This window comes from Homalodisca vitripennis, chromosome 3, assembly GCF_021130785.1.
Source record: "Homalodisca vitripennis isolate AUS2020 chromosome 3, UT_GWSS_2.1, whole genome shotgun sequence".
NCBI classification, from domain to species: domain Eukaryota; kingdom Metazoa; phylum Arthropoda; class Insecta; order Hemiptera; family Cicadellidae; genus Homalodisca; species Homalodisca vitripennis.
Window position 1 is genome coordinate 68,558,417 of NC_060209.1, and position 232,759 is coordinate 68,791,175.

A 232,759-nucleotide genomic window follows, 5' to 3' on the forward strand; every position below is an offset into this window, starting at 1 on the left:
ATTTTAATTGACTTGGAACTTGAAGCTAATGGTCTATAACACAGGCTCTTTATTGTTTAGTTTTATTTTAATTGTTGTTTAAATAAGAGGAGCCATACACATAGGATGTTCTCCAAAAGACGCAGAAACAAACAAAAGATACAGTGGCGCTGCGTTCGGAAGAAACTTGAGATTTTGTTTTTCATCTTACGATTAAATGAACAATACACTCTTTGGGTCAATGACACAAGAGAGCTAATAGAGATACAGTTTTCCTCCATGATCATGACATAACAATGATTCTAGGAGGAATGCCATTGTTTTCTAACTGGCTGAGCTTTAGCGAAGCCTATTACTCCATAGCATGGCAAAGTGTTATTTCTGTATGTCTGTCTGTCCACACGATATCTCTAAAGGAAGTTACCTATAGACTTAAAATTTTGCACAAATTTCATTTCTCTATAAGTAACACTGTGATCGAGAAACCATGATGGAAACGAGAAATTAAAAGAATAAATAAATCTGTAAAGAAACTATCATATAAGATTTCAACATGTGAAATGTGAAGAATAATAAAGGGAAAATAAATGATAAAAGTCGGTGGCAATATTTGATATCATTGATATGATCAGTTTAAAGAAACCCTTATTGTTTAAACACTGCTATGAAACCTAACATAATGGGCGAAAATTTCAATGTATCATGTGGCATGATATCCCGATAAAAATGACATCCATAGACTTTAAATTTTGGATGAAATTTCATTTTGACAGACAAGAATTTCTTCTACGATGGTGCATGTCAAACCTTGGAATTTGGCTGAGCGTTATTTTTATATCTTTATCTGTATGACTGTGTCTGTCTATCTGCGATATTTCGAGGATAAAATTAAATTGTAAGTGCGATCTCAGTGAAGCCTGTTACGTGACACGTGGTGTGGCGTATTTCTAAACTATTATAGTTAGGGATCATGATATACCTCTTTTTGGAGTCATTTGAAACCTGCCCTTGAGTAGCAGAGATTAAGATATCTCCATTGAGCAATTATGACTCATAGATAACAAGGAAAATTGCAACCTAACTTTTAACAACAGAACTCTAAAACAAAGATTTTTTAAAATCCCAATCACGAGGTTGCTATTTTGACTCTCTTATTAATTTTACTGTTTATGTTAAACCTGTATGTTTGTCATCCGTAATGTAGCCAATGCAAAATCTGTCATGTAGCAGCGAAACAGTATAAAATGCGGACATTTTGATTCCCAAAAATACTACGGTTGTCTTCAATGGTACCTGAGGACATTTCAAAGTTCTTGTTACATCCCCAGATAATTTTTAAGTCCGTAAAATCTGTTTTTAAGTAGCAAAATGAAGCATTTGCTGGGTATCATCGAATGACCATGAGCCACCTGTCTGATTTCAAATAAAATGACGACGAAAAGGCTCGACGTAGAGTGAACTTGGTCGGTAATTTGTAGTAACAGCACATGATACCTGGAACAATGGCACATAATTATATCGATTTCTTAGGAATACCGTAGTGACGCCAGAAGACATTTTGCTGTTCATAACATGATTTAAAGTGCTCTGGAACCGCTCATGCCCTACGTTGGAGGCCACATGAAACCTTTCATGGAGCAAGACAGAGTAAGATATAGTGTCTTCCTATTAGGAGTATAATCCTACCTCAATGTTCATAGAGATGTAGCCTCCGTCTCACGCCCATTATGACGCTAACTATAAAACCTGACTTGGAGAAACTAGGGAGGAAGAGACATTAGAGATCCTATGAATGTATTGAATTTATGTATTGGAGAGAACATTATTTTAATCGAGCTGGAATTGTTAGCTTTGTACTTTTTGAGGTCGGCCAAAACCAGTCTTTTGTGAAGTACTAGGGTACGGATTTGAGGATTTCTATGAAATTCCCTACACCATTCTCTATACAGCATTTCCAATAAACCTCAATGATTTGTTTTTCTAAATATATTTAAGGATACATTTAATTAAACAAATGTTTAGAAAATTTTAAAATTAAAAGAGAAATATTTATGACCAAGTATGAAACAGGAATACAGTTAAAATACATTTTGTTGAACATAGTTTAGTGAAATTGTAAAATAACACTATCTGCTTTGTAATAATATAAAACAATAAAACGTGTTTCTAATTAACTAGTAAAAGTTTCATGTTGAAATATGATTATCAAACTTGTAAAAGTTGAGTGTATTAAAAGTAGTTTCAACAATTTTGTAGTAGGCAAGTTGCCCAAAGTGAAACAATGGTTAAAGCAGAACAACTTCTTTATTTTATGTGTGCAAATCCATTTCATACTTCTAATTGGCAACATGAAAATAATAACCGAAGTTTCACAAAATGTTTCAAACTTGTTCTTAATGAATCTACAAAGTACATTTGTTAAACAAATTATGCGCTTATCAGATATGATTAAATGTCAAAAATATTTTGGAAGCCTGATACCCTAATCTTAATCGGTAATGACCGCGCAGTTTAAGTACCGAGATTCATAACCTCAAATGGCAGAACATTTTCAAGGCCACTAACTCAGATGGAAGACAATTTGCACCAGTTCTACAAGGATTGTGCGACAGAGGTACGAGAGGGAATACTCCAGACGTAACCTCTAAGTGATGTAGAAGGCGACCTTGAAAATGGGCGCAAAGTCTTTCTTTTTCCTATAACATCTGTCTAAATATAGTCTAGAAAAATGCCCTATGTTAGGCAACGTGTTATTCTAATAGCCGAGAGCTAATTTGACTTTTATTGAAATCGATAAAGGAATTTTTCCTAAGAACGAAATCGATTGTCAACCGCGCTAATTTTGGTGGGGGAGATCAAAATATTAAGGTTTTGAAAGAGTTTTAAATATGAAACGATAATTGTGTTGCCAGATTATATTTTTTATTTAGTTGGCTGACATTGATTTGACTTTTATTTACGGGTCTTATGGTTAGTTTAGAGTGTTACGTTAAACAAAAAATTATATCAGAAAAAATATTATTTCATATTGTTAACTTTTTGATACCCTCACATTTCGACTCCTCAACCAAAATTACCTCGGCTGACGATCGGTTTCTTTCTATCAATTTCAAGAAAACTCGGGTTTTATGCTTATACAACGCATGTTGGCTTTTGGCTACTGGACCATGTACTATAGTATCTGTCATCAGTATTACAGTAGTCTAAATGTTCACCTTCTCGAAAATGTTAATTTTATTCACAATGCATCGCTATTATGTTTAGATTCAAATAAGAAGCACCGTAGACCATCTAACTGTGATACTAGACTAAGAATGCTAAGAATCATTGGCAGCCTTCTTTACTGGCAGCACACGTGTAGGCTGAATTTGAATACTTTAGCCTAAACAGTCCTGACGGTACCATGCGGACAGACGTGTATTTGGCTGAAGCTCTTGTCCCTTCCTGAAGCCCCAGCGCAATACGCTAGGCTGCTTCCTTTTCACTCCATTTTCTTCTAGCTTTCCTTCTTCTTCTACTTTAATGGTCTCTTCAAATCCCCGAACGGCCTAAAACTGGTTTGGAAATAAGAAAAGAAATACTATTTAAAATGGGAATTAATATAATACGTGACAAATAGGACAGAGAAGAGAAGAAAAATATAAAAAAATGCTTTTATTATATCTTAATAATATTTAAATATATTACTGTACATTTTAAGGATCTCACTAACGTTCGAATTTGTTTTATCCAATCTTATTAATGAGTCTTATCATTATGGTAATACAATTAAAAATTTACTTTTTGTTAAAATTGGGCAACCAAAACAGTTGAATACATTTTTTACTTGTATTACCAATAATGGTATAGGGCATAATTGGTATTCGAAATAGAAATAAATATAATGAAAATAAATAGTTAAGAAGGAACTAATTTGTAAGAAAGAGTGATAAGAATTCAGACCAAAACAGCCTTCAAAGTGTTGACCTTGAACTTTAAAGATTAGCATTCTTATTCTAAAGCATATTTTTGTCAAGCAAAATAATGTTCATTGTATTAACAATAAATAAGCAGTAGAAAAATGTTGTCTTAGAGTAAACGACAAATATAGAGAACTGTACGAACATTAAAAAAATGTTTTACCTGATTGGGATTTGGTCTCATTAGTTTTGTAAGTAAAATTCAATTTTTAATTATTTAGTAAATCATTAGATATATACAATATACAGTACATATTTTAGTATTTCTTTTAATTAAGTAACTTTCAATTTGTATAAATACATGCTTTAGAGGGGAGGGGGTATTAAATTGGAATTGAGTGGACAGTTATCGCCCTAACGCTAGCGTGCCGGTTAGAGGCCTAAATAGATTCTGACTAATCCGTCCTCTGATTCGAGAAATCTCATACTAATTGCACATAAGCCTTGGAGGAATATCTCTCTACTCCAGGGGATGGGTAGGAGGCTAAAGGGGGGTTGGGCGAACATCCCTATGAAGTGAATATCAATTACAAAGTTGTGCTTTTATTGAAAGCTTAACAATTATATAAAGTTATTTTTTTATTTAAGGGAGTTTATAACTAAATAAAGGTAAATTATTAGATATATTTACATTATCGTCTACAAGGCCATACGGTATATGGCCATAATTGAATTTAGTTACTATGTACTTATTATAGTATTAAATAAATACAAGAGCTTTTTATTATGACAATTACAAAATTTCTCTTGATAAAACAAAGCTATTAGGTTACCATTGTAAATAAAAGCTTACTGATCTAGCTCTAAACCGCATTTTTAGAGCTACCGCATGTCAAAGAATTGGTCTCCTCTGGGAGGGTCATTGCTTCTGAACTGCAAGAACAGATATTTTAAAATAAAAATCTTTGGACTTATATTTGTTTTTATACAATCATATTTTGTTAAGAAAAATGTGTAGGTATTTGAAATACAAATGTGGTTTTTATTAACCACGGAAATCTTTTTGGGCTCTATTTAGAATTTCAATACTAATAAACATGCACGCACGCACGCATACACGTACCTGTAAAAGTAACTACCAAAAAAGTTTACTCACATACTGAAAAACATTTTATATTCGCATTATTACAACATCCTAATAATTTTTTTGGGATAGTCTCTTACATGCTAACAAATAAAATTAAAACTAAAATTAATATCTTTTAAAATGTTACAAATTGATTAATTAGGTTATTATTAAATTTTAAACCTTATAGACTAACAACCTCCAAAAATAACTAACAATATGTTAGCCTATACACAGACAATAACGCACTTACTTACAAAGTTTAAACCTAGTAGAGGTTCACAATGCTGGTAGTCAGCTGGCTTGTATGAACGTAAACCAGTTTTCTTAAAGGAGTAAAAAAAACAAACAAATATTTCTTTCGCTGATATACACGCTGGAATTACAAGGACTAAAAATCACGTTTTTGTAATCTGTTCATGATAATTCAGTACAATAGTTTTGTCCTTTTATTTAGACTACAAGGAGAGTCAATAATGAAAAAACATGCGTGTTTGAATAACTATTTACATTGTACATACTACTTTCCTAAACATATATAAATTCTGAAATTAATAGATTTTAATTTTTAATGTGGCAAAATCTTGAAGCGTACGTTTTCAATTGATCCTAATTCATAAATGAAAAGGAAACCCGGTATTATTTCATTGAATTCAACAAAGCTATGTATATACGATTTTGCATATACTTTTACCAAACACGATTATTATTGTTTATTAAGAAATCATGTAATTAACAAGGCATTGGAATTCCTTGGCTCTGGAAGGGGTATATATATATACTCGCTTTCGCTCGCCGGGGGGCTCCGCCCCCCAGGCCCCCTTAGGGGTGTTACTTTAAGTTCGAGTTCGAGATCAATTTAGGTATTAGCTAATTTTCTATTAGTACAGTTTTGAAATCAGGCAATTTTTTGAGAGTGGGTAATTTTATCAGACTCAATTGTATTTGGGGTAGATAGTAGTTGTTCAATATTCAGGTAGGGAGAAAAAGATAGGATTTCAGTGAAAAAAAGGTGAAGAGGCTGATTTATGAGCTTGATATCAAGGATATTATAAACTATTGCATTTGATCATTTGAAGGTAATAGAGATGGTGGTTTTAAATGAAGAAAATGCTTTTGATGGAATAAATGGGTGGTTGGAATTTCAGTACAAAAATATGTATGAATTTTGAAATGAGTAAAAGTAAGTTGGCTGTTTGTCGGTTAACCTACGCTCAGGCATTGAGGTTAGCGTATTCAGTCTCGCCACAGGGATGCACAAAACGTAGAGACCATGTATATGTACACATTTATAACAACAAGTAGCTTATTAAATCAGCTTTGGTTTTAAGTGCAATAGTTAGTTATGTTTATGGCATAACTTATGGTTGAATGCAATGGTAGAACAGGTTGTTAAATTGTTAAAGTATTGATTAAATATGTCAGATGGTTGATGGCATGAAAACACGATGACTTAGACAATGTTAATGAATGGTGAATTGACTTTGAGGTAAAAGAATTGGGTTTATTTTTTAGGATGAAAAGAATATTGCTGTTTAATTAATTTGTCATTATTCGTTTTAAGCAAAAGAGATGGTTGATTTTGTGTGTGTTGAATATGAATAGTGGCTTAAAAATATAGAATAAAATGTGTTTGGAATTTTGAAAAGAACAGAAAATCAGTTGTTTGCCCGTCGGTTTACCAACGCTCAGATATTGAGGTTGGCGTATCCAGTCTCGCCACGGGGAGGCCGGCAAACTTAGAGACCATATCTATTTACATATTTACACAAAACGGGGAGTTTTATTCTGGCAGATCCCCGTGCCTACTGCTAATAAAGTCATCAGGGAGTTTTGGTAAAGCAGTTCCCTTTGCCTACTGCTAATGAAATCATCAGGGAGTTTTGGTAAAGCAGTTCCCTTTGCCTACTGCTAATGAAATCATCAGGGAGTTTTGGTGAAGCAGTCCCCTTTGCCTACTGCTAATGAAATCATCAGGGAGTTTTGGTAAAGCAGTTCCCTTTGCCTACTGCTAGGTCAAATCACGACGGGGAGTTTTTTTTAAGTGGCAGATCCCCTAGCCTACTGCCGAAGACTTAATCAGTGTTTAGAAGGAGCTCGTCATATACAATATTCTTTGCATAGGCGACTCCTTCTACTATTCTGTCGTCTGGTACAAGAACGACGATGTCGTCTGGACGTCTCACTCTGCTCAACAGGACGTAGAGCTGGCCATGAGTGAAGCAGTCCGTTCTCAGGTCGACTCCGACGTACTCAATTGTCTGGCCTTGGCTCTTGTGACCAGTCATGCAGTACGCCAACATGAGGGGGAACTGACGGCGACAAACCCGGAGCGGCGATCCTTCGGCAAACGCGAACCTGAACGTAATCCGGGGAATTCCGATAGGTTGCGTGTTGCCGATAAGTCTGACGGTGATCAGTCGGCTGCTGATCGCCGTCACAATGACTTTGGTGCCGTTCACGAGTCCATCACCGATATTTAAGTTTCTCATGATTAAGCATACGGAGCCGACCTTGAGACGCAGGACGTGATCTGGCACTCCTTTGCCAGTGGCCTGGTTGAGGAGATTTACGTCCACATCCAGCCCGTCGTCGTCTTCTCTGTCCACGGTGTCCGCGCTTGTCAACTCATGAATGCGCCCGTCCATGAGGTCTAGGATGCGACCGTTGATCTCCTTGACGTTCACATTCAGAGTTGAGAGTATTGCCCGTCTCGCACAAAGATCAGGATCTCGCAGAACACCAGGAGGAAACACATCCGTTATTAAGTCCGCGAGAGAAGTGAGGCATCTCACCCCAGTGAGGGGAATGAGAGACTCTCTCTCGCGGCCTTCTCCAAAAAGTAAAGGATTTATTGTTCCATTGCCTACTCCAAGGAGGAAGTTGGAGTAGTCAATGGAACCACTAGTTCTCTGGGGTGTCGTCAGGGAAAATAGTGTGAACAGTCGCCACAGATGTGACGCCCGAAGTGACACGCACGCGACATCAGCTGGTGTGCGAGCCTTCTCAACGACGGGCGCAATCTGACGGAAGTCCCCGGAGCAGATGAAGATCTTATTCCCGAATGGCACACTACTATTCATGAGATCCCGGAGGGATCTGTCGATCATCTCGAAGATGTAGCGGTGTGCCATCGGGGCCTCATCAAACACAATGAGCTGTGCTGCTCTGATGAGTTCTGCTCGCTGGGACCCGTTGGTGATGTTCCACACACCTGTGCCGTGACCTAGGTCTAGAGGGAGTCGGAACATGCTATGTGCTGTTGTTCCTCCAGCCATGTTCCTTGCAGCAATCCCTGAGCTAGCCACGGCGAGTGCAACCTGTCGACAACCACGGACATACGCAAGGATGACACGAATCAGAGAGGTCTTCCCATAACCCCCGGGACCGTCCAGAAATATGATTCTAGAAGTGCGTCGGTCACGGGGGTTGAGAAGCAGAGAGCGAACGTACTCAAACACACGGCGCTGGTCTGGGGAGAGTTTGGGCACCCAGTCCTCAACGATGGTTCGCTGGAGGTTCTCGCCGTAGTTGAGTAGCTCTCTACCTAACTCAGTCGTGTCATCCTCGACGTAGGGGAGTCCATGATCTTTCAAGCACGATCCCTGCTGGCGGAGGCTCCGATCGATGTCTATCAAGGTAAGTTTCACCGCCAGTTCAGGGTCGAGAGGGTTCCTTTCTAAGTGATCCTCGCTAAGGTGGTTCTTGAAAGACTCCCACAGAAGAGCAGCGGGAGCTCCCATGTTGCAGAGGATCACGAAGAAGGAACGGAGCCTAGGTCCAGTCATAAACGTAGATGCCTCGCGCAGCGCGTGATTGTATTCTTCTTCGTCTTCCACCAGGCCGAGATTGCGGGCTACGTCCTGAAACGTCCGGCAACCAGGACCGCCACGAGCCAGAAGATCAACGTAACCACGGCAAGGTGTAGACATAAGTAGAATACGAAGGTAGTATTGTTCTCCTCGGTTGGGAGAGACCCACATCAACCTACATACCTTCTCACCACGCTGGCGAGTCGTTACAAAGTGATGGCCATCGGGGTGTTCGTACAATTCCGCAGTACGTGGGCGCTTAGTGTGCACCATGAACTTCTCGTAAAATGTCTGGTACGTGACATTGTCAAAAGTTTCATGGTGCGGGCGATTGAAGTAGACCATAAGCTTGGAGCTTGCTTGAGTGACTGCATCAGAGAGCTGTCTCGGCCGAAAGACAACACTTTGTTTGCCCTCTAAATGCACGGGAAGACACTCAACGGTGGGCTCGAGCTTTGACACAGGAAAGTCGAGAAGACGCCAGCATGCGTCGCTGGCACCCACCATTCTCTTCGTCACGTAATGCTCGACCTCATCCTCTTGTTTCCCCAGGGGAGTGACGGTTACGTTCTGGAGAGAACCGCCTGTCATGAGGTACTTAAAGAGGTACTTGATTACGCGACGAGTAGAAGCAAGCTCCAAGTTTATGTGCGCCTCGTATTTGAGCAGTAATGCGGAATTGTACGGAACGACCCAGCCATCATGCACTTTGATCTGTCTCCTCCGTGATGTGATAAAGCCTTCGTTTGTGTAGTCTCGTTTGTATTGGACGAACCCCCTCTCGTCCACGTGGGTGGTTTGGCAGGCAGGCTTGGGGTAGAACTTGTTGCAGTGCCCCTTTGCAGAGTCCCAGCACAGGAAGTCGGTGCGGTGGTCAGTACCACATGGACCATGAATCATGTGTTTCAGCACCAACTTCCTGAGTCTTCCAGCGGCTTCCTCCTCCGAAGGGATGTCTGCGCGTATTACGGAGTCAATGTCACGTGCCTGTACCGGTCCATCGCCGTCAATTTTAAACACAATGTGGGCATGAGGAAGGCCCCTCATTTGCATTTCAATGACATAGACGATGTAAACCGGACGGCTAAACATTGCTCCGCTGCGCAGATCTCGGAGGAGTTCGCCAAGTTTAATCTGGAAGATTCTGCAGGCTGTTGAGGGGTCACTGCGCCCGCTGTTGTGAGGGCAGGCCTTCTTGTTTTCCTCCCAAGTAGCACTGAAGGTGAACGTCAGGAAAAACGTAGGTGAACCCAGACGAGACACAAGGCCCATTGCGTTCTCGTAATGTACCTTCATGTATCTGGGTCCACCGGTAAACGAACTTGGGAGGTAAACTTTTCCAGCCTGCATCCCACCCTCACCCAAGACTGTTTCATCGCGGGTGATGTCGCCTAAAACCTGCCCACCAGCTTGCCTACCCCGTTGAGCTTCAAGGAGCTCGTCCAGTGGTCCTATCCTCAAGGAATTTTGAGCAGCAGAACGCGTTTGGGAGAAACGAATAAATCTTAGACGCTCCTCCTCGTACCTCGCGAACATCTCGACCTGCCATGCTTGAGACAGCCTGCCGAAATGCGAGAAACGGGGATCGGAGAGGAGGAGACATCTAGAGTAATTGTATTGTGAAAGTTTCCCCCCGTGGTTGTCTAAGCGCCCAATATGCCACCCTAAATTACCTTGAGGATAGAGCAACGGATATTGGAAAGGCTCCATTAAGGGGCTAAAGAGGTCAACGGAAGACGGACGCCTATCACTCTTCTTCCAGATGGTCAATTTTCTTGGATCAGTTATGGTGTCTTCATTGCTCAATACAGCGTGCACTTCAATGCCTGTTTGCCTATCTCCAAGAACAGGGCCATGGGTAGATCTGCTGGTCACTTCAAATTCCAAATGAGCGTTGACTGAAGGCTCATCACTCAATCTACGGAAATCATTGATGAAAGGATTACAGGAAAGAAGATATGTATTAATTTCATCAATGACTTCTGAGTTCAATGATCTACCCATGGCAATGTTTTTGCGCTCCTCGCCATCATCTATGTACAGGCGGCACCGGTTCACAAACTGGACATCACCTCCCTTGGTCCTAAACTTTTGACCTGGAGCGTCCAGACTGTGAACCTGGTGGTACATCTTACCTTCGATCTTAAAGAAGGCGAGGCCTGAAGGATGACGGTACCCCCCAGTCACCTCGAGAGCGCAGAAGGCAAACAAGTCATTGTAGGCACGGGCTCGTTCGATGAACAGACGGTTAGAATAGAAACTGGCGTCCAGAGGAGGTAAATTATGGACTTTATAAGATCCCTCACCGCAACACCATTTCTTCCTATCCTTCTCTTCATCGAACAGCCTTGCATGACAATGAGGACACTTTGAAATGTTTTCGTCCCATAAACTTATTTTTTTTAGTTTGTAAGAATTAATATAGACTAAATTATCTATTTTCCAATACGCCATTGGGCCATGTTCAACTACACGTCGTGCTAGTATGTTGGAAATGTGCCTTAATTCTGTCAATTTAGGATTTTTTATTCGAAATATTTGTACTTTTTGTAAATTTGTGTCAGGATGTTTTTCTGTATAACGCTGAACAGCACCCCTGTGAACTTCAGGATGCTGCTCAGTGTAGCGCTGAACAGCATCTCGATGGACCTGAGGATGTTGCTCAGTGTAACGCTGAACAGCATCTCGGTGGACCTGAGGGTGCTGCTCAGTGTAACGCTGGACAGCATCTCGGTGGACCTGAGGGTGCTGCTCAGTGTAACGTTGAACAGCATCTCGGTTGACTTGAGGGTGCTGCTCAGTGTAACGATGAACAGCATCCCTGTTGACTTGAGGATGCTGTTCAGTATATCTTTTCACTGCGTCCCTGTTGACTTGAGGATTGTTTGAGGAGTACTTTTTCTTTGAATTTTTTATCTGCTCCTCCTTAGTGGTTGAAAGAGTTTTAGGGCGGCCACGTTTCACTTTTTTAGGTCTACCCGGCCCCTTTTTAACTGGAGCACAGACGGACATGGTACTTATTTCTAATGGCGGTAAAGATTCGACAATGCTTAAACAAGTAGAATTAGGATCTTTGATTATTGGCTCAGGAGGAGAGGACACTGATAGCGTAGGGAACATATCCAGTCTACCCGTGCGCAGCATTTCAGCCAAATGGGGGCGCATTGATGGTATATCATAGCGCAGTTTGGCTGGGTCCCGGCCAAGGGCAAGTGAAGTAGCATTAGCAATGGCGAATACGCCGCAGTCAAAACCGTTTTCTTGCCTTTGGACGGGAATAAATGCTGGAACGATGGATAGGTCCGGGAACAGAAGGGAGAGCAGCTTAGTTTGGTCTGCAGTGAGGTGGGCACTGTTCAGACTGTCGTACACATACAAATTACTGCCATCGTGGAAGACCACAATCCAATGACCGATAGAACTGGCGTCGATCTTCCCCGAGAACAGAATTTGTATGTGAGGTGTAGCGACAGCCGAAACACCTTCCATTGCATCAATGGCCAAACAGCTTACAGGATGATACTCAGTGTTTTCATCCAGTATGCTTCCGAACCTATCCATATGGTCAGTACTAAGATAGTCCCCACTCTCAACCTCTCTTACCATTCCCTCGAGGAATGCATTCATTTTAAACGTCAAATAAAAAGGAATAAAAAAATTAAACAATAATTAAAAAGGAATATAAGCTTCAATTAAGAACACAAAAAACACAACGAGAACACAAGGAACAGTCAGAAAAAAGGGCAAAATGTTGCCTAATAGTACAGCGAAGAAGCAGAAATAGTCACTTGGACGTCAACAACAGTGCCCGCCTCTATCTACAATTTAGCTGATTTCAATAAATATTAAAAAGTTAAAAAGGAAGTTATAAGCTTTAACTAAGTAAAAAAATAATAAAAAGATATAAGATAAAAAAACAACGAGAACACAAAAGAAAAGTAAGAAAATTGGTCACAATATGGCGTAATAAGAAAGAAAAGAAAGCAAAGAAGTAGAATAGAAGTAGTCACTTGGATGTTAAGAACGATGAACGTGAACTTTTATTTAAACGTAAAATACATATATTTTTTACTGAAACAGTCAATCCATTAAGGAAACAACAAAAAAATAAAGCCTAGTATAAAACCGAAAATATTCAGCCAAGTTAAGAGTACGGCTATTCAAGTAGTCAATGTAGACTGAGTAGGAACGTAAAGTTAAGTTTGGATTTCATAGACATCTAGGGATATCAACTCCTACGTACCGTACAGAAGTCGCTAAGGCCATCAATTCTCTTCACTAGGATCCCTAATGTTGTCCCGACACAAAACTATCACTTCGGAAAGCAGCAACTGAATTTTGCTGTTGACTTAGGAAACGCGAATGAAGATGGGTGGAAAAATAGCAAAAAATGACAGTTTTTTGCAAATATCTCGTAAACGGTAAGAGATATCGAAAAAATGACGAAATTTTTTCCACCCCTGGACCGTCCCCAACTCCTCTGAATTATTTTTCCCTATCTATCGACACCAAAAAAGTTAACCTAGGACTATCTTTACGTTAACCCCCCCCCTCCCCCACCAATCCTCGCAATGTCCCTATCTACTATATCACAAAATTATTTATTTCTCGGGATTGGGTAAACATATTGAGACACTTCAAACTGTTTATTGGTGTAGAATTTCACGATGCATCTTATGGTGTTATTATTTATTTTCTAAAAATTTGTTTTTTTTTATTAGAAATTTTTGAAAATTTTCAAAAAATACGTTTTTCAACTTCTCGCGCCTCCTGTATATACACTTTAAGAGATAGAGCAAAAGTTTAAATTGCAAACTTGTAGAGAGTTTCAAGGAGAATACTGTAAGTGGGCTTCGTTTTTCGATAGGATGCTTCGTTAAGTCACAATCGAGCGCCTACGAAAGGTCTACACGGGGAGAAAATGCGTCCGCCATTTTGATTTTTTTAAGGGGTTGAAAATGAAAAATTCTCACTTTTCGGGATTTTCCTGGTGGTTACACGTGGAAAGCTATCTGTGTACCAAATTTCAAGTCTCTAACTCATCTGGAAGTAGGTTAGAATTAGTATACGTGAGTGAGTGAGTCAGTCAGTTAGTCAGTTACACATGCGGTTGTATATATATTAGATATATATATATATATATATATATATATATATATATTGGTATTTTGAAAAGATTCAAATATTGAATAAGTTGATGCAGATGATGATGCTGAATCAAAAACCAATTGCTAATAAAGTAAATAGAGTTATTTACGTCAATGACTAATAGACAATATTTAAATTAATTATACAGAGTTTTTCACATAAAAATACAATACCAATTTTGAATAAAGTAACTGGGAAGAATATGAAAGGATGTTTTCTTCATTCCAAGTTCATTCTTACATTTCTAAAGAAGAAGAGAAAGGGAGGGAGGAAGGAAGGCTAATTAATTGCAAAGGTCTGTAATATTCTCTTCAAAGCAGGAGCTTTATTACATTTTACGGTTGTTGCTTATTGACGTAACCTAAATTAGTTGATAATACTTTACTCCGAAATCGAACAGCTTTACAAATTTTGAAATTTAATCACTTCCTATTGAGAATGGAATAAAGAAGCAGTGATAACGTTAACACGATTTAAAACACTAATTTTCCTCACAAGTGTTAAATTGTAGCGTAACTTTCCAAAATGCTTTCAGTTCCGTTTGATTATTTATTTTAATATGACCTCATGTTTAATTAACTATTCATGAGTATTGTCACATATATTCAAACACACACCACACAGAGTTCCATTTGCAAATAGAATAAATAACTGGACTATCATTTTAGATCCCAACTCTATACATCCAGGTTAGACAACGTAATATATTTCAACGTCACGTTACACACTTGCAGACTAATACTATAAAAAAACTAAAACTAAAAATAGTCGGATATTGACATTTTTTACTTCCCTTAGTGGCTTTAACAGTGGGCGGAGTCTTCAGCTCCTACTCCCCCCCTCAAACCCCAGCCACTTCCACCCTACACGTTCTGCATATGTTGCAATTTGCATTAACCCGTTTACTGGGATCGGGATTGTGCTCTACATACAAATATACACACAATCATGCACTCTCTCTCTCTCTTTCTATATATATTTCTATATATATATATACTCGTATTTCGTATATATATATATATATATATATATATATATATATATATATATATATATATATATATATGCTATACAATACACGAACCTAATGGTGCCAAATGTGTGTGGCTATTTCAGATAATAAGCTATGAAATATCCACATCACATTTTTATGGAACTACTTTACCCACACAAATAAAAGTAATACAATTTTGGGAGAGCCAAATTCGAGTGGTCTAGGGGATTGGTTATTGAGTCTGAGTTAGTGACAGCGAGCGTTCGAATCCTGCCTGAGACCATTGCACTTTGGAATTATCTTATCAGCACTGTCGTTCTTGTACTGTACTGACTCTTCCACGTATCCTGCTTGATAAGATCCTCGACCAGGCCAGTGGCCTAAGACGATGGTGAAACAAGGGAGAAAAAGGATTGACCTTTCCTATTTTTCTGTTATTTTTTAATAAGAAAGAGACAAATAACAATAATTAGGAATGGAAAACTCCAAATATAACAGTTAAAATATAACAGTTCCTTTACTACATTATAAGTATACAGTAACACAATTTAAGTATTAATTCAAGGGAAGGTTTTATTTGTTTAGTTAATTTTTAAATTGACAACCTACTAATTTTGGCGCGTCGGTAAACTCATACTTCCAACTACCAATAGGAAATATCAGTAAGAAACTGTGTTATTAAATATTACCATATAACGCACATGGTATCACGTTTTATTAAATAATTTTATTGAAGGAAATAAAGATTGTTTTTCGTAATATAATTAGAGGACGATCCTCACTACTATTTATAATCACGTGTGTCGTAACATGCTTCTCTGGGGTTACATTCATAGTTATAGCTCATATCGTTCTCAATACGTCCTGCGGATAAATAAACACACACAGAACTTCATACATACCCCTGGTAGGCAAAAGAGAAATTGTATCAGTCTACTAAGTGATAGATAAGCTTTAAACAATAAAAGTTCCAGCGAAGTAGGAAAGGTACTAAAATGCAATAATGTGCTGAAATCGTCCTACTTTTAACATAGATTGTTCACTCCTTAATGTTTTTTCTTTTTAATGTATGAATGATATGATTGTACTCAACTAGTTCAGAAATTTATTTAGTCTGCTATTTTCCATAACGGTTATCCTCAACAACAACATTTACGATAACTTACATCCAAATGCTATGAAGTGACGTGCACCAAATTCGATATCCCTACATAACACCTATATAGAAATGAAGATCTATACAAAATATTAAGTTCAATTCATTTTTTATGTATCGTGCGGACAGACAGTCATGTAAATATTAATTTAAGTTCATTAACTGCATCATATATTCCAAATTTTGTAGCGTGCCTAAACGAGTTTCGATCTTAGAACATAATTTTTAGGCTTTCATCCAAGAACAGGTCAATTGTTAGTTGGATTCGTCGTTAAAAGCACACACGAACACAAAACAGTAAGATAACATAAACAAAAATACATTTAAAATAGATAGGCCTTTCACTGGCTGAGCTTTCGAGAGGCTGGAAAACTTGCATTTCTGTCTGTCTGTCCGCACATATCTCGATAAAGAATTGACCTGCAGACTTGAAATTGTGCATGAAGCTTCCACTTCTATATATCAACACTGAGTTCTGTGATGGTGTATGTCACTGCATGGAATTTTACTGAGCCTTAGTGAATATTATTTATTGCTCTTATGGATAATCACGATGGCAAGAAAATATCATAATAAACAATATGTAGACAAACATATAATATTTTTAAATGAAAGACACTTACACCCATTGTCCAACTACCTCAACACATATAACATAATCTTTTGAAGACTTGGTGTGTAGCTTATAGTAAAGTGTAGACTAGCATAATTCAAATACTGGTACGAAACCTGTCTCAATGAACAAAAATATGAATTTCTTATTTTAAAAGATATCTCGAGAAATATTTAAAATGTAGACGTTCAGTTTTGCACGAAACTAGTTCTACATAGACAAACATGAGTGCATGTCCACCCATTGAATTTGCCTAAACTTCAATGAAACGTAATAGGCTGAAACAATTTCCTTTTGCCTGCCAAGGATGTCAAAACTTATTTTTTGTGTAATTGTCTGCCTGTATATTTAACATATATATGTCATAGGACATCTCAAGAATTAAATGAGTTTAGACTTGAAATTGTGCATGCAACAACAGTGAAGCCTATTACCCGAAACGTGGTATGGCAGGTTCCTCTTTTGTGTTTTATATATAGCGTGGCTACTGTGAATGTTAACCCTGAGCAGCTTTTGTTATTACAATATGAAAGGCCTATCCGCTCGAATTTTGTTGTACGTTTACTTTATGTTATTGTTTTGTGTTCGTGTGTGAGATTTCAAACGAATAAACCGACAAATAAACATATAATAATAAAATTAATAACTTCCATTTTAAAAATAATAATGTGGTATTTTAAATTAAAATATATGCGCCTTCAATTAACTTGGGAAGCAATACATGCATCACTCTCTTGTAGCTATATTGAGACTTGCGCCTCACTCTGTGCTTTATACCACACTAGACTATATCCAGTTGCTGGGTCAAACACAAAAATACAATTAGCTCTGAGATGTCTGCTGTAGTAGAAATCTGTATCCTGAAGTTACTACTGAGTTATACTGGCTGTAGATTTATTGGTCAAACAACCGTCAGTTACTCGGACCTGGACTCGTTTCAATATGTTGATTTAAAATTATAAATTAAGTATTGTGCATTTTGAATTTTAGTATAACATCAGTCTATAAGGTCAGCTATGACCAGCTGCTAATATGTTTGAAGGAGAAAGAAAAGATTTATGTAAATTATATCAACTTCCTCAGGAAAGAAAAATATATATGTAATAATTAATAATAATAAACACAAAACAAGATAAAAATAACTGACGACAAAAAATTATTGTTTCAGCTGTTCATTTCAGCTTCAAAAGAAGGGTGAGTAGCATTTTGGAAAAGAATGGCATTTATTCATATTAAATAAATAGCTCATTGAGTATTTCGATTGATGACTTACTTTAAGGACCTAAATTTTATTCTGTTAGAAAACTATAGAAGACTATATTAACTCCTATAAGTTCATAGTTCTCTTCAATTTTGTTTTGTTTTGTCTTGAAGGGCGTGTTTGGCATATGGATTCTACTTCTTGAAATATGTGAAATGTATGTTCTGTCATTCTGACCCTGATTACATGTTTGATCGATGTGTTTTTTGTTTCAAAATTTACAACTAATTTCAAAAATAACATTCTAGATGTTACAGCTTACACTACAAATGGTGTTGTATGAAATGATTTTCTTGAGTCTATCGTGTCTCATCATTTGTAGTGTAAACTAACACCAAGAATGTTATTTTTGAAATTAGTTAAAATATTTTGTATTCTCATGAATATTTCAAGATCTTGCAGGAACCAAAACGTAGTTTATTGGAGGGTTCCAATCCATCCGCAACGAGTAGTTTTACTTTGGGTAATACTATCAGTCTTGTTTGTTTACGATTCCAGTTTTTAATATTCCAGGTGTTAATATTCTATACGGATATTATATTATTACAAATTATATTAAATTCTTTTCTTGGACACATTAACTGCCAAAGTAAAGTGTAATAAGGCCATATTCAATGGATTTTAGGAAGTAAGTACTCATTCACTCACCAAACTACAAAATGGACTTCTGATATATTACTTCAAAGCTTGTAACAAGAAACAATGCCTAGCCTCTACAAAAATAGTTTACATGACAGCTCCTATTTTTGTGCTCACTCCTCTTTTAAATCCTCTTTTTTAGAGTGAAGGTTGATCCATAGAGTCCCATGGCATTATTTACAGTTTAATTTACTTCTATATTGTTAACAACTTTCCAATGTCGTTACTGTGATTCTAAAGAAATATAGATAGATCCACATTATAAATACTCCGATAAATCGCACTACGAAAGTGCCCGACAGAACATAGTGCAAGTTAAATTAGGATGCTTCATACCTACATGAAACCAACCAATAGAACAAGTCAAATTCATGACATCTATTAGTAACTTACTGAAAAATGACTGATTGACTTTACAATATGATCGGTTTGTTTAATCATTTAGTGTTTATTTTGTGTTATCTCGTTGCGATCATAAACCCAATGTAAACATATTTAAATTTAAATTATTACTTAGATGTCGTTTGACTTCCGACCCCAAATTCAAAGCGTTTTACTTTGGACGTAGAAAAACCTATGGAAGTTTCAAATATTTAGAATCATTGTAAAAAGAGGTACAGACAACTACAAGATCTTAAGGAGGATCTATTGAGTTCTTAATAAATAAGGTTATACACACCTTATCATTACAGATTTGGGGAACTACTAAAATACATATTATAAATTCGATTTGCATATTATTCTTGTTCTAATTGATTAATGATTCTACTGTTTCAACCCAAAATCTCTACCATCTAATGTTTTGGTGACTTACCAGAAGATCAGAAAATTACAAAGTTAGTGTCTTGGAATGGCAATACCATTTTATTTTTAACAACTTACGTTTACTATACTTAAAACTTTTATAGCACAAATTGATACCGTGGACTTTTGGAATAAGTTTTAAACATGTTAAACTAAATCTAAAGGCTACGGCCTTTTGGTGCCAATTCTGACAAAATATTAATAAAATCTTTTTCAAAATTTCATGAGTTGTGGAACAGTTTGGGGGCATTTTATAATAATGTACAATACAAACTGTTTAAGATAACGGTATGACATGTTACCGTATGTAGGCTACAATATAAAAGACGACTGAAGAGAACGAAGAGCTTTTTATTCAAACAAAATTCTTATAAACATTTTTTACGAAAACGTGTTATTTTCTCAAGTTATGTTTAATGAAATAATATAATTTGTTTGAGTCATAAGCCATTAAAAAATATGTCTCCCCCAGAAAAACCATACGCCATGTAGATACTAAATGTTACATTTTCATCTTCAACAGTTTTATTTGAAACTCATTACTAAATTTTCCAGATTCCCCAATTTGAACAGCTGTAAACAGAGAAGGGACTTGTTTTATTCCTCGTGGAGGGATAAAATATTGCTTCTCTTTTTTATGCATTAAGGTATAGTATCTGAAAGGGTGACTTTAAAATTTAAAAAATTATTCCAAACAGAAACCTATTGCAAAATAGCGTAAAATCCAACTGCTATTTTTGTGTTTGGATGTTTATTTGTACATTTTACCTGGTGTTTAATGGAATAATTTTAAAAATATTGTGTTAATCTTCAAAATGACCATTTCAACCGCTTAACAACATTAAAATCGTCAAATAAATGCTCTATGAAGCTAATTTTTGTAAAGAGGCCAATCTGCTTTTTAGATTTATTCTGTCCGTCATCATAGGCCATTGGCCTGTGCAAATATCTTAGTAAACTGAATAAGGGGGAGAGTCGGTACAGTAGGAGGTCGATGGTATTGATAAAGAGTGCTACGATGACATGTAGGATACGACCTTGCGATATCTCTAACTCAGACTTTTAGACCTTGGGGCTACTGGTTCTTCCAATGCTCAATGAGTTAGAGCTCAGAATCCCTGCGTACCACTAGGTCTGTGAACTAAAGGTAACTTTCACAATTATCACAATTACTACCAACAGCCGAGCAGGTAGGCTGCTCGCTAGGACAGGACAGCCCTCTCACTCGTACATGCGTGACTTATATCTTGCGATAACATCTGCACATAATTACATCAAATAATTTCTTCTTTTAACTTGTAAAACATAATTCAAAACAATTGGTAAGGGCTTATCATCCTTAATCCTTAGGATAAACACGTTTGATATATCCAGTGACACTATTCAAATAAGAACACTCATTATTAATATTACTAATGTATTTATGAGTATTATTTTAATCCTGTTTCCAGGCTATAAATCCATTAACTCCATATTTTAACACTGAGGAGTGAAAACTCTAGTGGAGTCTTCTTGAACACAATGGCAATATTGCACTCGACATTTTCAGGCTCCAAGAGTTTGATAATGGTAGAGACTTAAAAATTGTTGTTTGCTCAACGCAAACTGAGGTAATGTACATAGAGATATATCAAATAAAGTTTGGCTGTCTGCGCAGATTAACTGAGAGGCAGGCAGGTCTGTAGTATGAAGAACAGCGTAGCTCCAGCCGGGAGCTGTTTGCAGAGTCGGATACCCCCCCCTTCCCCGGCTCATACCACCCCTTCACTACTGCGAGAGAGGGTGTTTGACTTCCGGTGGGAGGGGGAATGGTGATGAGTTTAATTGTAAGTTTAAAAATCGCTGACTTATGCTTTACATTTAAACGATTCGAGAAGCGCTGCCTCAAAGACAGATATAGTGCTGTCCTTGCTTCAGCCGCCATTTTGTATCTGAAGCTCCTAAGATGTATTCACCTTGGGTTAGTAAGACTTTGCATGATGGAAACATTACATCTCTTTCACTACTCCTAAATGGTTACTTAATGAAAACACATAATATAATGCTCTAGGTTTTCAAAATTACAAAATAATCCAGCATTAACATAATTTAATTTTTGAAATATCTGTTATTAATAGGATAATAAATTCAACCAATATAATCAACATTGTTTCAGGTTTATTTTACCCAAATAATGACTAGATTTTTTAATATTAAAATATATGGTGCCTTAATAGCTTAATAGTTGACTGATGTATAAATAAAGTTTCTGATATAATAGAAATTTGCATTATTTTTTCTTGTATTCACGCGGTATTGGATAAATGGTAATGAGCTATATCATTTTTTTAAACAACATTGAGGAGGTTTCCAATCAACATTGACGTTCTTACGTATGATTATTTTTAGGAGAAAACAGTCCCATTAAGTGATGTGCTATTGAAAATGCCAAATTTGTTGATAATGTAAAACGGTTTTGTTTAAATTATGCCTTTCATGATTTCTTTACAATGAAAGAATTGAGAATAGGCCGTTTTTCTCTTAAAAGATTGATTCCCTCTAAAATTGATATATTTCAAGTTTCGACAGTTGTAACTTACAGAATTTATCATTTCATAGGAAATATTATGTTCTAAAAGTTTAATTAGATTTATTTAAGTGCTTGCAGAAAATTTTGGTAAGATAAAACATAATTTGTATAATTTATTAAAAATGTAAACTAAATTGATAACCATTATCAAGGTATATGGCTATAAATAAACCACAAAAACTGATTAAATTACCTAGTGCTATAAGCTAATCTCTGTTTTCTTTTCCTCTTTTTTCTTTTTAGAAGGTTTTGTCGGTATTCAGACAGATTCACGTCATACGTTATACAATGCATATTAAATTTAATAACATCCATAAAAACAGTAATAACCAGAATTGGTCAGTCTACAAGTTTAATGTTTTTACATACATAAGACCTTAAAAGATACATTCACAATTATTTTACAATAATCTTTAGTAGGGCTACTAAATTTAAAAAATTAAATAATTTAGAATGAAAGTTGTCGATTTCCAATGATATACGTACTTAAGAAGTAAATAATAGTTCTAAAAGTAACAAAGTTAGCCAAAACAGTTCCTTCAAATTTCATTGTAATTAAGTAATGCTATCAGAATACGAAGAAATAAATTGTTACTGTAAGAAATTTAGTTTTAGTTTTAGAGTTAAAGTAATTGATCACTTCTTTACTGAACAAATATAAGTTCCTCTGTAACAAACTGAAGTCTTTAGAGGACTTCGTAGTACCGAGAAATGGTGACGTAAGCGGGCTACTTGCAGGGGCAGGATCGCTTATCAGTCATCTATCCCAGGAGAAGTCAAGCTCGATGCTTTGAATCCCGCTTCATCCATTATAAAAGATGCAGGGAGTTACATTGAAGTTATAGAAGTTGTAGAAGTTACAATCAATTTTGAATTAGTTTAAACAGTGTAAAGTTAATTTTTACATCGTATTCTAACTACGTACATAGGAGTTCCTTATACTGTTTGAGAATACTGTAAAGATACATATCAACCGGGTGATATCTGGCACTAGTCTTAATCTAACAAGCAATAGTATAAATCTTGAAATTTTTCAAACAATATTCCATTTCTGGGAAGAGAACAGTGAGTTTAATTTTGTCAATTGACGATATTGCTAAACATTTCCGAAACAACGAGGAAAACGATAATTTGGATGGTGACAGTTTGAAATTATTGCATGCCATTTTCAACACTGTTTACGCCTCTCCATATTCTTTCTTTAGTATTTTGCCTCATATTTTAGAACTTTGAAAGGTAAATAAAAATAAAATTTTAATTAGCGGTAACGTCACAAGGAAAAGTACCAACGGCGAGGCAATCATCGGTGAGTGCCATGAATCAGATACCCAGAGTGACTAAAGAGATGATGATCAAAATTCTGGCTTAGTTTGTGGACAAATAACAACATACTTAAGGAGCAGGAAATTGTAGGGGCAAAAGAGATGAGTGGGAGTTATTCCGACGAATAAAGAGTTAGTTCTATCTAATGTGTAGGACGAAAGGAAGGCCCCCACGCTGCTTTTGAGCAATATTTTCTTCTTTACTCTATATAACTTTATTGGAAGCTATACACAATGATTTTATCTCTACATCTTCATTTAAATTTAAAATGACCTGATTTTATGTAGTGAAACGACAAAACTCTAACTTTATGAAGAATAGAAAAAAAACAAGTAATTTAATTATTGATTCGTTCAACCTATGAATAACATTTATTATACACAGCATCCATAGAATGACTGCTTAGAAACTCTATATACTTATTTATTACTGGAAATTTCAAATTAATTTTTTAACCGTGCTGATCGAGAACTGAACATAAGATCAGAAAACTGTCCAAGAATCATTGCAGCTTAAGGAGTAGGCTAAAACGTCAACAAATAACAAGCATTGATATGTAGGAAACATTGCTTATTTTCATGCTTCGTTACTATAAACCTGCAAAGTTGGTTCTGTAACATAATCAATCTCATTTATTTTTTTAAACCCTTTTAAATATGCCTTTAACCATTGTGCGTTAACCTGGAGCATTTTGATCCCCTGAAGTCACACTAATACAGTTATCTAAAGCTATAAATGTTTGCTCCTTAAGACTTCAGAAGAACCGGCCGTCCCTCAACATGCAGATAATGGGGGAAATAGTCAAAAGATGTTAACAGGGATTACTTAAAGGTTAAATCAAGAAAGAAATTAAAGAGAAGTGTTACAATAGCACACTGTGATGATATCTCATAATCTTAGCCTTCGTTACTGGAAATCAGATTATTGCAAGACCTTTTTAGTGACAAATTAACCAGCTAATGCATTGGAAATACTATTTTAACTCTGTTATACAAAATCCTTAACGATCAAAGCTGTGAATGTTTGCACGTACAGGTAGTCGAAACTGGTGGACTCCCTTGACATTTTGCGTATGGTATTTTTACTGTCGCTTAAGAAGTATCGAAGAGACGGCGCACTCTTCCAAACCTTAAACCGGAAGCATAACACAAGCAACGGAGTTAAATGGTTTTTACTAAAGTAGTCTTTTAATTCTAAGTTGGATTCCAAATGTGCATTTATTTCCCTGATCAGTACAACTTAACCTTAGATTATTTCTATACGTACCTGATATGTGTATTCCAGTCTGAAAAATATCATACGGCTCCATCATATTACATCATAAATGCTTTCACTAAGAAATTTATGTTTCACAATACACTTTTAGCTGGCATTAAAAAGCTGTGACTCTTTTAAACCTTCTTTGGTGTTTCAGCTGAAGTCCGTTGAAGAGACTGAAACATTTGAAAACATTTTATGTATTTTTTAATATTAAGTACATTAGTAGTGGAAAGCAGATAACTGAGGTAAAGTTATCTTATAACATTTATTCCAGAATGTGTTAATTTAAAACCAAAAACCTTTAATGCATTGGAAATACCTTATTTAATTGTTTTTAATATTATCAAAATAACGTTATAAAACCTTAATCTTAATAGCCAAAGCTGCGTTTGGAGTATTTCAGAGGGCTCCATTATATTATTACACGAGTATTTACTACGTAGCTAAGGACAGATTTTAAAATTTAAAATCCTTGCGTGTGAAGCTGTAGGTAACTGCTAGTCTTATAAATAAAAACGAATCATAGAATGTGTTAATAAACGTTAATCCTTAGAACAGCTGGAATAATGCAGCCATTGCTTTTTGTAAAATATTCATTGAAATCCGAGACAGGTTAATATAAAGACTGGAAAAGTTACCTGGAATATTTTGGAATTCTGAAAAAATTTTATTAATTTATGTTCCACTATCCAAATTTAACTGACATTAAACAGTTAGCACTTTCAACTGAAGTTCGAGAAAGTGGCTTATTACGTTAAAATGTTATAAAATATTAACTATACAATGCTTGATATCAAAGACAAGGTAATATATAAATTTAATCCAGATTATGGCAGTGACGAACTAAATACCTAATCCATTGTAAATACTATTTAAATATTGTTATAAAACCAACATAAAATCTTAATGAAAAAATCTGTGAACATTTTTACATAAGGTACTCGAAACTGGTGGGCTTTCTTAAACTTTTGGTATGGAACACCAACAGTGACAAGAGAAACGGTGTAATGAACAATAAATGCTTCAACGATCCATTCTTCTCAGTACAGTACAGTACAGTCCGAAAACCAACGAGACTTCTAAAACAGAAAACCGTATATACTATTATTTTGAAATATTGCAATAATTTAACAAGGATTTTCCCTTTATACCGGAAATAGATACAAGTTAGGTAGGATTTCCTTTTAGACCGTAATAGCCTTCACAGTCCGTCATATGTATGTACATTTTCTTCATCGGGATAACAAGGCAAACTCAACGATGACACTGGAAATATCTGATATCGAGCCGGAAGTAGATTTCCGAGAGCTACATACGTATTTAGTTTTTTGATAGAGACAATAAGACAGACTCAGCTTTGGCGTCCGGAATATAATTATTTTGAACCAGAAATGCTTATACACTAGCGAAACATGATATAAAGAGTCAGGTTAAACTCTCATGAAATGTCACATCATAAGAGCTTAAGTTATGTAGTGTGAGGAAAATTACTTGCAAAGGCGCCGAAACCATCTAGTGTATATAAAAATGGCTGATTATTTGAAATCTTGATAAATCTGTCGTATGTAAGGGTCATTTAGACTAAATGTTTAGTTCGCGCTAAAACTTGAATTAATTGAATTAAAATTGAAGACCAATGGCCAATTGCGCAGTGTAGTGGGTACGGCGGTTATCGCAAGATAACCAGATCAAGCAACGTCGAGCGTGGCCGCTGCTTGGATAGGTGACCGCTGAGCGATCCTGTCCTTGCAAGCGGCCGCCTGCCCGGCCATTGGTGGTGGTTCGGAAGTCACTTTTAAGCCGTTGGTCCCCAGGTTGTTTTAGAGAGGGCTTCTTAGCTCTAACTTCGCCTGGTAAAATAAGACATTCTTTACTTATTTTTACTTTTAATATCAGTTGCTCTCTGCTATTTCCACCTTGTATCTCAATTGCACAATACTTGTAATTTTTACATGAAGTTACTCTAGGAAAACATTTTGTTAGTCAATTTATTCTCTACATATAAAATAAAAGCGTATCCCAGAAACAAAAATTTTCTGCAATACGATTGAAATTAACGAAAATAATAAACATCGCATGGAACAAAATTGCTACAAATACGTATTAAACTGTATAAACTGTCGCTTTTTTATTTAAGAATATATCTGATAAGATAGTGGAAAATTAAGATCAATAGTTTCCTCTACGTAATTGAAAATATATGAAGACAATTGTGTTGCAATGATTTTGATCACTAGGAGTAAAAGTGGTTGTTTTCGGTGCACAATTGTGTTCTACGAACGAGGCGAAGACGAGGTCAAAATTAAGATTAAGCGCCTAAGATACTTTTCCTCCGTTTAGTGAACAGTTAAAAGTGTATTTTTTTTACTAAAACTCCGATTTGTATTGACTGGATGTGACCTCATCAGACAAGTTTGAAATAAGAACTGTTATATTACAGCCTACGCTTTTAAAGACTATAAATTTGAAGACACTTAAAATGGTACTTACATAAATTAAACATATGAATGTTTTCATATTATAACGTTTACATAGTACAGTTGATTATATTTTAATAAGATCTTTAAAATAGCACGTGTTTGTTGCAATACATTTCTTATGGGAGTTCTCACAACCTCTAAGGCACAAGATAATATGTACCAAATTTCATGTCTCAATATTTCGTAGTTTTTGTGGGCGTTAATGAGTCAGTCAGTCAGCAAATGTCATTTTATACGAGATCGTGTGTATGTCGATAACTCAACATAGTAATACTTCTTTCTACTTAAACAGCACTAAAGTTTGAGGTTAGTGCACATAAAAAACTTAACTGTACGCCAATTCATATTTCAGATCTCGGTTATAAGCTAATTAAAAATAATCGCTTAATGGACCAACTTAAGTATAAATATCGCCTGTCATGAAAAATTTATTTTGCATGCCTTCTTACTAAAAAAGACAAACAAATAATAAGTTAAGAAGTATTCAACGACACCCTCCGTTGTTGGACAGTAGCGCAGAACATACGCGTACATGTGCAGTCTACCTACGAACGGTGCCTATGAACGGTCAGGCTCGTACTTCCATTGACTAAAACTTTACAACTTTTCTTTACCCCAAATGGCATTTATTCTATCATTATAAACGTCTTTTAACGAGAAAACTTATTTATGGAATTACTTTTGTTAGTTTATAACATTGTTAGAGATAAGAGATTACTTTTAATACATTTATTTTCTAACCAAGTTTATATTTTGGTTTTCAAGCAGGATGTAGATTTGAGTTATGGAATTCAACGCAGTATGTATAATAAATAGATATAATTTTTAATGAGATAATATTTTTTCAGTGATCAAAACCAAATTTTTCAAACAATTTTAGTTTTTGTTCCAAAATTTGATTTTTGTTCCCTTTGTAACATAAGTATTTTTATAAGCGTTTTACATACAGTGTTAAACGTAATCACTGCAGCCATTCATTTCTGTGTCGATGGACGACGATATGAAACTAACCTAATCATTCGAATACACGATTAATCTATTTATGAGTATTATAATTTTGGACCAATATAAATAGAACAATATATCATTATTATAACCTAACACTGACAACTTATTTCAGCACAAAGTGGCCATCATAAGCGATAAGCTTAGCCAGCAGTCTGCTGACGAGATCGATGTCCTGAGAGTGGGGGAGGGGTGGTCATAGAGGGCGGGGAGCTCTGTCATGGTTAATGTACTGGACATATCGCTGTAAAATACAACCTCACGTCATCGATATGTTCATGCATTTCAACTGGTTAATCTGAGCATGAACACTGATTTTATAAATCGATTCCGTATCCCTGAATTTGGTGCTACATTATTAAATTACTCTACTCAGGGCTTTTACAATTTTTGGTTTGTTTATTTTTTAGCGTCTAGAACGATAGTAATGCCCCTAATATACCGTTCAATTCAACTCATAATACTAAACCGTTGCAGAATTTGGATAACAGAAAATTAAAATTCCTTTTTATGTTACGTGCTAGCAATGGGATGACGCAATATTTTACAACAAAAAGCCGATTACTTTAATTAAATTACGATGCAGAAATCTTATCTTTAGCTCTACTATCGTGAATTTTACGATAAAATTACTAAGGGCTATCTAAAAATAATATACTTGGCTTATAGCTAATAACAACATTAAGCTTACTTTTTGGGTCCGTTCGCAACTTTATATGGATATTTACATATCGATTCTTGGTCGAGAAACTTGTCGATTCGACTATCTTTATCTCATAAGATACGGTTTATATTAATCTGTATGTACGATTTGTCGAATTGATAATGGAATGATTATCATAGTAATTTGTGTAGAGCACCCAATCCGATGATTGTTTTATTTACAGCGATGCTTCATATCTTTTTCGGACCCGATTTAATGACTAGTATCAAAGACAAACAGCTGTTCCAAGTACTTTAAGCATGTGTGCGAGCGATTCTCGCAGTCTAATTTAAGATAATGCCGGTTCCAATCCTATCTGTAACTGTAAGAAATTTGATCAGTAATATTGACTTTTTATTGTACCGAATGTACTCCTTACTTTGTGTGATACTGCACATACCTTTGGCCAACGAGAACACCAAAATAAGCCTAAGAAAAAAATAATCTCTACTAGTTTGGATTATTGCTGTTGAGAACTGTTTTATTTGAATATACGCTAATTTATCTCTTGATGTAATAAAAATAATGATGCATATCTTAGTAAAATTACGTAATGTATTTGATATAGGGGTAAATGATTTGATACATACAGTAGTTACAATTACTATGAAATAAGGCTTATTATTATAAATTATAGATTGCTCAATGTTACTTTTAATGCCACATCTAGAGTTACTTGTTTTTATGCGAATGTTCAGTTTACCTTCATTTAATCTTCTGCTTAGTACAGCGTCTTGAGATCTGAAACTGTCACGGACCTGACGCCTGGAATCTGAAGTTCACGTTCGCCTGAAGGGGCCCAGCACGTATATGGTGACATTATAAAATACGCAATATTTTAAAAGTGATAGTGCGTGTTAGATTGCCATGTGACAACATCACCTAAATGGGCGATAGCACCACTAGATACGACTAGACAATTATGCCAATATTAAGTTATTAATAAATCAGGGCGTTGATTGTCTCATGTAGGTATCATAAAAATAGCACGGCACCAATATCGTTTTGTATTTTCCAGGGAAATGTATAAACATTTTCCTCCTTGATACTATATTAACAGAATAATAAAATCTGTTTGAAGTAAAATCAAAATGAGCAATTAATTGAAAACTAGTAATAATTACTCTATTAAAACATTTTGCTGCCTTTTAACTTTGGATACTCACTAAATTCCTTGTTCGTTCAAACGAGAGAAACCATTTTCCGTTTTAAACCACACCATTTATTCTGACATCAATTTCAGTGTGCGACATTCACTTTGTACCAATTTCCTGCTTTACTAATCCTCTGCTATCATGTTCACTTCAGCTCCTTCCTTATGCTCTGATAGCAAAAGTAGTGACTACTTCTTGATTTCCTGCGATGAAAACATTTCAACGACATGGGTAAGTAAGTAGCTAGAGCTTAACATTTACAATTTCCGATAATCTCCGCTACCTCTACCGATTTCTTTAGAGACAAGCTGCAAGTTTTGAAAATAGACTCCAAAGAAAAAGAGAATTTAAACAAAAATGAACTAGTGGTTAAAATACAAACGGTCATTTCAATTTCTGTCTCTTCAGTACTAGCTTCCACATCATTTTCCACCATTTTACGGGTACATTATTTCAATAAGTTTTCCTCCTATATTAAAACTTACTTAGAGATGTTTGATACCTTATTGTTTTTCTCTGACTTATTTCTGACTACACTCACTACTCATTTTGTGAGAAATTCATGATTTAAATTCTCAGAATGAACAGTTATACACAGAAAGACAACTATACTCATTTTACAAGTTTCGGAGGAGTTTTTGAGTGATATTATGTGTTGTGCTTGAGAAATGAGAATTTTTTAAATCTCTGCTACTAAAAATAAGAATGCTCTGTTTGAGTTGTAGCTACGTAGTAAACATTGTAACGCAAAACTTAAAATCGTTTAATTTAATGTGATACAGGCAGTAGAAATGTATGTATATGTAGTGTGTATGACAAACATGCAACGTAAATTATACAGTATATATTCAAGTAACTTAAAAGAAAAGCAGCGCAAAAATAACGTGCTGTAAGTTATTACTCGGTTCTTGTAAAATTTTACATTTAACAATAGAATAACTAGCAAATCTAATAATAAAATCCGTTCCAGTTGCAATTTAACAATGACACTACCAGATTAAACAGGCGTCGTCACTAACCAGCGGTAGCTACGTCAGAGTGCTGGTCGACTATTATTTTGGACGTAAAATCGATCCCAATCGCATTTCGCTGTGCGCGTTAAGCTCGTTACGGGGCAAGGTTTTGAGATCCTCCCCCCTCAAACTCTTCCCCCCCTCCCAAACAAAGTTCTCCGGCAAAGCATTGTCTCTAAACCGACCTCGTTATTTAGTTAAAAATACTTCCTCGAGGCTAGCCATTGGGGACTTTGATTTATGACTTTCAAGTGAAATGGAAATTGGATACTGAAATATTGTATAAAGTATCTCACATTCTCCACAATGGCTGGCTCTCTTGGGATAGTATTTTAATCAATGTGCTTGCTGGAGGATATGTATTTGGCATAAGTGCCCTTCTCTGCTTCTGTATAGTGTAGATGCACATCTGGAGAATTCTAGGTCACGTAGTGTCATTCAGCTCTCCATGTGTGAGTGTAGTCGATATGACCAATTATTTAATTAAACGTTACTAATACCTAGTTGTTAATTTAGTTTGAAGCTCACTGAACAATTGGTTACTTTTACTTAAAAGGTAGGATAACGCCAAATCACAGTCTTTACTGAAGCTACACACAAAATTTCAAGTTTTAGCTTATTCCCGAGATGTCCTGCGAGAGTCGATCATACAGAATATAAATGTTATAATCCCACAATATAGAAGAAAAATTGAGGCAGATTACTTCAATAGTAGGCTTCAGCGATTAGAAATGGAGCTACATGAAAAATTTCAAGCATACGTCAGTTCTTTCTTGAGACATTGTGTGCACAAACGGGCAGACAGAAATGAATTTTTTCGATCTCCGAGAGCGTTAAGCTTTGCTAAAGCTCAACCAATGAAACAGTACATTCCCTGTACCTTAATGAAAGCAAGGGCCAGTAAACCGTTGATGATAACACAAACCTTCAAAGGGCATATTTCAACTCATAAACCAGTAAGGATCGATCATTAAAAACATATTACAAGTCCGATTCAAAATGGAACAGAAAAAGTAAAGGAAGTGAAATAAAATGACCTATTAAGAATATATTTACAAGTATTAAAATTGAAGCCTTCTTTTCTGATCATTTCTATTCTTGATACTATTGAAAATTTTAGTTAAGTTTAAAATTTCTTAGACTCCTGACGAGTAATGACCTAGTTTCTAAGACATTGATAACGTGTTTGAAGTAGTAATCTACACCCAGAGGGACTTTTGTCGGGCAGATTTCAATAACGTAGCTACATCAAACGACATGCAAATGGCCCTTTAATGAAGTCTGGTACAGTTGCAGCCAAAATTTCCTCCCCCACAACACTGGCTGGCACCACCCCACGAGCAATGGCCCGGAAACCTCTTTAGCTCAGTGTCAATGACGTCAGGATCGCGGTGTCATGTTAAGTTTACACAACACTTTGCCTATTTGATTTTACCTATTTAAAATCCTAAATTGGAATATTTTGCCTAAGATTTAACTGCTGATAAACAAATAATTAACAAATAACTACATATCAAAAATTCTGATGCACAGAAATTTATGAATTCTGATTTTTAATCTTGGTATGCAATATTTTATCTTGGTACGGAAGGATAATCAATTTAACAACGGTTAAACCTTTTAAAGGTTTCTCAAAGGCCTTACAAACTAAACGAACTGAGCATTTTCAAAGTTTAGTTATATGTCTGTAAAACCAATAAAGATGTAATTAGAGTCCAAGTACGCCAAATATACACAGACATTTTTGTAAATAAAACACTCATAAATCATATTAAATGGGTCTTGATATTATTGCATCTAAATGAAATTCGGCTCTGATTTCTTAGGTTAATCAATATTATTTTCAATCAAATAATACAATCAAATTACCCATCCATATTTCTAATGGCTATACATTTTATAAGAAAAACTTTAATTTCTAAATGAACAAAAATATTTTGTAACTAAGTAGAGCTTTTTGAACAAAATATCCTAGTTGTAACATAAAAATAGAAAACGCATACATATTATAACGTTTAAATATAATTTTACATCATAGCTTGAACTGAGACCAAATTCAGTTGAAATATATTAAAAGAAGATAATTAAATATTCATACTTTTATGGATACTTAAATTTGTGTTCTATTGTGAATGTCAAACAAATGTACTATCATTATCTGCGAATAATAATTTTAAAGGTGATATACTACATGAAAATAATGTTTGCAGTTGATATTTTCAAATATTTTTTCGGTGGAGGATGTTCATGCCCTTTTAGTTTAGCAACAGTCGATACGTAGATCACTTGCCATCCTGGATATGATGAATGTAGCCAGGGAAGGAAATTGAATGGGATTATGAATGGCACAACTTTGATTATAAAAATTTCCGATTGCAATGATGTGTAATTTTTAAATAAATTTAACAAATTCAAAATTAGACAAATTTTAATATATAGGTTCAAAGTATTACTTGAGTATAAGGAGGTTTCTCAGTTTTTAAGATAAAATCTTTATTTTATTAGAGGTTTTCGTAACATTAACATTAATTAGAAGACCTAAAAAATCATTTACCCAGTTTGTATTTACATTTCGAAAAGCATAAATATAATGAAACATTTACTGCGTATCTTAACTTAGATCTAAGTGTCAAATTCAAATTAAGGGTTTTAAAATAAAAAGATATAAAATATAATGCATTTAAAGTATAGAGTAGAGCCATTGAAATAATATTAAGATTACAATTAAAAGAACTATTAAAAAAATTATAGTCTTGGCAATCCTTTCTGTAAGGTTTTTAAAAATTAACAATGATTTCTTGAGGCTTTTACAATAAAAATCAGTCTTCTTTAGCAATTACAAAGCAAGTGATAGAAGAATAGAAAAAACCAATGCTGCATAAGAGAAAATGCAATTATATTATTGTATAATTAATTCCTTGATATGTACTTTGTAAAGAAATCTATCTAAACAATGCTTCATGGTAAATCTTATCCAATTTTTATTCGAAATACTATTCATGATAGCTATTTTTCATATCCAATAGTGCCAAAGGTTTTCTACACCTCACGGTGGATGGAGAAGAAGGAGCAGCTATCTCAATTCGCCAGTTAGTGAGATTCTTGTGTAGACTACGCTTGCAAATCGCTAATGTAAGCTAGCTTGTACAGATTTAGCTGATCAAGAGCATCAAGTTGAACACATCTACGCTCCATGCTACTACTAAAATGGTCTTCAAGTTAAAAAAATTATACGTTCTCTAAACCGTCGAAAATTCGCTCACAAGTAGTTTTTTAAAATTTCTGTATTACATGGCCTCCAATAACATTAGTGTCTACCGAAACATATTCATCAATGTCAAACCTTTATCAATAAATCGTTAGTCACTTTATTCGTATTTAAATCCCACTTTTCACCTGCAAGTAACTACAGGATTTCATAGTACCAGCACATTAGAATTGAAGTAAAAATTAATATGTACAAAGTAGAAGTACGCCAGGACACACGCCTTGCCTATAGCTTCTTATGTCCTGCGAATATATAGGCAAACAGAATGGATAGTTTTACAACTCCATGCTGACAAAAGATACATTTTGCCAGCCTACTGATTGATATGATTCAATGGCATTCAGAATCATATGGATAGACATGGTCATCATCGAATTCATATTGGTTGATAAAAGTCTAAGCCTTTACTAAGATTTAGAGTCTACAGATAAAACCTTCCTCGAGATATGCTGCGGGTATTTAGAATACACAAACGGTCAAATCTCATACAGGCTCATGCCCATAACACATGACGTTGTCTTTGTATAAATGGTATTTTGAAAATTTAAACTACTTAGCTCAATGTATTCTTTAGAACGAAACAGAAAAGGATTTCAGTCATATTCTTTAGTGATAGCTAAGAAAAATACACACATTCAGAGTGTACAGCTAAATTTATTCCCGAAATATGACCCTGAGTTATAGGCTTTGCTAACATCTGGATAAATCCCGTAAAGGGACATGCACCATCTCAAATTCTATCTTGCCTATATACAGTACAAACAAAGTGATATAACGGAATATTAAACGACCCTATAACATGTAAAGAAAATCTTACGTATCAATCGAACAAAGTAGAAAAGTAATACATGTGTATGTCACATCATAAAATGTAAAATTATTTTATTGAGTGTCTTTATAAATTTGTTGACTCTACAATTTTTTCGTTGCCACCTTGGATTCCTACAGAACCAATGTATAATTAAATGTTCGCTAACGCCCTGTTAAAAAAATGAGGGGCGAAAAATGAGTGATGATGTCACTCAGTGACATCATCCTCGAACTCGATATTGTATAAGAACATTCTTTGCTTCAAGCAAAATTTGAAGTCTGTAGGTCAGTTCTTTATCGAGATGTCGGACAGAACAGACAGAGAGACAGGCGAATAAAATTCTTAAGCATTTCGAGTTATATGCTTTGCTGACGCTCATCCAACAATTGTTGAAGGAAGACGTTGGTTTGCACTGTATTATGTGTACTACATTAAAACTTTAAAATTAAAAACCACTTATTTTTCATTATAAAATTACTATTTTAAAAGTATATGGTAAACGTTCTCAAATTATACTACAAGGTCAGTCGATTACATTGTGATGAAGAAAATCTTCGGCCTATAATTATCAATACCATCTACTTAATACATCAGAAAAGACTATGTTCAGTACCAATATTTCAGAGTACTAAATCCGAAATGGTTAGGTTGTGGTGAATTTTAACGAAGTGCATCTATTATTACATGACATCACTTAAAGTTTTAAAACGATCCATTATTAACTTCACTAGAAGTTCCAAAGTTTTGTTTCACCGTCTCAACATCGTTTCTGCAATAACTAAATCTAGCACGCATCGATGTAGCTTCCGTCGCTAGATTTGCTTTCGAACCGGAACTGAGGATGTGGTAGTAACTGCTATAGTGCAGTAAAGTTGTAGAACCGTTTGAGCTCCAAATAATATCATATAAGTTTATAACACCATATATATGACAATCATCACAGTGAAGATACATCATTAAGTTGAATATTTTATTTACTAAGAATTTGACAGGTTCTTCTTCAAATAATTTCGTTGCCCGTCTGTCTGTGTGATAACTCTTGATAGAAAGGTCCTAGAGACTTGAAACTTGATATACAGTTCTTTGTTTGAAGTTTGTTTTTGGCGATGGGAGGATTTTGAAAGAAACAGAATGTGATTTTTCCCGGACATTTACCATCGTTCATCGATACAATACAATCAGTAACACTATGTTTAGAGATCTACAATCTGATCTCTTCTCCAGGTAAGTGACTAAACTAATGCATGACTACAACCTAGGTTAAAGTAAACAAAACATACCAGAGCGTTGTGTCGTACATACTGACGTGTGAGAGTTATGCGTGTACCTCTACTAGGATAGTTTATGTATGTAAACATTAGAATACTCTATAGGTTAATTTCTTAAAAATGCGATTGAACTAAACAAATAAAGACACACACTTACATTTTGAAATTTCTTCAACCACAGAATGCTCGATTTTGGCTAGTTTTCTTAAAAATAAAAATGAATTACTAAATATTTTTTTAAGCTCTAATCTCAGGAACGACTGGACCAATCCAGCTAATTCATTTTTTGTAATACTCATTGAAGTTCAAGGAAGGTTTTTTATGTAGAGATAACCAGAAAAGTTTTTTTCTAAAATATTTCAGAAATCTGAAAAACAATGTTAATATTTACGAAAAATTTTTAAAATTTAACTGAATATTAACTGCTTATGCTTAGATTTTAGAAAAATATTAAATATACAGTGCTTGATCAATTTTGTAAGCATGCAAAGACATAAAATTAATATGTAATTGATATTGCACACATGACGAATGTAAACCATCTAACGCATCAGAAATACTATTTCAACTCTGTTATAAAACCGAACCTAATGAACAAGCTGTGAATGTAGAACATAAGGGTATCTGAAAGTTATTGACTCCCATGAGATTGTATATGCCATTTTTAGTGTTCTTTAATGAAAGACGGAGGGATGGACAAAAAAAGTGCCTCGGTGATCCATTTTTTTCCCAGACCACAGTCCAAAATAAAAAAGACTTCTATCACGCAATACTTATTATAAACGATTATTTTGAAATTTTGAACAACTCAGTTTCAAGGATTTTCCACTAGTAACTTACACGGAAGCTGAGCACAAGCGATGGAAGCAGATGCTTTTCTATCAAAGTAATCTTTTACATATACATATATCCTAGTTTACGTATACATATTTTTTCTGGATCATGGTAAACAATCATCATGGTTTATTTTAACACCAGAAACATTCTAGACCAAAAATATAAGCTTTTTTAATCTAAGTTGGTTTCTGAGACCTATATATATATATATATACATACAAAACCTATATATATATATATATATATACATACAAAACCTATATATATATATATATACATACAAAACCTATATATATATATATATATATTCATGGTCGCGACAAAAACCTAAACTTAAATCGGAAATGTAAATAAATTAGACAGGAAGTGAATCTAAACAGTCGAATAGACAGGCCGACAGGCCTTTATGACAGCAGTAACTTTTCATACCTGAGTGTATGTATATTTTCATCATCGTCATGAAAAGGCAAAATCATCTATGGCTCTTGAAATATCAGACCGGAAGTAGCTTTTAGATTGAAGTAGGTCTTAACAACATACACCTATATTTTAATTTCATGAACAGGATAAAAAAGCTATCTCAACTGTGGGACCATACATGAATTACGTATACTGGAAGTGAATTTTAACGATGGGATTAGACATTTTTAGACTGTTCGTTGATAAAACTACTGTATACATAGAGTTTTTAGCCCTATGGATGTATAAGTATTTTATTTGTCGGGGCAATAAGGCAAACTCACGGAAAATATCTTAGAGCGTACGTAGATTGCAAGGGCCGGAGGTAGACGTTTTTAGATAAAAGTAGATTTTTCTGACTTTTATTTGTAAACTCAATAGTGATGTCAGAAATTTACCTGATTCTAACCAGATATATATGGTTTTAGACTCGCAAAATAACAATAATAAGTACACTACCAGTTATATAGGCTACCTACTTCTGTTTGAATCATATTATATCCTTTCACTAAGACGGCTCCCTTTTATTTTAAAAATTGCGAAGTCGTGGGTAACAGCGAATACTGATTAAAAATCGAACCACTGTACAATGCTAAAGTATATATTTAAATGTTCTAAATGACGAATTTAATCTAGCATGATTCGCCATGTAACCAAAGAAATTACAATCAGTACTGTCAAGGTCAAACATTACTTTTAATTAGTAGTTGAATAATGGAACAGTTCCCAGTGTTAATTTTCTTCTTGAATAATTGATTATTGATTCAGGATGGTTTTCATATTATTATGCAAATTCAGAATTGGACGTTTGACTCAAATAGAGCATACTCTAATAAATGTATGTAGGTTTGATTGATTAATTATTGGACAGCATTGTTTCTACGCACACACGTTTCAATTGCTTTCATTCTTAAATTGTTAACCTGTTATCTTAACATACATTTCTAATAATTTATTTTACTAATATTTATTATAAGAGTAATAAATAATAATTACATAATTATAAAAAACTATGTTTGAGGCTATAACCCCACTTGCAGTATTAGAAGACCTGTTAATTCTAAACGCCTTGGTCCCAGGCACAGGTGAAGGGCATGCGAGCATATTAATATTTTTATGTAAAATATGATTGCTTCAGCGTTAGCAAACATATCACTCCGGGAGCTGGGAAAATATATATACTGCCTGTCTGTACACAGAATATATGGAGAACGAATTGAACTTATATGTTTGGAACCTCAATGTGACATAATCAATATCGAGTTCGGTTATGGAGCATCCCTAGGATTAGGTTGAGCAGTAGCAAACTAATATTCTCCTCAGGATAATACCCCAAGAATTAATTAAGCTATATTTTTTAAACTTCCTGCATTGACATGACAGAGTTCCATGATAGTGCGTGACCCTCCGTGGGGAGTTTCTCATCTGCCTAGAATGCCGTGAAGGATACGCTCATCATTTCGGAGCAGCGGGGCTCCAGAGAGGTAGCAGCCACCCTGAAATGAGCACAGGATAACATTTAGTACTTTTTGGTAGACGTTAGTTCAAGGCAGCTTTTCGGTTAATGAGATAAACCATATTTCACTAAAATTCTAATACGAAATAAACCATCACCTCGAAACTTAGTAAAACTTGAGACGCAAAACCTGTCTTTCCAATGTTTACCTTTTACTCTTTATGATGATGAATTTGTTTCTTTAGTTGAAAAGTATGAATGTTTCGGATTAAATATTGAGGGTTGTTGTAGGTGGATTTTAGTTTTCAATTGTTTATTTTAGCAATTTACGCCGGATCTCCGTTTCAAGTTTCATCAGTAATTATAAACATCTTCCAGATTTCTCTCCAAACTTGAGAAGGTTGAGGAAATTAGAAACCTCCTTATCTTGCAAACTAAGGAGAGTAATATAGCCAGTTATCGTTAAGGTAAAGTATCAACAAATACGTAACAGTGCACTGCAAAATAAAACTGTTTGTGTAAAATATTGTATGGCTATATTTTATATAATGGTCGTACAGCCCTTTATAAATTGTCAAAAAAGACTTATTTAGTATTTTACAGGATCAGTTGAACAAGAACACCTACATAAAACACATTCATTTCTCTTGTGTAACAAAATTTATCCACAGTAATATTATACCGGAGTAGTAAGAATAACAGTAATCTACAAACATCGCCTTATTATAATCTAGTAAATAACACCGTAATCTTGGATAGTACAAATACTTTTCCTATAATTTTTCATTGAATTCTCACATATGCTGTACTTGTTATTTTCATTCTCTACTTTTAAAAAATGTTTTAGATGTTTTCATAAAGTTTGATACAGTACTTATTATATTATTTTTAACGGTCTTAGATCAATCAATATGAAATAAAGATAAAATCCATGACTATAAGTTATTAAAATCTATGGTGCTATAATATAATAACCTCTCCTAAACTAATACTTGATTCAGCTAATTAATATTAATATCCGTTTTTAAATAATGATAGTCTCTAAAACGAATCGAAGTTCTGTTAATTATAAAGAAAATTAGGTTTAAAATTCAATACTGTAATGCGCTGTATCATCATCTTGACGTAGACCTTAAAAAAAGTAGACTAACGTTGTTTGTGCCATCTTGGTGTACTTTACCAGACACTGAATAAATTATCCCTTCTTTGGACTTCGTAGACCACTTATTTAGTTACACTGTGTTACTTTGAAGCTTCAATTCTCTAAGGCATCTGGAATATCTTATTACCAAGTAAATGGACTATGAGAAACTGTACATAAAATCAATATAACAACATAGACGGTTTTTTTTTAGTAAAAACGGCGCTTCTTCAAACATCTGTATTATTTCATTACATATTTTTTGTCCTTTACATGTACACCATGTGTGACTTTGATGATTCTTTTGAAGCGTTTTATAATAGTTTAGATGTTTTCTTAATCAGGGTATTTTCAAACGAGTTATTAAAGAGAGAAAATGATTTTTAAATTGTAAATGAAAGGTACGATAACAACGCGTGAATCTATGATAATGTTGAAATAAGTATTAAGTTATTTCATATCTTGTGTGCGTTATGAGCCGTCTGTATGCGGCCATCTGGATTGTATGTATAATCAGGTTTAACATAAGACCAATGTTAAACCTCATGCACTTCTTAACCTTATTTGTAGTCTTACAACTGTAAGTGATTAAAACCTTTTTAGTTTATCAATATTTTTAAAAGTTATTCAGGAGAAAAACTCGAACTTTTGTACTCCATTGCTTAAATAATAAGTACACTTTTTTACAATAAAAACTAAAAAAACCCTTTGGAAGCTTTTTTACACAGCATGAGACATTTCCCATAACGTTACGATAAAAAATAAGGGCCTAAAATTGGATGAGATTTAACATTGTTTTTTGGGGGGTTAACTCAGGATCATTTCAGTACGTACGTTGTCGCGTCTTGTGCATTTTGGTTTTTTACAACCACAACGCTTCATCATATTACATTGCACGGTTTTATCTATGGAATTGTCTAAATTTAAATTGAGATCTCCTGATGGACAACAGATAGATTATTTGTAAAGACCCAACAGCCAAAGTAGTTCCCCAGCAGCGGACCAGTTCAGCAATTCCGCGTCTCGGAGGAACGGGAGCGGACCGATCGCCCAATATCGGGGAACACGGCCCTCCACATCTCCATAATACACCGATGGCAACCGGGAAAACCTGAAAACAAAAAAGCTTCACATTTTATAGCCGGTCGAGTGGTCCGGTGGGCGGCCCCGGGCCCGTGAGTCGAGGTCCGTGGTTGGCGGCGAGGGCGCCTGTCCGCTCCCGGGCGACCCCGGGCGTCCAATCACCAGCGACCACCGGCGCCGGCGTCTCGACGCTCTCCTGCAGGCCCCTCCACAGACGTCGTCGTTCGCGAGGCCGCTGTCTGTGCGCTCTTGGGTAAATATTCGTTTATTTTTGCAATTTTCTATTGTGTGATTGCTGGACAGTGTTTTTCGTTGGATTGATTTTGGTAGGAACTGCCACTTTTATATCTGTATGTCCAAGTTTTACTATAAATTATTTGTATTAGTTTTAAATTTCCTTTTATGGTATTCTTAATAAGATTTTTTAATTCTTAGATAAGCGTAAAAATCTAAACATATTGAAAAATGTTTAAGACTTTGTTTTTTGTTCAAAGTGTGCTATTGACGTTGGTTGATTTGGAATGTTATAGGATTTTGGATCTTTTATGTTTTTTTGCTATATCTTGTTTTGTAACATATAACGATGGCATAATGTCCGAAATCCTGTTATCCTTTCAAACCTTTCATGTTGAAGTTTAATCTTAAAAGAAGAGACTACACCAACAATGATCCAAAGATAATAAAGTAACAATTCTACTAAAGTACATATAAATTACTAATACTTCTGATCTAATAACAATTTTGTAGTAAAAAAGGGTTATGATTAGGTTTTTAGGGTTAATTCAAATAGCAATAATATTACTTTATTGAAATTCAAAGTATGCTGTCCCACAACTGTTAACTAAACACAGATCAACAAGTTATAATTGACAATTAAGTAATAATCAACAAAAATATTTTGTGTCAATATTTTAATTATGTAGACATACTTCAACTGAGACATCTTCAGGTATATACATATATGTGCATGTATGTATCTGTCATGTTATTATATAACAGAACGATAGGTAAATCAGACTGCAATGTTATCGCATATTAAAAATTTATTAGAAGTAAAATTTAGTGGCCATTCTACAAATTGAGTTCCAAGAGGCCAAAATTAGTAATAAAGTAATATTAGGTCCTATAAATTGAGTTTAAAGAGAGATAGGGCAAAATTAGTACTAAAGTAAAGAAGTAGACATATTTCCTAGGTTCAAAGGTTCTTTTGGCCAACACAAAAATTTAGTATATAAAGTAGATACTTTTTTTTAAACATACAAACTTCACGAAGTTTTGAAGAATATACAATTATAAAGTAAGTAGTAAAAGAATACCTTTATAAAAGTTAATTTTAAGGATTTAAGCGACACTAGTTTTTTCAGACTACAACTAATGCTATACTTCGCAGATCTATCTCATCATGGAAGTCGAAATGGACGCGTGAATGGCACATTCTTCGAGTGTAATTCTTGGTTACGCAGTTGTGAACATTTGTATATATTTGTAAATAAAACGCAGACAATCAAAAAAATGAGCCAAGTAATGTTTTGGAACACAATTCACAATTATTATTGTTGAAATCAATTTGACAACACTTCCACGGTAAGGTTTATATAATTAGTCCTCCAGGACTACAGTGATGAGGATAAAATTGAAGTGGATACTTTTGGTATTTTATTGGAAGTATCTACTTAAATTTCGTCATAAAACTGATTCAGGATAAAAAAGAAAGTCATATTAGTAAAAAGGTACCGTAACATAAGCTTCTTCAATGCACTGTAATAGCTCATGTTATAGTACTGGAGGACTAATTATAAAAACCTCACCGTGGAAGTTAAGTTAAGCTTTACATCATACAAATAAATTCAGTACATATGAATATAACTTGACATGTAACGCATTAATAGTAAAAACTTCACAAATATTGTTTAAAAATTAATTATTACAGTAAAAATAGTAGTTCAGAAGCTATTATAAGGATAAAAAAGTTAAGGTTAAAATATACTAAATTTAAAAAATGGTATGAGTTTTTTATTCAGATAAATACGATGGTATTACAAATAAATATACTTAAATAATAATTGAACTTAATGAGCATAAATTAGCTCTTTACACTATCAACATATAGGTAGTAGCATAATATAAATACAACAAATATACACGAAAAACAAACAATAGTTACAAATACATTATAAATAAATAAATATATATATATATAATGTATGTATGTATATAAATACATAATTTTTTGGATTTACAGAATTTAAAGAGCCCATGCTTAAAAATGTTAAACACCAAAGTTTTCCAATTGTTTGTTGAATATAATTTTAAAACTTTTAGATTGTAAACAAATTTGGATATTTCATTCGAACGTAATATTTGAACCTCTTTTATAATTAGTTAGGAGAACATTTAAGACGCTGTTGATGAGTACGTCAAGGGAGAAAGACGCGGCCAGTGATGAACTCATACAAAAGAATTCCTACGTGGATCTCTGGATAGTCAGGGAGCCAAGAGCCAATTTGGATTGTAAAACACACAATCTGATTTTTTTAAATATTGATGAGTAATTTCCCATAAAAAAGATAACCGATCATCAGACGCGACATTTTTCGGCAAGAGTCGCAATATGAGTGTATCAAAAGGGTAACAAATATCAAGCAATAACTTTTTTCTCACATCGTATTTTAATTAGCTTGATACACTTAATATAAAATGTCACACACTACAGTAATACTTTCAACAGCTTGAGACTACAAAATGAAGAAACTAAAATCAATTGCTTTCAGTAAAAAAAGGGTAAATCTGATTTAACTAATCAGAGTTTAACTTACGAGTCTGGTATTTGGTTTTAAGTAAAAACTTTCTCTTAGATAATGTGTATTGTTTTATATTTCTAACAGATTCGAATCCTACCAAAAATACCGCGGCTGACGATCAATTTCTTTTTTAAGGGAAATACCTCTATCGATTTTATGGAAAATTAGTCTGTGTGCCTATTCAATCCAAACGGCCTCTCGGATTTTGGACTATGTGCCCCGTAGAAAATTAAGTCAATATTCCCGCCATCTGGTGAGTCGAACGAAAAATGTACTTAATAATACAGTAAAAGATTCGAAAACTAATGAATCCGTAATCATCGAGTAAAGTCTATAATGAGTTTACTTCCAAAAAATGCTAATTTAGATTGCAGGAATGAAAATTAGTTAAAAATACATTTTTTACATTTAGTATAGTGTTAAAAAATCAATTTTGTCATTAATATCACATTTTTACATTTAATATGATGAAATTTGACTTTAATAATTTTTGAAAAAGTACATGATAAAAATGTGTAATGATTTTTTATACCATTTGGTATAATGTATCAAATAAACTACTTATATTACAATGCGCATAGTGTAAATTAGCCTAGCTCACAATTTTATTTTACGTACGATAAAATAAAAATGCATCTAGTAAATTGTTGCTACAGTATTCTATAGTAGTACTAAGTTTATGACGTGAGGTATTCAAACATTTATTTAGATATAAACCTCGACACATCAGGCTTACAGCTCGTGAGGTTTAGGTGAAATTGGTGAACAGTGGCATTGGAAATTCGATTTTTATCTCTCCTTAGATCAAATATGCTATTGTTATTTTTGGGGAGGATAAGCGAATACTCCCCACTGGCAGTCTGAAAGTCTGGTGTCTGTCATTTTGTGGCGCCGGTTGTTTACTTCCTTGTCTACAAGATAACGGCCTAAGGGATCTAGTTACACGCTGAAAGTTCTGCACATATGCCTCTCTTCATATAAGAAGAACATCACTCGATATTTTTCCTTAAACTTAGCTTTTGGACAAAATTTACTCATCAAAATGAAATAGGAATACTGAAAATGTATAGCAAAATTTTTAATCGAATTATTTGTATTTAGTATATTATTAGTCAAATTTCATGGCTACTAATATATATATATATATATATATATATATATATATATATATATACATATTCTACCTATTTATTAATGTTGTGGGCAAAAAATAAAATCTAAGACTAAAAAAGTGTATAAAGTTGACATACTAATACATACATTTTCGAAAGTGAATGTATTATAAGAAACACAATGTTACATACGTTTCAACTATTACAAAGGATGGTGCCAAGATTGTAGGAAAAGAAAAACATATACAAACTTGATAGTGATCCAAAATCCTAAATTGATAAGTGTGAATGATATTTAAATAACCTATTTACTACCGTTGCTTAGTTTTAATTCGGGACGCCCATAAATTGTATTTAGAGTTGCTGTTAAGGGTAAAGAGATTACATTTTCATGGGTTTGTCTTTATTTTCCAAAATTGTTTTAATACTGTAAGAAAAATAAAACAATAATGGTCATAGCAGTTATTTGATTTTGGAACGTCGTGCAATATTTATTCTACACGTTGTAAAGCTTTGGCTAGGTTTTTCAACATTTAAAAAATGTTAAACTGAAATTGCACTTGTAATGCAAATATGATAAACATTATATATTTAGATTGGGTAAGCCAAATCTCGGATGAGCGTCGAAGATCTGTAACCGTACAACAAGGGAGGACGCTTCCTTCGAAAAAAATACAATATAATTCAGGAAAAGCCTCGTTACTGAAATAAACAATCATCCGGAAGTTAATTTCCATGCTTCTGCAGAGCCGCTGCAAACAAGGAGATCGACGGAGAAAATCGTGCAATTAGAGCCAACCTGGCTTATTTTAAGGAAGAATCAGCTCCATGATAAGCCAATTATGCATACGGATGTTATACAATGAATAAGATACATCTTTTATGATGCATAATGAGATATGATAACAGTAAGATATATTCTCCTTCCTTATGTATACAGCTAGGATGACAGTAACACAAATCCTCTCGCATGACTCAAAGAATAACTCAGATGCACTCCCACATCATGATTTGTTATTTTAAATCTCTTCTGGCGAGGGAGAATGTTTGTCCTTAAGTTGGAACTTGCTAAAGCCTAAATTTCAAATCAATACTTTTAAAAACTTCAAAACCTAGTTCAATAAACTGTTACCAAATGCTGTCATTTCATAATTTATTCCAGATTGGAACAAGGATGAATAAGAGAACCAGTATGCAAAACTGGTACAAATTTTATCCACCAAAAAGGTTTACTATCCAAATGTTATGAATTTTATAGTTATACAAAGTAACAGAAACTTATCCATATTTTAAAAAGAAGATATTGCGTATGTCTTTTTTATTACGACTTTCATTGCGATTTTGGAAGCAGAACTTTGTCCCGTCAGATATCGATGGTAATCATCTTTTAATCGCAAGATATAGACACACACTGTACAGAAGATACCAGCATGGGGAGTACCACAGTATGCTTTTCAGGCAGCGATACTCTTTTGAGAGAGAAAGAGTTTACGGGAGTTCAGAGCTCACACATCCAAGCCTGATGTTGCAACATGTAGAACGGGCAAGAAAACTGGAAACAAGTGATTACAGGTCGTTGTAAAGCCACATTGTTTGGTGACATTCGTTAGGGGTTGAACGAGGGTACGCTACGATAACATTTTCTCTTGCATGAGGGGGGATTAGATTACTAAAGGCCAATGAATTTTTATCAGTCTACCTTACACAATAATGCATGGAATCCCTTACATAATTTGTCCTACGAATGCCAAATGACGATCAGTAGTCAGCATTTTAGGATTTATGAAACCTCTTTCTAGCACTGTTAAAATTAAAGACTTATTACAATTCTTACAATTCAAAATATTAATCTCATTTCGTCTAAAGTCTTACTCCATTCGTCTTAGTATTAAAGTGAGTATTTTATAATGGTGCTTGAAAGTTGCGCTGTACCTAAACATTTTGGAAACATTTATTTTATACGATATATTTGAATTAATGACCTTTTATTGCTTTCGCCTGTTTCCGATTCCTTATTCAGAAAACAGTCCTGTCTTAAAGTAATAACCTGTGACTTTATAACGTTTCATTGACATTTTCCAGTAGGCTGCCATTAACTGTACTGTACAAAGTGTACACATACACATGTTAACACATTTTGAACTCTTTTACTGTACTCTACTACGTGGAGTAGGCCACGTGTCACGAAACAGGCTCCGCTGAGGTTGCAAGCAAAATTTCAAATCTATAGCTCATTTTATTCTTGAGATGTCCTGTAGACAAACAGACAAACAGTCAGACAGTCGTACAAAAGAAGAAATCTTTACTGCACACAAAAGAGAAATTGTATCAGCCTATTAAGTTATAGGCTTCAATGACGCTCAACCAAATTATATAGATGAATATACACCGTCATAGAACTCACACTTTTCTATGTATAAATGAGATACTATGCAAAATTTATATTTCTCTAGATTTCTTGCCACATGGAAAATTCACATTTTCGTTAATTAAGTTACGTTTTATAATACAGTGTAAAATTAAATGTTTCTGTGAGCTAGGAATAGTACTAAAACATGGCTGTACGCTAAAGTAAAATCTTCTCATCAACTTGTAATATTACTTTCCACTTTCCACCCGAGATATCGCGTCTCCAGGCAGACAGAAAAAGCATTTTTCCAGCCCTTCAAGTAATAGGCTTCGCTAACACTCAGCCAAAACGCAAATATTTAAATTCCCTATATACTGTTTTAAGTTTTAATCTTATATTCAAAACAAACTCCTAAAATAATCTTTTTAATTTTTAAATGATTTTTCTGAGTTTAAATTAAAATTTAACGAAATACATTCCAACCCTCGACGTATAGACGTCTAACAAACAGATATATCATATACTTCTTGAAGCCGACCAAGTAATAGTAAATTATGGAGAGCTGTTCAATAATGTAATGACTTAATATTTAAATTCGTCATAAAACGCTTATGTAGATCAACTTCATTTAAAACATACAAGAGTCATGGTATATGTAGCTTCTACTAATAATATTATTAATGCTCCTCGTATACTTGTTTAATAGTCGTTTCATAACATAGCGGTAGGCATTATTTATTCTAAGGCCGCAGGTTTCCTTCAAATTAACTGTTCTATAATGAGCAAATATAATGTTCTATTAAGGTATTTTTAAATTTTAAAGTCCATTTATACTTATTTATCACAAGGTGATATTTGCACAAAAATCAAATTTTTGTTAATAGGTTCATTCATTTTCAAACATCAGACATTCTCAAATTTCAATTTTTTCTTATATGGATGTGTATGTATTGACAAATTTGCAAGAGGTCTTTAATATATTGTTAATTAATACATGTTAAACCGAATGATAATATAAATTATGACAACATATGTTATTTTTGACTCGAAAATTGAGTAATGACTATTTGTATCATAGTACACAAAAAGGAGAATTTAGGGTAATCAATGTCCTGTCTTTCGATTTACCCTAACTAAGACTCTTCTTCTACAGTTTGTAGATTTTCTCTCTGTATGATTCCGTAGGCATTTTAACTTTATGGAATTTATTTTATTATTTATTACAAAGTTCTGTTTCACTAAATGGAAAGCATTTTCTGGTACTGGGCCTGACTTTTTATAATTGATATTTTTAATCTGTATAAAACATTGACTGTTATGCATTTTGACTTTTAGGTATTTTTCATTTTTAGAGGATAATCTTTGACCATTCATCTTATCGTAGAGCGTGATTTCTTTTTAATTTAAAGAGACGATTTTCATTTGGTTTGGAGTTGCATGTTATAAATATGGTTTTTAAATACAAAATATGGAACGTACAGTTAGCACGAGAGAAGTCGTGTATAAATAAATTTTGCTAACTCGTCATATTAGTGTAATAACGCGTTTATGCTAATGCATTTGTAAACTAATTACAACCATTTCAAATTTAGTAAATAGAACCACGCTGGTGTGCAATGCTGACGACACTCTGTTATTAGTACCGGCTAGTGTTTTATGTCTTATGCATGTTAAAAATATTAGAAATTAATTACTTTACATAAAGACTCTGAATTTTTTAATACCATTCAGTGATTTTTAATTATTAAACTCGTTTATCACTTAGAGATGCTGCTGCAATGTTGCTGATTCGGTATCTATATTGATTGCCCCTAAATTGGTGTACGAACAGTTTGACATTCTAGAAAATATATAACAGATATATTAATAATATAAATATTCAAACTTTATTTGATTCAGTACTAAAATAAACTTGCTCATCTAAATACTATTCGTATTTGTATAGGGCAGTTTAAAATCATCTTACTTTAGTCAGAGTGTATTATTATATCAAATAACAATTTTTTTTATTATTATTATTATTATTATTATTATATTAGTATTTTGGTACTACAATAAAAATATAAATGGATGGAATATTGCAACTGAAAATCGTGCTGACGAGAAGAGACTTACACACTAAATTTTTGTCAAAAGTGGAGGGGGCAGAGTTTCCAAGGCACACCCACCACCCATTGAGTTTCGGACAATGAATTCAACAAATCAATACTCTAAAACAAAACGTCAGAAAAACTTTACTAGGTGCTTTTATTTTATTTCGTTTTTTAGTGCCTTTTGTCTGAATTCGAAATCAATTGTGAAATGTTACGATGAGCATCAAATGTATTTTAGTGAAATAATAGTTTTAAATTCCAATCATACAGCACTACACCACATGGTGTGTCTTACAATTATAAATGTTCAATATGTAAAGTAATGTTGTCTCAGTTTAGGAAATAAGATATTTAATCGCTATTTAAAACTGTTTTTTTTTTTTTGCGTATAAAATCCTGCTCAATTAAATACAGATATATTGCTAATTGAATCCACTTTATTTAAAATGCAACGTACGTTCTAATTTGGTATATTTATGAAACTTTTATGAATTGCTTAATAATTATTATCACACAGTATCAAAAACATATTTTAGATGACTCTTAAATATGTTCTTAAAGTAAAAACCTGAAAAAGCACAAGACATACAGTTTCAAGAGTAATACATTTCGCCTCATTGACTATACATAATATGTTTATTAAAATTCTTTCTATTTTCAAAAGTTTATAAAAAGTTTTATGGTCATATGTGATGTATGTGAGGTCTTATATGAAAATATTCAACCAATCCACGTTGATTTAATTTGATTAACGTTGTTCCTAATAGATATAAACTTCAAAGACACAAAATATGTTCAAAAAATAAATAAGTGAAAATTTGTAGATCGCAATAACAACAATTTTACACGTTATCTGTCATTCTGTGACAAAATGTAACCAGTACTTTTGGAAATGTACTTGAACCACATGTAAGTTCTAGATAAGCGTTGTTTTAAAAAATAAAAGTAGTAGACACATACTAGTAACACCCAGAATAATCTAGAAATGTTTGATGTAATCACAAAACTTTAAACTGATTGTGGAGCTATAGTATCAAATGAAAGTGATGGAAGAATTTTGTTTTATATTATTTCAACCATTTTAGGTCAAAAATAAAAAAGGATTTGTTTTATTTCTAGAGAGACGCTACACAATTTCTTAAAGTATGGTTACTGTGATTAATTTTCCCAAATATCTAGAAAAGACTAATTTTTCCTTTACATTCCTGAGTATGTTCACAATAATCCCTACCACATAACGTAATAAACGTTCTTAAAGTTTGAGATAAAATGTAATTACGACTGGCGATAATGTAAATAGTGTGAGTAACAGCAAACAATCTCTCATTAAGTTAAGATATTCTTTACGTTTCTGAAAGTTTTATTTTACTCAATACAATTATAAATTCAAGAATTTCCACTGTAATAATCTAACAATTTTAAAAACTTAATTTCGGCTATTGGTTAGAAACCATGACAGGCCCACAAAAAAGTAAACAGCATTTACAAAATGTACATGTACATACATAAATCAAAACAGGACATATATAAAATCATGACATAAATGTTATTTTATATGAAAGCCAACTAAATTTAAAATAACAATAAATAATTAAAAAGGTTCTGAACCATAAAGTTATAATGTAGGTAAATGTATACATAATTTGATTGTAATAACGGCAAAATTACACTGGAAATTCAATTTTTAAAGTAACCTATGCGCTATGTAGGGATTTTCTACACTTTTCGTCTGTTAATTTACAAAAAGTAAATGCTTAATACTTGACCTTCTTCACCACACTCACAATGTGGATTTTGCAAAATCTTAATCTTATGTCGTTGAATATAACAATATGTGTTACAAACACTGAATGCATAAGCTATATTTTAAAAATAAATATATTGTCTCTCTTCAAATATAGATTAAAAATTGTTTCTGCTACAGTTCTCTACCATTTCAAAAAACATGTCAAAACAATATGGTTTGTAACACACATTTAAGGTACTATCGTGTTGATATGCACCATCTGCCTTATCATTCTCTATAATTCCAATATGACCTGGTATCCAAACATAATTAGTAGAATATCTAACTTTGCTAAACGTGTATCTTCTGTATCTCTGGAATAACGGGTGGTTTGTTTAAATCAATATCAGCGTTTTTCAAAGCATTCAAACATTTTGTATCCAATGATGTAATTTTTTTCTTTGTAAATTTATATTTAATATAATGATTTATATTACATTATAACCTTTGCTGAAAAATATTGAAAAAAGAATCAACTTTGAAAGCTTTATAGAATTTCGTATCAAAGTGAAAAATAGCGATTGAGGTAACGAATATCTCACTATTTTTAAAGTATATATATTAATTTGGACATATTAAGACAGAATTGGTACGCTTTATTGAATATGTTGTGTTGGTTTGCGTTAAATTAATCTATGACCTGCAGGGTTCATAAGCATATATATAGCATTTCAGTGTAAATTTTACACAACGCGTCGGCAGGTTGCAGATGATCAAATTATAAAACTTTTTTGCAATTTTAAAAAATAAATTTTTTGAATGATTTTGATGAAATTTGTTCAACAGCCGCTCTCTTTACGAATTGACTCCTTAATAACACATAAGAACAAATAAGTACATTGCTATCAATTATTCTATATAAACACTCATCTAACGTGGATTATTAAATATTTTCATGTCAACTCTTACCTTAAATAATCTCTCTGTTAAGTTTTAGCCTGAATCAAGTTGAATTCTGAATGAAATCGTATGTTCTCTGTATGTTCCAGGTTAAGGATGAGGTGCCGGGGTTCAGGATGCTGAGGGGCTGAGAGGGTCGCACGATGCCAGGACTCGACGCCTTAGGGGCGCTCTCCGTCCTTAAGGATAAGGCGTCCGGCATCTTCCGCAGGTACATACAACGTGTTTTTGGTTTATTTTTTATCTATATCCTAAGGTTTCAAAGATCACTCTGGTCAATTTTAATGTGTTCCAGCAAGGATGGTGGCCTAACTCGGAAACAGAAGACAAAGTGACAATAACAATTGGTGAGGTTCTTCGATAAATCACAACACCGTTGATGTGACTGAGTATCATCATTTTTGTCATAAACATCCGGTCAGTTACATAGTGTCGAGATGGAAGACGTTAGGGAATTTCCTATGCGATTTCTGATTAAACTAGATAACAATTAAACTGGAATTATACCAGCAGCTTTAAATCCTTTGCTGTACATACAATAATCGTGAAAGGCCACCGTTACGTAAAAGTTTAGTCATATAGATTTAGTATATTATTTTAAGGACGAAAACCGAAATTTTTTCACCCTTGAATTTACTTTCTCAGGATTAATGCGCTTGAGTAATCTATAGAAAATGAGAAATGTGTGAATAGGTTAGTGGTCTATTGTTTTCAAAGACTTTATAATTGAACTATGATGTCTATAGAGTCAGGCCGTATAAACGTTCAAAAACTGGGATACGAAATAGAATTAAACATTTTTGTATGAGGTTTATTAAAAACGTAACTCAAAAATAAATTTAGTACGAAGAACTGAAAGAGATGTTTTGTAACCAAAACGTGTGTTTATTGAAAATTAAAGAGGCCTTCGAAAAAACACGATTTGTGACAAAAGGACCTATTTGTACCAGATTTTACATATTCCCATAAAGCCCGTCTCCGAATTTTTCAATATCTTTATTTGTATATTGCATACATTTACTTCCACAAAATTGTTTGGTGGTTTATCCGTAATTGCTTAAATTTTTAAGTATATTATTGTAATACTTTTAAATTTCCAAAGAATAAGAGTTTAAATGCTCCTAATAATTTTTTAACTTTAAGTAATCATGGTCACTAATCTCACACACGACTGATTTCCATTATACAATATTAAAGTATCGCCCTTTTTTAATTTCCATTACAATTTATGACATTTTTGTAATATGCTACAGTGTTTACATATTTCATTCAAGATTGGTTTTCTCATTTTTTATAGATATTATTATAAGACTAACTTTTAAGGAGAAAATATCAAATAAATAAAAATTTCATCAATTTATTTTAAACTAAGCTAATCCAGTATAGTTAGAATTCAAGGTATAACACCAGGAATTTAAATTATTGAATGCTATACTTTTAAATGACTTTTGATGCTTTTTAGACTTATGTAGACTTTTCGCCAACTCAATACTAATCGATTGTTTAAAATGCATTTTACAGTGTAAACTTCCATATTGGTAGAGTTCCGAATTAGGTAACTGTTTCAATTGACGAAATATATGGGAATTGTTAGATACCCGCATTATTACCCACAATGTTGTCAAAGGCTGTTTGTTAGAAAAACTACACAGTCTCGCCCGGTCTGTAGAGGGCGCCTATGAAGACATAAATCTGGCCAATCCCAGTCCTGTTATCAGTTGCGTGCAGTCGCCTGTAAATACTCTTATTGCCGAGTTTCCCCTCTTCCCTCCATCACACATAGTGCGTAGTTGGTCGTCTCGGGAAAGTCATAGTACTTTTTGGGCTTTGGGTAGGAATGGTTACAAATTGTTAGTAAGTCCTTTTATATATATATTCATGAATGTTCATGCTGTTCTAACATGTTATGGAATAAATATTATAATTGAATAAAAGAAATATTGTCAAACCACATAAACTGAATTTCCATCCAAATGCAACATAAATCATTCAAATAATGTTGGCAACTATTAATTGTATATTTTAATTGGTCAGATACATTTACACAGGTGAACGAAAAACTGGTAGATGCACAGTAAAAAGATAACCGTTGAAACAACCAAGATTTCTGTCACATTGTGTTCTATATAAATAAAAAAATTAAAAAGTAAAATTGTAAAAAGCCATCGACTAAAAAAGAGACTGCAAGAGTTTTATATGGAAAAGAGTTGAAATCATGATAAAAAAGTGGACATTGCCTCATCATATTTTATAATTATGAGTCTTCCATTTTTAAGTTAAACTTGTACTTTACAATACTAGAGTAAAATGATATTGACATTGTTAGTGCATTTGTTCTATTCCTGTAATTGATAAATAATCAATTATATTAACAGTCCTAAAAATATTTGGTTTTAAAATAATTTATCAATAAAAATAATAAACTAAGAATGCTAAAGAAACTAAGTAAAGAATGCTAAAGAAACTAAGTACGAACCGTGAATGCTCAGCAAAATCTACAATAAAATTATATTGTTTACTACATCGTTCTCCGTAAATCGATATCCCATATTATCAGTTTTCATAAAGATAAATGTCTGAAATATTGTTCTGAGTCTATAATGATTTATTAATCTCACTGTTGACGAAGCTGGTGGAATTAGAAAATGTAGCCTACAAGCTATTAAGCACTAATTTATTTCAGAATTCACTGGGCTGTAAGCGGAGCAAGTCATTGATCCATAATGCGCAATATAATCGTTTCACTACAGCTGTTTTTGCTTCATATTAGGACTCTTCCTTATAGATTATATAACATTAAGCCCTCCTCCGTAGACTAATGGTTATAGTCTCGGCTCTCTAACTAAGAGATCACGCGTTCAAATCCCGGGGAGGGCCAATCATATAAAGACACGAAACAGTGTGTGTACTTTGAAAATAAATCAGTGTACATCGAAGCTGTCATAGCTGAAGCTAAGGCTTAAAAGAGAAAAAGATTGACGCCGCTGTATTTCTATAAGCTTAAAATATAAACTTAATGTTCTCGAGAAATATTGATGTAAGAATACGTCAGAGGCCTATTGTTTTAAATGACTTAGTACTTGAATTACGATAAAAAAAATGTTAATAGACAAGAAACTGAAATTTGTTATAAATATAAAAATAATTAAATTTAAAACTCAAAAAAATAGCATTTAGTATCTTAATAAGATCATCTGGTTTTAAAACACATCAACTAGTATTCTACATGCTTTAAACGAAATATATTTCATCCTGTTGGATTTTGGTGTTACCACGAGACTATTGTTATAGAACAATAAAAGTCGATTCACCGAGTGTTGAGAGTGATGTGCCGCGCCCTTCTGCTTTGACATGATGACAGGCCGGTTCACACGCGGTCAACAGCAGCACTACCTAAACTGTTTCAGATTGTATATTATTATTAATCGTTTTATCAGTGATACGACTGGTGGATCTACCATGACAATATCTTTATCAGGAAAATGCAATGCGGTCGTAACCGTCTCTGAGCTGGATGCATCACACTTTTCGGGATTCGCACAGTTTACGTGGACTTTTCCAGGTTTCAATTCCCACTTTATCACAAACCCCAGAGGCTTGCCGCGCTGTGGGTGGGGCATACTCTCATCACTCGATGAACAGACTATAGCTCAATTTCCTTGTCATTTATAAAAATGCAGTAAATGTGACAGTACGTACTGATACAACATCAAACGTTATGTTGACAACGATAAGAGGAAATTCTTATCGTTTATAGAAATACATATAAATTATAAAGATGATTATCAGGTGTTATTTACTTTTTCCCTTCAATTATTGGAAACTGTATTTATTTCAAAGCAACGATTGTTAAAGCGCCAGGTGTTGTAGGAGATGATGGTTGGTGAAGGCGGAGGTAGAAGGGTAATTGGTTGACCTCCGAGAGGGTTAATCAAGCTGTCAGTGAGAGGTTGCCTGACGTTGGAAACTGACCAGAGTATGAATATAGATCAGATTTATTCATAGAAACGTGATGTGCAGATATACTAAAGGTGGTAAGCGATACTATTACAAGTGAAATTCCTTGAACTTAAGTGATATAACCCAAGTCGAATTCTATACGAGAATTATCATGTGTGTTTTAATGACGCTGGGAGTTTTTTGGTTAGCATGTTAATATGGATAAGGTATTATGCTAAAGATTAAATTTGTAAAATTATACAGATAGTTCATTAAGTGGTACAAGAGAAAGTTTTGTTTAAATGTTTTACTCAATAAAAAAATACGTATGCATTAGGAAATGTTTTCTTTTAGAAAGGGTCTGAATAGGTCTCACTAAAATTCTAGAAGTACAAGTGTAAAATTAAGAAATTCTTCAAGGTTAAGATATATTTAAGGAAACCTAATGTACACTGTAGTAGTGATTGAGGAAGAAATTGCAATATTAGACCATTATATCGATATAATTCTTAGCTAACATGTAGGATTGTACTATTGCTATATTATAATGGGCTTTCAATGCGAAATAATCTCAATACAGGAATCGCCAAATTAAACATTTCGGTCTACATTCATAACCTTATATTAGAGTAGTTATGAAAATAATTTATTCAAACCTACTTATTATTATTCTACGAAACGCTTAGCAATGAAATTCGATTTGTTATTATTGTTTAAATAAAGAAATAAAAAAGGAGAGTTCTGGTGAGTTGGTGAACAGGCCTACGCATAGTGAACTCGTACGATCCAGAAAAAATACACAGTGAATCATCGTTCGGTAAAAGTTTTTATGGCTGGAAGAATAAGTTAAAAGTTATGTGGGCATTGAAACTATTCACTTTCCCGTTACTGACACCACTTGGTGTCATAATTTCATTGGAATTAATAATTTTTTATTATTAGTTTTCAAGACAATATGGCTTTTGATGATCACAGCCAAAATGCAGTGGATACTCATATAATACGACGTCATTAAGGATGTGTAATTATAAATGTATAGTTATAAAACTACTCTTTTAACTCAATGATGACTTTGGCTGTCACTCGTATCCGTCACGCTTAGAGGGATACAATCGATAAGGTACGTTGTTTACCGTTTTTATAAACATTATTGGTCAGACCATGCTGTTCTATCACCAAGCTATAAAACAGGGCTACTAATGCAGTCTAATGGAGATGACATGCCTCGCACCGCGTTGGGTGAGCGGGGTGGGGGCTTTTAAAACATAGCGTGCCCCAAATTGAGTTCTGATAACTCTGTTTTGATTATTGATTCCATTAATAGTGTTCGCGGCAGCGTGATTCGCCATGTCACCCTTGTGTAAACAACAAACCTATCTGCAGAACTAATTTTGTTTACTACACCCAGTAATAATGGATGTGTATAAAGCTATATTACTTTGACCTTGAGTTGAGCAATGATTTATCTAAGTTGGTCACCAGTGTTAAGAGTTCACCCTTCTCAAAGATCCCAAATTTTCATACTTTTTGTTCCTTTTCTAAGATTCACCAGCACTAACAATGAAAAATATTGATATAAATTAATTTTATCATTTTGAAATTATTTAGCTTGTGTGGTGGGTGTAACAGTTTCTTTATTTATTTTAGACAGAGTTGTTAAATACTTGATTTAAAATTATTTTTCAGAATTTAAAACCAAAATAAGAATTAAACTGTTTTTTTTGTAGAAAGTTAGACCCTTATTTAATGGCAATAATGAGACCAGATCATCATTTCATTGCGAGGCTAAAAATTTAAATGGAGTGCAGAATTACGAGTTCACCTTTTAGAGAAGTGATAACAATGTACTTGACGATCATTTCCGCTTAACATTTATGTCCTACCACAATTGAGAGTAACCGGTACAGCACAGAGAGATATAGAGTGTGAGAGAGAGAGAGAGGGAGGGAGAGAGAGGGAGGGAGAGAGGGAGGGAGAGAGAGAGTGAGAGAGAGAGAGAAAAGAGAGAGATGATCGACGAGGCTATCTCGGCTGACACATTAAAGACCGCATCTCCATCGACCGATCACTGAAGTGGAGAGATATAAGAGTGAGAAGCTACCCCTACAGCACCCTCCCCTCGCCTTCCCACACTATCAAGTTACCCGCTAACAAACCTTCATGGCCATTTACCACATTACCACCAACTCCACTACCACAGTCAAGCTACTAATTATCTTCATCAGTCCCTTCTACTCAAATGATTAATGAGATGGTGGTATTGCTTATTTTGCAGAAGTGGCTACTTCTTTGTAAGAACGAATTATTTGATGAATTATCACTAGGTTTATCAAATGAAAATTTACATGAACTGTTAAATTTAGTTTCTCAAGTTACGAAACTATTTTTTACGATCCATCACTACTCCACATCAAATTAACTTTAAGACTTAGCTTATAGCATTGACAGTGAAAAGACTCAATTCAGTAATTACTAAGAAGATGCACTATAATTATTACTTATGTTTGTAACAAGACAAGAAGATAATTTTAAATCTTTCAAGTTAACCTGATCGTTTAGGAAGAAACTATATAAATAACGAGACATTAGTAAGAATGCAACCACCACCGTAGTAGCAGCCTATCTGGTCGAAGTAAGAGCATCTACCAAGAACGCCTTTTCGTGCCGTGAATAGTTTCTGATGTAACAACATCCAATTTTGTATCTCTAAGATGTATCTCGACCTACCTTAATGGTTTTCCTCCAAAAGTTAAATAGTTTATTTTCCCAATCAACAGCAGTTAACGATAAATTAAATCAATGTTTGTGAATAATCAAACTTAACTGTACTTTTTGCATTTTGGACGATGAAACGGATTTTTTGTTGTAGTTTTTGTAATTCTTTACCTTTGCAACTGCATTGTAACTAATGGATCTAAAGTAGGACCTCAAGATTGTGTCAACAATGCATTTTTATTTGTTTTAAATTCAATTTTATTTTTCTCAAAAATTGTCAAATGTTTATTTGATTACTGAAATTAGGGTAAAGAAACAGAAAAATAATCCAATTTTGAATTTCAAATTTGTAAAATTTATTTTTTTACCTCTATCACTATTATATTGAAATAAAAAAAAGACAGAAAACTCAAAAACCAAAAGTAATCTAGAATGCATTTTTCTAAACACGTCTACTCTATCACAATTTATTTACTCGTTTATGAAACTTAAAGGATTATTTAGGAGGATGTTTTGTACTATACGTGTGCCTGTTGTAGAATCTATAACCGTAATTCATTTCTTCCTCTGTATTTGAGTATTATTTTATTCATTTTCTCTCTGTAAAAATTACTTCACGTAATATTACAGTAGACGAACAACCTGTTGTCGACATTAAATTTTAATTAAGAAATAATAGTACATCGATTTACTGGACAATACAAAGCAAATAAATTAGAGACCAATTTAAAATACAGGTTCCGTAAGAGGAGATGGAACCAAGCCGTAAGCGCGTTATTAGGGCGCCGTATCTCACAGCTACGCCGACAATTGTTGAGCTCTCACGTGCCGGGACAAGAGTGATTGTGACTCGAATCACGTGGTAGGGGGAGAGTCACGTGGCTGGTCTTAGGGTAATGGACTCCAACTTTAAGAGAAAGGCTATTTTTCATGTCCCGTGTGTCAAGTGCGGTCGTGCTGGAATAGAGAAGGACATTATCACGTTCTTAAATAACACCGCCGATGTCATTTTGTGCTTAAAATCTGGAACGTGAAATAGGTTAGTGGCATTCCACTAAGGTTACTGAATAACAGATGCAATAACAGTTATCTCTTATTATGTGTTAATTACCGTAATGCATCAATGTTTTCTTTTATGTGTCTGTTCAATTTATGCTATACAAATGGAAATTGTAGACAATACCAGTTGGAAAGGCTGCATATCGAATTTGGGGGCTCATCATAAATTAATATCGAATTTTATCAAATTGTAATGTTATCCATACTATTTATAAAGTCCGTTGTTATTCACTATTCCAGTCACTTCTATCAGTTATCAATGATCTTTAGTGGTATAATTGAATTATCATAGTTTTAAGCACAAACCATTCTGTCTCTATAAATTTGGTTACGAAAAGTTTTAATTTGGGTCTTCTAGCGGTTCTATTAACTCAAATTCGAAATAAGGCTTTATACGGTCTGAGATTGCAATATTTTTAATTTTAAGTTTCAATGTCGGTAATTTAGATAGTAATATTCCATGACGTAAGTCTTAGATACTTTATAAAACGTAAAATAGTTCAATTATATGTGGGTCACATTTAGGTTATATATTGTACGAACTGCTACCTGTCTTTATTACTGCTAAAATATTCTTTACAAACCCCTTTAAATCAATGCCTTCTTACTAACAACTTAGACGTCATTCTTAATGTTTCTTAGTGGTTTGAATAAAGCTACAGTATATTTAATAAACTTTGTTCAAAATTCTTGGATGTGAACTGTATCAAGGAAATATAAAACGAATATTTTGGCGTGAGTAACACTAACCTTAGTTGAGATTGGAAGTGGCGGAGAGTGCACCTATTCCCTGTAGCGAGGCTGACGTGTGTACTGATGACTAAAAACACTCGCGTTGTAATTAATTGTTTAATAAGTTTAATATAACAATGCAAACATAAAAATAAAATATTAATGTACTTTGATAAGTATGTGAGCTGAAAGTAAGCATGCTATGTACGAAGATATTTTATTGGTAAGCCATTAGAGGCGCTTCTAGTGGGTTTGTCGGAAACTACTGTTGTTTAATTTTGGTGATAGATAGAGTGGTAATAATTGGAAGGCATTAGTTAGGCCCGGTCATTAGAAACACGTGTTGTATTACTGCAGTTGGTCAATTACACAACGGTCCAAACGATCCTAAGAACTTTTTTCTGGAAGATTAAGACCCATTAGGAAGAAACTGTAGACTATTGTATCAGTCTTGATCTGAACATTTCATAATAAAGACAAATTTATATGTTTAAATTAAATATAGATATGTATCTTTCACATAAGTTTATATATTTTACAGCAAGAATTTGGAATTTGAAGTTACATTTTAATGAAGATAAAATGTATGAAGAAGTACAAATATTAGTACGATCTACGAATATACCTCAAGTATTTTGATGACAAACTAAATGTGACAACTAAGAACTAGTCGAAAAGAAATATTTTCAATGCAAGTGGATATTTATGTCACTGTTATTTAAGAATAATACGTCATTGACAAATAAAATAAATCATGTGTCTATTAAAGGATACTTAGACCTCTATATATATTATGTAACATATACGAACAGCCTGCGGCTGAATCCTGAACACCCATCACAGAAAATTCAGAAAGATATTTTGTCTGGTATGCTAGATTTGAACAAATGGAGCTAAATCAGTAAAAAACATATTAACATATTTAAGAAGAAAAACCTCGAATACCATACTTAAATTTATTTTTAAGAACAATGTGAACGGGTACATCATTTGCTCTGCTGATATTTTTAATTCAAGAGAATATTCTTCAGAATTACGGAAAGGTAACACTTGATTTAATTAGTTTGTATTAGTGATATAAGTGAATAAGGAGTGGCAGTCAGACTAACAGTGTCGGTAGTGTATAAGTGGAGGATATTAATTTATAGCTATACACTGGAGGGGTTTTTAATTTGGCCAAACGCTTTTGAACCAACCCTTGTCGCTTTACTCCGAAACCATAACAACCCGTCAGGTTATTTGTCGAAAGAAATAGAAAGGTACCAAAATCTTACCTTCTTATATGTAGTAAAATTCAAAACACAATATATTAACTGTTTCAGTTCAATCGACTCTCAAACACTTGTAATATTGAATGAAATGTTTAACCTTGTCTATCTCTGAACCTCTGATAGTCACTTATTTCCTCACCTCTTAGTTATTCTAATTGTCTGTACGATTAGAATCACGACCCCTTAAACTGTGGACATCTAAGGCGTATTCTCTCCAAGAATCCCGTGGTCTATAACGAGTAGATACCTCACTCGGCCAATGTGGATGATGTGATACTTATCTTGTTGACCTTACGTTGTTGTTTGATCTCTAGGAGTACAATATCATCATGGCTGCACCCTCTAGAATATATACCTTTTATGTTTAACCACTGATTACATACACATTGAAGAGTTGTCTGATTACTATCTTTGGGTAATTGGTCAGCCATCAAGTCAGACATGATTATCAGATCCCCTGATGGAGTGGTGGTGGAGGGAGGAACTGAAGAGAGACCTTGTTTGCTTTTGAAATGAGACAATCGTATGGAATAACATTCAAGGATTATTCAAAGTGCTCCGTATCCATTTGGTTAAATAAACAGATTGGCACTGCATCGTCGATGTGCGCGCACACAAACGCAAAGTTCAATCACAGCTACTACACAATTTTTTATTATAAATATTCACTTTTCAGTTTCTCGTTTTCTTGTTCATTGAATTTTAAAACATATTTATGTGAACATTGTTTTAACTGAGTTCCTTCCTAGTTATACTTATCAAAAACCCTTCAAAACGATTTCAACATCCGAGATCGCACTAAAACTCTTACTTTATATTTTACTAAAATGTAAGATGTAAAGATTGGTCATGTTAGTGGTTTTAATTTATTCTCAAAATCCAATGCAAAATTCTAATATGTTCACTTATTAGCCAATTTTAATCTTTTTTGGTACAAATACTCTAACAAAATATATCACATGCAAACATCATTACAAATATATACTCTTCACTATCATGAAGTCATCTTAGCCATCCATCATATGCTATTACGAAGCAATTTAGGTCTTTTACAACACCATACTTGTGAATTAATCTCTAGAGATTTAATATATACATTTTTTTCACAAAATGCAATACAGTTCCAAAAAATAGGATTATTCATTAGCCAATTATAATCTTGCTTGGCACTAAAGCTATAGCAGAAAATATCACATGCAATGGGTGAATAATTTTTTTACCTATAATATTAAAGATTACAAAAATCACTATATCATGCAAATTCATCTTTTGCTTAGTCAAAAATACGATTATTACATTGTAGACCATTACCAAGTAGTTTAGGTCTAACATCGTCATACTTGTAAAACTAATCTTGTTTACTTATTTTACCGAATACGACCATTTGCATTCTAAGTACGCAATTACGTCTTTAAACTTGACACTTGTAAAGTCATTATCAAGGCTACAAGTAATTTAAGTCGTGCAACGTGTTACTAGTAAAATTTAAATTCAGGCGAAATATTCTAGAGAATATAACTGTATTTTAAATCATTTAAAAATATTTACTTAAGACGACTGATATTTAGTCAAATTATTCTTTAAGAGTATTGCTAACGTAAAAATTTACGTAAAGACGTGTTGAATAAGTCAAGAACATTAAATCAATTACACGCCATCAAGGGCGAACGTTTAACGTTTAATGTCTAAAGAATGGAGAAGTGTGGATGTAATCTCGTACAGGGCGATGGTAAGTAATGGACTATTAGGGTGATCTCTTAATCAAACCGAGACCTCCATTAGAGACGAGAGCTGAGGAATAGTAAACACGAGCTGAGAGACTTGATCCTTCCTTCCTTCTACTCCTGCGCTGTGCAGGATCAGAGGCTCTTCAGTCGATTATTGTCGAACGTGGTTACTATATTTAAGGATAACCTCGGAATGGATACTTTTAAAGTACATTTATTATTGGTGCATCTGTGGATTACTTAAATTCTGTTTAAAACTTTTCATCTTCTTAGATGTCCATACCTACTAGTACATTAGCGAGAAAGGTGTCATTTAAATGTGCCCCAGTTTTACCGCTATGTCAGCTACTTTTAGACTGACATGACAAGCTCAAGAGTCAATTAGAATTAGAGTCAAGAGTCAAGACAAATTATAAAACACAAAATGTAAAGGATCGCAGAATTGTCCGATATCCTTTATGCTGTGGAACACGTAACAGATTAATTATGTTTGCTAGATAAGTTTAAGTAAACTTTTCACTGACACCTCCTGACATAGTGGACCTTAGTAGAGATTACCCACTGGTTGTAAAAGAGTGAAATCCGAAATCCCTTGCACAAAATAGTAATAACTTGATAATCGTTTCCAAATATCCTAAAGTTTAACCTAAAATATATCACTGAATAAAATAATAAGGAACCTTAACTTAATGAATGTATTTCAATATATACTTAAGGTATTTCAATTAAAAACTTTTCGATTAAGTACTAATCAGAAATGAATAATGAGTGGGTATGGGCGGCTAAGATTCATCAAAATTTTCAAAGAATCACGGCACGTATTCTTTACTGAAGAAGCTTAGCAATTGGTGTGTGCATGAGATGCAGATTAACCTACACTTCTTTAACTTCAAAGATGGATGGATTAATAAAAGCTTACCTAAGACGATATTAAATTCTAATCACGCTTTATACCGTATTGCAAACAAAGTTCTATTCAGCTGCGTATACAACTTTATATAAGATACACAATGTTTTACTGTTTAAAGTTTGTTGTTAGCAGAATGTTTGAAAGACTAACAGGATTTCGTACATTTGCCACTGTTATATGTTACAAAAGGTATAACACAAAGTTTCGAGTATTGGAATCTATCCTCTTCTTCAAGTACTGGAATATCTCCCCCACATGACAAAGAGGATACATTCCAATCCTCGAAACGTTGTGTTATACCTTTTGTAACATATAACAATGAGATTGTCAATGTATTGAAGATAAAATGTGAGTATTTGTATCACTTTTCGCTCGTTTAGTGCTGACTAATTGAAAACGGATGGACTTTCGTTAGTCACTTAAGTACAGAGATTGCGACATTAATTATTAATTAATTAAAATCAATCTTTAAACTGGTGGTTACAGTAAGTTTTTATTCGTACCTGATGGAATTTTTCATACACTAAAAGTGAAAAAAGTAAGTTTCCACGTTTACAATACATTATCATAACATAAACCCATTTCAGTTTCGTGAAGAAATGAAAATCATATGTACTCGTATACCGCCCACAATAGTAGCGCAGCGACAGGCAGGCGTCGCACCCGCTCCCCTAAGTCTGCACTATCCCACTTCTTATCTCCCTTATATCGATTTGCTGGCCCAGTTTCCCGCGATGCCGCTACCGTCCGTCATCCCCGGCGCCGCCAAAACACAGCCTGGCGCCCCTCGACGTCGCGACGCTGGCTGGCTCTGCCCGCGATTTATAGTGCCACGGAGAAGCGCCCTCTACCCCTCCCCACCCCCTTCCGGCCCGTTTTATTGGCGACGTGAGCGGTTTTATAATTGCCGACTTAAGTGCGAATACGAAATGAAATGGGTTTAAAAGAGTCCTCGGCCGTGAATTGATGTGTTTGTTAAAGTCATGACACGAGAAAGTGAAACGCATAGAATTCTTTGAATGTAGAGTAAAATATTTACATTAAACATTAAAAACTTGTTATTTTCTGTTGCGTAAGCGATGATAAGTTTGACTTTATTTTAGATGTGTATGATCACATGTGTAACATAATTATGTTAGTTTAACAGTTTGCGTCTCTTACTGATGTCTGAACTGTTAACACTTCTGATTAATTAGGTCGGGCAAATAGGAAATTGTATAAAACATTTTATACTGCGTATGTATTCTATTATAATTATAGTACTGTCAATAAGAGAACACCGCGGTGGGATGTTTTATAGTGATAAAGTAATGAACTGGACGCTATTGTTTAATGTTTTGTAAGTACTAAACAATTCCTGCTCACTAGCCACGGTACTGACAGTTATATTCAGAACGAGATAAAAGTTATATCAGTGTGTAATCATTTATGAATAAATTCACTATTTCAATTACAAATAATTGCTATCTCGCCTCAATGATCATCATTCATAATTAATGTAATTAGCCTAAATCAAAGTGATCATCGAATTTATGAACCGGATAAGTGAAACGACGGTTACATTTTGCAGCTTTCTATTATTATGTATAATTTGACTGATCATGGTTATAATCGTAATATTGAAATAGACAATTGTCCATTGACAAATTTTGGAACAAATTCACAAACGCGAAGATGAAGGAACAATAAGTCAAACAGTGATTTGTAGCTTGTGGAACAGCATCTGGCTGTGATGAATACGCAATTATTTACTTTAACCTTTGCACTAGATTTTGTCTGTTATTCCAGTTTTGACAAGAATTATGTAAAATAAAAAGACGATTTCAGCCAGTTCAGATTCAGTTCCCTTAAGTTCTTATCAGCAATTTGTTTCGTGGACTGAATCATTCATAACGAGTTTATTCCAAATAGAATTATTTAATGCGTACGATTACACGAGAAACGAAATATTTGGTAACATAATGGTAGAATGACAACGTAATTCTATTGATAAATTAATTATAAGACAGTTTTATGTTCAAAAGTCCAGTTGCTTGTAATTATATACTAAAAATAAATAATTGTTTTAGTATATGTGGTTATTTATTTTTTATATAAAATGCTCAATAGCATAGTTGAAATTTTTATGAATAAAGCATAAAAACAAATATACAAGGCTTTTTATTTATTAAAAATACAAAGTAAAAAAAATAGTGTTAATTCAGTAAACATGAAAGCAAATTTTCTTCTTAAATAAGAAGAAAAGTCACTATATAAACAATATGAAACACAACTATGTAATCTTAACATTTAAACTAATTGTACTACATTAAAAAAGTACATGCATTTAAATTTGAGGGTGCGTCTACCGATTCCGTAAGGGAAGAATGATGTTATACACCACACCGCGCTGAGCCTGAGGGCATTGTTAGTAACAATCGAATCACGGCCTGCTCGATATCACAGATGATCCACTAATCAACTCTCCACAGCCTCCTGGATTGCGTCGCCGCTCACCAGTAATGAATGCGTGCTAGCAACATGTATAGTATTATTAAATTCTCTATTGTGTCATTCAAGCCCCTCTGTGTGCGGGGCTTTAAGTCTACTAATGATGGGGGACGTCAAAAATGATAGTCTCCTGTCGAAGCGCGGGGAGGCAGTAATCCTCCTCCCCCTCCCCAACCACCGCTGCTCACGGCCTCCGGGCATCCCTTGACAGGTGGATAGCTCTACTTGGGTTTGTGATTTTGTCAATCAGATTATTTAGTTGGGGTGTAATCCTCTCGCGTTACTACTTACTCTGTTTATGAGTCATGCAAAATTCCTAAAATATTTCGGCGTTAAGGTTTTTACAGCCCTTTTGTGTACGTAAACTGCCTTCTAATCGTATTTATACCTCATAATACCTATAAACGGTGAATGGGTATTAAATAATAAATTTAACTGTAGTGATATTTTATATCCATATAAATTAAAATATGGTAAACGGTTAATGCGAACAGGAGTATTTCATTTTATTAACGAGCTCCTAAATTGATCTTACTGGGCGAGTGGTTTTGTCAAAATCAAGAAAAATAATTAGGACTACAGTACAGAGATGTTTACGTATTTTACGAAAGTGAATTAATTAAACGGTAATTCTCTCTGAGAACAATTTAAAAATAGTGTTTTTCAATTTAAAATGTTAGAAATGTTAATAAACTTTGAAATTTTTATAGAAACTTTAATATAAAACTAAATGAAGTATACTCTTAACCGTTCAAAATTCTTAACGCACCGAGTTTACTTTTACCAGTTAATCTAGTATTTGGAATTAATAGCTAGTATTTTTGTAATGAACTAAAAGTAAACTGTAGTGAAACTGATCAGGTGTAGTTGCCTTCTCGATGAGCTAAGTCGACTTTTGATTCTTCGTGTTTATAATTTCTTTCTTATTTGAGGTTAGAAGAATTTTGAAATAACATTTATTGTTTTCCGTACAAGATACAAACTGAGCAACCTTTGAATTGTATAAATATAACATTGCGATATCAGTACACTGCTTTTCAATGTTAGCAGTGCGCTAGAATGTATGAGTGGCTTTCATGTGAATTTAAAGTGTATCTTAATAGTTTAATAAAAAACCATATAGCACGATTTAACGTCTTGGCAGTGTTGTAGAGAGACCATAGCATAGTAAGCACGAACCGTTTAGTGCGCTGTATGAGAGAGAGGCATGATTGGTTCATACTTTGTTGAAGGCAATAATGGAAATCCTTTTACTGTAAATATGAAATGAAATAGGGTCATTCTTGGTATTTTTATAGGAAACCTAATTTTGTACCTGAAGAGACAATGAGACTACTGATTTACCTATTTATATGTGTCTCTGATGTCGAAACGATATAAATGTTTCGTTTTGAGCTTCTTCTTCCGTCGACTTTCTTTGGATCTCTTCAGACGAACATGATCAGATTCCAGGAATCAAGTACGAGACAATGTCAGATACCAGACGCTGCAATAAAAGGAAGGTGGTCTGGAACTAAACAAAAAAATCAAACCTATGGTTGTAAGATTCTCACTTAAGTACAATAATTGAACATTTTAATAAACAAACTTTTAAACTGCGAGTGAATTATCACTGGATCAATAATGAGCTCAGTATAAGGTTGCTTTAAGTTGGTTAAAGGTCTTACTCCTTTTATCATAACGGAATATGACAAAATAACTCACACAATTATATTCTCATTAAGAAATTGAATTTTTATTTTATTTTAGTGAAATACTATTTTTGTTATTAACTTATGAAAAATAAAATATAAGAGAACCTTTAAAAAAAGGAAAAACACAATTAACTCTAAAAATGTATCACCTTATGAATTCGTTCATAAATGTTACACACTGATTTTTTTTAGAATTACTGAGTTATGCTACAACGTAATAAAATAATACTTTATATTTACAACTTATATAATTATTTAACATAAATGGGATTTACTAAAAGTTTAAACCTAGAATTAATAAATAATTATAATCAATGCATAAATTTGTGAAATAATATACAATACTGTTACTCTAATTATATGTAATTATTTTTTATTTGTAATTAGAAACTATGATTACGATTTATTATCGTTTTCTCACCTTTGCACGAGCATGAAATTAAATGTGAGAATCATCTTCAGCATGAGTTGGATTTTTAATAGAAGTGAACGAGTCAGTCCACTTCACTTCTCTTTCCACTTCCTTTATTCCATCCATCAAATCTGACAGTCGCTGTAATTGATCACAGTCAATATAGAGTTGACTTTTCCACGTCAATGTATTGCCAATAGTATTTATTTCAATCAATCGACATGCCAACATTGGTGACGTCTAAAGTTAACTTGGTTACAATGATAATTTATTTGTTATCCAGCATTTAATTCTAGTTGCATGTTAGTTATTTCATAATTTCTAATGACTATATGTAGTGTACGTTCAAAGCAAGTTACTGCATCGAACATCGCCATTTGATTTGTCAGGTCAAAATAAATAAGGAATGTTTCATAACGTATACACAGTATCTTCTTTAGTTTACAGTCTATCTGTTTGTAACTTGTAGGAAATAAATTGTATATTTAAAGTGAATAAAGATAAAAAGTTCAAACTTTTTAAAGTGTTTAGTTTAATTAGTACTAGAAAAATTTCATTTCAGGTTTTAAAAAGGCGGCCAAACAAATTTCTAAAACTAATATCTCAAAAACGTTCTTTTTAAGAAATATTTACAAGGATAGTGCCATATGGGTAACTTTCATACAAACATATTGATAGCAAATTTATTTTGCTACGACAAATACAAACGGAATAGTAAGTGGTTTTACTAAGCGCTATCCTGCAGTTAAAAATACATTGGAGTTGTTAATGCCGCTTAACTGCTGGTTAGTTAATGTAACTAACAGCTGAAATGGCCTGCTCATTGTTGTTAATTTGTACACTTGTAACAATCTTTAAATATTGTTTTATTTGTTTATGTGATTTAACCAAATACCAGTTATGACATGAAATTAGTTATTTTACACAATTTCATTATAGTTTTTTTATTACTGTTCATAAGACTGTAAAATTCAAGAAATAAAAATAATGTAGTAATACCTAAACTATTTAATGTCATGATAAACTGAAAATTTAAATAATTAACGGTTAATTGACTTTCTTAATAATGGACTCATTTATAATTTACATAATTTAAATTAAAACTGTATAAACTATGTACTGTACGCTTCAAACTGTATTTGGTTACAAAATGTGTATATGTTTATTTGTATTAACAAAATACCATTTGCTTAACATATAATTAATTAACACACTATTGTATTTTATTCTAATCTACTTTAAATTATTTTGTTTACCTAATAAAATCAACTACGCTTTTACCATAAATGTAATTAAAATTTTTTTATTATTCCCAAGAGTTGATTTTGTGGGGGAAAAGCCAGGATTAAAAGTGTAACCTAGTAATTTCAGTTATTAAATGTAAATAACCTTCTGGATATATATCGATAAACGCGTGAATAAATGTATTCTATTTATTTAATTTAGTAAGACATGTAACACCAATATTATAATATAATTTTGAAAATCAGTTAGTTGAATGTTTAATAAGGTGTTACAAAGTTATACTGATTATTTATTGAATTTAGAAACAGTGGAAAAGTTTTCATTATATTATTGTGACAAATACCTATGAAATTAATAAATTCTGCCACAATTTTCACAAGTCTCTCCAAAGATATTTGGCCGTTTACTGTTATAGATCATATACCCGATCCGATTGAAATATTAATTGATATTAATTTTTTTATAAAATATTTGTTTGTTTAAAAATGTACAGAGGATAACCAAGATTCTCTCCGTAACAGTTTTTAAATATTGGTAAGTTATTTACATATTGAGCACTTCCGTTAGCATAACTCATAGGAGGGAAGTTTCACTCCAAACAGGCGGACACCCGTACATCACATCGGTTTGATTCACTAAGCGAGCGCTGAAACGGAGACAAGTTTGCAGCGATTACAGGCGAATGGGAGGGGGGAGGGAGGAAAGTCTTTTGGGGATTCACGGGGTAATAAAGGAGATTTCGTCTTGTCGGGCTTCGCGGGGCTTTGTCTCGACACACTGTTGATTGTCGGGATTGGAGAGTGCCTGAGTATCTTAGCCCGCTTCCGCTCGTGGAAAACGTTCACTATACGTACGTGTTATCATATTCTTGCGATTTTATAATTACAGTAAGTACTGTGGAATGCATTTAAACAAGGAAACTAGTAGAAGTAGGTGTAAAATTTTGATAATGAGGAATCTCTTTCCAGATCTGTAATTTTATATTAAGTGGATACCTAACCAAAAATATGGCGCAGCCATAGTGAGAAGGGTTGATTTAATGTGAATGTTGAGTTTAGCTCCAGTTCACCTTCCTCTTGATGGTCTGACACTGTCACAGACTTGATTCCTAGAATCTGGAGCCATGTTCGTCTGAAGAGATAAAAAAGCTCAAAACGAACAATTTACACCGTTTCTACATCAGAGACACCTAGATTAGAAATATAAAAATTTGTGTAATCCAGGTGAACTGGAATTATCATTGTATCATCAGGTGCACAGTTAAGTCCACTACGATGTTTCTGACACGATCTTTAAGCACGGTGAAGCAACTGAGCTTTCTACACACAAAGTAACCATGGTATGTAAGGTTGATTTAATGTGAATTTTGAGTTTAGCTCTAGTTCACATTCCTCTTAATTCAGCGTCTGGAATCCCATCATTCAGTCACAGTTGGCCCCTGGAATCTGGAGCCACCTTCGTCTGAATAGATTGACGAAGAAGGAGCTTAAACCAAACAATTTACACCGTTTCAACATCAGAGACAGCATCAGATTCCAGACGCTGCAGTATAGGGAAGATTAACTGGGGCTAAACTCAACACATATAGCATATGGACTGCAAATAAAGTTAAAATGAACAAATCATAGAGATAATGTGCTTTAAATCACACACACACACACACGCGCGCGCGCGCGCGCGCGCTTAGTTTCTTTGACTTTTAACTTTGCGTGCCTCTCAACACATGATTTGTCCGTGTTAATCCAGTTTATACTCTATATGATATGTTAGTTATCCACCTGAGAAGGAGGATGATTGTTAGTCAAACTAAAATCACTAAGGCATGGTATCCTAAATCAATGGACCTAAATCAATGGTATACTAAATCAATGGATAGCTCCTAAAGGAAATGCTTATTTAGTTTGTCATTCATAAACAATTCGTTCGACAACGTTTTAAATGTTCAATACCATTGGATTTGTAGAACTTTCTTTTTTGGTCCATTAAAATTTGCAAGCTTTGACAACATAATATACTAAAATATACGTATGAAACAACTTTGTTAGCTTGTCAATATAAAAACCGATTGCCAAGATATAAAAATTAAACTTTGCCATATATTTTGCTTTTCTTACTTTAACTCTTTTGCCAGTGTTTCAATTCAACAAGATGAATTTGAAAACTGATGGATAGTCATGATACTGGTCGCTTGTGCCTAAAAACGCAAAGAGTTTTCATGGTTAATCCATTTTTTAAACTGTTATATCTCTAGATTATTTTACGTAAAGTTGTAAGGAACATTAAAATTCTTTAAAGTTCATTTCAAATATAAGTCACTTTCTGGTTTAGACCAGTAATTCTGCAAGTGAGCGATAAAGTGGCAACAACTTGTGTCGTTACTCCCCCGTCGAGGGTGGCGTGATGGTCGGGGGGGGAGGTAAGAGGATTTACACCCGGCTGTCAACACTATAAATGTAAGTCTCATTTGTTTCTAGTCCGAGAACCTCGCATTTATCTAAACTTGTTTGTGACCAGTGAGGAATGTCCCCTCCGATAACGGGCAGGGAGATAATCCAGTGCCAGTATTACTGTCGCCCTGGGCTTTATCTTAGATTAATGATCTTAGTATCTATTTCGGGAGTTGTTTCCAGGAAAAATATCTGTTTAGTTTGCTCATAAATGTCCATTAACCTTTTTAAACTAGTAAAAAGGATATTAGAAACTCTTGTCATTAAATGCTGAGAACTAACGTTTCATAATTTTTGAAAAATATGTAACTTGACTATCAAAATTTTAAATGTATACTAACAGTATAAATACAATAGGTTAAAATAAGAGATAATCGTTTACAGTAAAAAAAACTAGGTTTTATTTAGAATACAACAGTTTTGAAGTTATAAGACCGTATTCAGTGAAATTGTTTTGCTTTATTCGAATAAATTCTTTGGTTCTTGTTTCTGAGGAAAAAGTTCTTAACTCGCCACGAAAGACAGCTCTGAAAAGTTCTGAAAAGTCTATGTAAATTATTCTAGAATGTTCTTTAAATGTGGTTTTATGGTAAGATTGTAAATGATAACTAGCAATGCATGCTGTTCAAGTGAGTCTTTTGTATTTGTCATCTAAAAATACTTAAGAAAATATGTTTATAATAACAATTAACCATTTATGTTTATTACGATAACTCTTACCTACACAGCCAGACATGCCTGATAGTCTTATAGGACCAAGGTGATTTAATGTTTATGTTTATTCTACTCTATTTTATTCTCGATTACTAGCCAAAATGGATCATGAAGTCGTGATTTTAGAGATTCAATATTCTAGTTATAACAAAGAAATCCTAATCCTAACCTCTAATCTCTTTCCATATTATTGCACCATATTCTTTATTATTTAATTATTTTGAATGGAATTTTCTCAAAATGGAAGTATCTTCTTGTAATCTTTTTCGGATAATAGCATACATTCATCATGAATATTTAGTTACTAAACAGGCTATGGTTTTATAATTTTTTCTTTTTCCTTTGTTTTTCTTTGACAAAACACTGATTTTTTTAATACGAAAATTAAATTCAACCTTTAAATGTGTGCTCTTTTTTAGATTGCTAGCTAAAAAATAAATGGAATATGGACATTTGAAAAATTTGTACGTTATCGACTGCATCTTAAGTACTGGTCTACAATAGTTATAATTTACAAATTAAATTAAATACGAAACTCCAAACGCTATCATTTTAGCTATAAAACTATTAATTGTAAGCTATAAAATTTATCTCGATGTAAATTATTTCAAATATATACACGTAGAACCAGATTTGTTTGCAATATACTTGCATTAAATAACCAATAATGTTATGTAATTTGAAAAATTGTTATTTTATGTATATACAATTTTAACCTCTGGCCACAATTAATTAATATATTTTGTAATAGCACAATTTATCATGAATTCTAAATAATCAAAAATACTTATATACATGTAGCACCACATTAGTCTCCAATATCCCTGCATTAAAAAGCCAATAACTTTATATTATTTGTAAAATTACCATGTATTATACAGAGGAAACAAAGAAGAAACAAAAAATTATCCAAAAGTTTAATGTATATTATTTGTGTTTGACTTGTATTAATAATAGTGAACTAATTCATTATGATATTCAAATAATGTATTACCACCTTATTTGAACGTTTTTATTATACGAGTTATCAAGGTTACTTACATTTCTTATGCTTTTTAAGAAGGGGTCTCCATTATTAGTAGATAAACCAAATATTAAAAGATGATAAATATAAAAATTAATAAATATTTACAAACATAATGGTTTCTAACCAAAAGCTTACAAACATGAACTTTGATGTTTGGGGGGGGCGCATTGGTGGTACTTTCAGCCGGACACTTCTCTACATGGTAATAGTCAATTGGAGAGAAATTACCTTTATAGTAGGTTATTCCTTATCAGCTGTTTCACGGAACACATTGAATGGATCACAAGTGACAGACCCCAGCTCAAGATACAATGGGTTTTAGTGAGACTAGCTAGTGTAACTTTTACTTGTACACTTTTAAACTTTAGTCTTTTCCATCCTCGGGGGTGCTTGAGTGCGTTTACTCGAGGGTTTTCCCACAAAATCAACTCTTGTGAATAATGTTTTAAATTCTAATTCATTTTTGTAATATAAGCTTCAAAATTCCGAGGACTACGTTTCAAACTCGACTTTTTGGAATCTGCACATTGTAATTGTATTAAGAGGGTTAAAATAATGTATACAATTGTTAGCTCTTAGTATACCATAGCCATCACTGGTCTCCCAGTACGACTCTGGAGGCCATCAACACATTTTCTGCAAACGGTAGAGCGTTTAAACAAGAGATCAATCTAAATTCTAATCGCCCCTCACCATTCAATAACCCGTCGTCGAGGGTGTAATGCAAATGAAATAAGCAAAAAGGTTAAATACAAATAAATGTAGAACAATGGTGAGTCCAATTCGGTTGAGTCGTCTGGATGCAGATGAGCGAAGCGAATGCCCCCTCCCCTCTCATCCCCCCGGAGCACCCGCACTTATCGTGATCACTGTGCATTGTTTCTGCAGACTAATGCGTTTCCACCCCCGATCGAGCAAAGTCAAAACGGCAAAACAATCAGCGCCGCGCAGCGCCGGCTCCATCAGCTAATGACTCAGCGCGCTGACTTCTCTGGGAAATGAGGTGGAAAATTCTACTGTGTAAAAAGGATTATTTTTATAATTATGTAATGAAAATTTCATTAACATTTTCTATTAACAGTCTGTTAATTTACTGTCATACTTAGCTTTACTTTTTAATTACGAAATTACGGAATTTCGAACGAATTTTCGCTTGAGAATTCTAGATTGCAGGCTTTGGCTCGTCGAACGTGATAACGAATTAATCTATTTAATGTGACAAATTTAAGAAGTGCCAAAAACACAGTTGACCAGTAGCTTTATTCCTGAAAGTCACTTTCCTATTAAAGTGAACCTGTATAAATATTATTTGCTAATTTGGCCAAAATAAAAATAAAGTAAGAATTATGCACATTTCATGTTTCTAAGAAAATACCAAAAGATTAAAAAAAAACTGCTTAAAAAGGTTTTACAAATTAAATTTATATAAATTGGCCTATTTTATTCCCAAGTTTTATATTAGTACTAGCAGTTGTGGCTTCGCACACAATTTCCTGATTTTCAACTGGAGCATAAAGGATATCCTTTTTAAATAACATACCAAACCACCTGTGATAAAAGGTGGTCAATGTAAGGTATTAGAATCTCCTATTCCATTGTCTAATAATTGAACTTTAAGTTTAAAAAACTGGTTTTTTTGCATAATACTGTCCAAGTCCAATGTTTCTATTCTACCTGTGTTGGTTGAGCAGAGATTATTTTTAGTTTAAAGAATGAGTGTTTTCATTTAAAATAACCACTTTTTGTTTATTTTTTCTTTGTTTCATAGGCCTTTATAATAGTAAATGTAAATGGAATATTACTATCATTATAAGATCATTCCTACACAAGAGGACTTTAATTGAATAGGCGTAAATGACGTCGCATACTAAGAACTTGTCATCGCTTGAGATCTGTGGGTTATTAGCAAATTCTCTTCGTTCCTTACAACACTCATACTTGACGTCACAAACTAAGAACTTGTCATCTCTTCAGATCGTGGGTTATTAGCAAATTCTCTTCGTTCCTTACGAAATCCATACATGACATTACAGACTAAGAACTTGTTGTCGCTTCAGATCGTGGGTTATTATTAACACATCTCTTCGTTCCTTGAAGAACTCGTATATGACGTCACTGACTAAGAACTTGTCATCGCTTCAGATCGTGGATTGTTATCAAATTTTCCTCGTTCCTTGCAACACTTATACATGACGTTACGGTTTTCCTTTAGATGAATCCGCAAACTCACTGCTAGAATACAACCTATAATTGATTTTACTACTTTTAGTATTGTTTCTTACTGTATATTTAAATAAGCCTACAGTATTTTCTAGTATGAAGGTTATTTGTATAATTATGTCTTCTTTTTACTAAGGCACGATAAATACTTTCTTCTATAATTTGTATATTTAAATAAGCCCACAGTATTTTCTAGTATGAAGGTTATTTGTATAAGTATGTCTTCTTTTTACTAAGGCACGATAAATACTTTCTTCTATAATTGTATTGTATGATCTCTACAAATAGTATTTTTAATCAATTCTTTATAGGTACGTACTTTACGCAGGAATTAACAAAACTGTGCAAGTATAAATTCTTTAAATTTTCAATAACACTTTTTTATAATATGGGTTTGATTGGCCATGTATATCACCAGAACATTATTTCTAAATTGACAAAGTTACATAAATACTGCTTTACAATATTTTTTTTGTTTTGTTACAGTTTGTATTTTGTAATAGCTTTGATTTCAATTTTTGTACTCTCATCCGTCAATGACATTTTATATTGGACATTAGTTTAACGACACGTTAAGACTACAAGTCATTAAATGTGGTATTTTCATACTATCTGAAAAAAGGAGTGCAAAATATTTTCATTTATTTAGTAGAGTTCCATCAAGTAGAGTAAATGTGATATTTATAACAATAAAACTCCCTTAAACACAAGCGAAGTTCACCCTTCAAACTGAGTCATAAAAATTCCAACGTCAACGGAAAAGTTTGTTTTTCAGATGGGGACTTCTCTCATCGAATTTAGAAAGAAACCTAATAAATGTTCAAAGCAATGTAATTGAATATCGCAATAAGCGGAGTATCAATTCAGGGCGTGATTGGATTTCCGCGCGGAGGCTTCTGAGGGCGTAGCGGCGGCATTGTTCTTTGTGGGACCGAGTACATTGACGATCTGAGGGTATACGTCATTATAGGAGACTGCTGCGAGCTTCTAGTGACAGACTGAATGTCTAATGTACTGCTGTCTGGGTATGCCACACGTATGTCACACATGTATCATGTTTCAACCAAATGTAGACGAGCTTTAATATTTTTAGATGTTATATAAGACTAGTTTTTACCCACGGTTTTGTATGCAATACTTCCTACTATGAGTGGTGTCATATTTCATATATTTATTTATAAGGCAATAATCATAAACAATAAGATAAGGGATGGTCATTTCGATTCAATTTTCAAGCAGTCGGAAACTTAAGTTAAGTGCTAGGACAGTTTATAGGGAGGTCATGCTTCGACAGATTATACGACCAAGAAAGAAATATCTCAAATCTCTAAACAAACTTCCACTGTATTCTTATTTATTTGAAATTGGTACCCCAATATAGGTTATCTATAAACTATTAATATTTTCTTAGGTGACAATTTCTTATAGCAAACCATATAGTCGTTAATACTCGTACATTGAATTGCTTTCAAAGTAAAACGTTCTTTAAAGCGTTCGTCCAGCTTGTTAACGTTGTAACCAACTTAATATGACAGTTTTATGCTAAAAATTAATTTTAGACGACCCCAATCAAAATCGTACCTCCTTATGTACTGAAGCACCTTATGTATGGTTTCTTTTCAAGATATTTGGATATTCAACAAAGAGGAGTTTGGATGCTTGAGTTGACTTAGCCCTAGTAATTCCTAATTTATTAAAGTAATCTACTATTTTTTCTCTATAAAAATACTCAAATAATCAAGTAATTATACTAATTTCAATGTGTGATCATTCTTGTGCCTAATGGATGAATATTTCTTCATTCCCAGAGTTAAAGAGCCGAAGGTGAGAGCCACATTCCAATATGGGGGTCCTCGACGATCAGGGGAGGGGCTGCGATATTGCTTCCTACAGCTATTGACTGAGTCTCCAAATATTGAGTGATCACCCCCCCCCCCCCCACTTCACCCAGACCACCTCCACAGCTAATGGAGGGCCTAATGTATGCTGTCTTAGCGGCTCTTGGTCACGACGGAGTCGGCTTTTAAGGGTTGAGTCAGGGGAGGGAAATAAAGCAATTCAGCAGGACGTTTAGTGCACGGAGTGGAGTCCTTCATTATGACATGGTATAAAAGTTTTACTTTCCATGTTTTTTAAATTCAGTCACAAAAAATACCACTGAAAACTTGTTTCTTTTAAGTTTTGAGCGTAAATCAATACTATAAGCACTTAAGAAACCAAGTTTATATAAGCAAGGTTATAGGATACTTTTTATCCCTTTCCCGATTCAGGATTCGCTGGCGCTCTGGTTCACTATTAACTTTATAAAATTATAAGTACATGCAGCCTTCGCAGAATCATGTAGGACTTAAGTGCACGAGATCTCGCTGTTACCTTTCTAAAGAGTCCTTTACATCTATAATATAAAAATGCTGTTCTTTGTAACACATATATAATGCGACAAAAAATTTGTTCGTTTATCTGTAGAAGGTTATAGGATACTTTTTATCCCTTTATTCAGGATTTACAGAAATAGTAAGAAAGCATTGCAGCAAACATATGTTATTAAGTGAAAGAGTCTTTTCAAATTTTTAATCAGCTGTTTCTTTGTAAACATATATAATGACAAAAAATGATATTTATATATAAATTTCTTTACACTTATAGTTTTGCATAGAGTAAGCTTAAGAGAAACGACAAATTTTGACTGCGCAATCATAATGAAAATTTGTGTGTTTGTCCTTTATAGATACTATTGGACCGATCACTATGAAATTTGTATTTTTCTATGTAGAAGGTTTATACGCAATGCCCATTGATGTAACTAACCACCAGGCTGTACTGCAAGATATAAAAGTTATCAAAGCGCCTGCACATTATAAACTGCAATTACAACACAGTAGTTACGTATATTAAAATATCTAAACACTATTTGTGAAGGCAAAGAAATATACGGGCAAAGCTTAAGAGACGCGTGCGAAGCCGCGGGAAACAGCTAGTTTTTCTTATAAATAATTGTGTCAGATGTACTTTCCACGCTACAATTTATAGCATCGGCCTACACATCAATAAATCTGTGCAGAAAATTCCAATCTACTATCTTCATGAACAGAAAACTTATAGTGTTGCTCCAAGTCAATCAGAAGAAAAGTTTCAATATATTTTGAAATACCGCACATATTATTCTACGCATCATTTCTAGATGAAAACTACTGATTTATATCTTATATATATAAATATCTTGAGTCACGATGTATGTTGCCAATAAACTCCAAAACGACTGAACCAATTTCAATCAAATTTCACATGTATCCGTAATTTAGTCTAACTTAGAAGATAGGATAGTTATTATCTGAATTATTCGCTTATGTCGTGAATATAAACGAATAAAATGAAGAAAAGTTTTCAAAGCGCCTGCACATTATAACCTGCAATTACGAGATAGATACGTATATTAAACAGTGAAACACTATTTGAAGGCGCTAAGTTATGATGTATAATTGTCTAAACTAAATGTTTGGTTGAACTTAAAGGTTGAGTGGTAGACCACTTTGTAATAAAATACATTATGCATGTACAATACATTTTTGACATATTTTCTTGATCGTGACATCAAGGTAAAATCTACATCGGGGTTGGAAATATAATTTACTTCAACCAGAAATGCTCATACGCGGGCAAAACTTACGAAAAGCGTGCGAAGCCGCGGGAAACAGCTAGTTATTTAATAGTTTTTTCTACTACTTAATTTGAAAAAACACAGACCAATAAAAATATTGCTATAGTGTTGTGTTTTTTTTTTATTTTTGTAAATTTCTATCTAACACACAATAAGAACGTAATATGGAATAACGACTAACTGAATACTACACAGTCCAAGATTCCTTCTAAAACGATCACTCTTCATGGTTCCGCATCACACTGTAATATAGAGAGTTCCCCTTCCAGTGATATTAGTTCCCAGGGCTGTTGACTGGCTGACCAAATATTTGCCGATATGACGTTGCATTTCGCTCTTGAACTCGGCAGTCAGGCGCTTTCACACTCTAGCTTGATTGTAGCACATAAATTTAATTTTGGCCACAACTCTAAATATGTTCATTGTGGAAACATACGTGGCATTAGCTAAAGATTGTCTTGAACTATAGCCAATAATAATGATTTAAGGCTTTGTAACAAATTGACACAAATAAGGAATATAAGAAAACCAATGTTAGGAAATCGATAAATAAATAAACTCTCTAACTGGAGGATTCTTTGTGTTAATTATTCGGACCCACTTATGCTTGTATAAATTTTTAAATAACATTTGTATTTATATTTTCGTGACCTAATTTGTATCAAATCTTTCCATAAGCTTTTCAATATATATATATATATATATATATATATATATATATATATATATATATATATATATATATATTTATTTATATACAGGCTGATTCAAAACTAAACGGCAATCTCTCGGGAGCTTATTCTATAGCTAAAAACAAGTAAAAAAGTTCATATAACCATATGCCCGGAAACGCTTCGTTAGCGAGTTACGCCTAGCGAAAAGATGTCCGCCCGGATTTCAGAACCCTTGGTGAAGTCAGGCCGTATAAAAAATGGTAAAGGTAGTTACAAAGATACAAATACGATTGTTTTTTATGTTTTTATATCTGAAAAAATTTATTACAATTCGTCCCAGAGCTGTAAATGCAATACTTTCAGAGATATCTTACGTAAAACACAAGAATTGGTGCAAAGAAATAACACATTTTTATGTTTAACGTAAGATTACTTCCATAAATGTTAAATAAAGGTCATTTTTTTTCTTAAACAGATTTGTAGAACATTTTAATTCTGAAAAGATTCATGTGAATTACTTAGGAAAAAAATTAATAATAGGTATTGAAATTTAGCTTTATTTAAAAATAAAACAGACGCACAAAAATGCATATTCTTATCTGCATAAAATATTAACTAATGTTTAGGTTGTGAGTAACAGCTGATCATTTATTCTAGACTGAACATTAACATAAAATGTATTTACCTTTATAAAACTGTAATAATCACCTATAATAGTTGCTCAAAGTGTCCTCCGTGCACGGTTTTCGCACGACGAATCCACTCTTTTTCTAGCGCGTTTCATAACGTTTGGAGCATTCTTGATAGTTTCTGCCGCCTCTGTAATGCGATTACGTAACTCCTCTATGGTGTTAATCCGTTTTGAATAAACAATTGACTTCATCCAACCCCATAAGAAAAAGTCTGCTGGCGTGAGGTCAGGAGAACGTGGTGGGCCATTTTACTGGTCCATTTCGACCAATCCATTGTCTACCGTATGTATCATTTAAATAGTTTTTCACATCATTAGAAAAATGTGGAGGTGCTCCGTCGTGCATAAACCATGCATTTATTCTGTTTTGAACAGGAATATCTTCCAAGAGGGTAGGCAGGTTTGTTCTTAAAAAAATTTAAGTACGCTACTCCATTAAGTCGATTTAGGAGGAAAAATGGGACCAATCAAATTATCACCCAGAACACCAAGCCATACATTGACTGAAAATGTATGTTGAAAATGCCTCGTCGCAGTTTCATGTGGGTTGTCGTACGCCCAAGTAATGGGTATTACGAAAATTTAAAATTCTATTTCTAGTAAAACAGGATTCATCAGTAACGAGAATACGCCGAAGAAAATACTGATGTAAACAATTTCTTCTTAACCAGCGGCAGAAACATCTTCCTTTTATTAAGATCTTGCGGTAATAAGTCTTGAACACGTGTTATATGGATGGGTACAACTGTGCTTCATGAAGTGTCCGCCATACGCTTGACTGGCAAATATTTAACTGACGTGATAATCGTCCTGGTGCTTGTGGTTGGTGATAATTCTACAGCATTTATTATTGCTTGTTCATTATTATAGTTCCTTGCGCTACGTTGACGACCAGTATCTATTCGCTTCGGTTTAAAGCTACCAGTTTCTCTAAGTCGTCTCTCCACAGCTTCAAATGTTTTGCGATCAGGTGTTCTTCGAAGTGGAAAAAGTATCACGATATTCCTGAACTGCAGCTAAACCATTCTTGTTAACTTTGCCGTAAATCAGTATCATGTCCGTATACTCTTCAAACGAATACATACCATTTACATTATCTGCCATTGTTTACTAAGATAATTACATATACGTTTATAAAAATATTTAATAAAATATTTTAAAAATAAATATTTCATAAAATATTTTATACACTTGTATAAAATATTTCCAAATAATCACAGGATCTCAAAAAATAAAATCTTCACACGCCCACAATACAAAAACCTCCATAAAGGTTATTCAAAATATTACTTCATGAACTTAATTGTTGATCAGCTGATATTGCCAACCTTTGCAAAGAAAATATGACGATAAAAAAGTGTTGAATAAATGATCAGCTGTTACTCACAACCTAAACATTAGTTAATATTTTATGCAGATAAGAATATGCATTTTTGTGCGTACTGTTTTATTTTTAAATAAAGCTAAATTTCAATACCTATTATTAATTTTTTTCCTAAGTAATTCACATGAATCTTTTCAGAATTAAATGTTCTACAAATGTGTTTAAGAAAAAAATGACCTTTATTTAACATTTATGGAAGTAATCTTACGTTAAAACACAAAAATGTGTTATTTCTTTGCACCAATTCTTGTGTTTTACGTAATATATCTCTGAAAGTATTGCATTTACAGCTCTGGGACGAATTTTAATAATTTTTGTCAGATATAAAAACATAAAAAACAATCGTATTTGTATCTTTGTAACTACCTTTACCATTTTTATACGGCCTGACTTCACCAAGGGTTCTGAAATCCGGGCGAAATCTTTCGCTAGGCGTAACTCGCTAACGAAGCGTTTTCCGGGCATATGGTTATATGAACTTTTTTACTTGTTTTTAGCTATAGAATAAGCTCTCGAGAGATTGCCGTTTAGTTTTGAATCACCCTGTATATTTGTTTGTGTGTATGTGTGTGTTTGTTTAAATTGTAAAAATACACTAGTATTCTTCATTTGCTTCTAAAAATTCATTTTATTTTAGGATTTTATCCATTTTACGATTTTTAATAAAATTACTCTTATAAAATGAATATTGTATGATTTACTACATTACAAGTAGATATAGAACTCTTATGAAGAATTAATTTTGGAGGATCGTTCTCTGAGAAGTCAAGGAATCTCCGAAAGATATTTTCGTTGAAATCTTACTGTTAAGCTACACTTTTGTAAACTATTATTTAAATGTTTCTCTGATTTTTTTGCTAATATGGACTATTCCCACATCTACATGACAAAAATCATCTTTAGTATAACACCTTATATCTTATGATTGATTGTATACAATATTTAACAATTTTACGTAACAATTAATTACGTAACAATTAAGTGCCTATCTGAAAATTGTTGAAACTCTGAACTCTGATTTATGAACCAGAGACTGACATCGTGAACTGCGAGCGTGTGTGTTTTTCTTTAGTTTGATGTTTTTTTTACTTGAGGGTAGGCTACTCCGACAGAAAATCATGCAAGTTTATGTCATTTATAGGTAATATGTTAATTCTGTACATAATTTTTAATGTATGTATGTATGTATATTTCTAGAACCTTTTAACTGACTAGCCTATTAAAAAGTAACATAATAAATATCAGGTCTGGCAAAAATAAAATTATTTTTTTATTTTAAAACGCTATTATTCAACTTTTAAAATGTCATTAAGTCCCTACTATAGTATAATGGCAAGTTTCGTCTTGTACACTAGAAGTTCATAAGTTCTTGTAATTGTGAATTAGAACCACAGTGTACGCCGAATTCTTGTTAGTTTGTTGGAAATTTTGTGCTTGAAGAAAAGTACAATAGCTTACTCTATTTTGTAAAGAAAGGTTCATGTTAGTGATTTTGAGTATATATTATACCTGTATGACGTTGGAGCTACGGTAATGGTACATTAGATTGGTTCAGTAGAAAATGATGATTGCTCTGTTCTACTCTGGAACTTGCAAGCGATGATGTTGCCTTATGGCTTCAGTACGGCAATCAATTATTATAGTTACCCCTCTGTTAATAACAAGAAGCCATTTCTCTTGCCACTCTCTTGATTGTAGATATGAATATGACCAATATTCTTCTACCTCACGGTAGTGTGATGGCAAAGCTGCGCCTCTCTAACCGAGGCGCACACGTGGTCGCAGGGGGGGTTGAGATGTCACGGGTTCGACCCTCAGGGAGTTCCGTACAAATTTGCAAAAAGATTTGGAACGATATCTCTTAAACTTTTTTGGAGTAACCTTAAAAAGTCATTAGCGTACAAAGAAGACACTTCAATTGTATATGGAGTGTGATTCGTGTTAATTAATATTAGAACATATTGTAACATGTCATTTTTTACAGGGGGTTTAAATAAGGCATTTTTTATTTTTTTGAGAGGAGAATTTTTTTATTTTTAGTTTAATGACATGTTAAGATCTTTACTTCTTCCACCTACAATTAATTATACTCCAGTAGCTCAACACCAATGCCGGTGACGTCAGCTGGCGGGGTCCGGCTCGACCGGGTAAAACGCGGAGTTTCAGGATACATCCGCCGGAGTTCGCTTCAAGGGCTGAAGCGCCTTACAGGCGGACGACTCCAGTACTACAGTACGTAAGTACGGTGTGCCTGGCTGCCTCGCTCTCTCTCGGTCGCCCGTCTCTCGGTCGCTGTCTTTCGGTCGGTTGTCTAGCAGTCGAAGTCGTCGAGTCGGAGTCGCCGCCCCCACACACACGCCACGATAAGGTGCAAGTAAGTAGGTACTTATTTACCTGCCAAAACACGCCTTTACCTGAACTTGCCTAGTCACTAACGATAGGAATAAGTACATAGCATTAACGTACTTAAGCTGCTAACAGAATATAATTATAGATATAAAGTGTAGCAAGAAAACAGATCAGTACGAATAGGATTAGATTCTATTACTAGTAAAGAAGAGTTTGAATTTAGTTTTACTTAATTTATCGTTTTCTTTTCGAGGCCGCTGGGTCGCTTGACGTACGTTGGCACCAGCGCTCCTGAGCTTCAGGCTAAGCATAATTTAATTTAGTTTTTACTTAATTATCGTTTTCTTTTCTTTTCGAGGTCGCTGGGTCGCTTGACGTACGTACGTTGGCACCAGCGTTCCTGAGCTTCGGGCTAGGTTAAATTTAATTTAGTTTTACTTAGTTTATCGTTTCTTTTCGAGGCCACTGGGTTGCTTTGACGTACGTTGGCACCAGTGTTCCTGAGCTTCGGGCTAGGTTTAATTTAATTTAATTTTACTTAGTTTATCGTTTCTTTTCGAGGCCGCTGGGTCGCTTGACGTACGTTGGCACCAGCGTTCCTGAGCTTCGGGCTAGGCGTAATTTAATTTAGTTTTACTTAGGTTATCGTTTCTTTTCGAGGCCGCTGGGTCGCTTGACGTACGTTGGCACCAGCGTTCCTGAGCTTCGGGCTCTAGGTGAGCTAGGCGCGATTCCGAGAGAGCTCGTGTTTTTATTTAATTTATCGTATCTTTTCGAGGCCGCTGGGTCGCTTGACGTACGTTGGCACCAGCGTTCCTTAGTTTCGAGCTCTAGGCGAGCTAGGCGCGATTTCGAGCGAGCTAAGTGTTTACATTTAGTTTTTATTTAGTTTATCGTTTCTTTTCGAGGCCGCTGGGTCGCTTGACGTACGTTGGCACCAGCGTTCCTTAGTTTCGAGCTCTAGGCGAGCTAGGTGCGATTTCGAGCGAGCGAGCTAGTGTTTACATTTAGCTTTTATTTAGTTTATCGTTTCTGTTCGAGGCCGCTGGATCGCTTGACGTACGTTGGCACCAGCGTTCCCTAGTTTTGAGCTCTAGGCGAGCTAGGCGCGATTTCGAGCGAGCTAGTGTTTACATTTAGTTTTTATTTAGTTTATCGTTTCTTTTCGAGGCCGCTGGGTCGCTTGACGTACGTTGGCACCAGCGTTCCTTAGTTTCGAGCTCGAGTCGAGCTAGGCGCGAATTTGAGTGAACTAGTGTTCGCATTTAGATTTATTTAGTTATCATTTCTCTTTTTTTGGCCGCTGGGGTCGCTTGTCGTAAGTTGGCTCCAGCGTTCCTCGTTTTCGAGCTTCAATTCGAGTTGAACTAACAACTGTCGTATTAGGGGACGTTTAGGTAGTGGAACAGTCATCCTAAAGCAAATGCTGACGCCTTCCCTTTATTCCCTTTCGTTTCCGAGTCTGCGATGATGAAAGCATGTTGATCCGTTGATCATCGGTGCTGTATTTGCTTCGGCTTTTGGTTTCACATTGATTCGGTTCTGAGCTGAACTTGGAAACTACCTCTCCCTTTCAAACCCTGGATTTTACCCCTCTCGACTGTTCTATCCGGTGTCTTAGGGTTATATATTTTTATAAACTATCCCTGACCCGATTAAACGTTATAATATGATCACAGATTATAAGAAATCTTTAAGTTTAGTGTAACTACCTATTTATTTTATTTTATTATATTTTTTATGACGGCCGTTATATAACGCCGATGCAACATTTCACCAAAACCTATGTAAGAACGAAGTAAAGAACTTAGATTTTATCAAGTCAAAATGTTTAATATTTGTTATGATTTGTTAAATAGTTATGTTAACCTAATTTGATATTATCAAATGATAAATAACGAACAACAAGAATTTATGTTTCTCATAAGGAAACAAATGCAGGAAATTTACAACAATACTTCTTGGAAATTAAAAAATCTGTTAAACAAGACATTATAAACAAACAAAGAAGACTTTTGTTTTTATATATCGTATATATTGTATAATATTATATAACATTTCAGAAAATTAATTACATAACACCAATTTTTAACAAGCTTTTCATAAACAATATTTTATAATTTTTTATTAATTCAAATGAATAAAGAATGTAAGAGGATCAATAAGTCTTAATATAATGTTTTTATTCCTTTTACCTGTTAACTGTATAGCTAAAATCATCTCTTTCAAAACTAACAAGTACAGTTGTTTAAATCGATAAAAATACATTTTATTGCCTGTTAGCTTTATTAGTAAAACTGTCTCTTTCAAAGTTAAGAGGTATTGTACTTTTAATTGATAAAAGTACTTTTTATTAGCTGAATACTGAAGCAAAGGGGACTGTGACAAAAGTTTCTTGCTATATCATTTTACTTCTGTCTGTCTCTTCTCACGATGTTTCAAGACCAAATTGAATTATATAGTGCAAGTTTGAGGTATGAACTTGAAATTTTGCATGAACGTCTACATTAGCAAGTTTGATTATGGTGCAAGGTACTCTGTGGATTTCGATTAGCGTAGCCCTACTGTCCGAAGAATATCTTGAGAACAATTCGACGTATAGACTCTACATTTCTACTCCATTTTTACATAGACAAAATCGGATTCGTTGATGGTACATTGCACTCAATTGTATTTGGTTTAACGGCTTTCTGTATTGGTATATAAATGTTTTTATTAAAAAAATTACAAGCCGAATTTTTAGGTGGTCTGTCTATGCACAGGATACCTCGAGAATGACATGGGTTATATTTATAGAAATTCTGTATGCAACTTCAACGAACCCTACCAAGTGGGATACATTTACCTAGTGTAATTTTTTTCAGATTGAATTTTTGACTTGGTTACAGCCAGGTTTGATTCGGCACACCATCTCTAACGGACATAACAATGAATGATCTCATAGCAATTTCATTATGGCCCCACAATCCATTACCCCTTCCCTAAAACCAGTCTAACTCAATTTGCCACCAAGTTTTCACATTAGCATCCTCCCTCCCTTACCCTCATCCTTATAACCACTTCAAACGCTCTTTCAGATTTTCATTGTTGCCAAATAGATCGATATCGGCGGAGCGGTAATCCGATGATATCAGGAGCAGCCCCACACTCGCACGCCCTCTCTCGGGCACGCGCGCGCTACACAACACGTACTATTCAAGAGAATATCCCAAAGCCACTGTGGCCAAGACATTTGTGCCACATAAAACAATGGGAAGAAGCAGAATAACTAGGTCACCAGGTCTCTGAGGAGAGTAATCCATTAGTTCGGGATGAAAGCAGTCTCACCCTGTAGGCTTGTGAGGGGAGCCTGCTGATATTCTTGGTCCTGAGCCAAAAGGTTTTGAAAAATCACTCCTCAAACACGAGAACTTTGGTATTGAACATAACAATGCTTTTGTTAAAATCAAAAATACTAATGTAAATAACATCAGGTCTTATTTTACTGTTTGTTTCTCTAAACATAATTTTCTTCAGTGTATTAGACTTAATTTAATTCACACTACTGTTCATATTCGGATTACGAGTATGCCTAAGTTGAATATGGTAATAAAAATATACTGTGATATATTTCCCGACACCATGTGTACAAAATTGGGTGAGTATTTTAATACGTATTTAATTGCTTATTATACAATTTTTGACTTTTTATCTGCAATATTTATCCTACATTTTCATGAATCTTAGAACTGTCAAATTTTAAGTCGGCGATTTAAATTTAATATAAAACAGGAGTTATTCCTACATCAAATGAGTATTAAAAACTGATTGATGGACTATGGTAATACAGTGAGAGACACTAAAAGTAGGCATAGAAAACTTTGTGTGATTGTGGCATTAGACGTCAAAAATTCTGTCAACTCTGCTCCATGGGATGTCCTAATCAAAATAATAGAAGTCCTAAGCAAAAGAGGAACACCTGCATATCTTTTTCGTATGATCCAGAGTTACCCTACTGACAGTTGGATTTATGCTGGCAACACCAGTGTAGAAGTCACCTGTGGAGTCCCCCAAAATGCCATATTGGGCCCATACCTATGGATCGTGTACAATGGCCAAATACTATGTACTTGGATGCCAGCTAATTGAGTATGCTGACGATCTGGCTGTGCTGGCATCATCAAAATCAACGGAAGGTCATGAGGCACAAGTAGAATGGGCCCTGGAAAAAGTGAGTAAAGGCCATGGAAAGAAAGCTGAAGTTGACACCAGAAACAACGGAGGCTGTGTTTCTCTCTAGTAAAAAAGGTGTGCCAGAGATTACTGTTAGGGTGGAAGGTGGTGGAGTAAGAACCAAAAATGAAGTTAAGTATCTTGGAGTATGGATAGCGAAGGGCATGAAGAGAGGAACTCTCATCAAGAAAGTGTAAGATAAATCGTACCTTATGCAGCACCTGCACGGATACTTTTCACCTGCAGTAAGAAAGGTAGTGAAAAATTCTTGGTAGACACACAGAGACGGCCTGTCATACGAGTCTGCACTGCCTTCCGAACAGTATCAGCTGAGACAGCACAAGTCATTGCAGGAATTGCACCCATCAAGAAACTAAAGAACGAAATAGGAATTATAAGAACCAGAATAGGCAAGGAAACGGAGACGATCTTTTCACAGCGCATGGCAGGAATGATGGCAAAGGAGTGCTGCAGGAACGGCTCACTGGACACGAACTCTCATCAAGGACATAAGAAGTTGAAAAAGGGAGAAAGCATGGAGAAGTCGACTTCTACATGGCTCAGTTTTTAACAGGCCATGGTAGCTTTTGCAGCTATCTGTAGAGATTTCACCTGACAGATGACGATGGTTGCTGGTACTGTGGAGATGTAGACTCAGCATACACCTTCTTTCTATGACAACGATGGAAGGAAGAAAGAGAGCTCTTGAAGAACTTGACTTAAATTAATCAACTAACCCCAGACAGTATTATGTTCCATTTGTTGAAAAATGATGACACATGGAATGCAACCAGGATTCCATTTGTAAATGACATTCTTCACAAAAATATAAAGGGTGAGAGGCTGAGGGGAGGCCTATGAAAGCTGTGACAAGATTCCCGTCTAAGTAAGCTTACAGAGGCTAGACACTTCTAGGCTGAAGTAATACTTAAAGTGGGTCCAGCTTAGAAGAAGAAAGAAAAGGGTGATGTTTTAGTCAGTGAGAGTCCAGCACATCTAGAAGTACGTGCGTCTGGTTGTCCATGAGGATTTTCCAACCCCCTGTGAACAGGAAAGAAGGGCTACAAATAAAATTTAAAATACTAATAAATGTCGAAATATCACGTCAGCTTCAAGTGGTTTACAATCTAATACTTACAGATAAGCCTCATGCAACTCAGTTTTTATAATCTAATATTTTAACTTATTACATAATTTGTTGCTAATGTTCCAGAACATATTATTTTGCTTAGCTAAATCTTTGACTTAATTTTGTTTCAAACCATTTCCACACATCCTAAAGTGTAATATCTTATCATGTTGTGTTGTAACGTCATCAATTTAAACCGTACCCTAACTTTGAAGACTGCGGGAAGGCATCTTTACTAGTAATGGGAACAAATGGCACGGAGCGGGGAAGAGAGCACGTCGAGAGGGTGTCAAACTTGAGCCGTGCCCTGTCAGTCGCACAATTATCCCTCACTAATAGAGACTGATGGTAAGGGGAAGAATGGGAAGCTTATCAACAAATTACTCACTGAGAAGTTCAATTATGTAGATGGCAAAGTAGTTTTAAGGAGCTCGACAAGTACTTTTAAAGATTGTTTTCCTAAGATTTCCCAGATTGTAAAAGTTTTGAAATGAAACCTGACAATACAACCCATAATACACAACAATTACCAACAGTAAACTATTCAGTACGGTTTATAGTTCGATACATAACCAGTTAACCAACATGGTATGATGGACAGACTACATATTGGATACATATAATACCACAATAAGTATAAACATTATACTCAAAAAATTAAATTTTTTTAATACCCTAAAATTATAATAAAATATATGTATATATATATATATATATATATATATATATATATATATATAATAAATATAAAAGGCAGTAACAGGTTTATGATCTACTAAGATCTGAGAGTTTTGTATTGTAGTATTGTAGAGTTTAATATCAAAATAAAGTAGACGTTAAAGTAACCGTTTTTAATGTTAAAAAAAAGCAAAATAATCTTTATGATATTATGTAAAACGAGATATTTCAGAAATTCAGGTAAGATCTTCATTGTTTATAATGGATTTAAATCTGATAAATGAAATACAACAGGCCCTAGAACTGTAAGTTAAGTAGTTTTGGAAAAAACCAGTGTCTAATGCAAACACATTTTTTACGTTTAAGCAACAGTTAACTTAGTTATTTCACCAAGAAACAGATACACATTTTTAATACAAGTTTATACTGTAAAAAATTTTATTCTGAACAAAATTATGTAAATAAAGTACACAGAAAGTGAACAGATGTTTGACTAAATAAATTTTTATTCATAATAGTGCGAACTAAAATTAACCTGAAAACCCTAATCTTAGTAGATTTAACAAAATTATAGTACATTTTCAAAAGTATCTCCGCCGACTTCAATGTATTTTTCTGCTCCCTTAAGGATGGCTCCTGTTGCTTTCCGTAGTTCATTAGGGCTGGCTTTAACTGCGTAAAAGCTTCAGGAGCGCCTCATGAGAACTTTGACCTCGTGAACTTTCTCCTTCATCAATCCCCATATTAAAAATCCCACGGCATATGATCTGGTGACCTGGGTGACCAGTGTATAGGACCTCCACGACCGATCCATTTATTTGTAAACTCAAAAACTACTTATCTTACCGTTATGGGACCTATTTTATTCAATTTATCAGGTTAATAACCATAAAAAAACTACGGGATTCTTTAGTAAACCTTACCAGAATTTCAGGGTAACCTCGTTTTATATGGTGGGATGAAATCCGTGCAACATTTTTCGCTAACCTTAACTCACTAACACAGCATTTCCGGAACCCATGTTTATATACATTTTGTCAATATTTTAAAATGTAGAATGAGCTTTCATGGTTCTGTATATCTTCGTGAATCACCCTGTACAAAGTAATGAAATGTTTACTTGTATCCTCTTAATTGGTCGAAAACGTGTAAATATCTTTTTGCCTCTTGTTTTAAACAGTTTTGATAAATTTACGTCCACCGCAGCGTCACTAATATAATATGTAAATGAAGTTTCAAGTAAAATTTCAAGTCTGCTGGCAAGTTTATTTTCGAGATATTGTGCAAATAGATATATAGACTAACACACAAAAAGACAGAATTGTCCAGCCTCAATGGCACTTATTCATTGTTCCAGTATATTTTAGTAATTTCGTATTTACAACATTCATTCGTCATTCTGACATTTTGCGGTTCCAGGACTCGGCCAGTGGAGACGAATCTGTTACACAACAAACTGATGATATACAGGCAAGGAGTAGGAGGAACTCAATATTTCAATCGGCGAAACAAACATCTCACGTCCCACTCCAAACTCAATTCGAGGCGGAGGAAAGAAAGCCCGTTTTGTTTTCTCTGCATGCGTTTGTGTTGTGGATAGCGCAAAGTGGTCGTCATCCGTGGAGCTTGGAGCTCGGCACGTCTCAATCGTGGGGTAGTAACTCCCTCCCCCCACCCTCCAACACTACCCCACCCACACTCGGTGTTCCACTTTGGTTCTTGTAGGCGGCTCGGAGTGGGTTGTGGGCTCTAAATACACTCGAGATGGCGATATAATGTACTAACCAACTTGAACTTCCTCACCAAAAACAGAAATTAGTTGGCGGGATCCCTAAGTAGCGACAAAACACGTCTTGAAGTTAATTTAACCAACCGCAAAGTTACTTCTGGTCGATTAAGGTTCTCATATACTTGTTTTGGCACTGTATTTATCTTAATTTAGTTTGTTGTAAGTTTTAAGTAGTGTATTTACCTTGCTGTATATTATAACCTTTTTTATAGCTATTCTACTTTTTTAATATATCGCGTAGGAATGTAAGTAACTCACAAATATAATTCTAAATTAATTTAATTAATTAATAACTTCCAAACATTTTTAAAGTGTATTATTTATTTCATTTATACAGTGAGTCCACTATTTACATTATTAAATGTTAAATTATCGTTCTTTGGCTCGTAATATAAAATCCCCTTAAACTAGATACGATAGTATTTCTTCATTACCACATATAGGCCTGTTTTTGTTTTTTTTATTTACAAAATGGTAACTAGAGCTTTATTCAGCCAAAAAATCTTTTCGTGATCTTTCAAGATACGTATTTATGGAAATTCTAAGGACCTAATTTAAAATTCTAGAGTTCTAATCAAAGTAATTCATTTTAATTTTCATTGTCTCATTTGCTTACGCCTTTTTTTAATTTTTAGCAATTAATCTGCTTTAAGTATGTCAAGCTCAGTAGCTTAGCCTGTGCAAATATTTTTTGGGGGAATTTTTATACATTTTGCTATCCTCCCATTTCAACATCCACCAAAATTTAGCGTGACAATAATTTTTTGTCTTTATTAGAGGATTATTTCTGTATTGACTTTTCAAAAAAGAAGGTTGTGTTTTTATATTAAGCAAATTGGCCCTAATTGCGGTTTTAAAGGAAGCATAAGAAAAAGTACTACATTTATTTAATGATTTCGTGAATACTCTGTACATTTTCCTATCCAGTATATATAAATACATACGGTATACACTTTTTGAAAATAAAAGTTATTATAGTACATATTATAACTTTTGTGACCAAAAGATTTGTTCATACCACCCAAAATCAAACGAACTATCAGGCGCTGAAGGCTGTACTCGATGAGTACTACTCCCCAGAGTATAGAGGCCACAGACCGCCGCGTGTCCAATGTGTGGTTACAGCTGTATCGCTCGCTTTATGAGCGGAAAGCAATTTTAAAGTGGGCAAACCGTTTGCAACAAATCCCAAGAGGACCGTCCCCTCGGTGCGAAATGAAGAAGCGTTAAATTAAAATGTTCGCTGATGTGGGGGTAGGATGGGGGGAGAGAGGGGGATATGGTAATTAATCATGTGTTTGTAGTCGGTTGCGACACGCTCTCTTGCGGATTAAGAGTTACACCGAATAATGTTCCGGCAGTATCTGTCTATTAGTAAATTTTTTGTGCATAATTTTAATCAATGTTACAACGTATAAAATGCATGAACAACATGCAAAATGAATACATCTGCAATTCAGTGCAGAAGTCCCCCAGTTTCAATTTGATGCAATACTGTTTCATCTGTTTCACTTCTATACGTGAAAACAGTTAATTCATCAAATTAAATAGCACGGATGTAGTAATTTTCTAATATCAAACTTTCACAAATGAATTCACTTGAAGTTTGCGAAGGTGTAGTATGAAATAAATGTAATGTAAAATGTCTATCTTAATGGAATAGGCTCCAATGAAGTGATGTTTCACATACGTTTACTGATTCATTTAAATACTGGACTTTTACTATATGGAAATTTAGAAAACTATTTTAACATTAGCGTGTAGTTCTTTACGTAATCGCAAGAAACTCTTCTTAATTTATCATGGCCATCAGCCGTGAAGAATGCCAAACTAGTGATCCAAGCTTAAGGTCCCCCCTGTGGGAAATCTCCCGGCATTAAAGGCGGATAAATCAAGATAGCCGCGTCATCGCCCCTCGTCAGACAAAAAGCTCGGACATCATATTGAAACCGAGGTCGCGGTCATCCGGCAACCGAGACGCTCTGATACACCCTCAGCTTATCGTCTCCTGGCAACGCAACAATCAGATCATCTTTCAAAGCCTCTCTTTGTAAACAGCCGTAGCGGAGGGTATCAAAAACCGACCGAACAATTCCCTTAATATGCGTATATATTGCTGAGTCGACAAACAACTCAAGGCAGGGGTTTTGGGTTCATTTCGCCTCTTCAGTGCCTCCCACTTCCCCTCCTAACAACCCTCCCGTCAACCCTCTCGCCACTGATCTGCACTAAGACGGGCTATGAAGCCGACACTTGGAATTTAATATTGAGATTAGACGAGTGTAAGGTTGATCTCTTTAATCCTGTACAGCCTTTAATGAACTAGCTTTAACTGTACATTTGCTCAATTGCTTTACATTGTTTCCTGTAGATGTACTAATCTAAGATTAAAATTAAAATTTGTAAAATGGAATAATTGTTTAGTGCGTATTTTAAGAAAGTCCTGGTGCCTGTCCAAAAACCTTAGCTTTTCCTGGAACAGGGGTTTGAATCTCGATTCAGGCACTGTATTTTTAGAAGCTAAGAAACAATGTTAAAAACAGCCTGAAGTAATGTGGTAAACATTTTCAGACTAATGCTTCAAATTACTTGCTACAAAAAGTGTTTTAATTTTGTTTTTCTACTCACTACTTAAAAATGTGGTTACTTCTACTACCGAAAACTGACACAATAAAGTAAACATTGATTTTGAAATACGTATTAAGTGCTATGATTTCTTAATATACCAAGACTTTAGTACCTTTCAATCCATACTGTTATAAATAATTTAGTTTACTATATGGTTTTTATTTAAACCATATAGAAAATAGTCTCCTAGTTGAATTATATTTATTTGTTATCACCTGCCTCAAAATGTTGAACATTGGAAAATTTTGTTTAGACTAGTTAAATACAACATCCTTGTTCGTGATAGTTGGCGAGAGGTTATATCTGTATCTCTGTCTATTTATTCTGTCACATAACCATTTAAATTTATATTTTGCATCAAAATATCGAGTTTGTAATAAACCCGCTCCCATTTGTGGGCTAGTTGGTCAGACTATTTGACCTCTTAGAGCTCCCGAAGGATTGGCTGTATCTTACCTCCTACTGCCTCTAGGAAATATAGTGATGATTCCTCTTAGCAATTGAGGTATTAGACCTAATGAGACGATTAAAAGCTCTGCGCAACGAGATAACCCAGATTCTGAGCTATGAGACAACCATATTCTGCGCTATGAGACAACTTCTGCGCCAAATGATCCTGCACGTCTAGAAAACTATGGTATTAGCGTCAGTAAATTTTAATATAGCCTTATATTTGTGTATCAGGTATCCCAGCACTTGACCAAATTGTAGAGTCAAACCTCTCAACACAGTTAGATAAACAATTAGGTACTCAGTACAGCACCATTTCACTTTTTGTGGCTTATAACGAGTATATTATAGTTCGCTTTAAGAAATGTAATACTCTTGGCTTCATACATTGAACGAGCTACAAAACAAGTGATGAAGTTAAATACATAGCTACAAATAAGAAAACGAATTAGGCTTTAATGTGTTTTGACTTAACCTAATTTTTGTAATAAAATAATTTAATAACAAAACGTCTTCACTGAATCTTTTTATCTGTTGCAGGTGAGACGAATTTGGTTGCTTGAATCAGTGTCACTACATTCAAGGTAACCACTGCAATAAATCGTACATAGCGTTTGTCATTTTGTTTGAAATATCACATTTGGTATTACTACTATTCAAGAGTGAATATCCAAATCTGGTTTTCGAATATTCATAGTTTCTTACTATCTCTCCATTATCTCTCCACATTTTAATGGAACTCATCGTAAATAAATATCGGTAGTTGTTCTAAAGTATTTTTTTAGACTCTAGGAGGGGATAACTCTATCAAAATAATACGTCTTTGTTTCTCAATAGAATGCATTGAAAAAAGAAGCGCAAGTTCGTTCTATTCACTTCTGTTTGATGTTTGACAATCAGATTCAGGTAAATAGCGGTTGGTCGAAGTTCTCAAAGCTATCCAGGGAGTCCCCGGAGACACTTACAGGCAGGGAGGGGCTTTCCACAGCTCATTGACTTTGACCATTTCCACCCCTACGTTAGGGAAATGCCTTTTGTCCAGATTGAATTTCATTTATAGTAAGTGATTACAAGAAATATTGTTGTTACATACTTTAATTTTATGTTTTGAAATTAAAATTTATAATACTTGTTATACGTTTCCTTCGACTTATAAATCACTTTGGGATGACTGAAAATGAAATATGTTTCATAGTTTGTGTGATTAATATAATACTCTATATATAATACCGTGGAAGCACTGGAATTATACATGTTATAATTTATAATCATGTATAAAATAGCAACGTTTAATTCTTTGCACAATATGGGTATTTGTTTTACAAGGTGGATAGACATCGAAGTGTTGTTTCCTCTCATTATAATCTGAGAATATAACCACAGTTATTTCTGTAATAAAAGTCTATAATAGTACTGTAAAAAAAACAAAATTTTTGAATAGTTAAATAAGAGTATTCAGAACCATTTAGATATTCTGCAGTTATCGTAGTTTCAGGATAAAGTAAGTATAGCATTGCCTGAGAAAGATAATCAAATCCGACTTTCATTATGTTCTAAAATTAACAGCATTAAGAATTAATTTTGGAAAACGAAGTAAAATTAAGCCTGGAAAAGGTTTTGTTTATCCATCAGCAGCAAAATGATAGATAAACAAAATAATCAATGATAATCTTGTTTAACCTGCTAGAATTCGTATGGATATTTCGAATAAACAAAATTGTGACTACACAAGAAACTAGAAGATTGTTGTTAACATTAAGGCAAAAACTTAACTAGTGCTCTCGCTCTCAAACAACTGAGTCGTTTCTTTCACATACCATACAAAGTTTGGTGAACGACTGTTCTTCCATCAAATTCTAACTTGCACCTGATAAAAACACTTAAGAATTATTCGAATTGTGACAACCCTAAACGTAGTGGTATGAGCCATCTTCACCAGTCACTGGGAAACCTTAGGTCCACAATGCTTACTTCAGCAGACTCCTTACGTTTCACAACTGTATTCTTTTTTCAAAAGGGTTTTATCCATTTTATAAACACCTATATACGCTATACTTTGTATACACTATCAATTACTCCACGGTTCCAGATTTGTTCCATTTTTACGATGCGAGAAGAAAAATTTTCAAGAAATGTTCGTTAGCTTTAAGCAATAAGAGTTTTGTATCAAATTAATTCTTTTTTTGGATGGTACAAAATAATACTTTTATAGATTATACTATCCATTAAAAAATATTCGTATTTGCTTTAACTAAATGAACGCTGTTATAAATTTATTAAGATTTACCATTTTATTACAGGCACTTGTGTTTTGTAACTGCCAAGTCGTATATATGCAGAATTATCAAGCTGTTTGAACAATTATAGTCGTACTTGATTCGTGGAATTCCTCATTAAACACTACCACAAAAACGTCATCCTACTATTTATTTGTCTACAGACGCAACGTGTAGATAATGAAACCACGGCACCCACAACGGGTACAACATCGCGCTTGACTGACTCGGACTCTAATAAAGTGGACGACACGCGAAGTCCATGATCAAAGCAGTTCCTTTGTACCCACCCCATTCTCCGTCTATGCTGTTCCACCCCGACCAGTGCTGCAGCCCCACCGATACAGAGCCGGCTGTGAAAAATCAAAATTAAAACTGGAACGTAATATAAATTACCTAAGTCCCCCAATACAGATGAGATTATTAATGTCTGACAGTTTCTATTAGAGTCGTGTTGGTTAGAAGCCGGCTAGCAAATGCACTACTGATACTATGAACTTATTGTTTGCTTTGAAAAACATCTCGTTTATTTTTGTTAGGTCAAACTTAAAGATCCGTATCTTGTTTTCTAAGGCCAATCCCCAATCCTCCATCCAAAAATCATAATATAGGCCTATATTATAGCCTATAGCCTACGTTATGTTGATAGTTTTAAATTTGCACAATCCTGATTTTTAAATTAAAAAATTAAAATTACTTCAAATAAAAGGACAGCTCAACATTTTTTATTTCTTATAAATATGTAGCATCAAAATATATCTATGTAGGTAAACAGAACATTGTCATAAGGTAGCAGCAATCAAATTCTTCCTAGCCTTTACAATATAGCCTTCTGGTTGATTAGTTCAAAAGTTACAGTGATAAATTTGTTAGAGATTTTGAATGTTTTCTGATTTTGTTGGTGCGCCACATTTTCTTTGACAAATCCACACTAGGGAAAATCTCAGGGAAGAGAATGATGACGCCACTTTAAGAACGGTCCGTTGCGTGGCAGTGACCAACATTAACAAATCACGAATCACATACTTCAGTCCGAAATCCAAGTGGTTATGTTGAGGTATGTTGTCCAGTAGGAATTTGAAAGTTTGGTTATCCATTGCCAGGAACCGAGACGTAAAGAGTGTTCAATAGTGTTCAATTTTTGTTGCGCTGAATAACAATCGTTCACGATTTTTAATAGAAACTCAGACGTACACTTTGTTAAGATGGGTAATCTAAAACAAACTAAGTTCTGAAGAATAGCGTGATTGATATTGCCGTGAAGCATGTTATGTGAATGAGAAAACTAGATTGTTGTAAAGTTTATTCAATGTTATTATCATACAAGAGATTTGTTGTAGAATACATTTTTAAAGAATACTAAACATCCTGTGTGATAATTACCCTGACTTTGTAATAAAGTAAACGCTGTTAATTCAATTTCCACCGTGATCTCACACCTCCATTACAGTCTGCCAACAATGAGACTTTTCTCCAAGACAATGGACTCCCCTCTGACCCCAGATCTCGATAGTCTTCCCTCTGTCAGGCTGAGATTGTTTCCCGCGCCTCCACTATCATTGCTACAATCTTCCTTTAAATTACTCCTGAACGTTAATCTTCTAAAGGGAAAAGTCGCAGCAGTAAGGTTTATTTTTGGTATTTAAATTTCTGCAATCTGGTATATAAACCGGATATAAAAAAGTACCTCAGATATTTCATAATGAGAAATATATGAGTATGTTTCTTTACAATAAAATCCCATGAAATATGCAGTATTGATGATTTTATCACTAATCAATTCAATAAATTATCGCATCGAGATCAAACGAATAATCTAAAGAAAGGTTCTGGTTGGACGTTGAAAAGCTGCAAATAACTAATTTCGAGCTTCAATAAACACGGAGTTTTAAATGCAGGGTCATACATCCATTTATCAACGGAAATCAAAGATAAAATGGCTTGTGTGTATATGAAAAATGAAGATGATTTTTGCTTTATTTACTCAATCCGATGCCCAATTGAAAATCCAAAAAGAGTCTGAACGAATAAATCAGTACAAATAGTTCGTAACTGACGATATTTTCTGGATTTGACTATCCATTATCGTCCAAAGATGTCAAATCTTTTGAAAAACTAATTTTTGATCCTAAATACAGATATCTGAAAATGCCCGTAAGTATCTACAGGTACGATGAAATATTTAATATTGTTCCGTTACAAATTACAGAATATTATGATGCCGAGTTAAATATTGTATGTGAAACAAGATGATAAAACTCACTATGTTTTGATAAAAGACTTAAGTAGGTTTGTTTCATCTCAACTATGTAAACATAAAGGAAAAAACCGCTATGTAGGAAATTTTAAGCCCTTTCTACAAAAAGGAGATTTAGAAGATCATTTAAAAATTTTTAAGCAATATGTATGTAAGCCAACCAATTATGCCACATCGAGACCAGACAACAATAATTGTCAATTACAAAAAGAAATGTCCATATCCATAAGTAATATATATGGATTTTGAAAGCATTTTAGAGAAAACAGTCCTTTTTTCAACAACAACAAAAATATAAAACTGTGGAATATAGATTTATTTTTATCTGATGTACGAGTTCAAAATTCCTTAAATTTATTACATTAAATTTATTTATTATTAAATATTTATTTATTACATTTAGTTAGGTTATAAATTAAGAATTACTATCATGTTGAAGCGATTGTGAAATTACTTTGACAAAATTCCTTTTTAAAGCAATTTCTAAATTTATTGTTTATGATTAATTTAATGTTTAGATAATGGTTTCTCACAATTTCGGTGAACAAATACAAACCAACGATTTGTAATTCCTACTCTTAAAAAGTTTTATTTTTTAAATCAAATACAATCTTTGTGCCATACTATAGGTCAATATAGTACACAATTTAGATAACTAAGTTAAAAAGTGTACGCGTCCGCGCTTGCACTCCACTTCCAAGGAACCGTTTTATCTATACTATAATAAAAAACCTAATGGCGCTTGTTCGTGTGTTTTAGGAACTGTTAAAATTCAGTCAACTGATCTGTATAAACAAGATTTTATGACAGCACAACCACGTGTTTACTTAATTTAACCACTAATTTCAATATTTAAATTTATAGTTTCGAAAGCATAGAATAAGCATGATAGTAACAATGTTTTTAGTTCAACATTACCAATCGCTGTTGAGGAGAGTAAGAAAATGTCTGGATAAAAAAATTAAATTTTTTAGTAAATATATAGTACTAAATGTAAAATTTGGTAAATATATGTGTACACAATAATATATGCAGTATTATTCTGTATGTACATATAAATATAGTATTTCACTTATTTAAATGAAAAACAAAGATATAAAGCTTCTATATATTTCGTGGGATTTTATACCCACATCTTCAGGAAGCACAATATAAATATCAAGAGAGCAAGAAACAAAACAAATAAAAAGAAAATAACCAAAAATTTTAATACGCAACTAAAACATTCAAAAACCCAGCTGTTATATCATTAATGGCACAGAGGGAAATTTTGAAAAGTTAATGTTATCTTAAATTTAAACCATTTGGGTATTTCGTTTTTAAAAGTAACTGATGGGCTTGTTCGAGATTTTTAAATATTAATCTACTCGTATTTAAATTTTCTATAGGACAAGGGAAGACCAAGGACACTCTTCAATGTTGTCTTTTTTTGTGCTCAGCAGCATGTTTGGCCAATGGCTTCTCCTTGTCTTTATGGAAAATATCAAATCTTTGCCCTGTTATTAACTGATATATATGAGTATATACGAGTATATCAGTTAAATACGACCACATTATGCTATAAAATTGTCTAAAATGCCATTTAGCAAATAGTAATTCTGTAAACTTTTGTTAGAAGTTTGGTAAAATAAATGCTTTAATTAAAGCCTTAAAAATGTCACCAACTGACATAAATTAATACCCAAGAAACATTCGTTCCTGTCTGTGTAGAAACTTCTTGAACCTCTGTTACTAATCAAATCGAACATTGACCAGGCCAAGGCCATTTGATTGATCTCCCCACCTCCTACGGCCCCCTTCCTCGAACAATTTATATCCCTTACTTTACTCCAGAGAGCGACACAGAAACCACATCGCAACTGTTAGGGCCTGACCGACTCTTAATCTTATTCTACAGTTCCCTAGGGTAAACAATAAATACCTTTTCTTTAAAACTGTTTCATATCGTAATGCTGACTGCATAAAAGAATAAAGTTTTGGAAACAGAACGACAAACATATATATATTTAAGAATGTGTTTCGTCTAATACCATAAAGTTTAGTTAGATGTATTTATTGACGTTTTCCTACTATCACAAAACAACTTCTTAACCGATTGAATTTAAATTTTGAACAAGCTAAGATTACACGCTACAATTAAAACTTTAAACTTATTTATTTAAGTTTTTAAATTATTATACAGCCTGTTCCATTTAGATTTCCTATTTAATTTTATTAACTTAATAGTATGCAGTGAGTGTGTGAGATTGATGTGAGTGTAGACAGTCAGGATGGTGTATCTAAACGAAATGAGCAATATTGTACAATGTTAACAATATGTCGTCTAAGTGGCACAGTGTGTAATATTGTAACTGGTTCCATATCATGTTACTACAAACTGTAGGGATGAACGTGTTATATGACAACATTGCGTTTAGCAATATTGTACAATGTTAACAATATGTCGTCTAAGTGGCACAGTGTGTAATATTGTAACTGGTTCCATATCATGTTACTACAAACTGTAGGGATGAACGTGTTATATGACAACATTGCGTTTAGCAATATTGTACAATGTTAACAATATGTCGTCTAAGTGGCACAGTGTGTAATATTGTAACTGGATCCATATCATGTTACTGCAAACTGTAGGGACGAACGTGTTATATGACAACATTGCGTTTAGCAATATTGTACAATGTTAACAATATGTCGTCTAAGTGGCACAGTGTGTAATATTGTAACTGGTTCCATATCATGTTACTACAAACTGTAGGGACGAACGTGTTATATGACAACATTGCGTTTAGCAATATTGTACAATGTTAACAATATGTCGTCTAAGTGGCACAGTGTGTAATATTGTAACTGGTTCCATATCATGTTACTACAAACTGTAGGGATGAACGTGTTATATGACAACATTGCGTTTAGCAATGACAATGCCAATACATTAATAAACATACGTATATTCAGTGATAAGGAACAAATAATCTAACTTACACTTGTTTCAGCACAATGAAGTTAAGTGTATTGGTTTAATAGTATAATAATATAAACTAAAAAGAAGATGTACGCTACCACGTGTCGTAACAGGCTTCACTGAGGTTCCATGCAGAACTTCAAAACTATAGCTCATTTCATTCTCCAGCCTACGAACACATAGACAGACAGAAGTTGATACAAAAATAATGCATCATAGAGTTCATTCTTGTAGATATTAAGTTTCATGCAAAATTTATAGTGGATATATGAAATCATTCTACATGATATATTTACGTTATTGTCCATTAAGTGTTTTTTATATTTTATGTTATTGTTTCAATAATAAAATTCTATTCACCAAGTCAATATAAAATAATTCTGTGTGTGTTGAGTTAGTTACTCTACATGTATTAATATGTCTTATAAATGAATTGAGTGTTTAGAAATATATTAATTCTCGTATATTCAAGGTGCCATCATGGTTACCCGTAGACTAATTTAAAAGTATTTGCTAACGCTCAGCCTAATCCCATGGAGTAACATGCACCACCATTGAATTCAGTGTTCCTCTTATATAAATGAAGGTTCATACAAAATATCAAGTCTATAGGTCGTTTAGTTTTCGAGACATCGTGCGGACAGACATACAGAAATTTTATTTTTCTAGCTCCGCGAGTAATAGAATCCGCTAAAGCTCAGCTAATAAGTATAATAGTAACATGTTTAGACATAAATTTACTGTAAAGGCATACATCCTGTACACAACTGGAGTTGCGTTGCCAGGCATCTGTAATAAAGTTACAGTGTTCACTTTGTAGCTGTCATATGACTTTGTTACCACGTTACCATGGTGACCGACACGGCGATATGTCGTGATTGTTGCTCAATTTGGCCAACATTACAGAGCTCATTGAGTCGCGTTTGTCGCCCATCTGACGTCCTATCAAACGTCCTCCGTCGCCGTTACAACAGAAAGTATCATTGGGCTAGAGAATATTTGCTACACAGAGGAGTATCTCATGTAAATGTATTACACTGTAATCACTAGTAGTCCCAACAGGGGAAATGAACTACTAATGTTGCATTTGTATTACTATAAACGAACCAGGCTAAAACCTGTATTGATCCTGGAACAAAAATATAGAAAATTAGTTATGTGTAGACATCGCATCATCGCATTTGCCTACGAAAATGTTCAACAAATGTTTATAAGCTTTAACAAGTAAAGTAAAAAGACTTATGGAATTTATATTTAAATATAACATTAAAAAACAACAATTAGAAATAAACATGTAATTCAAACTAAATTATTCACGAACCTGGACCTCTTTGATCAAAAAAGCAACTAAGTCATCTTTGTATTATCACTCTCCGGTTTATTGTGATTATATTTGGTCATACTGATGGAATAGCGTCTAGGGGCATTTTCTTTCCTTAATAATATTCTTTAAATCTTTTTTACCTAGATCTGTTTTCCCAGTCCAATTAGTCTGGGTGTGTTATAGAAGGATATTTCAGTGTTCCTTGTGCTTCATTTTTACCTGACACCATGGTCGTCTCTTAAATATTTAATTACCTATATTATCTTAAAAAGGATACCCTGTTTAATACATTACAGCAACTATATTCTCTGCATGCACACATTCAACTTTAAGCCAACACAAATTAACTATTACTAATAGGCATTATATTTTAACTAAATCGATGTCAAGTTTCTTGTATTTTAAGTTCTAAACAAAAATATAATTATGTTCTAGAGGTTCGTAATTACAGTAAAATTCAAACGACTGACCTTATCCAACAAGCCATATGAGCCATATATAGTCTAGTATATATTTTAATTCGTTCAAGTATCGTGAATGCTTGTGATTCGCAAGACAAAAATAACTATTCTTAACTATCTTTGATAGTTACCTTAGTTTTGCATTAAAATTGGTTAATGCAGTCCAAAGAGGACAAAAATTGTCTACCAAACCTCGGTTATTCTTTAGAGTAAAGACAACATAATCAGTTGTAACGTTATTTGCTACATACAAATTTTTAGCCGTAAATATACATGACAAGTAATAGATCATCTGAAACTCAGAATTTAGAAATAGTATTGTCGTATGATCCTCATAAAAGACTGACAAGGTCGGTATATTAAAGTTATAATCGTCTAAAAAGGCTAGAAACAAAAAAGTAGTCAAGACAGAGCCCTATGGGACTCCAGCAAGGATATTTTATCAATCAGAAAATGCAATATTTACAACCATTACTATATACCTAATAAAATTAATATTTATTTTCGATCCTCATTCTTTATTTTATTTACGTGTTATTTCATAATATTCGGTTTAATGACGTTTGAAAGAAGAATGCTGATACACTAGTCTGTAGAGAATGTATAACAAATCTATAAAATCCATACCAAGATTTAAATATTTTTAATGGAGTAATTAATTCAGTTATGCAGATTTTGATACAGTTTTAACTAATTTCACATTGCCGTATCAGTTCCATATATTTAGTTCTGTAAATGTATGTATATTTGATATGATAGATATGAAAGAAAGACACCTAAACCGTATGAGTATTGACTGGGAATAATCCCGATGTGGTTCCTTTGACAAGGTTAATCCGTGCGGATAGATTTCCCTGAGGACTAGTGAAAAGCTGCGTGAAGCAAAGCTTACAGACTCATCCTCGTGGTTTGGGGAGGAGGTTTGGGGATGGAGAGTGGGGATACTGCGTGAGTCCATCCAGACTAGTTCAATTTAAATGTCGATGCAAAGAGACTTTATTTTATAAACGCGGTTATTCATATAATCAAACAAGATATGCTCGTTTGAACAAAAACAGCATAATGGTATTAACTGTTAATAAATACTTTTGGATAATAAATGAATTTTCAAGTAGTTAAAATTTTAATTATTCTCTCCAGTTATCAATGTTGCTTAATCACTCCAAGTACCCTCTTATAACATCGGGTGTGTAATCCATTAACTTAGTAAAACATTTTTTCTCATAAGCAATCGCATTGATGCTAGTAGATCCTACTCCCACTACAATTGCTGATACCATAGAACATTCACTATCCGTAGTGTGACCCTCATCTGAATTACTAAGATCTTGCGCTTGGCAATGCCTTAGTAAAAGAAAAAAAATCATCGTTGTTTTAACTTGATTTTATGGGTTGTTTTGGTTACTTTAATTTAAGGTAATAGAGATATAATGCAAGTGTGCGGCTAAATTGGGTTGAAGAGCCCGAATTGCTTGGTTAAAGGAACAAACTTATTTCTATCTTCCCTATTTTCAGTAAATCTTCCTTTTAGACCATTTTAAATTCTTGCAAGTCTTCGAACGTTTACTCAAGTTAGTTATTTCAACGTTAATTAGTTTGCTGTGGTGATGCTGCTTTATCGTAGTATGATCACCGTTATAGATTCTTTAATCTTCATGCGAGTTCTGTTCAGTACATAAATGCCGATTGAATCTTACAGATGGAAAAGAAGATACAACGCTGAGGATAAGGAGATAAGGAAGGAGATCGTTAGAGCGTGAAACTTGGTAGAAACGTTGCGGAATAATCTCGCCTTCTTTTGACAAGGCTATAAGATTTCCAAAAGGATTTGTATTTTTATAAGAAAATCGGTACGGTACCTATGATGAACACTACAACAGGAAAATCTGATTTAAATAATCACGATGTAAATGTTCTCATTCGCTATTACAACTGGGCTTAGCTATTATATAGAACAGTAAAACTAATCCATTCACAAAGTTTCTCCATATATAATGTAGGAAGGTTTCTTTAATATTTTTCTAAATTATTCAAACTGGCAAGGCCTAAAAGATGTGACAGATTTCAATTTTCTGGTGCCTTCACCTTTGATTTATGGGTTAACTGAGATTTAGCTCAGATACTTGTAAAAATGAATCACTTTCACAAATGTCAATCTTCAACTGTTTGTACTATACAAAAGTAATGAATGAATATTACAGTCCTCATTAGAAACTTTTCAGCGTCACCGCATACATTTCTGAAAATTTTGACCGTTATCATTTAATTGTGAGTACATTAGAGTACGTAATATATAACCTATAGTTTATTCATCTATGTCTCTGTAATGGGAACGAGACGAGATATAATTATTTTATTTCGTCCACCTTTTAAGGATTCATTTAATCTATACACTAGAATACTATAAGTTTTACCTTCTGACAATCCAAATTCTCGTAGAAAATCGCGACATGTTTCACGGTATATGGCGACAGTAGGACACTAGGAGCACCTGATCCAGGGAACAGTCCACGGAAACAATTACACTGATTCAGCACTAGCTGATCACCACGCGCGCCTAACGCCTGAGTGTTTTGACTACGAGGACACTAGATTTTTAACTGTAAATATGTTGCTATGTGGTGCAATTTTATCTATTATGACAAATCCGAGATTAAAGAAGACCTCAGGATCCAATATGTCGGCTAAACATGTCGTTGCCTACGAGAATGTGCATGATCAGAAGATAAAAACTCAGAGCACCTTCAGCTACACTCTTGAGAGTACTTAAGACAATTTCCAGATTGTTTTAATATCTCAAATTGGAGTTATAAGGACACTGCTAGCCGAAAACAAACTAAATGTATTACAAAAAAATGATGTTTAAAAATAATTTAACTAAAATGAAATGAAATTATAACTTATAATGTTGTATAATTGGAAAAACCTGTTATCCTTTCAAGAAAATTAGGATTTTATAAGAGATTGGGATTTTGGAAATGAGTTGTGTGGCACCTTATGCGAATTTATAACATACCATTCAGTCATGTTGATAAATACAGTTAGGAACATTAACATTTGAGATTTGTCTTTCTATTGGTGGGCACTTCGATTTTATTCTAATTCTAATTGTTTATTTTCTTTTTTGTCAAATTCTAATACTTAGATTTTGTAATCATTTTCTCTTAGAAACTTTGCAGTGGATGTATTTTAGAGTTACAGTGAAGTACGGGACGGAGGGAGGACCTAAACGTCACAGTAGGGGTCGGACATTGTCATCCCCAAAACTGGGGCCACAGTGACCCATTACCGGGATTAAACTGAGGTCTTTGTGGCCGGCAATGTGATATCTCTGCCTTAAAGAACCACAAGCAACCGGATATGAGATATTGTCATCTTACAATAAATCGTATAGTAAATTATTTATTTTATTAGATTTACTTTTAAAGTAACACAAAAGGATACAAATGAATGATTCACCAAATTTCATCACGTAAAATCGCTACCTCTACTACCAGACACCTAATTTTGCGTCAACTAAATTTCATATTTTCAGAGAGAGAATTGTGATTTTCAAGCAGAAAAACCTGAGCAAAAATATAACAAAATCTTTGCTCTCTGAGGTAACATAATTTTAAAGCGGTTGTTTATTACAAAGAGACTGATGTAAAATTTGAGAATCATCTATTGCACTACTATTTTTGTATGCCTAAATAGTCTAAGCACAATTTACACTGTACTTTTATAAGCACATAGCCTGTTTTTTTTTCTTCTTGGGATCTCGTCAGCTGTGCTAGTTTTGGAAAAGGTCGAAATGGGAGGATATCGAAAGGGTTAAATTTATGAAACAATAATTGTTCTCGTATCAATTTTTTATTTATATTTTTCTAGCTTGATACTTATAAGACACATAAATAATACTTATGTAACTTTCAGATAACTATATAAGAGACTGAAAGGCGCCACTCTTAGCGTTTATATATGATTATCTAACACTGACTTGACATTTTAAAAACTATCAGACAAATAGTTTTTAGTGTGTTAACCGAATACAAATATGATCGGTGAAAAAATTATCATTACATATTGTTAATACCTTTTATACCTTACTATTTCGACCTCAACCACAACTACCGCGGTTGATTATCGATATTTTCATAAATAAATTTCTCTATTTTAAGAAAACTCAGGTTGTGTGGTCATATAATGCAAACCGTCTCTCAGCTTCTAGAGTATAGTTTAAGTAAACCTTTTAAGGTTCATGACTAATTGGTAAGAATAATCAACATATAACGGCTGTATTGGTCTCGGCAGAATTGTCACCCCAAGTATGAGTCATATCCGAAGCCTCCAAGAGATAAATAACCGCGCTGTGGGGAACGCTAATAACCTTCTTGTTACAGTGTTTTATTGCCCAATATTTTGATACTGCCTTCATTAATTTTCATTCCATTATAAGAAGACATCATTAAGATTTTGTCATCTCTAATGTTTCTTGAAATTAATATTAAACCATTGTTATTATATGTAAGCAGATGTAAAAAAATTACATTATTTTTTTTTAATCTTCACATACTTTTTATATTAAAACATTGAAATTTTTACTCCGGAAAATTATGAAGTAAATATCAATAATTCGTAAACGTATTTTTAATATTTTAATATTAGCAAAAAAAACGTTAATATGACTATTTCAATATGATTTTAATAGTCTTATATAGCTTTAGAAATTCTTTTCGACGGAGAAAATGTTGCTCGTTTCAATTCAAAATCCTTGCTGGTTTGTATTAAGTCAGTCTTTAATACTAAATATCGATTTTATTGCCTTGTCTTGTAACTGTATGGTTAACGTGGTGTAACAACTGGATTTAAATGCAAGATCCAGGTGTGGTTAATTATTCATTATATTGTTTTTCTTATTTTATCTGCCCACTTTGTAATCTATTAAATATAGTTAATTGTTGTGAAACAGCTGTCTAATGCTCAACGCTTAAGAGCTTTATCAATCATGCAGACGTACTATGTACATGTAATTAACTCCTAATTGCCCGAATGCCAATATAGGATGGCTCTAGACATTTCAAAACTCTCTGTTTATGTAAAAAAAATTGTAAAGTGTATTAGAGATTTCATGCTGTATTTGTTGTTAAATAAAAGTTTAATAATTTTTTCAAACCAAAATACAATTCTTTATTACAATAGACCATAAAAATAACATATTTCGGATAATTTGTCATACAAGGATAAGATTAGTATTAATACTTTTAAGTTATAATGAACATGAACATAACGAGAAAAAAACTCTACAAGTAAGGTGAGTAAGGTGTGGGCTGGGATTTCACCCTTGTCCCGTGGGATGTAAGGGATATCACCATTACAATCTGATTGTGACGCTGTGGTAAGGAGGGGGAAGAGTTGCTTAGAAATCTTGATTTGTATAATTTTATATGCTAAATGTAATAACAATTAAATATTTTTCTTTTAACTATTGTGTTTTCTGTAGATTTACAGAAACCAAGGGAAATCTCGTTAATGTTATTTATTAACAATAAACACATTCCATATTAAGAAATATTAATTTATTGTGCAAAGTCTTACGATTTAAGCCTTTCCTGATTATATTATAATCTTTTCACGTACATGTTTTAAAATACATGATACAGCAAACATCTTCCCAAGAGCATGCTGCACGGCGGACCAATAACAAAAATATACAATACTAGCAGCAGCCGCAAGGACTCGGTTTAATCCCCCTAATGTTCCGACTGAGGCGAGTCGCTTTGTCCCCGTCTCTCACATGACATTGTCGTCTCCCCTTCCGCCAAACCTCGGTCTTTGCAACTCTCACAGGAAACTTGTGTGATAGCGCTTTCTGATATAGAAAAGCACTAGTTTTATATCTGTTTTCTTTGTGGAATTTTAAAATAATATTACTGAGAATTTACCCTACCGCCGCGTCATCTTACCTTTCCATCTGGGCTAACAGTTTCTGGTCGAGGAAGAAACATTCATCTTAAAAATAGATTTTTTCAAAATTAGTACATTGTAAAAACTGTTTAATGAACAAAATGTCTTGTAATTTTATATAAAGTTTGATATTACAGCTGAATATCAATGTTCAACGTAATTACAGAAGACACCGTATAGTTTTGAATTTTAAAATCCTCTGAAGACACCCTTTAAACTTCTTGAGTATTTATATGCTGCCAAAAATGAATTCGCCTCCAATCAATAACAAACAGGCTTACCTGTTGATGCTATTTACTAGAATTGTATCGCGGCTTTTTAAAAATATTCTTTATATGTTATATATTTAGAAGCTCAGTTCTGAATGTTGCGTTTTTAAACAAATACTTTATAATATAAAACGTTGATTTTTGACATCCATAACATGCTTATAAAATTGTTGCAGTCGTTTAAGACACACCACCTATGACTATAAAATATTATCCAATTATCGACACCTATCCACCACTTTAACTGAAGATGTAAGACCAAACTATAGGCTACTATAAGACGTAACCTTACCTCTAGTCGCTCCTACAGTTGTTCAGTAGAACTAGGCCTAATAATTATGTAAATACGATTAAGTCAAGAACACAAAATTCTAAAATTACAGAACCTCATGAAAATTATCATGGTTTATTGTAACAAATTTAAATTTTTCAAGAACGCATTTATTATTAATAAATACGAAACAAGTTTTAGGGAAATGAACTTCTCTTAGGTTGGAACTATAAAATAAATTAAAATTGATTTTTCTTGATAGGGTTTAATAAATAATATACACTAATATTGTGAGCTACTGTATCTCCTGAGAAATATCTAAGGGGGTTAAAGGTTGAGGAACGCGAGTAACGGTCGAGATGCGATTCCTCTGTTCCTTTCCACGTGAGAGATATAAATTGACTGTTAGGGAAGTCATTAGTCAAGATTACTGATGTTTGAGTATATTGATTCATTTTAGTTTAGGATTCCTTGGAGTCCTGAAATATAATATATAAATTCATTATTATCCTAATCCTAATAATATTATGAATTCGAAAGTGCCTTTGTTTGTTTGTTTGTATTGCTTTCACGTGTGAACTAATCAACCGATTGTACTTTTCACACCGTTTTTGTTCTCAGCGATTAGGTAAGTACCCATCTATCTTAGAAAATGTCCTAAAACATAAGATGGTCAGAATTTGACTCCAAAGACTCTCTATTAAGCAGTCGCCAAGAACGCTAGATGAAAGTTTGCTGGACTGTGTTTTTGAATTAATGTACCAACTCCACCTCTAAGTGTTCAAAAATATTTAAAATACATTTTAGTTCATAAACATACAAACACGTTAATTGAGCCATTGTTAAATAACTTTTACTGTACATTTTTAGCAAAAATTACGTATTAGATATTACAGACAAAGTTACTATCCAACTATTACTATAAATTTAAAGACTTTTATAAAACCTATCTTAGTTGCTTTTTGACAAAGGTAGGTTTCTCTGATTGTGCTATATATTTTCTTGATCGGGAACAGGCAAAATCAAATACTGGAACAAAAAATATTAAAACTGGATTAAATAACAATGGCCATAAATATACACTTTTAACATGTATTCTTGATAGTGGCAAGAAGGCATTGGGCGTCGGACATATTTAAGTACACATACTAAATTGCGTCGAAAGCAGCGGGTAATTGTTAGTATATAATGCATAGTTATGATCCATACAATAGAATTCACTATGCTAAATTTTTAAGTACTCCGTCAAATATACATAATATACTGCTTTTTGTTGTTGATGAATATTTTACTCAAAATGGACAGCATTTTTGCAATGATCCTGCATCTAAGATTACTCCATATTTTGTACTTGTGACAGGCTGTGTCTTCTGTGCTATTTAACATACATGCAGTCTCGAATGTAATTTTGTGTCAAATTTAGTATTGATTTCATTTAGCCTAAATGTGCGTAATCTGTTTTGATTCTAGTATGCCTGTAGTCTTCAAATGTTTTAATCTTTATTATCAGGTCTCATTTGAAATACTACGTCAAAGCAACAAATATGCAAAAATGTATATACTTCAAACTCCTATACATTCTTATTACTTATAAAACTACTATTTAACTGTGATTTAATCAAATATATCACGTTTTATAATATTTTTTAAATAAAAATCGTTTGATAAAATAAAACTAGTGTTTGGATTTTATAACATATATCACTCGTGAGTGTAGTATATTACTTCATGTAAAAATTTAATGACTAGAAATTCCTATCAGATTTTTTAGCAATAATATTAAAATATGTGTATCTTCTTCTGCCGCTCCTTGCAGTGCAAATCTTTGCTTGAATTCTTCATACAGAACGAGTGAACAAACCAATACAGAATGAAGTATCCTAGATACCTGTAGGTTCTCCTAGTGCAATACCCTGAGGCAGTCAATAATATTACGATCAGTAAGATTAAATGTCAGTTGTTGGCCCTATTACAGTAAGCATAAAATTCCATAAAGGTTGATTCAATTTTATTTCCAATCGAATTGTGTGTGTGTTTTTTTTTACATTTCATTGAACTACTTACCCTTACTAATATCCGAACACCTTAATTTCTACTTATTCTGTAAGTTTGGGTTAAAATTATTTTTTATTAGCTACTTTTTGTATTTTTTTTTCTTTTCTTTGTTTTTGTGGTATTATGAGTCTCTTGATTTATATTTTAAATAAATAATTTATTGGGTGTGTCCAAAATACAAACTCCAGACTTTTTACGAGTATACAGTAATTGTTTAGGAAATTGAAGGCTACAAATCTGGTCGGTCTAGAAAGTTCTTGTCTGTGTGGATGTTTTTCCGCAACAACAAAGTTGGTATATTGAACAGCAAACCACACCCGAAAGTTGGGATTTTTGACTATGTCCCTTCAAGCGGAAATAGGTATAGGTAACAAACACTAACAGACGATTGCAATATGTGCGTGTGTGTGTGTGTGTGTGTGTGTGTGTATATATATATTATATATATATATATATATATATATATATATATATATTTTATATATATATTTATATATCAAATTATTTTTGAAATTGGTATCGCCAGTTTTACACGAATCGTTTTTTTTACCGATGCAGACTTCTAAAATCTTCGTATATTATTCAGATAGGGGACAACAAAACTGGGTCCATGGCACCAGAAATATAATCCGAATCAAAAGTGCTTCTACACTTACATCGCGAATCCTGTACTTGAAAAAAAGTGTGAATCCCAAGTTGAAGCAGGAATAATATTGTTTTGTGAAAGACAGCTCGTAATCTAATGAAGTAAAGGTTTTGTTCACGTCAATCGAACTGCTAAAGAACCACAGTAACCGAAAGGCAATGAATTAACTTACAATAGTATCCGAGCCAGGGGGCTGGCAGTATGTCGCCCTGCTGCCTGCGTGTATTACCAGTATCCTGGCACCACGTCCTTACTCCCAGAGGAAATCTTCAGCCTAAACCCCGTCAAAAGAACCACCCCGGATTATTTGCGACGTTTTGTGCCGAGTTTTGCTCTCTAATGATTTCCTCTTCATTCCCCCTGCTCTTCCCTTGCAGTGCACATGAAATCCATCTGCATTTTCTTCATCACTCGTCATTAAACAGTGGATTTCAACCAGTACTCATAAAATGTAATTAGTGCGTAATAAACATGACGCAGGTTCAGGCAGGTTCTTTATTAACATGGGCGCTATAGGAAAACTCTGCAGATAAAGCAGTCTTTTACATTTTATATCAGGTCTAAAAGTATAATAGTTAAGGTGAGACCTTAACTACTGTAAGACCTTTTTTAGATAGGCAGTGTTCAATTCTTATTGAAGAATTCATGAGGGGCTGTGCAGAGTTACATCTAAATTACTATTTCTGGAGTAATATTCAGAAGGAGCGGTAAGTCTCGCGCGCGTACACACACACACACACACACACACACATCAGTTCAGCTGTAGTGTCATCTGTCCTTAAGTTCCACGAGATTTAACACGCCCAATTAATTTATTCGTAAAGAAACGTCTAATTTTACCACCACTTAAGGTGACTTTATGAAGGCTTTTAAATCCTAACTTCGCCTCTATATTCTTTATTATAATAAAGACGTTTAGTTATCATAATATATAATATTTAATATATAATATATATATATATTATATATATATATATATATATAATTTCAATAAACATTGAATCGCAAAAAGTACTTGCTCCGCCGGGAGCAATATATATATACCACGGGTCTAGAAGTTGGTTTGAACTCATTTTCCATATATTCGTGTACTCTCAAGCAGAATAACATTTATACTTTGGTAACTGCTAGCATGCATCAACAGGTTATGTAATAGGAAATTCAAAGCAAACTTTACTATAGGACTATCATTATCTACCGAAGCACAAACCCTTACAACGGTATTCAATTCACAGGCCACCATTTCTGCATCTATTAAAGTGTCAACCTTGTTTACAATTTAAAAAAAAAAACCTAATCAACCAGAATTAATCTATTCTTTTAATTTGTAATTTTACATTTTTAATATTCCAGTTAACTAAATTATTTTAAAACCCTTTATAACACCCAAATTATCAATAAATTCACTAGGTTTTTTGGTCCATTAGATAAAAATTGTATGAATAAAAATCTATAGAAACGATGGTTGCAGAAGACTATTTTAAATTAAATAAAAACCCGTTTTTATAAACTGAACCTTCTGAAATTCCAAGTTTAAAATTAGGTGCTATTCAGAGAATAACCTGGAATGAATGATAGCCTCCCTCTCTTAGCTCTATTATTTCCCACCCTTCCCACCCCACCTCCTCACTACCAGTCTTCGAGGGAGGAGCTTATAATTACGCTATTATCGAAAACTGCATCGTCCACAATGTCACTGGGAGATTGGTATAATAACTCAAACTCAATATTCAGCTGGTTAATTTTGCAGCTTCCTGATAGACATGGCTGTTGTTCCAAAATGTACTTACTGCACCAATGTATACCACACCAATAAAAATATTATTACTATTGTTAACTAATTTCATTTATTTTTTTATTATTTTTAAGATATTTATAGGGATTAGGAAACTATTCGGATAAAGTTCTAGTATAATAATTTAAAAACCAAATATATCTTTTTAAATCAGATCCTATCAATCACCTTAACCAAAAATAGCATTGAATAAATACACTGCTGCTGAGAGTTGATCAACATTAAAGAGCCGACCCCACTGACCTCGCTTCTGTTGACATCAAATGACAATCCCCCCCCCCCTTCACCCCTTGTCTCATGCAGTTTATATCCCCCTTGTCAATCCCCCTCCCCCGTCAAAACCACACAGAACAGCACAAACCGCACCACTACTACTAACTGTGGTCGGCTCCACGATTGTAGCTAACTCGTGGTAAGTTGTCTCGTCGAAATACTGCAAATACCACCGATAGTCACAATGTCTACGGCGTTAAGTTGGTTATAATTTTTATATTTCATGGGCAAATAAAAACACAAAATAAACTAACTTGCTTGCTTATCTTTGCATGTAACTAAAGCAAAGATTAATATTGTATATTTAAAGTGATAAGGACCGCAACGCATCTCGCTTTCTGTAGATAAGGTAACAACCAATAAGAAAACAAATCGGTTTTAATCACTACAATATGTTCATGGTCTTTAAGCATTGTATTAATTAGAAACAGAAGAGGAAGACCATTTATAGTACCAATAGTAATTTTTGAAATGATTTGATTAAACGAAATTTGACAAAATCAAGAATATTTTAAATTAAAATTTGTTTGTTAATAAGAAAATAAATTTGAAAAATAACCGTTTATCGTTTTTGAAATGAAATTACGTTTTCACTGAAATCATCGTATATTTTTATTATTTTGTTTTCTTAGTTGGGTTTTCTAACTTTTTAACAAATTTAATGGAAGTTTTTATCGGGAACAATCTTACATCATTTACCCAAAAATGTCTTTCTTTGTTAACTATGGCCATACTAACAACAACAAAATGTTTGTTACTAAAATTTTCTTATCATTCTTCTTTAATTTTTCATCATTGATTAAAAAATCAACAATTTTTTGCAATACATTAGTTGTTTACGTATGAGTTTAAATCGTAAATGGTGATACCATAAAGGTTTTACAAATTTAAGCAAATGAACAAACATTAACAAATAGAGAACAATAAAACAAACCCGCATCAAACACCAAACTACAATTTTATCTAAGTTTATTTAATTTAATATCAATACAGTTTGACAGGAAAGTAATTGCTCGGTCCACGTCTAAGTTAGAACCTAAATTTCTCATTTGCTAGGTGAAAGCGAATATATAAACAAATATATCACTGAGTGACTGAGTTTTCCATAAATTAGTTTGTTTAGGAATTTTCTATCACACACCACGTGTTAATATAAACTTATATGTGGTAATAAATACATTATTTTTATGGTTAGCATTCTCGATCGATAAGCGAGAGATACAAATTCAGGTCCAAAGCCTTTTGAGTTTTCAATATTAGAAAGTTTAATTACTTCTCATTGTATTACAGACATGTATTACTGTTTTGAACTAGCCCAAAATCAATGTGTCGTTTTTAGATTGGCTTCACTATATTGCTACTCTCTTTAAACAGAGGGTTATTTTCATTTCCGGGAGCATCATGAGAGGGAAGGCTATGCAAAGGGACCCGATTTGCTCCCGGGTATTCAAATAGCGTAGGCTAATATACTTCGCGATCTGTTGATCAAGCGTTATTTGGCGATCGAAATGAGTTATTGATTTTCTTACTGTGTTTAAACTAAAACAGATTATATGCTTCTGTTCAGCTGTAGTTTTATAGATTAGTTTAACACAGTAGGAGTACGCCTCACCACGTGTCACGTAACAGGCTTGGCTGAGGTAAATAAACCTATAGCTCATTTCATTCTCAAGATGTTCTGCGGATAGATAGAAGCACGAACCATCACAATTCAATGTTTAAATCCCTTAAATCCCCTCCAACAGACAAAAGAGTAATTGTATCAGCCTACTTAGTCATAGCCTTCAATGAAATTCAGCCAATTTTAATGGTTTCACACAAAATTTTAAGTCAGCAGTTGAAATCTTTCTCTAGATATCTTACATATAATGCACTCCCGTGTTTGTTTATTAAATTAAGTTTCATAACAGTGTTCAAATAATAAAGGAAGGTACTACTACACAAAGAGTGCGCTGAAATCAAATCAAGCCTTAAAAGTGACTTTCCACTCTTTTTCTTTTTTTCTCTATTAATAAAAGTCACACGTTGAAATCTCAAATGATTGAATTTAGTTTGTTAGTTTACACATTTATTTTTTCTACGTTTTCTCCTTGTCGTCATGGCTACCCAAGTCACCATTGTAAAAATATACACTAACGCTCAGCCAAAATCCTTGGAGTGATATGCACCATCATCGAACTTAGTGTTTCTAACTTATAAATGAAGCTTCATACAAAATTTAAAGTCTATTGGTCAGCTCGTTTTCGCGGTATCGTCCGGATAGACAGATAGACAGACCGTCAAAAATGAAATTTTTTCCGGCATCAAGAGTAACAGGTTTTACTAAAACTGCCAATAAAATAACAGGCCCTCCACACGTAGCTTTTGTTTATAGGTAGACTTTTTTGTTAGATACATGGATATTCAGTCACGTTTACGCTTAAGGACATTACCTTTCATAAACACCTTGTTGCAGGTTATCGTAATGTGTTTTTAAATTTTCACACATTTAATAATCAATAACTTTGTGTTCAAGACGGGTACGAGCATTCGTTAAAATTTTGAATAGATTGTTTTACTCAGTACTTGTAGAATTTTTGTCGGGAATTTTAATAATACCGAGATTCAAATTGCCTAGAATGAAACTTTATGCTATCTAAAATTTTCTTCAGATAGTACATGTCCATTTAAGTTTATTCCCTATCACGTTTCGTACTTATTTGAAAATTCACGGTAATATACTTTAGATCTTCTCTAGTAAATACAAATCTTGATTGTACATTGCACTGCTTTAGAACAATCTAAATGTGTACAAAGATAAAACGAGAGAGGCATCTATCTTCTTGAGCAGCTAGGAAGAAGGAGGCTATGTCATCCTATCTACAAGTATAATTCCTTTTTTTATAAAGCTACTGAACTGTTGTTAATTATATATAAGCATTAATGAACTAAATTACCATTTCACTACTAATTATTTATTTATTCTATTAGTTCCAATTTTTTTTTGAATTATTATGAAATCGTTACATAAAAGTGCTCTGTAATATTATTCTGTAAATTCGATAGAATTTAAAAAACAAAACAAATTATTATATCCAACTTCTACCCAAAAACTCTACAATAAAGCGAAGTTATGTGTTTTCAAATATTTTATAAAAATATAGCCTATACATTTTTGGGGGGAAAAAAGTTGCTCTACACAAATGCTCGTAATTCTCAAAGTGTAACTTTCGTGATTAAAAAGTGTATTTCTGTTTTTATTTTGGTGATATTACAACGATTTTTAAGTGATTTCAGTGTGGTTAGTGGCTCTGTTTTTCGGTTATATCTATAAAAGATTTAGTTAGTTTGTACCGTATGACGATAACACATGGGGGTGGTGACTTCTGAGGTCGTAGTAATAAATACTAGAAATACAAAGTGTATTTATAAGTTCAGTTTAATTACGAAAACTTAAAATCACCACTTTTAGATGGTAAAGGAAAAGTTATGTACTGCCACGTTGCTGCCAATTAGAATATAATAACTAAAGTATATCTTCTAGGTGGGCCTAAAATATCCAATGTTCTATTGAATTATGCGTACGACGTTTTACTTTACAAAACAATAATATTTCACTTCCCTTCACAATAGGTAGACTCACAACCCTGTAGTCTAAGAACGGTTATTTCTAGAAGAGGAGTAGAAGTTGAGAAGTGGTAGCCATCTATTCAAACAACACGTGAGATACATCAGCTACGTAAACTCGCCTAAAACAAATTCGCGAGGGTATTAACCATTTAATGATACAAATTACTATTTATAACAACGTGCTCGTCGCCATAAGGACGACACCACAACCTTTATCTATCTCAATCAAGCAAATAAAAGATCTTCAAGGGTAAGTTACTTTACTATTCACATCTTTACTTTACGTTACATTCATTTTATACGTTTGGCATCAAAGGGCTAATTTAATAATACGAAAAGATAAATTTTACTTACGGACAAAGCGCGCGAGGTCTGATCGGTTACGTAGTTGGGCTGCTACAAAGGGTTAGAAGAAAAAATTCATACGCGTGCCAATTAGGTAGTTACTCCGCCCAATAATTTAGTTCCGGAACATTGGATGTAAAATAATATTATATTATACTGGCTGATTAGGTTGCGAAATTTACATTGTATGAAATTTAATTAACTAATTTACGGTACAAGTTCTTAAAATATATCCATCATTTTCCGTAATATGATTGGCGATGAGTGGTGAGTGATCTAGTGCCATGCTATGTGAAATTCTGCTCCTCCACACGCAAACCCCAGTTAGCAGTATCTAGCTATCTTTCGGCTAAACATAAAAGAATTGTTTTCTTTATCCAAGGTGAATTGAGGACATGTACGCTTTATAATATTAAACTCGGTTATTCGTGCTTCCTGGTTTCCTCAACCATTACAATCGGAATCGCATCATCTGTATCCTGATACGCTCTTGGCGTGCGGCTGTTACCGTAGTTGGTGGAACGGTATGCCACTAGTTCCGCTATCGTACGTACGTAGTGCGTTAGCGTGTAAGACGGGTGTCGTTTGCTATAAGTGTATCGGTATATTTGTGTGCATTTCTCGGTCTTCTGTCTCAGAAACCGGCATATATCGCTTTTACTTCCCATAACATCCAACGTTTGTAAACTTTCCAGAATCCATATATAAATTAAATTTATTATTAATTAGATCTTACAGCATTCAAACTAATAAAAGTAACAGTATTATTTTAACTGTCAAAACAATATTTATATTAATGTAATATCTAATTCCATATTTTTAGCACACAATATTTTACAAGTACAGGTGTTGCTTGACTTACCTTGAAGGAATTCAATTACTGACTTACCAATATTATGAATTCTCAAAATACATTTTGCGGTTGGTCTGATGTTTTTCAGACTTTTCTATTTTTGGGGGAGGGAATCGTATTGATGTCTTCTCGTTAAAAATGGTCCCCGCCTCTCCAAATTCACTAACACCTACTAAAATGGATGTTGGCTTGTTTTGTAATATCTATGAATTTTGCAACGTATTTTTGACGTATGAATTTTTGTCCAGTTCTACCGAAATGTATCTTCCTGTCTTTGTTACCGAATGTAAAATAATGTTTGTACGAATTTATTACAATGGGGTAGAGTTTAGAGTAAATAAGAAGCAGAAGCGTCTAAAATAGAAGGAAGGGCTGATGGGGTGTAAAGTGAGTGCTGGACAATCGTACAGAGGGGTTGTAAATAAAACTGCGTAGTGTGTCGCCGGCAGTGGCAGTGGAGGTGTGAGCCAGCAGCGTCCCGGCGCCCATGTTCTTCACTTAGTGAGTGATACCAGCTTTTATTATCATTTTATGGCTGTATTTCAATGATCGGTCATTTGTATGTGATACATGACCCAATAATTTGAGTGTTTTATATGTACATGTCTTTTTTTTTAATTTACTTACATAAATTGCGCAGTATTTACAGGTTATATTATTAACCTGTTGCACACGTATGTATAAAAACTCGTGCATATCATTTCATGTTACTACAAGTATAATAAAATTTTAAATGGTGATTTATATTAATAATAATATACATACAGAATATATCGAATAGTAATAAATATGTACTGGTCCGACGGTACATAGTGGATAGTACAAAACAACTACTCCTATATTTCTCTGAGAACATTTTTATTACTATTTACTTACTTTTACATTATGACTCATAAATTATTTGGATTAATCGCTAAAAAGCTGTCTTCATGACTATTTCAAACTGTTATTCATATATAATTATAGTGGGCAATATCACTACAAAGATTGTAAGTAATAAAAATCCATACATTATTCCAAGTTTACAACTTACAATTCTATAATATACACATGTATGCTATATCTATAAATAAAAAAAATCCCATTGTTCCTTTGCTCTATAAATTTCAAGGTATAAACATACTAGGTACAAATTGAGTAGGGAATTTCGTAGTTTTAGAAAATCATCCTTAACTCAGTAGGATCAATTTTAATCTTAGATACTGTTATATCCTTATTTTGGCCATAGAATATTGAGAGATTTTAAACATTTCATTTTAAATATATATATATATATATATATATATATATATATATAAAACAACTATGAAACCAATTACTTCTTAGTTTTCCTTGATAAGTGTATTTTTTATTATTTAAATGATGTCGTGCAACAATATTAATTTTTTTTATTAATAACCAAAACAATATCTAACATTTCAAAGCGGTTGGATGTACGAGTATATAGAACACATTTTTAATTTTTAAACAGAGACTATATTTACTATATTTTTAAAAGATAGAAATGAGGTCGTAAAAGTGGAGTAAAAAATTGTTGGTATGGGAATAAAATCAAGATGTCTGCTAGTGCACTCAGGCCTTAAAAACTTTCAGCCACTCAGATCACTGGTATTTGTATGTTATAAGTGAATTTTATATCGTGATTTTCAGGCGCAAAATCACCAACATCAATTATATTTCGCTCAGGATGAAATAGGTTTATACAGAGGTTCCAAATACTTACCTTGCGCAATTTGGATAAAATACCGTTCCAAGTATGAAACAAAACTTTTTGATTCACTTTATCCGTCATAGGTCTTATCTTTTTGCAATATTTGATCGAAATTTACCTAGGAATCTACCCATTAAGTCACTGTGTTAATGACTCAACACTAACATCCAGAACACTTAGATTTCACATTTTCACAATGGTTCCAAACTTATATATTGACATTATTGCCAAACCTGTTAGTAAAAGACTTACTGTACTTGGCTTACATTAAAGATTTAAGGACGTTTAGGAAGTGTATCGGTTTGACAGTTCCTTCTTTGTATATTTGAGGCGACTCATGCTAAGAAGAAGTTGTATCCTTAACACACACCATATTTATAAACATCCAATTTTTTAGAAATAAGGGTTTCATTGGAAACTCCTTTGATAGTCATTATACTAATATATTAAACAACAAGGTTAGTTTAAAAAACAACTTCATTGAGTGTTGTTTATTCACTTGGGGCGTTTTTAGCCTGTATTAAACTAATAAATTATTCTTGCAGTGAGGAATACATATTTTTCAAGAACGACCGTGATTTAATTTTAACTTCGGAATTCTGTAATGGACACTTCTGCTACAATGTATTATAATTTAACTTCTTATACTTATAAATGTATATTTATATCGACTACAGTGAAGTTGTTTAGATTTGCATCATTAGACACTGAAATAAAAGTGATTAAATTTTAGTCATTAAAAACAAACCAATACACAGTTAATAAATCTTTTGTTATGTAAAAATGTTCTTTTTTCATTCTGTACAAGTACGTTTACTGTCCGAAGTACTAGCTGTTATTCTGTTACCCTGTTTCATTAGAGAGTATTGGAGATAACCTGTTCCAAGCAATTAGCTGTAGATCGCATTGTATGTAAATGACGACGTACCTGGAAGTTTATTGCTTACAAATAATTCTAATTAGTCCGTGATGATCGGCGAGGGGCGTGAACAGGGGGGAGGGAGGGGCAGGGGGTGTAATATCGCAGATTGGCCGACAACGAGAGCTCTTATCGTTATTACGTGTCGGATATAACTAACGAGCGCAGACGACTCGACTAATGAGGCTGCAACAAGTACACACACCCCAGTAGTTCCCGAGCCCGATTGTCCAACAAATTCGTCACTGCGGAGCAACAATAGTAATAGCTTTAGTTAGTGAGGCTAAATGTCATTGAAACTTAAAAATAAAATCATACATCTATAATGTATTATTAAATGTCTTTTGAATTTCTAAATTAAACTTGATTGTTTAAATTATAAGACTTGAGAATTCTTAGTTAATTTACACCAAGTTTTGTTTCCTAAGTTTTTTATGTCTGGTTGTTATACGGCTTCATGATGGTGGCCTTACAATTTTTTGATCAGCCAATACATATTAGTAAAATAATATATCAACAATACGAATCTACTGTACTGTAATTTTAGAATTATTGTAAACAAGCTTATTAATATGTTACTTTATTTACTCGGAACGAGTTCATAAGGCATTTGTTTATGTCGGGCATTCATATCTACATGTGAAAAATGTTAAGGACTCGACATGGATTTCTCTGCCCTTCTATCTGTCTGTCTCTCCGTTTTATAGGCCTAACCCTTGATAAAAAGGTCTAAGAGATTTTAAAGTTGGTATATGGATAGGTTCTTCTTGTTTCAAGGAAAATCTATTATTTTGGGGTAAAAAAGACAAAATTAAGAAAAAACCAACCAAGGTCTTCAGGGTAACCTTGATGGCAACGAGAAAATCATAAAATCTCTGTACAGATCATAGTTACATCTTTCATGAGACATAGTAACACATTGACAGTTGCTTTGTTGATTTGGTAAGCAAGACTTTCGTTATGCTCTGTCGTGTCCTTGGATGTACCATTGTATCGGTTTATATTTTCACGTAATGCCTCTTCAATTCAATGTTGGGCTTTTACATTAACTTTTATTAAATATAGCAAAAATAAAATAATATTGAATATTGTTCTTTTATCACATCTTCTGATTTGAGAGGCAATTAAGAATAAAATAAATATTCTCTTATATTAGCTTTTTAATCACAAAATATTATAAATTAAATCGAAAGTGGTTTTTCCCATTAAATTACTACAGAACAAGTTATTTTAACAACAATCGCATATAAACCAAGGTAGGAAGGAGAACGTCACACCAAATGTCGCGTTAACAGGCTTCGTTAAGGTTTGATGCAAAAAAGGTCAAGTCTATTCTTAAAATACAGACAGACAATCGTACAGATTTTGAATTTGGCAGACAACAAAGGTATTGTTCTGGCCTACTGAGTGGTAGGCTACAATGACGCTCAGCTTAATCCCACGGTCAATGCACCAATATAGTAATTATTCTTGTTTATGATGAAATGAGTGTTACTGTGTTACATTTTACAATGCCCTATAATTGTCCTCAATTTGTTTACAAGTTTATTTATTCTGCAACTGTCTCATCGTTCATTATAGTTATCCACAACACCAATTTAAAAATCTTAACCAAATGCTTAACAAAATCCCATCAAGTGACATGCACCAACATCGAATTCGATGTTGCCTATGTAGAAGTGAAGCTTCATAAAAGATTTCAAGTTAGTTTATGCTTTTATTATCGCGCGGACAGACAGACAGACACAGAAATGAACTTATACAGACTCTCGAGTGATAACGCTCGGCTATTGAATTTATTAAATTGGATTATAAAATTTTTTGTGAATATATCAAAATCTCACTACGTATAAGGTAAATTATATATGAAGTTATATTTTTTACTTTCTACTTTTACACAAACATAGTAAGAACACCAATACCACATGAACGCTAACGACACGTACCTTCAAATTAACAATGCTTCTTCAATTTTATATTGATGATAGACACATACTGTATGAACTATATCTTTCTTCCGACTCCGAATAGGAAGAGATATTGCTATTCTAATACTAGTCGATGTTATTGGAAATACCTATCTAATACCTTTCTGGAAACTAGCTCATATTCTGAAATTAGTAGGTAGCACACATTAATATTGTAATAAAGGAAGCGTTACAAAACTATATAAATGGCAAATTGAAATTAAATTTTATTTGAAAATATAACTACTCACATCCCTACTGGTATCATTGAACATAGATTTTTACAAATTTATAGAGATTAATTATGTTTAGAAAATTCTATTCTAAGAATGATTCATAGTTCTTAATTAAAATCTGTAAAGGTCTTAAATATAAAAAGCGCCCAACTTATTTTCAAAACAACTTGTTCAAAAGTAACTATGATATTATTTCTAAAAAATGTTCATCACTTATAAAATTGTATCATCCATACAGAACCTGAAACCTGAAAGCTAGGAATGTGTGGATTTGGCGGAAGCTATCTCCAAATAAAGAATCAGGCAGCATTCCCATGCCTAGTGCCGTATCGACCGGACTGCATCATTAATATTTAGTAGCCTCCGCTTTATTGTATTGGGAACCGGCGGAGACGATCATTGGGCCTCCATTACCTCCTTTATGTGGATCTTGTCTGTTATTGCGCCAACGATATCTTACATGACGACTTGTGGATTATTGCGATCTGATCCACCTTCATTACAACCCTCACCTTCGCACATTCCTTGGGTTTCTCTCTAAGATATATTTTCGTGGTCCCTAGATAACAATGAAGATAATTCTAATATAACTGCGCCCAGGTAGGCAAACATCACACAGGGTTAAAGAGTTTATGTACTGTCTTAAGCCTGTTTGTATTTAAGGGCCGATGTGGTTTGATCCTGGAGTATCGAGAAGTATAACATGATTTTTGCGGATATTTGCCATCGTTTCATTATTTCTTTTAAATAGTAATACTACGCTTCGAGATCTGCAATCTGATCTCTTCATCAGATGACTTTTATTGCAGCGACAATATTTCCATTGTATAGCAAACGTCATGGGTTTTTTAATTTCTTACATTAATACAGCAATACACACTCACACATACAATTGTACAGTTACGCCTCTTTCATTCGTCGCCAATGCAACCCACTTAGTACAGCGGAGTGAGTCTTCTAATTGGGCGGTCTCCCAGTCAATTGCCAAAAACTCACCTGCAATATGTAATGCTTGTAACACCAAGAAACGTTTAAAGCGAGTCTTTAACGCCTTTGGCGTTGAAGCATCTTTAATTGAATTGGGAAGTCCGTTGAGGAAATGAACACCCGCCTGCGAGAGCAGGCGTTCATAAACCACCGTTCTGTGTCTCCCAGTTCGGTAGTTAGCTCTCCCACGTGCCTCATACATTTGTAAGTCTCGGCCTCTGGTTAAGGCACATTTAGTCATACAAAACAAAGTTGTTTCCAAAATGTAGAGGCACGGCAGCGCGAACACCTGTAATTCCTTGAAAGCTTCCCTGCACGACTTTCTAAATTTGATTTTGAGAACATATAACTACAATCTAGGATAAAAAACCAAATCATATGAGAACGTTGTAACACGCATAAGACAAGAATCACAACAATCATGACACTTTGATTACCAATTCTGAAAAATGAACTAACAAGGAACCTAACAAACAGATTAGAGATTTGCAATAAACCAATGAGGAGTCACAGTATGGTTTTGAGACGTTCATCTAGAATGAGCCAGTAATAAAAAAGTACCACTCCCGTTTCCGTTTTTCTGGCATCTTGTTTCTTCCGTGACAATCGCCATTTACTATTGGCCTATAGTCAGTTCTATATGGTTGGTCGGTCAGTTGCAGACCTATTGTGACATTTATTCGTTGGTTCAGTTTTATTAGTTAGTGTTTTATTTTAAGTGCATGTTTAGACTAATGCGCATGAATTAATTAACACACAACTTGGTAGTTGTGATTTCTGAAATCGGTGTCACAAAGCTCTGGTATTATCCACTTGAGAAAGGGATCTGATTGCAGATCTCAAAACGTAGTAGTACTGAGTTTCTGTTTACTAAGCGATTGTAAATGTCAGGATTATCCTGGTTCCTTCATAATTCTACCATCGTTAAACATAAACTTTAATAATATGCAGCGGAAATTAATAATTTTAAACAAATTTTTGATCTAACCGAGAGCTGTAATAAGATATGTACATTATAGTCTCACATTGAAAAATAACTAGTATAAAAATGTTAAGGGGTCCGACTGAAATACTTTTTTCAGTACTTAACCTCTCAAAGCTGTATATATGTGATGTGAATAAAGTTGGGAGTGTCCTTCACAACGAGCTGAGATATGTCTCCAGGTGTGAGATAGTTACTCACTGTCCAGTATAAAGTAACCAGAGCGGATAATATTTCCGACAGCGGATTGACATCGGAGGTAACTGAGACTGTCTTATTGTGGTATAGTGCTACAGTTGTTTAAGTAGAACGCAAGTACATTTTATGTAGATATAAGCCATGACATTTTAAATTATGCTGTGGTTAAAAGTTGTGAATTACCAGGATGAGGGTACTTTCGTATTACTCTACATAATAGTCCTGTGTGTGATTAGGCTGTTTGACAAATATGTGAGTCAATTCAGTGCACAGATTCTAGTTTGTAACTAAATAAACAAATTTTATAATATAAACGAAAATTGTTCTATCCATTTCATCGTTTCGCGCTTGTTTATAATTACACATATATTCCATTTATACCACACAATCCAATGTATCACCAATAAGTATATACAAAGATAATTAACTCTTTGTACTAACCAGAATGGTAAGTAGTTCGTAGAGTGTTCAGGTTTAAAAACATTTATTCTGAATTTAATTATTGTTTAATAAAACATGGAATAGAAACCATTTATTTTGATCATGTATTTTAGAAAATAATAGATTCCGATTTCATACATTGTAAATTTCTAGGCAAGTCAAGTACTATTCGTTATATATTGTGAATATATGTTACATCCAAAAACTGTATTATTCTCGTGTATGTGATTAGACTACGATTGCGTCAATTGAAAGTAAATAAATTATTCTTTGATGAAGAATAAACGCAGCATTGCGATTAAAGAGATTGTATTGAAATCCCAAACATACTTCTTAGCCCTCAAATTTTATTGGATTTATTATGAATTAAATACAATGTATAATAAAACAGCTCATTTTTATACTGGATCAATTAAAATTAAAATGCATCATTCACTACTTACCTTAAAAAAGTCAAAAATAATTCACTCTCACTACAGATTTAATATCACATGTTATATATCATTGGAAAGCTTACATTCTGCAGAATAATATGCAAAAAAAGAATTTTTGAAAAAATGTTTTCGAGTTACTGTGCCCTTAAGTAAAAGTGGACTATTCATTAATGCATATGCAACCGGTCACGCTTGGAATGCGTCTTATGTATAGGGACGATGAGATGGAGGCCATTACTTCTTGTTATTGCATAAGGTTTTCTTTCATTACTTGACCATATAATTCAAAGTGAAAGTCTATAACTCACTGACTGTTTAAAGTCTTATAAGCTGCAGATTACAAAAATATCTGTTATGCTACATTATGGGATATTACTTTCAGCCGGTTGCATTGAACAATGTGTGCCAGTTTTTCTAGTTTTATTGGCGAAAAAGTGTCCGGGTGTAAATGGTTTGATCTAGATTTTGAAGGGACTCTTCCAAATGTGGGATTGGATTTTAACATAGAAGTATGAAAATGTTGTTCGAGTGAATATTCAATTTTTTACTTTGAAACTTTATAGACTTACAGGCGACATATAAAATCGTAGTTCCATATAAGACATTTACGGCCCGAAAGCTGTTTTATTGCGGAGATTCACTCTATTGAACACTTCATTTCAGTTACAACGTAATTCAGTCCCTAAGGTGTCGTGAAAGGACTTGTTATATCCGAGAAGATCAAATGTCCCTGTCCCTCCCACACACTCACACGCGTGCACGTCCACGCAGGACAATAGAATCTCGTTAACATAGATGAAATCAATTCCAGTCGACAGGTTCATATCTTTTATTGGACGGGTGAGTAGTGTGTGGAGGAGGGGGAGGGGGTAATGTAGCGTACCACCCCCGCCAGGGTGTTTACCTGCCACTTGTGGGGTGCCGCCCCTGTAATATAGACTTGTTAGACTCTGACTTATAACGGTGCGGACAAACGAGTCTCCGGTTGCTATGAAACATTCATACTCTGTCTCCGGCTGTAGCTGGGATCTGTTCTTAGGAGAAATCGATGGTCAAGGACAATGGATGTTCGTCGTTGTCCTCATTTTTCGCTGTCTACCCTGTTCTATTTTTAGCGCTTCGTAACATCTTTTACCGAAAAATCTTAGAATACTTACCGCTCATTTTTAAAATAGATTGTTTTGTACATTTACAATATTTTTAATGTAAAAAATTATTTTGCACTAAAATTACTGACATAACAAGGTGGTAAAAGAATTTTTATAAGTGAATTACACAGAATTATATTCACTCGGTAAAGCCGATACAATATTATCAATTAGATTGTAATCATTTACAAACACACATTCTGTTCGTTTACTATAACATTCAGGAATAAATACTGTTAAGAGATAAGTCAACTTAAACCTGACGTAAACAAAAATTATTTTGGTTAATATTTAATTTTTTATAAATTAAATTGTATAGATAACTTTAACAAAACAATAAAGTACGTATAAAGTTTTATTTTTTAATGTAGCAACTTAAAACTAAGAATAACTTAACCTTTTCTATTTCTGGATTAATGAATTATCATGCAGAAATTCCAACAATAAAGATTGTGAGATGGAATGTACCGTGATTAGTAAAATAAATAATGGATGAATTTACACAAGTAACGTTAAAACTGAAGAATAATCTTTTCCACTAAACGTCAAACTGATTCTGATCGTCAGTTGAGTATATCAGTTGATACTTTAAATAATAGACCAACATGAGTTGTTTTTAAACAAAAAGTCCACATGCCAACATATCACAAGAGTACTAATTATGACTGCGATTCGTAAGAACAATGTACTCACAAATATTAAGATTTAAATTTCGACAATCACGGGGTAGGTATCAGTTAAGTGCCCGCAACTTAAACCTTTTCAGTAAAGGTATTTAACGCTAAAGCAATTTCATATATTATTCTGCATTAATGACTACTGAGAATGAAGGGAAAAACCGGTACCTGTAACTCTCAAACTTTTGCAAAACAATAATTAAATGCAAAAACAATTTAATATATTCTACATTAACAATGACTACTGAGAATCAGTTTTATTGCGTTTTCACATGTCTTATTGCTATAAATATAATGAACTTGGAACTGATCAGCCGGTCATTAACACCAATTTCTTGCTTAAGAGCTCACTTTGCAAATGCAATTATAACATTTTATAGCTGTATCAGATATTTCTAACTGACTAATCAAGATTATTGCAATCGTCTCATACCTGTGTCATTAACAGAATTATTTTTAATAATTTACCCTGTTCACCGTAATAGGGTAGTTTTGTGTATGAAATAATTAATTATTTAGGAAAGGTACAATTAATTTCCTCACGTGGTACTTGCAGGAACTAAATTCACAGTATGGAAACTTAAAAAGCCTTTGTAAATTTGGGATTGAGTTAAACATTAGCTAAAGTTAATAAACCTAAATTTTTCAAAAAGTATTTGACATAATCTTTGAAATATTTCACTTGGTTCGCTAAATACTAACTTTAGTTTTTACTGGTATGCAAACTTATAATATTAAAGTTACTGACACAATGTGAAAGAAACGTTTGAAACGTCAAGCGCAAGTACATCCCCTATTTCAGTCTTCATGTTGTTTCAAGCACATTCAAATATTGTGTCTTAACAGGTATGTGATTTATTACTGGCTCACTCATACATAATATAAATAAAAGATCTAAGAAAATCGAAATTTAGTATTCAGAGGAAAATGCGAGTCATCAGTATAAAAAAACTGGTTTGTGTTTTTGCCATTTTTATACCATTAACTCCATCTCTCTCAGTAACATTCTGAAAAACATCTTTCCTTTCAAAGCATTATAAGCAATACGTATAATTATAAGCAAGGCGTTCCCTTTGAACATTTGTTAATTTTATACATATTTATAAATACACGGATTAACTTACAACTACTGCATATTTGTCTTATAATGCTTTAAAAGGAAATATTTTTTCAGAGGATGTTACTGAGAGAGATGGAGGCAATGTTATAAAAATATATATATATATATATATATATATATATATATATATAAAACAGATTATACAGGGTGTAAATTAAGTCCTGATACTCCTAGATGTATACCAAACGGATTGAGATATCGATGTACGTACAACGACCACCATACTACTTAAAATACATTTTTTGATTTTTTTGGAGGGTAAATAAATTTCCCCCCTCCTTTTAGAAGGGGATTAGAAGAGAGTAACAGTCAATTTTCAAATTGCAACTCTTATCTTGACCTTTTAAAGGTCGATTGAAAGACAAAAAGAAACGCAATGACACTAAGAAAACATCTGTACGACGTTTCCAGAAAAGTTATGGGCAAATAACGCAAAAAATAATAATCTGTAGGGACAATAGCAATGTCTTACGCATATTAACGCAATGTATGCATGGTATCTTTTAGTAAGGCTTTGAGGTGCCCAGCTTATCCCTTTACGTAGTATCTAATTTTTGTAGTGTGTATAGTTTTGGTAAGAGGTGTCTTTTTCTATGTGGCATTACAATGTAAGGGGTTATATGCCCATAACTTTTGCGAGGAACGTCGTAAAGAAGTTGTCTTCATGTCATTGTGTTTGTGAATAGACCTTTCAAATGACATGTCACAAAATACGATTTGAACATTTAAAATGAACCCCATCTCCCCTTTTAAGAAAGAAATGTTTATCCTCTAAATAATCCACAAAAGTATTTTAATGAGTATGATGAGATTGTACTTCGATATCTCAATCCGTTTGGAATATATCCAGGACTTAATTCACACCCTGTACGATGAGATTTTATAATTTAGAGATACCCTGTATATGTTCAATCACCCCAGAAATGTATTTGTTAATAATTTTTGAATCCATAATAAAGCTTGTTCAATATTACGTCACATACGAGTTAGATATGGAAGATAAAATCGCGCAAGGTAATTCTAAAACGTGAATAAATACAAATACATTATGTTACTTTTTAGGATGTATTCAAAAACACAAAGAATACATTCTAATATACATTAGTATTAAAAAAACTTAACAATAACCATTATTGATTTTTTTTATAGTGGAAAAAAGTGTGTGACACCGCGAGGCTGACTCACTACTTCCCCTTCTCATTCCGAATAGCACGACCACTTGTGGCTGGGTTCAAGGACACATTCAGGGCAGGATCTGTTTACCAAGGACATCTGCCGGTGACGTGGAGCACTTCTTCGTCTTCACTCCTACTCTGATGTGTTCAATTACCGTACCTCCTGCCCGACACCCACCCTCGCCGCTTCACAATTATTATTAAACTCTCTCTCTCATTCATTCTCGGTTCCTTATTTCAATAAAGCAGCCCTCTCTCTTAGGAATCACGTTGCATTGTGAATTGCTCGCTTGTAATGAAAGCAGTTTGGTGGCTTCTCGTCTGTTGTCGCTGTGTTTACTCGTGCCGAAGTCATATAAAATTATGTTACAGCACAGATTTTTTTAGAAAATAATTTTCTTTGGGTAGAAAATCATTTTCGTTCTCGCCTCCGGAAAAAAATAAAATTGAAAAAAACCATACTGACAATATTTCTCTATTTATATTAATTTAACTAGAACTACAGTATGACAAATATCGTTAAATTATTAAATTATTTTCATATCCCAAATCTTGTATGCTGATAAACGCATTTCCTAATAATATCTAAAACGCTGTTGTTTATCTTTAAATATAAATTAAAATACAACTTTTTATATTTTTAAACCACTATAATTGGTTGTGTGTTTGTGTAATTTCTATTTGACTTAAGTAAGTTACACGTGTACATTTGTTTTGGAAATTCTGCATTTAAAGAATTAAATCTTCATAGCCGTTAACAAAGTCTTAATTTCCTAAAAAAATATAAACCAATTTGAAACCCGCACACGAAATAGGTACGAATTAAGTGTACAAAATAACTCAAAGACGTATTTTACTAAAAGATAAAGGAGAAAAATTATACATTACTGCTACCTTTTGTGGTACATCGAAACAAATTACATGATCATACAGCCACTTAATATGATCCCACGGTAGTTAAGTATTAAAAATTCTATACACTATTATTAAACTAAATTTGGCAATGCATCTACAAAACATTTTGTGTACTAAACATATTTAACCGGAGTTTTCACTAGTTTGACACAGTAACATAAATTGATTAAATGTCTTTGCTAACACACACTGTAAAACGTAATCGTATATAGGTATTATCACTAATTTTCAAAATTTTGACACTTCAAAAAAATAACATTTTATTAATAGCAGAATATTTATTCATTAAATAATTGCATGCGTCAAACTATATGTGCGAATATAGTGATGTTGAAAAATGCACCACTTTGGTTTCAAACATTATTAAAACCTAAGTATGGTTATACAAAATGGGTTTCTTTTTATAAAAGTTTCTAACTATGAAATTTACTAATTTCCAGAGTGAACATTCCTTAAATAAGAACATTTATGTAACAATCTAATTTTATGCCATGTTATTTTTTTATGTTTCGAAGGAAATTAAAGAATTCATATTTTCTTATTGATTTATACAAATATGCATTATTACATGCTTCCATCAAGGTAGCAGTATTAGTAATTTTTGATTTTTTTATAATATGCCTCATTTACAATTTGCACCTATGTTATTAATTTTTTTCAATCATAGACTTGAATTGCTGTAGATGGAGCTTATATTGGTCACTGTTAAATTACATGAAAAACGTAAAACCAATATTTAAAACTTTTATTTGTTTTGTGAGGCCTTTCAATAGCCTCAATTAACTTTACTTTTCAATCAAATTTACTTTTTGTATTTACTTTTGTGATGTGTCTGAAGATAATAGCCTCGCTATTGAAAGGCCTCACAAAAAAAATAAAAGTTTTAAATATTGGTTTTACGTTTTTCATGTAATTTAGACTTGAATTGTTTATTGAAAATATGCTGTACGAAGTTATTTTAACATACTATTATTATTCAAAATATAAGTAACTAAATAATATAAAACAGGAGTTGGCCTCCAACACTAGATGATATATTTGAGCACATGCATCCTATATCGATTATGCAGGATATTTTTACGTGCATATTGTCGGTTGCCATGGTGACGGTGACGTCACTAAGAGGATCAAGTGGTGACGACAAAATGCCCATTAACGATGCCTTTTCAAGTCTCCGCGCCTAAGCCCTTGTTAATGGGGATTGGCGTCCGAAATGTCGTTTGAACTTCATATTATGTATCCTCTGCATATTTCCCCTTCTTAATACTTCATATTTTACACAAAGCCCGTGTCCTCCAAGTAAAACCTTTACCCTTGAAATAATAAATTTCTCTTTAAATATTAAATCTTTTAAGTAAATAATTTTAAACACTGTCAATAAAATATTTCTACTTTTATATTGTTTTATGAATTACCTAAAGCGGGATTTTTAATTGTAGTGATGTAATAAATCCAACTATTAAACGTAACATTACTGGTAGATTATTTACAGGAAACTCGTAAATTTAAATTTTCTTGCTTTGGTACTAAATATCCATCTGATAGATGCTGATATAGAAACTTTGATTTAATTGCCGACTTAATAATTGGAATAGAGTAGCTACAACTTAAAAATATACATTTATTTGGATTGTAAATATGTTGTGAATCCAAATCCATTCTGTTCATGTATGTACTCCTTTCAATACACACGATTTAAAAAATGAACTACCATTCATAATTATGTAATAATAATATCAACTGATACTTGTAGATTACCGTTTTTATACTTCGGGTATAGTGACTTGTATACAGTTGTCGCGATTATGAGATATTTATAAGGATTTACACTTCAACGCCCTATTTTTTCTATTAAATATCAAAATAGTCTATTAAATATTAGAATATTAAACAAGTAATCATTATTAATACAGAAATCGTAATGATCATCTACCTTGGTGATGCATCCAACCTATTCATATTATTCAGCCTGTTGAACATGATTAGTGTGTGAGTGTATCTCGTTCCAGGAATATGCGGTACAAGGAGATCGAGATTTCATGGTCATAAATATCGGTTGATATTGATATTCTAATCCTAATCCTAATAATATAATACATTTTTAAGTGCCTTTGTTTCTTTGTTTTGCTTCCACGTGTAAACTATTCAACCGATTGTACTGAAATTTCACATGGACATTCCTAGAGTTCTAAAGAGGAACAAGGCCTATTCGTAATTTTAAATCCTTCCACGCTACGCCTTACAAGTCTCTAAAGCAGCAAAAATCCTATTTTGGTCATTAAGTTGTATAATGTGAATTCAAAGAGCTAGTTACAATGTATTTCACCTGTTATGAGTAAACACTATATTATAACAGCACGACCATATGTTTAGTTATTTTAGCCAATATTTTCAATTTTTTAACATTTATAGAGTAAAAGCATAACTAAAGGAGCAACACTTCTAATTTTAACATCATGGTAACAAGGCAAACAAAACTATTTATTCTGGGTCACAAGACTCTAAACGCAATTTTCGTTATAGAAATCGTCGAGGTGACATAGCATCTACTTTTTTACTGATGAGATATACGATACTAATTAGGTATATAAAAAATATATAATTCCTAGACCGGACCGAGAAAATAGTATGATATAGCTAACATGATTTGGCAAGTAAGACATTTACTGTATCGTGTATTGTTTTTACATATGGATGGCAACAAACTGCCATAATGTAAGTAATGAAATGAAGTATTATTGATGTTCATTTTAGTTTTTAATTTTCATATCAATATCCATACAGTTTAGATAACTATACTTTATGAATCCATCCTCATTACAAAATTATGCATAGGTCTATTTATATCGTGTCTCGTGAAAAATAGCAAACTCAAATTTTGATTTGGAAATATAATTCATTTGAACTAGAAGTTCAAAACCAGAAATAAGAATTACTCACACTTTTGTTTATCTTCTGATCTTCTTAAACATGAACACTGTAAATGTGTACCTACCTGATGCGTTATGTATGACTAATTCCACTTTATAATTAATCATCATAGGACCCTATCGTATTACAACACAAGTGATTTCACTGAGAAAACTATACACTTTAACTGTTTAGTTCCTCTACGTTAATCTAAAATAGTTCAAGTGTTACTGAAATCCCAGGAGCTATGGAAACAAATACACGGAATGTTGCATAGAAATTGCGGCCGAAGACGCGGGTTCTTGCTAGTAATCTACTAATTGACGATAATATCTGTTGGCCTTGGGGCGTAGTGTATTTGGCCTTCAGCAATATTTGCGGTACGAGGACACCGAAATTCCATGATCATAAATATAAGTAGATATTAATATAATCTATAAATTGACTATTATCTCTGTTGAGCTTGAGGTGTATTTTTGCAACAATGTGCACACATCGAGATTCCGTGGTCACAAATGTATGTTGATATTAATATAATTTAAAAATTGACGATGGTATCTGTTAACCTTGCGGTGTTTTTTCAGCAATGTGCGGTACGAGGAGTTCGAGATGCCTCACAAGAACCTACAGGATGTCCAGCCCACTCTTGGGTATGTAACAATACATATTATATACTGCTTGGACATAACTTACCCTCACGAAGACATAAATGTATCTGAGCGTATTGCAAATATATTTCGAAGTCAAACAAATTTTCATTCTCACATTTTTACGAAAGGAAATTTTGAACTCTAATTTTCAAAATTAATGTAGTCTAAGTCCATTATATGCTCTTAATTCTTGAATATTTTCAATTCAGTAATTCAATTCTCGAATTCAAGATTTTAATCACTGAGGAGAGCCCCTTCATCACATCATTATTTTCTTCTTGCTTCATTGGCAAATGTATAAATGTTACAATCTGGTTTTAAATGGTAGATGAAGATAAAGAGACGTGGTAACCTCGACTTTGTATATGTTGTTAGATATGCCAAAGGCGAAGGCCTCCCCAGATCCCCGGAGTCCCCCCCTGAGCCAGAGAGACCACCCCTCAGGCACATCGACAAGTACATCGCCCCCGAGTGTCCCTGCCTCTCCAAGCGGTATACCATCGCCATGCTCACCTGCGCGGGTATGTATCAGTTGTACATATTATACCATGCTCAAATAACGATAAGGTCTACGAAATTAGGTGACTAAATTGGAATGCATGGAATCCTCTAGAAACATTTGCTGCTCTGACATAGTATAAGATCAAACTTTTTATCTGCTGAAAGGTTGTCCGCATGAAAACGTTACCTATGTAACTTTTTCACTCCATCGTACAATAAATTCTGTAGAAAACTAAGAGTCATAAGTTTTACATCTTACATTACTTTGTCTCATAAGTTATAAATGACGGCTTGGAAGAAGCAAATTTCACAGTATATAGAATAATAGGCATTATGAGCTCACTCTAATGTTTACTAACATTTGACAAGTAGAGACTGTCGTTTCAATCTAAATTATTTGCTACAACAGCAGTTTTCTTATAATTTTCGAACAATTCTCATAGCAAGCCACCTACGGATTTCCTGTATTAAATTATCACTTAAAATTAATTCTAGGTATAAAGTACTGAAGTGCACCACAAAAACATTTGCTTAAATAGTCCCAGAATTTTGTTTATTTTCTTCCAAAATCTTTTTTACTGAGTGAAATTTGCAAGGAAACATATAGCTAAGTTATACAAAAATAATTGTTTGTGTAAACATTATTTATAAATGTGGCTATTATAAGCGATATCTGGTAGAATTTTAGATCAAATAATTATGTTGATATTCTGCAGAATATGTCTTCATTTAAGATGGCCTTTTAGTAGCAAAGCTTACGTTCACTAGTCGAAGTCATTATATCTGGACTAACTCCCAAATTGCACTCTGTCATAATGTGGAACAAAAACACTTCAGGCTGAAATGTTCTATAGCATGTAAAGATACGTTAAACAATTAAAGGATGGAGTATTTTTCTCGTTAGTGAGAATTTTGCTTTGTGGAAACACTACTACGGGAGATAACTTTCTAAAGACAGTAATCAATTAAAATATATAAATTTTGCTGTATTTTAATATTCTAATACATACAATTTTGAATCGTGTATTTTGGTTTTTAAACACAAAGATAAGTTAATATCTATACCAAATAAACCATCTCGAAAGTTTCACTTATCCTATCACTAATATTAGGTTGAGTTTAAAAGAATTGATGCTCATTGAATTAGTATATTGGTTTTATTTTAGTAGTATTTTTTTATTCTTCCACAGTTTAAATTTATTTTAAAAACTCTTTCGCCTGTTAAGGCATCATAAAAGAATAAAAAATGTGATATATTAAAACTTTTGATTATTGTTAATATTTCGGTTGTAGCCATAACCTTTCTATATTGTTGTGACTTGACTAGTGGACAAAAATGCAGTTTGCTCTGAAATCTCTGATCTGATTTATACGTTTATTACTGTTACAGGCTTCATCATTTCCTTCGGTATGAGGTGTAACATGGGCATGGCGAAGTTAAAGATTTTTGGAGAGGTAAGCGTATTTCAAATTAAATTACTTTATACGTTATGATTGAATATTATTAAAATTATTCTGTATAAAAGAGAAATAAAGAACGATAAAAATTTGAAAGCTTTTCGGGGTAAATCGACGGTTTTCCTCACATAGAGGGAACTCCCCCAGTGAGTCAGTTTGGAGTATTGTGTTGTAATCGGCGATTCACAAGCGTGTCTGTGTTATCCGTCAGTCAGTCTCACGCTTGACTGCCTGTGAATCGGGCTTCACACGCCAACGCGCTCATACGGCTTTCATTTACACTATCGCCCCGACCGACACACGGCGGAAGACTGGAGTAGGGGTGCGGACTTGGAAGCTAATTAATGGTTTTTCTTCTCTCTCGTAGTTGCAGGAGTTAATATTGCGCAATTTTGGAGATGATTTTTTAAATTAAACAAATATACTATAAGTCTTCAAATTCCCCGCTGAAAGTAAATTTTGAATGGATTTTTATTGACCATATTAAAAAAATTTAGGAAATTCAATTCAAAACTTACCAAAATGTACTTTTGAATAACGTTACGTTCCATTTATTTATTGACGTGACAACGTCTAAAATTAGGTTGCGGCTCGGAGTCACTCATGAAAAAGTGTAACGCCCGGTAACGTTACGATGCCCGTCCAGTGGGTCCGCCGCACGGGATCCGCACGGGATAAAGCAGATAACTGTGGGTCCGCCGCACGGGATAAAGCAGATAACTATGTTTATTCGTGAAAATGTGGAGTGCTTAGATTCGTCATTTACAACAACTACAACAATAAAGGTAAATAATTGTACACTGATATTTCATTATCGTAAACTATGATTGATTGATTAATTGTTAGATTGACACAAAAGTTGAGAAACTGAGTTTATAGGTTATGTCATACTATTGACAAATGTTGATAGTGTTAAGTAAATTATTAGTTTAAATCTCTCTGCAATCAATCGTAATTCAGTCGATTGAGAAGAAACAGCGCGTATTGCTAGTCAAACATTTAAAATAACAAATTATAACCTCTAACCTGTCATAACAGTGCGACCAAACAAACGAACTAAACCGACCAATCACCACGCGCGGAGTTAGAATTTAACTGTGTTTAGCAAGAATTTCAAATTCCAATTTTAGTAAATGTTTTAAATACTTTACCATTTACAATAACAAATTTTAATTAATTTCAAATTATGTACAATGTTTTAGTAAACAAAATATATTTCTATAGTTAAAATTTGTGCAATTCTTATTTTCATTCAATTACTTGTTCCTATTGTGCAATTTAATAATATTCATATCAATAAATATTCTACCGAGAAAAAAGACGTTGTCACGTAAAATCTTCGCCCGTAAAACCGACTTTACAGGCAACCATAATTTTTTTTATTTTAATGATAGGTTTGTCTTCTTAGGGTTATTCGTCATTTCACCCAAGAACATTCAGATTATTAGAATTATGTACTATCACATACTATAGGTATTTATATACAAAATATATATATATATATATATATATATATATATATATATATATATATATATATATATATATATATATATAGTTGTGTGTGATACTATGTAATATAAAAATACAATATAGAACCATTTCCTCCATTATTATTGTAAAAATATTTTGTTAAGCTTGGTGCAAACTTGTTAAACTATCCGTCGTTTGTTTAAAATATGTTGTATTTACTTTTTCTAAAATTGGGATATGAGATACAATTCGACCTTTTGTAATATCAGTTTTGCTAGGAGATATACATGAACGTAGCAGTGATTTATAGAGTTAGTAATAGTTATTTTAATTTTATTAAAATTCACATCATGTATTAAAACGCGCTCAAATATCGAATTACCTCTTCATGACATCCTATGTAAATTTGTATACCATTTTTAAATTTATAGATATTTTATTAATTACAATTTTTTAAGTTTCTTATTTTGTATTATTTTAACTATTTCTTTAATTTTAAGTACAGTAATGAGTAATCGTTATCTAAGTAAGCCTAGGCTGATTACTTTTCAAGACAGATATTCTTTAATTAAATTTTAATCATAAAATATATATTTTGTTGTACCTAAAGCATTTGACAGTAAATTATTATACTTTCATAAGTTACCGAAAAACTTGGCAAAGTATAAATGAGAAGTATGAGTAATTAAATACTGCCATTTGGTTGTTAGAAGCTCAAGATGCTAGTGTACAACAAATGGAGGGAATCACAAAACTCCGTGGAGCGGAACCGGAAGGCAGGAGAGGCGCAGGGGAGCCAACTTAATAAGCGCTAACAAAGATGGCTTCACGGTCGGTCAGGACGCAATCTGCAGGAGGGAGAACAAAACACAGGAAGTGCAAGTGAAAACATCAGCAGAGCCACAGTGTCACCCCTTTGGTGGCGTGTGGTTCCGGATCACGCGTGCAGGACGTGCGTGCGCGTTTGTGTAGCGCGATCACTAATGGTATACGTGTGTAGTTACCATGTAGATAATGTCCCGGTCTATGGCAATCAGATGAAAATCACGATCGTTGCCATAACTTATCAACTTATCGTTCAGCACGCATTGACTTATTCGCTTATATTATCCGTTTTTACTGACACATTGGACCAAAGAAAGTAAATTGTTTAAAATTATTACAATTTTACCAGTTCTTAGTGTAATAATCAAACTATACAATAATTGTCTATGGTGGTTTAACGCTTTCAAGGGAAATCCGTAATGTGCAAAAATTGCATTAATGGTTACTGTGATGCAATCTGAAGCTGGAAGATAAAAAGTAAAGGGAAGGAGACACCTTGTTGCACCTTTTTATGTCAAAACCTCATAAGATACACTATACTCGAAAAGTATTTGACGATTCAGACGGTGCATTTGTACGCCAAGAAGGTACAACCCATTTCAGAGCTTTCGGGGACCAAGAATTCTAAGTTTGCTTGGTTGAAAGAAGCCTTCAGGGGCAAAGAAGAATACAGTTGCTTGACTAATATAACTCTTGGAGGTCAAGGAGATCCTCATAGAGTAGTTAAAAGATACTTTGTAGGGCATTAATCTCTACTTACTTTATAAAAACAGCCTTTGGTTACTAAGAAGCCACTAACTGCTTGGTTAAAATAGCATAATGGTATCAAACTCATGATTTTCCTTTCGATTCGCCTTTAATAGGAGTGATAGACTGCCAACTTGTTAAGTCCATGTCGCTGGCACGGTATCTGTGAATTTCCGAGTTGAAATTTTCACAGTAATTAGTACCTAATTTGTACCAAAGTATCAAATGATATTTTGTAAGGTTAAGAAAACGTGTTGTAATTGGTCAGTTTTATTATTTAAATAAAGCAATTGCCTGACATTTTAAAACAACTCTAAAGGGCCATGTGGGGTGTATTATTAAAAGAAGCTGTTGTACAACATGTTATACAGTATTGACAAAGCAATAGAACTACATATTACAAAGATGGTGATATATACTGATAGTGGTCTATAAATAAAATAAAAGTTTGATCCAAACAGTTTGTTAAATGTTGATCTTGGAAGTGCGACTGTAAACCTTAAAAGACAAACATAGCAACTATTCAGTCTATACCATCATCTAAAATCTCTTCAGGATCGGATTCTGTCATTGCTGTCATCAGCATCTGGCCCCCATCCAAAGTAGCTCCAGTTTCATTGCATGAAAAGGTTGTCAAAAAAAACGACGACTCTTCGGCTTCAAGTGTGGAAAAAGATCAAGTACATCCTTTATTTTGACAGGTTTAAAAGCGATCGGTGCAGCATTTTCAATTGAAAGTTGAGTATATTTTGAAACTACAATGTTTCTACATGGTTTAAATTTGATAATTCATGACATTTGAATACTGAACAGGTAATGCTTTTGGCCAGTAATATATTACAGGCTAGCCATTTATCAAGATGAACGTTGATGGGTTTTGTCTGCATGTCTAGGTGCGGCACAGATAACTCTATTTTATCTTTCGTTTTGATGCTAGACTTAGAGACACTAAAGTTTTTATCAAATTGACCAAAACTGTGGACTCGGACAGGAAATATGTGTGTGGTTTCTATATTCAGCATTTAGTTAAATAACAAGAATATTTTAGCAAATAAGAATGTTTTCTATCTGTAGCATCCGGCAACAACACAGTTATATTAAAATTTGGACGATGGTGTTGGGTTAATTTGAATGTGAGTTTATGCATTTAAATATTATGGATGAGCCATCATTTTATCAATATATATTAAAAATAAAGAGCAACAAAAGTCTTTTATAAAATGTTCTGTTCGTGTAATTTTGTAGGGGCAAATGGTAAGATTACAGACATTTTTGGCCATTTGCTATATATTCAGTTTTCATATCTGCAACTTTATCAGCTTTCTTTTCATAAATCACAATATGACTTAATAAGAGTGAGTTAGTTAGTCTCTCCATGGGGGCTTTTAACATCACATGGAAAAAATCATAGCAACCTCAAAATATATCCCGATCAAACTTTCACAGCATCCCCAAGAAAAACTTATGGGTCTATAAGGCTTTATTGCAGCTGCCTTCTCAACTATAACATTTACTTCTGGAAAATAGTTTACTTCCCAGTATAACCTCTTATCGCATCTAGCCCAAACGTACAGAGAACCAGCCAGGACCATGCTGGGAGCAGTTTACACTTTTAATCAATCTTAAAGTACTGTATACACACAATCCCGCTGTATGCCAAATCAAATACTTGAATATTTATTTAGATATTATTTTACGTAATATAAAATACATAACGAAAAGGCAAACTTCCTTACAAAACATATCCCACATGTGGAAAATCTAATAATCACAAGTAAAAACCACACTTTTGAATGGCATTAGAAAATCTTAGGAAGAAGAGAACGTTTTTGATATTGATGCACATGTATTTATGCCACTCAAATTCTCAATGTTGTGTTGAACATACCAAAAAGAGAATCCAGATATAGACACCGTATTTTGTTTGAAGTTTACGAAAATTACGGTCGTCAAGGAACTGCAGTATTTTCAAACGTCCAATGTCAAAAACATTTATTCTTTTCTATCGATATTGAGCTCACAGTCCACTTCAATCCTTCAGCATCACGACCCTCTTGAAAAACAGTCCCATAAAGCTAGCACTCTGCCAGAGCTGTTTTGCCCCGTAATGGTCCATTTGGCCGCTATTCTTGCTGTGACGTCACTTCCTGTTGCTCACTTTGTCCGCTAGAGGGTGACAGTGATGGGGGAGCGTTGAGAAAAACTCCACCGGAAATACTCTGCGTTTAACAATGGCGTGCACTGATTGCAGAATTGAAACGTCTAAATCTTTTTGTAGCTTTTATATAAATGTATACGTTTTGTGTATCAGTTTACAAATATGAATGCAACTGTCCACCGCAATACGCATGTAAGTGAGTGACACGATTGTTTTATTCTCTTATTTAAAAACATTACATGTGCATCATTACGAAGTCGTTTAGAACTGTTCAAATCTTCTATTTTATCATGAGCTGCTACGTCTAAACGATGCGGATTTACAAACTCACATTGTTCGAATCACATTTTTTAAGACATTAAGGTGGTGTAATCGATGTTTCGTTGAGCTATATGTTTTATTTCACAACCCTTTAAGTTCCCTAAAGACAAAAATAACCATTTGACAAAGATTTTAAGTAGAACAAATATGCAATTTTGCAACCCGGTCCAAACAAAAACACTTGTAGATAAAAATGTGAATGTTTACTCCAAGTGTATGAGTTATGGCCTCAGGGAGTGACATATTTAAATGACTTAGGACGCAAGAAAAAGACATTTTTAAATAAAATATTATGTAATAAAAATTATTAATTAATAAAAACATTTAATTCCCTCCAGTTATCATTAATATAGGTATGTATACTTACTGCTTATCATGATTTTTAACAGTTTTTCTTTGGCCTGATTCCACTAAGTTAGACTTTGGTTGCCCAGAATTCTTCGAGGGATGATCAAAATTGTTCCTATTTTATAAAAAGTTTTTTATCATACTGCTCAAATAACAGCTGTTTTTATAAGTTGGTTGATAATGGTCGTTTTCGCAACATTATGACGGAGATCTAAAAAAATCAGCTGGCGCATAATTCAAGTTTTTTTATTGGGCGAATCTTAAACTTTGTTATTGTTTCGTTGTTTATGAGTAAACTTGACGGTATTACTATGTTCAGTTATTTCGTAATAAATAATTTAAACTTTGTATCCGCATGATAAAACGGTTGATTACAACACGGAACAAAAGTGTCTTTAAGCGCTTAATCGTATTTCCAGGATTGAGCATCAAAAACTACCACTTCTCCTATTATTTATAAAACCCAGTATTATTAAATGACTACCTATGATTAAAAAGACTTTCTTTCGCAAAGAAATATTATAACCGAATACCAATTGTACATACTTAAGCTGAAATATATCAATACTACTATAGGTAAACCGCTAACAAAAAAACCTTGGTTGATTTGAGTTCACGCAGGGTGGGGTAAATACCCCTCCGCTGCCCCTCCAAATATCCCCACCACTGCTCGGCGCTCACTATTTGATCAGCTGACTAATCTGGCTCAGTCGGTATCGTTCACTGCTGCGACCCGTTCAGTTGAACCGGTCAGTACAGAGTTACTAAGCATTCCCGCTAGAGCGTGTTTTACCGGTCATCGTGTTGACTGAACAAAATGAACGACTGGATGTAATGACCGAGTGAACGAAAGGATCTGCTATAAAATAGTATTCGAATAGAGAAAGAAACAGCATATCGTTCAGTGAATGGATAGATATACTCGTATAACAATAAATGAATTATTTCAGGAATCTAGTAAATGCAAATATATCTATTAAAACTTATAAAAAAATGGTGAATTGTAAGTTACCAGATACATTGCTAAACATTTTAAATGTTAATACTTATAATAAATGGACTTGGTTGATTGATATGCCTTTGATTTATCATAAGTAAGGTTATTCCCAACAAATGGGGAGACTCCCTAGTCCCCCTGTTGAGTTATACCATTACGGTTTTATTCTTAATCGGTTAGCAGTGAACGAAAGTAACGACTGAACAATTTTGAAGACCTTGTGTAACCTAATGCATAAAATCTATAGTTTTAGTTAGTCCCATATGATGTTAAGCTATTTTTCATGGATAAGAGTTTTTAAATGAACTTAATAATAATATTATAAGTTTTAACGATCATTAAAAATAACATATCTGGTTTGAAAAGAGTATCAAACTTATTCAGTTGGCAGGAAAAAGTGAATGAATCGTTCTAGGTGAACAGGTCTTTTGAAACACTCTGATCTGGATCACTTGCTCACTTGACTGACCCGTTCGAATTGAACGACACATCTCTAATGGCCACTGCCACTGCAAGGCTAACCTCAAAACAAAATGCAAGCTTCCTGGATACATCTATAACTACATTAATCTGTTCAATTAATAATTTACGCTTAGACTGCGATACTTATATACGCATACACAAAAAATATATAGTTATAGAACAGGTAAAGTAGCTGCAGTGTAAACAAAACTATGAGAGTGAGACAAGATCCACACAGCTGATGAATAGGTACAAGAAGGTGCTGCCTGCTGGTCCCACTCCCCACCCCAACTCCGGGAGGGGGGCCCCTCCTGCGCGTTACTGCTCAGAAATTTGCTTCTGCGCAGGTTTCTTTAATAGCGGTTGACCTATAATAAGAAGAGTTTAACCGAATTTTATATGAAGACTAGCGGGCCCGGCGCGCTTTGCTGCGCATTTCAATAATTTTTTGCAAAAGTTGCCCGCGGCTTCGCACGCAATTTCCCGTTGAAAAACAGTACACTATATTCACTTATTCTTTTTCTATCACATTCTAAACATTGCTGAGATAATTGATAGTCGTTCCATCGTGAGCCTCTTGGGCGTATTATGAAGGTATGTACCATATTCCTGCCTCTATCTAGCTGTTACCCACGGCTTTCGCACGCAAATCTTAAGAACCGAAGTCCTTATATTACTTAGTAAATTTTTTTTTTTACTATAATAAATTTTAGATTAAATTAGTTATATCTCCGATGCCACGATTGAGCTTGCTTTGTTGTCTCGATCGAGAGAATATGTACACACGGAGTTTTGAGAACCATACTTCTGTCAAAAAAAACAACTAAGGTTGATTTTATAACATTCTTTATATTTGTAGCCAACGTAAGATAGTAATTATGATATCTGCATTACTCGTCTGATCAAGCATGAGCATGGTTTATATTAAATAAATATTGCAGTTAAAGGTGAATTTTTACGTCAAATTTGAATTGTATTATCTGGATAGTAAAGTCTATGTTTAACAGTGATTGCAAAAACAGTTTAAACAAAATTTGTCGTTTCTCTTAAGCTTACTCTATGCTTTAAAACTATAAGTGTAATATATGTTTACAAAGAACAGCTGATTAAAAATTTGAAAAGACGTTAACATATGTTTGCTGCAATGCATTTCTTATGGGTATTTCTGTAACCAGTGGGGCGGAATCCTGAATCGGGAAAGGGATGGGCATAGCTTATAAACCTTCTCCGTGGAAAAAATACATATACGTACAAAATTTTCATCATGATCGGTCCAATAGTTCACGATTCCATAAAGGACAAACATACAAACATTCATTTTTATATATATAGACTAGCGGGCCCGGCGCGCTTTGCTGCGCATTTCAATAATTTTTTGCAAAAGTTGCCCGCGGCTTCGCACGCAATTTCCCGTTGAAAACAGTACACTATATTCACTTATTCTTTTTCTATCACATTCTAAACATTGCTGAGATAATTGATAGTCGTTCCATCGTGAGCCTCTTGGGCGTATTATGAAGGTATGTACCATATTCCTGCCTCTATCTAGCTGTTACCCACGGCTTCGCACGCAAATCTTAAGAACCGAAGTCCTTATATTACTTAGTAAATTTTTTTTTTTTACTATAATAAATTTTAGATTAAATTAGTTATATCTCCGATGCCACGATTGAGCTTGCTTTGTTGTCTCGATCGAGAGAATATGTACACACGGAGTTTTGAGAACCATACTTCTGTCAAAAAAAAACAACTAAGGTTGATTTTATAACATTCTTTATATTTGTAGCCAACGTAAGATAGTAATTATGATATCTGCATTACTCTTCTGATCAAGCATGAGCATGGTTTATATTAAATAAATATTGCAGTTAAAGGTGAATTTTTACGTCAAATTTGAATTGTATTATCTGGATAGTAAAGTCTATGTTTAACAGTGATTGCAAAAACAGTTTAAACAAAATTTGTCGTTTCTCTTAAGCTTACTCTATGCTTTAAAACTATAAGTGTAATATATGTTTACAAAGAACAGCTGATTAAAAATTTGAAAAGACGTTAACATATGTTTGCTGCAATGCATTTCTTATGGGTATTTCTGTAACCAGTGGGGCGGAATCCTGAATCGGGAAAGGGATGGGCATAGCTTATAAACCTTCTCCGTGGAAAAATACATATACGTACAAATTTTCATCATGATCGGTCCAATAGTTCACGATTCCATAAAGGACAAACATACAAACATTCATTTTTATATATATAGATAATAAGGGTCAAAGTGAATCTGGTTGAATTCATTACCGTTTTGGCCTTAGTGGTAACCAAAATCAGTATGGCCAAAAGTGTACACGGGATAATTTAATTATTCATTCGACAAAAACATATAAAGTTTTAAAGCTAGCTTACATTTTAAAGTAAAGATATTAAGACTAATTCAGAAGTAAGGTGATTTTAGATTAAAGTTATTAGCGAATTGGTTTACCCTTTCCAGGATGGTAAAACGTAGGTTAAAATACGACAGCTTCCGATTATTACGAAACTTAACTTGTATTGTGAAGCAGAACTAAATAGGAGTATTTAATATTGGAATAGCCCATTGGAAAAGTTACAAAACTAAATTATTAAATAAGTAAATTGCCTTTCAGAACGAAAGTTGAAATAGCCTTATCAAAGTTGCAACCAGGTTTATGGAAATACCAGGTCTCTCTGCTGAACTATACAAAACTTATGGTGTCTAACAGAGTCATTGCGTTAAACAACTGTAGGAGATGTTGTAAAGCCAAAGAGACGAGAGCCAATCTGCATTGTATAAGCACACAACTTGGTTTTCATGGAATTAATAGAAGAATTTTCAAGAAAAACATCGATCGGCAGTCGTAATACATTTGCTGTCAGTCGAAGTGGAAATGTATTGAAACAGTTCAAATATTAAACTGTATTTTTACTCTTACACCATACCATTTTAGCTTTACATACCTAAAGCCAACCATTAAATCGTAAATAATAGTTACATAACCGTCAACCAACGAGATAAAGAGATTAAAAGTTGCCATTTACAGTCAAAAAGACTTCATACGGTTGACTGATGCTTATTTAGCCCGTAATAGCCTAGCCATAACTGTATGAACTTAAGTATATGTTGTCTCCTCGCATAGATAGTTCATTTCTCACCTTATAATCTGGGCTAATTCGGGTTAACTTTAACACAGTATGCTTTGCGTTACTCTTGTAATACTCCTGAACCTCACAATCTTAATTTTTAATCAAGGCCTGACTATATGTTTAGTGCAGCGTCAGATCTAAACATGCCTCACAAGCAAAATTGTAATATTTATTTTACTATCACTGGTATAAATGAATAAAACATTTTCCAATAACTTTTATTTTTGCACAAGGCCTTTCGGAATCAATGTTCCATCATCAGGCACTTCACAAATTAACAAATGAAAAATTCTGCATTCAAAATTTTAATAGTTTAACAGACAAGAGTATTTAAAAAATAAAAATTTATTATAATGCTTAAATCAAATACAGGACGGCATAACATAGAAGGCTCATTTTTCCACTGACTATTATTGCACTTGGTTGTGCGGTTGGTTTTAGCCAACTGAAAATAAAGCGAGAGCATCTAGACTTTCCACGGTGATTTTGTGTTTTTTATTAGAATAATTGTAATAAATCCAAGCTCCTATCGTTCTTCGATGATCCAAATTGGGGATGACTGTTGAGTTCTGAAAATATACCTAACTGGTATGGAGCCTATACAGAAATTAAATTGAATATACTTTAAATTGCACAAAAAAGTAATTTCTAAATTAAAAATATTATATAATTAGAAATTTCTACTTGTTAATTTAGTTACATGAGTCCCAAGTTAGGGACAAATTGCATACACATTATGGTTTTAGTTGAATAGCCTGGTCCATTTCTTGAGACCGTTGTATTTAACTAACACCAACATTATCAGTGCAATCTGTAGATTTGCCTTCAAATGCACTTAATGTGCACAAAAATAAAGATAAGAAAAATTGTATATCTAATATTTGGTTTTCTACCAAATTCTACATTATTAATACTATTTTACTAACTTAAACAGGTAAAATTTTTCATCTCTTTTGGGATAAACGGACTGTTTTATGAGTTTCTAATGCCAGGTCTCTTTCTCCCCTCTCCAAAATTGAATAAGGATAAAGAACTAAAATTTATTATTATCTAGCTGATTTACAAAAGTTGTTCTTGTACATATGAAATAAAAATAGTTTTTGCAAAGAAAGCAGACCAAAGAGTTCAGCTAATGTTAAAACAAAACAATTATATTTTATGTTAAACGCCATACACAACAGTTGCCATTTAGAAAATATACTTATTATATTATTATGTACTAGCCTTTCATATTACTTATTATTAATAAAGGCATAAATCGAATAATAATATTGATGAATGTAGTCTAATATACTTTCTAAATTTTCTTTCCGTTAACTCTTCAGAAGTTAATAGTTTAGTAATTGTTATATTTATTCGATCTTAATATAGACTTCCAATAAATTACTACTTTAGAAACAACCGTAACAACAACTGATAATATTTACTTCTTGTGATACTTATACTAAATTGACATCATATGTGCATTTGTTATTTTCCTCTCCATATAAAATTTTCTTTAATAGTATAATTCGCTAATTAAAACGATTACACTTGAAACGATTACACCTTTATTATATTGGACATATGATTACATTTTGTAACCGCCAACCAACACATTCTTTTATTACGTTAAAATAATGGTAATATGTAGACTTGACCTATGCTTTGATATAAAACAGTTTTTGTATTTATTCCTCGAATAACTTGTGTTTCATAAGATCCAATATTTCCACGTGTATTTTATTTATTGCTGTACAGAAGTTTGCCGAGGCGCATGCCTAGGTGCGATAGTCAAGTTAAAAAATGATTTATTTGTAAACTAATCAAACTTTTTAATTTCAGCCAACCAAAACCCATCATCATGGAAACCATTCTGTAAGTAAAGATTTTCTTTACCGTTTCAATCCAGTAATTTTATTTAATGGATGGAATGATAAAAATAATAGCTATATAATTACTGAACGTATAAACATTTTCTTTTTTTACGTTATGTCAATTTAAAAGATTTAAGAGTTATAAAATCATTCTCATGTTTTTTTGTAAATAGCTTGAAATAAATATTAAATTAGTAGTTCAAGTGAAATATTGTTAATTTCAACAAAAAACTCGCCTGCTGTAAAGTTCTAAAAAATATTAAAATTATGTTCATGTTACGTAATAACACCTACATTCTGTCCATTATTACTTTTAATATTAACGTACTAAGCCTGAAATCTTAATAATAATGTTAATTTAAAATATTTGTTTTATATACAATAATATATGTAATTATATACAAAAATACAATAATAAAGTAATAGTGCTAATTTAACACTATACGCAAAATTTAACGCCATACAAAAGTCTTCTGAATTACTTAATAGAACATAATTGATTCAAGCACAAAATAGTTGTTTCATTAATTAATGAATATTTTAAATATTTCTATAATAAAATGGCATATCATGTCCTTGTTCAGGTTCCTTATTCAAGTAGTTATAAATAATAAAAAAGAAAATAACCAAGAAATAATATCTTACATTGAAATTAACAAAATATATGTGTGTGATATTCACTTTTGTATTATTTCAGCTTTATTAATAACAGATCATGCTTCTTTACAGTAATTCGCAGTACCTATAATTTATATATGAGTCATGTAGTTTCGAAACCAGACAGATCTCTTTCTTCTACTTAGGGTTATGTTTTTTCTGCTTTTTGGCATTACGGTCTACATAATTAAAGATTAAATCATTTTAAAACTTGTATATTTTCATTATCTAAATGGTGAAAGAATAGGGGCTGCTTCTTATCGCAGATATCATTTTCAAAAGCAGATAGATCGTGGTATTTAGTTATTCTATTGCATGATTGTTGAGTAACCCCTCAATTGTCCAAAATTCATATTGAACCATAATTCCTATCAGGTAATTGGAAAGATGTCCCTCCAAGCACTTTTCTCCAAAAAACATGTAAATTTGATTTTTTAATACTTTTATTGCGTAACCTATTGTAAGTGCAAATTACTTAATAATTTTAATGAATGGTATATTTTTTAATTACTATTACACTAATTAATATAATTTAATTGATATATCGATTTTTGCCTTATTGCTTTTTAATTCCTAGTAAAATCTAACTAGCTCATTACTAATACTATTCGGTCTAACAAAGGTTATGCAAAACACGTATTTTCATACATACATAAAAAACACATTAAATTTGAAAGTTAGATGTATTTGGCTTTAGTGAAAACACCATAACGAGGCTTTGTCAAAATACCAGTAATATCATAGGAAGATTCTGTGGAAAACTAGGCAGATCGAAAATAAAAACCTATTTTTACAAGAAAAGGTTGAAACTTAGCCTAATCCAGTGTTTATTCTATATGAGGGTACTAAAAAGTATTTAATTTTATTTGGTTTTGTGTTTTTAGTTAAATATTTTTATTTTATTTGATTTTGAAATTAGACGACTCGTATGTAATAAATCTAAAAAGACTCTTAAAGCTTAAAGAATCTGTATTATGCACGGTTTGATAAAATTTCCTCATAATCAAAAAATTCTATACAATATATTCTAAAAGAAACTTGTTACAACGGGAAACTGCTATTGACTTTATTCTGTAAAAACAGAAGCTCTGTTTTCATGTGAAGGACAAGAAAATTTGTATTAAACAGTAATATTAAATTACCTCGAACAAGCCAATACTACATTGAAACGAAAAGCAACGTAATATTTTCCCAGGATTTTCGACTCATACAATCCTCTCCTAAGATTGGTCATTTTCTTGTTGTAATTTTTCAGTTAGGATAACTTCCCGATGAAGACAAAAAAATAGAATGCTTATCATTCTATAAATTATCTATACGTTTAAATTAGTAATTTTAATCAATTTGCAAGCCATCTTTATTCAGAAAATATATTTAAATATAATACGTGTTAACAGAATCTATATAAATTATGATTGATTATGACGTTTGTTTAAATAAATATAATTTAAGAAATATACATTCTCAAATTAAAAATATCTTACTAGAATTGCGTTTTTATCCATAATAACATGCCACTTCCCTAAGGCATATTTTATATACATATTGTTCAATGATCATATACTTATCTTTAGCCATTTCCGTGCAATTAAAAAGTGCATTTTTTTGTATTTTTCTATCTTCAGGAAACTTATTTTAAAAAGATGTTACTGTGAAATTAGAAGAAAATAACAAACCGAAAAATTAACTTCACCACCTTAAAAAATAATGCTATGGCTTAAAAAGTATTATATTTCTGCAAACTTTCATTTTAGGCAAACAACCTTATTCATTGAAATTCCATTATGTTTCAGCATCCCGACGAACCAAAGGAGGACGACGATGTAAGTATTTAAAGGGTTGAATTTGGTGTTTAAAATTTCATATTTTATTTTTTTAATAATTTTTCTCCATTAATACTCTAAAACTATTTGGAATGTATACCAAATCTCTAAATGCTATTTTTCCTACATTTTCCTCTCTTTCCAGGAGGTTCATTTCAACTGGAGTGTGGGAATGGAGAGTGCCGTAGACTCCTCGTTCTTCTGGGGGTACCTCGTAACCCAGGTTCCCGGTGGTTTTTTGGCCTCCAAGTATCCTGCCAACAGGTATGCAAACTTAGGTAGTGAGGTATACGACGTTACCTGTAGCAAAAGAGTCACAAAAGTCAAAGAATGTCTTATTTTGCCAGACAGAGTTAAGGCTAGGAAGCCAATCTCTAACACTTAACCAGGGGACCAACGGCTTAGAGGTGACTTACGGATTACCACCAATGACCGGGCAGGCGGACTCCTTGCAAGGACAGTATCGCTCAGCGGACACCCATCCAAGCAACAACCTCGCTCAAAGTTGCTAGATGTGATTACCTTCCGATAGCCGCCGTAACATTTGTAGTTATAGTTACTAATAGTGATGAGGAGCCATCACCTCAGCCAATAATGTTTCATCAATAAATTACTTTGCTCTATGTTATCACTCAATGCGGTAAATCTTGCCACTAGAGCGTGCACAAGAAGTGTTACGATACTGAATATTTTCAGTATAACTAATACAAATCTAATTTTTTTTTTTTTTGTACAGAGAAATAAAACTATTCTGTCCTTTGAATTTTCACATCACGGATTTATGAACCTACTTATTTAAAAATATATCTCAAAACCTGGTAAATTAACAAATTATAATAAGATATTGACTAAAGGAGAAAGTTGTATGTTCAATAATACTCAGGGTTGCACTGTCTTAAATGACAAAATTTGGATAGAAACCTTTTAAGTAGTTATAGATTTTTGTTATAATGTTACTGAAATGTTCATTGTACATAATTTAGTTTTTAACAAACATATAACGTCAAACCTGGTATGTTAGGAATTTTAGGATTCAACTCCAGGTAACAATTTTAATATTTACTAATTCAAAAAAATACTAGTTTAAAGTGTTATATAATAAGTTCGGTGTTCTACACAGAGTGTTCGGCACAGCGATCGCTTGCTCGTCGTTCCTGAACCTTCTGGTGCCCGGAGCGACTATGCTTCACCCAATGGCCGTCATTCTGGTGCGGGTGTTACAAGGTTTAGTAGAGGTAAATGACATGATTCTGTAGATATTCATATAGATTTTGTGTTGATCAATCCTTAAGGTCTCTATTCAAATAATAGTATAGTAATTACAATTAAGGATGTGCAATTGGTTGTACCTTAGGTCCTTTATTACCTTCAGAGCCATTTTCATTTAGTCAAATTACCATAAAGTCTGAAAATATATTAATCATATAAGCAAATAGGAGGAGTTTATTGCCAAGGAATGACTGCTCAAGATAAAAATATGATTTTTCAGTGTGTATACGTTGTTAAGACTAGAAATAAATATTTTACTTTAGTAAAATTTGTTTATAAACTAAAAAAAAAACTATTGCCCAGAGAAATTTCTGAAAACATTCACTTTTAATAAATAAGCTATAGTGTCTAAATCTATGTTATTGGCATTTTGAATTACGTGTGAGCTAAACCATTGTTTTTAATACTACTAACTTGACATAGAATGGTTCTTCCCCGTTCGCGCCACATATCCTTTAGTTTATATTCACTGTTGTGCAAGATTAGTTGTTGCAATAAACCAATTAATATGGGGGTATATGATTCGAAGTTGAAATTAATTAATTTTGGCTTCTTGCATTATTAAAATAAGACTTGCCAGTGTATGTTAACAGAACAGAAGTTTACCAGTGATGTAATGCTTAAAGAGGTAGCTAGGAGGGAGATCCTTTACAATACTCCCCTCTTAATACCCGGATCAGCTGAATATCGGCTTAAACTGCCCCCCTCCACCCCCTGTCGTCAACTCAGCGCAGCAAACAAATAGGCGTTTGTAAAGATGAGAGTTGCTTGGTTACACTAATACTCCGTCCATTTTGTCGACATGCCTACACTTTATGGTTTAAATCTTTAACATGCAGTGGTGGTAAAAACTGGAAACTTTCCTCTTGGAACCTCGATATAAATTTCTATGATACATGTTTTTACACTTGTGCGATGTAGAATCGAATCATAGAAAAATGTAGAACCTTAAGATATATCCTCTGTTCATTTCGTTATGGAGGAATATATTATTCGCAACGTATAGAAATTTAACGTGACTGACAAATGTAAAAGAAGTTATTTATTATAAATTCTCATGACGGATCGCAGGATATTAGAAGTGTGAATAAATTTATAACCCAGAGATGGAACTTCAATTTGCTACTGGCATGGGTAAATTGTATGTTAATTCACGTATCCTTCAAAATAATTCTGTTTTATTGTAGGATCTATACAAACTAGTAGTTTCAAGTACGAGCTTTTAGGAGATGGTACGAAGTTGTGAATGATGGAGAATCGTCATGTACGCCCTGCTGTTTTGAAAAATTATCATTTGCCTGAAATTTGAAAATATTAAGTAGCGACATTTAATAGTTGTTTATGTCCCGATGTATTGACAAAAGTTAATTGAAAAATAACTTTATTCAGTTATCAATTAATGTTTTGTGTGTTAAACCAAGGTATGTTTGACTTACTAATATCAACAAAGATGCCATGTAATATAGATGTAATCCATTTGTTCTGAGGCTATATTTTACTGTACAGGGAGTAACGTACCCCGCGTGTCACGGCATTTGGAGGTACTGGGCGCCACCACTAGAGCGCTCCCGCCTCGCTACCATCGCGTTCTGCGGCTCATACGCTGGAGTTGTCGTGGGGATGCCGCTCTCTGGCATGCTCATAGCTTCCTTCAGTTGGCAGGCTCCCTTTTATTTTTATGGTAAGTAAGTTAAATTAGTTCATTCTTAAAGTTCAAAACTCTTGCAAACAAGAAGGTGGAGTTCAGTGCCAAATACATTTCATATAATTATAATAGGAATAGACCAACAGATTCTGACGAAAATTGGCATGTTCATTCATTGAGGGAAATGGTCTTCTATGATAGTTATTCAGTATCTTTTGATTGAAGGACACACCTACAAGTGGCTTTTGGCTACGGTGCCAATCCGTCTTTCCTACCAACTACCATACAGGTCTTGCTAACCAAAACAGTTTAACATAAAATTACTCGAACTTTTGCAGGACTCAATACAACGAATGCTAACCAAAACAATTTAGCCAAAGAGGAAGTTTTCTATATTAGAATTCTGGACGTTTTTCGTTTCATTGAAGATGGGATAGGAAATTTTTATTGCTCAAAGGCTTCAAGAGGCTGGAAGCTTCGTTTTGGATACTTTCAAAGGCCTGGCACTTCCAAAGGCTAAAGATTTCAAATACTAAAAGTTGACATAAGTAAAAACCTCCAAAGGCCGGACACTGTCGTAAGTTTGGACATGAACCAAACGGTAAGGTTTTCTCAGAGGTACACTGTACAAAAATCAAATAATTTAAGGAGGTAGATGATTTAGTGCCATAACTTTCATAACGCAAGATCATTGGTTAAGGAAGTATACGAATTTATTCTATGTAAGTATGCATTAACTGGAGTTAATCTTTGTATGATAAATAATGTTAAAATTATTAAAATTCAGTGAATTTCACTGTCTCCTGAAATGTATTGCTAATTTTTCTCTTTGTTATAAAAAGCCTTCCTTTCTTTGACTTCCCTTTCTTTGTTTCTATTCCAGGAATTTTCAACAAGTACTCGATTACTTTATCTTTTTTGTATTAAATACACAGCAAGAACATTTAGCTCATTGGTACCATGTTAGTTAGGGCAGCTAATGAAATGAAATGAAATGAAAAATGACTTTATTGAATACAACGTAAAACATATTCAATTGGCGAGGTTAGGACTATTAAGTCCTCTCTTACACCTAACCATAAATTAATAAACTCTACTATTACTGTAAAATAAGAGCCACAATACAGTTTACATTACTATTTTACAATCGAAAATTATAATATCTATTTATATAAGGTAATAAAATGAAACAAAGGTTTTCTATGAAACTAAAAATAAATACATAGAATAAAACTTACAAGGAATTTAACAGACATTCATCCATCACCATTCATACAAAGCCATCGTCCCATACCCTATGCCACGATATCGTCAACCCGAAGAGGCCCAAAACAGATGGTCCCTAAGCACCCCCCGAAACCGTTCCCGACTACGAATACCTCTAATATGATCCGGGAGATTATTCCAAAGTCGACAAGCAGAGACTGTGAATGATTTACTGTAAATAGAGGATCTATGAACAGGAATAGATAACAGAGAGGCTCCACGTCGAGTATTCCAATTGCTTGTTTCAGAAATAAAAGAAAAGCGTTCAGACAGATAGGAAGGGGAATGATCGTTGTACAAAATAGAATGTAACATGCTGAGAATGTGGAACTGACGGAGTAGATTCAACTTTAACAGATGTAACTGATTGATGAAGGGTGTTATATGGTCATATCGTCTGAGGTTGAAGATAAAGCGAACACAATAATTTTGAGCACGTTGTAATCTGTCCGAAAGCTCAACCGTCATGTCATTTATAACTTCGCTACAGTAATTGAAATGGCAGAAAATCAGGGTCTTCACTAGCATTACTTTCAAATTCAAAGGTAAATAAATAGCAAATTGCTTAAGACTATGAATACCAGCAAACACCCTGCCACAAGTCTCAGTAACATTATTGGCCCAACTAAGAGTTTTTGTAATAGTCAGTCCAAGATTTTTGACCTTGTCACTGTATGAAAGAGGATGACCGTTCAAAATGAGTGTAGGAGTGTTGTTCAAGTCGATACCGCTCAGAAGTCTGGAAGTTCCAATAAGAATAGTTTGAGTCTTGCTTTCGTTAAGTTTCAGTCCGTGTTTGAAGGCCCACGTTGCAATAGCGTCAATGTCAGTGTTCATGTCAGCAACAATGTTTAGATAGTTCGAAATGGAAAAGTGGTTGTAAATTTGTAAATCGTCGGCATACAGGTGAAAAAATGAGTGTTTGATCATAGCAGTCAAATCGTCGATGTAAATTGAAAAAAGAAGAGGGCCAAGGACAGAGCCCTGTGGCACCCCTCGATTCACAGGTTTCCAGTAGGAGTCTTTGTCGTTAGACCTAACACACTGCTGACGATCTGACAGATACGACCTAAACCACTCCACACAGCCATCAGAGAATCCGATTTTAGACAATTTCAAAAGAAGCAATGGGTGGTAAACGCAGTCAAAAGCCTTAGAAAAATCAAAAAGCGTTAAAATAGTAACAAGCCTTTTGTCCATTGCCGAACGTATATCTTCAGTGATTTTTAAAAGAGCACTCGTTGTACTGTGATTAGTACGAAATCCTGATTGAAAGCTAATGTTACATTAAATAAATATAACTCGATAATGACATCTTCCTAAATCCTGTGTTCAAGGTGTCGTTGGTCTGCTATGGTATTTGGTGTGGCTATGGCTCTCCTTCGAGCGACCCTCCAAGCATCCTACCATCTCGGGGCGAGAACTGATGTACATAGAGCAGAGTATTGGTACTACCACCCAGGCCGCTCTCCCTACCATCGCTACCACCCCTTGGCGTGCTTTCTTCACCTCCATGCCCGTTTACGCCATCATAGTCGCCAACTTTTGTAGGTCCTGGAACTTCTATCTATTAGTCCTCTTCCAGGCCAGCTATCTCCTGCACAATTTTCACCTCCAGATCGAAGAGGTGACGTATAATGAAGAAACACTTATTCATCGAATATTTAAATAAGTAATGAAACTCATAACATATGTGAATACTACCTCAGTGTTAACCAAAACATTACCTGATTTTCAGACCGGGTTTATCGGTGCACTGCCCCACTTGCTAATGACAGTGATAGTTCCCTGCGGTGGCCTACTGGCTGATCATATCCGCAAAAAGGGAATCATGTCGACCACCAACGTACGGAAGATATTTAACTGCGGCGGCTTCGGTATGGAGGCCGTCTTCTTCATCGTGGTCGCTTACGCGCGGTCAGCCTTCACTGCCACGCTCGCCCTTACCTTTGGAGTAGCCTTCAGTGGGTTCGCAATATCAGGTGAGCTAGAAGTCCCTTTCACTACTTAGGAAACATAAAAGGTTTATTCATTGTTGTTTCAATCATTTTTATCTCAATTTTTAAGTTTAATATTGATGATGAACGGAAAGGGATAACAGCCGCCAAATGTTTGCCATTTATATGTTACAAATATATAAAAACTTCCGTTTCGAGGTTTGGAATGTATCCTCTTCTATAAGTGTTAAGCATAAACACAAATTAAGAACTACCTTTAATGTAGTATCAATATATCGTGTTGTACTCACCAAAGTCAAGGTTGACAACAGAATAAGGTATACACGGCCGAAGTTCTACTAATAATCCATGAAACATTAACTTCACCTACGCTCTGTCAATATGTGATTGATTTTAAAAAAACTGAACTGTCGGAACACATTTTGATTGAATATAACCACGACACAACAGAATAAATCAGTAAATATTTCGGTTCCTGCCTCTTGGGTCACGAAAATACCCAGAATGGACTCTAAGGGAAAGCTCAATGCTTTTGGAAGAGACATCAGTCTCACCCACACGCCCATCAGGGGACCGGTCGGCACGCACGCCCAGATCCCTTAGCCCATCTGTAAATTCTTGAAAAACAGTTGTTTTAAAAGCAAAAATGTTTCAATGCTGTTTCTATGCTATTTATATGTTATTAAAACTTATATAGTTAGAATTTCACTTGAATTTCCAGAACTTTTCCACATTTTAATAATTAGTTCTGCATGTGCACACATTATGACACAGTATGAGTTTAAAATTTTGAACACGGAACGGGCATGGAATATATAGTCTAAATTACTAGAAACAATTTCAAATAAAACCACTCTTTCTTATTCATTAATGATTATAAGATTTTCCATGTTATTAATTTCATCAATTATTATTATGAAATAATAAAACTCCAATATAATTTTAATAGAGAAGTTTAATAAATATTATGCGTTTTAACGCACAAAAACGTAGATCTACAGAAAAATTGTATTACGCACAAGAGCATTACAGGTTATATTTACATAACAAGTCATGATCAGGCCTCTCAATGTTTTGTCATATATAGAGAAGTTTCATAAATTGTTTATTAACCCATGTACAGAATTTTCAAAAGTATCTTTTCATGCAAAAAAGGACCAATACAACGGAGTATCAAAGGAAAAGAAATTAAAAGTTAGGGCTATATCACAAAAGAATAGCCAGACGGACGGCCCTTGGATCTTTTGATCCCAAAATCAATAGGGTAACTTCTTAGACCTATAGAGAAATCAATGTAATCAAGTCTCTAGAAACTTTCTATTAAGAATTATGGCAATACGGACTGACTGACGGAAAACGAAACTATTTACAAAAGCCTTTGATTTTTAATGATGTTTTTTATTATCCAGATTGAGAAACCTGTAATACATTTATTTATATCACTAAAAACAGAACTCTTGCTTATTGCTTAAGTTCTTTTATCTATTTTAACGAACATGTTTCATCTGTTTTGTCACATACAAACGAGATGAACAATGTGAATGATTTTAACTAGTAGCTAAGTCACATACTTCAGGTTATAACCTGATGTAGTTGAATCTGCAACTTATGAAATAAATCTTTTTTTCATGTGGGGGTTAATAAATATAGTACTACCTATCTCGACTTTCCTTCAATGCTGACTTTGAACTATAATTGTCACAACATATTTCAGGTTTTAACGTTAACCACCTGGACATCGCCCCGCGTTACGCCAGTATTCTGATGGGGATGTCGAACGGTATCGGCACCATCGCCGGTCTTATCTGCCCCATAGCCATCGACTACATCACTTACAATCAAGTAGGTATTCTCACCACCATATCATTTACAATTAACTCCAAATCCATTTTAGATATAGACAATAATATCAACTTGACTCCCCTCCACAGACGCACGAAAGCTGGAAGCACGTGTTTCTGTTGGCGGCGACGGTCCACTTCATAGGTGTCACGTTTTACGCGATCTACGCGTCTGGGGAGTTGCAGCCCTGGGCGGAGCCCGAGTCCGAAGAGAAGAAACCCTGGGATCCTCTTGAGGGGGCGAAGCCCCAGTGGGACCCCATGGAAAGTGCAATCACTAGTCCGCCGGAGAAGGTAAAAATGCGCCATTTTCTACTTCGAAATTAATACAATGAAACAGAGTTAATTAATTACATAACAATTTATATAACCCCCATATCCCACTTTTTAAGATTGGCACAGCTATAGCTCGTTTTAACAGTAATGGATAATATACCGTTTTGAAATATTCAAGTTTATGACAGAAAATAATTAACTTATACTTTTAATAAGCCTTAAAATATTCCCTGGCGACACCAAACATACTTCATCCCCAGTTCCAAGTTAAACGTGTCTTTCAATTTAGCTAACATCTGTTTATTATCCAGAGATAGTTGCTCACCAATGTAAATCCTACCTGTACCAGTGCCAGATTGATATCATTGGCAAGAGAATTTTCTTCTGCCGTTACATCTGAAACTGACATTAATTAATTAATTTCATCCCTCTGCTCCCGGCTGCGAAATTTAGCGATGATCGTTGGTGTTCGGTAAGTCAGTGCCCGATGTACACTTACCACATCGTTGATCTGCACTTACGCCCCGATGACCTGCCCAACGTCCTTAAGTACTTCCATTTCATTTTCATTTGGTAGACCATTAATTTTAACTTTACTCTTGCTGGAATATTGTTCGAGATCTCTGACTTTGGTCTCTAGAGAACGAACATTGGTCGTGAGATCCAAGTTCTCACTTCTAAGTTCAGCATTATCTTTCTTCATCTTAATTTACTGAGCTTTTATCTCTTCCAATGGTGAGTTTTTCGTCAAATGTGTACGAAAAGAATTCTATAAATTCTCTCTTCTATAGATATTATTTTATTATTTCTATTCATCTGATTGTTACTCACAACTTTATTGACAGGCATTTTCCTTTAAAATGGTTCAGTTGTCTCCATCGCTTTCCATTTGATGAGTAGTAGATCATTTTGAAAACATATGAAACAACTTGAAAATAATTCCATTACATAACCAAGTAATTACATGGAGTAAATTAAGTAATTTAAAATTGTCCTATGTTTAAACGTAAATGGAAAAGAACGTGAGTTTGGTGAACTTTTCTTTTCAAAATACTAAATATAAATTGCAACAAAAACTAAATAAAGTTAAGAATACTTTCTAAACAATATTATTTCCGACAGTTTTTTTTTTTTTTTTTTTCATTTTATACGATTCCATGTCCTTATAAAACCACAAATTATTATCACGCACAGCAATAAAATTTCGGAAAACTTGATCAATTCAATTTGACTTTGAAGTAACAAACTTTTTTCCAAATAGTTTGATTGACAAATTTTACTGTGTGATATATTTATTACTTATTATGCATTTCTACAACCATCCAGAACGTAATTCTGTATTGCCACAATTTTCCGTATTTGCTACCAATCCCTGATATCCTATATTTCTGCTTACAGCTTCCACCTACCAACCCGTTTGCACAACCCGCACCCACGAACCCCTTCAAGGCGCAGATGCTCAACTATGGGTCCATGGACCAAGGGCCCGGGGGACAGTTCGGGTACTCGAACCACATCATGACTGAAGCTGTTCAACCCGAGAGCAAGGACAGCTACATGCACGACCCCCAGGCCTACTAACCAGCTCCTGCACTCCTTAGTTCAATATCAGATAGGTATTAAACCACATCAAGGAGCTGGTTTAGAGATTAAACTACGCTACCATTTTCAGTCATGGGGTGTATAATTCGCCGATATTTCTAAAACTAAAAAATTCTTACTGGAGTATTCTTTATCTGTTAATTTCTTTTATTGTTATAATATATTCTAAATGTTATGAAAAACGCACACATGTGCTCTATGTATTGATTGACATGTAAATTGATTGGAGTGAAGAACTGTTGACAAAAAAAATTGAGTCTACATACCATGTATGAATTTTAGAAGAATATAAAAGCTTACAAATTTTAATGAGCATGAGCAAAAAATGTCTTTAAATTATTAACAGAACTGTAAAATCGATTTAGAATCTCCTGTACTTTTGATTTATGTTATATTTTTACACAAGGGTGTTTGCTTTCTAGTGTAATTCAATTCGTTTATCCAAAGACATGTTGACTGTTAGCATCCTCATAGATTAGATATATTTTCTACTTTTAGGTGGATGAAATAAATTTAATGTCTAAGCAAATATAAATTCAATAAAATGGCTAAAATTTAATTCAGTTTTTTAAATTTTTCACATAAGCAAATTATACGTGAATTGTATAGCATTCGTTGATTACGGCTACAAAACTATGTATTCTTTAAATTACATATATTTCAAAAATAGCCATTTTATTTTTAAAGGTACTCTAGTCTATTCCCATTTCTGTAGCACAAACACTCTGCCTTAATGTTTCCCACGCTCTTGTTATTTTATAAACCAGTACAGTGCATATTTTTTCAGATACTAAATAGTAGTATACAGGATCGTGAGGTAGGTGAAGATAATTAATCTTAACAGCGTGAAGGTTTTATATACAGTTGAAAGTCTTCTGATTCTGTACTCTGTTCTGTACAGAACACTCTAATTCATGCGAATAGCTATAAATCGGAAACTTATAACTATTTACAAATTAAACCGGCTATAACTGTCTGTAACTTCTTTAAAGTAAATTTAACACCAAATGTTGGATTTGTTATCCGTTTCACATCCAAGTGGATTCAATTATTTATTTTATCCGGTTTTTATATCTCAAATGTATCAGATGTACCGTTTCATGAGATTTGTCTAATAATTTCATGTTTTAACAGACTTTGGTCTCCAATATCTCCTAAGGTGTAATATATACTAAGGTAATGCTTTCAAAAGTTCAATAAGAAAATAAGCTGTCAAATTATATACTTACAAACTTCAATTGATTGAACACTTACCATTTGTGAATCCATCTGTTGATATTAACTTAGGGCTACTGCCATGTATACGGATTTAAAAGTTCTTGATAGGTTTTGGTATTTTAAATTGCATGTTAATTTACTTAAAAACAATTTATAGAAGATATTTTAAAAAAATAAATAGGATTAATGTATTCACCAAAATTGGATGAAGTAGCATCGTGTTCTATAGTATTTTTTATATTTCAAAATCAACGCTTCCCATTCTTCATTTACTTAAAACTATCGCTTTAGCTCCACACATTAAAAAAACAGAATAAAGTCTCTTCATCAACCTCACAACTTATGATGTAAAGAAAACATCCGTATAACGAAATCAAAACTTAAAATTATGCGACCGTAGTTAAACTAGTAACATCATTTGGTTAGAAATAAATACAATGTATTGTTTTTAAAATTATGTCTAGTTTTAAGTTAAATACTGAATACACTGTGTGTTAGTTTGATAATTCTTTAAACGCCTCAGATCAAACCTGTTGTTTGCGATGAGTTGGCCAAGAAGGTATTTTTATAGCTTCTAACTCTTGCCAGTAGTATTAGTGACTTTCTCAGTGTGTTTGAATAAAGGACTAGAGAACTACGTCATTGAAAAGACACACATACATTAGACGAGCTAATGCGTGCTTTAGCAGCGCGTTAAACTTGGCAGATGTATTTATTTATTTATGTAAATTAAAAACAGTGATCATTTGAAGTGTTTTATTTAATTTATTATAACTTTACCATAACGGTTATTTGTTTCTATTGTCATTCCATAGCAAAATATTAATTTTTAAGGTATATAAACACGATATTATTTGTCTCAAGAGTTGTATTTGTAATATTCACTGTTTATATACATACATTGCTCGTGACTATATTGGTAGTGGTATGACACTGATTTCTCTGAGTGTCTTTGGATGAGTCTATATGTATATGTGTATCTTTTCTTCAATGATCTAAGTTTTAAAAGATCATGTTTGTACTAACAGATGACCGCCTCAGAGTTCAGAATATAGAACTATGTAAATGCCTTTTTATGTGTATTAATGTACATTTAAGTCAGGGATCCTGACCTACGACAATATAGTGAATGTACAGAGGTTTCGATACGCCTAACTTAGAGTAGAGCAAGCCGCAATCAACTATGTTCATCCCTCAACGCCATTCACGCTTACATCGTCAGCTGCAGGATGTGGTTTACTTTGTGCGAAATAATATACATAATGAGTGATTCAAAAAGAGAACTGGTTTTCAGATATAAAGTCAAAATATTTACTTTAATACAAAACTAAAAATAAATATACCAATATGTTTATATAACTTTCCGATTTCACATATGAAATATGATATCATGCATGTGATCTCTACTGCTCTGGCACGTAACAATTCTGTCCGTGAAATTCACAATTACTGCACGATAAGTTTCCACTTCCATCTCGTCCAAAACCTGTCGAGTCATGGGGTTTTATTGGTATATACGAATGACTTCAGATAACCCCAAGAATGAAAGTCACAAGGTGGATGTCAGCGACATGTATAACATCATATTTCATACGTGAAATCGGATGGTTATATCAATATGTAAATGTATAAAATTTTTAGTTTTTTATTAAAAATAATCTATTAATTTGATACCGGTATATCAAAACCAGCACTCTTTTTTAATCAGTCGATGCGTTTGAAAGCTATTCGAATTAATTCACTGAGATTAAAATTATAATTATGTTTTACTTCATTCGGACTAGAATTTCATTGTAAGAGTCCAACGACCTTAAATTACTTAAAATATATTTATGAAATTTTAATGAATTAAATCTAAAATAAATATTTTAAATACTAATATATTTATTTTAATTTAAAACAGCAGAATATCGTAACTTTATGTAAGAAACCAGTGTAATCTCCATAAATATACATGATAACTTATATTGAACCATTCAAAATTAATGAGTTGAGCCATGAGATGAACGAAAGATTGTTTATTGCGGTACTTAGTTTAGTTCATAAATGTCGTCTACTAGATGTATTAATAATCCTCAATAAATGAAGACAATAAGGTTTTATTATTTTCCTTGACAATAATGATTTGCCTCGCTTTTGAGCATTTTATATAGTAGTAGTCGATGAGTTAATTACAATGTTTTATGGCATATTTATTACATTTTAATATACATTATACAATTGTACTTTAAATAAGAGGAGAGTTTTGAACTTCAATAGAATATTTATTACAGTGTATTTCGGCCTTTAGAAAAAGTATTCTGTAGCTAAGTTAAGTATTATTATTTGTGTCTTCTTTGCTCTTGTTCATCGTAAATTAAAGGTACTTAGGCTATGGGCTGTAAATTTGATTTGAATTTGTATCGTGTTAAATTTGTTGATTATATTGGTAGCACATACTTTTGTAAGACCAGCCAGGGATGTAGAAGATTTGCAAATAGTTAAATAAACCAATTTAATGTTGCCTGTGGAAGAGTGGTTACCAAAATTATTAAAATATTCTTTATTATTGCTATCTTGGATTATATAGAAATGTACAAACATAATTTTGCATATTATTAATATTTTTAATAGTATTATAATTAGTTTTGTCGGCATTTCAAGAGCTCAAAATTTTTTTTCATGCCTTTTGATCATTTTATTAAACAATAAGTCATTTATAAATATTCTTATTTCATTAGCAAATTGTATAAATTAAGCTTGTTTGTATATAAATGTGAAGGCTTTATTAGATTGTAATACTATCAGCTGGGCGTTGTGGATATAATATTTACATCTTTTTAAATACATTTTACTTTGCAAAAGAATCAGCCGTGTGTTATGCTTTATTATACTTGTTAGTTTCTTTTTACAAAGTAATCATATTTGGACTGTTTTACACCATATAATTTATACTCTGCTATTTACAGTTATTACTATTGATTCTCACATTTATTAATATTTTCTCCACATTCTCAGATGTAGTATTTGTTAGATAACTGTAACAATACGCGAAGTATGCGACTTTGAAAAGGCTGTGTTGACAATAATTAATATTAAGGAATACTTACTTGTAAGTGTAGGATTAAGTGTAGAAATTAGTATATTACATTTAATCGAAATGGAGTATTAAGGTTTTTTTTTGTGAAGTTAACTTATTATTTATAGTGTTTTATAGATGGATAATTTTTATTAAGCAATCCTCTTTGGTATATTGTTAAATAATTGGTATGCTCCGGAAGAAAAGCTTTTTTTAATATTTAAAATTATTAAGCGTAACAAGAACAACGTATGTAACCTCATTGTATATTTCTGCACTCATAATGTCCCAGATGCACTTATACGTATTTTAACACTGCACGTAAACTAATACTAACCAAATTATTTATTACATTAAATTCAACCATAATTTTATTCCCTTTCCCCTCCAATATCGTTACCAATACTATTATGAATATGTTACTTAATACTGCACATCCTTGCCCTCAATGCACCATCATTATTAGCACACGTTAATGGCATCTTGTCTTAGTAATCTCTATCATACGTTTTACTGTACCACAGAAAGAATTGCTATTTTTATTTAAATTTCAACAAAATTAAAGCTTTTTTATTCGTAGCCATATTATTTTTGGAACATAGAGATATATATTTATTTATGTTTTATATTACAAAGTATCTGATTTTAAAGTATTATCTATAAAATATAATTATTAGTTTAATTTGGTGGCTTTCCGCACCTTTATTTTGATATGGGTCTCTCTTAAATTATGTCTTTCGTTTACAGAAACTTTTCAATATATTCTTAGTAACATAATCTTGCAGATCTTGGTCTTCCACCATTAAATTGTTTTTTATTGTAATGTGATCGTATTTTTTGTAAACTATGATGCAAAACACGTATGGTAAATTAATTATTTCATTTAATAAATTTAACAAAACTAACAGATCTGATTTGATGGAATATCAAAGTGTGTAGTGCAATACTCAAGTGAATTAAACATGTTTGCAATATTACCATATGAAAATTATTAGAAATTAAACAATATCATAAGTTTTAAAGTTAGTCATGCAAAACCTATGCCGTGATCTACCAATTGAATATCTACTTTATTAAATTTTATAAGCTTATAGCTTACTATTGATAGAGGTCATGCGTATAGAAAATGTGTAAAAATCCTAATGAAATTTTTAATTAACACAATTACCGATTTATGATGTACTATTGCTATTAGATTACATATATTTTAAGTTTGGAAGAAATAATAGCGAAGATGTTAAAATCAAAGAATAATTTACTTTTATATATTAATAATTACCCAGAACAGCGTTACAGCATGCTATACTGTACTTGAACTATTTGTCAATAAAGATTAACTAAAAATAGTGAAGATAATTAAAGAATAATATACAAAAATTAAAAATGGAGAAATAAAAAGATTTCTCATGTAATAATTAGATATAACTTTGATATACAATTCCAGAAATAAAAAAACCCCAAAAGTGTATATTTAACATATTTAAAATAATATTTACACAACATTGAAATCAAAAATAGCCAAGAAAAATAAAAAGTGTTTTAATAGAAGTGTATTTTTATGTGGATAAAAATTGTAAATGAAGAATTTTTTAATAATTCGGAATACCTTTTTGCTATAGTTTCTATTAGTATAAAAAGTTTTAATTAGTATAAAAACAAAATCCATATACTATTTAATATATATACATATATATAGATATATATTTAGAAAAAATATTTATATCATACATCATTCAAGAGACTAGAAAATTATTTACATTATTTACGGAATTTATATCATTATACAAGTAGTATAATTAATGTACTTATTCATTTCTACATTTTAGCGTAAAAAAATTCCAAGATTTAAATTAATTGTTCTACTAAGCAATGGCTCTAAACATATCTAAATTTACATTTTGCTTCATTGAAAACTCGTTGCATTAATCAAAAATAAAAATACATTTAGTATAAACAATCTTGGATGAGAGTAAAAATATAGTTTCAGAGTAATGTTACAAACGTGAATACGTTCAAATTTCAATATAAATGAATATCCAAGGAATACAAGATAATAATCTTATGCTTGCTTACTATCTAGATTCATAAGTGCAATATGTAAACGACAATAATGTGAAAGTGAAGTTGTAGAATGAGACAATAACCTTTTTTATGTACATTGAAAGGGATCAATTTTGATAATCTTTGGTAGAATTGTAAAGGTTCTCTCTAGATAATCATCAGGCACTGGTTGACTCGCACTCTATATTTGTCAAATTGAGAAGTTTAAAAAAGCACTTGTTAAATAAGTTCACTGCTACAGTTTATAATTTTTTAAGGTATCCGTAGAGTAAATGAACTACTGTAAAAATTAGGATAGTCAGAAACGTTGTACCATAGGTGATAGCATTTATTAACTTCTGTAAATATTAACCTGTAAGAAAATAATTATCATGTACGTATGACGTGAGAAAGTGAATAATATGAAAGTGAATAGTATTAATGTGAGAGCGTGTTAGAGTGAGCGTCAGTATTAATTAGTATTGCTTTACAGTTTTGATTATTTTCACATTTACATGAAGAAGACACTAAGAAAGACGAAAGCTATGTAGGTTATTATATTTATTAGTACGCTTGGTTTTTTTGAAAACCAAATAGTAGTTTTAACGTGTAATTCAAGTGTATCACTAGCTAAGTTGTATATTTCACTAAAAGCGAGAATTCACTTAATTTAGCATTGTTCTCGGCTACTAAACATATTTGTAAATACTCTTCCTTGTAACATGTGTTAGCCCTTAAGGGCTTTAATGATCATATTCTACTTACTTATCCACTTGTGTATACTTATGTAAATGTTAGATTTAGCGAGTAACTTTATCCCGCCCTCTATTCAATTAAAATTAGTGAGTTAGTAAATGTTAAGTGTTCCACAGTTTTGGTTCGTATATTTTGTGTAGTTTGTAGTTTACGTATTTATTCCCTTTACAGCTGAGTGCGTAGAAATGTTCGATCACCGCCGTACCACTAATCTGAGTTAGTATCGTGTAATAGAACAACTTACTGTGTTTCTGTAAATACTGTAAATAGTGTACGTGCTACATTAGACTATTATCGGATCAGTTTACTGAATGTTTTTGTTTCATATAGTTTATGAAAAGTTATGTAAGAGGAGTAACAGATGTTCTTGATTCTGAATTCTGATCGGCCGTCTGCCAGCAATAATGGTGACGTGTGATCAGTTGTGTATGGTTTATATAAATGTTGTTGATGGCTTCCCATTCACATATAAGATGGCTCGCAAACGTCGTGTGTGTCGCAGATGTGTTGTTTCTAATCAGTATGTTGGACTAATTTGTGAGGTGGTGACTAAATAACTCGTACATCATTTATACCCTCCACACAACTGTTTTACTTATTTTTAAAACTAACTTCTTTTGCATTAAATTCACTACACTTTAATGTGTGTGGAAATATTTATTCCCCAATAAAGTATACATAATAAAAATTTACGTGAAAAGCAATTTGATATTTGTCTTCATATAAGGTATGGTTAGAACGAATCGAAACTCTTTATATAAAATAAAATTTAAAAATTTAGAAATAATACAACTTCATGAATTTATCACGACAAAGAAATCAAATATATTTTATAAATTGATGCATTATTCAGAAAATACACTTTTACTGAGCACTACTAAAAATAATCTAACTAAATATGACTAACGTGAAATAAAAAAAAAACATGCTGTGAAAGAAGTAATGTTTAAATATATAAAGAATAATGCGAATAACAACCTACAATTATTAGAAGTAATATAGTGCAACAGTAATTCAACACTCGCATGACAATAAAATTCAAAGCAACTTGCAGCCACGTCTAAGATAATTCATAAACATGTTCTAGAGTCTATGGTCTGTACATATTCCACCTTCCTAGGTTTAGCACTAGGGCGAACGAAATAACTCATTTCCCATAAGTCCTAGACTAACCTTACTGAATTGTATCTTAATCTGTAACTAGAGCACTGAAATAGTGTTACCAGAACATAAGTGTTACAATTTCTATAAGCATACAATGCAACTGCAATACAGTATTTTATAACAAACATTATCAGAGTTCCATTCCAATTCTAACAACAAATTACTACTACTTTGAATACGTTAACTAGATCTTCTGTGTTGTAAGTTATAACATATCTGACAGAACTACATCATGTAATGTTCAAAATTAATATCAATATTTATTTTGGAATGTATTCCTGTTATATTAGAGCACATGTGGAGGAGTTTTCAACATTGTTTATTGACGTTCTTAGTTGTAAAAATAAAATGTAAAAGTTGTTTTTTATTACTGCCCTGAGTCTTCAAAATCTTCTTAAAGCTCTAGATTGTTAGTTTTGTATATTTTACCGAATATTACGTTACTTTTGTTAGTTTCTGCGACACACACGAGGAGAGCAGCCTATCAGGCAATACCGGGCGATCTTGGCCCATCAATTACAGTATGTGTTCCTCTGTACATACTAGCCTACTGACATGTTAGTAAATGTTGAACTCTAATGATGTCTTTGTTTCATTCAACCCTCCTCCTCCTTATATAAGTCGTCTTTGGGCGCTGCGGTGGTAGAGGGTGTTGGTTTTATGGTGAATTAATAACTGTAGGATTATTGCTCTGCAAGCAGGGGTGTATCTGGACATTTCTTTCGGAAGGGGGAGGGGATAGTTCCAGGGGTTAATAGCGGATCTATACTATCACATTATTACAAAGAAGAAAAGAAAACACACATAAAAAGTGTGTTTATATATGTGTGTGTGTATGTGTGTGTTTTAGTGACATATTATTTAGATTTTGAATGGTTTTAGTTTGACATGACTGCAAATGCTCATAAGGTAAGACGAAATGTCAGAAACTGTAGGGGATTGATCGTCAATAATTTCCCTTAAGTGTCACTGACTTTTTTACACGTATGTTTGTTAGCAAAGTATTTATTTGCTTTATTGTTTTAGTTGTATATGATTAATTTCTAAAACATTTCTAAGATGAAACATCATATTTCGGAAGGGGTGTTAATCCCAATATTCTCCAAGATACACCCCTAATCACGAGATTCCTTAAACATATGTTTGGTAACGCATTATTTATATTTTGAATGGTTATAACTTTATAAAACTAAAAATACTTATGCGATGAAACGTAATGTTTCATATGGGGGTTGTTGATTCATATCTCCCCTGAGGTACAAGATTTTGTAAATATTTTGAATGGTTTTAGTTGTATCTGAGTGAAAATACTCGTCGAGTATGGGAGATCAACTCCTGTCCACCCCCCCCCCCCCCAGAAATTCTGTTTCACCTTATGAGTGTGTGTGATCCCCTGAGTACAAGACTATAACGTTTTACCTACCATGCAGCGGAGTGGTTAATATTGAGTCAACGAATTAGAAAATGTTTGAGATCTAATAAATAAGCGATTATCATTGAATACAAGTTCTAGATTATGGTATACTAAACGCATAGAGTATTTTACAAACTTGATTTATTAACTTAAAACATGGCAAGTTATAAAACAATGGTACTGTACAAATAATAAATACATGTATATATACACACTCATAGAACTACTTAATTACCTGACATACATATAAAATATATGAGCAATTTACAGTTATATGGTCATTGAGAATCTTAAAAAAACGATAGAACAATATAAAGAATACACGTTACATCTCAAAGTAACATTAAATAGAGAAAGGTATGAGGTCTGCACAATAAATATATAACCACCCCAACATCCAGTGGTGTGAAGCGAAGTATGACCATTGTTAGACCATATATTCACTCGGTATTTCTCCGTAATTGAATATCACAAAAAACTTGATTATGAGTTGTTGGCTAGTAATTTCATAATCAAGTTTATATTTCAATAAGGAAAACAACCAGTAAAACTAAAAAATCCGGGCCAGAAACTAAATACACACCGCAATGTTTGGTATATATCACGTGGAGTTGCCATTTTTGTACTGGATTTGCTTCTTGCTAAATCAAATGAAAACTATTTAAACTCACAAAGTTCAGGATATGGTTAGGAATATATTAAGAAAAATAGCTTTATTTTACAGTAATGACTAAATCATATTTAATGAGAAACAATATATATGAGTAACACACAGTAATGCCGGACTGTATGTTTGGAAGAGAACATCCCTCGCATTCATATGAACATTGTGTGGTTGGCATTTTGTGTACGTTCTGTGCGGCATGTAACGCTAACACTACCAATCTTAGAGTTGTAACCCATTTGAATCGTCTTGTAAAGACCTAATTTAATCGGATTAAATTTCGATATTGAGTACTTCTGATTGTCAGAGTTTACTTAATACTAGATGAATGTACGCCAAGGCACGTGACGCTCAACAGGCTTTGCTCAGGTTTAATGTAGAATTTTAAGTTTGCCAGATAGAAGAAAAGACAACTACACGGCAAAGAGAATTTGCAAAACTACTGAATGATAAGCTTCAACGACGCTGAGCAAAATTCCTTGGTCGGACAATGGACACGCAAATCTTAGAACTCATTTTTCCCTGTGAAGGAATGAAGTTTCGAGCATCTCTCAAGTCTTAAATTAAATCGTTCTCAAAATATCTAGCTACTTGATAAATTTACATTTTATTCATTAAGTTACGTTTGATATCAATGTTTATATATTAAAATTCTACACACCAAAACACCATAAAATGATATTGAGTGTGTTGCGATATTTAGGCTACATGTGTTGATATGTAATATGTTTAAATATTTTATAAATATATAGAGTTTGTTTATAGATTTAGTCATTCTGTTATTTTCACGTTGCCATTATGGTTACCTATAAAACCAATGTAAAAATATTTGCTGTCAGCCAAATTTCATGCAGTAAAGACATGCACCATACTCGAACTCGTTGTTCATCATATAGAAATGAATTAATTTCAAGTCTATAGACTTATTTCAAGTTATTTGCTCGTTTTCGGGATATCGAGCGGACAGACATATCATTAGACAGATAGACAAGCAGAAATGAATTTTTTCCAGCCTAACGAAAGGTTTCGCTAACCTACAACCAATAATATGTTTAACACTTTTTTCAGTATATTTATAAGTAATTTTTCTATCGTTTGCTGATAGATGATAGATAGACCGCAACCAGAACGTTTAAAGTAACAAATATTTAGCATTGAATGATTACTTTACCTCTTGTCAAATTGGAGTAGCTGTACCAAGGTGATAAACTTTGTTTGATAACTTACATTCTGGTAACAACGACGCTATAATGAAGTAAAAATATTACTATCTCATCTGACACTGATAAACTAATCCTTACTGAGCAGACCACGTGATCCATTGCACAAGGCTTTAATACCAGCAATTGATATAATTTGACAGAATTTTCATCACTGATATAAATTGTCAATTATCAACAATATTGTCAAAAGACGACAAATATAACTGGCATGATGCAATCCAATTGAACTAATGTGTAATATTATTTTAAAGAAAAGAAATTACCAATGAAAGAACAGAACGTTTCTTCTAAGATATATTTTTTCTTGTTTTGTTGGTACACTGGATCAAGATCTTTATGTGCCCTGCGGGTCATGTTATGTCTGAACTTCCAAATAGACAAGTACTATCTCTTGATCTTGGGAGTTCAAAATCACACACTGGTCGTACATTAATAATACAAAAAGTTCATTTTTAGGTTATGTTGTAATCATACACTGCGATAGGTTAATGCCTTCATGTAGCAATTCAGTGTACGAGTATACGGAAACATCTACAGGGTTACATATTTACATGATAAAATGTGTTTGTACCGCTATTCATAATGAGTATCTAAAGTTATTTTATATTATATAATATCTTCGATCAAATCACAGAAAGTTGGTAGTGAAACGTTCTGCGCTACGTTTTTCTGGACTGTCTCTGTTGTCTTGACGGCTTCGGCCTGAACCGGCCGGGCAGACCCTGGGCGTAGGGAGGGTTGGCGTTCGTCGTTAGGTAGAATATACCTCGAATCCTGAAATATAATATAACTCGTACAGTATTCGTGTAGGAATTATTTTTATACTTGTCACACTATATTAAATATTCAAAATTTTGGAAATACACTATAAATATCATAATGTTACAAATAAAACAACTTACAATATGTCAATATAAATACTGGCACTTGATCGTGCAAGTGAATGTAAAAAGAATTGTGTACTAAGAAAAATGTGTTTTATTGTAAACATGCCGTAGAACAGTTGTAACTAACATAACCTATAAAGTTTAACTGAAGTTTTATTGAGTTGTTTACCCAGATTAAGGCCAGATACCGAATAGGTTTTGATCATTTTATTAAATGTTACACAGTTTTACAACCAAAAGTTTCTTTTTTAACACGTGTAATGAGAAAATTGAAAGCAATTAACGTAAAATATGAGATAAATCTTGAACCAATCAACTGCAAGTGTATGAACAAGTACTTCGTATTCATATATACAATATACAACACACGGAAGAACCGGTATAATATACAGGAGAGATGATGGTCGCACAGAAAAAGACGATGAATATCCTCTTCCGTAGAGCAATGAATATAGTCCCGGATCTGTAACTGAGAGATCACGGGTTCAAGTCCCGGGGAGGTCCCATCATGTACAGACACGATAAATTAGTGTACTAAGCTAATAAAAACAGTGAACATCGGTATAGCTAACGCTGAGGCTTAAAAAAGGAAGAAAAACGACGTTGGACTTTGGGTCTGAGTTAGAGATAGCGCAGGTTCAAATCGTGACATTGCCCTTAGCACTTTTTTAGTATAGTCGACCTTGTATGAGTAAACTGTCTCCCTTATATATCCTCGCACAAGTTAGCGGCCTATGGGGATGAGCAGAGTAAGGCTCAAAATGGGAATCGGCTCTCAATTGTTTTTTTAACATTCAAAATATTAAGCTGTGTTCAAGGACGTCAAATAAACCGGACTTTAGGAAGGTGATACGTACATACTAAAATTTCGTAGTTCAGTTGTATAAAAGATTTAAAATACACCGTGGGATTGAATATTTTTAATTACCTTAAATGAAAAATTTTAAATAATGTTCACAATTGTGTGGTTATCTTGAACAGTATTTTGTTCATTGTGAACCAATCCAGTGTATTGCCTACATAGATACTTTTGATTTTGGTTGTCACATTATTTTGTTAGACATTTGGAATGATAAAATATCCAAACCAATTTGTCACCCATATTGATTTTACATAATTAATAACATCTTTTTAAATAGTTATAAGTCCAAAAATTACAAGTGAGATAAGGAAATCAAGACTCGATGTACGTTATACAAATATGCAACCAATCTTCAGACAATAATAAGATTTTTACTTTTGCAATATTGTCGTTACTGTTCAGTCCCACTCTCAACAATTAGTTCTTACCCTTTATCTTCTCCTAATATATGGAAAATGGAAAAAAATAGAAATCACTCACTTGGGGTTTGCGTGCTCGCCCATGAGCACCCAGTCCTGGGCGGGAGGGTTGCAGAAGCCCAACATGAAGAGGAAGCGGTTTGAGCAAGGGACAGACCAGAACCCGGCTTCAGAGTTGATAGACTCGATAAAGTAGGGAGTGACTTTGGTATGGTCGCAGGAGAGAGTCTCTGCAACAATAAATACAACAACGTCACTATTAGACACTCACAAGGTAACCACAGGTTTGGACCACAATTCAGACTTTTAAATGTGAGTCTCTTCGTCTTCTCACGTCACCCAACCCCTTCTACTCATTCCATATACTGTCGACTAATACGTGGTTGGGATTTCAATTCCAAACCAGAAAATTCATTATAAAGGTTTTTAATAATTATAATGTTAGTAAGATATGTAATTCAAAAATCAAGTTCTGCAAAGATACTTTTACGTTTTTAAATTTAATATTTGAACTCGTCACTGCTGGTATAGATATAGGTGGCAAATATTAGTTACTATATATATTTATTTTGTCACCTCTTACATGGTCTTCTTTATGTACTATTTTCTCTCCTCTCACGCACTATAAGCAAGTTTATTTTAACAACTTAACACATCCCTGTACCCCTGGTAATATAGGTTGAATGTGATTTTATTTCATAGTTACGAGTATGTTCCATTCTGTCTTAGGATATTGGCCCATAATGTGTCACTAACATCTAGTCATGATGATACTGTTTCTGGAGAGCCCCGTTGGCTGGTGCCTCTGTGTATGAGGATCTTGGCTTTCAGTGTATCACCAACAACTATTCACTGATGATACTGTTACAGGAGGAGTCCGGTTAGCTGGTGCCTTTATGACTGAGGATATTGGCTTTTAGTGTGCACCAACAACTATTTACTGATGATACTGTTACAGGAGGAGTCCGGTTAGCTGATGCCTCTATGACTGAGGATATTGGCTTTTAGTGCATCACCAACAACTACTCACTGATGATACTGTTACTGGAGGAGCCCGGTTAGCTGGTGCCTTTATGACTGAGGATATTGGCTTTTAGTGTATCACCAACAACTACTCACTGATGATACTGTTACAGGAGGAGCCCGGTTAGCTGGTGCCTCTTTGTATGAGGATCCTGACTCTTAGTGTTTCACTAACACTTAGTTATGATGAGACCAGAGTTTTATATTTACCAGTCCTTGTAAATATAAAATTAAACAAACTTCAACAGATTTAGATGTACTCCGGTCTTGGTATGTTTCAAAAGGTGCAGTCCCTGTTACTGCTTGCAGCATTTGAATGCTCAAGTTACTTTTTGAAATCAAACTTATTTCAAATCTGTATGTCGTTTATCGTTAGCTAATACAGTTCTGAGATATTATTAAAACAATATTAATGTGTTCTCTGTCTAGTTAAACTTATTATAATATATTTAAGATACACAATGGTAATTATTGGAGTAGGATGTGTAAGAATCTACTCACTGATGATACTGTTGCTGGTGCAGCCGGGCTGGCTGGTGCCTCCGTTCACGTAGAAGTCGGCGTGCCCGTTGGGTCCCCATTGTCCCAGAACCCCAGCTCCCGTGTGTATCACATCCACGAAGTGAGCGTCACTCGGGTCCAGGTCCTTTGACCGGTTGTTGGCCATGTAGAAGATAATGGTCGGATCCAAACCTGGAATTTGATCATATTCAAGTAAATAAATATTCAAGAAGATTGAGCAGACAAAGTTATTGGTTAGCTTAAATAACTTTAAAGTGTGTTGAAAAGAATTTTTATTTTATGTATTCGTCTATTCAAAAGAAATGCCTTAACCTAAGTATCCGACAAAGATAGCTTTGTTATCGAAAGCCCTCACAAAAATAAAAGTTTTTAAGTATTGGTTCTGTGTGTTTTAAATGTAATTAAGACGTAGTTTTGTTGTATTTGAAAGAGAATAATTTGAATCTCATTATTCCATAATTAAAAAGACTTGGTTCCAATTCAATAATTAATTTGGAACCAATAACAAGTTCTAACGTTATTTTATAAAAAGGTACTTGAAGTTTCTATTTATGTAGCCTTTTTAGTCAGTCTCCAACATAATATAAAAGTGCACTGTTTATGTTAATACTGACGAAAAATCATAAATTATATTAAAATCCATTTAAACATGATTTGACATATTTTCATCCACAAATGCAAAACTGTATCTACTGTGTTATGGGCACTTCAAAAATCCGGCAAAATAAGAGTAATGTGTATTATAGCTAAATTATTTTTGAATTTGTCATATTTTTTCAAACTGATTTAATTGTGTGTTCAACGTTATTTAATTTCATAATGTACATCTTTTCCATTTATTCCGTCGTAAACAATACATTTTTATTTCTTTTAGCCAAAAGAATATTTGGATTCGAACGGAGACTAACATTGGTTTCAGGTACATTTTGCCGGTTTAGAAAACCTATACCGGTATATTATATTATGTATGTTATACCCACATAACATTTATGCCCAAAACCATTCTTTTGTTACTTTTGGAAGTATTTTATATGGGATTAAATCAAGATTGTTCCAAAAAATGTGAGATAACATTTTTTTTCCCAGCGTCCGACCATATGAGTTGTGTTTTTTCTACATTTCCCATGAGTAACTTAATAGTACTCCCTATATTATATTATATTGTCACGGCAGTGACCTGAAGTAAGGCAGAATAAGGCTTAAAAGAAGATTGGGCTCTCACATTTTTAAACAAATAAAATATAAAATAAAGAAGTATAACCTATACTTGTACGTAAGAGTTGATTAGACTCATAACTTCCAATAAGGTCACTATGTTGTTTTAAGTTATTTAACTCCCCTTATAAAATGCAAGAGATTTAGCTACTCTTAATAAATATCTTGAAGGAAAAGTTTGTTTTTCTAAAATTTCGAGAGAGAGAAATGGCGGTTTATGCAGACTATTTCACTGTTTGCGAGCTCTCAGAAGAAGTGTAAGCTCTTTTGCAAAGATCTCAAACAAGATTATCATGTTTTTTCTGCTGAAGGAGCATCAATAAAAACGCTGTTTATTCTTGTAAAGAGCAGAGTAGTGTCGTATCACAAGAGTAAAATTATAGTGCTTTCCACTTTTTATACAAATCGTATACAAAACAAACATAATTAATATATTAACATTAAAATAATGTCATCGGCACTTATAAGTCTCATAAACGTAATGAATATTGAACATCAGGTAAATAAGAGACTGAGTCGTCCTCAGTGCTGACGTATGATCTCCCACGCTGTAAAGGATGTTAAACCGTGCCAGTATTATGAGGAGCATGAATCAGCTTAGCAACCATCTGTGAGACAAGTATGTATGGTGTGCAGCAGGGCTTGAATGCTGAACCACTTCTATTTCCCTTCTCTCACTCCTCACATTCTGACTTTGAGTACTTCATTTAATCATATTATGTCGCTCCTAAACAATGCATAAAATACAAATTTACCACTTGGTTAGTATATATTTTTGCATTTATATAAACGCGCCTATGTATGTAACAGTTTCTATAGCTATGAGAGTGAAATAATTAAAGCTATTGCATTACTAGTTTGCAATTATTTTGTGTTTAACTGACCTAAAAGAAGTGAAAATCTAGATTATAACACAAAAAAACTTATATTGTTTAGATTTTGAATTTCATACATTGTCAATTTAGTAATCACGCATTACAGAAATCCGAATGATCTACCGATCAACCACTTTTATTCCAATCATTTTAGATTGACACTAAAGTTGAAATGATTGCATATTAATCAGCCTTCAATGAACTTTGTACTGTTTCTTTCTTTAGGAGTAACTTATTTAGTATTAATGAAATAAATTTGTTCCTTTCAAAATGTATTTTGCACCGATATTAGGAACAAAAATGTCCGTTTATCAGTATTATGTCTAATTAATGTTCCAGTTTTCTTACGAAATATAAAGAACAATAATGATAATGAAACGAACATTATAGTACATCTCCAATTCATATTTACCAAACTTTTACGAAAAGGAAATTTAATATATCTTAATTTACTTTTTTTAGGATAGGCTAGCTCAGGTTTCTTAGCTTATTTTTTTAATTAGATTCAAAAGTAATATTGAGATAAACAGTGTTGTAAAAGTTTGGTCTAATGTCCTACATTGACACGGTTATAATAAGGGAAACTAATCTCTAAATTTATTTCATCAATAATATTACTTTTCAGTAATCGATAGATGTGTATTTTATATTAAAAACATCACTGTTAGGAATATTTGCAAAGTTACTTATGACAGAGGACTCGATTTATTCTATATACATTTATTAGGTTATCACTGCATAGAATCCAAAACAACATTATCGAAATCTTAAGACAAGGTGAGATTTGTTTGTCGAAAGTTGGATTTTTCAAGGACAATCCCCCTAAAAAAGACCCAGGTGGAGAACTGGTACTTTTAGTTTTAAACCACGTTGACAAATAAAATTTATTTGCTTATTCATACAAATTTCTTTGCTCATACAAATTTAAGTTTGAAATACTGTTACTTCAAATGTGTTATCACGCAAGGCTGCAGGTTTCACTCAGAATTTGATAAGAATCGTCAAGAAATTATTGATTGGATGGTTTTTGAAAAGGTGTACTAAAACTAACCGGTGATGCGACCCAGCTTGCCCTCCTGCACGAAGTTGGCGGTGAGGCCGGCGATGTGGGCGCCGATGCTGTAGCCCATGAGGTGAAGAGTGTCTGGGACCACGCCTCGGGGATGGTAAGCCAGATAGTCCACCATCTGTGCGATACACTGGGCGCAGAATCGCGGGCTCCACTCCATCTGGCTGAGGCAGGGCAGCTTCACCAGCGTCGAGTAGTCCACGATTATGATGTTGTAGTTTCCCCTCTTGAAGTATGCTGGACACAGAGGTTAATAATTATTGGGAAAACATTTTTAATATTTCCTCCCGTAGACTCATAGTAGTAATGACTAATTCTTCCTAGTTTCCTATGATTTTCCTTTCTTCAGACGCAAAAGACCCTGGTACGAATAATTATGTACAAAAATAATTTATAAGAACACTAAAGGGTTTTTGAAAGTTTACAGCACTGCCGGATAACTAAGTGTGATACTGAGAACCCAATACTGTCTATTTACATATTGATATGAATGGTCTTAATTGTTACTTCAGGAGCCCAGAGCTAATTTGTATTGTACATGCACACAACCTGGTTTTTGAAAGTTTACAGCACTGCCGGATAACTAAGTGTGATACTGAGAACCCAATACTGTCTATTTACATATTGATATGAATGGTCTTAATTGTTACTTCAGGAGCCCAGAGCTAATTTGTATTGTACATGCACACAACCTGGTTTTTGAAAGTTTACAGCACTGCCGGATAACTAAGTGTGATACTGAGAACCCAATACTGTCAATTTACATATTGATATGAATGGTCTTAATTGTTACTTCAAGGAGCCCAGAGCTAATTTGTATTGTACATGCACACAACCTGGTTTTTGAAAGTTTACAGCACTGCCGGATAACTAAGTGTGATACTGAGAACCCAATACTGTCAATTTACATATTGATATGAATGGTCTTAATTGTTACTTCAGGAGCCCAGAGCTAATTTGTATTGTACATGCACACAACCTGGTTTTTGAAAGTTTACAGCACTGCCGGATAACTAAGTGTGATACTGAGAACCCAATACTGTCTATTTACATATTGATATGAATGGTCTTAATTGTTACTTCAGGAGCCCAGAGCTAATTTGTATTGTACATGCACACAACCTGGTTTTTGAAAGTTTACAGCACTGCCGGATAACTAAGTGTGATACTGAGAACCCAATACTGTCTATTTACATATTGATATGAATGGTCTTAATTGTTACTTCAGGAGCCCAGAGCTAATTTGTATTGTACATGCACACAACCTGGTTTTTTGAAAGTTTACAGCACTGCCGGATAACTAAGTGTGATACTGAGAACCCAATACTGTCTATTTACATATTGATATGAATGGTCTTAATTGTTACTTCAGGAGCCCAGAGCTAATTTGTATTGTACATGCACACAACCTGGTTTTTGAAAGTTTACAGCACTGCCGGATAACTAAGTGTGATACTGAGAACCCAATACTGTCTATTTACATATTGATATGAATGGTCTTAATTGTTACTTCAGGAGCCCAGAGCTAATTTGTATTGTACATGCACACAACCTGGTTTTTGAAAGTTTACAGCACTGCCGGATAACTAAGTGTGATACTGAGAACCCAATACTGTCTATTTACATATTGATATGAATGGTCTTAATTGTTACTTCAGGAGCCCAGAGCTAATTTGTATTGTACATGCACACAACCTGGTTTTTGAAAGTTTACAGCACTGCCGGATAACTAAGTGTGATACTGAGAACCCAATACTGTCTATTTACATATTGATATGAATGGTCTTAATTGTTACTTCAGGAGCCCAGAGCTAATTTGTATTGTACATGCACACAACCTGGTTTTTGAAAGTTTACAGCACTGCCGGATAACTAAGTGTGATACTGAGAACCCAATACTGTCTATTTACATATTGATATGAATGGTCTTAATTGTTACTTCAGGAGCCCAGAGCTAATTTGTATTGTACATGCACACAACCTGGTTTTTCTTAAAATGGAGAAATTTCTCCTAAGAAATCAAAATGGGGAGAGTATCAAAAGGGTTACATATATTTAGTTTTAATTTTCTCTCAGATCAAATTTTTCTAGCATAACGTACTTAAAACCAACATCTGATCCGTAAATAAATGTTAAATCGGCGTTGAACAGTAATATATAGAACATTAAAGTAGCGACTTTCAGTCTCTTTATCTAGTTTTCTGACAATGATAAGTAACTATTATCTAACTAACTACTGCATGTGTCTTCTGACCGCTATAAGTGTGCCAAACGTCTGATCCGTAAATAAATGTTAAATCGGCGTTGAATAGTAATATATAGAACACTAAAGTAGCGACTTTCAGTCTTTTTATCTAGTTTTCTGACAATGATAAGTAACTATTATCTAACTAACTACTGCATGTGTCTTCTGACCGCTTTAAGTGCGCCAAACGTCTGATCCGTAAATAAATGTTAAATCGGCGTTGAATAGTAATATATAGAACACTAAAGTAGCGACTTTCAGTCTCTTTATCTAGTTTTCTGACAATGATAAGTAACTATTATCTAACTAACTACTGCATGTGTCTTCTGACCGCTTTAAGTGCGCCAAACGTCTGATCCGTAAATAAATGTTAAATCGGCGTTGAATAGTAATATATAGAACACTAAAGTAGCGACTTTCAGTCTCTTTATCTAGTTTTCTGACAATGATAAGTAACTATTATCTAACTAACTACTGCATGTGTCTTCTGACCGCTTTAAGTGCGCCAAACGTCTGATCCGTAAATAAATGTTAAATCGGCGTTGAATAGTAATATATAGAACACTAAAGTAGCGACTTTCAGTCTCTTTATCTAGTTTTCTGACAATGATAAGTAACTATTATCTAACTAACTACTGCATGTGTCTTCTGACCGCTTTAAGTGCGCCAAACGTCTGATCCGTAAATAAATGTTAAATCGGCGTTGAATAGTAATATATAGAACATTAAAGTAGCGACTTTCAGTCTCTTTATCTATTTGTCTGACAATGATAAGTAACTATTATCTAACTAACTACTGCATGTGTCTTCTGACCGCTATAAGTGTGCCAAACGTCTGATCCGTAAATAAATGTTAAATCGGCGTTGAATAGTAATATATAGAACACTAAAGTAGCGACTTTCAGTCTCTTTATCTAGTTTTCTGACAATGATAAGTAACTATTATATAACTAACTACTGCATGTGTCTTCTGACCGCTTTAAGTGCGCCAAACGTCTGATCCGTAAATAAATGTTAAATCGGCGTCGACTAATAATATATAGAAAATTAAAGTAGCGACTTTCAGTCTCTTTATCTAGTTGTCTGACAATGATAAGTAACTATTATCTAACTAACTAACTACTGCATGTGTCTTCTGACCGCTTTAAGTGCGCCAAGCTAGGAAGAAAGCAATCTGAGAAAATATTATCGTTTCATATTTTTAACACTACATATCTACACCTTCCCATTTCGACCTCCACCAAACACAGCGTGGCTAAAGGTCGATTTCTTTCTTAAGAGAAATCCCTTTATCGAATTCAAGAAAAAATAAAAGAGTCTTTAGGTGTTGTGCTTAATGCAGTGCAAAACAGCTCTCACCTCTTATACTATACGATGATGCTCATTATTAAATTCTGCAGTAGACAAAGCTGCAGATATTTTACATAGCATTCCTATATTAAACTATAAAAGATGAACTAGACGTTCAATAATTGTTTCTAGCAAACAAAAACAACCACTTAACTAATTTATTTGACGAATTTAGAGTGGAGTTCTTTACTCTAGGCTAATATTTGTATAAAACATTATTCTCAAGATGAAAACTAAACCATTTCAAGATACTAAAGCTAAACGTTACCATACTTTAACGAAATTGGAGCAAAAAACAAAGGAACTTATATAAAAACCAAAATAAAAAACATTAAAAACTAATACCACAGGTCCCTCCCTATAAATCATATAATAAATCCTGGCGGTTGGTAACTAGGACAGAAAATGTATTTTGTGTACTTTCAACTGAGTAGAAACCTTTGCTTTCTGGTCTAAAATGTCTTTTGATAAACAAACATCAAGCCAACTTCTTCTGTTTAGGTGTAAACAATTGCAAGAACCAAATTTCGTTTCTCCGATCAAGATTCAAAACTAGAGATTAGCCAGTGATTAAAAAATTATATAAAAATCACTCAATGATATGTTCTATGGATCTTGATTAACCTGCTATCTTGCGGCGAAACTGGTAAATTTGAATGCGTAAGACGGTGCTAGGAACAGACCGTTTTAATGCGTTATATTATCTATCATTCAGTAGATTTACTGTACATGTAAGTAGGAAAGTTGATGGTAAAATACTGCTGTCACCATTTAATCGTAAAGGTACCTACATTGAAAATCCATATGATCAATTTAATTGATAAATTTAATAGTGAAATATTATCCGCGATTCCCATCTGAACTAGCGACATCCGTTACAAAAGCATCAATTGAGGTGGAAATAAATAAATCTGCCACTCAATGAAATTATTAATAAAAAATATTAAAGTATATACGTAGACACGTTATTATTTAATTAACTTATATAGATTAATTTAACATTTTGTTCTGGCCGATATACTTTAATTTCAATATTTATATTATTGTTGTTTATTTGTTCAATTTCAAAATTAATTACTTTTAATATTAGATTTTTAATTACGAAAAAAACATTTGGTTTCATTTTACAAGGCAAATTTTAAAAGTTTGTGTTTGCAATTAACTTGGTCACGAAATTAAATAAATGTGTGTGTAAACAAAAGTGATATTTTTGAGCAAATTGATTGTTTAATTTTCACATTTAAAAAATACCAGGTAATCCAATGCATGTTTGTTGCTTTGCCATAATTTGTGTCTGTGTGGTTTGATAACATATACTCTTAGTACGCGCTGGAGAAATTTTAAAGAACCAATTATCAAAACACAATTGTTGTAGAGTAGATTTAAAAATTGTTTAGGAATTTGATCAATTTAGGTAGGCAATTTTGAATGGGGCCTTCGCTTCTAATTTGTTCACACTATATATTATGACACTAAAAAGGTCATAACCTGAGAGGTTATAGGAAACCGCTTGGTTTAAACCGTGATTCAAGCGGCCTTAGTAAGTGGTATTTTCCCAATGACATAACATGTCCTGGAATCCTGGAATCTATTTCTTCAGTAGCTACTGATCAGTCACATTTACTCATGAGTAACATGACGAGGATTATAATGGTTATAACAATATTGTTATGAGAACCATCATGAGATTATAACACAAGCACAACCATAACCAAGGCAGACTTACCGTCCCGTAGGTCGGTGCTGGGCGCTAGGTTACGGCCTCCCTGGAACCCATGAATGATCACCTTGGTGGGGTGGCTGGGGTTGAAGTGAGACGCGTACAGAGAGTTGGGGTCTGTCGTATCCAACAGGTCAGGGGTCGCCTGAGTGTACCTATCAACATAGAACTCTACATCAATCCAAAGTCAGGCGTCTTGTCTCACTAAGACCTGTCAACTACCCAGCAGGGATCACTTCTGGCTGGTTTATACCTTCCAGTTGAACCCATCACTGGGCACAGCAAAAACCGATGCGTCATTTCAATATGGACAACCTTATGGATGCCCAGGAGCGACACATCACAAACCGTAAATGTCGAGATTCTGGGGTTCATGGGCAATTCGATAGGTCTAGTCTACTGTGGGAGATGACTGTTGGAGTTGGTGGGGTTTGTTCCCTAACCTCAGACGTTCTTGCTAACCTCAACAAGGATGTGACACCCTCTGCCTGCTTTGACTAGAGAGACTGGTTCAGAGCTGGCCTTCCCTACTTCCGGGGAGACATGACTTGAGATGTAGTGCCCTATAATTCTTCCTCGTGGATCTCAATAGGAGGCGGCCCCTACTCCCTAACCTTACCCATCATGTTACTCCGGAAGCAGCGCAAAGGTTTTTACAGGACTAAGTGCAATTTATAAGATTCTTGTCGTAAGAAACAATAAAAGACCTGTCAACAAAATCCACTAGCGATGATGCTACGTCCCGCCAATTGTACTTCTTAAGTTGACCGTCGGAGGCGCTGTGATCGGAGTAATAACCATTGGGGCTCCTGTGTTCTATTTCTATCTTTTCTACACTCGATATTCTGTATTCACTCTTACTAAAACACACTTTTTATGTATACGTACACTTTAATAAAAATAGTTTTCTACTAAGGAAAATCGTGCTCTCCAACACGTATCGCCCACATAAAATACTCGTAGAATAGATATTTTCCCTGCAAGTGGACCCAATTAACATTGCAGTCCCGCGGAGCAACACAGGTTACGTAACAAAGTTATAGTGACGTCAGCCCGCGCAACTCTGTGTAATGCGGAGAAAGTAATGGGACCTTTCTCCACTTTCTCTGCGGGACCAGTTGACCTGTCACGGCCTCACGGTCACTTCCTGGGCCATCATGTATGTTTGTGTTTTGTTTATTACGTTTATCGTTCTCGTACTTGACAGATCTGTTAACTTCTCTTCAAATGATTTGACAGCTACAAATCGCTGGGTGTATGCTCAGCTTAACTGACTGACCTCGCAAGTCTTATCAAACACACTACGGTCTTAACTCTTAGGCTTACACGACCGGTGTATGGGTATCATCTCTTTTTATCCATGTTAGAAATTTCTAAAACATTATTATTATTTGAATAATATTAAAGTAATTTGGCCTCGCTATATAAAACTAATTTCTATGAAATGTTTAACTAAACTTTTGTTATTATTGTTTGACTAAGCATCCACTGACTAAATAGTAAGCCACACCACATATACTAAAGATCCATTGTTGTCCAAAGTTTATTGTGGTTTGTCTGAATGAGTCTGGAGTATGACTATTATCCAAGTTTTTCAGTATACAGCGCGTCGAAACTTTGCTAACACGTTGGGAATCTTGAGTTTCCCTGTTGCCTGATAAAATTTAAAAAATTAATAGTTCCAATTTATTTTCAAAAAGTATTTAAGATTCATAGTGTTGACAATTTAAATTTTCTTTTTTCAATCTTGACATAATTTTATATTTATACATCTATTATAATTATGGACACCTGTTTATTTTACTAATTTTAGTTGAATCATGGTTTGTTAGTGAGTATACTGTATTGATATATTTTGCTGCTACTGTATTATATTTTTAGTTATTTTTTAACTTTATTTTGAAGAAATGTTTTAAGTTAATAGTATGTGTTCACGCGCTGCAGAAGCCGCTAGTTCTAGTGTAATGTTTGGAAGACTAATAATTAAGTTGTAGTTTTAATGTTTTTTTCCATAGTTTAATTTATTTTATAAGTACATGTTTCTGTTAATTTCCATAACCATCGCCTACTGGAGATTAGATGGTTATTTTTTGTTCCGATATTTCTAATGTATATATTGTATGTAAAAAATGGAAATAAATAAATATTCTATTCTGTTTCGGCCGCAAAGTCATCTTCTAGTCAGTAACAATAATCGGGCTTCAAATTAGTTTCATATAATTCCAATCTCAAACTTTGATTTAAGCATTTACTCCCGTAATTATTTAACTATGTACGTATAATCAATATACATTAATTGACAGAATTGAAGATGTATGACTTGTGTGGAAATCAGTTCAGTATACATACTAATAGTAAATTAATACAATACGTCATAACATACGTGATTAACAGTAATTTCACAAAACATGCATTTAACGCACTACATTTTATCTTCATTTACAGTAGTATTGCTCAATTTCCATTCAAAACCATTTAGTGCAATTAGATAGCGACCCTACAGCTTTTTTAAAGGTTTAGTGTATCTTGTGTTATAAAACGTTGAATTTATAAATCAATTCATAAAGATTTCTCAATTATAAGATTAGCATTATGTCTTACATTGTAAGTATGGTTTAGAGCAGATAAACGATTTTCTGCTCGTGAATACATGAATCAGAGAGAAGGATTAAAAGTGAACACAAATCAGAAGGCTACCCAACTGAAAATTGTTCCTACAACTCTCTCTTCCGGTCAATTCCCAGAGGCTAACACATAACATTAACGTATTCGGTCTCAAATGTTGTCTGCATAGTTTTTTGTCATATTCACAGAAATCTACCTATTGCAATCAAACTTATGAGGCAATTTTTGGGCGATTCATTACATTTTCACCAAGAATCCAAAACCACATAATAACCTGATAATTTATATATAAATGTGTGTGTGTGTGTGTGTGTGTGTGTGTGTGTGTGTGTGTGTGTGTGTGTGTGTGTGTGTGTGTGTGTGTGTGTGTGTGTGTGTGTGTGTGTGTGTGTGTGTGTGTGTGTGTGTGTGTGTGTGTGTGTGTGTGTGTGTGTGTGTGTGTGTGTGTGTGTGTGTGTGTGTGTGTGTGTGTGTGTGTGTGGGGTGTGTTTTATAAACCAAACTAACTAATGATTGGAAGACCAAATACCTGTCTAACAACTCTTATATATATTCATTAAATTTGTATAAACGGCAATACTTAGACCTGATTCAGAAATTGCTTACATTTCGTACTTTAGCTTCCCTCAATTTCACGTGGTTAAAATTATTAACATAATTTTTTTCTTATTTTCTATATTTATGGAAGTTAAATTTGACCTAGAAATTTCAAATTAAAAACATTTTTCATATGGTACTCAAAATCGATTGCACCTATCTGACTTGAGAACCACCACGTCAGACCAAGGAGGCGGCCCCAGCTAAACCTCACTTCCAAGCAGCAGCTACTTTCATCGTTGCTTGACTCGTTTATCTTGGTTTATCAACCACTATACCTACTGGACTACGCCATTGACAGTGAAGGGTGCAGTCTGCTTCTCACCTGGTATACAGGAAGAACTGTATCCTGGGATGTGGACAGGCGAATGGAGGCTCGATGCAGGAAGACGTGTTCCACAAATCTCCCACATGTTTGACTTCTTTGAACTCGTCCTGGCCAGTGACACCGCACCCTGGAAATCCAGTTCTCATTATCTCATGCTTCTTATATAATACGTTGGGTAATACCCTGAATTTTTATACTATTTAACCTGCTCAAAGTTCATCGTAAGAAATTTGAATTTGCCTAAGTGTTTTAACACTATATTACAAATATATTTTTTCAAGAAAAGTCTAGTTCAATTATATAATTAGTCTTAAGCCTAATACGTATCCAGAGTCTAGGAGTCTTTTAATTATTTATTACGTAACACTCAGGCATGGACTAATGAATCAATTTTTAACCACAATCTAATTTCCCACAGGAGAACATCTCTTAACGCTAATTGTAAAATTTGTCAACTCAATCTCCAAAACTTCTATAACCATAACCATTCAGAGAGGTTAAAATATTTCCGAGTCCAGCTGTTTACATATTGTTTACATTTGGGCTTCGCTTACAATAGAGAAAATATTTTAGTTACACAAATGTTGTAGAATATATACATTCTTAGTACAAAGATGCAAAGAGTTACTACGTGGATGTTCAAGAAGTATGTTTTGGGGCCTCAAAAATCATAGTTTCAATTACTATTTGAGAAACATTTTACTTGCCATCATCTTAATTTCAAAAATACTGGAAACTATCTTACTTGTATATAATGTTAGTTTTTTACTCCAATATAGTTATAATCTTGGCATTGGCATATCCAAATGAGTGTAATATATTTCTAAATGACAATGAATAGCCGAAGAAGCACGAATTTCCTCAACAACTATCATTGCTCGTTTGGCAGTTCGTGTCTGTTTCATGGTGTTCCACTACTTCCTACTTATATCTGATAATGACTGTTACTTTCATTCTTCGACCAGTTGACCTAAAGACCAGGAAACTGGGAAAAGTGGGCCAATTGTAGAGGTTACCCACCCGGCAGCCTTGGACATCCGACCTCCTGCCGACGGTACCACGTTGTTTGTTCTCAGGCATATATTAACTTCTCAAGTATTCCTTAGATAAGACGACATTCTCTGTTATTAATATGAAAGATATATAAATCTACAATCCTTCAAAGATTGTAATATCAATATTTCTCAATCTATCACCCAGTTGTGTCCTTCCTGAATGAGGTTGAAGGTCCAGCGATGAGTAATATACAACCATACAGCAGGCCTGCATACGAGTATGTATATTGCCTTGGGCGGCTAAGAGCAGTGTAATCAAGGTGGTTTGGGTCGCTTTACCGACCCGGATAGCCACTTCCTGTTCCTCTCTCGCCACTCTAGCGCTTTTCTGTTTGCCAACAATAAGTGCTAATTTGTCGGTAAAGAAAGTCGCCTCGTTTCTCGAGCATTTGTGTTTTGGCACTAATTTAAACGGTCCAAATACGACTAATGGAGTTATCATCACACTTAACACTGCAGTATAAGAATTTTCAACTACATAAAAAATATAAACATAACATTTTTAAATTTAAAAGTTGCGCACTTGAATATTACATAGCCAAAGCTTCACTTCCGCTTAGGGAGGTTAATTACTAAAATTGACTTTATAATCAAAACAAATTACTTTATTCCTACCAGGGAATGTAGCCTACGTTTAAAATATGCAAAACAAAAACATTATTTTAAATATTATTGCAGAACAAGTGTTTGTACTATACTGTGAATACTTAAGAAACCTTTATAAAAATATTATTTTATGGATTAATGTATTATTTTATTTAATAAAATTTTGATAGTATACACAATCAGTACAATCCGAATGTTAAATTTGCCACACATGTAATAAATACAATTTTCTAATGGAATATAATTTGATAAATGTTGTATAGTTGACCAGACACTTGATAAAATGTTACAAAGTAGTGAAAATAGGAACTTATTTATAGAATGATAACGATATATTATAGTTTTATTTGCTATCGCATATATCTTAAAATAACAATATTATAGGCTTGTCATGAAAAATTTCTTAAGACAAATAAGCCCGGTTGCTAGAAAGATCTAAATTTCTAACAGTTAGAAATGGTATAAAATATCAGTAGCGAACATGTACTTCACTTTGACAAGCTACAATAAAGGATGTTTACCAATTTCATGCAATTCGTGCCAAGAATGCGACCAAATTGCTTTCTTCTTGACAAGCCGCTCTGAAATCGAGGCCAGTGCCTTCCTGATTGCGTCACAGCGACGCCTACATCGACGTCGCGCAACAGTTGCGGTCATTCGAGGAGGCACTGTCACTTATTCTCAGGTATCACATTCTTATGTCACCGGTTAAGCGTCCGGTGGCGTTATCTTACATTCTTTCCGCGTGTTTGAGTTTCTGTTTCAAGACTAGATTCGTATTCAAGATTAGTTTGGGAACTTCAGAGGCAACTGTAGAGAAACGGCCTTGAAATTTACCCCATAGAATTTGATTAGATATTATCAACACGCATTCAAACGTTTTAACAATTTGTAAAGTATATACGTTTTTAGTATTCAAACCATGAAAAACAATAAAGGTTTCAGATTTTTTTTAATAAACAATAATAATATCGATAAAACTAACAAGGGATTAAAAGTGGTTACGTATATATTACATATTTAAAATGGGAGCTCTACCATAATTCTACGACTTGAAATTAAGTCGTAAAAGTCTAACGTTCTTATGACGCTGAAATCAAGGTTTCCCCCAATTAATTTGGCTCAAAGAAGAAATACAACTCAAATATGAAATTGTGTATGAATGAATATTGCGCAGAAACGTGTTATAACAGAGTTATTGATACAATTCAGTTACCTTTCATATTTTTCAAATGTTTCCTAGTTTATAATAGAAAGCACCTTATACAGACTGTTATAGAATGAGAGGTTCCAACAAAACAAATATATATTTTTGTGCTATATACAGGCTGCGGCCAAAGTCACAGTTTAAAAATAAACAATAAGTCGTTGTTTAAAAAACAACTTTGTTTAACAATACACCCTCTCAACTTAGCTTCAAGGTTACTCAGTGTTTGACTGACCAATTAACCTCGGACAAAAATAGATCCAGAACCACCATAGATTAGATAAGCACTGTAGCTCATCGGCCTGTACCGATTACCTGACGATTGCTGCATCTGGTAACTTCACGTGAAATACTATGGAATCGTAGTACTTTACTTCATAAATGTCCTTTAACGCTGAATTAATTATTAAGTCATTTAAACGCCACTTTTCGTGGTAATAAGATTAAATTGCAATTGTAGAAACTGTTAAAGCACTCGTTAACTAAATGGGGGACATCGAGGCCGAGGTCGGTGCCATCTAGGTGCCAAGGTGGTGACTGTCAGTCACGCAGGATTGTCAAGTTAGTGCCAGGACCAAGGATGTGTTAGAAAGATGGCTTCTCATTCGTCAGTGCTGTTACTGGGACCTAATTCTAAAATTAGACATACGAATATTAATACAGATATACCACTCGATCATCCTCTGTAGAAAAGAGTGGGTTAAATCCTACTTGTTTATAAGTTTGATTGTTTGTACAATAAGGCTAAAATGTTTTTCGTAAACATTAATATATAAAATTATTTTTTAAATTCATAGAATTATAAAAATTACTAACTCACCTACAGTACCTACTACTCGCTAACCAATCTTTCATGAATTTAAATTTTAAAAATTAAAAAAAAAGAAGTAGGAACTGTCGATAATTTGTTTTAAAACTAATTGTAATAAAGTAAATGAAGCATACAAAATTTGAGTTATTTTCAAATTTAATACGATAGTTTGTAGAAATAAATACACAATATGTATGAATGACAAAATTGGTAACAGTAAATGGATACTTTTTTCGAGTTCGACGTATATAAATTTGCAATAACTAACTTACAAAAATATTTAAAAAAACAATAAAAATGGCAACTAAGCAGAATGCCATGAAATAATGGCTAGTCTTGCAATATTAGACTGTTTAAGTGTATTCATACGTATGTATGCATGGAATAAAAATGAGTCTTTTTCTTTATGGTAGTTTTTAAACATTCCATTACAGTAAGTCGTATGAAATGGACTTGCTAATGTCACAGAATACCTTTACAGTTATCCATTATATGTTATTAGCTAATGTTGTACTCCGGATATTTTAGGAAGAAATTTAGAAAGCCTAACCGATCAACCATGTATGACGAGGAAGTCGACGATATTCGAGAGAAAGTTACAAAACGGGACCGACCAGTTCAGGGATGTCCAGACACAAACAGGTCTAGGTCACGCTACGGCCCTCGCCATGACTGTCCAGTGGCCTGACTACCTCTGTCTGGTACGTGTAACACTAACAGTGCTACACAAGCCTTGGCCCTCCTCCGCAACACCGACTGATTCAGAGTCAATTATAGCTTTCGCCACGACTCGAGTCTTGAATTAGGTCTATCAATCTCCTATTTCTTCATTTCAAAACGAGTATTCCAGTTTCTGTGGAGGCTAAGAATAAACGTGAGGTTGAACCAACGTTTAAAAACGGATGTGTGGTTCTCAACACAAATTAATATTTATTGCTTGAAAATTTAGAATGGAGAATAAATAGGTTTATTGATATACCTTAGTAATAGATTAATACAGAACGTTTCATAATGGACGAAAGAATTTCAGGGGATGGTTCTGGGCATCTAGATAAGATGGAACACATACGAGCTCAATGGAACATATATTTGTCTGTCGGTATGTGTTTTGCAGAGAATGTTTTTTATTCGTCAAATCAAATCTAATCAGTTTTATTGCAGCGACAATAGTACATTGCATAGCAAACGTCACAGATTTTAATCTAAAATTTCTTACATTCATACCACAAAATTCTTATTCACACGTACAAATTTTTCAATTATGCACCTTTCATCCTTCTCTAATATATCCTACTTTAAACAGCAGAATTAGTCGTGTAATTGGGCGGTCTCCAGTTAAATGCTAAAAACTCCTCTGCATTATAAAATGCTTGTGACACCAAAGGGTGTTTAAGGCGCATTTTGAACGCCTTGGGTTTTAGGGAATTTTTTATTGAATTTGGCAGTTTGCTAATAAGATTAACACCTGCCTGCGGGGGCAGGTGTTCAAATACCACTGTTCTGTGTCTCGCAGTTCGTAGTAGTTCTCTACCTCGTGTCTTATGCATATGTATGTACAGGCCTCTGGTTAAGGCACACTTATACATACGAAACAAAGTGGTTTCCAAAATATATAGACACGGGAGAGTTAACAGCTGCAATTCCTTAAAAGCTTTCCTGCACAACTCTCTGAATTGTAATTTTGCGATTATTCGAATAGCTCTTTTAGAGTCTGAATTCTCTCTGAAACTGAGAGCTTGCGCACGCTCCACACAGGACCACTCCGTGGGACAAATGAGGTAAATTAGGCCATAATACGCCGTTATCAGTACCTAACTTGGGCAGTATTTTGCTAAGGATCTCAAGACATGAACGCCTGAGGAAATTTTTGCGCAAACATGATTGATGTGCTCCTTCCAAGTCAAACCTCGATCAACTGTATTCTTAGGAATTCTAAAGTAAGGACTTATCAACAGTTTAGCAGAGCGTTAAAAATTGTTACACGAACCATTAGGTTAGTAATCAATAATTACACTAAACTTAAAAAATTTAACCCTAATACAAGAGTTTTACTTAATTGGCTCAGTACTACGTAGAATCTTATATATAAACAAAGTAACGTCATTAAACAACAAGCGTCCAGCTTCAAGCATTCAACTGTTCAAATTCCATATCTGGGTAAAAAAATCGTTAAAAATTCAGTATTCAAAATTGGTAACCTGTAATTGCTGAAACAAGGTTTTTGTTTATGGGTTGCACAATTATAATAATATGCTGTAAACAAGCATATTCATTATTGCGAAAAACATGTAATAATTAATCACAGGTGTACCGCTGAATTAATTTGAATCCAATTACATAAATCCCATATGTTTCAATTAAATCCTTACAGATGTTCAAAGCTGGTATGATTTTCTTGTAAAAAGATTTTGCAACTTTTACTAATTTGAAAACACTGAAACAATTTCTAGATTAAATCAAAATCGGTATCTGGGATTTTAACGACAATTACTACCAACAAAATAAAAAAAGGAAAATGTTTTCCCTTTATAACTGTAACAGATTTGAAAGGTTTACTTCAAACACTAACCATTTTTCTACATACAGGATGTTCCTCTGAGCTATTTTCTATTCTATATACACAGAACTGATCCCTGAAGTATGTGTCACCCGTTACGGAACACTCCGTATATTCTGTAAACAAACAAACACTGTCACACACGAGCAGGAACTCTTGAATCCAGAAGACTCGCAATAAATCGAGAAATCCTATCTCTTGAAGTACGAGTATCCATAATTTTGAGATAATAACAATCAAACTTATCTTCACGTTCAATGATAATTACCTAGTTACCTCAAGGTGCCTTATTAATCACTGTTATTAGGTTTTTTACTAGATGATGTGCTTGTTTCAAAGTTATGAATGAAATTAAAATTAGAATATAATATCCCTATGGTGTTTTACAACAAGAATTGCATAACAACGTTTAAGTAGATAAAGAATGTTACAATGTAGAATACAAGGAAACTGAGGAACACACCGCCTCAGTTGGTCCAGCAAGCGGACATGAATACCCCTTAGTTATGTTTCTAAGTCAATCAATTTTACACGATTTCATTTGTGATAAATCCAAGGTAAAATTATGTTTCACACTTTAGAACTCGTTTAAATAAAACTAATAAAAGAATTTTGTTCTTAATTTTTGGCGTAGTCTACATTGTTTCTGTTGTCAAGTTTGATTTTAGAGATATTACTACGGATTATTGATGATTTGTTTATTAATTTTCTTCAAGTTTAATGTTATGTTTTTGGTTCTGAAATGTAAAGAAGAGGACAGATTCCAGTTCTTTAAAAAGGTGAGTAATTTAGAAAATCCGGCAGTGCCAAAACCCTATTATGATTTTAAACCATATATCGTTAATTCTGATACTAACTCCTAACACTATTGTTTTAACTCAATTAAACTCGGTATTGAAGGAATTTTATTCTTTTTTAACAATAAATATTGTCATGGTGATATCAATATGATACTTATCTATTCTGACTGTTAAAATTTCAGATAACACGACATTTCGGTGTACCTCGTGCACATTCTATAACTTTATCCCCTGCATAAATGTTTTCTATTAATGATGCCATGAGTGGATGACCTATTTGTGCATTTTTATTTTTATTTTATTAGTTTTTTATTTGTTCTTATCCCTTACAATGGTGTATTACAGCGTAAATGTATGACCTATTGATCTAACGCAGTTTTAATTAATTTATATTAGTTAAGGAAGTGCCAGATAGCAGATCTCTACAGGTTACCACAGTAAATTGTAACATTTAATGATGGATAATATTTCTAATATCTCTCTTAATAGTGCAGTCATTGAAGCATTATTGCTCCGAATTTTTTTACTGTGAACCGAATTGCATACAATTTTGGAATTAGGTTCATCCTACCCTTAACTTCAAAAGTGAAAATGATTTGAACTCCGCAACCATCCTGGGGGTGGTTGCCACCCCTTCTCAGGGGTGAAGTTTTTCTTTTTTAAAATAACCTCGGATATCGATAGAAGGTCAAATTTTAAGCTTAAAATCATCTACAAAGTTTTTCGAAAAATTTAATACTTTTCAAGTTATTGGCAATTGAAAATTCGCAATTTTTTCACGTTTTTCATCGGTTTTTTGCAAATTTCTCCAAAAATAAACGTTTTTATCGAAAATTTTATAAAGAACAAAAGTTTAGTAGGTTAAAAAATAAACAATTTAGTTTTTTTATAAAGATTCTAAGTGCAATATTAAGCTAGATATTAAAGATCAAAGCCGATTTTTATTTTGTCTGAAATTTAATCGATGTGGTCAATGCCATCTAGCGGCGAGCAGATGCATTTTAGGCATTCTAATAAAAAAGGGTTCTGTAGTGCTTGAAATAAGCTTTAAAATGAGCACTATTAAAAGTCTTTTGCACGTAAAATAAGTGAGCTGTATTGCAAATAAGAGGAGCATCTAATGTTTTTTTTTCTTTTAAATCAATGGGTTTCATAAGTGCAATTTCCGCCAAAATTAAAAGTAATCGTATTCCGCCTAGAATTAACTTTATTATGAAGAGTTTGATGGGTTTTATCAGTTTGGCTGCTTCAGGACACATATTTTTCAAAAAAGTCACGATTTAAAAAAATTCAAATTTTTTAAAAAACCACCTTTTTTCATAATATCTAAAAAAATGACGACAGATACGTATAAAAGTGTAGGGGTGACAAATTTAGGTATGTTTCTGACAAACAATTTGGTCTTTTTGTTTTTTATGTCAAACAAAAATTGACGGAGATATGATTGTTTAAAGAGCGCGTGGCAGCGCAATCACAGCCTCTCTTAAGCCTTTTAACCCTTCACCGTTTTAGAAAAAGGTTTTTTTATTATATATTGCAATAAAGGATGTTGTAGCTCTCTTAATTACCTTTACAATGGTTTTCTATAAATTGTGATAGCATGAAAATTGAAGGAGTTATGATCCAAAAACTTATATTTTTTTCTACTTAGTAACTGAACATTTCGGAGTGTGAATATTTGGAGCAATGTGAAAGTACGCAGTATAATAGAGACCCAAAACTATTGTAATGTGTATCTATATACATAATATGGCTCATATATTTTGGAAACCTAGGCATGAATACATACCAACGTTATATATGTAGGCTATATATATTTGAGTGAATTTTATATAATTTATAAATATTTTATTCAACAAATGGCAATATTTTACTCTAAATTAATTATTTTTAAATATGTAATCATATATATTTACTGTTTTAATTTAGGGGTAGTTTTAAGGGTAGAAAAACTTAAAAATATGATAATCATATTCGAGAGTGTGGGATAATATTTATATCCTTTTCATTTTATCAAAAAACATTTTTTAACAATTTTTTATCAAGGGGTAGTTTTCAAGGGTTGAAAGGGGGCTAAAAATTTGATAATTATCATAGAGAATATAAAATATTATTTACTCCATACTTACATCTTTTTGTGTCATACCAAAGTATGTTTTTGTGATTTTTTCAATTTAGGGGTTGTTTGCAAGGGTTGTAAGATTTTCGAGGAGTTGAAAATTATTTAAATATGAGGTAATTGTGTTAGAAAACACTTTACAATTTCACCACTTACTATTAGACATGTTTTCTAGCGATAAAATGGCTCAATGTCAATTTTTCCATTAAAGGGTTGTTTACACCCCTTAAAAATAATAGGCGGAGTTCAGATCATTTTCACTTTTGAATTTAAGGGTAAGATGAGCCTAATTCCAAAATTTCATGCAAATCGGTTCACAGTAAAAAAATTCGGAGGTAAGACCGTATTTTTCGCTTCAATGACTGCACTATAACTACTGAAATAAAGCGACTAGTGTACATATGTCTCACTCACTGCATGTTTAATTTTCATGAAACCATTCTTCTTTTGTGAAACGTGTACTTATTTTTGGTTGACCATTAAGGTCGAAAAAGTCGTTTATGCCATTCCATATGTACGTACATGTTTTGTTTTTACCGTAGTACAGCATCTATTCATTCACAGCATTAGTGCATCTCTTGAAAGACGGTCATTGAAGTATCAGTAAAAAAAACCAAAGTATAAACATAAGTAGGGCTGTACACAAATTTAAAAGGCTCCATGACTCCGAAATATGGACTTAAAACAGAATTAGATTTTAAACTACCCTGGCAGTTACTTAAATTTTTATTTCTATTATTTTTTTTAGTTTGACAGTTTTGGGTAGTTTATACGACCAGCACTGTATTATTCCTATGTGTGTCACTACGATAATGTGTTAGAGTATGCAATGCACACCCGATTTCAGAGAATTACGCGACTTGGCACGTATGTTCTTGAACGCCCCTGACGCTCAAACCAGCTGTGCAAATGTTGTCCTGATGAAGCCCTCTCGTAGTTTCGCAGGGGAGTACGGAACCTGGTAGTTTTTAAAAATGGCAATTCCTTTCAATGTCCAAATCTGGTTTAGAGAGTTTTAGTACCACTTCGCTATCCAATTTAAAGTGCCTGATAGCATCGTTTGAGATCTTGACTCCTGAATCTTATCCAGTGTAATTATAACTTGTGTGAAAATGGCATTTCCTCAGTTATGATTCGTGACTTATTGACATCCATATCAAGTTATCTCTGCTGGAATTCATCAAATTCCAGTTTCAGGAAGATGGATTAAAGAGATGAGATTCTTTTCATCTTGACAGAAGTTAACATAAGAGATTCTTTGCAACATTTCACCATTCCGTTGAAGGTACCTAAAGATTCTCCGATTGGATCTTTCCCAATCGATTCTTTCGGATTTCGATCCTGGTGGAACAAGATTCTCTGAAGTGATAGATCTGGGTTTCTTCCATCAAATACGACTGAATCCGCAAATAGCTAGCAATATCTTAACATCTATTGAAAACACATCTACGTATATACGAGCCTTAGAGTTGGATCTGATGAGGAAACATATTTTGCTGGCATAAGGATTTTCGCAGTGGCCTTTACTAACCTCATGATGTTTGAAATCACCTTATGATATGTGTAAAGGTATCCACTAACAGATTTTTTAGAAGCAATGAAATTTTAGCGGTAGTACATCGAGACAAAATTTGGTACAGAAATGGAGATTTTTCAGTGACCATCATTTACCTAGCTTGAAGACTTTTTGTAATCTGTCTGACAAATTTTTGCTTTCCCAGTAGCACATTGTGAAGAACCGTTCCAATGTAATTTATGTATATTATTTTCAAAAGTACATTTATTTTTTTGTTATTTGAAACGGAAATGTCATAAGATTTGCGAACATTATACTAGGTATTGTGCAGGTAGGCCATATTTAAATCAATATATTTTTCGAATGGAAGATCGTTGAAAATCTTAATTCTTACGCGGCAGGTGCAATAACTAACATTGAAGTCTCCCGGTTCACATCACGTAAAACATTGCTTACACGAATAACTTCTTGAACATCTTGGCCTCACTGTGGATATCCATCTTCAGTCAACAGACTTTAAACGATTATTGACAGTCTAGGTTTAGCATCGGTGGTTAAGAGGAAGACTTCTAAGTAAATTTCGAAAACATTAAAATGTAATATATGACAATTATTTGAAATGTTGTATGAATAAAAAGAAGTTTGTATGAATCCTCCGTGATTTCTTAAGCTAACGTAATCTGTTGGAGCTTAAATAAAAGTCCATTTGTAGTACATTTAGTGTAGCCGCAGGCCAACAGTTTTAACGGTATTAGACTGTGATAGAGGAACAATGTCAAAGTAAGATGCTAGCAACCCTTTTTATTATAAAAGAACAGGTAAGCACCTCAGCATAAAACTGTCCCCAGACTTCTTTGAGGTCAGATATTGGCATTAGAAGGAATTCCTGTCTCTTACATACAACGTCGAATTAATGATTATGCGTCTCAAAGATATAATGCCTTATGTGATGTAATATTCTATTCCAATTTTAAACTATTCTTATTATCACTGAATGAGTGCATTCATAATTTATAATTATAATTTGCAACTAACGGTTAATATTTTTCATTGATAGACATCAAACGGTTGCTAACTTGCAGCTAAACGGTTCTTACGAAAACAATAACCAACAAGACTTATCGTGTCACCTCATCGTATTCAATTTCACTCGATTTTGACTATTTCGGAAAAGTATTTTAAAGTATAAATATCTTGACCATTTTCAAGCTATGATGTGGTTATTGTTCACAACAACCTCACCAACAAATACTGATAAGAGTTTAGATTTTATTTATTGATAATATTTCCCACATAAGATTTTTAATATTTACTGGTAATAGGTTTGAAAATTGTAAACATTCATTTCCATAATTGGCAAAGGTTTGATTTATCCTTCACACCCTATATTTTTACAAAATCTAATTAACAGTTCCATTTAATCAGGGCAATTGACTATAAATCAAAATTAACTGGATTGCTATGAGTTAGATACTAGTTCTACCTCATAATACCTTTTTGCATGTGGTTGTCACAAGATTAAGGACATAAAATTTAAAACATAACACATGAATGAATTTTAAAATTACGGTATGTCCGAAGTCCTATTATCCTCAATTTATAACACACATAGAAAAACATTACGTCTTCATTAGTTAAAGATCCCAACAATTAATTATTTGTGTACTGTTGAAAAAGCTATTTTTTGAATTGAATAAGCCTTTTAGCAGCTAAACTAAATAAAGCTTATACCTTTTCGTATATCTCCCTAATTGAACTACATTAGCTACTATTGGCCAATCGCCAAGTACTTACTCGTCATGAGAGCTATGGCTGCGAGTGTGGGTAACCAGTTCGCCACCGCGGCCACAAGACGTCCTGCTGACTCCACCATCTTGCAACCATGGCACCGGGGATGTCAGCTAGAGTACATTATCTCCGACAGAGAGCACAAAAGTTACAGACTGCAGGATTTCTGAGAACATGGAAACATTTCACATAAGTAAATTTATTCGTTTTAACAAAGAAAACTTTACTATCAAACAACGTGTGTTATTCAAATAGAATACTATACGGTATCTATTTTACATACTATGAGCATTACAACATTTAGTTTATACCAGCAGTAATTTCGGAGTTTTAAGCGTACAACATGCTCTGTGCGTACAAGTAGTAGAAACCAGTCTCAACACACTCAATAATGGTGTTGTTTGGCAATGAACCGTTTATTAGACACGACGTGTTCTAAATTTTGTGCACACTGAAGGGATCTTGGAAACTATAAGAGATACTGAAAATTTAAAATGAACACAGTTGTGCTTAATAAAAATACCAACAAATCAATGTGGTTAAGTTAATGGTTGCGTGGTTCACTTGCTGCGCTCAAAAAACTGTTTTTGGTCAAAATTTGCGAACTGTTACACCTCTCTCTTTAATACCTATAATGGAACGTTTTTTACGTAAACTATGAACGAAATTTCATCTAACTTTTAATTATCATAATGAAAATTTTCAAAACAAGCAAGCAAAAGGCATATTTCAAGTAATTTTTTCCAATTAAACGATTCTTTTTTAATTTTGCATACGATGATTTTTATGTTTCTAAAATATTATATAATTTGAAACTAACATGTTATTGTGCTTATCAGTACAAAAATATCAGTAACAGTCATTTTTAGACTAACCTTGTTAGATCATTTCTATGAGCAGTCATATGAAATATCAGTCTGGTTTACCAACCGTCGGAAAAGTAGCATAAAGATTCTCTTCAAACAACCATACAAAAATCGAGATTTTATTAATTATTTGAGAAAAAAGTCGAGGAAACAATAACATATATGGTGTTTTTGTAATCAGAAAATCTTCAACTTTCTTTTGATTAAGAAAAAATGAGTCGTTGCGTTTAATAAATTAAACTCGAACCCTACACCTTCTCCTTGCTGGCCTTGATAAATGTTCCATTATAATATTTAAAACTAGAATACATTTCAAGCAGATTTCATGCAAAAAAAAAGCTCTGTTACAGGTATTAATAAAAGAGCTGTGACAGTTTTAAATATTAACCAAAAACTGTTTTTTTAGCAGGAATATATATTACAAACTGTCTGATATGTCCATAAAAATTTGTCATTTTTTAGATTTACAAAAAGTCTCTAAAGCTTTAATTGCAGTTCACATTTAGTAGAAACTCGTGTCTGAAATATAATAATAATAATATATGCTGTATGAGTTACCATATGTTTTTAATTCTGGTATAGGAACATTTAGTGGCCAATGCATTTAATTATTATTTGAAAATTTCTAAAACTAAAAAATAGTAATAATACATATGTCTCAATATAATGTTATATGAGTTTAGAAGTGAATAACAAATCAATATAACTATTTCGTGCAAAAACTATAAAATATAATCCTATCCCCACTTATTGGCCTGAAACTCTCATGTGAAAATGGGAACGTTGTAAATAAGACAAAAAATAAATAATAAATGCACACAAAATTGTAGATTTTTTCACCAGTATATTTTTGTTGAGTACTACAGTATCAACATCTGCAATAGTCACGATCTACAAAGACCTTGACACAGATAGACGGGCCTAAGCGCAGATTAGGGGCCACCTAGGAGCCCACAATTACAGGACGTCGCGATACGGTGCTCAGGTTGCGGCAGACAGAGCCAGGCGAGCGCAGTTTTGGGATGGCGATGCTTGCGACACTGGACCGGTTACTGCAGAGAAACTGCCGCTCTCGAGACGCGTGCTTTACGACACCGCTGGACGATTTCCCAGCCTTCAACCTGTTATCGCATTTTATAACTCAAGGCACGCTAATCGTTTCATTCTACCTATAAAGCAGCGCAGATATCCTGATATTGTGTTTCTGAATTTTTCATTCCGTTTAACAATTTCTTGATTGTATCCACTTCTGTATACGATCTGGAGTCAAAAAATATATTTATGATTGTTATATAATGCATAAACGACTTTTCTTTCATTCAATCGTCATAAAAGTTACAAAAATCCTTTTCATAAGTATTCACAGAAACAATCATTTTGTGATATAAAGATTTATATTTGTATATCAACCTAACAGATGTGTTAAGAGCTGGCTGTAGTGAAAGTATCTTGAGCTTTACCCCATAGAAGAAATTTTAAACTGCAAACACATTTACGCTCTCGTTTTTTTTTTTTTTTTTTTTTTTTTTTTTTTTTTTTTTTTTTTTTTTTTTTTTTTTGTAGTAGAATTATGGGAGATTTAAAGATGTGGTTGATACGCATCCAAATGCTTTTTATTCTTTCGATATTCTTATTGATCGTTCAGATAAAAATACAAAACCTTTTTTACTTCATGTTTTAAATTTTTACAAATTATACAATTTGAAGTAACAACTCTTGACCATATATCATATCTTCAAACCAAAATTAAACATCTCCCATAATTTAAAATGAGACCATTAAAGTTTTTATTTTAAAAAGGTAAAGAATTTATATAAAAAAGAACAAATACACACTGTATTTTATGGAGCTAAAGCTCGTACAATCAAGGAGGATCCTAGGAATATTTTCTAGAGATGTTCTAAAAATAGCGTTCCTTTACGTTTTTAATCAATAATTCCTACCATTAAAGTTTTTTTCTGATAAATTTGATTCACATTAAGATTTAATAGTACGCCTCAGCTGTACAATGTCATTATTCTGTGCCCAGTGGCTTATCCCCATTACAACAGGGTAAATTAAAGAGGATAAACATTATCACTGATGAGATGTGCTTAACAAGTGAGCATTATTATTTTCGTAACAAGATATCGAATTTTGTAATAGGCTAATCGATACAAATTAGTATTTATAACAACTTACGAATACTAACAACTGACAGAAATTCTAACAGATATAGAGTAACGAAATTTATAATACATTATAATTGCAACTTTTATTTGCAATTATAAATAAAAAATTGCAAGGAAGTAGTCAACGTGAATTACTCTTTAGTTGCTTTGTCCAATTTGCTTATTATTTCCATAAAGTAACTTCACAAAGGCATCATTGGCTGAGCTTTAGCGAAACCTATCTCACTCGTGAGGCTAATAAAACTTAATTTCTGTCTATCTGTCTGTATATCTGTCTATCCACGTATCTCAAAAACGTACTGGCCTTCATTTATATATTAGCAACACTGAGTTCGATGAAGGTCACTCCATGGAATTTGGCTGAACGTTAGTGAATAATTTTACATTAATCTTACAAGTACCATGATGGCAAAAAGAAAATAGCAGGATAAATTTGTAAGCAAACTCAATCCAATCATTTGAGATTTCAGCATGTAACTTTTGTTCACAGAGTAAAAAGAAAAAGAGTGGAAATTAAATTTTAAAATTTGTAAAGATTTTATTTCTGCGCACTCCTACATTTTAATAACTTCCCTATCCCACCAGAACCTTTATTATCTGTGCATTGCTATGAAACATAATTTAATTAACAAAATTGGAAATTCATTATATGGCAAGTTATATCGAGAAAGATTTCATCTGTTGACTATAAATCGTACATGACACTTCATTTCTACATAGAAAAATATGAGTTCCATATTTGTGCATGCCCAACCATGGAGTTTGGCTGAGCGTCATTGAAGGATATACCTCAGTAGGTGTATGACAATGTTTATGCGTGCCAGAGGGGATTTAAAATTTATTTATTATTGATGATTGAAAATGAACATCATATTTCAAAAGTTAAAGAAAAAATAAACAACTGGCCGAACGTGATTACGTTTGTTTACTTGTAACTGTTTGAAAAACGCCATTCATTAACGGCAATTAACAGATTAAGTTTATACTCATTGTAATAAACCAAGTAAAGTTAAAAGTATTTTTTATATATTTACTTGTACATTGTGGAAATTTTAAAATTTGCTTACCAATTAGCTAATTGCTTAAAGCCTTAATATATTGCCGTGATGAAGACAACATTGTTAACATTTTGCGCAACATGTTATGGAACATATTTCTTATCTTGGCCAGCAAAAAATGGCAAGAATGATAGATTTTGTCTACAGCTCTCATCATGATATTAGATTGAAGATGCAATTGTTTACAAGACTCATTTATGGCTTACATGTCAAAATATTATTTCCAAAAATTTGAAAGCCCAAAGCTCTCAAAATCTCATGAGTACTCTTATATACATGTAAATAAGTGCAATGAAATTTGACATAAATTTTCTAATTTTAGAATATTTTCACAGTTTATTTTCTCTACATCGGGTCACAACATAAGAGGTTTATGAATGTAAACTCGCTTAAAAAATTATTAACTGTATATTGTGGAATAATAGAAAAAACATATTTAACGAATAAACAAACGCTATAGTAAAGTTTTCATTACATAGAGAAGGCTTATGCACTTGTTCAACTGATATCAAATACAATTCTGCAGGCTTGCGTAGCATCAGTCAGGGATTACGTAGTTATCGTGTTCACTCACTACTGCTGTTATTGTACACTTCTCAATAAGTTGCGTTGTACCGATTTAGCAGACATAAATGAATGAACAGCCCCTGCGGTGTATGAAAAATTCCCATAAATATTAATTATTTACATTAATTAAATGAATAAAGTGTATTTCATATCTGACTGTAGAATATATGGAAGCTCATCAAAATATATATTAATTGGCTTGATGAGTCACGAATACTCTAAAGCTCCGAGTTGGGTGTTGGCGACATGAGTGTTAACCCAATATTCAATTTTAGAGAAAGAGTTGAGAAAGGTTTTAAAGGGTTTAATTAAAACATTCAATTAAATGGATGAATATTAATTTAAAATATCAATGCGAAAGGTTTCATAAAGGGCCAACTTCTCTTATAAATCTATTCATCCCAAATATATTTTTATTACAATTTGAATTCTGATGTAGTCAACGAGGTGTAATATGTATCCCAAATCCTAGAAGTTATAAAACTATGTGGGTTTTAGCTAGTTAATAATTAAAAACTATTATTCTGATGTGTATAATTCGTACACTGATAATTATGTGATATGAAATAATATAATAATGATATTATATAATATGATTGAGTTTTTGTCATAATTCTTTATTGTGAAAAAATTTAGTAACTTAACGAATTTAAAAATTATTTTGTGGAAAATTATGTGCGTAATCACAAAAACTCCAATTCGGGTAATTTCACCAAATAATTTTTGATCAGTCTAATTAGTTAACAAATGTTTGTACCCAAGAAAACAAACATACCACCTACCCCTCCTGTACCTCTCTATGTTTGTCGAGTTGTGGATAAATTACAACCAAAATCTGTCTTGATGAGATTTAAATTCAGAAACCTGCGTTACGGGAAATACTACTAGTCACTAATTTAAAATGCGATCAAACAGCAAGATATTGGGCAAGCACAGTAAAAAGTAGACCCACTCTAACTCGACCCAAATGAGCCTCTGACGTGTAAAAGTAGTGGTCGACGGACGGTGGATAATGATTGTTAGATTTGCATTTTCGACGCTCAGTGGCTATGGAGTGTAACAGTAAAAAATAATACTAGGCTTTTGATTCATGATTCTCTCTTTCTTAAACGGTTTTCATGTATTCTTTATTTTCTTAATCTGATTTCAATGTGGATGAGACTTAAGATTTCCTGAGAAAATATTGTACAGCTATAATCAACATGGTCATTATCAAATCAGTAGATTAAAAAACATTCATAGGGAATTATAGATCTGCTCATAAAATAATTTAGTACTAAATCGTTATCGTATTGTGAAAAAATACTTTTGTCGTTTCTACTGCTTAATACCCAAGAAACCATAATAAGCAATATCTAGGTATAAGTATCAATTCAATTACTTCTAAATATTAAAGCTTCACTGCGCATTACATATAATGAAGTGCTTACGAGTTGCAAAATGTGGAGTTAACTTTAATCATTATGTTATCTTTAATCAATCAATTAATAATAATTGCCAAATGTTGGAATATCAAGAACATATTTCAAGATTAAACTTAGATAAAAGATAATGCAAGGGATGAGTGAAGTACAGCAGCTACGTCATCCATTCACAAGTAACTTTTTAACACATTTCATAAATGAATAGCTCAATAACAATACAAGAGTATTGGTGGTTGATATGGATTTCCAACCACATGAACCCCATTATCAAATTGTACACTAAAGAATGGCTAAATGTACGAAAATGTTCAAGGAAACACTACAAACACTGTCACAGTAAGATGTGTTTCGATGTGCTTAATGATATCTTAAACCAATTTCAAATCTTATCTTCAAGAATTGTATTTATAGTAGGGATGGGATGATTCAATACAAATGTCGAGTTTGGCTCCAGTTCTCCTTTCTCTTAGTCCAGTATCTGAAATCTGACACTATCACAGACTTGCTCCTGGAATCTGGAGTCATGTTCGTCTGAAGAGACAAAAAAAATCGGCTACGGAGAAGCTCAAAACAAACCCTTTGCATATTTTGACACCAGAAGCAACTATGGACTACAAAATCCAGTATGACCTTGATCTATGACAGCGTCAGATTGCAGACACTGCACTAAGAGGAAGGTAAACTGGGGTAAACTCAACATTTGATTTCTTGCTTGGCTGATGAAACTGTAAGTGGTGTTTCCTTCAGAATGGATGTAATCTAATCTTTAAAAGAGCAATGTCTAAAGTTAAGATAACCCTATTTTAAGCATTGGTCTGCCAACAAATGTTCATTTAAAGATGTTGGTATATTTTTTTATATTTATTTTCTGGTTTAAGATAGTTATTAGTTTAGAGTTTTCAATTAATTACAACAGGGATTTTACAAAAAATAAACTGTACACGTCTGGTACGTGTGTGAACTTCCGAAGACAACCGGATGCATTTTGCCTTTTTAATACTTTTTCAATCTTAAAAAAACACGTGTTTTCAGTAACAATATGGCAGATTCTTCTAAAATGGGCTATCATTTTTTTATTAAATGTAACGTAATTGTATACTTAAAATGGTACATTAAAATCAAAACCTATATAAAAATCTGTTTTAAAAAGGATTAATTTGATTTCGAATATTTTTAAATGCTTTTGAAACTATGAGGATTAAAAAACGACCCTCCATTACACGCTGGTAATATGGCAATAGTGACAAGCAAGTTTAGTGCGTAGAGGAAGTGCTGTATAAATAGCACATACTCGTCAAATTGTGGAAATTTTAAGACGTCAAGGTGCCTTCACAAACAACCGCAGGTGTTGTTGTTTACCTTCTGTTCAAATACATAGATGGACACATGTTTGTTCATAATCAATCGACCGTCAAGGTCTATTCACAAAAATGCCTGTTGAAATTTGCACGTAGACACAACAGAAGGGCCAAGCCAAGGCTGCCGATGGATTCACTGCAAATATTGACATCAGTAATGGATGTTGGATGTTTACAAAGTGACAACGGTTTTTGATAAATTATTACAAAATGTTAATTCTAGTTTTTCTGCGGACTTAATAATATCATTCTCTGTTTCACTAACTTCTGTCCACTTTTAGGTTGATTAAAGAGAAGCCGTAGTTAGAACCACGTAAGTCTAAATATTTAAGAAATCTTTTCGTACTCTGACGTTCCTTATACTCTATAGTACGTATTATATTCTCCTGCCCATATGCCTCAGTCAAATTAAAAGAATATTATTCAAAATAATAGCGAATAAGAATGCTCCTCAATTGTTTATATGTACAAGACATTTGTTCGAATGGATTCGCTTTAAACCATTGCTAAGATATTATAATTAGTTTTGTTACTATATCCGTTAAGATCCTGAAGCATTTTTGAAAACAACGAATTATGTTCTTACCATTAATGACACAAAATTCCCACAAAATGATATGAGATTTTTTTGTGTGGTACTCAAAAATCCAAGTTTTGAAATTTTCCCGTCTAGACTGTCATCTAGACAAACTTGTTTTAAATTAATAACGCTTTTATTCAGTTCAGTTAGTACATGCTGATTTAAAAACACATTTATAGTCTGCTATAAAATGGAAAGGTATATAATTACTTCCCTTCCCATTTTAGTGTTAGGTTAAGTCTTTAATCTTAGATATAATAACGACTTTATTGGCTGAGCGTTAGCGAATATTTTTAGATTGGCTCCATGGGTAACCAAGACTGCAACGACAAAATAGCAGACTAAAACTGTAAGCACATTCATTAAACTCATAAGAGATTTTAACATATTACATATTAACACATTAGAAAAAGATTTTGGACTTTTTTAAATCTGGAGACTTAAATTTTGCGTGAAATATCAATTTCAAGCAAAATTTCAAGTTTTTTATAGAAGTTTTCGAGCTTTGTAGAAATGATTTTCTACATAGACAAGAATGAATTCTATGAAGGTGCATGTCCATTTATAGTATTTGGTTGAGCCTCATTGAAACCTGTCGCACAGTAGCCTGACCCAATTGATCTTTTGTTTCCCGTCGTTCTATATGTCAATAATAAAAATAACTAAATATTTTTTTAAAATTCGTTAAACCTCAGTAAAGCTGTTCAGCGGTATGTGGTGAGGTGCGATACTACCTTGTTAATCCATTTCATATCCCGATATCTGTTTGCAAAATACTGAGTACATCGAGGGGTCAGTTTTCCTACCTCGAGGATTCCAGGTGATCGGCACTGACTATATCTAAATTTCTTAGTTGTCCACGCAGTTTAGGACCCGCTTTGTGATAATTCCTGGATACGTTATCTACTCTTCTGTTGCCAGTCCCTTGGTTCCCTCTGGTGTGAAGGAATGACAAGGTAATTTTTATCTGACCCTATAAGAGCCGTATGTATCCACTCACTAACACTTTCAAAGCACTACACCGCCGGCACTCCAAGCACTGATCAGTCTTGAGGTTCAATTATTCCCGGGAAGGAATAAATAAATGAGTTGTCGAAAGACTGCTGCTCGATCATTTGCGAAATACGAGAAGTTACTCACTAAAATTTACACTTAATAAACTAGCGGAACTGCTTAGTTTCCGTGAGTTTTCCCTTTGACGAAATGAATATCCTTTAGTCACTCGATACGTCTGACTAATATCCTTTTCGATACTCCCTAACGAGATCTCACTATCAGGGCCCCGCGTGATCAGTTAGAAACAAGGAATAAACCCTGTAGTTGTCTGAGAAGCACTTCACTTTCACCAACAGTATTATTTCTAAAACAGACTATTCATATAATGTAGAATCAAGGACCAGTAGTAAAGACTTTTATGGAATGACTCCTATCTTTCTCAAAGGAGTGGTATGTGTATTGGCATCTATCCTGAGCTTTTTGTTGAATATGTGTTTGGTGGAAGGAATGTTTCCTGGTGTGCAAGAACAGTCGCAATTTTTAAGAAGAGATCCCGATGTGAGATTGCTAGCTATCATGCTATATCGCTGATCCCCGTTATTGCCAAAGTTTTCGAAACCATTATGTGTACACAGTTGTGTGAGTCGCACAATTTTCTAGTCCCTGGACAGTACGGTTTTAGAAGTGGTAAGTCTTCAGTTCTTGCTGTTGAGGCCCTTCTGGAAAGGCTTCTTAATTCCTTTGGATGAAAGCAATCAACCTTTGTCATGCTCTGCGACCTCTCGCGAGCATTCAACTGCATATCACATAATATTTTTCTTTCCAAATTAAGTAAGTATGGTCTGGGGGACAGTGCACTTAAGAGTGGTCAAAACATATCTAGCTGTTAGAACCCAGGTTGTTAGCTGGAACGGTTATTGCTTTAACCCGAAAATTGTCAAACATGGAGTACCACAGGGCTCTGTGTTGGGTCCTCTACTGTTTGTAATTGCAATAAATGACCTTTATTACAGTGTCTCTGGCAAGGTGTTGTTATTTTCTGATTACCTTATAACAGGCTTTGCCTTGTTCATAAAACACTATTGCGCATTGACAACAACCGCTTTCCCTCCTAGTGATGAAAACTAATGTTTGTTAACAAGGATTCCGGTGTCTACGACGGTAGATAATATAAATAAATACTGTAATACACAATACGAAGATGTAGGAATCGAGCAAGTATGTATGTCTTCTCGTAGTTGTATTTTGTCCGCTCGACTAAGAGGAACGTAACTGTACATCAAACAATAGAAGCTTATTCCATAACTTTAGACAACTTTAGTGGTCGGGGATATAGGCCAACCAGACGTTCTGTAGTAAAGCTACGAAAGACTGTTAGTGAGAGCGAGAGCCATTTCTGTACCATCGATGGTTGTAGTAATAAAGACTAACCATCACGCAGCTATCTCATAACCGGCCACCCAGAATAGTAATAGGTATTCATAACAAATCCCGTGACATCATAAACTCCTATAAACCTTCGCGGTGATCATTTCAGTGCTCTTAAGGGCACCAAGGTCATGCAAAGATATGCACAGTCTATCCATCCGGATGGAGTAGCCTCCATCGCTTCAGAAGACAAATGATACATACTTATTGACTTGCAAATCAGAGTAAATCTGGTCATTGCCCGTTCAAAGAAAAGGTGCTACTTGATTAACCTTAGTTTAAAAGTCAAATTGTGGGAGACCCTTTGCAATATTCAAAATAGAAATGTTTATTTCTTTTTAATAAACGTACATCTCAGTGTTAATTAAAATAACAGTTATTTCAAAAACAATATTCTTATGGCAGATTTTAATATAAAAATGGTGTAATTATATTTTAAGTGTACTTACATAAGTTTTTTTATATTCATATAACTATATGTCTTATATGTACATTTTGTAAATATTTCTGATAAGATTTCTAGGTGTTAACATTTTAGTGCTTGTATTAAATTACCTTTCTAGTATAGTTTATAATACGATCGACTGAACACCTGTCTGACTAACCATTACCGTAACTCTCATACCAAATTAAATAATCCTCACTTGTATGCCGTATTGCATCTTTCCTTCTCTTGTAACTAAGCCTCTTATTTGAGCCATGACGTAGATACAATAACTCATATTTGAACAAATAAATTTGGAATTTAAATCAGTTCTAGCTAACTCGATTTGAAATATTACCTATCCTTGAAACCAGAGAAGTGGCGTTTTGTTTATAGATAATTTTGGGTCCAAAATAGAAAAATCATTATAAAATTTTACTTTAGGATGACCAAAGAACGATGCTGCATAAAAAATGAAACTTCAAAGAAGAACGCTGTTCTTCATTCCCCATTCCAACATTCTTAGTCAGAGCATGATGTTATTGTAGAGTGTGTTTGCTATGATGGTAGCACAAGTCCGTTATAAATACTAATATAAGATCATTTATGCATCCTGGTTATCTTGGAATCAGGCTAAGTATTCCATTTGAATAATTCCGACTTATGGATCCAACTATATCTATTGACTACTCAATACACGATGTACTGAGATGTTTATTCACTCACCTATCCGCGATGTAAGTACGTCGTGTAGCTCGGGCCGCACTATCTCACCACTCACTTACGCCAGGCGCGCGCGCAGACACTGTACTAACAGTTACCGCCGGACAGACACTCTCTCCCCAGTCAAGTGACGCAACAAGCCGTATTGTGCCACGGTCACGGGCATCCCCTCCCTCCGGAAGTTCTCTAGAGGTTTACAGACAGTGAGAGGTCCTTCCGTTGGGTCTGCAGAGACCTCGGGGAAAAACAATACTAGATAGGTAATTACCAAGAAATCCGTGAAATCCTAATGACTTTCGTGTTATTTGAATCTTGAATTAAGTAAAGGGAGTTTTTGCTACTAAATCGTAGTTGTATGATTAATATTAAATTTAATACAATTTATACACTATTTACTTAGCGGTTCATTTATTTTTTTGATCGAAAACCAGTAATACTCGTGTCAAGGCTTTGAAGTTTCAACTAAGATAATGGGTCTCTCAAGGATCCACCTTCAGTCCAATTGTATTTCTTATTTATGTCAACGACATAGGGTTATCACTTCAGCATGGAAGACTTGTACAATATGCTTATGACAGAACACTGTTTCACTAACAAATAAAATATAATTATGAAACAGCAAACTTTAGTTGGCACAAACAGTTGTTATAGCAGTTCGGTAGCCCTACTCTTAAGGAAAATTGAGGAGTTAAATGTAATTTTGGACATTTCCTAACTCTCTTGCTGCGATCAAAAGGCCCCGATAACAGACTGTTGAATGATTCTCTGGTGCATGAAGTCGATTGTTCAGAATTCCCTAGAATATTATAAGATATGGAGTTGATTTGAAATGTTCACATTAATCATTTTTACTCGAACTGTCCTCGGACGTTTATTTTTTGAATTTCCAGAACTAGTACACCCATAAGTATTATTTTATATTCTAAGCTTAGATATATGCTTAAAAAGTTTTATATCGGCAAAATGAGGAAAATAGATTTTGCGTTATTTGTGTTTATTAATTAATTTATGTATTAATTTGTTTTGTATTCCTAATTTTATAAATACATTGAATCGCTAAATATGTTGCTAAGTTCTGATCTCGGGAACGGCTGTACCTTTTTGGCTTATTCGTTTTTGTAAAATATTCATTGAAATACGAAGAGGTTTATAAGAAAAGTTACCCGGAATATTTTGGAATTCTGAAAAAAATTGTGTTACTGTATTTATGTTTTACAATCCAAATGTACCTAACAGTAAACACCTGTTGGCACTTTCAGCTGAAGTTAGATAAATTGGCTGAAACATAGGTTACATTATAATTATAAAGTGATAAAATATTAATTGTACAGTATTTGATAAGTAGTGTAATACAGATAGTAAATACAAAGTTAATATCTAACTTTTGATCTAGATTGCGGCAGTGACGAATTTAAAACATTTAATGCATTGTCAATATTATGTATGATTATTATAAAACCAACCTTAAAGACCAAAGCTGTGAATGCTTTCACGTATGGTACTCCAAACTAGTTGACTTCCTTGACATTGTGCTTTGGCATTTTAACAGTGGCTTAGGGGAATACAGAGAAATAAACACTAATATGCATCAACGATAAATTCTTCCAAACTAGAGTCCGAAAAACAAGACTTCACTACGCAAAACGTTATAACGTTTATTTATATCATTTGCAACGACTATATTGGAAAGTTGCATGAATTTAATAAGAATTATCCCCTTAACCCGGATGTAAAAAAAAAGTAAGTTAGTAGGAGTTTCCCCTTGACCGTAACAGTTATTTCAGTCCTACTCATTTATATATATTTTCTTCATCGGGACAAGGCAAACTCAACTAAGTCTCTGGAAATATCTTAGATCGAAAGCAAATTACAAGAGCCGGAAGTACCTGCTTTTTGACTGAAGAAGATTTTCGAGAGCTACATATGCATATAGTTTTTTGATCGGGGCAATAAGGCAAAACTATACTGTGGCATTGTAGGTGATTTTATATGGTGGGATGTAGTGAAATTTTAACCGAAATAGGCTTTTCAGGCCTACGTTTGTACATATTTTGTTCTGGTTGGAACAAGGCAAACTCTACCATATTATTGTGAATATTTTAGGCTGGAAGTAAAATTTTAGATAAGGATTGAAATAAACACTTTTTACCGGAAGTAGGTTTTTAAGAAGAATTTGTATTTTTGATCGGTGCAACAGGGCAGACACAGCTGTGGCGTTGTAAAAATTAATTCGAACCAGAAATGCTCATACAAGTACCAAACCTTTGTTTTAGGGATCGGTATGCCTACTTACGTTAAAAAAAATATCATAGGACTCCGTCACATGGCATCAAACGTTTTTATCACGTATTATAAGGACTTCGATTTTGAAAGTTGCGTGTGAAGACGCGGGTAACAGCTAGTCAAATAATAGTCCTATTCTTTCTCAATCAAAAATGTATAAAGTGTTCACAAAATTCCCCCAACGGCCTGATATTTTCTGAATTATTACAGAAAAAGCAATAACGCTTGGTACATCATTAGTATACCTAAAAATATGCTTTTTGGAATAGCTATAAGTTTTCTTATCTTATCACGGGGAAGGCCCACAGAGTCAGAAGAAGATCTTAAAAAGACCTTATGCAGAGTAGTACATCAAATTAAAGAGCTGTATTAGGAGAACACAATTCCTCAAATTCAAACTCAAAATGTTCTCCTCCTAAAAATTGGCGCTGGTATATACAGTTTCAAAAAGGTTACAATGTATGTCCTATAGTGTACGGCTTAGTATCCTTTTCTTGGCTCATGCTGACAGAATTAAACTTTCTAAACGCCTACTGGACCTAATATTTGTGTAAGGAAGTCAGTGACTCTACATCCACTGCAGAATGGTCCACAAGAAGTTTGCCAAAATTATTAAAAGTAAGTATGGTTCAAGATGTAGATCATTTTAAAGGGCTTTTCTGACAGAGATGAATACCGCAAAGATTTATCCAGTACAAAATGGCAGATGTCAAAGATTTTACTGAAAATTTTATGTTTACTTACTGAATTGTTTTAGAGTAAACGTTCTATTTCTTCACCAAAAGTTATCTCTTAGGTCCAGTAAGCATTTACTACGTTTAACTTCCTCAAGAGTCAGTTTCTCTTGAGTCAAGAGAAGAGAATCAATAAACCGTTATTTCAAAATATTTATGTTTAGGTGTGGCAATGATGTTCTAAATACTATTGCTTTATCTGTAATCTTTCAGAACATATTAAGCCAGTGCGGGAGTTAATGCCTCTGTATGCGTTTTATTAATTTTAAGTGTATAGTACTCTACTTCCATTCCGAGAACAAAGGTGTATACAAGGTACCGCTTAACAAATATTATACGTCATGTATATTTTTCAGAAAACGTATAAAGTAATCATTATAGCTTAAGTAATACCGAATGTCCGCAAACCCTAACCTTTAAACCGCTCAGACTATGACGTAAATCGAAGATAAACGTCCTCGGAAAAAGCTTGAAAGTAAATAACGCCAATAATATTAATGGAAATCTAATACGTCAATTCGTTTAGATAAACAATGATTGTATAAGGAAATGCCTTGAACGTGTGGAGATTTTTAAATCCTAAAAACTGTTGGATTTCCTTACAGTATAAAGGACACAACCATAACTCATTCCACTTACTGAATATTTTATCGAAATCCCTAGTTTGTCCACAGAAATTATCGGATGTAGTTAATAAAATATTGTGATACACCACTTTTTTTTATAATGTAGTCTTTCAACTTGTGAAAAGACATTTTAATCCAGTTAGTAAACTTATAAAATGATTCCAAGTGTAAATTTGAAAGCTGTATCCGATTGCTATATTGTTCAACACAAAGTCTGAAGATTTACAGTGTTAAAATCTGCGTTGCCATGAAATATCAATGGTAATTCGCTTAAATTGTTTTGTTTCCAAGGTCACGTGATGTCTGGCAAACATGAGTGATAGACAGTAGACTTTCTCTCTCAACTATGGCTTTATATGCTATCTACTCATTACTAATATTCAGTTTTAAAACAATTTAATCTTTCAGTTATTTGATATTGAAGTTTTCATTAATAAAAAGATTTAACTTGTATTTCTTTTATAAACCCTCTTAAAATAAGTTGGTGACAAACAAATATTATCTATAACTTTGTTCGATTAAAAGTTTGTATTGCTCAACTGTTTTCAACTTAAACATTTAAGGGAACGCACAACGTTATTAAAAGCCCAACGTACTGAAATTGATAAAGACGTTTATTTTAGAATAATGATGGTAAATATTTTACAAAAATATTAATTGGGGTTTTTACAACGCTAAGTTACACGAATAACAAAAACCCCTTAAGCACTGTTTGATTTGAACAGATCGTACCTCTAGTTTGGTACTTCAAAGAATTAAGTACTTTTATTTTTTTATGATCATTCTGTATTCAATAATATACAATACTTAAATGTGTTATTATAAACCTAAATAATTTTAAAATTAATTAATAAAATTAAGACGTAAGTCCTGTTTTGCCGATATTTATACATAATGAATTGGTAAATAATTTAATATGAAGTAGATTTCAAAAATTGACTTTATAGCCCTAAATACATTGCCAGTTTCAAGAGATATTTGGCAAAGTGTGATGTTGTGAAGAAGTTAAGGATAATTAAGTGCTGGGACTCAATGCTTAAAAAATCTGAACTTACGAGAACCTTAAAAAGTGTTAAATACTATAGAAAAAAAACTAATTACAGTAAAAGAATCTCGACAAGAAGAATAAAAGATCAGTTTCAGGCTAAGGATGTATTAGCAAGGCCTTCTTATACATCTCAGATGTACAGTACTATATACACTTTTTAGATTTAGATGTATTATTACATTTTTCAGATTACAACTTTTTAGTAAAGCTTATTTTTCTTAATGAAAACGTCAACCAAATAGTCCTGCAAACTTTCGATTGACATTTTTATTAAGAATTACAGCTTATCTTATAGAGAGTGTCCTCCGATTTTTACCACTTTACTATAGTATCTTCCTTCGTGTTTTATCACGGCCTTTATTCTATATTTTGCAATTTTTTAACTGTTACTACAACGTTTTTTTAGAACTAAAACATACAAACTACTTTTTAGTTAGTATCTTTTTAAATCCCTGTGTTAAATTGTCAACAGGATTACGAATATTAACGGACAAAAACATAGCCATACTACAGGAGTTACTGAGAAATGGTACATAATATTAACATTGTGATAATAGTCGGTACCCTCTATGAAGTATTCTGTAGATGGTAGTGTTTTTCAATTCTAATTGTACCAGATTTAAACTTTTGTAATGAACAAAAAACACATTTTCACAAACGAATCCCGTAGGCCAGTTAAAATATTATATTTTAAATTGTTTTAATTTTCTGAACCCAAAACCCTCACTTCCCCCCCCCCCACCCCCAAACTAGCCAGTAACTCGACAGACCTACGGTTACACGAGATTTTCAAACCTTCGATGCCTGGCAATGTAACGCATCATGCTTGTACAAGATGTGCTTTTTTATCAAAATTTTACACATCAACTACCCAGTTTATTCTTTGTTTGAAGTTTGTCTTTTACAATGGAAGGATTGTAAAGGAAACAGGATTTTCCGGCGAGTGCAAACCTGTTGTAACCTGTATTATGCAGATCAGTTTAAATAATAGTGTTGAGTTTAGTTTATTAAGAGCATTTTTTAGAGTTAGTGAGCATGGTGTTTAAACACAACATGTTGCATGTCACAACGCTCTGGCATGATTTGTTTATTTAAACTTTGATTGTAGTTATGTTTAGGTTAGTTATTTCCTGGGGAAGAGATCAGATTACATACCACGAAACGTAATGTTACTGATGTGTTGTATCACTAAGTTATGCCAAATGTTCATATCCTGTACCCAGTTTAATTAATAAAATAATCCTTATTTTTTTACATATTACAAGTTTACTAGACAGCTTTTTAATCGATTGTTAAATCCTTCTCCGTGTTCTGTAGCCCATTGCATATGTGGGCATGTGAAATCACGTGAAATGTGAAAGTACCACTGGGAAATATGGAGTGACAGAAAGAAGTCATTCACACAAATAATAACAGTGATCCTTACACATGTAGAAAGCGATGTGCAAGCAGTCAGTACTGTATCATTCGTTCCGGCCATCCTCTGCAGGATACTTCCTTTCCGTGTCCCATACAAGGCGCTCGGATTGGTTAGAAAGTTCCTACTAGGTTACTAGCAACGTTTTTTATTAATGAAACAAACAGTGATTCAAACATAACAGGTCCTTCTACAAAGCGTGCTACTGTCTTCCTGTCTGTCCGTTTGTGGATAACTCTTGATATAACGGTTCTAGAGACTTAAAACTCGGGATATAGGTTCCTCTTGGTCTAAGGAACAGCTCTACTAATTTTGGGATCAAGAAGTCAAAGGTCAGCAAAGTATAATTTACCACTTTCTTATGGCATATACAGTAAATATGCATGCCGTGTAGGTGCCATAAATGGATGTAGTTTGAATTTTGAGCACGGCGTATGTATGAATCTATATACGAGTATGCATGAATGTATGTATGTATATGCATGTACAAAACCTAACACGAATCGGTAAAATTTTCCAAATCCAATTTTTACCAGTCCAATGTTCACTAGTCGGTTACATTCGGTTCGGTAAAGACGTTCTTTAAGCTCATTTAGGCCCCTATTCTTCGATACTCTATTGTACCGGTTTATATTTTTAAAGCATTAAAGTTCCCTTTATATGAGGCATTACTGTTTAACATGAATGAAACTAGCAGGTAATTAATTTTTGCGTGATCATTGAAATATAGTGTTAAACTTGCCTTTACGTGAGGTAATATTGTATTACGCCCTGCAGTACCAACATTGTTTGAAAAAATGTTGGCATATGAACATACATATGTATGGTACTCAAATGGATCATGAGCACAATGCAACTCTCTTAGTAACTCTAATACACATACACAGTTGCCCGTGACAATTCCTTAAACTAGACAACAAAAACTACTTTTAGGGATAAGATCCCTTTTAGAAATTCAAGGAACTATTCGTTATGACCGTTGTGGAATGATTACTGGTTTAAACCAATCGTTGGAATTCAAAATAAGCCCCGAACTAGACTGAGAGCGATGGGCTTATAACAGAATTATCAGTTATTTTGTATAGAAAAGGACGATGTGGGCTGCTTATTTGTTGAAGTAATTCCTGGAACGGTTCCAAAAGAGAAAGCGAAATAATAGACTCGATTTCTTTACCCACACAAATTCAGGATTTACTTGAAATATTCCTATTTTGCCAACTGTGAGTACATTATCGTGTTTTACCTAGCTCAGGATCTTTTTCACAAAGCCAGAACCTAAAAGCTAGTATAATAGATTTGCTTTATTAGCGCATCAGCGAGCTTATAGAAAGAATCCCTAATTCATAAGTTTCTTATCCCTCAAACGATATGTTCGCGAGCTGGACTTCAAAGGAAATTTCTATCGATTTATTAAACTTGTACTTTTCAAAGCATGGTTTATTAATTTCCACTTTAATTCCATTACAGCTCTCAACTTTCCAATTTTTCCTGGGATTATATAGATTTTAACGTCTAACAGCAACACAACGAGGTTGAAGAAGTTAAGTAACGTCATTAGAGAGGAATTTTGGCAAACCTGCTTATTAAAGCAGAAGAAGAAACAACAAAGGAAACTTTTATATTTGTCCATGATAGATAGGAAATATTTTATACTATACGAAGAGCATACTTTGGAAGTAGCATCTTGCCTATCTGAGGAGTTCTGACCACGATAGGAAAAATCTCGGTTTTTAAGCATATTATAGTAATAGAAGTTTATTTTATTAATTACTTTTATTATTTTAGCTGAAAAGGACATTTCGGACCGTTTAAGAAGCTTGTCTCTCAATCACTGCTTGCTCCACATAGAAGGAATGACAAGTCTTTCCTTGGAACGACTTGATAAATAATATCTAATAACTTGATAAACAATTAATGATAAATTTATATCAAAAATTCATACTAAAGCGTTGTGATATTTATAAGTCAGGAGACATACTACCTGAATTTATTGAATACTAGCAGATGCCCGTCCTTCGCCCGCATTTTATATGCAGCATTTTAATTCGTGTATTTGATCGAATAGCTACCACGATTTCAGTAATACTGGAACTATAATAGACCTATATGAAGGAACTAAAAATTCGAAGTTCATAGCTTTCTTAGTGTAAGAAAGCTATGATTTAATACGATAGGGCCCTATGATATTTTGAAATGGAATTAGTCATATATCATACATCAAGTATCCATTTTCTGTGTTCGTAGTAAGAATCAGAGGTTAATTGAAATCGCGAGTAATTCTTATTTCAGGTTTTGCGCTTTTAAAAAATGTCTGGTTCTAATTCATTATGTTTTCGACGCAAAATAGGAGATTGTTACTTTGCCCCGAGAAATAATATTTATAGACCTATATATAATTTTGTAGTGAGATTGTATTCAAAGCCGTACAGATTCCGACATTTCATGGATATAGATATTGTTATTGATAATTACAAAATAAAATCAACATCAATGATTATAACACATTTCAATACTTACATTATGACAGTTATCATCCGTGCCATGCAGTCCTAAGATAATTTTGAAATAATGTATTTCAGTGTTCAAGGTTAAGAGAAACAATAAATACAAATGAATGGAGATAAAAAAAACTTGTCATCAGCTGTTATGTAGATATTTTAAAGTCTCAACAAAAAATATAATTTACAAAGAAGGAATACATATTAATGTTTTATTTATATCATCTTGTTGGCTATATTTTTAAATTAGCTTATGTAAGATCAGAACTTTTTTTGTTATTACATTTCAATTAAACGCTAAATGAAAAATTTCAGATCATGCATGGTCTCTCAAAATATTGGTTAACGTTAAAGTTTTAATATCATATTTTTGTTTGTCTTTGGTCCAGGAATAATACCTGAAAATATTGATAGAGTTCTGGGACACTCTGTATATATACAGATCAGACATACTGAAACAATTGGATAACTGGATAATTGAACTCATATCCAGTGGCTTGCCACCTCCTATGGGCTACGACCAACTAGGAGTCAGAAAAATGTTAAACGTAAGCATAGGTTGGTATGCACATCAAATTTAAGTTCTTTGTTAGTAGAGGGTACAATGTTGCAAACCTGACCTCAAACGGACAACCAAACCGAAGATGACAGCCGTTTAAAGGCGGTTTGAATTTACAGTTATTAGGTCAATGTAACCAAGGTCTTGGTAGTTTGATTAAATTTATTCACAGACGAAATTGCAATTGATGATTCCTGAATCTCATTACAATGGCATATTCTATAGATGTAATGACAATGATTCAAGCATCAGTAGTTTATTATTTACTGCTTAACTGAAATTTACATAGAAATGAGCAATTAACGGTAGTTACGTAGTAACTTTGTCTTTTATATCTAATAGTTAATACTTGCTAAAAATTAACAGTTAATTTTTAAAACACTTATAATTTTACTATCTGGATTTTCCTTATTCAACGGCGGTTGCATAAAGGGTTAGAATAAGAAATATCGTTATTACTCATGCTTAAACAAATTGACAATAGTGGTTAAGCAAATTAAACATACGGTTGTGCTGTCATAAAATAATGTTTAGACAGAACAGTATCTCTTTCAATTAACATTCCACAACTTTAGAGACAAATATGGGATTTTCGCACCTTTAGAGGCCAGTGGGACGTAGGCTGGAAGGATTTTCAAAATACGAATAGGCCTATATTCGTACCAGGGATCCAAAAAATGCCCAAGTAAAATTTCAGTACAATCGAATGAATAGTTTATGCGTGGAAGTAAAACAAACAAATAAAAGCAATTCCACATTTATAATATTATTATAATAATTAGGATGTTCAGGTTTATGCATGTCACAACACTTTATTATCAACTGTTTATTTCAACCTAGATTTTAGTTACTTAGATAGTTTATTTATCCAATTGAGAAAAAGATCTGATTGCAGATCTCGAAAAGTACTGTTACAGAATCCTTCGTCACCGAACAATGAAATATTTTCGGAAAACTAATTTTATCTTCACAGTTCTTTGAACGTTGACTTTTGATCTATTGATCAAAATAAGCAATTTGCTTCTGTTGAATCGCCAGGAACCCCTCGAGACTCAATGAAACTTCAGCTCAGAAATAGGTCTAATTTCTTCACTTTTGTAATGTTTCTGAAGCAAGAGTCTGCAGCAACACGTAATTTGCATTACACACTTCTGGTGTCAGGCGGATTCTCCTCACACAGCATCGCAGAGCGGAACTTTCTCCGTTCCTGGTCAGAGCAATCCGTCACTTGTGTTACATTAGCATGAAACATGAACTGGCTACACTGCCACTTTGTGTTCGTGTTCAGCAACACTTCCAATCTGTCACTTGTGTTACATTAGCATGAAACATGAACTGGCTACACTGCCACTTTGTGTTCGTGTTCAGCAACACTTCCAATCTGTCACTTGTGTTACATTAGCATGAAACATGAACTGGCTACACTGCCACTTTGTGTTCGTGTTCAGCAACACTTCCAATCAATTGATTTCAGAAAATACTTGAAGAGTATATTAATGAGAGATCTTCAAAAATTCTTTTCTGTTGAAAACTTTCAAGTTTCAAAATGATCGACTAAAGTATGCTCCTAATGAGATATGCTTCCAGTTTGTCGCTCTGCAAGTAATTATCTACACAATAACAGACTAACCTCTGGTCTAGAATTCATAATTTTATTTTTGTAGGGATTCTTGATAAAATAGAGTTTATATACATCCAAAGTGAATGTTTAAAATGTGTTATGTTGAAATGGTTTACAAAATATCCGATTACAAACTAATTTTGGTTGAATTGCTTCATTTCCCACTATACTAACCTCTTTATAATAATTACAAACACTTTATGACAACATTTATAACCACTACATAACTTAAAATTGTTTATGGAATAAAACACTAAGTAAAAACTCTGAATTTGCGGAATTAATAAGATATATCCTATAGTTTTGGAATTATAATTTATTTATTGTTTAAAAAAATACACAACAAATCATTATTGCCCCAAACTGACGTTGTGTACTAACACTGAGCTCTCAGAAGTAGTTTAAAACTTGCCAAACATAATCTAATGGTCTTACAATCAAGCCTTGAACACCCTAAACATCACGCAATGTTCAGTTTATTTTTAATGTATTAATTATCCTTTTATGTCCTGGATTTATTAGACGGTCGTGTATCCTCAGTGGCGAAAAAAATTCAAAATTAATCCGAAAGATGAACGTAAACTCCCGCGCAAAAAGGTCCCAACTGCTCTTAAGTCTAGATATTTACTAACATTAAATAAAAGAAAAGGAATATTCATCGGGGTTAAGCAAGTGCAATCAGATCTTTTTCCAATAGTTTAGATAAATATAGGTGAGAATAACCTTATTTAATCATGTATGGCTTATACAGGTTATGCTTGAAAAAAAAACTTTAGGTTCATTATATTTTATTTGCAATTACATTGTATTTCCCAACATGAATTCTAAGCTCAAGGAATTCACATGTGGACGAGACGGAGTCGAGTAATAGTCTTCTGGATTGACTTCACCTATTCCGGATGGATTAACTCAGCCACAAAAAATATAGGGAATATACGTTTTCAGAAGAGAGGTCTACTCTAATGTCCAGTGAATAAAGATGCTAGTTTTATCACTGATAGTTTGTAGACATCGGAGATAGGTCTTACTGGGCATGCTGAGGGGAAAGAGGTCAGTCATATCGCTTCCCCTCACCCCCTCTGGGTGGAGGTGTGTTACAGTACAACTTTCTATTCTCACGAGGTAACTATGTCTATGATTAAAGAAAAACTGATTATATTAGTATTAGGTATTGACATTACTTGATTGTAGGCGCAGGATCTTCTTTCTTACTATTGCTTCTCTTCAGAGCTGACTTTTCAGCGAACTACCCTTGCAACGTAGCTGGGATAAGTAGTTCCAACGTCATGATCAGTTGAGTCGTTCTGTACTTTAATTATTTTAAATTCATTATTTACTTGTTTAACCTCTCTATAAAAATTTAAAAATATAAGCACTAACAAAGAAGTGTTTGCAAGTGTTGTCCTGTAGAATTAAAAGCACTGCTTCAAACACCGCTCCATGGTGACATTTTCATGAGTTTTGCAGTCTCAGTAAGAAATAATGGTGCCCTTAACTGTGGAGCAACGCCATATTGAGAATCATTGTATTTACGAGCATCATCATGTAACAAACCTGCATTTGGTAAATGTCATACCTTCCCCATAAACTATGATTGTACAGAATCTGGTCAAGAACATTTGTGAATGTTCATGTTATAGGTTGCCTGTACCAGTTACCAATATCGGTGGGGTGCGCAAACAAGGAGGGCTGGTAAAAATTAAAAGAAGAGAGAATAATAATAATACATTTTTACCTTTCCTAAAAATAATTTTGTGGTACAAAATATTTTCTACGTTCACGATTACTTATTGAATCAATAAAGTGTAATGCCTGATATCATAGTAACGGTTGTTATCTTGGGGCAGTTATCAAGGCAAGAGTGTAGTCTTGTGTGTTGGTGACACGTGAAATAATACAGTACAGTGGTGTGGTGTTAAACGTGCACTCTAGCCGTTCTGATTACCTTTTTGCATGGTTCAGCCGTATGTTACAATGTAGGAAGACGCGAAGTCACTTGTCGCGTAAAAGTCACTTCGCTAAGGTTGCTAACAAACTTGCACCATCATAGAACTTATTCTTGTACATGTAGAAATGAAGGTTCATGCCAAATTTAGTCTCAATTTTATCTTTATCCACATATATTGCCACACGATACATTCACATTTTTGTTCATCGAGTTAGGTTTCATAGCAGTGTTCTAATAATAGAAGTTTCGGTGAGCTAAGGAAGGTATTACAACGCAAGATAATTCCAATCGTGTCATTGAATTTTAGCACTGTCTATCCACTATACTACTTTTTAACTTTACTCTATGAATACAAATGGCACATGTTAAAATCTCATAGAATTGTACCAGCTTTCAAAACTATTATTCTTTTATATACTCGATGCCACAACCAATGTAAAAATATTTGCTAGCTCTCGGCCAAACCCCATAGAGTGACATGCACGTTCATCGAACTTAGTGTTGCTACTATATAAATGAAGCGCTTAATGCAAAACTTCGTCTATTGGTCAATTCTTTTAAAGAGATACCGTGCGGACAGTTAGATATACAGACAAATTACATTTTTCCAGCTCCTCGTGTATTAGGCTTCGCTAACGCTCAGCTAATAAGATCAAAGTCTGATATCAGTACTCAAAACGTCGCATCATGTTTCTGTTGTTTTAACACATACTGTGTCAATGCAAATGTCCGTAATTCGGTTTTCCACTAAAATCATGCTTGGTTAATAATAATTTTGTCTGGTTAATAATAAGGAATGCAAACAGTATTAACTCTTACATGTTATAGAGGACCTGGTGTTAGAGGAAAAGTAGAGATTTTAGGCTAGGCAACCTAGCCTGATGTTCCCCCATATGTGACTGTGATATTTATTTAAGTTTATAGTCTCTAACCTTAATTTCATAAAATGTTTGGGGGCGACAAGAAAGGTTCTGCGCGGGACGGGGAAATAGCTAACGCCCGACTAGACATTGAGTTAAGTAGCTATCACGTAACTAGTAAAATCAAAGTCTTTACAATATCATTTGCATCTATCACACAATTCTTCCTGTGCATGTGCACACTGCCTTGGCAAATTGTTCTCTAGTTTTGAGGCATAATCCAAACCAAACGAGAATACGAGACCGGAGTCTTCAAGTAAAGTAAGTCATAAGTGGCCAACAACATTCTTATACTTGGCAGTTGTGCAGAAGTCGTTGAGAACACGGTATACTGTGAGTCACGCACCTGCCTACTCACCATACCTCTAGAGCGACGTGTTATATAGTTATATAGCTGACGCTGTCGAGTCAGGCACCCTTAAGCAGGAGAGCTGCAATAACTAATATTTTTCACTGTTTCTGCAACAAGTGTCAATTATAGAGTCGATTATGCTTCATACTTTTTTATATGATTGTAGTCTTACTTCAACTATTGCTATTAAAATGACAGTATATATCTACTAATCTCGAACAGAATTAAATTACATTTTTATTGATGTGGTAGTTACAGTATTGAAACTGTTAATACATAATTTACATGTTTTCCCCTCACTTTTTTACTTAATTGCCATCGTTTTCCATCGTGCACCTGTAATGTAACAACATTTCATTAATACCGTTTCTTCGTTAGATGCGTTTTACCGGGGCATACAATCAAAACGAACTTTAAATATTGAAAACCGGTGAACTTTTAGTAACGTCCGGAAAAATTTGTGATTGTGTTTTTATTTTAAATGACAATTAACAGCAAATAATTATTAATTTTCTACTTAATATTAAAATCTCAAAATAAAAAGTTATGAAATGACTGATTATTGCATACACCACTCTAAAACTTATGTAAATATTTATATGATTATTTTATTGAAGTTTGTTCAGATTTTTTGATAATTTTATACAGGAACCACCATTTTTGTTCCCATGCCTTTTTTTGTTTCAAAAAATTTACTCTTTTAACGAATTCGTTCGTATTCGTGTACGAGTAACTAACAAAACAGGTAATGGCGAACCCGTCTACTTCGGTATGTTTTAATTTTCTATTAAATTATTCATTACTCCTCTCTTTTTGCTTAAGCTGCCTAAACCATGGCGCTTTTGGAATTCTTCTTCCATTGTCTTAATCATATCGCTTCAGAAAAATTCGCCAATCAGGTTCATCAGTGGGATAAAGGCCAGCTGGATGGCCATATTACAGAAGAAAACTCAATAAATATATACATAAAGGATGTTTTACACACTCCATTGTTAAATCATTAAGTACTAAAATTAATAATAAAATAAGTTTTTAGTATCCTAATAATGTTAACATGTGGTCATTAGGCTTAAAAACGATTCTGCTAATCTCTTGCTGTGGATGTAGTTTCTTATTTGACCACAGAGTGCAGCACGAAGCTGTGATACCAAACTGGCCGTCAATATTATAAGAGTTAACACATAATTTAAATATTTTATTGTGATAACCATCCATCGTCATAACAATCTTTAAACAAAAGTTCAATGTTTTGTATAAACTACTCCCAATATTAGTGCATTCAAGTATTTGGATGTTAGTAAATAAATTGAGAAATACCTGTATTTATTGTTTATTCTTTGTAAATCTATCCACCTGGATTTAGATTACTTACCTGATTGATACCTTTATCACAATTTAACTGAATGGACTTATGTGTAAGTATAGAGACAATTCAGATAGTGTTGGAGTTTAACTATTGATCATGTACGTTTGAAAACATCGTTAAATTCAATGTATATTACTACATATTTTACAACTAACTGTTTCTTGTATTTTTTCTTAAAAGTGTACAAGTTTGATCACTGTAGGATAATTAATTATTTTCAGTAAACAGTATTACGAAGGTGATCAATAAAATGTAATATATTATAGTTCATTTACTTCCTGATTACGACCTTACGGCTCAGCAAATCAGCCAGCTTGTACAGCTTTGTACAGAGTTGTTGCAGGGTTAACCAGGTTGTAGTATTTGGACAGTACCAGGAACAGGTGATGTGTCAAGACAGCGGAACATGTGACAGGTGGGGAATTACTCGCCGTCCCGTCAGGGGTGCCACTATCGCTTTATTGATCGCCCACTTGCTATGGCCTCTAGGCAGTGTTGTAGCGACGGGGAATTATTCCCACTTGAGGGAAATCATTGTTTTCAAGTGTGTAGATGAAATTTACATCGCACTTCCAATTTTTTTTAAATATTTGTCAGTTGTTTTATTTTTCAAATTCCTTTATACTAGTATATAATGTTTTCTATTAATTTGTAAAAGAAAACTCACAATTATCCAATAATTTTAATATTTTCTCACGAAGCCTTTCGACATCAAGCATCAAGATGCCATCGTCAGGTGTGAATCAACAATTCGAAATAGTATAAATATTTTACAATTTAAAACAATTATCAGCCGAGTAATACAAGATTTGTATAGTTAAAAGTAAAATAAAATAAACAATTATACGTATAAAAGTTTGGGTCAAAAATAATTTAGTGATATTTTAGTATATTATGGTTAAAAGTAAGTTGGCCTGTTTGAACTAAGTTTGTACAATTAATAAATTTGGGAATTTATTTTTTTATACAATTATTATTTAACAAGTTGTTTAAAATAACGAAAATAAAAAATTTAAAATTAAGACAACATTAAATTTGTCCATTTTACCTGCAAAAATAAC

The 232,759-nt window shown here is 33.4% G+C and overlaps 3 protein-coding genes across 5 annotated transcripts; 1 reads left to right on the top strand and 2 right to left on the bottom strand.

Annotated features, from left to right (window-relative positions):
* Positions 1-7,079: 7,079 nt before the first annotated feature.
* On the bottom strand, positions 7,080-12,422 carry LOC124358228. Its single transcript, XM_046810522.1, has 4 exons — positions 11,795-12,422; positions 11,361-11,637; positions 9,894-11,163; positions 7,080-9,803 (listed from the first exon to the last, which is right to left on the bottom strand). Exons 1-4 carry the CDS (start codon positions 12,420-12,422, stop codon positions 7,080-7,082), a joined length of 4,899 nt encoding a protein of 1,632 aa, XP_046666478.1.
* A 29,004-nt stretch (positions 12,423-41,426) lies between these two features.
* On the top strand, positions 41,427-173,813 carry LOC124357032 (vesicular glutamate transporter 1). 2 transcript variants are annotated; one of them, XM_046808408.1, is made up of 15 exons: positions 41,427-41,514; positions 52,393-52,514; positions 138,294-138,359; positions 138,735-138,880; positions 140,251-140,315; positions 152,630-152,662; positions 155,112-155,141; positions 155,287-155,405; positions 156,262-156,376; positions 157,917-158,091; positions 160,659-160,948; positions 161,060-161,303; positions 162,994-163,121; positions 163,211-163,414; positions 164,795-173,813. In XM_046808408.1, exons 2-15 carry the CDS (start codon positions 52,447-52,449, stop codon positions 164,975-164,977), a joined length of 1,866 nt encoding a protein of 621 aa, XP_046664364.1. In that variant the 5' UTR covers positions 41,427-41,514; positions 52,393-52,446; the 3' UTR covers positions 164,978-173,813. The 2 variants fall into 2 exon arrangements, with proteins under 2 accessions (XP_046664364.1, XP_046664365.1); XM_046808409.1 differs by having other exon boundaries at positions 41,490-41,587.
* Positions 173,814-174,772: 959 nt separating this feature from the next.
* LOC124357033 (pancreatic lipase-related protein 2) lies at positions 174,773-225,013 on the bottom strand. 2 transcript variants are annotated; one of them, XM_046808411.1, is made up of 8 exons: positions 224,952-225,013; positions 204,738-204,897; positions 192,270-192,399; positions 188,729-188,877; positions 183,390-183,644; positions 180,228-180,419; positions 178,765-178,933; positions 174,773-177,309 (listed from the first exon to the last, which is right to left on the bottom strand). In XM_046808411.1, the coding sequence occupies exons 2-8, from the start codon at positions 204,814-204,816 to the stop codon at positions 177,195-177,197; spliced, it is 1,089 nt and encodes a 362-aa protein (XP_046664367.1). In that variant the 5' UTR covers positions 204,817-204,897; positions 224,952-225,013; the 3' UTR covers positions 174,773-177,194. The 2 variants fall into 2 exon arrangements, with proteins under 2 accessions (XP_046664367.1, XP_046664366.1); XM_046808410.1 differs by lacking the exon at positions 224,952-225,013 and adding an exon at positions 216,330-216,454.
* Positions 225,014-232,759: the final 7,746 nt, after the last annotated feature.

What these genes read in the sequence shown, in the direction of transcription:
- LOC124357033 (XM_046808411.1), bottom strand. Translation starts at nt 204,816, where the DNA reads ATGGTGGAGTCAGCAGGACGTCTTGTGGCCGCGGTGGCGAACTGGTTA. An exon ending in CAAGCTGGGTCGCATCACCG is followed by an intron (nt 180,420 to 183,389) that starts GTTAGTTTTAGT and finishes ATCAAATTCCAG; the next exon opens with GTTTGGATCCGACCATTATC. An exon ending in CACCAGCAACAGTATCATCA is followed by an intron (nt 178,934 to 180,227) that starts GTGAGTAGATTC and finishes TTATTGTTGCAG; the next exon opens with AGACTCTCTCCTGCGACCAT.
- LOC124357032 (XM_046808408.1), top strand. Translation starts at nt 52,447, where the DNA reads ATGCCAGGACTCGACGCCTTAGGGGCGCTCTCCGTCCTTAAGGATAAG. An exon ending in GGCTCCCTTTTATTTTTATG is followed by an intron (nt 158,092 to 160,658) that starts GTAAGTAAGTTA and finishes CCTGTGTTCAAG; the next exon opens with GTGTCGTTGGTCTGCTATGG. An exon ending in CAGTGGGTTCGCAATATCAG is followed by an intron (nt 161,304 to 162,993) that starts GTGAGCTAGAAG and finishes AACATATTTCAG; the next exon opens with GTTTTAACGTTAACCACCTG.
- LOC124358228 (XM_046810522.1), bottom strand. Translation starts at nt 12,422, where the DNA reads ATGGTAAGAGAGGTTGAGAGTGGGGACTATCTTAGTACTGACCATATG. An exon ending in CTGACACAAATTTACAAAAA is followed by an intron (nt 11,164 to 11,360) that starts GTACAAATATTT and finishes TTGTCATGCAAG; the next exon opens with GCTGTTCGATGAAGAGAAGG. An exon ending in GAGCAATGTTTAGCCGTCCG is followed by an intron (nt 9,804 to 9,893) that starts GTTTACATCGTC and finishes GGACCGGTACAG; the next exon opens with GCACGTGACATTGACTCCGT.